Source organism: Macaca mulatta, chromosome 2 (genome assembly GCF_049350105.2).
Source record: "Macaca mulatta isolate MMU2019108-1 chromosome 2, T2T-MMU8v2.0, whole genome shotgun sequence".
Taxonomy (NCBI): Eukaryota; Metazoa; Chordata; class Mammalia; order Primates; family Cercopithecidae; genus Macaca; species Macaca mulatta.
This window is the reverse complement of record NC_133407.1, coordinates 164,260,035-164,479,662: the sequence shown is the minus strand read 5'-3', so window position 1 is coordinate 164,479,662 and position 219,628 is coordinate 164,260,035. Positions and strand designations below refer to the sequence as shown.

Genomic DNA, 219,628 nt, shown 5'->3' with positions numbered 1-219,628 from the left:
GATAATTGAGGAAAACTTCAAAGGCCTTGCTAGATATCTAGACATCCAAATACAAGAAGCTCAAAGTACTCCTGGGAAATTCACTGCAAATAGACCACCACCAAGGCACATAGTCATCAGGTTATCTAAAATCAAGACAAAGAAAAGAATCTTAAAAGCTGTGAGACTGGCCGGGTATGGTGGTGCACATCTGTAATCCCAGAACTTTGGGAGACCAAGGCAGGAGGATCACCTGAGGTCAGGAGTTTGAGACCAACGTGGTCAACATGGTGAAACCCCATCTCTACTAAAAATACAAAAATTAACCAGGCGTGGCGGCACATGCCTGTAATTCCAGCTGCTTGGGAGACTGAGGGAGGAGAATTACTTGAACGTGGGAAGCAGAGGTTGCAGTGAACTGAAATTATGCCATTGCACTCCAGCCTGGGCAACAAGAGTGAAACATCATCTCAGAAAAAAAAAATATGTGAGACAAAAGCACAGGGTAACCTATAAAGGAAAACCTATCAATTAACAGCATATTTCTCAAAAGAAACCTGAGAAGCTAGAGAGTATTGGGGTCCTATCTTTAGCCTCCTTAAAGAACATAATTATCTACCAAGAATTTTGTATCCAACAAAACTAAGCTTAATCAATGAAACAGAGATAAAGTTTTTTTCAGACAAATGCTGAGAGAATTTGCCATTACCAAACCAGCACTACGAGAAATGCTGAAAGGAGTTTTAATCTTAAAACACAATGTTTAAATACACCAATATAGAACCTCCTTCAAGCATAGATCTCACAAGGACTATAACGCAATAAGACAATTAAAGAAAAAGGTATTTAGGCAACAGCTAAAATGATGAATAGAGCAGTACCTCACATCTCAATACTAACGTTGAATGTAATGGCCTAAATGCTCCACTTAAAAGATATAGCATGGCAAAATGGATAAAAATCCACCAACCAAGTATCTACTGTTTACAGGAGACTCACTTAACACATAAGGACTCACATAAACTTAAGGTAAAAGGGTGGAAAAAGATATTTCATGCAAATGGAAATCAAAAGCAAGCAGGACTAGCTATTCTTATATCAGACAAAACAGATTTTAAAGCAACAGCAGTAAAAATAGGCAAAGAAGGACATTATATAACAATAAAAGAATTAGTCCAACAGGAAGATATTACAATTCTAAATATATATGCATCTAACACTGGAGCTCCCAAATTTATAAAACAATGACTACTAGACCTAAGAAATGGGATAGACAGTAACACAATAATAATAGGGGACTTCAGTACTCCACTGACAGCACTAGACAGGTCATCAAGACAGAAATTCAACAAAGAAACAATGGACTTAAACTATACTCTAGAACAAATGAACTTAACAGATATTTACAGAACATTCTGCCCAACAACTCCAGAATATACAATACATTTTTCTCGTCAGCACATAGAATATTCTCCAAGATAGTCCATATGATAGGCCGTGAAACAAGTCTCAATAAATTTAAGAAAACTGAAATCATGTCAAGTATATCCACAGACCATAATAGAATAAAACTGGAAATTAACTCCAAAAGGATCCCTCAAAACTAGACAACCACCTGGAAATTAAATAACCTGTTCTTGAATGATCTTTGGGTAACAGTGAAATCAAGATAAGAATTTAAAAGTTATTTGAACAGAATGATAGTACTAACATAATTTATCCAAACCTCTGGGATACAGCAAAAGTGGTGTTAAGAGGAAAGTTCATAGCATTAAATACCTACATCAAAAAGTCTGAAAGAGCAAAAATAAACAACCTAACGTCACACCTCAAGGAACTAAAGAAACAAGAACAAACTAAACCCAAATCCAGCAGAAGAAAATAAATAACAATGATCAGAGGAGAACAAATGAAATTGAAACAACAAAAAAAATACAAAAGATAAATAAAACAAAAACCTGGTTCTTTGAAATAATAAACAAAATTGATAGACCATTAGTGAGATTAACCAAGAAAAGAAGAAAGAAAATTCAAATAAGCTCAATTAGAAATGAAATGGGAGATATTACAGCTGATACCACAGAAATCCAAAGATCATTCAAAGCTACTGTAAACACCATGAACACCTTTATGTGTGCAAACTAGAAAACCTAAAGAAGACGGATAAATTCCTAGAAATATACACCGTCCTAGATTAAAACAGAAAGAAATAAAAAGTCTGAGCAGACCAATAACAAGTAGCGAGATTGAAACGACTGAAACAGTAATTTAAAAATTGCCAACAAAAAAAGTCCAGGACCAGATGGATTCACAGCTGATTCACACACTCAAAGAAGAATTGGCACCACTGCTGAAACTATTCCAAAAGCTAGAGAAAGAGGGAATCCTCCCTATATCATCCTGAATCCAGTATTACCCTAGTATCAAAATCAGGAAAGGGCATAGCAAAAAAAGAAAGTTACAGACCGATATCACTAATGAACATAGATGCAAAAATCCTCAACAAAATACTAAATCATCAAATCCAACAGCACGTCAAAAAGATAATCCACCATGATCAAGAGCATTTTATACCAGGGATACAGGGTTAGTTTAACATATGCAAGTCGATAAATGTAGTATATCCATGAATAGAATTAAAAACAAAAATCATATGACCATCTCAATAGACTCTGAAAAAGCATTTGACAAAATCTAGCATCCCTTTATGATTAAAAAACTCAGCAAAATGGGCATACAAGGGACATACCTCAATGTAATAAAAGCCATCTATGACAAACCCACAGCCAACATTATGGTAAATGTGAAAAAATTGACAGCATTCCCCCTGAGAACTGGAACAAAACAAGGATGCCCATTTTCACCACTTCTATTCAACATAGTACTGTAAGTCCTAGCCAGAACTATCAGACAAAAGAAAGAAATAAAGGGCCTCTAAATCAGTAAAGAGGAAGTCAAACTGTCACTGTTTGCAAGTGATATGATTGTATACCTAGAAAACCCTAAAGACTCATCCAAAAAGCTCCTAGATCTCATTAATGAATCCAGCAAAGTTTCAGGATACAAAATCAATGTACAAAAGTCAGTAGCACTGCTATACACCAACAATGACCAAGCTGAGAATCAAATTAAGAACTCAGTCTATTTTACAACAGCTGCAAAAAATAAAATAAAATACTTCAGAATATACTTAACCAAGGAGGTGAAAGATCTCTACAAGTAAAAATACAAAACACTGCTGAAAGAAATCATTGACAACACAAACAAATGGAAACACATCTCATGATCATGGATGGGTAGAATCAATATGGTGAAAATGACCATATGGCTTAAAGAAATCTACGGATTCCTGCAATTCCCATCAAAATACCATTATCATTCTTCACAGAACTAGAAAAAACAATATTAAAATTCACATGGGACCAAAAAGGAGCCCTAATAGCCAAAGCGATACTAAGCAAAGAGAACAAATCTGGAAGCATCACATTACCCAACTTCAAAGTATACTACAAGGCTATGGTTACCAAAACAGCATGGTACTGGTATAAAACAGGCACACAGACCAATGGAACAGTATAGAGAACTGAGAAATAAAGCCAAATACTTACAGCCAACTAACCTTTCATAAAGCATACAAAAACATAAGGCAGGGAAAGGACATCATATTCAATAAACGGTGCTGGGATAACTGGCAAGCCACATTAGAAAAATGAAACTGGATCTTCATCTCTCACCTTCTATAAAAATCAACTGAAGATCAATAAAAGACTTAAATCTAAAACCAGAAACCATAAGAATTCTAGAAGATAACATTAGAGAAACTCTTCTAGACATTGGCTTCAGCAAAGACTTCATGACTAAGAACCCAAAAGCAAATGCAACAAAAACAGAAATAAATAAATGAGGCCTAATTAAACTAAAAAGCTTCTACAGAGCAAAAGAAATAGTTGGCAGAGTAAACAGATAACCTACAGAGTGGGAGAAAGTATTTGTAAACTATGGATCTGGCAAAGCACTAATATCCAGAATCTATAAGGACCTCAAACAAATCGGCAAGGAAAAAATAATTCCATCAAAAGGAGCTAAGGACATGAATAGACAATTATCAAAAGAAGATATACAAACAGCCAATAAACACATGAAAAAATGCTCAGCATCACTAATTATCAAGGAAATGCAAATAAAAACCACAATGAGATACCACCTTACTCCTTCTAGAATGGCCATAATCAAAAAATAATAGATACTGGCATGGGCGTGGTGAAAATGGAACACTTTTACACTGCTGATCGGAGTGTAAACTAGTACAATTGCTATGGAAAACAGTATGGAGATTCCTTAAAGAACTAAAAGTAGAACTACCATTTGATCCAGCAATCCCACCATTGGGTATTTACCCTAAGGAAAAGAAGTCACTATATGGAAAAGACATATGTACACGCATGTTTATAGCAGCATAATTCACAATTGCAAAACTATGGAACCAACCTAAAAGGCCATCAACCAATAAGTAGATAAAGAACATATAGTATATATACACCACAGAATACTACTCAGACATAAAATGGAACATAATAATGGGCTTTGCAGCAACTTGGATGGAATGGGAGGACATTATTTTACCTGAAGTAACTCAGGAGTGGAAAACCTATTATCATATGTTCTTGCTTATAAGTGGGAGTTAGGCTATGAGGATACAAAGGCATAAGAGTGATATAATGGACTTTGGGAACTTGGTGGGAAGGCTGAAAGGGGGTGAGGGATAAAAGACTACATATTGGGTATAGATACACTGCCTGTGTGTTGGGTGCACCAAAATCTCAGAAGTCACCACTAAATCACTTATCCATGTAACCAAAAACCACCTGTTCCCCAAAAACTATTGAAATAAAAATAAAATAACAGTTTTGTTTCTCTAATTTAGTGCATAGCACTGTTTGTTAAATAGGTTAATGAATGTAATTTGAGTCAGATCAATCTTTACTCAAATTTATTCAAATTGCATATTGTATTAGTCTATTCTCACGCTGTTAATAAAGACATACTCGAGACTTGGTAACCTATAAAGGAAAGAAGTTTAATTGACTCACAGTTCAGCATGGCTGGGAAGGCCTCAGGAAACTTACAATCATGGCAGAGGGGAAGCAAACACATCCTTCTTCACATGGCAGCAGCAAGGAGAAGTGCCAAGCAGAAGCGGGGGAAGCACCTTATAAAACCATCAGATCTCATGAGAACTCACTATCACCAGGACAGCATGAGGGTAACTGCCCCCATGATTAAATTACTTCCTACCGGGTCTCTCCCACGACACATGGGGATTATAGGAACAACAATTCAAAATGAGATTTGGGTGGGGACACAGCCAAACCATATCACATACCTTAACAATTTTGATACCAGCTCACTTAGCGTGAAAATCTGGCAAAGCATTTCTTTGATTTCAGTTAATTCTTGTTCTGCTTGATGTTGGGTTAGTAGTTTTATGAACCAATCAGTTTCCTCATTAGACTTATGGAAATTCTTAGTCCAGTGGTATGATATTAAAGTTATCAGAAAGCTGTACTTGTCAGAGTCTCTTCCATGAATCTTCTAAAAGATAAAATACTCTATGTTTATACTGTAGTTGCCTGCAACAGCTTTTAGGGAAGTACAAGAGTAAAGCAATTAACTGTCTGTGAATCACAACACTTAAAATGGCCATGTTAAAGATTTGCTGAGAGTTCATCATAACAATGACACAATTGACAAGGAACTTTGGTTATTTCAGCAGCACGCAATATTTTAAGATAATAACTAGAATTGTGACTGGATTGTAACTAGGTTATATTAAGACTATCAGATTTCTAGGAATTTCATACAACTTCTGGAATACATATTAATAACACATCCATACAAATATAACTCAGTGAAGGCTTATCATTTCTTATTTGAAAATGCTTCATAGCTGGGCAAAGTGGTTCATGTCAGTAATCTCAGCACTTTGGGAGGCCAAAGGGGAAGGGTCACTTGAAGCCAGGAGTTTGAGACCAGCCTGGGCAACAAAGCAAGACCCCATCTCTAAAAAGCTAAAACATAAGTAAAGTAAAAGAAAATGCTTCCTATATAATTTAATATATAATCCTAATTAGTTTAATATTTTGTTTTATAAGTAGGGAAACAATCCTTTAAGACTGTTATGCCCAGACCGTTTATTCCCCGAAGAAGACCACCAGAGTCCAGAGTCAAAGCTAAGCAGCAAGGATCTTTATTACAGGTTCGAACCTGGAACTCTCACTCGCTCGCGAAACGAGACGGGCAGGAGAGCTCCCCCACTGAGCTCCGAGCAGTGTTATATAGTCTAAGAAAAGTGGGCATAGAGTTATTATACAAATCAGATATATGATTGGCTAGTGTTTGAACAAGGCGATTTGGCTAACTATGATTGGTTCCCGCCATTTCTGATATTTCGGTTCAACCTTTGAGGCGGGAGAGCAGGTTTATGGCAGCAAGAGTTTATCTTACTTAAACACGTCTTGTGACCTTGCCTCAGAACTTACAAAATCTCTGGTACGTGCAGAAAAACAGGTACTCACAGAACTTACGAAATCTCTGGTATGTGCAGAAAAACAGGTACTCACAGAACTTATGAAATCTCTGGTATGTGCAAAGATTAGAGAGCAGATCAAAGGGTGTAGCGGGGGGGGCGGGTACACATCTATCTTTGTGTCCTTTCAAGACATTCAAGATGCCTGCTAGAACATTCTAAAGTTAGTTCAAGGTTTAAAAAACTTAATTTAGAATATGATATTGAAAAGTTGTCAAAAATGTCAGAAGGTTTAAAATAATTTTAAAAGATCACAAGTTACTATAAAGCAATATCATAGTGACAAAATATTTTAAAAGCAAAATGCAGAAAGTTACATAGTTGTAAAACAAAATGAAACAAACAAAAACCTTATCTCTAATACTGAGAAGGCTCACTTTTCTTAAGTAATTGAAGACCTAATAAAAGATAACATGAGGCACAAGAAATTATCTTGATAAAACCCAAGTCTTTGTTTCCTAAACCGATTACTTAAGAGGTAAAAATATCTTTACATTATCAAACTAATAACACTCCAGGAAAATGTGATTTTAATCAAGAATACTAAATTATAGTTTTGCATCAGTGTACTATAAATGCTAAAGCTAATTTTAGTACAGGCTTTTAAATAAATTCATCCAATCTCAGCCAGCTATGAAAGAAAGATAAGATTTATTTCCCCGAGCTTTTTTTTAATCAGCTTTTTTCTCTTCCATTTTTTTCTCTCATGCTGGAACAAGCAGTCATTCTACTTCAGTACAGAATTAATTACTCCTTTTTCCTTTAACAGAAAACACACTCTCATGCCTTAGAACTTTCCTTATCAAAAATACGTTTTGTTTTTTCTATATTTGCATACAGAATTGTTTCCCTTGTGATTTCTAGTTTTCATTACACATATTAATTAGAATTTTAATCCTTAGTAATTGTGAGCAAGCATTCTGTAACACTATAACTTTTAGAAATGTGCTTCTTCATAGTATAATTGTTCATGTCTACTAACAAATTCAAATATATTTAACTTCTCTATAACCATACTAAAACAAGATGCCAAAAGCATATAAAGTTAAGCCTATATTCAGCAATTAGAATTTCAGCATTTTATCTTATTTGGAAATGATCTAAATATTCAATAAATATCCATTACTTAGGAGTCAGGAGTTTGAGACCAGCCTGGCCAACATGGCAAAACCCTGTCTCTATTAAAAATACAAAAATTAGCCAGGCATGGTGCCGGGCACCTATAATCCCAGCTACTCAGGAGGCTGAGGCAGGAGAATCGCTTGAACCTGGGAGACGGAGGTTGCAGGGAGCCGAGATCGTGCCTTTGGGCTCCAGCCTAGGCAACAAGAGCAAGACTCAGTCTCAAAAAAAAAAAAGAAAAGAAAAGAAAATTGACATCTCAAAGGCACATGCTTCAGGCTGAAAACCATCATTTTCCAAAACAAAGAAAGGTGAAAAGTACCTTAAACAAAGGTAAGGCTTGTTATGTACATTTAAACCAGATTCCTTCCCCATTAAAAGAGTTTTCGACGATTCAGTCCTCTTTCTCCTGGTGCAGAAAGAGAGACAAACTTAAAAACTGAAATTTCTTTTATAGATGTAAACTTATCTTACAAAAGAGTCTCAAAATAACCAGCTGAATGCCAGAATGAGTATTTTGGAGACCAATCCAGCTAGATAGGCAGCTTCTCAGCTTCTGTTTTCCAACTAGACTATTGAGTCAGATTGGTTCATTCTTTTTTTCTCTTTGTAAGATTCAATAACAGATCAGTCAGTTTTTGTATTTTTTTGTTTTTATTTTTGTTTTGTTTTTCAGAAAATGCTTTAGGGATGAATTCTAAGAGATCATCTGCTATTTTCCTAGTTTCTTTGGTCCATCCCTAAAAGAAACAGGAATTGAATATTTGATATCTTCCTTGGGTACCTCTCATTTGGCCTCAGCCCTCCATTTATGGGCTTCTTCAGGTCCCCATGTCATGTGTATAAATTAGTAAAGATCAATGAGTCCTGGATGAGATGCTCCGGTTAGAATTCTAAATTTCTTAGCAAATTTCTGGGAGTTCTCCTTTGAGAGAAATATTTCAATATTGCTCAGAACTCAAGATTTTAAACAAGGGGTAAAGGTGGTTAAAGCAGTAGACATGGCTGATCTGAGGACCTAAATTTATAAGGCATTTTTCTAGCTTTCTTTTTTCCTTTGGAATGAAAAGTTAACTGAGTGAAAAGTTTAGACGGTTCAGAGTATGCTGAGGGAAATAAAGAGAAAGGTAGAGAGAAGTGCAATCAGAGTTAAGTCAGTCAATGTACAATTCTAAATTACTTGAGACAAGGTTGACTCATTTCTCTAGAAAAGCACAGGTTTCAAAATGGAGAAGCCCCAGATGCGTTGGATTCAAATGAACCCATCATTGCAGGTCTTCTTGTAACCTTACCTACCAGATGCCTTTTACTGAACTCAGTCCAGTTTTGGTTGAGTCCAATCTGACACAAAACCCAGTCCAACTTGTGAATCCAGTCTGGATTTAAGATGCTCAAATAAACTCGGGGATCGCAACACAAGTTACGGAGCTCATATTCAAATGGGACTTAATGATGACAACCTCCAAATGTGCAGTGCGAAGCAGTGAGCACAAGGGGTTTAGGAAGATACCTACAACTGTTTGCTCCTTGCTTCTAAAGGTCATCATCAGGAGGGCACCTTTGGATCTCACTTACAACATAGCAGGACAAGCTGCAGACAAAACCCCTCAGACACTGAGTTAAAGAAGGAAGGGCTTTATTCGGCCGGGAGCATCGGCAATATTCACGTCTCAAAAACTGAGCTCCCTGAGTGAGCAATTCCTGTCCCTTTTAAGGGCTTACAACTCTAAGGGGTTCCGCGTGAGAGGGTCATGATTGATTGAGCAAGCGTGGGTACGTGACTGGGGGCTGCATGCACCAGTAATCAGAACGGAGCAGAACAAGACAGGGATTTTCACAATGCTTTTCCATACAATGTCTGGAATCTATAGATAACATAACTGGTTAGGTCAGGGGTCAATCTTTACCTACCAGGCCCAGGGCAAAGCACCAGGCTGTCTGCCTGTGGATTTCATTTCTGCCTTTTAGTTTTTATTTCTTCTTTCTTTGGAGGCAGAAATTGGGCATAAGACAGTATGAGGGGTGGTCTCCTCCCTTAACAACACCAGATCTGTTCAAATAAAAACTTTTGACAAACTAAATTTAACAGTTTGTTTGAGAAAAGAACAATTTATGAATCAGGCAGCACTCAAGACCAGAAAAGGTTCAGAGAGCTCCACTCTGCAAGGGGAAGAGTGAGTATTTATAGACAGAAAAAGGAAGTAAAGTTCAGAAATAGCTTGATTGGTTACAGCTAGACACTTGCCTTATTTGGACATGGTCTGAACAGTTGGCAGCCTGTGATTGTCTGAAGCTCAGCTGCTTGTGATTGGCTGAAACCCAGCTATCTTATATGAAAAATGTGCTTCTAAGTTAGATTTCAGTTTGTTTACATACTAAATTAGGCTGCAGTTTGTTATGCAAGGACACAAAATATGTTTTTGTTTTTGTTGTTCTTTTCTTTTTTAAAACGAGCTTTCTCTTTTCATTTTCCAAAAAGATTCAAAATATGAAGACAGCTTCAAGGCCAAATTTAATTTAACAGACAACAGATATTGGAATTGCCTGACACAGAATAGAGAAGAGCTTCTTTTTGAAATTTTTAAAGAAAAAAAATTTTCCCTAGAGATTACTTACCAATTACAAAGGGAAACAGGGACCTTTCCTTCAGAGAAAACTGGCAGATACCACCTTAACCAAGCACTAAAGTTAATTTCACCAATAGTAGAAATTGACATCACATCACACATGAGATGATACTTTGAGGACATAACATTATGTTATTGTACTCCTACCAAAAATGCATACCTGTAATGAGGAAACAGACAAGCTCAAATTAAGGAACATTCTATGAAACAACTAACCCATACACTTCAGAAAGGTTAGTGTCATAAAAGACATGGAAACATGAGGAACAGTTTCAGATTACAGGAGACTAAGTAGATTTTACATCTAAATTTGATATATGGTCTTGGATTTCCAAAAAAAGTTACTATAAAGTACATTATTGAGAATTGGAAATAACTACGTACAGTGTGGTAGATTAAAAACAACCTCGTCTCAAAAAAAAAAAAAAAAAAAACCTCAAATTATTTAACATTCCTCTCACTGAGGAATGGGGACATATTTCCCTTCCCTTTAAATCTTGGCTGGTAGTCTGTGACTGCTTTGACAAATGTATAGTGAAGGAGGAAGCAGAATCAGCCTTGTAAAGGCTGGGCTCAAAATTGGCATAGCTTTACTTCCACTCTACTCCATTTGTCAAAGCAGTCACAGACCAACCAAGATTTAAAAGGAGGGGAAATATGCCCCCATTCCTGAGTGAAAGGAATGCCAAAAAATTGATGCCATTTTTAATCTACCATACTATACATATTCATTTCCAATTTTCTTGATAATATACTTTATAGCAGCTGTATTTCCAATCCAGGACCACACATAAAGAAATCCCTTTAGTCCCTGTTATGGGCTGAATTCTGACTTGTGTCCCTCATCCGCTGTTCCCAGCCCCTACAATTCATGCTGAAGCTCTAACTAACACCTAGTACCTCAGAATGTGACTATATTTTAAGACAGGGTCTTTAGAAAGGTAATTAAGTTAAAATCGGGTCATAAATACGAGCCTTAATCCAGTATGACTGCTGTCTTTATAAGAAGAAGAGATTAGGACACAGATGACACGGACGGATGACCACATGGCCGTGTGAGCACCTCAGCAAGAGGGTGGCTGCCTGCAAGTGGAGGAAAGAGGATGGAAGAAACCAAACCTGTTGTCTTCAACTTGGACTTCCAGCTGCCAAATTTGTCAGAAAACAAATATCTGTTGTTTAAGCCACCCAGTCTGTGGTATTTTGTTATGCCAACACACTAGCACACAGATATAGTCTCCTTTAATCTGAAACAGTTTGTAATTTTCCTCATCTTTAATGACACTGACATTTTTAAAGTATACAGGCCAGGTGTTTCATAGAATGTTTCCTAATTTTGACTCAGCTGATTGTTTCTCATGATGAAATACCAATTATGTATTTTGGGCAAGAATATGATAAAGATAATGTTATGTCCTCAGAGCATCATCTTGTGTGGGATGCCAATTTGTATTATTAGTGACCCTAGAGGCACTCATGCTTGGAACTTTGAGCCGCCAGGTTGGAAGTTCCGCTGTCCTGAAGGTACCGCGCTGTGGAAAGCCCAAACTAGCCAGCGGGAGAAGCCATGTTGTGGGGCGGGGCGGCGGGGGGGAACAGATATCCAGCCACCTCCCAGCTATTCCAGCCCCCAGCCACTGAGTCACCACAGCTAAGGTTGAAGACATCATATAGCGGAGATGAGCCCTCCCCAGTGTGCCATATCTGAATTCCCCTGATCCGTGGAATCGTGATACAGGAATAGTAAGTTGTTTTAATCCTCTAAATTTTGAGATCATCTGATACACAGCAATAGACTATCAAAGCAGAACATATATTAGATAATATTCTATCGATGTTACATTTCCTGAAATTTATCATTATATTGTGGTTATATAGGAAAATTTCTTTGTTCTTAAGAGTTATTTAATGATGAAGTATCATAATGTCTGCAATTTACTCTCAAATGATTTAGCTAATGTGTGTGAAAAAGAGAAAGAGAGATGGGGAGGAGAGGGATAGAGACAGAGCACACAAACAGAAAAATGTTAATGATTGGTGAATCTAGAGAAAATGCATACAGGTGTTCCTTGATAATTTTTACAACTTTTCAAAGACTTGAAACTCTTCAAAATAAAAAGCTGAAATGAAAGAGAAAATATTAAATCTCAAAGAGAAAAAGCAATGACTAGACTTCCCTTTCTGGCCATGAAGAAGTAGCAGGAAAGAGATTTACCATCCCACCTGAAGCATCTGGAAAAAAAAAAAGACAAAACATATAAAACAATGTTCAAAACATTTGATATCAGGCAACAAAGAACACTGATTTCTGCGAGGCAGGAAACGAACAAGTTGAGTCCTACAGTTACGTCATCTTACTACCTCAAGGGAGTTTCCAAACTGTGACAGAGGGAGGGAAAACAGAGGCAGAGCTTAGCAGACTCCCTGAATTGAGGAGACAAACCATGAAGTCCAAGAGACCCAGGCAGCTACAGTTCATAGGACAGAATACCAGAGATAAGACAGATGCACACAGGCAGAATCCTGGAGATCTTCAGGGAGTCACCCCCAAATATGCATGATCAATGCCTATGTGTAAGGAAAACACCCCAGGCCAGGAAATATACATCTGTAAAGATTAGTGGGAACAGTTCCTGTCACTCACACTGGCCTGAAGATAATGTGCTTCCAGGAATTAGACAGGAAAAACTCATAATTCACAAGGCATTAGGTGGAATACTAAGGATGGTCTTGCCTCAGTAACCAAGAAGAATAAGCCCTACGCTGAGCAATGGTCCAGACCTGCCTGACATATTCTCAAAACGAGACCCAAAAGGATCAAACTTTATCCAAGTAATTTAAGTATCTCCCAGAACACAGCTCAAGAAGATGTATATAAATGCAACAATATCTAGCACACAAGATAAAATTCACAATATCTGGCATTCAAAGATTACCAGGCACACAAAGAGGCAGGAAAACGTAACCAATAGTAAGGAGCATAATCAATTGAAAGCAACCCAGAGCTGAAGTAGATGTTAGAATTCACAGAGGACAGTAAGACAATTAATTTCATATATTCAAAAAGTTAGAAACATTTAAAATATAAAGAAAAACCAAATTGAACTTGTAGAGATGAAAAGATCCATGACAACAACAACATACATGCCGGAAGAGAAGAAATGGAATTATCCTATTGTAAGATTCCTATACTATATGGGAAGGTTTTATACAATGTGAGTATAATACAACTTTAAGGTAGACTGTGATAGATAAACATGTACAGGCATACCTCGGAGATACTGCAGGTTCAGTTCCAGACCACTGCAATAAAGCAAATATTGCAATAAAGTATATCATACAATTTTTTTGTTTTTCAGTGCATATGAAAAGTTATGTTTATACTATACTGTAGTCTGTTAAGTGTGCAATAGCATTATGTCTATGAAACAAAGTAAATACCTTAATTTTAAAATACTTTATTGTTAAAAATGCTAGTGCAGTGAGCTGAGCACATGCTGGAGGGAAAATGGTGCCAATAAATTTGCTTGGTAAAGGATTACCACAAACCTTAAATTTGTAAAAACAAAAACAAAAAACAAACGAACAAACAAAAAAACACAATATCGGATAAGCACAGGGGCTCATGCCTGTAATCCCAGCACACTTTGGGAGGTCGAGGTGGGCAGATCACCTGAGGTCAGGAGTTCAAGACAAGGCTAGCCAACATGGAGAAACCCTGTCTTTACTAAAAACACAAAAATTAGCCAGGTGTGATGGCGGGCGCCTGTAATCCCAGCTATTCCTACTCAGGAGACTGAGGCAGGAGAATCGCTTGAACCTGGGAGGCAGAGGTTGCAGTGAGCCAAGATCACACCATTGCACTCCAGCCTGGGCAACAGAGCAAGACTCGGTCTCAAAACAACAACAACAACAACAACAAAAACAACAAAAACCCACAATATCTGTGACGTGCAATAAAGCAAAGTGCAATAAAATGATATATGCCTATATACAATAAACCCTTGAGCATCACTAAAAAAACAAAATAATAATTATAGCTAATATGGCAATGAAAGGGATAAAACAAAATCATTTAAAAATTGATTGGTTCAAAAGAAGATGGCAAAAGAGAAAAACTGGAACAAATAACAGATGGGACAAATAGAAAACAAACAGCAAGATGACATATCAAACCTACAACATTAATAATCAAATTAATGTAAATAGTGTAAACACCCTGATTAAAAGGCAGAGATTGTCAGATTAGATTTACAAAGACCCGACTGTATGCTGCCTACAAAAGCATACTATAAATATAAAAGTAATATAATAAATAGATGAAAAGAATGGAAAGGGCTATACCCTGCTAACCCTAGTCAAAAGAAACAAGACAGGCTACTTTAAAATCAGACAAAATATTGCATAGCAAACAATATTATCAAGGATAAAGATCATTTTATAATGATAAGAGGTAAATTTATCAAGAGAAATTAATAATCCTACACACTTATGAACCTAATAACAAAGCTTCAATATACATAAAGTAAAAACTATTAGAACTACACAAGGAAATAGACAAATGCACAATTATAGTTAGAGATTTCAACATACCTATCTCAATAGTTGCTAGAATAAGTATAAAGAAAATAAGAATATAGAAGATTTGAACAATACTATTAACACTTGACCTGATTGACAATTTTATAACACTGTACCCAGAAATAGCAGAATACACACTTTTCCTAAGTGCACAGAGAACTCTTCTGGGTTACAAAACAAGATTCAATAAATTCAAAGGAATTAAAGTTTTACAAAGTATACCTTCTGACCACAGAAGAATTAAATTAGAAATCAATAATAGAAATATCTTTGGAAAATCCACAAATATTTAACAACAAAACAACACCCTTCTAAGTAACCCAGAGATGAAAGAAGAAATCAAAAGAGAAATAAAAAAATATTTTGAACTGAATGAAAGTGAAAACACAATATATCAGAAATTGTAGATGCCGCTAAAGCAGTCTCTAAGAGAAAATTTATAGCATTAAATGTCTATATTAGAAAAGAAGAAAGTTCTCAAAGCAATGATCTCAGTGTCTACTATAAAGAACTAGAAAAAAAAAGACCAAATTAGACATGAAGTAAGCAGAAGGAAAGAAGTAATAAAGATCAAAGTAGAAATTAATGAAATAGGAAAGAGAAATTCAATAGAAGAAATCAAAAAAGGCAGGGCGTGGTGGCTCATGCCTGTAATCCCAACACTTTTGGAGGCCAAAGCGGGCAGATTGTTTGAGCTCAGGAGTTCGACACCAACTTAGGCAACATTGTGAAACCCTGTCTCTACAAAAAATACAAAAATTAGTTGAGTTTGGTGGTTCACACCTGTAGTCCCAGCTACTCAAGAGGCTGAGGTGGGAGGATGGCTTGAATCCAGAAGGTGGAGGTTGCAGTGAGCCAAGATCATGCCACTGCACTCCAGTCTAGGCAAAAGAGCCAGACCCTGTCTCAAAAAAAAAGAAAGAAAGAGAAGAGAAGAGAAGAGAAGAACTGGTTCTTGAGAGGATCAATAAATATATTAAGCTCCTGAAGGAGATCAGGACAAAAAAGAAAATATGCAAATTACTAATATCAGGAATGAGAGAAGCGACATCACTATAGATTCTACAGATACTGAAAAGAGATAATTTTGAATCATTTTATGCCAGTGAATTCCACAATTTGGAGAAAATGGACACACTCTTGAAAGATACAAATTACTGAAGTTCACTCAAGAAGAAACAGGCTGAGCGTGGTGGCTCATGCCTGTAATCCCAGCACTTTGGGAGGCCAAGGGAGGTAGATCACCTGAGGTCAGGAGTTTGAGTCCAGCCTGGCCAACATGGCGAAACCCCGTCTCTACTAAAAATAGAAAAACTAGCCGGTGTGGTAGCACACACCTGTAATCCCAGCTACACGAGAGGCTGAGGCAGGAGAATTGCTTGAACCTGAGGAGCGGAGGTTGCAGTGAGCTGAGATTGAGATCATGCCGCTGCACTCCATCCTGGGCAACAGAGTGAGAGTCTGTCAAAAAAAAAAAAAAAAAAAGAAGAAGAAGAAGAGGAAGAGGAAGAGGAAGAAAGAAGAAGAACAAAGAACAAAGAACAAAGAAGAAGAAGAAATAGACAACCTAAATAGCCCTATATCTCTTAAGGAAATTTAAATTGTAGATAAAAGCCTTCCCACAAAGAAAACTCTAGGTCCCAGATAGCTAGTGAATTCCACAAACAGTTAAAGAAGAAATACCCAGGCATGGTGTCACCTGTGGTCCCTGGACTTTCGGAAGTTGAAGTGGAAGGATGGCTTGAGTCCAGGAGTTCAAGGTTACAGTGAGCTATGATTGCACCACTGCACTCCAGCCTGGGCAGCAGAGCAAGACTCTATCTCTTAAAAAGTAAAAATAAAAACAAATTTTAAAAGAAGAAATAATACTAATTTTACACAAACTTTTCCAAAAAAGTTGAAGGGAGGAAATACTTCCCAACTCACTCTGAGCCCAGCATTATCCTGATACCAAAGCCGGTCAAAGACATTATAATAAATGAAAACTAAAGACCAATATCTTTCTTGTACATACATATAAAAATTGAAAACAAAATTTTAGCAAATTGAATCCAATACTATAAAAAGGATACTAAAAAGCATGACCAAGTGGGCTTCATCTCAAGAATGCAGGATTGGTTTAACACTCAAAATTTATTCAAGGTAATTCATTATATAAACAAACAAAAAAAATATGATCATCTAAATAGATATAGAAAATGTATTTCACAAAATCCAATTTCCTTTTTCTGATAAAAATTCTCAGCAAATTAGGAATGTGAAAGAACTTCCTCAACCTGATAAAAGGCACTTATAAAAATCTGTAACTAACATCATACTGAATGATGAAAGACTGCTTTTATACTAAGATCATTAACAAGACAGGGATGTCTTCTGTCACTACTTCTATCCAACATTATACATAGGTGCAAAATTTCTAAACACAATTGTAACAAATCCAATGCATCACAACTAAGATCCATTCCAGGAATAAGTATTGGTTTAATACCCATAAATCAATAAATGTCATTCATCATATTTGTAAACTAAAAAGAAAATCCATATAAAACCATAGTTTTTAAAAAATGAGAAGAATCCAGATTAGAAAGGAAGAGAAAAACTATACTAATTGATGGTGCCATTGTCTTTGTAGAAATTCCAACAGTGTATACAAAAAAGCTACTAGTAGTAATAAGTAAGGTCAGTGAGATTGATGGAACAAGATCAATATACAAAAGCAAATTGAATTTCTACATATTGGCACTTACAATAGCATGAAGCCATTAAGAAAGATCAATTAACCAGTAGTAAAATGGGCAAAGTATCTGAAGGGATAATCACAGATATGGAAATGTAAAGACATCTTTATTTTATGAAAAGAAGCTCACTCTCTTTTCTACTAAAATTAATACAATTCAAATGTCAGTTAAAACTACACTGAGAGCATCAGAGGCACAGATTTTTTAAACTTGTATTGACATTGGTGTGGAACAACAGGCAATCTTTTAGACAGCTAATGAGAATGTAAATTAGTTTAACTTCTGTCAAGGACAATTTGTCAATATTATTAACTTTTAAAAAATGCACATTGTGCCTGGGTGTGGTGGCTCATGCCTGTAATCCCAGCACTTTGGGAACTCAAGGTGGGCGGATCACCTGAGGTTAGGAGTTCAAGACCAGCCTGGCCAACATGGTGAAACCCTGTCTTTACTAAAAATACAAAAAAAAATTAGCCAGGCATGGTGGCATGCACCTGTAATCCCAGCTACTTGGGAGGCTGAGGCAGGAGAATTGCTTGAACCCAGGAGGCAGAGGTTGCAGTGAGCCAGGATCGTCCCATTGCACTTCAGCCTGGGTGACAAGAGCGAAACTCTGTCTCAAAAAAAGAAAAATGCACAATTGCATCCCATAAATATGTATACCTATTATATATACCTACAAAAATTAAAAGTTAAATAAATAAAAATAAAGTAAAATAAGGTATATTGCCTCTGACATAACAACTCTTCTGTAGATATTTTTCTACAGATATTCAAGCATATGTGTCTGTGGGTAGTCAATGAAGCATCAATTTATCATAGCAAAATCAGAAACTGACTAAAGGCCATCAGTAGGCCCAGTTAAACAAATTATGGCACTGATTAGGCAGTAAGTGCAGCACATAGAGGGCGAGCAGAAGCAGGTTCAAATGTTGCCTCACCAGGGAAGTGCAAGAAGCCGGGGGCCTCCCTCTCCCACCCAAAGGAAGTCATGAGGGACTGTGTTATCCAGCCCATATACTAAGCTTTTCCCATGGTTTTTGCAATCTGCAGACCAGGAGATTCCCTCGTGTGTCTACACTACCAGGGCCCCGGGTTTCAAGCACAAAACTGGGCAGCTGTTTGGGCAGGCATTGAGGTAGCTGCAGGAGTTGTAGCACCTGGAACCCCAGCAAGACAGAACCGTTCACTCCCCTAGAAAAGGGACTGAAGCCAGGGAGCCAAGTGGTCTCGCTCAGCAGGTCCCACTCCCAGAGAGCCCATCAAGCTAAGAACCACTAGCTTGAAATTCTCACTGCCAGCACAGCAGTCTGAAGTTGACCTGGGACAATCGCAGGTGGAAGAAGGGGCGTCCACCATTACTGAGGCTTGAGTAGGCGGTTTTCCCCTGACAGTGCTAAGGAGGCCCAGAAGTTCAGACTGGGAGGAACTCACCAGCATGGCAAAGCAGCTGTGTCCAGACTGCCTCTCTAGATTCCTCCTCAGTGGGCAGGGCATCTCTGAAAGAAAGGCAGCAGCCCCAGTCAGGGCCTTAGAGATAAAACTCCCATCTCCCTGGGACAGACACCTGGGGAAAGGGGTGCTGTGGGCGCAGCTTTAACAGATTTCATCATTCCTGCCTGCTGGCTCTGAAGAGACCAGCTGATCCTGAGAAAAGGGATTCTCCCAGCACAGCACACCAGCTCCGCTAAGGGACAGACTGCCTCCTCAAGTGGGTCCCTGACCCCTGTGCCTCCTGACTGGGAGAGACCTCGCTGCAGGGGTTGACAGGCACCTCATACAGGAGAGCTCCAGCTGGCATCAGGCCAGTGCCCCCTGGGATGAAACTTCTGGAGGAAGGAGCAGGCAGTAATCTTTGCTGTTCTGCAGCCTCCGCTGGTGATACCTAGGCAAACAGGGTCTGGAGTGGACCCCCAGCAAACTGCAGCAGACCTGCAGAAGAGGGGCCTGACTGTTAGAAGAAAAACTAACAAACAGAAAGCAGTGACATCAACATCAACATCAACATAAAGGATGGCCACACAAAAACCCCATCCAAAGGTCATCATCCTCAAAGAACAAAGGTAGCTAAATCCACGAAGATGAGGGAAAAGCAATACAAAAAAATGCTGAAAATCCCAAAACCCAGAATGCCTCTTCTCTTCCAAATGATTGCAACCCCTCTCCTGCAAGGGCACAAAACTGGACTGAGAATGAGCTTGATGAATTGACAGAAGTAGGCTTCAGAAGGTGGGTAATAACAAACTCCTCTGCACTAAAGGAGCATGTTCTAACCCAATACAAGGAAGCCAAGAACCTTGATAAAAGGTTACAGGAACTGCTAACTAAAATAACCAGCTTAAAGAAGAACATAAATGACTTGATGGAGCTGAAAAACACAGTACAAGAACTTCATGAAGCATACACAAGTATCAATAGCCAAATCAATCAAGCAGAAGAAAGGATATCAGAGATTGAAGATCAATTTAATGAAATAAGGCATGAAAACAAGATTAGAGAAAAATGAATGAAAAGGAACAAACAAAACCTGCAACAAATATGGGACTATGTGAAAAGACTAAATGTATGACTGATAGGTATACCTGAAAGTGACAGGGAGATTGGAACCAAGTTGGAAAACACACTTCAGGATATTATCTAGGAGAACTTCACCAACCTAGCAAGACAAGCCAACATTCAAATTCAGGAAATACCAACAACACCACAAAGATACTCCTTGAGAAGAGCAACCCCAAGACACATAATCATTAGATTCTCCAAGGTTGAAACGAAGGAAAAAATGTTAAGGGCAGCCAGAGAGAAAGGTCAGGTTACCTACAAAGGGAAGCCCATTAGACTAACAGCAGATCTTTCTGCAGAAACCCTCAAGCCAGAAGAGAGTGGGGGGCAATATTCAACACTCTTAAAGAAAGGAACTTTCAACCAGAATTTCATATCCAGCCAAACTAAGCTTCATAAGCAAGGAGAATTAAAATCCTTTACAGACAAGCAAATGCTGAGGGATTTTGTCACCACCAGGCCTGCCTTACAAGAGCTCCTGAAGGAAGCACTAAATATGGAAAGGAAAAATCTATACTAGCCACTGCAAAAACACACCAAAATATAAAGACCAATGACACTATGAAGAAACATCTAATGTGCAAAATAATCAGCTAGCATCATGATGACAGGATCAAATTCACACATAACAATATTAACCTTAAATGTAAATGGACTAAACGCCCCAATTAAAAGACACAGACAGGTAAACTGGATAAAGAGTCAAGACCCATCAGTGTGCTGTATTCAGGAGACACATCTCACATGCAAAGACATACACAGGCTCAAAATAAAGGGATGCAGAAACATTTATCAAGCAAATGGAAAGCAAAAAAAAAGCAGGGGTTGCAATCCTAGTCTCTGATAAAACAGACTTTAAACAAACAAGGATCAAAAAAGACAAAGGAGGGAATTACATAATGGTAAAGGGATCAATTCAACAAGAAGAGCCAACTATCCTAAATATATATGTACCCAATACAGGAGCACCCAGATTCATAAAACAAGTTCTTAGAGACCTACAAAGAGACTTAGACTCCCACACAATAATAGTGGGAGACTTTAACACCCCACTGCCAATATTAGACACATCAACAAGACAGAAAATTAACAAGGATATTCAGGACTTGAACTCAGCTCTGGACCAAGCAGACCTAATAGACATCTACAGAACTCTCCACCCCAAACCAACAGAATATACATTCTTCTCAGCACCACATAACTTATTCTAAAATCGACCACATAATTGGAAGTAAAACACTCCTCAGCAAATACAAAAGAACAGAAATCATAACAAACTGTCTCTCAGACCACAGTGCAATCAAATTAGAACTCAGGATTAAGAAACTCACTCAAAACTGCACAACTACATGGAAACTGAACAACTTACTCCTGAATGACTACTGGGTAAATAACAAAATTAAGGCACAAATAAAGGGAAGTTATTTGAAACCAATGAGGACAAAAACACAACTTACCAGAATCTCTGGGACACAGCTAAAGCAGTGTTTAGAGGGAAATTCACAGCACTAAAAGCCCACAGGACAAAGTGGAAAGATGTAAAATTGACACCCTAACATCACAATTAAAAGAACTAGAGAAACAAGAGCAAACAAATTCAAAAGCTAGCACAAGACAAGAAATAACTGACATCAGAGCACAAACGAAGGAGAAAGAGACACAAAAACCCTTCATAAAATCAATGAATCCAGGAGTTGGTTTTTTAAAAAGGTTAACAAAATAGACCACTAGCTAGACTAATAAAGAAGAAAAGAGAGAAGAATCAAACAGGCACAATAAAAAATGATAAAGGGGGATATCACCACCGATCCCACAGAAATACAAACTACCATCAGAGAATACCATAAACACCTCTATGCAAATAAACTAGAAAATCTAGAAGAAATTGATAAATTCCTGGACACATACACCCTCCCAAGACTAAACCAGAAAGAAGTCAAATCCCTGAATAGACCAATAACAAGTTCTGAAATTAAGGCAGTAATTAATAGCCTACCAATAAAAAAAAAAAAAAAAAAAAAAAAAGCCCAGGACCAGATGGATTCACAGCCGAATTCCACCAGAGGTACAAAGAAGAGTTGGTACCATCCCTTCTGAAACTACTCCAAACAATGAAAAAGAGGGACTCCTCCCTAACTCATTTTATAAAGCCAGCATCATCCTGATACCAAAACTTGGCAGAGACACAACAAAAAAAGAAAATTACAGGCCAATATCCCTGATGAATATTGATGCGAAAATCCTCAATAAAATACTGGCAAACTGAATCCAGCAGCACATCAAAAAACTTATCCCCCATGATCAAGTCAGCTTCATCCTGGGATGCAAGACTGGTTCAAAATATGCAAATCAATAAACGTAACCCATCACATAAACAGAACCAATGACGAAACCCATGTGATTATCTCAATAGATGCAGAAAAGGCCTTCAATAAAATTCAACACCCTTTCATGCTAAAAACATTAAATAAACTAGGCATTGATTGAACGTATCTCAAAATAATAAGAGCTGTTTATGAGAAACCCATAGTTAATATCATACTGAATGGGCAAAAGCTGGAAGCATTCCCTTTGAAAATCAGCACAAGACAAGGAGGCCCTCTCTCACCACTCCTATTCAACATAGTATTGGAAATTCTGGCCAGGGCAATCGGGCAAGAGAAAGAAATAAAGGGGATTCAAATAGGAAGAGAGGAAGTCAAATTGTCTCTATTTGCAGATGATGTGAATGTATATTTAGAAAACCCCATCGTCTCAGCCCAAAAACTCCTTAAGCTCATAAGCAACTTCAGCAAAGTCTCAGGATACAAAAATCAATCTGCAAAAATTACAAGCATTCCTATACACCAATAATAGGCAAGCAGAGAGCCAAATGATGAGTGAACTCTCATTCACAATTGCTACAAAGAGAATAAAATACCTAAGAATACAACTTACAAGGGATGTGAAGGACCTCTTCAAGGAGAACTACAAAACCACTGCTCAAGGAAATAAGAGAGGGCACAAACAAATGGAAAAAAATTCTATGCTCATGGATAGGAAGAATCTAAAAGGAACTTAAACAAATTTACAAGAAGAAAACAACCCCATCAAAAAGTGGGCAAAGGATATGAACAGACACTTCTCAAAAGAAGACATTTTTGCGGCCAACAAACGTACGAAAAAAAGTTCATCATCACAGGTCATTAGAGAAATGCAAATCAAAACCACAATGAGACGCCATCTCACACCAGTTAGAATGGCGACTATTAAAAAGTCAGGAAACAACAGATGCTGGCGAGGCTGTGGAGAAATAGGAACATTTTTACACTGTTGGTGGGAGTGTAAATTAGTTCAACCATTGTGGAAGACAGTGTGGCAATTCCTCAAGGATATAGAACCAGAAATACCATTTGACCCGCAATCCCATTACTGGGCATATACTCAAAGGATTATAAGTCATTCTACTACAAAGACACATGCACACGTATGTTTATTGCAGCACTATTTACAATAGCAAAGACTTGGAACCAACCCAAATGCTCATCAATGATAGACTGGATAAAGAAAATGTGGCCGATCGGCCGGGCGCGGTGGCTCAAGCCTGTAATCCCAGCACTTTGGAAGGCCCAGACAGGCAGATCACGAGGTCAGGAGATCAAGACCATCCTGGCTAACACGGTGAAACCCCATCTCTACCAAAAATACAAAAAACTAGCCAGGCGAGGTGGCGGGCGCCTGTAGTCCCAGCTACTCGGGAGGCTGAGGCAGGAGAATGGCGTAAACCCGGGAGGCGGAGCTTGCAGTGAGCTGAGATCTGGCCACTGCACTCCAGCCTGGGCAAAAGAGCGAGACTCCATCTCAAAAAAAAAAAAAGAAAGAAAGAAAGAAAATGTGGTACATATACACCATGGAATACTGTGCAACCGTGAAAAAGGATGAGTTCATGTCCTTTGCCTGGACATGGATGAAGCTGGAAACCATCATTCTCAGCAAACTAACACAGGAACAGAAAACCAAACACTGCATATTCCCACTTATAAGTGGGAGCTGAAAAATGAGAACACATGGACACAGGGAGGGGAACATCACACACCAGGGCCCACCGGGGGGTGGGGGACAAAGGGAGGGAGAGCATTAGGACAAATACCTAATGCATGCAGGGCTTGAAACCTAGAGGACCGGATGATAGGTGCAGCAAACCACCATGGCACATGTATACCTATGTAACAAACCTCACGTTCAGCACATGTATCCCAGAATTTAAAGTAAAATTTTAAAAATATATAATAAAAATTATTAATGGGAAAAAAGAATTAAAAACAAGCTCTTGAAGCTAGTTACCTTTGGGTGGTGAGACATAGGGGTGAGATGGAGGTTTGGAGAATAAAGCAGGAAATGTTTTTCTTTTTCCCTTTAATGTCATTCTGTACTTTTGAATTTTTTAACTAAGTACATGTATTACTGTTAAAATAGACATTCCTTCTATAATTTCATCATTTTGGTTTTGTTTAATTTTAGGTTTAAGACACATGAGGAAAGTATAATGTATCTATTTTTAAAGTTTTATGGTCTGAACATTTATGTTTTCCAGATAAAGCTAAGCCATTTCATAGCCTATCTCTGCATGGTACTATTTTCCAAAGAAACACTAACCCATATCCAAAAATAACAGAAAGGCAATTTAAATCTTTACTTCAGTGCCATGAAAGCATCAAAGGGGGATTCCATTTACAATACATAACAAAACCTCTTAAAATCTTCTTGCCCGACCTCTCAATATCTCACACCATATGGTAGCTGCTTCTAAAACTCTCTCCACCCATCTTCAAACCTTTACAGAATGCATCCCATACTGTCTCTAGTTTCCTCTACTCCCCATTTCTCTCCCTTCTCTTTCTGGGCCTATTGTCTTCTAAGTCTCAGTCCTTTCAAATATAAATCAAGCTGTTCCTGATGTTCATTTTATCCCTTATCACAAGGATCCTTCTTCTTAGTCTGGGAAAACTAGCATTATTGTTTATTTGTCTGTTTGTTTGTTTTTGTTGGAGACATAGTCTCACTCTGTCACCCAGGCTGGAGTGCAGTGGTGCAGTCTTGCTTCACTGCAACCTCTGCCTGCCTGGTTCAAGCAATTCTCATGCCTCAGCCTCCTGAGTAGCTGGGACTATAGGTGCGTGCCACCACTCCCGGATAATTTTTTGTATTTTGATAGAGATGGAGTTTCACTATGTTGCCCAGCTGGTCTCGAACTTCTGAGCTCAGGCAATATGCCTGCCTTGGCCTCCAGCATGCTGGGATTACAGGTATCAGCAACCGTGCTAGGCCAGCATCATTGCATTATTACTTCTAAAGAAAACCCAAATTCATATTTACAAAACATCTACCACAACCAAAGATTTGAGACATAACCTGCTAGAATATAGTCGTAAAACTGAAAGTTTCTCTCCTGTAAGCATCTTAGAGATAGGGACTGGGTTTTATTCATGTTTGCATTCACCGGGCCTACAAAGTGCTTTACGCACCAAGTACACACAGAACTATTAAAGCTGTAATTTGGAATTATAGCTTTTACGAGAGAGGTCGTAGGGAGAAAAGGAAGGAAGCTAATTTTTACTGAGTATCTGCTATGGAGCAGTCACTGTACCTTTCTAGTGGTGAAGTGTCTTTCTCCTTTTCTAGATAAGTAATTGTCACAGGGGAGCAAGAAAGGCAGATGGGAAGTACGTAAAGTTTGAAGAGACCCTCCATGTGATGCTGGAATTCCCACATTATACAACATCCTCATACCTCCCACATGTAAACTAAGTCACTTCTACAAATGCGGATGTGTCCAAAGTACCATCTTGACCTTTAAGTGCTGGGGATGAGGTAGAAAGATTAGGAACTACTGATGGAAACTCTGTGTGTGTGTGTGTGTGTGTGTGTGTGTGTGTGTGTGTGTGTGTGTATTTAAAACACATACACATTCAAAAATGCCCACTAGATGGCAAACCCACATCTCAAATGTTAACCATTGCTGGAGTGACCCTTCTGGAAGGCGAAGGCACTTTAATAATTCAAGCCAATTGCTAAAAGGCCAAGATTTTGTATACAGTTTAAGGGGCATGCAAGTTAGCTTTGCAATGATGGTCTTACAAATAGTTTCTAGGAATAGAGGCTAAACTTATAACTCCACCATTTCCAGAACCTACTGTGATTTATTTTCCACGAAAATTCGGTATGAACGCAGGTAAATTAAATTTCTTTATTAGACCATCTGATTTCATATCTAGGTTTCATAACTTTGTGGGAGTAAAGCAAGTGATGGGACTAGGATGTGACCCTATGTAGTCCCATTCTGGAAGTTAGGCATTTTATCCAGGATGCATTTCAACCTTCCGCTAATGTGAGAGGGAAGGCACCAAGGAAGAATACGTAGCTTGCCGCCCTCCTCCCCAGCCTCCTACGTTGCTGCCAGATTTAGCTAAACCTGCACTGCTCAAAATTCTCCAGTGGCTCCCCACTAAAGGATCAACTCTATCAATGGTATCACACACACAGTTCCACCTTACGGACAAGCTAGGTATATCACCAATCTCCCTCACACCCAACCGCACTGATTTGCTCTCCAGTCCCTGAACAAGTCCTGATCTCACACACCTCTGTGACTCTAGAAATGCTATTCTTGCTGTCCTGAAAACCCTCTCCCCTATTATCTGCAGGAGCAACTACTCTTCAAGTCTCCACAAGGGTCACTTTCTCTAAGAGGCCCTCTGACTCTGCCGGCCAATCAGGTACTCCAACTTCAATATAACCGTTCATGCCGTTTGTTGCACAGTGCACCTCTCTCTTGCCACAAAAATGAGGGCTTCGTGAGGGTCTGGATGGTATCTTTCCAACTTTGTGTCCTCAGCGCCGAACCCAAGGCCTAGCATACAGACAGTGCTTAGTAAATTATCGACTGGCTGGCCAAATAAATGTATAAATAGGCTTTGCACATATCCTTTAAAATGTCAGTGCTCAGCTCCCAGAATATAGCAGGGAGATAGCTCCTTCACTGAGTCCCTTGCAGAGGCATAGGTGGGGATGGAGGATCAGGGAGCCAGAGCCAGAGAGGTCAGCTCAGGGAGGCTACAGGGCTGATAGAGTGGCTCTGCAGAGCTTCCTGTCTCTGGTGCTACAAGAACAGTCTTTGAAAACATGAAAGCCATGTGGGAAGGAGCCCCGTGACCTCCCACCTCCCAGCATCCTCTATAGTCAGGTGAATCCCTGGCTGTTTCCAAAACTATCCTCCTTGACCTCCACTGGAGCTCCTTGCTGAAACCAGCATTTGTATAAAATTGCTTAATCCTAGTGCCAGCTAGAGATACAGGTATTTACAGGGGGCTCCACCAAGAGAGACTTCTGAGGTTTGACTGTTACCAATTTGATCATTAAAGTAATAGATTCCGGTGCAGGACTGAGGGCTAGTTCTGTTCCTTAATTATGTTGGCTGGATTCATCTGCTAGGGCTGCCAGTGTCACAAACCAGGTGGTTTAAAGAATAGAAATGTATCGTCTCACAGTTCTGGAGGCTAGAAGTCTGAGATCAAAGTGCCAGCAGAGCTGCTTCCTTTTGAGGGCTGTGAGAGAGAATCTGTTCCATGTCTCTTCCCTAGCTTCTGGTGGCTTGCTGGCAACGTCTGACACTCCTTGGCTTGAAGCATCATTCCAATCTCTGCCTTCATCTTCACATCTTCACGTGGCATTCTCCCTGTATAAGCGGACAGGGAGGATGTCCACATTTCCCCTTTTATAATGACACCTGCCAGACTGGATTAGTGACTCACCCTACTCCAGTTTGACTGTATATTAACTAATTAGTAGCACCCATCCTATTTCCAAATAAGGTCATATTCTGAGGTACTAGGGGTTAGGACAATAACGTTTGAAACTGGGGGCACACAATTCAACTCAAAACATTAGCCATGTTTGCAAAGCAAAAATCAGAACACATCTTTTGGCACATGGTTTGAATATAGGGCAGAATGTTTGAAATCAGGACTATCAGAGCAATGTGGGTGTATGGGGGAATCCTTTTCAAGAGTAAATCTAGGCAAGCTCATATTATAGAAAAAATTTAAAAACATCCAGGTGGATACCCAGTTGAAAAAGTTCTGCTAAATACCTGGCTGGGTGCAGTGGCTCATGCTTGTAATCCCACCACTTTGGGAGGCCAGGATGGACAGATCACTGGAGGTCAGGAGTTGGAGGCCAGCCTGGCCAACATGGTGAAACCCCGTCTCTACTAAAAATATAAAAATTAGCCGGGTGTGGTGGCACAGGCCTGTAGCCCCAGCTACTCTGAGGCTGAGGCACGAAAATCACTTGAACCTGTGAGGTGGAGGCTGCAGTGAGTCGAGATCGTGCCACTGCACTCTAGACTACGTGACAGAGCGAGACCCTGTCTCGAAAAAATTTAAAAATAAGGAAAAGTTCTGCTAAATACCTAGAATTAGAACAGAACCTGTGGCTGCTTTAAATAATCAGGTTCCACAAATCAAATTAATGTGAGCAATGCAGATATAGAAATAGATATAGATATATACATATCTACATACATACACATGCATCTTACTTTGAAAAAGTGCATAAGTAAATGAGATCTGTGTGCATTTGACTGGCTTCTTTTAAGATCAAAATGGAGATTAAAATACTTCTGTATTGGAGATTGAAAAAAGAAGAATGTTCCCTGAAATAAATGTTAAGATTCCAGTGTGATTTTGAGTACAAAGTGGGACCCCTTCTCCCCCACTTCTACCCATCCCCCCACAAGCTTAGAAACATATATCCAAAAGGTAGAATGAAAAACAACAGGACTGTATTATCCAACTTACAAACGTTCACAACTTTAGGGGAGAGATTATATATTGAGCATAATTTGTATCTGTGACCTATTAGAACTCTTGTCTCCAAACTAACTTCTGCATACTGTATTCCCAAGATGGGAATGAAAGCAGGTCCTGGGATACCAGAGATGTAAGAAAAGTGTGAGCCACAATCAAAAATCATTTCCCAAATAGCCCACAAAAAGCAATGTTAGAAAACTGTTTTACGGCCAGATGCGGTGGCTCAGGCATGTAATCCCAGCACTTTGGGAAGCCAAGGCAGGTGGATCACCTCATGTCAGGAGTTCGAGACCAGCTTGGTCAACGTGGTGAAACCCCGTCTCTACTAAAAATACAAAAATTAGCCGGGGGTGGTGGCACGCATCTGTAGTCCCAGCTACTCGGGAGGCTGAAGCAAGAGAATCGCTTGAACCCAGGAGGTGGAGGTTGTGGTGAGCCGAGATCTCACCCCTGTACTCCAGCCTGGGTGACAGAGCAAGACTCCGTCTCAAAAAAAGAAAAGAAAAGAAAACTGTTTTACAAGAAACAGTCTTGTCCTTTCTGAAAAATTTTCCAGGTTCTAAGCACTTAAGTGTAAAGTAAATCATCTCAAACTACATTGGAACTGGGAATGGTAAAAAATAAATTAATGAAAATAAAATAAACTTAAAGTCTTATAAATATATTTAACATGGGACAAGGGACCAGGATAAGGAAATGAGAAAAAGACATGAATAAATTGGATGATGATGGAGGAAATGGAAGAATTGCTCAGTGACAAGACAATAAAAATCACTCTCATTTATGTACCAAGCTTTTACCTCGGTATAAACAAAGTGCTAGGCATTTTCATTACCTTATTTAATCCTCGCAACAGCCTTACAAGGTAGATACTATCACTCCAATTTAACAGATGGGAAAACTGTGGCTCAGAGGGGTTAAGTTATGTGTCCAATCACTGGGCAAATCAGTGGCAGAGTCAGGCATGGAGCCTAGGTTGGCCTGAGTCCACAGTCTGTGTGCCCAGAGCTGGGGAGGAGCCTCTGGGGACACAAATGTTTACAAGAACCTTTACAGCACCTCCATCTCACAGACAGAACTGAGTAGGAAAACCAGGCCTGTAGGGAGGGCTTAAATGGAAGGGGAAGAGAGTACAGAGGCAGATTACTAGGCATCAAGGCCTAACAACAACTGTGTATTGGGGAAAACAATTTTGTTCAAGAGGGCTATTTATAGGGATGTTTTTCCTCAGTACTCCCTTCCCCCATCTCCTCCCTTTTGTGTTGAGAGGCGCCTGGCAGATTGGTAAAGGGTTACAGGCAGTGGACAGGAAACCATGGAACACAATGAACGGGGCGGGGACAGATCCCCACCCACCTAAGAAAATCGCTGGCTCCAGTATTCAGAGACCCTGGGGGGAGACAGACTGAGCTCAGGGTTCTGCTCCTTCCCTGGTTGTCTTTCTCAAAGCCAGAAAGAGGCAACGTGCCCAAAGGGGTGCGAAACAGAGCAAGTTCGGGAGAAGGGCAGAATGAGGTAACAAAACATAACAAGATTATTAAAAGTAAGTCAAATGGGCAGTTCATTGTCTTTCAGGAGGACTGCTGTATTCTGTGAGAGATGAAGGTTTTTCTGCCCAAAGATACTGTCCAGTGTGGGAACTCCAAAGATACAGCACAAGAGGCAAGAGAAATCATCTCAAACCCAGCTGCAGAGAGGGACCCCAGAGCCCACGGTGAGGTCCTTGGGACACACCCTGCCAGGCTTCTGGGGGCTGCTACTTCGGGCAACAGCCCCCTGTATCCTTCCCTCTGGGCCACTGGACACAAATCTCAACCCAAATGGATCAAATTCAGACTTAAAACCTAATGCCAGACCCTGTGAAGATTCAGGCATTGGTATAATAATAATTCCACTCACGGCACTTGGCTCTTTCGGTGGCCTTGTGAAGTCTCTTGTCCACATGTGACTCTAGGAAGGAAGTGTCCCGCTGCTGTTTGGCAGTGTCTAGTGCCCATGGTGGAGTGGGACAAGGGGGTCTTGTGCTGCCTGGTTTGTTCATTTCTGAAAAACTGAAGTTTGATTTAATGCTACAACTGTGCATATGGGTCAAATGTTATTATTGTTTTTTAAGCACTATAGAACACAAAAGATTTCCAAACCTCTATTTTTGAATACTATTCAATACAAAGAAATTAGAGCATAAGTAAAATATTGGTGAGGAAAAACTTACTTCTCAAATAATTTCAAATAATGCATGTTGATGTCTCATCTAATCTCTAGTCCTAACTTCTCAGCTTCTCCTGAGTCTTGCATTTTATACTATCGAGGACATTTCCTCTTGACATTTCTGATATGGCCCTTGATGTGTAGAGAAGTATGTATTGTCATTCTCCAAAAAAAAAAAACCAACAAAAAAAACCAGGTTTTACTCTTACCAGTCCCCAGTCTTATAAACCTGCAGAAGTTTTGGACTCTGTTCTCTCCTACATCTAGTCTTTTAAATAAATGTCTGAGATTTTGAGTTAGCAGTTAGGGGCTCTGATCAATGCACGGTTACGATAAAAAATAAGACTTCATTTGTTACCTACTCTTTTTCTTTCTTGCTATTCACTTTACATCGCCCTTTCTACCCCAAAATTGGCAGTTGATGGTAAAGTTACTGAATTACATTCTCAGCTGGGGAAGTGAGGATATAAAGCAGTCTTCCAGTGCTTTTTTTTTTTGCCCTAACTAATGCAGCTTTGCAATTCTGGGAACTATAATATTCAATGTAGGGGGAGGAGAGAGAAAGACGGAAAGAAATTATGTTTAATAATGACAAGATCTGTTCAACTTTTAGGCTGAGAGTGAAGTCATTTAAAGCCTTCTTTTTCTCCACTTTTATTATGGCACCTGCTTGATATTGGAAGCCCTTTTAGAAGGAAAACTGACTTTAATAATTGCAGAGATGGTGGAGCAATGGGAGGTCAGGTGGTCAGGATAGCAAACTGATTCCAATTCTCATTTCTTCTCTCCCATCAAGTTAACTTCTCCTCCACTCAGTAATGTTTGATTAGGGATTGGTAATGTAGACCTCCCTGCTCCAGTCCACTAAGGATGCTTAATTTGGAAACTTAGAAGAAACAATTTGCAGCATAACCTAAATCTGGAAACTGATGCACAGGGAAATACAATAATGGAACTTGGGATACACAACTTTTTAGAAGATCTTTTGCTCTGGTCAAGTGCATCTTCTACTGGCTTCAGAACCCCATGACATTGGTGGCTGCATAAGTCCTGTCTCATAAGAGAGCATCACCTAACAATTGATCTCAATACTAGACACCACTGATATGATTAGACTCTGTGTCCCCAACCAATCTCATGTCAAATTGTAATCCCCATGTGTCAAGGGCAGGACCTGCTGGGAGGTGATTAAATCATGGGTGTGAATTTCCCCGGTGCTATTCTCATGATAGTGAATTCTCATGAGATCTGATGGTTAAATGTGTGGCACTTCCCTGCCCACCCTCTCTCTCCTGCTCTGCCATGAGAAGATGTGCTTTGCTTCCCCTTCACCTTCTGCCATGATTGTAAGTTTCCTGAGGCCTCACAGTTATGCTTCCTGTTAAGCCTGCAGAATTGTGAGTCAATTAAACCTCTTTTCCTCATAAATTACCCAGTCTCAGGTAATTCTTTACACCAGTGTGAAAATGGACTAATACAGAAAAATGGTACTGGGAAAGTGATGCTCTGCTAAAAAGATACTTGAAAATGTGGAAGCAACTTTGGAACTGGGTAACAGGCAGAGGTTGGAACAGTTCTGAGGGCTCAGAAGAAGAAAGGAAGATGTGGGAAAGTTTGGAACTTCCTAGAGACTTGTTGAATGGTTTTGACCAAAATGCTGATAGTGACATAAACAATGAAGTCCAGACTGAGATGGTCTCAGATGGAGATGAGGAATTTATTGGGAGTAAAGGTCACTTTTGCTATGATTTAGCAAAGAGACTGGTAGTGGCATTTTTCCCCTGCCCTAGAGATCTGTGGAACTTTGAACTTGAGAGAGATGATACAGGGCATCTGGCAGAAGAAATTTCTAAACAGCAATGAATTCAAGATTTGGTCTGGCTGCTTCTAACAGGATACAGTCATATGCATTCACAAAGAGATGGTCTGAAATTGAAACTTATGTTTAAAAGGGAAGCAGAGCATAAAAGTTTGGAAAATGTGCTGCTTGAACATATTGTCAAAAATAAAAACCTATTTTGGGGGAGAAATTCAAGCCAGTTGCAGAAATTTGCATAAATAAAGAGGAGCCAAATGTTAATAGCCAAGACAATGGGGAATGTCTCCAGGACATCTCAGAGATCTTCACAGAAGCCCCACCCATCACAAGTCATGAGGCCTAGGAGGCAAAATGGTTTCATGGGCCAGACCCAGGGCTCCGCTATTCTGTGCAGGCTTGGGACATGGCACCTCAGTCCCAGTTGCTCCAGCCCCAGTTGTGGCTAAAAGGGGCCAAGGTACAGCTCAGGCCATTGCTTCAGAGTGTGCAAGCCCCAAGCCTTGGTGACTTCCATGTGGTGTTGGGCCTGCAGGTACACAGAAGGCAAGAATTGAGGTTTGGAACCCTCCACTTAGATTTCAGAGAATGTATGAAAGTGTCTGCATGTCCAGGTAGAAGTCTTCTGCAGTGGTGGAGCCCTCATTGAGAACCTCTACTAGGACAGTCTGGAGGGAAAATGTGGGGTAGGAGCACGCACACAGAGTCCCCTCTGTGGGGCACTGCCTAGTGGAGCTGTGAAAAGAGGGCCACTGTCTTCCAGACCCCAGAATGGTAGATCTGCAAAGAGCTTTCACTGTTCACCTGGAAAAGCCACAGGCACTCAATGCCAGCCTATAGAACAGCTATGGGGACTGTATCCTGCAGAGCCACAGGGGTGGAGCTGCCCAAGGCCTGAGAGCCCACCCCTTGTGTCAGTGTGTCCTGGATGTGAGACATAGAGTCAAAGTAGACTATCTGGGGGCTTTAAGATTTAATGACTGCCCTGCTAGGTTTCAGACTTGCATGGGCCTTGTAGCCCCTTTGTTTTGGCCAATTTCTCCCTTTTAGAATGGGAGTATTTACCCAATGCTTATACCCCCACTGAATATTGGAAGTAACTAACTTGCTTTTGATTTTACAAGCTCATAGGCAGAAGAGACTTGCCTTGTCTCAGATGAGAATTTGGACTTGGACTTTTGAGTTAATGCTGGAATGAGTTAAGACTTTGAGGGACTGTTGGGAAGGCATGATTGATTTTGCAATGTGAGAAGGACATGAGATTTGGAAGGGGTCGGGGCAGAATGATATGGTTTGGCTCTACATCCCCACCCAAATCTCATGTAAAATTGTAATCCCCATGTGTCAGGGGAGGGACCAGGTGGGAGGTGATTGGATCATGGGGGCAGATTTTCCCATGCTGTTCTCATGATAGTAAGTGAGTTCTCATGAGATCTGATGATTTAAAAGTGTGGCACTTCCCTCCCTCACTCTCTGTCTCCTGCTTCACCACGGGAAGATGTGACTTGCTACCCCTTAACCTTCTACCATGATTGTAAGTTTCCTGAGGCCTCCCAGTTATGCTTCCTGTTAAGCCTGCAGAATTGTGAGTCAATTAACCCTGTTTTCTTCATGAATTACTCAGTCTCAGGTGGTTCTTTATAGTAGTGTGAAATGGACTAATACAAGCACCTTTAAAATAGAGGTGACTGGATGTGTGGCCATTTCTATGTCTTCTTTTGAGAAATATCTGTTCAGATCATTTGCTAATTTTTTAATTGGATTGTTTGTTTGTTTGTTTTTGCTGTTGAGATATTTGAGTTCCTTGTATATTCTGGATATTAATTCCCTCTCAGATGAGTAATTCATAAATATTTTCTCCCATTCTATAGATTGTCTTTTCACTCTGTTGAATGTTTCATTTGCAGTACAGAAGCTTTTCAGTTTGCTGTGATTTCATTTGTTTATTTGTTTTCTTTCCATTGGCTAGGATTTTGAGGTCTCATTCACAAAATATTTTCCCAGACAAATGTCCTGAAGCATGTGCCCTATGTTTTCTTCTTGTAGTTTTATTGTTTCAGGTCTTACATTTAGGTCTTTGATACAGTTAGAGTTGATTTTTATCGAGAGTACATGGTGAGGGTCTATTTTCATTCTTTTGCATGTAGATATCCAGTTTTCCCAGCACCATTTATTAAAGAGACTTTTCTTTACCCAGTGAGTATTCTTGACACCTTTGTCAAAAATTAATTGGCTATAAACATATGTATTAGTTTCTGGGATCTTGACTTTGTTCCATCGGTCTGAGTGTCTGCTTTTATTCCAGTATCATGCTGTTTTACTGTTAAAAAAAAAATCTGTACTACTACAGTTTTGTAGTATATTTTGAGATATAATATTGTGATACCCCCAGCTTTGTTTCTTTTGCTTAGGATTGCCTTGGCTATTTGGGATCTTTGTGGTTCCATAGAAATGTCAGGGCTTTTTTTTATTTTTATAAAGAATGTCATTGGTATTTTGATCGGGATTGCATTAAATATATAGATTTCTTTGAGTAATTTTAACAATGTTAATTTATCTAATCAATGAACATAAGATGTTTTTCCATTTGTACCATCTTCAATTTCCTTCATCAGTGTTTTGTAGTTTTCCTTGTAGAGGTCTTTTACCTCCTTGGTTAAATTTATTTTCAGATTTTTTATTGTAGCTATTGAAAATGGGATTGCCTTCTTGATTGCTTTTTCAACTACTTTGTTGTTTGTGTATGGAAACACTACTGATTTTTGTATGTTAATTTTGTATCCCGTAACTTTACTGAACTTAAAAGTTCTAAAAGTTTTTTGATAGAGTCTTTAGGTCTTTCTATATGTAAAATCATTATCTGCAAATGGGGACAGTCTGACTTATTTCTCTCCTATTTAGATGTCCTTTATTTCTTTCTCTTGCCTAATTACTCTAGCTAGGATTTCCAGTACTATTTTGAATAAGAATGGTGAAAATAGGCATCCTTGTTTTGTTCTAGTTCTCAGGGGAAAAGTTTTCTGCTTTTCCTTGTTCAGTAAGATGTTAACTGTAGGTGTGTCATATATGGCCTTTATTATGTTGAGGTACTTTTCTTCTATTCTTAATTTACTAGGAGTTTTTATCATAGAGGGCTGTTGAATTTTGTCAAATGTTTTTCTGCATCTATTGAGATGATCATATAGTTTTTGTCCTTCATTTAACTGATGTGATGTATGACATTTTTGTATGTGTTGAACCATTCTTGCATCCTTGGGATAATTCCCACTTGATCATAGTGTAGTATCTTTTGGATGTGTTGTTGGATTTGGGTTGCTACTATTTTTTGAGGATTTTTGTTACTATGTTCATCAGCGATATTGACCTGTAGTTTTCTTTTTTTTATTGTGTCTTTGTCTGGTTTTGGTATCAGGGTCATGCTATACCCATAGAATGAGTTAAGAAGAATTCCTTCTGCTTCAGTTTTTTTTTTTTTTTAATTGCTTGAGGATAATTGGCATTAGTACTTCTTTAAAGGTTCAATAGAATTCAGTGGTGAAGGGATCCCCTTCTAGACTTTTCCTTGTTGGGAGATTTTTTTATTACTAATTCAATCTCATTACATGTTACTAGCCTGCTCAGATTTTCTATTTCTTCTTGATTCAATCTTGGTAGGCTATATGTGTCCAGGCACTTATCCATTTTCTCTAGGTTTTCTAATTTTTTAGCATATAGCTGTTCGTAGAGTCTCTAATGAGCCTTTGTATTTCAGTGGTATCCATTGTGACATCTTTTTCATGTCTGATTTTTTTTATTTGGGTCTTCTTTCTTTTTCTAATAATCTGGCTAATGGTTTGTCAATTTTGTTTATCTTTTTTTAAAAAAAAAAAAAGCAGCTTTTTGTTTCATTGATTTTTTTTTTGTTTTTAGTCTCAATTTTTAAATATTTTGCTCTGATCTTCATTGTTTCTACCCTTCTACTAACTGGATTTGGTTTGTTCTTGCTTTTCTAGTTCCTTGAGGTGCATTGTTAGGTTGTTTATTTGAACTCTTTCTACTTTTTTGATGCTGGTGTTTAGTACTCTAAATTTCCCTCTTAACACTGTTTTTGCTGTATTCCATAAGCTTTGGTATGTTGTATTTCAATTTTTATTTGTTTCAAAGAATTCTTAAATTTCATTCTTAATTTCTTCTTTCACCTGTTGGTTCTTCAGATACAAGTAGCCTAATTTCCATGTATTTCTACAGTTTTTAATATCCATCTTGTTATAGTGTCTAGTGTTATTCCATTGTAGTCCAGTAAGATACTTGATATGATTTTAATTTTTTAATATTTTCTGAGATTTGTTTGTGTGTTAATATATGGTCAAACCTGGAGAATGTTCAATGTGCTGCTAAAAAGAATGTGTATTCTGCAGCTGTTTGGTGAAATGTTTTGTAAACACCTGTTTGGTCTACCTGGTCTATGGTGCAGTTTAAATCTGATGTTTCTTTATTTTTATGTCTAGATGATCTGTGCAATGCTGTGAGTGGGGTGTTGAAGTCCCAAACTATTATTCTATCAGGGTCTATCTTGCCCTTTAGATATAGTAATATTTGTTTTATATATCTAGGTGCTGCAGTGTTGAGTGCATATATGTTTATAATTGTTATATTATCTTGCTGAATGGATTCCTTTATTATTATATAATGACCTTCTTCGTCTCTTTTTACAGCTTTTAACTTAATGTCTATTGTTTCTGATATAAATATAGCTACTTCTGCTTGCTTTTGGTTTCCATTTGCATGGAATATCTTCTTCCATACCTTCACTTTCAGGCTATGTATGTCTTTACAAGTGAGGTAGATTTATTGTAGGCATCATATAGTTGGATCTGGGTTTCTAATGCATTCGGCCAATCTATATCTTTTAAATGGGGTCTTTAATCTATTTACATTTAAGGTTATTATTGACTGGTGAGGACTTACTCCTGTCATTTTATTGTTTTTTCATTATTTTGTATATCCTTTGCTCCTTGCTTCCTCTCTTGTTGTTTATTCCTGTGGTTGGGTGGTTTTCTGTAGTAATAAGATTTGATTCCTTTTTCCTTACCCTTTAGTGTATTGACTCTAACAGAGGTTTATTTTACATAAGTTTTGCATGCTTTTGTGATTGCAGTTATCATCCTCTCACTTCCAGATGTAAGACTCCCTTGAGTATTTCTTGTAAGACCAGTTTAGAGGTGATGACTTCCCTAAATTTTGCTTGTTTGTGAAATTTTACATTTCCTTCATTTGTAAAGGATAGCTTTGCTGGATACAAAATACTGGAGTGGCAATTTTGTCCTTCAGTATTTGGAATAGATCACCCCAGTGTCTCCTGGCCTATAACGTTTTTGCTGATAAATCCACTAATATTTATAATAATCTAACAGAGATTCCCTTTTGTGTGACTTGATACTTTTCTCTTGTTCCTTTTAAAATTCTTTGTCTTTCAATTTTGAAAATTTGACTATAATGTACCTCAAAGAGGATTTGTTTAAGTTGAATCTCTTTGGGGTTCTTTGAGCTTCCTGGATCTGAATGTCTGTCATCTGTCTCCCAAGACTTGGGAAGTTTTCTGCTGTGGGTTCATTAAATATGTTTTACTCACCTTCTTCTTTCTGTTCTCCTGGAATGCCCATAATACAAACATTTGTTCACTTAACAGTGTTCCATAAACCCTATAGGCTTGCTTCACTCTTTTTCATTCTTTTTTTTTTCTTCCTTCCTTCTTTCTTCTTTTTTCTTTCTCTCTCTCTTCTTTCTTTCTTTCTTTCTTTCTTTCTTTCTTTCTTTCTTTCTTTCTTTCTTTCTTTCTTTCTTTCTTTCTTTCTTTCTTTCTTTCTTTCTTTCTCTTTCTTTTCTTACCTTCTTTCTCCTTTTCTTTCTTTCCTGCCTGTATTATTTCAAAAGACATAACTTCAAGTTCAGAAATTTTTTCTTCTAGTCTATTGTTGAAGCTCTCAATTGTGTTTTTTATTTCCTTCATTATTGTATAATGACCTTCTTTGTCTCTTTTTACAGCTTTTAACTTGAGGTCCTTTTTGTCTGATAAAAGTACAGGTACTTCTGCTTGCCTTTGGTTCCCGTTTGCATGGAATATCTTCTTGGTTGATGTTCTTGCATGGAATTCTCCAGCTCTAGAATTTTTGTTTGGTTCTTGTTTATGATATCTATCTCTGCTGAAATTCTCATTAAAATTATGAATTGTTTTCCTGATTTTGCTGAATTGTCCATTTGTATTATCTTGTATTTCACTGAGTTTCCTGAATATTATTATTTTGAATTATTTCTCTGGCATTTTGTATATTTCCTTATGATTGTGGTCTGTTACTAAACAATTACTATATTCTTTTAGGAGTAATATGTTTTCTTATTTTCATGGTTGATATGTCCCTACATTGATTTCTATGCATCTGGTGGAAAAGTCACCTCTTCTATTTTTTTGGAGAAGATTTTATAGGGAAAGACTTATTTGTGTGAATGGGTCTTGGGTGTCAGTTTGGTGGGGTATGTTGACCTTGACTGTAGGTGGACACAGTCATATAGTCTCAGTGTAGTTTCTTCAGCTGTAATCCATACTAGTGGCATTTGCAAGTTTCTCAGTGGCCTAGGCTGAGAGAGTTTGTGGTGACTGTGCTGTGGTTTTGCCAGGAGTGGGCTTGCTGGGCTGTTTCTCAGGTTGAGAGTACATGTATACATGTGATGAGTTTGTCAGTTTGTGGTCTGGCTCACTAAGGTTGGGGCCACAAGGCTGTTACTCTGGCTGGGAGCGTAGACTCATGGTTGCTCAGTCAGTTTGAGTGCATGCCTGCCAGGAGTGTTCTTCAGTGTTGAGATGCAGGTATACAGCTGCTTGGCTGAGCTGGGAATATGTCTGCCACGGGTAACTGGATGGGGTGTTTCTCAGGCCCAGAACATGGTGCAAGGCTGCTCAGTTGGTCTGAGGGTGTGCCTGCCAGGGATGGTCCATGGGGCTCTTTTTCAGTCCTGGTATATAGGTGCAGGGCTGCTTGGCCAGCTTGTCTGTAGAGGGCAATCCACGAGGCTGTTTTTCAGGCCCAGGATACAGCTACACAGCTGCTTGGTTGGCCTTGGGTGTGTTGCCAAGGAGTGGCCCATAGGAAACTTCTCAGATTTGGGACACAGGTGCAAGGCTGCTCAGCTGGCTCAGGGCTGTGCCCACTAGAGGCAGCCAACTGGGTTGTTTCTCAGGTCTAGTATGCAAATGTATGGCTGCTTGTCCAGTTTGGGGCGTGTCTGCCAGTGGCAGCCCATGGGGCTATTTCTCAGGTCTGAGACATGGACTTTTAGTGACTTGACTGTTCTGGGGGAATGCTCACCAGGAGTGACCTTCAGGACTATTTCTCAGGCCCTTTTAGGGAGTGCAGGGCCATTGGGCAGGCTGGGGCATGGTAAGGTAGAGGCTCTGGGGACACAGCGGGGCTGTTTCTTAGGTCCTGAGCATGGATGTGTAGCTACTTCACTAGCCTGGGAACGTATCAGATGCTTGGAGGCTCGGGGGCCTCTCCCACTCAGGGAAGGATATGTAGTGGTTTGGCTGGCTCATGGGTGGTTTCACCCTGGGCAGGACTGGCAGACTGTTCCTCCTTCTAGAATTGTGGTGGCAGGAGTTGGTTTCCCTGCTATATAGGACCAGAGTCACAGCTGATCCTTGGCCCAATCTCCATACAGCTGGGGTTGTGGCATTCAGCCACCCATGTGGGCTTGGTACAAGGAAGATGGAGCCCCAGTACTAGGGAGGTGCGGTAGCTGCCGGCCATCAGAGCAGGGCATACTCCAGAGGTAGCTCTGGTCTCAAGATGGTACCATGCTGCAGCAGCTTGCCTCACAGAGGGTGGGTGTGGGTGAGGAGTGCACACGTTGTGCTCTTAATCAGGGCCACGTCGCTGTGTGAATTTCCATCAGCTCTCCCAACTGGGCTCAGGGCTTGTGAGGACTGTGGAATTCTCCTGTTGTAAGGACTGTAGGCTAGGCCTTGTGGTTCATTCCTACAATCCTAGCACTGTGGGAAGCTGAGGCAGGCAGATCGCCTGAGTCCAGGGGTTTGAGACTAACCTCTGGCAAGATGACAAAACCCCATCTCTACAAAACGTTAGCCAGGCATGGTGGTGCATGCCTGTAGTCCCGGCTATGCAGGAGGCTGAGGTGAGAAGATCACTTGAGCCAGTGAGGCCAAGGTTGCAATGAACTGAGATCATACCACTGCACTCCAGCCTAGGTGACAGAGTAAGATTCTGTCTCAGAAGTCCCTCCTGTCTATGGGCTGATCTGATTTGGGCAAAAGAGATGGGGATGCAAAGGCTCCGTACCTTCATGCTGCCTTCCTGGGCTTCCAATCACCACAGGTCCATCTCCACTCCCACACTGCACTCCAGCAACTCTCCTTTTGACACTTCAGTAAAATCTTAGCTGTTTATTTGTTGCCTGGGTCCTTTATTGTCAGGGGGATGAATGCCAGGCATCTCTAGTCAGTCATCTTGCTTTTATATATCTCTTTATTTACAGGAGAGAAGGTTGTTACCATCCTTGGTAATGAAGGAAACAGCACATGTTGATAGGCATCAGTTCTCAACAAGTGCAAATAAGAGGGATCACAGGCAGCAACAGAATTCTGAGGTATCTCTGTGTGAGCAAAGAGCTTTTCTAGTAAATTGCACCATGACAGTCTGCTAAAGGTATAATTTACAAGATCACCAAATAACTTCTCAATTAGTCTTTCTGTGAACATTCCTACACTATCTCTATACCAACTTGTTTCTTAGGTAATGCTCAGCCAAACAGAAATCAGATTTTGGAACCAAATCAGATTTTTTTCCATAGACCCAGAAAAGACTCTGCTTAGAATAAGCAAGGAGAAAGAAAAAAATGGGAAGAGAAAGAGATATGTAGAGGAAGAAAAGATAAAGAAAAATTGGAAAAAAAAACCTAAAACAAGCACTAGATTCCAGTTTGGCATCTATCATAGGACATACTCAACATTAAGAGGAGGCAGAAAACAAATGGGGAGGGGGACAGCTTTCCAGCTCCCCAAATCAGGTTGTCACCATGTGACTTCATTATCTCGCTTGATATATTGTGAATTCATCCCACCATTTGATGTGGACAATTGAGTTATCATCAAGATAACCTTGAAACGCACATCATGTGTACATTTCAGATAAGATTTGTTTAACCAGCACAGGAATAATAAACACCTTGCTAGGTGCTCAGTGTTACCTCCACCTTGAACTCTTACAAACTTGAACCCAACTTAACATGAAGCAGGGATCAAAAGGTCCATCAGGCCATTCCAGGTTGAAAATCGTGTTAATGCCAGAGGCATTTGGGGAAATTCCAAGTAAAGCATAGAAGAATCTCAGGGCTATGTTAAGGTCACCAACTGGCCTCACTGGTTCACCTAGACAGCCCTGTTCTTCAACAAACTACATCTGCCGGGTTTGATGGTTATTATGGGGATTTTGTACATAGCTAAATTTATACTGTGAAGTGCTTTAAGAATTACTTATAAATTATTATTTGCATACTTAACTGATAGCCTTCATTATGAGAAAGACCATATTTAATAAAAATTGTATGTAATTAAAAAATTAATTCAGATTTGAATAAAGTCTTGATTAGTATTACTGTATCAATATAAACTTTCTAATTTTGATAATTATGCTCTCATTATATAAGATATTAATATTTGGGAAAGTTGGGTGAAGGGTATACGGGAATTCCTTGACTATTTTTTTGTAAATTCTGTCTTTTTTTTTTTCTGAGACAGAGTCTCACTCTGTCGCCCAGGCTGGAGTGCAGTGGCGCAATCTCGGCTCACTACCAGCTCCCCCTCCTGGGTTCACGCCATTCTCCTGCCTCAGCCTCCCAAGTAGCTGGGACTACAGGTGCCCGCCACCACCATGCCCGGCTAATTTTTTTGAATTTTTACTAGAGACAGGGTTTCACTGTGTTAGCCAGGATGGTCTCGATCCTCCTGACCTCGTGATCCACCTGCCTCGGCCTCCTAAAGTACTGGGATTACAGGTGTGAATCACCGCGCCTGGCCTGTAAATTCTTTATAAGCTGGAATTACTTGAAAATGAAACATTAAAAGAAAGTTTTAAAATATTTAAAAAGGTAATTCACAGAGCTTCACAATTTCTCCATTATTTGCACCCAGAAAAGGGGCTCCTTCAGCCTCTCTCTTTTGTTGACAAGATGATGAAATCCACCATAAGTCAGATGAAAGAATGAATGCAAAAGTCCTTGCTGAAGTAAACTGCTAAGCAAATGTTAATAGTGAACATTATAGTCCCATATGGAGCTGCTTCTCTATAAATAAAGGGAGGAACAAGCCATTATACGAAATGCCCTACCAGAGAGTCTCCAAGCAGTTTACAAAATGCTTAGAAATTGCTGCCCTAAAAGTAGGACTCGGGGAGCTATTGAAAGGTGTTCAGCAAGGCAGGCAGGCATACAACAGCAGCAATCCTTCAGGATGACTCCTCAAGCTTTTAATACATAGGATGGAGGAAGTGGAGGAGATTGGACTCAACAAATCCTACTAGGAGTTACTTAATAATTGAGGAGTGGATGGTCCTCACTGAGTGGGCCTGGAAAGGAACATACCAAACTGAGAGGCATGGTGAAGAGCTCATCCGTCTGGGCGGGACTAGCTCGGAGGTGGAAGAGGAGGGAGACAAATGAGTCTGTGGTTACTTGAAGATGTTTCGCCAAGATGACTGGGGCAAATGCTTCTCAGTGTCACTGAGAGATGGAAAATGAAAAAAAAGGAAAGACAATTCATAGAGGTTCGGCTGCAAACTCAAGCGGCTGCAGAGGACAGGCAGGTGCAAAAGGGGGAAGACAGGTCATGGGGGCTGCAAAATTGCAAGAGTCGTTTCTCTAAAGAGGGTGCCTCCAAGGGGCCTGCCACAACTCAGCATCAACCGTCCTTGCCATATGGGAATGCACTTGTGGTGTAACCAGATCTTCCATATTTTCAAGAGAAGCCAGAAATTCAGATCTTATGTGAAATCTCTTAACCTTTTAATGCTAGCTTCTAATTTTAAAACATTTTAAAGCAGGGTGTCTGCCAGCCAAGCACATCTATGGGCCAGATCTGGCAGGCTGGCTATCAAGTTGCGACCTTTGACATAGAGAAAATGTCAGGGGTCAAAGTTCATAGACTGTTAAGGTGATACACAGAGAGACAGTGACTGTAAAGGGATTCAGTACCTAAAATGCTACAGATGCAGCTTTGCCAGCAATCTGAGCTGTATGACATACACCCCTACCCTTCAAGCCTGTATATGGATTTGAATTTATACAGAAGTTTCATCTAATCCTCAAATGGTTAAATCACAAGAATTTGAGTGCTTTCTGTGTGCTGAGTACACAGAAGTTAAAGAATTTAAAATCTAACTGGAGAAGCAAAAAACATGCCCTCTTGAAACAACTTGAAACAAATTGTGAAACAATCTGGGAGACTGCTTTCTTCACATTTAAGGTGTCAGAGGCACCTTAAATCCTGATTTGTCCCCCCCAACTCACTTCCATTTAGAAAACTTTGCAGTAGTGTGTGTGTGCGTGTGTGTGTGTGTGTGTGTGTGTGTGTGTGCGTGTGTGTGTGTGGCTTGAATTTGTAACCAGAAATCTGATTTCCTGGGCAGTGGTTACAAAGCTGCAGCCTCTCTTTGCCCAGGGGTATCTTTACCCAGCGTGGGGTGGGAGTGAGCTGAGGTGGGGGTGCACGGACGCTGCAGCGGAGGTTGGGATGGGAGTGGCCGGCGTGAAGCCACTGCCTATCAAGTTTCTCCGCTGGAGTCCCCTCTTTGTCTCTGTCATAATTCTTTAAGTGTTTGCGTAGCAGACGGGCGGGCACCGAAATAGAAAGTGTCAAAGATACGATGACAATGAGGATAAAACCAGGGCAGAGGGTTCTGAAAGTCCCATCCAGCACGGTCCCCGCAGAATGCCAGCACACCTCCCGCCGCTTCAAAGAGCCGGCTCGGCGGGGCAGGAAGCGGCGGCTGCGGCTGCGGGTCCTGCGAGGAGAGCGCGATTTCCTCCGGGGCTGCCCAGCTATCTCTGGAGTCGCAGAACGGCTCTCGGGAGAACGCGTTCTCTACCCCCACCCCGTGCTCCTCAACCCACCCACCTACTTCCTCCAGCTCCACACACTCACAAGCACGGAGCTGCCAAAAATTTCCACCCTCCGCCCCCCTCCCTAGCTAACTTCCTTCCAGCGTTTCCTGAGCTGGATGATCCTAGGATTTGTAAGACAGGAAAAAAAGGAAGGCGTGAGGGCGGGCAGGAGGGACAGGATGCTTGTTTTTCGCTCTACCAAAGCCGACTGAAGGCGAGACAGCGGGCCCAGGGCGCAGGACCCACCGCAGCCCCCTGGGCAGTCTTCTCACCCCGCGTCCGCGTCCTCTCCGGGGCACTTAAGAAGCGGGGGAGAGCTTGCCCTCCGTCCAAAGCGGAGGAGGAACACCCGAAGACACCGCAGGAGCCTGTGAAAGTCCCTGGGACTCCAAGTGAGGAAGTGACACTCCCAGGCGAGCCGGCCCGCGGCTGCCAGTCTGACTGCCTCGGCACGGCGGCCCCGGAGCGGCGCGGGGTGGATCTCAGGCTCTGCCGGCCCGCGCCCCGCGGGGTCCATGCGCAGGGCCCCCAGCCCAGGTTCTTCCATCTTCCGATGCGGCCCCCCAGAGCCGCGGGGCAGCCGGTGATCTAGCCCGGGAGCCCATCTTACAGCGGTGCCAAGCAGAGGGGCGGCAGAGACGGAGGGGCAGCCTCTTTGGGACTAACTCATGAAGAACAAGGGTGCCAAGCAGAAGTTGAAACGAAAGGGAGCCGCCAGCGCGTTTGGCTGTGACCTGACGGAGTATCTGGAAAGCTCGGGACAGGATGGTAATGTGCCTTGGCCTTTCCTCCACTTCTTTTTGTTTGAGGGAGAGATGGGCTCTCTCGAGTTGTGTTAGAGTCGGTTCACAAGTTAATGTATTCCAGGCCTGTGCGCTCATTGTACTTTTTTTTTTTTTTTAAGAACATAAACGATTCTTAAGGTGCACAGCGCTGCCCTCCCGACGCGCGGAGACTGCTGTGTCAGTCCTTCCATTTGTCTCACACAAGCTGTTAATGGGTGGTACTGCCGCAAGTTTACAGGGCCACCTCAGGGGATGGGGGTGGAGGCTGCAGAGGTCCCGATCCTAAATCTGGCATGTTGGTAGGGAGGGAGGAGGGGTGGACATGTGGGATGGTGATCAGTGGGCTTCCCTGGGTACAAAATCATAACGGCCTTAGCTGTCCCTCCTGGGCTCTCCAATTTCGTCTGCTCACATCTTTTTTTATTAATGTGTTAGAAGGCAGTTGGGGGTGGGTGGTGGGAGAGGATCCTAACTTGGGGAGTGGTTGCGCAAACATTTCTGAATTTCTGAGCTGATGCCAAATATATAGTACCTCCACCCCCTTTCCACACCCGCCCCCCCAAGACCTTTTCCCTCCTCTTGGCTTTCAGATTAACATTTGGTGTGTCAGGCAAGAAGAGTGTTGTAAAAAGGTCAGAGGGCCTCGATTTTTAAATAGTTTAGGGTAAGTAGAGGAAAGGAAAACTTCTCTGTTTTCAAGGTCAGAAACGGGAGGGGGGGAAGTTGGGGATGGCGGAATCCAGCGGAGACAATTTAAACATTTGTTGGGGAAGGGGGAAAGAAAACACCATCTAGATTACAATAACAGCGTTTGAGCTTAGAAGTGTTTAATCATAGGAAAGTTGGAAAATTGAGCATTAAATGACTCCTTTTGTAAGGTTGACTGGTTTTGCACTTACCCATGACAAAAAGGCCTTGTCTTCAGAAGCTTCAGCGAGAGGGAAAATAGCCTACTATATGGGCCATGTGTTTATACATAGATAGATACAACAAAGGGGAAAACATAAGGGCTGTGTAACTGTGCAGAATAATTCTGCCTCCAGGAAAATAATCTCAAAAACTATTTGATTAGTCCATATCGAATATGCATTTCAAAAACAGTGCGATGCTTTTGTTTCACTTCCGTTTTTTGGGAGACTCAGCACCACCTAGTAATTTGCAGTGGTGTGATATTCCTGTGGTATTCTAGAGTTCAGTGTGCTGTGTCATTAGGACAAATAGCTTAGGATTTTAGAGCTTGGAGAACCACAAGTTTCAAAACTGACTCTTTTGAAATTGATGCATAACTGAACAATTCGTTGAATCCTCACCAACCATCTGGAGAGGTAGATTTGAGATAAAAATCACTTGGTTTGAGTTTTTTTTGAGCATGAGAGAACTCTAAGTATGCCTCTTAGCCAGTGTCATCAGAAGTTTACAATGAAATGCTTCCCTTCACCTGTTTTTGCAGGGGCCTTCAAGTTAACCTCCAGGTACACTAGGAATGCTCCTGGGATGCCACCTTTCACCATGCGTGTGTTATTCTGGCCCCTCCCTCAAAGCTATGAGAGTTGCATAGGGGTGCTTGCCAGCCCTGTTCATTCTTACAAACTAATAGATCATAGGATGAGCCAGAACCCCAGGGTTCTGTGAAGATACCTCAGAGGCAGCTTTAGGCAGCTGTTCTTTCACCTGCTTTATATTTTGGGCTTCTGCATATGTTTCATTTAGACAAAAAAAAAAAGGAAAGAGACTACTGCTTAAAAGAACAGCAAACCAGTACCCAGGGTTCCCCACCCTGGGGAGGAGGAAAAGAAGCCCAGAGGGGTAAATTGGCCTGCCTAAGGTGATACAGCTAATCATGAAGGATCAGAGGGCCCTCCCTGGCCTGTTAGGTTCCTCTGCCCTCCCTGGCTTCTATGTCTAAGCCAACATTCTCTTCTAATGATATTTTCCCCCTAAATTGAAAGCAGACAGCCCTGCTACAGGATCAGCAAACTTTCAAGACTGAACATACCTGATGAGAGTTCAGCTTTGAAAGGAAAGGCAACTGACCCACTTAATGATCCACACACTGTTATTGTGCTACACGGAAATTAGGCATGCATAATATACTGCTTATGTAAATAAGAGTAATTAGAATTTATTTTTTCCCACAGCTAAAACTAGTTGGATAGGTTTTTTCCATATATTTGTCATAGTGTAGCATCAATGAACAAAGTTAGTGCTAATGGTTTTCTCTAAAGTAATGTTGCTTCTTCCTGGACTCTCTGAAACATGTATTGGTTCACAGACAAAGCCTGGACTCTGCTTCTGGGAGGAAAAGCTGAGCTGGGCACTGGCCCTTTGCCCACCACCTTGGAAGATCACCCCAGAATGCTGAGGGTGACAAGTCAGTATGGTAACTGGGAGCCAGGGGGCTGGAGAAGGGCTCCCTGGACTAACATCATGGTTACTGAGCTTTGAAGGTCAAGGGTGGTGCAGTGGACCTGCACTGAGATGGGAAAAATAGGTTCGGGTCTGGGAGTACAAAGGGAGAGGGGAAGACCAAAGATTTAGGGACGCAAAGACAGCCCCTGTCCTTGGACGGGGAAGGAAAGCCCTGAGCTGGAGTGGAGGACGAAGCAGGGTGACAACGAGCTATGCTCAGGGCATCTGAACATGGGGACTCCACACGCTTGAGTGGGAACTCTGGGGAGACAAAGGCTGAAGACAGAGACTGAATGTCGTATGCTTCTGTAATTTGCTGAGGTTCAGCCCTGCTACTTTCAACTGGAGAAATCTGACAAGGCTGGGCGTGTGGTTTACAAATAGGTGTTCAGCTTAGGGCAGACATTGCTCAGGGCCAGTTGTCAACCTTAATCTTTGGGAAGCTGATGAAAAACAGAAACCCTTTCCTTAGAATCACACACACACACACACACACACACACACACACACGCACACACACCGTGTATGCAATTTCTGCAGGTATCTACATAGATGCCAATTTCAGACCCTGCTCTGATCACCCCTCACTGGCTACACAGCGGGGCCTGATATCCAGGACCAATTTTCCCTCTTCTTTGACCACTTTTCTCTAGCCTAGTAAGAAGGGGGCAATGAACACTCTTAGCCTGGTAAGAACACTCAAGAATGGCATGAAGTGGCTCCTGGCACACTTGCCCAGAGCCTGTTGCACTTCCCCTCCAACACAGTGGCTGCTGTCCCCAACCCCCAGCTCTCCCCTGGGAACCAGCTAACTTTCTCTTCCTGTCTGCAATAAAGGGAGATCATCCCTTCCTTACTGCTGCTGCTGAAAATAGTACCGTTTTCTTTTTCTTTTCTTGACCACTGAATAAGAAGGCCCTTGCTTCAGCTGTATAATGAAAACCACATCACGTTCCTGCCTAAGGTTGGAAGGTTGTGGGTGAAGCTCTGCGAGGTCATAATGTGCCCATGGTCATTTGCTACCTCTCCTTTATACGCCAAGTGTTCTGGGTCTTCTAGTAGAGCTTGGAGATGGTTGGGGCCAGGAGCCAAGAGACAAGTAAGAGAGTGTTATAGGGAAAATTGTCTTCTTCCTCTGGGTTGGCTTTACTTTAATGGCTGAGGATTTTTTGCTCCTCTGAACAAACTTGTTCATTTTACCCAGTCCCTGGTAAAAAGTGATACCGAGCTTCCCAGTTGACAAAGAAAAGAAGGGGCGAGGATTGTGCCGAAAAGGGCTGCAGCTACCTGCGGCCTCTTCGCTGCACAAACTGTGCCCAATGCGTGCCCAAAGACAAGGCTATTAAGAAGTTCCTCATTCAAAACATAGTAGAGGCCACTGCTGTCAGGGACATTTCTGAAGCAAGTATTTTCACCGCCTGTGTATTCCTCGAGCTGTATGTGAAGCTACATTACTGTGTGAGTTGTGCCATTCACAGCAAGGTAGTCAGGAATTGATCTCATGCAGCCTGCAAGGACCAAACACTCCCACCCTGATTTAGATGTGCCTGTGTTGTCCTACGGTCTCCACCAAAGCCCATGTAAGGAGCTGAGTCTTTAAGGGCTGAGGGAAAACTGTCCTCTCGAGAAAAATAAAATGGAAGTTGTACTTAAAAAAAATTAAAAGGTGATATTGCTTGCTCTGGCCCCATGGCTCTCAGTGATAGCAACACATTAGAATTACCTGAGAGCTTTAAGAAAAAAATGCTGATGCTCAGACCCCTGTAAGAACGATGAAATCAGAATCTTTCCTAGAATATGTGGACACGTAGGCAGGGTGGTAATCTCTGCTCAGATTACAGACCATTTTCCCCTGGATAAGCAGCCTTAGCCATTCAGAATGCACCTTCTGAATGTTTGATAAGAACCGTCAGCCTTTTTATTCCTAAAATTTTTTTTCCTAGTTCTTACCGCACTGAAAAAATATACATTAACATATATATATGACATATCTTTAATATATAATGTATATGTTTGATTTGAGGCATGACAGAGGGAGGGTTCATAACAAATAAGTGCCCATTACAAGTATGACTTCAACCTTGATGAGAGTAAGCCCCAGTATTTCAAAGAACAAGGACAAGGCAATGGGAACTTTTTAGATGTGACTCTTCTACGTTTCTGAGGCTAAATGATTCTCTTTCTTTGTTTATCTATTTATTTAACAAATATTTATTAAGGCACTGTGGTAGATACTGTGAAAAAAAAAGATGGGCTGCAGGCTCAAGAAAGTTATGGTCTAGGGGATATGAACAAACTTTCAGATCAATTAAGCTTTGAAATTAGCTGTCATAGCTGAAGGAAAAGCTGAAGAAGAAAATTTGAAAGTTTTGATCTCCAGTTAAATAGACAAGATACTCAAACATCAGCAGCAGCAAAGTCTTAGCAAAGAAGGTAAATATTTTCTGTTCAAGAAAATATTTAACCTTGAATGGAGAACGAAGGCAGGGGTTTTTTTTTTTGGCTTAGTTGCTTCCTTTCCAGCAGCTTGCCTAGCACATCATGGTCACACCTTCCCTGACTAACTCTTCATCCTTTGACTCTCAGCTTTGGAAGATTCTGGAAACCTCTGATCCTCCTGAGGCAGGTGCCCCTGCTGGAGGATCCCATTAGGAATTTTGGAACCTTACTGCCTGGAATAGAATGCCAGCTTTGCTTGTTCCCAGCTGAGTGACCCTGGAGCCAGTTGTTTACCCTCCCTGGGTCTCAATATCCTCACTCATGAAATGATAATAGGATTGATATGAAAATAAATGAGTTAATATAGGTAAAGCACTTAGCAGAGGAAAAGCACATGGTAAACCATAAGTGTAGCTATTATCATGGCACCCTGAGTTTACCCTAGCATCACCACCTACCATCCAGGACTGAGTGATGGGGCTCCAATTAAATGAGTAAATGATATGATAAGATTGAGCTAATCCATCACCAAAAGGGACCCGAAGCAGGCTGCTTGCCCTATGGAATGAAGAAGCCAATTTATGCAGGATTTCTCACAGTCACTACAGGGTGGATCATCAGTATACACTCAGGAACTAAAGGTCACCTTAAAATTAAAGGGCCCTCAAAAGGCCTGAGAAAGACACAGCCGCAGCCGGGCACGGTGGCTCACGCCTTTGGGAGGCCAAAACGAGTGGATCACTTGAGGTCAGGAGTTCGAGACTAGCCCAACCAACATGGTGAAACCCCATCCTACTAAAAATACAAAAAAATTAGCCAAGCGTGGTGGCGGGGGCCTGTTATCCCAGCTACTTGGGAGTCTGAGGCAGGAGAATCGCTTGAACCCAGGAGGTGGAGGTTGCAGTGAGCGGAGATCATACCACTGCACTCCAGCCTGGGCGACAGAGTGAGACTCCATCTCAAAAAAAAAAAAAAAAAAAGAAATAAAGAAAGAAGGACACAGCCACTGCTGAGTCCAGCAGAAATGAAGCAGAAGTCAGATCCTGGATGTGGAGCTTGTGGAGTGAGAACAGCAACTTTGTGGGCTTGAGTTTAGCGGGCACCCCCGCCTTTGGGCTCCCAGAATGAAACAGAAAGAATTGAAAAAGGAGAATTAGGCTTTAAACGTGGAGCAAACTGACTGGCTAACTTGAGGCCGAGCTGTAACTTACTCTGTGTAGTCTGGAGATGACAACCCACACAGAGACTAGAAAGAACCACTTCCACATGCCTCCCTTCTGCCCACTCTTTAGACCTCTGCCAAGAGCCCCTGGGCCACAAGGACAGCCTCACCCTTTCTTCTCCCCTGTCTACCCCCACTGGCTGCCAACCAGATGCCTTCCAGCTTCAGGAGGCTCAGGCTTTGGGGCTGCTAAGGAAGCCCACTCCCTTGTTGCCCCAGCCCTTCCCTGGAGCTAAGAACCGTCTGCAGGGTGAGGGAGAGCTGAAGGCCTGCTCTTGTACTGGCACAGAGGGAAACATGTTGAAACTGGGAACACATTTTCCCATAGCTGATGCTGTAAGCGGTGGACACTCTCCAGTGCCATTAGAACTGTAGTTTTTGATGCATTTGTTTTATCATCCTCCCCTTAGCTTGTTAGGCATCTGTGGGCTAGCCTGGGAACCTTTTCTGTAGGATGGAAGCAGGTGTGAGGGGAAACACATTCCGAATTCCAGAAGTTGACTGATCAAGACAGTTCTAAAGCACTTGATGGGGACTATTTTTACCAGGAATCACCTCACTGCAGAGAGGTTTCCTGAGCTTTTGTGGCTGTGGGTGAGGCTCTGCTGCAGTGGGTGGAGAAAGGGGATGGGGCTCTAAGTTCCAAGACTCTGGGCATAAGAACTGTCACTGCCCTGCCACCTCCTTTGCTATTAGCTAAGTCTAGCTAAAGATTCTGGAACAAAGTAGTGATAGAGTCTTCGAGTTGGGGCTACCCCCATTGCTCATTTCCTCCAGAACAGATCACACTTGCGCTGAGCCGCCTTCACACCCTGGCCTCTGCGTCTCAGGACTCCACTTCCTTCTGGCGGTGCCTTCAGACCAGCCTTGAGGCCCAGGAACATGGAGTTAGCTTTCTTTCCATTCAGTGCTTGCTGTGTATTTAAGCCAATGTGACATTTTTCCACTTATCCCCAAGCTTCAAGTTATTTTTCTTTTTGCCTATGGGTACATGGCCTACCCAATTTCCTGAGCTGTTTCCCCCTATGCACCAACACAAATGCCACTCTTGAGTTGAACTGATCTTGCTATTTCTCCCCCAAGGGGCTAGCCTCAAGTACTGATTGAGCGAGGGCCACAGCCTGCTGGAACTTCAGGAGTCTAGATAGCACTCCCTGTCTCTCCAGACTTTGCTGCAGTATACAATTTCAACCAAGGCTTCAAATTTAAAACCCCTGGGAACAAACAGGCTGACTGTAATTCAGAGGAGAATAAGTATTGGTGCTAGATTTTTTTCCTAAGAGCAGAATTTGATAGAGAGAGATGAAAACATCAGGCTGCTGAGTGGCTGAAGGGAAGAGGAGGAAGAGGAGGTCTCTTTGAGGAAGAAAAAGGATTTAGGCATGAAGCCTGAGTCCCACATCAGGCCTTGTTGTTATTTTCATTGGTAGTAAGTGCTACTTATCTGTGTGGATTGTTTACCCTGTGCCAGTTACTTTACACATGCAAAGTAATATTTCAGTATGTTTAAGAATTGGGCATTTTAATCCCCATTTTACAAAAGAGAAAACTGAGTGATTTAACCAAGTGATGCCGAGATTATAGAGATGGGAAAGGCAGAATTGAAATCAAGATCTGTATGACTCCTAAGGCCATGGTCTTAAGCATGAATCACATCTCCTAGGATAGCACATTTCATAATTTGGCATTAACAGTTTTGCCCCAACCTATGAAAAACGATTTTTCTCCCTTTGCTTTGTTTTTCCCCCAGCCTAAACCATGAAGGCTCCTAACAACAAAGGACATTTACATAGCACTTTACCTTCTGCAAGGTGCATTTCACACACATGGATCTAAACCTACCAGCTTTGAAGCCCAGCCGGACCCTATCTTTTCCTCTCAGGTCCCTTGCCCACTGCAGCTACATCTTCACCTCTTGGAATACCCACTGCTTTAGGGTCAGGAGTACCCAATTTGTTATGCATTCTACCTGTTGTTTTCTTCTTTAACACTTTGTGTATGCAAATCGATGGTGAATTCCCCTGAAGGCAGATCTGGTAGCTCACTGTGGCTCTCTCAGGATGAGCCCCTTGTGGGACATGCAGCAGTTAATTCATTGACCCTAGTTCCTTCTTCAGAAAACCAGTGTTTGTGCCCTTCTAGGAAGCTCAGGACAAAGCACATTGCTAATGTGTTGGATTATCAGGAATCCAATTGCTTAATGGTCCCCACAGGGGTTCATTGCTGCTCCCAAATAGAAACTGACCCAGGCTTTGCACAGAACTCCCCAGAAACACCGCCTTTTCCTAGTGCCTCACCAGTCACTCCTTGGTATGAACCACATTCTTGGCGAGGCCCCAGAACCAACTGAGTTTCTGGGATCGAGTCTCAGGCAGTCTTTGTTCTTGTTTAAGCTTGGTTGATGCATACCAGGCCCTGGTACCCGCCCATGGCCTGATGCTGGCCCAGAATGCCTTGCAGGCCCCCTTCCCACCACCACTGGAGGGAGACGGGTGAATGTCACCCCTCCCCCCAAAGGCAACATATACCAGCTCTCACTGTTACGGACACTAGAAAACAGAAACCGTAAATAAATCTATAGCCTATGTGAAGGCAATTGAGCTAATTTGTGTGATTATGCATATTTCTTTCCCCAGCTCTTTTCATGGTTTTTTTTTTTTTTTTTTTTTTTGATACGGTGTCTCGCACTGTCGCCCGGGCTGGAGTACAATGGCGCCATCTCGACTCACTGCAACCTCTACCTCCCAGGTTCAAGCGATTCTCCTGCTTCAGCCTCCCAAGTAACTGGGATTACAGGCGCCCACCACTATGCCTGGCTAATTTGTTGTATTTGTATTAGAGACAGGGTTTCACTATGTTAGCCAGGCTGGTCTTGAACTCCTGACCTCGTGATCCACCCACCTCAGCCTCCCAAAGTGCTGGGACTACAGGTGTGAGCCACTGTGCCTGGACTCTTTTCATGTTTTTAATCAGAACCTATCTGGAATGGGACTTTCAATTCAAGGCAACAAGTATATAATGGGATTCTAACATGCCAGACACTGTTGGCTTTACAGAGATGCTGTCAAGTTGCTCTTGACCTAAAGGATTCAAAGAGGGAAAACAACTAAAAGAAGTACAAAGAAGAATGGAATGACGGCTGCAGAGGATGAGCAAGCAGGGGACATGCACGTATGAGGCAGCCAAGTGAGAAAGAAGCATCAGACAGAGTGGGTTGTTTTCACCAGGGGAAAAATCAGTAAAATTATAAAACAAACATCATCTGACTGAGTATGACAGAGCTATGGGAGGATGGGGTGGTTGGTCTCTAGAGGCAGGAAACCACAGGGATTTGCCTGACACTTGGAATTGGTCACACCCCTCTGCACCCTGGGGAAGAAGAGGCTTACAGCTGAGGGTACTTAGAGTGGTGAGGCCGAGACTGGCTGGGCTGACAGAAGCCTGCCTTCAGCTGCAGGGGAGTGAACCTGCCCTCAGGAGAGGGCAAACCAGCTGATAGTAACAAGAGTGGCCTTTGATTTGCTTATCGTGGCTTTGTCTATCTCCTGCCCAAGCACAGAAGAATGGAGAATTCTGTTAAAATTAGCTAGGCTTGGTGGCGGGCACCTGTAATCCTAGCTACTTGGGAGGCTGAGGCAAAAGAATTGCTTGAACCCGGGAGGCGGAGGTTGCAGTGAGCCAAGATCACGCTACTGCACTCCAGCCTGACTGACAGAGTGAGACTCTGTCTCAAACAAACAAACAAAAAAAAGATAAAACTTTTAAAAATGATGCTAGCTGACCCTCTGTTTCTTGATTAAATCTATCTGTATGGCATGAATGTCCAACTGCAGAGTCTTTGACTATATGTTTTATCCCCATCTTACAAAGGTGGACCAACTCAGAGAGGTTAAGTAACTTGCCTCATGTCACCCAGCCAGGAAGTGGGAGAAGCAAGACTCCAGCTGTGTCTGTCCAACATTAAATTCTCCTTCCATGGCTTTGTCTGCTCTTGACCCAACGAGACATAGCTATGCTAGCAGTAAATCAGGTCTGATACGCAGAGCTCCATTTTGCCATGCATTGCCAAGGTGATAAGTTTAGTAGGATTTAGTTAGACTTAATAAAACTTCTGGCAATTGAGTTCCCATCCCCAGTTTTTCAAAGTAAAACACTTAGGTTCCAAATGGCAGGATTCTAAACAGAGATCATGCCCTGTTACCATAAGTAGCCCCTTCCACCACTTCTTTCCCATCTGTTTCCTGCATGCTGAGTATTATTGGGAAACAATGATGTCAACTCTTCCATATAAATCTACACCTCCCTGCCAGCCCCTCCCCTACAATGCATATTTTTGTTCCTCTTTCTGGCTTTTGTCTTGCTGTTCTGCTAAGGACTCACGCTTTTGGCGACAATTGTTGGCTTTCTTTTTAATAAGTTTTAGCGATTTAAGCTTTATTGTGGCCTTCAAAGTGCACATGCTTTTTGGGGCCTATATTTGGAAAATCCTTTGTTTGGCTAATAGCTGGAATATGAGGTTGGTGCTCATGGAGAAGAGCCATTTTGCTTTCTGGAAAAGCAAAGCCAAATGCAGGTCTCCGAGTCAAGCTCAGAGCTGAGGACAGAAACGCTGCTTGGGTTGGGGGCCCTCTGAGGCTGCATGAAAGCTGTAGCTGACCTGGGCACAGAGCCTATAGCTAAAGGCCAGGAGAATATCCCCTTCAAGTAATCTGTAAAGGTCCTGTTTTCCCCCATCCTAAGCCTGACTTCCAAATGGGGCATGGTTTCCTCAGTTCTCCTTTCTTTAGTACCTCTAAAGACAATTTGGTTTCAGATGGAAAGGAGGCCTAGTTCTCTGGGTACAGTATGAGTTTTGAATACAGAGTCCAAGAATTCTGGACCTCTCTTGTTAACCCTTGGGCAGCATTTCTCAAACTTTACCGGGCATAAGAAAGACTAAAAATGTAATTCTTACTTTTAAATTTAAAATTAAATATTAGTCAAATTTAGTATACTACTAGAGATACTCTTTAAATCCAATTTTGGACTCCTTGAGACAAAATGGACATCTAATAAAAGTTTTCAAATGGGGCGGGTGCGGTGGCTCAGGCCTGTAATCCCAGCACTTTGGGAGGCAAGGCGGGCGGATCACTTGAGGTCAGGAATTGAAGACCAGCCGGGCCAACACAGTGAAACCCCGTCTCTACTAAAAAAATTACAAAAATTAGCTGGGCATGGTGGTGCGTGCCTGTAATACCAGCTACACGGGAGGCTGAGGCAGGAGAATTGCTTGAACCTGGGAGGTGGAGGTTGCAGTAAGCCGAGATCGCACCACTGCACTCCAGCCTGGGGGACAGTGTAAGACTTTGTAACAAAGAAAAAAGTTTCCAAGGCCCGGCGCGGTGGCTCGCGCCTGTAATCCCAGCACTTTGGGAGGCCGAGGCGGGCGGATCACGAGGTCAGGAGATCGAGACCACCCTGGCTAACATGGTGAAACCCCGTCTCTACTAAAAATGCAAAAAATTAGCCGGGCGTGGTGGCAGGCGCCTGTAGTCCCAGCTACTCGGGAGGCTGAGGCAGGAGAATGGCGGGAACTCGGGAGGCGGAGCTTGCAGTGAGCCGGGATCGCCCCACTGCACTCCAGCCTGAGCGACAGAGTGAGACTCTGTCTCAAAAATAAAAATAAAAGTAAGTTTTCAAACGGGAATTTGCATAGGTTGTGTAGTGTCTGGGTCCTTGGAGAACATATGATTCTACTGAATGGGTTCCATAGTTTGTAGGGCAGCAAACTGTAAAGTACTGCTGCAAGTCGGGATTCTGAGGTCCAGTTCCTCAGGGATTTTACTTTTGTTGGTCTGGGGTGGGAAATCCGCATTGTAAAGATGAGGTCCAGGTGATCTAATATCCTTGGCCTACTGATCTCACTTTGAGAAACACTGATTTAGCACATAGAAAGAAGCAGCTATGTGAAACGACGTGATTTTTATTTTCTTCATTATACTTTAATATTGCCCAACATTTCAACAGTGAAGATATATTTTTATCTTTTAAATTAGAAAGAAACATTTCTAAAATTATTGTAGGAATAGTGTGTCTTGAGTCACTGGCTTTTTCATAAACGCCCTTTGTTTCAATCCTTATTTTTAGAAAAAGACTAAGTCTGTTAGTTTTTTTTTTTTTTTTCCTGCCTTAATAGATGCAGTATAATGAAGCCAATTAATCTTTCCGCAGTGTAGCAGGGTGGTTGAGCATATGGTTTGTTTGCTGATAGTCTACCATGGTTCAAATTCCAACTCTACCACATGCTAGGTTTGTGACCATGGGCAAGCCACCAAACCGCTCTATGCCTCAGTTTCCTCATCTGTAAAGTAGAGATTATGATGATAATGGTACCTACCATATAGAGTCATTATGAGCATTAAAGGAACTGGTGCACTGTTTGGAATTTAGTAAACCTTCCATACATGTTAACTATGGTTATCATTTCTTTGATGATTGGAAATCTTACCATGTTTCAGCCTTATTACTGAAAGTGTGGTTCCTGGGTTATGCTACAGATGGTGGAAGTTGAGAAAGCTGAGAACAAATGTTCCAAGGTCCCCATCTATTCCTAGGGGCTCCTTTCTTTAAGGAGTTCTCTTATATGTACACAATTATTTATTTCCCTTGGATGGATGTATAAAAATGCTAGTTTTAAGATTCTAATCTGTTGATAAATATATCTGAGGTGGGAATGTGGCAAACTTTCTAAGTTTTATATTTCTTTAGCAATTAGAAAAAGAAAATAATCTAAAAATAATTCTTCCTGCCTTACAAAGGTTATGGTAAAAGGCTATAATCACAGTGACAGCCATCCAGCCTGCTAGTTTCCATCTGTATTTCAGGAGAGTTATAAATCTGGCAGTGAAGCCTGTTTCCATCATTGATGGAACAATGTAAGTCCTGGATTTTTGCTGGGCCATATTACATCTCTCGTATGCCTATTTATTTGCCCCAAAACTGCATTTTGGAAGTTGACGGAATGAGGTAAATCTGGCCTGAGAGTGAATTAACGGAAAAACAAAAACAAAAACAAAAACTCAATCTTAGGCTCTAGGAACAGCAGCAGAGCGTATAGATCAAGGGATCCATCCCGCATTCTTCAGGACTGGAGTCACACACGGCGCGTTGTCTTTATTCTGGAGCTGCATTTTAACATGGAAGCTTGTACACAGAATTATATTTAGGAAGGTGATCAGAAGAGTGAAGGATTGTAAAATGCTTCATTTGTAAAATGACAAATGAAGTTGCTGAAAATGTTTATTATAGACAAGTAAAAGCTGCTTCCTTTGCAGACATGACCATGCTGGCCTCTCTGGGTTGTTGTGTTCATTGTCACTTGTCTTAGTTTCCTATTGCTCCCATAACAAATTACCACAAACTTAATGGCTTAAAAAAATACAAATCTATTAGTTTTGTAAGTTAGAAGTCCAACACAGCTGTCACTAAAGTCAAGGTGCAAGATGTATTTCTGGAGACTCTAGGGAAGAATCCATTTCCTTGCCTTTTCCAGCTTCTAGAAACCACCCACATTCCTTGGCTTATGGCACCTTCCTCCATCCGTCTTCAAAGCCAGCCATATTGCATCTCATCCACCATTTGTCCAAAGTCATATCTTTCTCTTCCCACAGTGGGAGAGCTTTTCTGCTTTCAATGACTCATGTGATCAGATTAAGCCTGCTTGTATAATCCAGGATGCTATCCCCATCTCAAGGTCCTTAACCTAATCACATCTGTAAAGCCTCTTTGCATAGAAGGTAACATATTCACAGGTCCCAGGGATTATGCATGGACATCTTTGAAGGGCATTATACTGCTTACTACCCTCCAGAAAGATGTCACACTGGGCAATTTGCCCATACCTGATGCCTTTGAAGTCTTCCCCAATTCCCCAATACCTAAACGTGGTCATTATATGATTTTTTTTTTTTTTTTTATTTTAGACAAGGTCTCACTTTATCACCCAGGCTAGAATGCAGTGGTGCAATCTTGGCTCACTGTAGCCTTGACTTCCTCGACTCAAGTGATCCTCCTGCCTCATCCCCCCAAGAAGTTGGGACTACAGGCATGCACCCCCACGCCTGGCTAATTTCTGTATTTTTTGTAGAGACAAGGTTTCACCACATTGCCCAGGCTGGTCTCAAACTCCTGGACTCAGGTATTCCACCCACCTTGGCCTCCCAAAGTGCTGGGATTACAGGTGTGAGCCACCGTGCCTGGCCAATTAATCCTATTTGGTACACTGTTAGAAATACTCCCTAAATTCCATTTCCGATTGCTCGAAACAAAATGGACAGACAGAAAGCCGTGTATGTCAGGGTTTGTGGAGAACATGTCATTCTACTAAATGAGTCTCTAGTTTGTAGACTGCAAGTGTAAAGTGTTGCTGGCCCGTCAGTAATATGTGTTCAGCCCTGTTGACTGCTGAGGAAGCCACAGAAGTGATGGAATCATGGTTCCCCTCGATTGAGAACTTGCCTCTTGCCAGGTCCTGTACAAATGTTAACTTATGTGTCTCTGAAAACAGCCCTAGGAGGTCAGAGAAGAAAATAGAGGGTGGGTGCAGTGGCTCACACCTGTAATTCCAGCACTTTGGGAGGTTGAGGTGGGAGAGTTGTTTGAACTCAGGAGTTCAAGACCAGCCTGGACAATATGGCAAAACTCTGTCTCTACAAAAAAAATACAAAAATTAGCCAGGCATGGTGGCACGGGGCTGTGGTCCCAGTTACTCAGGAGGCTGAGGTGAGAGGATTGCTTGAGCCCAGGAGATCAAAGCTGCAGTGAGCTGTGATCGTGCCACTGCACTCCAGCCTGAGACACAGTGAGACTCTGTCTCAAGAAAAACCATCCCCCCTAACCACCGCCACCACCATGGAAAAGTTGTCTTCTTCAAAATCCGTCCCTGGTGCCAAAAAAGGTTGGGGATCACTGGCTTAGACAACCACCATTTAGCGAGAGCACTTTCAGTTAGGTAATGCCTGTTGTAAATGCTCACATGTTTAGGAAGATTAAAGGCACTACCAATGGTTTTTTTAAATCTCAGGTTTCAAAAAAGAAAACAAAATAAAATAGAATCTCAGAGAAGTGAAATGATGTGCCCAAAACCACATAGCTGGTACTTGGCAAAGCCAGAATTCAATCTAAGCCCTGTCTCAGTCCATCACACTACATGGTCCCTTTCTAAATTATCCTCCCGTCAAGCTGACCAGCATTCACAGGAGAAGCAGCTAGAGAACAATAGATTACATCAGGTAATTGAATGCCTCGGCCACACAGGGAGCCCAGGCTCAGTCTTCAGGGGTCAAAAGAGAAAATCAGTTAGGGACTTGGCCTGGAAAAGCTTCCAGGAGAGCAGCCAGAGATGACACAACAACATTCTGTGGTCACCCAGTGGTGTGCAAGAAAGGAGATCCAGACTCCAGAACAGATTCTTAACCAAGTGATTCACCCTCCAGGGAGTTCTTGCCTTGGTAATATGGTGAAGACTGGGGGTCCCCAAACCTCAGGCTGCAAACAGGTATGATCCATGGTCCCTTAGGAACTAGGCTGCACAGTAGGAGGTGAGGGCAGGCAAGTTTCTACCGACTGAGCTCTGCTTCCTGTCAGATCAGCAGCATTTCTCATAGGAGCATAAATCCTACTGTGAACTGTGCACGAGGGATTTAGGTTGCAGGCTCCTTATAAGAATCTACCTGATGCCTGATGATCTGAGATGGAACAGTTTTATCCCAAAACCGTTCCCCCCACCCCACCACCACCATGGAAAAGTTGTCTTCCATGAAACCGGTCCCTGGTGCTAAAAAGGTTGGGGACCACTGGCTTAGATGACGAGCATTTAGCGAGAGCACTTTCAGTTAGGTAATGCCTGTTGTAAATGCCCACACGCCTGGGAAGATTAAAGGCACTACCAACTGTTTTTTTTTTAATCTCAGCGGGAATTCATTTAATCAACTTCCTTTTTCCCAGCCCTAAATTGGAATTAACTGAAGAAACAGGCTTTTAAAGGGGAAAGGACAGCTTTGAAGGATAGACATGCGGATGAAGTGGGTGGGCTGGTGGGATGCTAACCTCCAACAAGGCAGAAAGTGGTCAATGAAGAGCATAGAAGTGACAGCCTATATTCCCCTTTGTCTGCCTCCAGCTCCCCATCACTCCTGTCCATTTTAATGCCAGTAGATTCCCCAGTTGACCAATCGTCTCCATTCCCAGTGTTTCTGCTCTAGAGTAGACCCCTGTTACCTCTCACTTCCAACCGCTGTCATAGTTTCCTCCCTTGAGTAAAAAGAAAATGAGCTCCTTGAAGACTGGCACCCATCCTCTGTTCATCTGTGTATTAGGTGTCTGCAGGGCTGGTTCGTTTCTGGAGGCTCTAAGGGAGAATCCTGCCATTTCCGGCTTCTAGAGACCTTCCTTATTCCTTGACTCATGTCACCTTTGCTCCTCAGCCTCCATCCTCACATTGTCTTCCCTGTCTGATCTCCTGCGTCTCTCTTATGAAGTGATTACATTAGGACCACTCAGACAATCCAAAATAATCTCCCCATCTCAAGATCTTTAATTTGATAACATCTGCAAAATCCCTTTTGCCATATAAGGTAACATTCACAGATTGTAGGAATAAGGATGTGGACCTCTTTAGGGGGACATTACTCAACAAACCACAATTTGTTTTCCCACAGGACGTGGTTGGCTAGTAGATAGCATTCACTTCAGTGAAGAGAATAGAGTGGTGATTATGGGAGTGGAGGAAAAGATGGACATCAAATGCCACCATCTGCTAAGCACTTATCAGGCATTGGGTCAGCTGGGACACTGGGAGGAACAGGTATTATCTGTCCTGGCGAGGGAATGTGGGAGAGAGGGTCACAATCCCATGCAGGAGATGGACATATCTTCAACTGATTCTCACACAAACCACAATAGGAACTAGATTACATCAGTTCTGACTCAGAGGAGTGGGATCTTAAAAGATGACTGGAATCTGAGTAGTCTCTGTCTGAAGGGAAGATATTCCAGACAGAGGTAACAACATAAATCAAGGTAGAGTGGTAAAAACAGTACAGCAGGATCAACATTCTCAAAAGAGAACAAAGGTGACAGTATCTATCTGCCTGAACTCTATGTTTACAGGAACAAATGGCTAGATTTTAAATCTTCCAGGGAAAAGAGAGTGGTGAAGACAAATGTGTCCATTTAAATTCCAGACTGATAAAGGAAGGGGAAGCTCACAAGAGCCACATTTAAAACCACCTTGTCCTTTTTGTTGTTTTTGTTGTAGCTGTTGAGAAAAAATTGGACCCCCATCAGGGAATAAACTTATTTCAGGTGGAGAGAAAATGAGGTACCTGGGGCAATTCTAAACCAGAGTTTCAAAATTTGTTCCATTTATTTATAATTTTAGGAAATTTCATTTCACTCAGTCCTGGGATGATAACTAGAAGGATGTTTAACGTTTCAAATCCAAGTTTTATTTGAGGTGAAAAACTTTGTAATACTCCTTCTCACCCGCTTCCTGGTCATGCTTCTACTCCCTCCTATCTCTTTTTCTTCCAGCCTTCTCTTCATCTGTGTCATTTCCCCAATTTGAGAAACAGTGCAGGATATGATTTAATAAGGAATAAACACCTGACACAAGTACAAGCTGTCTTCTTCTCTTGTAAAATTACAAAAATAATAATAAAATAGCAAAAGTAATTGTTAACAACAACAACAATGTGATTTATAAAGTATAAAGTCCCTTTTCACATCCTTGCAGTCCCATTTGTCAGTTATCAGTCTAGACAGATTCATCTAATTCGGTATAATGGAGCTTTCCGCAAAGATGGAAACTTGCTCTATCTGTGCTGCCTGGTATGGCAGCCACTAGCCACATGTGTCTGTTGAGCACTTGAATGTGGCTGGTGCTACCCAGGAACTAAAATTTTAATTTTAATTAATTTAAATGTGGCTATTGGCAGTTCTACTGCATAGCACAGAGACCTTTCTCCGTGTGTTTACTAAAAATTCACATGCAGATTGATATTTTTCTTTTCCCTCAAAAATAAAGTTATATCATACACATGTTCTGAAATATGCTATTTTCAAGTGAGAGTAGACCTTGGAGAACTATCGATTTTGTAACTATAATTGCTTTCTTTCTTTTTAATTACTGGATGGGATTCTACTGAACGGATGGTTTTTAAAGTGTTAATTATTTTTAAAACCAGATATCACATTCTTGCTGTTTAAAATGTAAAAGACTCTAAAGAGTATAGCAAAAAAACTTCCCTCCCATCCCTGTCTCCAGGTTCTCTGTTTCTCTTGCCTGAAGCAACTAGTGTTAATTTTCTTGGAAATCCTTCCAAAGATATTTTGTGTATATACAAGCAAATATACATACGTTTTATTTTTAAAATCATATTTTACCATTTCTTTGTGTATGAAACTTTCTCCTTTTACAAGTTCCTATAATACTTAGTTTATTATCTAAATATTGATCACTTATCTATTGAATATATGAGCCACGTATCATTTTCATTGATAATTTCTATTGTCTATAACTTGTTAAATATCAATAATGGCTTCCCTTTGCTGAAGGAATGAGGGTAGAATTTACTAGCCCACATAGTTCTAATTATAGTTTAAACTTGTTTTCCAGTATTCGTGAGGGATTTTGTCTGGTCAATTGATATTCTGTCAGCTGGACAGCTGGAGTTTAGACCCTGGCGTGAAGCAGAGGCTGAGAACAGGGGAGACTTAGAAGCTGTCTGGCCCACAAACTGGCATATCCATGCATCTTGGCCACAGTGGTTATCCAGGCCAACCTGGCACAGATCACAGAGACCCAGGAAGACTGGCAAAAGCAGGTGAAATGGAGGTGGCAGCCTAAACTGAAAACGTATCCTGAAGTTGAGTATCTATATTTTTGCAGATGCTGTAACCAGAGTATATCTTAAGGTAGGATCAGAAAACATTTATACCCATAGATTCTTATAGTGGGCAAAAAGAGAATGTCTTGATAAGAGCTTGTCACCAGTGGCGCTCACTAAATCCGTCAATGGCTTTCCAATGCCTGCAAGACAAACACCAACTCCATCAATACCAAGGTTTACCGCCTTCACACACAGACACCTGCTGCCTTTGCAGCCTCAATGGACACATCTCCAGACAAGAGCATTATCCCTGGCCACACTCTACCTCTCGCAGTTCCTCAAAAGTGCCATGCTGCTCTTGCCTCCCAAGTTTTTGCTCCTTCCTCTGCTTGGAACACTCTCAACTCTCTTTTTAGCCTCACCTTGGGCCTTGCCAACTCCAACTCATCTTTTGCATTTCAGCTTAGATGTCTCATCCTCCAGGATGCCTTTCCTGGTCCTTCAGAAAAAGAGTTAGGTAGGTGCCCTTGGTGTGTGTTCTCATTTTATCCAGTACTTCCCCAACGCTGCTCTTACCATTCTCACGCCCACCTTATCCCTGTCTCATCCTAGACTCTGAATGATCCTGGGTCATCTCTGTGAGACTCAGGAACTGTGTCTTCCGGTGTTCATTATTTTGTTACCAGGGCCTAGCATAATGCTCATAAATATGTGTTGACTGAGTGGCTGGGTCCAGAGAAGGGCAATGCTGTCTTGGGATTGCGTAGTAGTGAGGTGGAGGTGGAAGAGTGTTCTGTACGAGTGTTTTGCACATATGTGTGCATCTGTCATGGGTCTGTGTCCATCCAATGTGGAGACTGTAGAGATGGCGAAGGGATCCACTGATGGAGGTCAGGATTGTCTTCATTCTGCAGATAATCATCATCTGGTCTTAAGCAAATCATCATACTCTCTGCTTCTCAATTTCTTCATCTAAAAGAGGGGTGAGAATTAGGTGAGATAATATAAGCAAAAGAACTTTTAAAATACATTTGAATACTATGATTGTCCGGTAGTTTAGGCACTTGTGTTCAGGAAAAGCTAATGGCCCCAGAGCCTGTATTTACTGATAGGCTGTGAATGGAATGAGTCCTTGTAGACATCCCCCACTGCCATAGTGGAAGGAAATTGGCAGAGCTGTTTTCCTGACACAACCCTCCTCCCGACCCTTGTGCCTCCCCCGAGGCCTGACAGCTTCAGCCATCTGCTACCAGCAGAATTCCTCCAGGGCCTTCTAGTACATTGTCCAGGTGCATAGCTGGGGATCCCCGGGGGACCCCCTTTCACGCAGTACCAAGGTCAATGCAGAGATAAGTGAACTAGGAGATAATAAGTCATTTTAGAGCTGAAAGAATCGTAGAAAATCTCTATCCAAACCTCTTATTTAACACTCAGAGAACCTGAGGCCCTGGCTGAATAAGTTGCCTGAGAAGACGCAGCTGGCTCGTCGCATTTCTGGCTGGCTGTTTGTGTTGGTCAGAAATCACAGGCCAGTGTGTTTCTCAGAATCAGCCAGCATCGAGGACCTCTGAAAGGGTGGGAGGAGGATAAGATGATGGTGCCTTTAGAAGAGAAGACTTCCAAAAGTAAGACTACCTCACAGCTTGTGAAAAATATCATTGATTATACAACTAGTTACAAAGATGACACATATTTAACGGCATGGAAAGATGTCCAAGAACATATTAAGTTAAAAAGTTTACAAAACAGCATATACAGTGTAATTCCATTTGGGTAACTATATAGATATAAGAAAAAGTCTGGAGGAAAATACTCAAAAACATTAGCAAGAGCTTTCTCTGGATGGATGCTTTTCTGTGTATACTGCTGTTGCTGTGTTGTCTGAATTGCTTTTTGTAGCAATGAACATGTATAATGTTTATACTTTGAAAAACCAAAAAGGTTGTTTTCATTCTATAAAACGTACATATTCCCTAAATTATTCCAAGTTACTTTTACTTTGATTTCATTTTTATCAAACACATTTTATTATCTGCAACTTGCTCTCCTCAGTGAGGCCCCCATCTATCTATAAGAAGCCTAAACCCAATTTTGAACACCTATACAAAATAATTCAATTGCCATTTGACATTACAAAGTCATCCCCTCTGAACTTAGCTGCAGAGCACAGATCACCTTCTAGTGAACTTGCCAAATTCAGGTTATGATTCTGCCAAGGAAAAGACAAGACCCTGGCCTGTGATGACTCTGCAAAGGCCCAGCTTCCCCCTGCGACCTCTTAAGGCCTCGCTAAGACATCAGCCTGACCCACAGTCCCTGGGGACACTGCTTGGGACTAGGGGTAAGGCAGCCTTACAAACCTTTGGTGGTGCATACTCAAATCTCTGACTGGGAGAGATAAAGAGCCTGGTTTGGTGCAAAAGAGGAGCTAGCTGCTGCCTGTGGATGCTGACCAGCAGCTAAAAATAGTAAGAGGCTTGCACAACACAGAGAGTGTGCAACAAATTGTATTTGGTTTGTACAAGTGAGGTGCAAGTTAACAGAAGGACAGCGAACTTGCCAAAATGTTGGGGTGGGGAAGGCAGAGAGTAACTAATCCTTAGATAGCACATGACAGACTACTTTTACAAATTGTCTCATTGTTCTTCAAAATCCTGTGAAGTCATGAGGCATGTAATTATCACACATGCTGTATAATGAGGGCACTGATGTTCCCCAGGGACATAAAGCTGGTAACACCAAATCTGTGGCCTTTACTACTACCTCCCTAGGATGCAAGATCTATGTACACAGCATGTGTGTTTAAAGCTCGGGATGGGAATCAGAACTATGTATTAGTCGTGTGACCTTGTAGCATTCTCTTCATCTTTCTGAGCCTCAGCTTCCTCATCTGTAAAATGGGATCATAATACCTGTCTAGCTTGCCCCATGGAGTGGGGATCTAACAAGACAATGAATGCAAAAATAGTGTCCTTTGAAAATAGTGGGTTGTTAAAGGAATATAAAGTATGATTAATCTCCCGGTGCAGTACTGAGAGATATAGGTTGAGAATAACTTTCTCTAAACAGAACTGTTGTTTTAGGACTGGATAAACTTGATACAGCCCACAACAATCCTACAACCCCCGCCATTTCCCTAGGAAGCCAAACCTATTTTCACACCCCTGTCCTGTGTAGGGTACACTCAGCTTTAAAGATAGGTAATCAGGTTTCTGGGAAAAAGAGGAATCCCTGGCCAGCAGCCTCTTCTCTCTGAAACCCTGAACTGGAGTGAGCTTGAGTTGGGGGCTCTTTGTGAAATAGTTGCTGTGGGGCCCATACTTTAATCTTAAGAAATTGTGTTCGCCTGCTTATTTTAAAGGATGGTTTAGTACAAAAACCTCAAGGCTGTGCTATGCTTTTCCCATCACAGAAGCCACTAGCGAGGCCTTGGAGGGAAGGCTTTAGGGTTCCCCACCCTGCTTCAGCCAGGGAACTCTGCTTCTTTCGTGCTATTTGTTTTATGCTTTGGGGTGAAATTTATCTGAACAAAGCACTTCATGCTTAAAAAAATAAGCTGAAAACCACTGCTGCTTGAATCTGCAAATCAGCAGAACTTCTTTTGTGCCGCAGGTCACCCACCCAGCCAACCATTTATCCCCCATGTCTCTCCTGAGTCTTTGCTCTCCCTGACCTCGCTAATACCTGCTTTCTGCGATCAGGCTTACTCCAGAACCTTTCCTCTGGGCAGTCCATGTGTTTTGTTTTGCATAAGACATTTTGTAAATAGCCTGCAGAATACATATGCAAAGCCATGTATATTTTTGATAAAAAATGCTCCGCACTAATACGTCATGTGATGTTTTATGTTTTGTATGGTATGCCACATTTCTATTTTCAATAGAAGCAGTAAAGAAATAAAGCAGAATTGAAGTGCTGATATTAATGCCACTTAATACCAGCATTTCTATGAATAGTTCTCAGCCCTCCTGCCACTATGGGTATAAATATTTCTTATGTGAACACTAACAACACAGCATAATTCCTACCACTACAGATTCATCCCAATTACTGTAGGAGGAAAGGGAAGAAAGAAGAAGTGAGAGGGAAAAAGAAAGGAATGAGGATAGGAAGAATGGAATTAGAAGCTGGTACAGAAAAGTACAAGGTAATTTAGAATTTTTGAAGTAGTTGACTAAGTGGAAGTACTATTGTGACATGGGGTAAGATTCTTCCCTGAGCCTCAGTTTGCTTATCTGGAAACTGATGAATATGGAGATAAAAATATTTGCTTTGATAGACCTAAAAGAGATATTGTGAGGACCAGCTGAAGTAGTGAGTAGGAAAGGGACTTTAGTTAAAGAGGGAATTGCTGTTCTTTCAGCTGAAGAGTCCTGTCAATTTTTTCACTGTTTTTAAATAGATGGTCTGAAGGGTTAGGATCTTTCCCTCTTTCTATTTTATTTTGGAGCAGCACCCAGGGCAACATACTGAGACTTGGTGTCTACCAAAAAAAAAATTTAAATTAGCTGGGCATGGTGGCTCATGCCTGTATCCCCAGCTACTCAGGAGGCTGAAGTGGGAGGACTGCTTGAATCCAGAAAGTCGAGGCTGCAGTGAGCTATGATCGCACCACTGTACCCCAGCCTGGGTGAAAGATCAAGACCCTGTCTCAGTAATACCCGGCAGTTTCTACAGAGTTTTCAGATGCTAGGTCTAATGGTTTTTCACTGGTGGACTTTCAGAATCGATTTAAGTTGTCTCCATTTGAACTCTTGAAGGTGTAATAAGAATATTTCAAAGATGGCATTATTGACACAGAGGTTGTACTCCGATCTTTTTAAAAACATCATCTAATAATTTGAGTATTGCATTAAATATAATTTTTCTACCCAGTAGATGCAGGTCAGCTTGATTTTTCTTAAACCTTACCTTAGTTAGCAAATTAAGGAGATACTTTACTTCCTGATTAATTTAATTCTGTTTCATAGAGCCTATAGAAGGAACAGTTCTCTCTTTTCTTGGCTAGGGTAGAAATTCACAAATAATATATTTACTTATTTTACCTAGACTTTCTCTCTAAGACAGCTAGAACGTTTTTACTCTTTCATACTTCTAATTTAATACTGTAAAATCAGTCTCTCGCTTATAATTATTTTGAGTTAAACATTTAAATCTCTAAAAATTCAAAATCTAAGCTCTGGTAGTAGAGAATGCAGCAATAATTCAATAAACAAATATGCCTGGGAAAAAAATTGAGAAGATGAAAACGAGCTAAACTACATTCCAGTATTAGATGGACCTCCATCCCTTGGTCCAACAACCTGCCCATTTTTTTTACATACAGGTCAGATTGCTCCAAAAAAACAAAAAAATGCCTTTTCAAAATAAGCAGTGCTGCTGGTCTAGTCTATCTTGGGACTCATTGTTAAAAATTCTTCCCTTCTGCTGCCTTCTTTTGAGTGATACCAAACAAACATTAACAACTGTGGAACAGATGTTCTAACTGGTGAGGATTCCAAAGCTCGGCTCAAACACATTTTCAACCAGAACAAGACACCAACCAGAGATTAATCTTCTGGTATGGGTGTTACGAGATAAAAGCACCTTCTGGATTTCATCATATATTTTGTAAAAATAACCTCTAGAGTTTTTTTTTGTTTGTTTATTTGTTTCTTTTTAAGGATGGGTCAGAAAAAATTTCTATTTTGTGAGCCCAAGTGTCATACAAATACTTATGTTGGTGTTTTGATTTTAGACAAAGCAAAGATAATTGCTTTCTGTTCTGCTGTAATAACTTTTAAAAAGATAATTTCTCTGCCACCCTCTTTTATTTTTGTGGAAAATATTAAGAAACCACTGTACATTATAGCATAAGACTTCTTAAGAAGATAACATTTCACTGCATTCCATAAGTTGCAGGATATCAAGCAAGACAGTTCCCACCTTCCATCTAGGCGCCAGCACAAAGTCATATCCAACCCAAACGTTTGCGCTTATTTCATTTAACCAACAAGTTTCTGTAGATAACCTAACATTTTCCTAGTACTGAAGCATCATATCTCCTGGCTCTAACAGACTTTAATTTTAAAAGTCTAAAAAGAGCTATGAGTGGTTCCTCTTCCTTCCCTATAATCTGTTCCAGTGATTGGAAAATAGGGTGATGAGGCTGGTGAGATGGTCAAGTTGTTACAGGAAGGTCATGAATCCACAAATGTCCAGGGTCTGGCCCTCAACTTAGCGGGACCTCCCATTTAATTCCCAGTAAAACGTGTACAGCTTTCAATAGGTGAGGTTTTCAACGATGATAAAAAGCCCACACAAGGTGAGATCAGCAAGGGATCCCCCCAGGCAGGGGAAGAATCAAGGGAGGGGAACTGGAATGACCCAAGATTTCCTTAAGCCCAGACCCACAGCGCTCTGTGTATGGCTTGGTAATTCTACATCTACCACCCAGAGAGTCCTATATTTCAATCCCAGTGCAAAAGCTTTGCCTTCTATCATAACATAGGTCCTTGCCACAGTTTATGCTACATTCCTTGTTTAAGGTATGGTATGTAGTGTTACTTGAAGGATATTGCTGCATTCTCCATTCTACCAGATCCTCCCACAAGACTGAACAGTTCTCAAACTAGGGAAACCTGGTTTTATTAGTGTCTATTCTCTGCTGCTACATAAAGATCTCCAGGGATACAGGGCACTTAGACATGAGGCTTTCCGGATATTCTTTCCTTCCCTCCCTGTAGAAGAGGAATAGGCCCCAAATAAGGGGCTACATGATCATTAGGCATTTTCCAACCCAAAATAAGCATAATCATTCTATTGCTAAGGTAAGATAATAATACTGGTATCAACAACCTTGGGACAAATGTGAAGATGTTAAATTCATTTTGCACACTTATTCTTCAGGATTAAAAAAATATTATCCTAATAAATACAGTAAACCCATTGTAAACAAAACTTCTCATGATGCTGTAACCTTACCCATTACTCCCTTACCTCCTATCTTAAGTAATGTTTATGAGTGTATTCTTCCCTTTGCCATTAAAAGTTCCATTCCTTCTGCCCGCGAACCAGCAAGTTCTCACCAGTCAAGAATCAGCTGCGATCTCATCGTTTTCTTTTTGTGTATTCTAAAACTCACATGTTTTCTCTCCTCTGGCCCACTGTAGCACGCCCTTCCCTTTCACTAATATCTTGGACATTGATATGGTTTGGCTGTGTCCCCACCCAAATCTCATCTTGAATTCCCACGTATTGTGGGAGGGACCTGGTGGGAGGTAACTGAATCATGGGGCCAGGGCTTTCTCGGGCTGTTCTTGTGATAGTAAGTCTCACGAGATCTGATAGTTTTGAAAAACGGGAGTCTCCCTGCAAAAGCTCTCTCTTCTCTTGAGTGCCTTTCATCTTCCACCATGACTGTGTGCCCTCCCCAGCCATGTGGAACTGTAAGTTCATTAAACCTCTTTCTTTTGCAAATTGCCCAGTCTCCAGTATGCCTTTATCAGCAGTGTGAAAACAGCTAATACAGACATATAAACATTGACCCATCCTCTTTAACTTCCATATACCCTTTTTAAATTGCAGAAAAATCATTCAATTAGTGGAAAAACTGCTCAAGTAAATTTTGTCATCTTTCACCTAGGCCCAGTGATTTCCTATTCAGCAGCAATTTCATATATATATGTATTATATATAATTTATATATTATATATGTAAAATTTTGAAATCAATGTTTTAATATTTTAATTAATAGTACATGCTTATCCTCATTGTAGAGAAACTGGAAAATACATAAATGTTTTAGAAAGAAAAAAATATTTGTATGTAATTCTGTCACCCAAAGATGTAACATTTTGGTGGATTTCCTTTGTTTTTTTTCTATGTGCATTTTCATATTGTGATTACACTCTGTGTGTGTGTGTGTGTATACATATATATATATGATTTTGTATCTTGCTTTCTTATAACCAAAGTCTTTATTCAAGTTATAAAACCCTACATATAACATTTTAAGGCTCTGTAGGTTTTGTTTTGTTTTGAGACAGCGGCTCACTTTGTTGCTTAGGCTGGAGTGCAGTGGCACCATCTCGGCTCATTGAAGCCTCTACCTCTTAGGCTCAAGTGATTCTCCTGCCTCAGCCTCCCAAGTAGCTGGGACTATACCACCATGCCCAGCTACCTTTTTTTTGTATTTTTCGTGGAGACGGGTTTTCGCCATGTTAGCCAGGCTGGTCTCGAACTCCTGACTTCGGGTGATCTGCCCGCCTCAGCCTCCCAAAGTGCTGGGATTACGGGCGTAAGCCACCACACGCCCTGTGCCCGTAGTAGTTTATTATATAAATATGCCAGTTTATTCCCTGACTCCATTACTGGACATTTATATTTATGATTGTTTTAATTTTATGAACAAGCCCACAGTGAATATTGTGAGGCATATGGCTCTTCTGTTGTGTAATAATATTTTTTTGGAATAAACTCCCAGAAGTAAAATTGCTGGATTAAAAGGTGTGTTATTAGTCAGGACTCTCTTGGTTGTGAGTGAAGGAACTCAGACTGACATAAAAAAAAAACAAAAAAAAAAAAAAATGGGGGCTGATTACTGATTCACAAAAGCAAACTTTGGCAAAGACAAGAAGGGAGCTGGCTTTAGGGAGCTGGGACCAGAGGCTGGAATTTTAACCTTCTGACTTTCTCCTTGTCTCTTGAATGGGGTAGTAGCATTTATCTTAGACATAAATGAAAATAGAGGTAACTCAGTGTCTAACCCACAGTGACAATTGCTGCTCTGTTTTTAGAGCCGGGATTTTGTTCGTGGACTTGCCTTGCCTGGTGGTTGAACTTTGCAGCCCCTTCCTCCTCGGGGCAGCTTCTCTCAATGGCAGCTGTGTTCCCCATGGTTTGTCCTGGATGTCTCCCTTGTGCCATCCTTGCAAGCCCGCGACCAGCGCCTCCACCCACGCTCCGGCCTTGCTCCCACTCCCACCGCTCTGCCACCTCCCACCTCAGCCTCCCACCTTGGTGGGAAGGGGCCAGCGCCGAAGACAAAGGAATCTCTGACGAGGTCCGGCTAGTCCGGGAGGGACGGCGGGGAAGGGGGTACTGCTCTGGCGGAGCCCTCACTTCACTCGGTTCCCCTCGAGCGCCCCCCTAGCTGAGGACGCTCTGGGCCTGCTCCTCCTCCCGCGCCTGTTGCGGGGCACCGGGTGAGACCCTACGGCGGGCGGGCTCCGCCAGGGGAAGGGGAAGAGGGGCTCCCGCCAAACTCGGCCTGGCCGCGGGGGTCCCAGGTGCCCTCAGCTGGACTCCTTCCACGTCCTCGTCCCCCCTAAACTCCCGTTCCAGCCCTGCCCCCGCCCCCCAGCCGGGAACCGACTCGCTTCTACCCCGCCCCGGGGTCCGGGCGCCCGCAACGTCAAGGCCACGTTCCCTCTGCTCCAGCTCGAAAGACGGTGGCGCTGACTCTGCTCTGCGCGCCGCAGCTTCCTCCCGCTGCTCCGCCCAGCGGTTTCTGATCCCCTTTCAGCGCTGGGGACCCACACGCTGCGGCGGCGGGAAAGCCCGCGCCCCCGGCCGCTTCCCGGAATGCCCTCGGGGATGGCTGAGTCACTCGGCCCCCGCCCGCGCGGCCACCGAGCCCAGAAGCGGGGAAACCCCAGGGACAGCCGCTGGCCCCGGGGGCAGCCAGCACTCCAGGCCGCTCAGCGCCTCGGGCCCGGAAGGGCTTTTCGCACCTCAGGGCTGCGGCCACACCCCGCCGGGCCAGATTCCGCGGGTAGAGAAAGAAGGTACAACCCTGAGAGCCAAGACTTGGGGCTTTGCTTTGCCTTCCTTTCTTTCTTCTTCTTCTTTTTTAAACCACATCCAGGAAGAGGAGAAACCTGCCTCATGACAGGAAACGAAGAGGGAGGATGCATCCGAACTGCAGGACATGGTTTCGGTTGCCTCACCTGACGTACTGTCTCACCTGAGAGAGGGAGGCCGAAGAGGGAGCCAGTGCGGGCTGGAGCAAGCCCTGCCCTCGGAACCTGGGCTGGGGCTGAGCCCTGGGGCTCGACAGCTGTATGGCCTTGGGCAAGTCCTCGGAGCCTTAGATTCTCTGCAAAGTGGAAATGATGTTTAACAGAAAATGTTTCTATAACTTTTATGGCTCACTTTTTGAAAAGCGAGAGAGGGATTTTTTTTCCCTCCTCGCATCTCAGTCGCAGTGCTGGTTCACAATCAGGCTGTTAACGCGGTTTCCACATTTTCTGTCCTCCCCCTTCTCCTTTCCTACTGGGAATGGGAAGGTGGGCCCCCAAGGAGACAGAGGGTACACTCGTGCCTGGGCGACAGAGCCTGACTCCGCCTCAAAAAAAAAAAAAAAAAGAAAAAGAAAAATCAGCACAAGGACCCCTTGCCGCAGAGATTTCTTTTTCCAGGTATCCTAGCTGGGGCTCTCGCCATCCCTGCCATCCCTGCCATCCCTGCTCAATACCAAAGGGGTGAAGTCCTGGGACTCTTATCCCTATCCGTATGTACTCCCAGGCAAGATTATTACAGTAGCGCTTTGCTCTCTACTTTTCTTCTTTTTAGAATATACCCTTGTCTAGCCCCTACCCCATCTTCAGGACAGTAAAGGTTCTCAACTCACTTCAAACCCTCCTAGCCGTCTAGAACAGTGGCTTACAACTGCAGACCCACAGGAAATGTAGGGCCATCTATGTAATAAATTTATCCGGATGTATTATCACAATTTTAAGGTTACACTTGTCCTTTTTTGAATAGGACAATTCTTTAAGACTGTATGCTTCACAGTTTTAGTTATTTTGAATTGTCCATTCTATTATGAAATATGATAGTTGTTACTGTTGGTTGATGTCCTCTCTCAGAAAAATAAAAAATGAGCAGTTCTAGGTGGATCCCCAAAATCTTTTAAACTCGATCTGTGAAATCCAGAAAGCTTGGGTACCATTGCTGTATTCCACATGTGGTTCACATCAAGGTCCCTTGTCCCTCCCAAGGAGATTTGTAGCTATTAAAAGAAACAAACAAACAAGTACAAACAACAAAAACCCTTTCGAGAATCAGATCCCAAAGAATGTTTAAGGATGGACATGGAAAAACAAAGATTGGGGAGAGGAGCCTTTCTCTACTCTCAACCCCTAGCCCTTAGTGTAGGTGAAGGCAGCACAGTTGTGTCTATTCTAACTGGTGTTTAGTATTGAGCAAGACTTTTAATGGACTACTCCTTTTAGTAAAACAGAGAACCTATTTTGAATAAGCCAGGATCTCTTGGTCTTTCAGTTTGCAGATCAGCGGAATGGCTAAATGAAGGTGCAATACTTTACTTGAAAGGTGAAAATGTGGTCGTTTGGGCAAGCAGTAAGTAGTACTCCTCATGTCAATAGTGGCATAGTGTGGACTTACATGATGCTGTCTTAAATTAGGCCTCATTGGTTAATATTTATTGAACACTCTCAGTGTGTTCGGTGCTAATTAAAATATCTTCAAGTCACAGAACCACTGTCCTCCATAACTAGTGATGCAGCAAGCTGTAACTGTTGAATTATACCTACCTATATTGACACAGATGCTGCACATGCATATTCATCTTTTTTTGGTTGCTAAGGTAAAATTTTGCTTAAAATTCTTGCTTAGTTGTGTGGGAAGTAGAGGAAAGGAAGATTTTAAAATTTGAAATGGTTATCCTAGGACAGGAAACCATCCCAGCTGTCACACACATTAATATTTTAAAAACACTTTCACATACCATCTCTGTTGATCTTCCCAGACCCTGTGACTCTACAGGCTAATTTCAGGGATGTTGTTGTTCCCCCTTTACAGACAAGATATTTTAGTGGCTTGCCCAAGGAGGCTTACCTAAGTCCGCACTGCTGGGTCGGGAGTCTGCCCTGGGTCTGCCTCCTCCTACTCTCACTGCTGTGGGCCAGTCCCAGAGCTTTTGAACCAGGGGAGAAAGGGTGGAGAGGAAGCATGCTTCTACTAGTTCTGTATACCCAAGAATCCACCTCACGGGGGAAAAAATTACTTAGCCTGAAGGCGGGCTATTTGACAGCTAGGGCAAAACAGTGGCGAGAAGAAACTGAAGGAAAGGAGAGAGGAGCTACCAGTAATTTTCAAACTTTGCTTACTATTAGAATCACCTGGGAAGTTTTTAAAATTTTTTTGATGCCTAGGTCTCACCCATACTGATTAAATCAGAATCTCTGAAGGTGGAACTAGGCTTTGGTATTTTTAAAAGCTTCCCAGGACTGGGCACGGTAGCTCACGCCTGTAATCCCAGCACTTTGGGAGGCTGAGGTGGGTGGATCACCTGAGGTCAGGAGTTCAACACCACCCTGGCCAACATGGTGAAACCCTGTCTCTACTAAAAATGCAAAACATTAGCTGGGTGTGGTAGCGGGCGCCTGTAATCCCAGCTACTCAGAAGGCTGAGGCAGGAGAATCACTTGAACCCAGGAGGCGGAGGTTGCAGTGAGCTGAGATCATGTCATTGCACTCTAGCCTGGGCAACAAGAGCAAAACTCTGTCTCAAAAGTAACGATAATAATAATAATAATAATAATAATAATAAAAGATTCCCAGGGTTTTAGAGCGTGTAGCCACATTTGAAGACAAGTGGCCTACAGCGATTCTCAGATTTTTGTGTGCATTTTCAATCACCTGGGGATCTTGTTAAAATTAGGGTCTGGTACAGTCAGCCGAGGATATAACGTGCTACTGTACAGATCCAGAAAAAGGAAACCCTGGGTGCTCGGTGGGCAGAAAGAGTTTTGTGAAGGAGAACAAGTCAGGGTGGGCTTTGGACATTGTGTAAGATCTAATACTTAAGGAAATATAAGAGCATATTCCCATCTGGGAAATGAGACAGAGGCCTAAAGGTGGAAATATCCAATGTTTCAGGGGACCGTGGTGCTGGTCCAGTATAACTGATGGGGAGAAGTTTTTCAGAGATCTGATCTTCCAAATTTAGCACTTGGCAGTTAACTAACTATTGTTTTTGGTGCATTTGTGTTCTTCCCTCTTCAAGACCTTGGTGTTCAGAAACCTGCGTTTTAGTGTGTTTTGCCATACATGATACTAAGCATTCAGCAGGTATTCAGAACAGACTGGAATCTTGCATTTGTATCTGCTATTCCCTTTATGTTCTGACAGATACTTACCCTGATCACTCGCTGATTTCCTTTGTGGCTTACACCTCAATTTATGCCAGGTGGGTTGGCTCATGCCTGTAATCCTAGCACTTTAGGAGGCCAAGGCAGGTGGATTGCTTGAGCTCACAAGTTCAGGACCAGCCTGGGCAACATGGCAAAACCCCATCTCTACGGAAAATACACAGAATATTAGCCGGGCATGGTGGCAGGCTCCTGTAGTCTCAGTTACTCGGAGGCTGAGGTGGGAGTATGGCTTGAGTCCAGGAGGCAGAGGTTGTAGTGAGATGAGATGGCGCCACTGCACTCCAGCCTGGGCGAGCCAGACCTTGTCTCAAAAACAGAAGCAAAACCAAAACACCACAACAAAAAACCTCACTGTCACTTTCTCAGTGGGGCTTCCTTTATTTAAATAGAATTTAAAGGGGCTTGACCGCTCCATTTAAATTGCAACATCAGCCAGGCGCAGTGGCTCACACCTGTAATCCCAGCACTCTGGGAGGCTGAGGTGGGCGGATCACCTGAGGTCAAGGAGTTTTGAGACTAGCCTGGCCAACATGGTGAAACCCCGTCTCTACTAAAAAATACAAAAATTAGTTGGGCATGGTGGCACGTGCCTATGATCCCAGCTACTCGGGAGGCTGAGGCTGGAGAATCGCTTGAACCCAGGAGGCGGAGGTTGCAGTGAGCTGAGATCACGCCACTGTACTCCAGCCTGGGCAACAAGAGCCAGACAATGTCTCAAAATAAATAAATTAATTAATTAAATAAAGTAAAATAAATTGCAACATTCTCTTTCTCTTCCCCCACCTCTCCCATGCACTTCTTCCTGCTTTAGTCTTCCCTTTAGTGTTTGTCACCAGTTCGTTTATATTTTATCTTGTATATATTTACTTCTTTATCTTATTTACTCTCTGTCCCCTCCATTAAAAAGCAGGTCCACAGGAGCACAGAATTTTGTTTGTGTTTGTTCACTGCGGGTTCCCCAGCGCCTAGAACAATATTGGATACTCCACAATTATTTGTTGAATGAATGAACAGTACATATTGAATTGAATGCATATTACTTTTGATGTTACCAGCACAAGTAAATTCAACATTCAAGGGCAAGAGAAACCGAAATAATCCATCTTGCTACTGTTTTATTTTAGAAGAGACACTTATAGCACTATTTGATCATTAGATAGAAACATTTTGAATAACGTGTTCTGGAAAATAAATTGCCTTCCCAAGGATCAGAAAGTTGTTTTTAGATGTCTCATATTAGAAATCCAGGAAAAATGTTTGATTTAAAAAATCAGATTTAAAAAATTAGTTTAAGAAAATCTCATAAAGCTACCAATAATTAGGTTAGCTTGATATTGAACTATTTTAAAATATAATTATGGCACAAGTGAAGGGAAAGAGTAAATGCCACCTAGTATAGCAGACTATGTGCAAATGAGACATTAATGGCGGGGGTAACCTAATCTAAGAAGACAGTTCTGATGGTAGATTAACAGGTGGATTGTGGAATTTGGGGTTGGAAGGGACTGTGAAGGTTGGAGGGTCCTGATGCTTGACTCTCTTGTCTCTGTATGGACATCTCCAGTGATGGGAAACTCCTACCTCACAAAGCAGACGATTCCATCTGTGAACAGTTCCAAATACTGGAGGGCCCTTCTTTCTTTTGAGCAGTTAGCAACGTCCTTATACTGGTTTTAGAGCTACCTGTTAGCTGCTGTACTGGGGAATTCCATTCTTCTTCTGGACAGCATTTCAAGCTTTGAAGATACCAATTATATCCCTTTTCCTCCCTGCCTACCCAAACCCCTATATATCACCAGAAACTCCACCTTTTTCTTTTTTTTTTTTCTTCTGAGACAGAGTCTTGCTATGTTGCCCAGGCTGCAGTGCAGTGGTGCCATCTTGGCTCACTGAAACCTCCACCTCCTAGGTTTAAGCGATTCTCCTGCCTCAGCCTCTGGAGTAGCTGGGATTACAGGCACGTGCCACCATGCCCAGCTAACTTTTTGTATTTTTAGTAGAGATGGGGTTTCACCATGTTGGCCAGGCTAGTCTCGAACTCGTGACCTCAGGTGATCCACCCACCTCAGTCTCCCCCCGCAAAGTGCTGGGATAACAGGTGTGAGTCATCACGCCTGGCCTCCAACTTTCCTTAAAGCCAAATAATCTCAGCTCCTCAGTTTTTCTACATAGGTTTAGGGTCCACTCACCTTCTGGGTCACACTCCTCTGAACATTTCAGATTCCTCTGAAACTCCAGTTTACCTATGTCCCTTATAAACCGTGTCCCCAAGAATGGAATACAGTGTTCCAGGTGTGGACTAAGGAGTGCAGAGAGTAGCATTCTCCTCCCTCTTTCCAGACATTGTGCTTCTAATGCAGCCTTAGACACATCAATGTCTTTATCAGCCACATCACACTTTGGACATAGTGTGCTCCCTGTTGTCTGCCATAGCCAGGAGGACAATGAGTTGTGTTTTCAGAGATGAAAAAGTGATGCTCAAAATGGAAAGCACATTATATGACATTAAATATAAAATATTTATAAGATATTTTTAAATTGAATGTAATGTTTGCTTACTACTTTCTCAACTTTATTTATTATTAGAAAGATACGGGCTTTGGGATCCGACAGGCCTCGGAATGAAAACTATCTTAACCCTTTCTAGTTATGCAGCATCAACCTCTCTGTACTTCTGTGTTTTCATTTATTAAAGGAGATAATACCCACTTTCCAGGATTGTTGAGGAGAGGAAATGAAACCATGTAACTAAATATGTGGCATATGATAAATACTTTAACTGACTCCTAGAAAAATAATAATCATTGTTACGATTCTAAAAGGTAACTATTAGACAATTAAATCACCTATGTTGGAACCTCATGACATGATCACATAGCCATCTCATGTACCTTGGAAGGGACCTGAAAGTCGTATGGTGAGGCAGTCTGTCTGAGAATGCAAGTGAGTCCGGTGCGCACAGTCCCCAAAGGCTATCCAGAACCGGAGACTTTAGAGGTCCCTGCCACTTTGCTGCCTTCTAGATCGTGCTGGCCAATGGCCACCAAGCTCATCTTTCTTCACGGTTTATTCTCTTGTGCCACATGTCAATATAGCCTGCACCAAGTTACCTAGAATTGCCCAACATGCCATTTCATGACCAGAACTACACACACATGCCACAAAAACACCACAGGCTCCTGGAAGTCCTCTGTAAAATCTTTGGCGCCTTTGTGAGTGGGAGCAGCTAAAAAGGAAACATTCGGGAGGTATTGAAGGAGAGCTAGAAAATACAGAATGCTTTTTGCAATGGATCTACACCTGGCTGGGATCCTTTCTTTGTGAACCTGCAGAAGTTCTGAAAAGAGAAGTTCTCTTTCTAGTTTTCTCCCCTCCTCCTTTGCAAGGCCCCCAAATCCAGCTATCCATAACCTCCTTCCCCGGAGTCTCCAGTTATAAACAAAGGCCTCTCACAGGGCCTTCCCACCCCCAGCCAGCTGTATCCAAGGTTACAGTGGGGAACTTCGAAACAGGACTTGGCTCTCAAACAGAAGATGCCCTGCCTGCCCGCTCACAGAGCTCATGCTCATTCCACAGTGCCCAGTGAAAGGACAGACTGTTCTGTGACTGAACCATGAACGTATTGAGAGGAGTCTGTCTGCAGTGTCCCCACCAAAGTGTTATCCAAGCCTCATTGTGTGAGTCCTCATTGGTGCTGAGAAACCTGGCAAATGAAGACCCTGTCTGGGTAAACAAACAAAGAGGCTGAAGAAGTCAAAGTGGAGACGAGAATGAGGCTGTGTCTATGCGGAGTGAGTTTCCACTATCATCAGTGACTCCATTAGCCAGTTGCTTCATAAAACCAACTAGTGTGATAGATATTTCCATTCAATCGTCTGGTTGTTTGAACTGATGTAATCACCCCAGTTAGTGTTGTGGAGAGAGCCTTCAGGAAAAGAGCAAATGAGGCTCAAAGGCAGGAGCTGCATTTGGGAGAATGTAGGGGGTGGGATTTGTACATTTTCCTATGTGCCTCTTCTTATCTTTAGTGGATCAATTCAGCTATCCTAGAGAACCCAGAACAGCCAAAGCTGCAGAGGATGGCCTGGCTAGATCTACCATTACAAAGCAGGGTGATGCCATCGGCTCAGCGTGTGGGCATCTAGGAAAAACCAGCCATCTTGTATTCCATACCAATGGCATGATTATCCCATGACCCCGATGGTCTGTGTTGCAATGGCGAGGAAATCAGACAGGGTGTGCATTCCTTCGCTGGGATAAGAACCATGACTCCTGGCTCTCAGTGGCTTTGTTTGTTTTTAGGGTTATTTTGTGGTTGTTTACAGTGTGGATGGTTTCTTTTCACCATCACTTAGTAAACTCTAGTTTTGGAACCATAAACCTGGATTTATTATTATATTAGAGCTAATTTTCTGGTGAGCCTTAAGCAAGTCACCTCCCCTTGGAATCCCAGCTTCCTCATCTATACAGTGAGGAAAATGGAGATTGTCTCCAAGTGACTGTCAGCTAGAGCCGTCTATGGTTCTGTGGGAAGGGCCCTTGCCCTTTATCTCTTTATCATTTACCCACACCACTTAGGAGAAACTATAACTAAATGGGCTTTGAAATGCTTTTAAATAGACTGTTGCATACACACATTATGCATAGGAACAGACCTGTTCTGTATATGTGCGATATATTTATAAAGTGTGTGCCTTTGAAAGCATTAAAAATAATCTCGGCTGTCAAACTCTTGCTTCACCAGGGTGCTTTCAAGCTGCTCTCCTCCTTATCAATGGCTCCTTCAGATCCACCACGCTGCACATTCTTCAGGAGGTGGCATGGCTAGTGGTGGGAGTGAGGTTGTTTATAATCTTTCAGATTAAAATGTCATTGGGTGCTCCTCTGAAACTGCTGACATGGTTCAAATGTCCACTTCTGATGGTCTGCCCTTGGTCAAATCTTGAGTTCCAGGGGTGCTTGGCTAAGACCATAGGGTCCACAAATCCGCCCCAGAGTCCCCATGCTAAATAATTAAACATTGTTTCAGCCCCGAATCACATTTCTGTAGCACTCCATGATTCAGATGAGATAACTAATGTAGTTTACATGGTTGTATTTGGGAAAAAAAGGCGATCAAAACCGGCCCTTTAATTACTTTTCTTCTGTGTGTACGTATAGTATATGTTCTGAACAATTTGAGAGAAAAGAATAAAAATGGAAGAGGTTAAGTGAAGCCATATGAATTACTTTTAGACTTTAAACTTAAAAATACTTTAAATTTTAGACAAAACAGGGAAAAATAAAACTCTGACTCCATGTTGGATTTTGAAAAGGAGTGAGGGAAGAAGGTGTGTATATAGTACCTGCAAACTCTCATAAATATTCATGAGTCCTGGACTAGAATGAAAATCATCAAAAACATTCTGAATCTAATTACAAAAAGAAAACAACTCCAAGAGCCCTAAATTCACTATTTCCTCTGGCTTTTAATGTATTCAGGCATAATCACCTCTTCAAACATTTTGAGGGACTTGAGATTGATAAAATATGATTTAATAAGGACAAAACAATTTTAGCAGGATTATGAAAACCAGGGCTCTTTTAAAGTTTGACTCAGAAGAAACCCCATAGGGCAGCTAATCCCAGCCCAACCCAGTACAGGAATCCTGGACCCGGGAGTCATCCATCCAGCTTCTGCTCAGCTTCGGCAGTGCCTGGCTTCCTGCACCGCCTCACTCCACGGCCCGTTGCCTTAGGTGAAGAGCTTCATGGGACTGACAGTCCTTTCTACTACTGAGCTGAACAGCCTCTGTCATTTCTGACTTTGGGTCCTGTTTTGCTTTCTAAGTCACAAAGAATATGTTTCCACCTACTTCTGCTTGAAACCCTTTAATTATTTTAAAAGTTATTACTTCGCCTCTAGATTTCTCTTTTCCAAGTTAAATCCGCCAGCTCCTTCAACCATTCTCCAAATGAGCTAGTGTTTAGGTCCTCTGGATTCTCTTCATCGTCCTCTGGATTCCTTTTTTTTGTTTTGTTTTGTTTTGTTTTGAGACAGAGTTTTGCTCTTGTTGCCCAGGCTGGAGTGCAATGGCATGATCTCAGCTCACGGCAACCTCTGCCTCCTAGGTTCAAATGATTCTCCTGCCTCAGCCTCCCAAGTGGCTGGGATTACAGGCACCCGCCACCACGCCCAGCTAATTTTTGTATTTTTAGTGGAGATGGGGTTTCACCATGTTGGCCAGGCTGATCTTGAACTCCTGACCTCCAGTGAGCCACCCACCTCGGCCTCCCAAAATGCTGGGATTACATAGACAAGAGCCACCTCACCAGCCAGATTCCCTGTATTTTAAGATGTGCTTCTACAAGCTGTAACCAATCCTCCAGATGTACTCTCACTGGAGCGGAGTGCACAGCGCTCTCTTTCTTTTTGTCTCTCTCTCTCTCTCATACACACACACACACACACACACACACACACACAAACACACACACGCATGCACGACTTCCAGACCTATAGTGGTACTCATTACTCATGCAGCCTGGCTGAGTGAGCGTTTTTTTGGCAGCTTTGCCCCGCTGCTCACTCATGTTGACAAGTAGCAGGCAATTGTCATGGTCTTTGTCCCTGACTTCCTGGCAGTGCTAAGCAGAGGTCAAGGTACTTTCACAGTGATAATGAGAACTTCCATTTACTAGTCCCTCCTCTGTGCCAAGCACTATACTTGAAGTATAGCAGATATTATTTAATTCAACCTATTAGGTAGATACTGCTATCTTCATTTTGCAGTTGAGAGCAGCAAGGTTCAGTGAGGCTAAAAACTTGCCTAAAGTCATACAGAAGACTAAGGGCCAACTTGGATAAGAGCCCAGGCTCATCAGATTCCAGAGCCCATGCGTCTTCTATTGCATTGTGCTGCCTTCATCAAAGGTGCTGTTTGTTCCATATGTTGGAAATACTGGACCCAAACAGCCCAACCCCGCATTCTGGTTTGAACCAGTCATGTTTGTTGGAAAGAAATGTTGCTCTTTCTTCTTCAAAAAGGGACTCTGAATTTTCGTTAATATTAATTTTCCACTATGAACCTATCATCCGTGGATGTATCCTAACTTTTTGAGAAGATATTTATGTTTTCTAACTGTTGTACATTTCTGGAAGAGCCAAGGTTAGCAGCTCCCACTAGCATATTACCCACTGTATAAAGGAGCATTTCTTTAGTGTCTGAAGTTGTTCTGATTGTGCTGTAGTACTAGAATTTGTTCATTATGTTTACTCCAGCTATATTCTTTTAAAAAGTATTTCGTCTTTTCTGAGCTTTTTTCTTAAAACATGTGATAAATGTTTATTTTAGAAACTCCTACTTTATTATCATATTGGAGAGATGCCTAGCTTAGATTTGTGTAGCACTCCACAGCCTTTGTAATCTGTGCCTCCCCACACTTTTCCTTCCCAGCACTTATTACCTCCATTGACAGGCAAGCTCAGGAAGGTGAAGTGACTTACCTAAAAATTCTGAGTCAGGAAGGGGCAGAACAGAAACAGGATAGAACCTAGTTCTGACTCTCACCATTTTATTCCTTTCATTTCACAATGCTGCCTCTTGATTCTTCGTGCTTTCAATTATTACACCTCATTTATGAGAAGTGTTTTATGACTGCTACTTTGTGAGAAGTTAAGTACTGAAGTAAAATTGAAATAAGCTGCCAATCCTGCTCATTAAATGTGGTGGGAGGTTTAAATGACACTGCCTGCTTTAGGTTTGGTCTTTGTTATCACCAACAGTCTCAGAGTCACTGATCAAGCCTGGCACATGTGCACAGCACCATGGAGGAGGATATGACCCAAATGTGCCCTAGACAGTGCCTCAACTCCTTTACAGACAAAGAAGAGTGGAAGTAGGCTCCCGGAGGGGGACTGATGCCCTGGGACCCCCCTTCCCCCAGGCACAGTGAGACCTCTTGCCCTTCCGGCACCTTGCTGACCTCCCTTACTGGTGTCCCTGACGCTTCATCTCCTGGCTCCCCCTCATCTCCTGTTTGGCCTGCCGTCTTGGCCCCCACTCCAGCCCCCACCCTGCCCTTTTGGCCTGGCTCCTTGGCAGGGCTCCTGTCGGACCAGACACTTGCGTGACTGCTGGTGCCTTTGGCTGGGCTCCCTTATCCCTGAAGACTCTCTTCCTGGCTTCAGACCCTCACTGGGAACCCAGACGCTGCTTCTGGAAACATCCAAACAGTAGCTCTCAGCTCCCTGGTGAGATGCTCTTGACAAAGGCCAAATTTCCCTATGATTAAGGAGCTCCAGCCTTGGGGCTTTGTGGTCCCCTAGAAGTCACGCCTTCTGGGCCCATCTTCAGGTAGGTTGACCCATATAACTTATCATCCAAGTTGGGGCACCTGAAGAGTACAAGGGAGTGCTGTTAATAATTTCATCTGCACTATAGGAATAAACAAGGACCATCCCTGGCCAGTAGGGGTATGTTCTAGGTTGTAGTCAGCCTGACTTTCCCATTGAACAACGAAGGTCCACGTTTATTGGAGGCTGACTCTGCACCAAGCACTGCACTAAGCACTTTACAAGCACACATCGTTCATTTAATTCTTACAATAATCTTCTATGTGTAATGTTGCCCTTATTTTACAAAGGAAGAAACGGAGGCCCAGATAAGTTAAGTAATTTGCTTGAGGTCACATCAATTAAGTGGTAGGCCCCCGTCTGACTCTAAAGCCTTTACTTTTCAATCCTCCTTTTGTGTCCTGACCAGTAAGATAAAGGAATCAATAGAAATGAAACCTTCAGTGGGGAGACAATGGAGATAGTCTCCAAATTAAAAATGAGTTACGCTCTAGAAGAACACTTGTATGTTGATTGCTCTGAATTTGAAATTCATTTTCCCATGGGAAAAAAAAAAAGATCTAAAACGGTGGTTAGGCTCCAAGCCCAGCCAACAGCAGTCTATGCAGACTATAATTTCACTGTGGCCGTCTCCTCTATGTAATACTGAACTGGCATGGGAAACAGAAGCCATAGATTCCTATCATAGTTTTTTCACGTACTCGCTGTGTGACTTGAGACAAATTATTTAATCTCTCTGAGCCTCAGTCTTATCATCAAAATTGAGATAATGTCTAGCTTCTAAAAAGTGCAAGAATCACAGGCGATAATGTACATAAAGTCTTTTGAAAAACAGCACTTATCACACTGTAGGAACTGACCACCATTTATGACATTGCCAGGATGCAAGCCAAGTTTTGGAGAACCCTAACCCTAACTCAAAGGGGAGACATAAACTACTATGGGATGGATGGGGTAGCGGGAGGATGGATGACCAGGCCAGGGCAGGCCAGGGGACCTCTGTGGAAATGTGTTCTCCTTGGTGAAGCCAGTGGGCCTGTGAGAAACATAGGAAGAGAATGGTATCGGGGAGGAGAACACAGGCTTCCACAGGGATTTGGGGCCCAGTTAGGTGAAGAGGAGTATGTGGCAGCCACAGAGCAGTGGGGGTCTGCACTCTGAGGAGCAGGGGCATTGGTCTGTGGCTGCAAGGTAAGATAGTCTCGGGGGTGGTGTCTCCACAGCTGTCAGGAGCTGTTCTAGTTTTGGGGTTGGAAAGAGCAGCAGACATTTGTATCTAGGGATTGTTCATGGTTCAGGAAGACAGCCACTCTGCAAATGGGCATGAAGAGCTCCCCGAGTGCACAGGAAATCTAGATCCTGGGTTAATTGAGTTTAAAAACTGTTTCTGGCCGGGAGCGGTGGCTCAGGCCTATAATCCCAACACTTTGGGGGCCAAGGTGGGCGGATCACTTGAGGTCAAGAGGTCGAGACCAGCCTAGACAACATGGTGAAAACCCGTCTCTACTAAAAATACAAAAAAATTAGCCAGGTGTGGTGGTGGGTGCCTGTAATCCCAGCTACTCGGGAGGCTGAGGCAGGAGAATCGCTTGAACCTGGGAGGCAGAGGTAGCAGTGAGCCAAGATCATGCCATTGCACTCCAGCCTAGGCGACAAGAGTGAAATTCCGTCTCAAAAAACAGAACAAAAATACTGGTTCTGTGTAAGAAGTCTACAGAAGAGTCATTTAACTATGTAGAAGGCTTTATTTCATTTGAAATGGCTCTTGACTTCCTAAAATGGTTTTCACCTTATTTTTCAAATTCTTAAAATTTCTTATAAGTCCCAGATTAGACTTTTTTCTACATATAAGCGATTTACATCAGCCAGTCACTAGATGGGCCATAGCGTAGATCTACACTGACTGTGTTAGCAGGGATGTACCAGGTTGCAGCAGCGGGAGAGGGGCACCTTGCATGCCCAAAATAAGGGGATGTGTGGTCAGCAGAAAAGTGAAAAATGACAATAAAACCAACTAAGAGTGGGTTTTAATCACCAAGCACTGGTAATTCTAATATTGACAAGTGGTAAAATATTCCTCCCCACAAAATCTTTTGTTGGTCTAAGTTCTAAACAATTGCTGCATTTACTGCTGGTTTTATTTTTAAATTTTATTGAGATATAATTAACATACCACACAGCCACCTATTTAAAGTATACAAGTCAATAGTTTTTAGTATAATCACAGAGCTGTACAACAATGACCACAATCAATCTTAGAACATTTGCGTCACCCTAAAAAGAAACGTCATACCCATTAATAGCCATTTCCCATTCCCTCACCTTCCCACCTACTCCCCCAGCTCTAAGAAACCATGAATCTAGTTTCTATCTTTATATATTTGTCTATGCTGGACACTTCATATGAATGGAATCATCTGGCTTTTTGTTTCTGGCTTCTTACACTTAAACAATGTTTTCAAGGGACATACACGTTAAAGCTTGTGTTGTTACTTAAGTCCTTTTTATTGTCTAATAATATTCTATTCTATGGATATACTACAGTTTATTCATTCATCAGTTGATGGACATTTGAGTTGTTTTCCACTTTTTGGCTGTTGCGAATAATGGTGCTATGAACATTTGGGTACAAGCTTGTATGCAGGTATATGTTTTTATTCATTTAAGGTCTATATATACCTAGGGCTAGAATTGCAGGATCATAGGGTAACACTGTTGACAGTGTATTGACATTTTGAGGGACTGTGAGTTTTAATAATATGTATGCAAATATATTTAGCATATTAGTACACTTTTATTATTTATCCTTTAATAAACATGGATTAGTACATTTTCATTCCTTGTCCTTTAATAAATGCTGTATCAACATGGATGTTACTTGGAGAACTCCTACCCATAGTGACATCCATGACCACATAACACAAGGGTGTTACATGGGTGTTACTCCTAGTTGAGTCCCAACCCATGTCCACGTAACACGTGGACTCAACTAAGTGTTCATTTAACAATTAGCTCATACTCATTTAAATAGTGTGACCTTGTTTCAGGTGCAGTGTGTGTTTCTAGCTCCTGCAGTACTACATATTCCTGCATTTAATCAGCAGATGTGAAATAAACAAAAATTGCATAGTAAATACAGAAAGAATCAGAACTTAAGTCATCATTATATGACCACTTGAGGTTTTTATTTGTGTTTTAAACTGAAAACAGTGACTTGGGATGCAGACTTCAAGGTATGATATTTTCGTTTCATAAGTACAAATTTTAGTTAATATGTGAAATATTTGACTGAATTTGAGTATCTTTAAAGTAGAATTCTTTTTTAATTGAAGCTCAGAATTCAAAGCTAAAAAACAGAATTTTATTCAAGTTAAGCTTGAAAACAGTTTTAGTTTTAAAATAAAATTAAAAAACAAAATCAGAAAATACCAGTGATTGCTGTTATTGCATTATACACTTATTACTGAACATAAATCCATTCTGTAGAGGAGAGTAGCATTAAAAATCACCTGTTCCAGATGTCAGATATGCTAGGCCTGCCACTGTGTATGAACTCGTACAAGATGACCAAGTTATTTAGGAAATATTTCTTGCATTGAGTAAGCTTAAATTGACAGAAGAAAATGGAAGCAGATTGGCAGAGTGGAAGGAATTCCTGGCTAAGTTATATGTTTAGGGAGCAGTTCAGAGTCATGAATTACTTGGGTGTATCAAGACTGAATGAGAAGTGGAAATTTGGGGAGTTGGAATAAGAGGGTAAACCTGGGCCTAGGTCTGGAGTAGGAAGAAATTTGAGATTCATAAACAAGACAGCAACTTTGGTGGGGGAGAGCTAGAGTTTCATCATTTTGGCAGCAACACACAGCATGAGTGGGAACAACAGAAGACCATAAAGAAAGGTGAATTATAAGGTTGGTCAATAATTTCAGGCATTAGCTAATGACATTCTCCTTGAGGGTCGCAGTTACGCAGAAGGAACAAATCAAAGAGATCTTATAAACAACACAGCAAAGATGTCTATTTTCCCCTAAGTTAACTATAAGTTTAATGCAGTTCTTATAAAAATCCCAGCAAGGTTTTTTTTGTAGATATAGATAAGCTTATTCTAAAACATATATGGAAAGGCCCTAAATTAGCTAGAACAATCTTGAAAAAGAAAGATAAAGTGGGAAGAATCACTCTACTCAGTATCAAGGCCTAGTATATAGCTACAGTATAAAGGTGGTGTCCTATTAGCAGAAGAACACATAGATCAATGTAACAGAATAGAGAATCCATTAACTCCCCCCGACCCCCCGCATCCCCGATCCTGCACAAGTACAGCCAACCAACTTTTGAGAGAGTTGTAGAACCAATGCAATGAATGAAGAAGAGCATTTCCAAAAAATAGTGCCAGAACAACTAGACATTCCTAGGCCAAAAAAAATGAACCTTAATATAGACTTTATTTTTATTTTTATTTTATTTTATTTATTTATTTTTTTTTTGAGGCAGAGTCTCACTCTGTCGCCCAGGCTGGAGTGCAGTGGCGCAAGCTCAGCTCACTGCAAACTCCACCTCCTGGGTTCACACCATTCTCCTGCCTCAGCCTCCCGAGTAGCTGGGGCTACAGGCGCCCACCACCATGCCCGGCTAATTTTTTGTATTTTCAGTAGAGACGGGGTTTCACCGTGTTAGCCGGGATGGTCTCGATCTCCTGACCTCGTGATCCACCCACCACGGCCTCCCAAAATGCTGGGATTACAGGCGTGAGCCACCACACCCGGCAAGACTTTATACCTTATATAAAAGTTAGCTCAAAAGAGATCATAGACTTAAATATAAAATGCAAAACTATAAAACTCTTAGGAAAAAAAATTAAGGAAAATCCTTGGAATCTCGGCCCAAAAGACTTGACACCAAAAGCATGACCCACAAAGGGAAAAACTGATAAACTGGACCTCATCAATGTTAAAAATGCACACTGCAAAAGACCTTGTTAAGAAGCGGAACAATCAGATAGCGAGAGGAAGAAAATAGGTGCAAACTGCACATCCAACAAAGGACTAGCATATGGAATATATTTAAAAATTTTTCAAACCTCAGCAGTAAAACACGAACAATCTAATTAGAAAATGTGCAAAAAACATAAGCAGACATTTCATCAAAGAAGATAGACAAATGGTAAGCACACAAAAGGATGTTCATCATCATCAGCCACTAGGGAAATGCAGATTAAAACCACAATGAGACACATGCCATTCGGCCATTTCTGATTTGCCTGGGCCACACATTTATGGCACACACAAAGGGTCTAGTGTCTAGAAATTAATAGTTTATCCAGGAAAAGAGCTTAGCTGATACCAATGGCTATCTCTTAAAGTGACTTGTTCCCTTCTCGTTTTGTCATCAAGTGTTCTAATAGTATTCCCAAATTTGAAGATCCACAAAGGTCTCCAGAGGTCACTCTCCCAAATGCCATGTCTAAGTCCAGCAGGATTTAGTGACCAATTAGATATAGGAGTAGCTCAAGTGTCTTTGAAAATTAGCACCCTTTGACCTTACGTGGGGCAGAGCCTGGGCCACTTGCCAACTGTATGATGTGACAAGACATATTTCTTTGAGATTCAGTTTCCTTCTCTTAAAAGGAGAATGACAGTTCTTCCCTTACAAGGTCTTGTAAGAATTACATCAAACACCATGAATGTGAGGTACCCAGCCTAGTGCGCAGTGTGGTTGTGGGTGCTGTTTCCACACACAAGCCAAGGCTGTGGTCTCCAGGAAAGATTTAAAAGTGAGTCTCTTTCCGGAGTGATTTAATTTTGTTGACCATGTGGCTGAGAATATCTGAAAAAATCCCAAATCTATTCTTCTGCCTTGCTCTTCTTTTAAGTATGCTAATGTTTGTCTGAACACATATCTTGTTTTTTTCAAAACACAAGATCACTTTAACTATACCTGACTTCTTCCCATGCTCACTCAGCTGGCCAGAGGCGCTGAGCAAATGTCTGTGTGAGCTTTCCTTCAGTGTGTGCGTTAGTGTGGGAAATATCATGGGATTTTTTTACTCACCCAGCAGAGCCTGTACAGCGAAGATAACCATAAATATTTGCTGAATGAAAAAAAAAATGAATGAGTCTTGATGCTATAGAGGAGTTGGGAGTCAGGAGTCCACATATATTCTCTTAGCCAGGAAGATATTTGGAGTCAAGGACAGCAGATAGTCAGGGAGGTAGGGCACATAGTTTAGTCTAGGTAGAGTTAGACAGATGGTCATAAAGGTCATGGAGGAGAGGATGCATCCAACTGAGGAATCCTGGAAAAGCTTCAGTGAGGACATGACATTCATGGTTGTCGTAAGCTGGTGTTGCTGTTGCTGATGATAATAATAATAGCAAACTAGTATGTAACACTTTTTATGTCAGGCACTGTTCTAAGTGCTTTCCACAGGTTAACTCATTTAATCTGCTCAGCAACTCTGTGAAGGAGTTACTATTATTCTCCCAATTTAACAGATGGGGAAGCTAAGGCACCAAGAGGTTAAGAAATTTGCTCAAGGTCACATAGCTTGTGAGAAGAAAATCTCCCCAAAATTAGCATTATGAACCCTTGCAATATGGTTCTAGTGAAACCAAGGGAGTTCCATCTGCTCTGATAACAGTATGACTCCTGTCTTCTTAAATATGTATCTATAAACATGGGTAGTTGGACTTCACAGGGCTACTATATATACTCTTGTTGCACACTTAGAATGGTCATGGTAACTTGCAGTAAAAAATGCATCACTGATACTATGTAACAACCAAAGATCTGTGTGTAAGACATTCCTGCTACCTCTCAGGGGTCTCCCAGACATCCTCTATTTTTTTTTTTTTTTTTGAGACCGAGTCTTGCTCTGTCACCCAGGCTGGAGTGCAGTGGCGCGATCTCGGCTCACTGCAAGCTCCGCCGCCTCCCGGGTTCACACCATTCTCCTGCCTTAGTCTCCTGAGAAGCTGGGACTACAGGCGCCCGCCACCACACCTGGCTAATTTTTTTTTTTTTTTTTTTGTATTTTTAGTAGAGACGGGGTTTCACCGTGTTTGCCAGGATGGTCTCGATCTCCTGACCTCGTGATCCGCCCGCCTCGGCCTCCCAAAGTGCTTTTTTTTTTTTTTTTTTTTAATATGGAACGCTTCATGAATTTTCATGTCATTCTTGCGCAGGAGCCATGCTAATCTTCTCTGTATGGTTCCAATTATAGTATATGCGCTGCCCAAGTGAGCACGCCTCTCACTTTCTGACATGAGACTTACAAGTTCTGGGCACTCCTAAAATGTTGATCAAAATGATAGCAGACCACAGGTCACAGCTTATATCTAACCTAGTCCCCACCACTTTTTTTTGTTAAGATCATGGTTGTTTTACTTTTTCATATTCATGGCCACATTCCTCAAAGTAGAGTCCCTCTCTGTTTCACAACCTGCTGTGACTCTGTGTGTGTGTTTGTGTAACAGAATGTGTGTTATGGCTGTGTGAGCTTTGAAAGAGCAGTTATAACCTAGGCCCCTCAATGATTTTTTGTTAATGAGCCCTGCATCCTCATCCAGCTCTAGCAATGCTTTGCTAAAAACAGACTGAGGTCATTCATGTGTAAATGGAAATACACCAAGAAAAAAATTAATACCAAATGTACATCAAGATCAAAAGAAAAAATAAATTTCTCAATGGACTACTCAGAGCTATGCAGAGACCATTGGTTACTGCTGCTTCCCATAAAATTGAAATTCAGAGCATGTTTCAGTAAGGTTCTTAAAAAGGCTGGGACAAACCAGAGACTGTGATTTGAGAATCCCACAAGGATGACGGCCCCCAAAACTGGCTGCATCCTGAATTACACAGGGAATATGTACCCACCAAAAACTGTAATACATGCCAAAAAAAAGTAAGAGCCTATGGAACTCAGGGCCTAGAACCAAAACATTTTCATTTAAAGACAAATACAGGCCAGGCACGGTAGCTCACGCCTGTAATTCCAGCAGTTTGGGAGGCCGAGGTAGGCGGATCAACTAAGGTTGGGAGTTCGAGACCAGCCTGACCAACATGGAGAAACCCCATCTGTACCAAAACTACAAAATTAGCAGGACTTGGTGGTACATGCCTGTAATCCCCACTACTCGGGAGGCTGAGGCAGGAGAATCACTTGAATCCAGGAGGTGGAGGTTGCAGTGAGCTGAGATTGTGCCATTGAACTCCAGCCTAGGCAACAAGAGTGAAACTCCGTCTCAAAAAAAAAAAAAAAGACAAATACACACAATGTTATAATAAAATTAGCATCCAGAGGCTGTGATTTGAACTATTTGATCACAAATTATAATTTGATGAATTTTTCAAAATCAAAAATATATAAACATGTCAGAACAAACCATTCTTCTGATTATCATTGACAGGCGAGTCTACAGAAACAAATGTAGACCTTAGAATGACCCATTCATTTATACATTCAATCATACATTCCTCCAGGGAGTATTTATTGAGCACCTAGTAGGTGCCAGGGTGAACTCTGAAAACAGAGCAGTATAAGAGGCTGGTTAAGAGTGGGGTTGGGAGTCAGAGAGACTGGGCTTAAATACCTGCCCCACCACTTTACAAACTGAATGATGTTCAGCAAGGCAGTAAACTTCCCTCAGCCCCTGATTTCTCAGCTGTAAAATGAGGACTGTTAAACTTGCCTTGCAAGGTTGGATTGGATGAAGTAATATGTGTGACAGACTTAGCCCAGGGCCTGGCCCACAGTAAATATTCTGAGGAAAAGGGAGGAGCCGGGGGAGGTGGTACTCTAACAATTCATACTTCCTAAACTCAGAGATACCCTGGCATCTTCCTCCTCACTTTTCTAGAAGAGTGCTCCAAAGGTACATCCCCCTGCCCCAGCCCATCCACATATTCATACCATCAAAAATGTGGCTGGTAGCCGAGGAGCAGAGCCACCACGAGGTTCATGCAGAGGCAGGCTTAGAAGACAAAGACACCTATGGGAAGGGAAAACCTGATGAGGATTTCAAGGATGGCTTCATCCTTGCTCTCCCTTTTCTCCCTGAGGCCAGGTAAGAAAACAGCTTCCCCTTATCTCTGCAGGGGGAGGAGCTCAGAGACACTCCTGGACATCTGGAAGTCTCTTTAACCCAGTGGGCAGTTTGGCTCCCTGACACACTGACATCTGCTGCTGCCCACTCTTCCTCAGTTCCTCCTCCTGGTGGAAGAAGCTAAATCATGAGAGGTGTCCCACGAGTAGGCCTAAGGTTGGCCCTGGAGGGCAAACAGGAGGCGGGGAAAGATTTGTGGTTGTGGCTGTGTGAGTGTGATACTGAGAGGGAGCACCGCTGCCGGCTGGGGGCCACAAAGAGTGGGAAAGGAACCCAGAGACAGAGTTGCCACATTCAGCAGATAAAAATACCAGACCCTGGACGAAACTTTGAATTTCAGAGGAACAACAAATCACGTTTTAATCTATGTCCCATGCAATACTGCGGGCATACTGATACAAAAAATTATTCATTATCTGAAATTCAAATTTAACTGGATGTTCTGTATTTATCTGTCACCTCTAATCAGAAAGGGAAGGAGGAGAACACCCACCATTTTCCCCGTGTTTCCGTCTGAAACCAGATAGGACACAGTGTCTCTGAACAGTCCACCCATCCTGCAAGTACAGCCTCATATGGCTGAAGCCTGTATCCCAGTCTCTTTGAGGAGACATTGAGTCCAAGTCACCACTGTGCAGGGTGTGGTGCTGGGTGCTAGGAATACAGAGGTGTACAACAGCCCCTCACTTAAGGACCCACTCACTAATGAAGGACCAAAGCCCAATGGGACAGTAATCACAATTAAAATAATAACAGCAATTGTTAATATGTATTGAGAGCTTATTGGGCCAATGTTCCAAGCCCTTCATAGATATTTTATCTATGTTTTTGTTTTGTTTTATTTGTTTGTTTCGTTCTGTTGCCCATGCTGGAGTACAGTGGCGTGATCATGGCTCACAGCAGCCTCAACTTCCCCCCATCTCAGGTGATCCTCCCACCTCAGCCTCCCAAGTAGCTGAGACCACAAGCATGTACAACCACCCTGGCTAATTTTTACCATCCTATGAGGTAGATTGTATTATTAACTTCAGTTTTCAAATAAGGAAACCGAAACTTGTAGGTAAGGTAACCAACCATACAGTTTTTTTACCCTAATTGAGATGTGTTTTGTTTATATTTATTTCTAAGAGAAATTTCACTACTGGTGGGATTTAAAAAAAAATTTTAGAGATGTGTATTTAAGTGAAAGGGAGCACAATCCGTAACTACACAGAGCAGCAGGTGTCCTCTGGAGCTGCCCCAGCACACTGCGGTTATGGCGTTCTGCTTACAGGAGGCAGGCCTGGTCTCAGTGGTTGAAAGTGGCAGTGGGAGGCTTTGAACCCAGGCAGAATGGCTCCAGAACTCATGCCCTTAACCAGGAACAGTAAGAGAGGAGACTGATCAACAGGTACTTCCTCCCACTGGATGCTAAGCTCCTGGGGATGGGGCCTCCTGTTTTGCTTCCCACTGTGTCCTTGGAACCTAACACCCAGCACCCAGTACCCAAGCACAGAGTGGGTGCCAAAAAGCACTTGATGAGCAAATGAAGCTGGGAAGCTTTTATGGAGAGGGCAGGATATGAGCAGAGCTTGAATAATGGAGCGGACCTGTGCAGGGACCCCTTTCTCTTCCTGGCTCTGTCCCTCTTCCCAGGTGTTTAAGGCAGGATCAGCAAGAGAGGGCCATTCAATGAGCTGTGCACGTGACTGCAAACCAAATCTCTGGGACGCAAAAAGGTGACACCTATTCTGGAAACTAAGTCATGAAGGGCTCTGTTAGCCCTGACTTGACTCTTTTACGTGGACACTCAGGTGCTCACTGCCTGCCCTCTCCAGTCCAGATCCTATAGATTTGGAATCTGTCACATTTCCTGCATCCTGATCAGCTGACTGCCCTCTATTGGGTCCTGTAGCACCAGTGGTACTCTGTCTTCTGGGTGAGCTGACCCCCAGGGAAGTCTCCCCAACTTCCATCTCCTTAACCAACTCAGGACTGCTTTCCTCTGTGTTCCCACCAGAGGCCCTAGCCTGAGGCTACCCACTCCCAGCTGCTCTGACTGCACCCACAAAGCCTGCTGCTTCCATCTCTTCAGTGAATTTAAGCCTACAACAATCTACTGCAAGCCTACACCCTCTTTAAACAGGAATCATGAGATCTTTAGAACAATAAACAAACCCCTCCTTCTTGCTGAGGATCAGCTACTCACTATTTAAGAAGAGAAAGCAAATTTATAGAAGGGGAGAGACAGCCTCTGGCAGCTGGCTGTCCCCTCTCTCCAGAAAGATATCATTAAACCCAGTGACTCCTGCCTGACAGCTGTAGAATGAACAAGGAAGGGCTCTCTCTGGCATTTTTGTTCCACCCACGATTTAACTGCATGTAATTGAACTAACTAGACTGTAAACTGAGGTTATGGGCAGTGTCTTATAAGTATAAGCTACTACTTTGAATCCCAAAAGTCTAGCACAGTGTTTTACTTGTGGGAATCCAATAAACATAATTAATTTAGCTGACTGCTAAGGGTGTGTCTAAGCTTAAATACTCTAAATTACTTCTGACACCAAAGTGCTAGTTAGTCTGGGGTAGAAAGAAGCCCAGGTACTTAAGCCCCTAATCCTGAAAATCAGAGAGAAAAGGAAATCTTAATCACCTTTCAAATCACTCTGGTCCCCTCGTCTCAGTCTCTTTCCAACTCTAGGGCTTTGCTGCTGTCAAGCTGGGTGACCTTGGATACGTCCCTAAACTTCCTGGGTTCTTAATTTCCTGGTGCTGAATCAGGCAGGGTCAATACGATGATCCTACGGTCTCTTCCAACTCTGACATTCCAGGATTCTGGTTGACCAAAAAGTGGAGAGCAGGGATGGAATATGGAGTGGATACTTGGGCGTGGGGATGGTGTCTCTGAGAAGGAGAAAATAAATATAGATCTGGGAAGAGATTAAAAAGCACTAGAGACTAGGGTACACTTTGTCATCCCTTCAAAGGCTCACTGTGCTCTCACTAAGATGGTGTCATCCGTCACATCCTACGTGGTGTCCAGCTGATGCCCATGCACCTGGGCCCAACCTTTTCTTCCACTCATTCCTCCATGTATGTGCTCTGCCTTGTTCCTGGCACTGCTCAAGGCACAGGGAAATTACTGGACTGTAAACTTAGGCCAAGGACAGTGTCTTGGACGTTGAGTAAGACAGGCATAGCTCTGCATATAGTTTACAGAATAGAGGGAAGGCAGATGTTTTAAAACAAAACAAAACAACTCAATTAAGTATTAAAAGCGAACCCATTGATTTAAGACTGTGTCAAGTATTCCCTACTCTTGGAAATCAGGGAAGGCTTCCCAGAGGAGGTGACCAGGAGATGGGTCACCCCATGCCTGGATCACTTCCCAGAGGGTCTTTCTGTCTCTAAATGATCCTGACAGAGCTTTTAAAACACCAGTGTCTTCATGGAAGCTTTACAGTGGCCTCCTTGGGTACAAGCTCGAGTAGAGATTCAGTTTCCATTTGAAACCTCTTCCTGGCTGTTGCTCCCAGGACAGGCTGTTGCCCTTGGGTGCCCAGAGTGCCCTGGATATAGCTCTGTTACCTTCTGTGTACCCAAGAAAAGGGATCAGAATATGAGCTTTACCTTGTGAAAGCTCATCATCCCTGGGCTACCCTTGAATCAGATCTGACCACTGACATTTTCAGTAGCAAACAACTGAAAATTCTAATTCTGAAGCTCTTAAAGGGTGAGGAGAGAAAAAGTTAGAAATTAAAAGCAAAAGAGATTTGTTTGATAACTCAGATTCTCTAATTCTAGAAATAAGAGTGTCTGCATGATAAACTAGCATTCTCTTTGCTAGTTATATGTGTCCTTTACATTAGGGGTCCCCTGGGTTACAAACCAACACCTGTCCATGACCTGTTAGGAACTGGACTACACAGCCTGAGGTAACTGGCAGGCAAGGCAGCAAAGCTGAGCTCTACTGTCAGATCAGTGGCATTAGATTTTCGTAGGAGTCTGAACATAGTTGTGAACTGCACAGGCAAGGGATCTAGGTTGCAGGCTCCTTGTGAGAATGTAATGCCTGATGATCTGTCACTGCATGTATTACATGTAATAGCATATACATGTATTTAGATTACAGATTACAATGTAATAATGATAGAAATAAAGTACACAATAAAGGTAATGTGCTTGAATCATCGTGAAACCATCCCCCTGACCCTGGTCCATGGAAAAACTGTCTTCCACGAAACCGGTCCCTGGTGCCAATAAGGTTGGGGACCACTGCTTTATATATGATTTATGACTTCCTCCCCCTATAAGGAGGTGCCCACGTATTTGACAGTAATCCTTTGTATCATCTTCATCATTAAGCCTTAATCCTAAAAAGAGTTGTCTCCTGGTACTCAAGGGGAATTGGTTCCAGGACCCCCATGGATACCAAATCTATGGATTGTCGAGACCTTGATATAAAATGGTGTAGTATTAGCATGTAATCTATGCACATCCTCACGTATACTTTAAATCATCTCTAGATTACTTATATCTAATACAATGTAAATGCTGTGTAAATAGTTGTCACACTGTATTGTTTGGGGAATAATGACAAGAGAAAAAACCTGTATGTGTTCAGTACACACACAGCCATCCATTTTTTTTTCCTGAATATTTTCAATCCTCAGTTGGCTGAATCCAAGGATGCAGAACCCACAAATATGGGTGGCTGACTGTATATCTGGTGCAAATTACTTCTAAAGACAGTGCTGAGAGCAGAGGTATAACAACTGTTAGTGAGAAGAGGAGTGAGCAGGTTTGGATAATATCTGGCCTCTGAAATGAATGCTGGTTCCTCATAGGAGGCATTTCAGAGAATACTAAGCAATTTTTGAGCTGTAAAACTTCAGGATAAAAGCTTCAATATCATCACCCCTTGCTGTTTTAGCAAACCACAAATTGCTACTATTTTTTGTCTGATTTTATATAAGGAATAATATATTGTCTATAAAGGTAAAAGTATAGTCTCTCTGCAGAAAGCATATCTTTTTGTTGGGATCTGTCAGAGATATGGAGAGAAAATTGAGGAAGAGGCCAACGTGAGTCTCCAAAATACTTTACATCTTATTCCTCAAGTATATTCCCTGGGGCAAAACAGAAAGAAGCTCATAGAAATTCAAATATCTTGATTTGCACCATAAACTAGTGTCCAGAGACCTAGACACTGCAGCGGAGCTTGGTGTCCCATTTTTGGTGAGTTATTCTATTTGAGGTTACAGTAAAAGCCCTAGGGAGGACTTCTCTGGGCTGGGTTCTGAAGAACACAGGAGAGAAGCATATCCTGGGGACAATTTCCATCCTGGACGGAGAATGCAAAGGCAGAAGGGGTGTTCTGAAGAAAACTGTGGGGAGTTTACATGATTAGAGAGGGTGGTGTTGGGGAAGGGGTCACGAAGAACTTAGCATTCCTTGCTGTAGACAAACAACTAGATCTGTGTTTTCAAAAGCTCATTGGAGCAGCTGGCAGGCAGCTGGATTGAAGAGACTCCTGGAGTCCTGATAACAGTGGGCTCTCCCTCCTCCCTACCCTCTTCAATTGCCCCATGAGCCTCTCCCAAATTTAACAAACTATTTAAAGAAGATCTCTCTCAGGGTTTCTCCAAGTGTAGTCCTGAGAATTTGCAGGGGAATCTCCTGGAGTTTGCACTCTTGTTAAGCTCCTGGGAGGCCCTTTTGCTCAGAAATATGAGAACCTCCAGGAGAAAGGATTCTGGGCAGGCTTCCCTGCTTCCATTTCCACTATTGAGAATGGTCATCTATTCAAGCCCTGAGTCTTGTGGTAAATTTTCTGTACATAGATGCATAATCTTAAAGCATGAACACCGAAGAGATTTCAGTGCTAATAGAAGGGGAAGAGATTTGGTGATTTTTTTTTTCTTTTGCTCATCTTTATTTTTAACTTGCACTACTTGTAGAATAGGAAAAATGTTAACTAAAATAAATGCAATGAGCACTCAGTATTTGCAAGCACTGAACAAGCCCATGGAAGAAATGAATTGCCTGAAAAGGGTTACAAACTGCAGGGAAGTGCTGTTGTTTTCAGCAGGAAAGAGAGGCCTGGTAACAACAGGAAGCGCTGAGAGGCCTCAGTACCAAGGCTTCCAAGCAAAGCGGTTCTGGAAACAATGGCTGCCTGTGGCTCGGGAATATTGGGCAGGAAATGAAAGGATGCTGGGGTGGGGGCTGGGGCAGAGCGAGGAACTGATAAGCATTACCTGGCTGTTCTTCACATAGTCGTAGCTGGCCCAAGATGAAGTCATTTTTCATAAATGCTCCCCATCTCCCAGCAGTAAAATTGATTTTAGAAAAATACAAAAATGAAAAGCACCCATAGTGCTGTAGGTCTGGAAACCATTAGGAAGCTCTACAGCCTGGGAAACCAGAGGGTACAATAAGCAAAGGAAGGGATTTCTCACTCTTAGGACATGGTCATATCAGTGCAGAGAGGACCTTCGGATGAACTAGTCGTCTTTTAGAGCTAAGTCCCTGGAGGATTCCAGCCTCCATAAAAATAAAAATAGCCTTGGGGTTAACGGGAGTCTAGCCATACCAAAGGAGATATGTATAAACCTCCTGAGATTGCAGTTTATGTTTTATTTAACAGAAATTTCCGTTTATATGGGTGGAGTAAGCTGGGGAACCATTAACAGTACAAATGAGAAACAAAAACAAAACAAATAAAGAATTACCCTAATGTTTTGTCCTGAAAGACCTAGCTGTAAACCAGAGCTGGTAGGAGTCAGGACCTGAACATCGGCAGATAGAAATCGAATCTGCCTTCTTAATTTCCAGCCCAGCCTCTCCTCCCAGTGTCATCCAAGAAGCTGACAGATCCTGGAAGGAGGTTAGACCTGGAAGAAACATAAAGATCCAGAAATCATTTGGATCCAGAACTTGCTTCTAGCACAGATGAAAGTCTGAGGCTGGCAGTGGCTGATTTGCTGGAGGACATACAACTGGTTCATGTTGCTGTAACTGATGGATACCGTAGCACCTACTGCCTGCAAGATACCTAGGGGAATTCAAAGAAGAGGAAAATTAGTCTCCTCAAAGGTCAAGAATCTCATACATGTAGATTAGGGCAAGAATCCATGTTTCTTAATTCATTGTCTAAGTCCTTCTCTCTCATCAAGTTGTGCTTAGTTGTGAAGTCAGTCTCTACCTTCTGCTGCTTTCTGGTCTTGCCCATTCTTGGTTTCCCTAGTGTGGAGGTTATGCTTATAAAATGTACTGGAAAGTGCATGAATTTTGGATTCAAACAGACTTATGACTGCACCCCAGTTTGCCACTAGCTGTTTGAGCTTGGACAAGTTGTCTAACCACACAGAATCTTAGCTTGCCATCTGAAAATAGGAGGAGTAATGCCTACATCTCAGAGTTTTAAGAATTAAATGAAATAATGATGGTGAATTCATCCCCATAACCACCCATGAGGTATGCAAGAAAAAAAAAAAAAAAAGAGGTGGCCTGGACACACTCAGAGTAGAAAAAAATTTACATTGTCCTCATTCTTAAGATGATCAGTGTTAGTGAAGCATACAGTTCAAGAAACAAGTTTGCTTCTCTCCCATCAATCTGCTCAGTTCACGACCTTCTCCCCTGGGGCTCACTCTCAGGCACATGAGGCCATTCTCTGTATCCATTAGCACTTAAGAGCCTCCACCAGTGGTATCCCAAGGAGCAGGTGGCAAGAAAGCTGCTCATCCAGTAAATGAAACCCTGATCAAGTGATTCCACTGATGTGCGCTTTATGCAGTTACACTGAGGATTTAAATGATTTTAAATGAGTTGTTGTTGCCTAGGAATGTGCTAGGGGTTGACTGAGATCTTCCTGTCTTCCATCAGCAGCCCCATGGAGTGAGTGATGTCTGCCCCTACAAATCTGCTAATAACAAAGCTTTCTCCACAGACAGACAGTAGAAAGGATGAACCACATAAGTCTTTGTCAATTACACAAAGCCCAGCAGCTTCATCAATGGGACAAAACCCTTCTGTACAGTTTCTGTATACAGATGAGCAGGGCCAGCTCTTAAGACCAAGGTCATATGGGGACTCCTTGCAGGTTTGTTTTCTATGTTATAGCATTTGAACCTTTTTCTCTACCCTTCCTCAGCCACAATCACTCCCACCCCAAACACACACCCCCAGAGGCACCCTGTGGGAGTCCCTCCTAAGCTCTCCCCACTGGCTCCTTTGCCACTAATGACCTGTGGACTCAGACACATTCACCACTCTCAACCAGCCTTTTACGCGTGAGTCAGATAGGCTCTTACCTTTCCTAAAGAAATTTCAGGCAACAGCTAGAAAAGAGTGAGTCCTCTCACTTCCCCTTTCATTGACAAACCATGAGAGGTTGTCCCTTCTGACCCTAAAGGGACTCCTTATTTTTTTCTTTTTGTGGCAAGTCTTTTCTTCTAGATTACCTCCCATCCCTATTCCCCCCGCCCCTCCCCCCCACACACAAAGGCCTATTTATTTGAAGGGAAGAACTTCAGGGTTGGCCCTGATGAGGAAGCTGAAGGTCTAGTCCCAAAGCTGCCTGTATTGGACATTATTCTACAGGCAATGGGGAGCTATTGATTGTTTTGGTGTAGGGGAGCTTTATCATCAAGGTAGTGTTTTAGAAAGATTTGTCTGGAAGTGGAGATCAAGATAGAATGCAATCTTCCCAGGCAGTCAGTGAAAATGCCCCCAAGTTCCCTAATGTTTCTCTTCCACCAGACTGGTCTAGTCAGCATTCCTGGAATTCACCACATTATTTCTTGCCTTTCACCTTGTTTATACTGCTCTCTGTTTCCTGTCCCAAAAGAATGTGTATGACATTTACTAAGTGCTTACTCTATGCTAGGCACTTACATGAGCGTTCTGCATGTATTGTAATGTATATTGCATCACATCAATTACATCATATGATAGCATCTCACATCCTTTCAAATCATCCCTCTGCACTAGTGTCAGAATTCTTATTGCAGCACCTTGACTTGTCCTTTATCCACTTAGCTCACAACATTGTGAGCCCCTGAGCGTGAGGGTCCTGTCTCAGCACTCCCCAACGTGGTCCCTCTCAGACAGCTGGCTCTCTATAAATGCACACAACTTCCTGTTCTTGTTCAACATCTAAAAGCTCTGCCTGACTTCCCCACCAGCTGTAATCTTTTTAAAAGAACTTTCTTTACATTTTTTGTGCCTGTCTAGGTTCCTTAGCATATTTTGTTTGATATTTTCATACTGGCCAAGTTACTTAATACCTTTGAGCTTCAGTTTCTTCATTTACAAAACAGAGATAAATACCTCCCTCATAAGGTGACTGTGAGGATTGCACTGGGTACAAATAATGGATAAGAAGTGTATAGCTCTGGGACCAGCACATACTAGGTTCACAATAATTACCCATTCCCTTCTTGGCTTCTTGAGGGCAAAGATCTTATTACCTTTTGTTCCTCTAGATGGGCCCTCAGTGCATCTGCTTTGGTAGAAGGAGAATCACTGTCATTGGGAAAGAGACAGCATTGGCAGCAGAGACCTGAGGGTCCCAGCAGGGATAAGTCACAGAGTGGACCAGAGGAGGACCTGGACACCTCTGCAGGAAAGTGCTAGTTTGGCTTGACATCTGAGAGCCTAAAAATGAGGAGGGCAGGGACCTGCAGCCGGTGAACCGGGCTCCACGCTGCCTTGCTCAGCAGAGCTAGTCCTCAGCCATCCCTGGCCAGCAGATTGGGCAAATACTTCTGCTTCACAAGGGGTAATAACCTCAACAGGGTCACCGGAAAGGACTTCAGCAAACATTTAGAACTTGGGTCACTGATTTCAGAAGCCCCTCCATCTTCCTAAATGAAACTTGTTTTTCAAAATCCCATTTCTTTCTTTTAAAAAAAAATACTTTTACTATATCCCCTTCACAGAAAATTTAGAAAAGCAAAATTAAAAATAGAGAAAAGCAAAAATCATTTATTTTCTACCACTTAGCAGTAACTACCATTAACATCTCAGTGTGTGTGTATGTGTATGTGTGTGTGTGTGGTTTGTGTGTGTATGTGTGTGAGAGACAGAGTTTCGCCCTTGTTGCCCAGGTTAGAGTGCAATGGTGCAATCTCAGCTCACTGCAACCTCCACCTCCTAGGTTCAAGCGATTCTCCTGCCTCAGCCTCCCAAGTAGCTGGGATTATAGGCACCCGCCACCATGCTGGGCTATTTTTTTTTTTTTTTTTTTTTTTTTGCATTTTTTAGCAGAGACGGAGTTTCACCATGTTGGTCAGGCTGGTCTTGAACTTCTGACCTCAGGTGATCCACCTGCCAGTGTGTGTTATTTTTTGTTATTTAATATACTGGGGGAGAGGTAGTTTTAAAGAGACATTCTGTACTCTATATTTATATATAATTTTAATTTATCAACTTTTTTGCTATTTTTTTCAAAAGGAACTTAAAATTAGATACAAACCATGAGCTGTTGAATACTTAAAGATCAGCCCTGCAGTGGTAGGATTTAGGCATTTTGGCAGTCAACAGCAAGGAGCCAACCCACTCTACTCAAATTACACCTCCAAAGTTGCCACCAACTCATAGGACCTGCCTTCCTGTTGGGGAGTGTTTGAACCATGGTAGGTGTAGCTTGGGGCTTTTTCTATTCCTTGTCACTTGTGGTATCACAGAAAAAGCATGCACTTCGGCAGCGCACAAACCTGGGTTTGGATCCCAACTCTGGCACTTCCTAGCTGCAGGCCATTGGGCAATTTATCTATTCCCTCTGAGATTCAACTTTCCTATTTTCAAAATGGAGATCATTTTGTCTGTTTCATGGGTTGGCTACAGTTATAGAATGGAGAATGCTATAAAACAAACAAACAGGCCGGGCGCGGTGGCTCACGCCTGTAATCCCAGCACTCTGGGAGGCCCAGGCGGGCGGATCACGAGGTCAGGAGATGAGACCATCCTGGTTAACACGGTGAAACCCCGTCTCTACTAAAAATACAAAAAAAAAAAAAATTAGCCGGGTGAGGTGGCGGGCGCCTGTAGTCCCAGCTACTCCGGAGGCTGAGGCAGGAGAATGGCGTGAACCCGGGAGGCGGAGCTTGCAGTGAGCCGAGATCGCGCTACTGCCCTCCAGCCTGGGCGACTGAGTGAGACTCCATCTCAAAAAAAAAGAACAACAACAACAAAAAACAACAAATAAAAACCCACCTAAAGCCATGCCTGATACATAGTAATTATTTTCTTTGAGGAACCCAGATAGCAAAGGAGCACAGAAAATCCATCTGGAGAAAAATGACCAAGCTCCTGTTCAGGAAAACATTCTGAGTGCATCTGTTTTCTTTTTTTTTTTTTTTCTTTTTTTTAATTATACTTTAAGACTTTAAGTTCTAGGGTACATGTGCACAACTTGCAGGTTTGTTACATAGGTATACATGTGCCATGTTGGTGGGATGCATCCATTAACTCATCATTTGCATTAGGTATATCTCTAATGCTATCTCTCCCCGCTCCCCCCATCCCACAACAGGTCCGGGTGTGTGATGTTCCCCACCCTGTGTCCAAGTGTTCTCATTGTTAAATTCCCACCTATGAGTGAGAACATGCAGTGTTTGGTTTTCCGGCCTCGCGATGGTTTGCTCAGAATGATGGTTTCCAACTTCATCCATGTCCCTACAAAGGACATTAACTCATCCTTTTTTTATGGCTGCATAGTATTCCATGGTGTATATGTGCCACATTTTCTTAATCCAGTCTATCATTGATGGACATTTGGGTTGGTTCCAAGTCTTTGCTATTGTGAATAGTGAGTGCTTCTGTTTTCAAGGCTATTCCGGATGAGTAAGACATGGGACTGTCCTCATTGTCCCCAAGGATCTCACAACTTAGTAATGGAGATGAATTAGAAACAAGCACCTCACACCTAGTGCTAGACAGAGTAGGCTTGCAGTAAATATTTGCAGGATTAAATTTATTCTGACAAATTTTTTCAGAAAAGGTAATATATTCTTCTAGTTCAAAATTCAAAAGTACAAAAGAATATACAGTGAGAAGCCTCTCTCCTACTCAGAGGCCTAGCCCCAGCTTCCAGTTTCTTTTCCTGTAGACAACTAAAATTATTGCTTTCTTATGTATCCTTCCGTAGATATTGAATGCATGTATAAATAGATGTGTATATTTAATCTTTCATTCTCTCTTCACAAAAAGGAAAAGAAAAAAAAAAATCATGGCCCGGCACGGTGACTCATGCCTATAATCCCAGCACCTTGGGAGGCCGAGGCAGGTAGATCTCCTGAGGTCAGGAGTTCAAGACCAGACTGGCCAACATGGTGAAACCCAGTCTCTACTAAAAATACAAAAATTAGCCAGGTGTAGTGGCACGCACCTGTAATCCCAGCTACTCAGGAGGCTAAGGCAGGAGAATCACTTGAACCCAGGAGGCAGAGGTTGCAGTGAGCTGAGATTGTGCCACTGCACTCCAGCCTGGGTGACAGAACAAGACTCTGTCTCAAAAACAAAAAAAAAAGAGAAAAAACAACCAGATGCTATCATACCATTATTCTGGTCTGCGAACAATATATGTTGTTCTTTTTGCCTAACAATATATCTGAGAGACCACTCTATGTCTGTACATAAAAGTTTTCTCATTCTTTTTAGTGACCACATAGTATTCCACTATGTGAATCTTCCATTATTTGTGTTACTACCTGCTATTGATGACAATCTTGTGCAATTATGAAAACTGCTGTAATGAATAGCCTTGCACATGTCTTACATATCACGTGTACAAGAATATCTGTGGGATACATTTCTAGAAGAAGAACGACTGGGTCAAAGGGTATGTGTACTTATAGTTTTAACGGATATTGTCAAATTGCCCTCCAGAGGTTGTATCAATGTCCCCTACCAGTTGCAACGCATGAGAGTACTTGTTTTCCCATAGCCTTGCCAACACTGTGTGTTAACAAACTTAGGTACCTTTGCCAATCTGAGAAGTGAAAAATGATATATCAGTGCAGTTTTAATTTGCAGTGGAATTGAATTTAGATAATTCTAGAAAGTGCCACAAAGGGAGGAGGCACAGGAGAGATGCGAACACGGAGGAAGGAGAACCTCGTTCTGCCTGAGGAAGGCCTTATAGAGAAGTTGGGGGTAGAGCTGAATCCCAAAAGATAAGCAGGAGTTTCTCAGTGGAGAAGAGGCAATGGGCTCAGACGAGGGAACATCGGGTGCAAAGCCGGGAAGGTGTGAAGGTGCAGAGCATATTCAGGAAGTGGCAGGCTGTCCAGCGTGACTGGAACATGGCATTCCTGTGTGGGGCTGAGAGGTTGGGAGAGCTCCGCAATTAGCAATGAGACTGGCAGCGGGGAGTGTGGCCAGATTGTGGAAAACCTCCTAGGCCTCCTTCTAAATCAAATCTCGGTTTTTAAAAGATAAAATATATTCCCTGTCTGTAGGAACTAAAGAGAAAACAGAACTAAAGCCCATTCTCCCCAAAATGAATTCGAAAGTGAAATAATAATAAAACAATCGCTTTGAATCCTGTAGGGAAAATGAGAAGTACAGTATAAACACTTCTCACTCTTTTTTTCCTCTTTTTCTCCTGGAAGGAGGTTATATTTGAGTTAAATGTATACAGTTTCTAACTAACAGTTCCCAAAGGATGGTTTCAAAAATGTTCTGAGCCAGATAATGCTCTAGTTTCTCAAAGGATAGTGCTCCTTTGGATTTATATGTTCTCATCTATAACAATAAGAAACAGTTGCATTACTTATAGCATCACTCTTTATGTATGTGAATAATGATGAACCATTATTCCAGTAACCAATAATGAAGGATATGGACAATATAAATCAGAAATAAGAAGCTTTTCTCCTGATATAAAAAGCACAAGCAACAAAAGAAAAAAATAGATAAATTGGACTTCACTGAAATGTAAAACTTCTGTGCTTCAAAGAACACCATCAAGACAGTGAAAAGACCACCCACAGCATAGGAGAAAATGTTTGCCAATCATAGGTCTAATAAGAGTCTAGTATTCAGAATACATAAAGAAATCTTATAACCCAGCAAAGACCACCCAACTAAAAATGGACAAATTATCCAAATAGACATTTCTTCAAAAGAGATGTACAAATGGCCAGTAAGCACAAGAAAAGATGTTCTACATTGTTAGTTTTCAGGGAAATGCAAACCAAACTGCAATGAATACCACTTCGCAACTACTAGGATGACTACAATAAAAAAGATAGACAATAACAAGTATTGACAAGGATATGGAAAATTGGAACCCTCATCCATTGCTGGAAGGAATGTAAAATGGCACGACTATTGTGGAAAACAGTTTGGCAGTGCCTCAAAAGTTCAATGTAGAGTCACCGTATGACCCAGCCATTTCACCCCTGGATATATATCCAGGAGAATTGAAAACATATATCCATACAAAAACTTGGACTTAAAGGTTCATAGCAACAATATTCCTAATAGCAAAAAGCAGAAATAACTCAAATTTCTGTCAACTGGTGAATGAATAAACAAAACGAAGGCTTTATTTGGAATTTTATTCAGCCATAAAGATGAATGAAATACTGACACATGCTACAACATGGACAGACCTTGAAAACACTATGCTAAATGAAGGAAGTCCATCACAAAGGCCACATATTTTAACATCTAATTTATAGGAAATGTCCAGAACGGGCAAACCCATAGAAAATAGAAAGTTGATTAGTGGCTGCTGGAGCTGGGAGAGGGGAAAATGGGCAGTAACTACTAATAGATATGGGTTGCTTTCTTGAGAGATGAAAATATTCTGGAATTAATGTGATGGTTGCTTAACTTGTGAATATACTAAAAATCACTTAGTCGTACACTTTAAAGGGTGAATTCTATGGTATTTCAATTATATTTCAGGTTTTTTGTTTTTAACTTTTTCTTTTTTTTTTGAGACAGAGTTTCACTCTTGTTGCCCAGGCTAGAGTGTAACGGCACGATCTCGGCTCAGTGCAACCTCCACCTCTCAGGTTCAAGCGATTCTTCTGCCTCAGCCTCCCAAGTGGCTGGGATTACAGGCATGTGCCACCAGGCCTGGCTAGTTTTTTATTTTTAGTAGAGACGGGATTTCTCCATATTGATCAGGCTGGTCTCGAACTCACCATCTCAGGTGATCTACCCGCCTTGGCCTCCCAAAGTGCTGGGATTACAGGCATGAGCCACCGTGCCTGGTCAACTGTTTTTTTTTTTTTTAATTTTATTTTTTTGAGACAGCGTCTCACTCACTCTGATGCCCAGGATAGAGTGCAATAGTGTGATCTCAGCTCACTACAACCTCTGATTCCCAGGTTCAAGCGATTCTCCTGCCTCAGCCTCCTGAGTAGCCGGGATTACAGGCATGCACCACCACACCTGGCTAGTTTTTGTAGTTTTAGTAGAGACGAGGTTTCACTGTATTGGGTAAGCTGGTCTTGAACTCCTGACCTCAGGTGATCCACCTACCTCAGCCTCCCAAAGTGCTGGGATTATAGGCGGCATGAGCCACTGCAATTGGCCTATATCTCAGGTTTAAAAATAAAAAATAAAAGATTTAAAAGGAAACTTTTCTCCAAGGAGGACAAGCCAAAGCCTCAACATATTTTTAAATCTTTTTTCTTAGAAAATTAGAAATTGGTTAATTTTTTTTTTTTTTTAAGAACAGAACACATTATGCTTCATTAAATAAATACCACAACTTTTCAATATTTCTTTAATTCCACATTAGGCCAGGAGGAAGAGAGTAGAAATAAAACAGGGCGGAGGAAGGAGACTCAGAGGGACAATTGGGGTGGGCAGTGACCTCCAGGCAGGGAGAGCCTCGCAGAGGCCAGGGAGGAGCATGGGACAGAAGAGTGGAACAGGGATGGGGAAAGGATGGGACGGGAACAAAGAACAGAGGCTGGCAGAGAGAGCCCTTGGATTCTGTGGGGGAAACGCCCAGGAAGTTCTGTACTCAGAACCCGGAGAAATGAGGAAGTAATGTAAATCTTTACTGCATCTCTTGGGAAAATGCGGAAGAGGGGCCCATTCACAGCACAGCAAAACTGTTTAAAACTCCCCCCTCTCTCCCATGTGCATCGCAACAAATGCTCACAGGATTTCTTCCTGTGCAGTGTCTTGTCTCTCTCATTATCTTACCCTCTTCCCTCAAGTATCATAATTCTTTGCCCACCAGCAGCTCTTGGTTCTTTTTATTACCTCAAACAAGATGATGAACATATCCATCATGCCCAAATGTTTCCTCGGGCTCCTTTGTCATTCCTCACTCCCGCCTCTGCCCTGCTTTCTCTTCCTAGAAGTTAGTTTGCATTTTCTAGAGTTTTACATCAATGGAGTCCTACCCTGTGTAGTCTTCCATAATCTGGCTTCTATACCCAGCCGACTGTCTTTGAGCTGTACTCATAGGCTTTATCGTATACTCCTTGTTGCCGAGTATATTCTGTTATGTGTACACACCATGAGACTTTACTTTGAAGGTCAGGATTGCAGGACTCAGAGAAGGGACGAAATCTGACCACATCAAGACCTTACCAAATTCCAGAATGGAGATAGGGGAGTGCCTGTTTCCCTAAAATACAAATGCCATTTGCACTATGAAAGAATGTGGCCACCACAACCACGTAAATGACCAAATACAACTGTGCTTCCTTCCATCTCTGTCTCCAGGTCTGATCAGGTCCCAGGCACACGGGGAGCTGAGGCAGCGTAGCAGTGTTGTGACTTCTGGGGGTAACTCTGAGAAATGTTTGACTTCTGGCCTTTTCTGCACTAAACCCTTCGAGAGGTTAGGACTTGAGGAAAACATGTTACTTATAAGTGTAAAATATGTTACTTGTAAATAAATAAAACAAAGGACTTTATAATGTTTTGTAAACTGTAAAGCATAAACCAAAGGCAAGATTTTATTTTCCCTCAGAAACCACTTCAAGTTGTATTTTGTGCTCAGATTAAAATTTAACATTTAAGGTAACTGATCTAGGAAAAACAAAATGAAACAAGGGAGTTAGAGGGCCATCGGTGAAACGATTCTAAGAAGCTATAATATTATGTCATCAGCAGCAACTATGTGTACCTCTGTAGGAGGAGACTCAGAGTTCTGTGGGCCCAGGATGAATCCCACAGAATGAGCTCTGTGACTCTGACCTCCAGCGTCACCTCTTCCCATGCCTAAATCGACAATAGAAGCTTGCTTTCTGTCTGTAACTACTCAGCTATTTTGATCAAGCTTCTTCTACCCTGTCCAGAATCCTAGAGTGTCCCCAATCTGATTGGACCCCCGGGACAATAGTTTAAAGAATTCTGAGACTTTGAGACTAAACAGTAGCCACTGCAACACTACCCTCCAGGGCTATTTTCAGACCCTTGCTATTCTGAGTGTGCGCTGCAGATTAGCAGTACCTGCATGACCTGGAATTTGTTAGAAAGACAAATTCTCAACACTCCTACCACCTACCTCCCTACTGAATTGCAATATGCATATTAGTGAAATCCCCAGGTGATTGTATGCACATTAAGGTATGTGAGAAGCCCTGGTCTAGACTAGTGGTTCTTCAATATTCCTTTTTTTTTTTTTTTTGAGACAGAGTCAGAGTCTAGTTTTGTCGCCCAGGCTGGAGTGCTATGGCGCAATCTTGGCTTATTGCAACCTCTGTCTTCCAGGTTCAAGTGATTCTCCTGCCTCAGCCTCCTGAGTAGCTGGGATTACAGGCGCCCCCCACCACACTTGGCAAATTTTTGTATTTTTAGTAGAGATGGGATTTCACAATGTTGGTCAGGCTGGTCTCGAACTCCTGACCTCAAGTGATCCACCCACCTTGGCCTTTCAAAGTGCTGGGATTACAAGCATGAGCCACCGCACCCGGCAGTTCTTCAACTTTTGAGTACATCAGAATCATCTGGAGGACGCTGGGCTGCAGGACCTGATCCAGGGACTACAGCCTGAGAACCGCTGCTCTAATGTCTAGAGCTGGATGGTGACACAGAGATTGAGTCCTTTCCCATTACTGAGTAACAGTGATGGAGAATTCCTACATCTTCCAACTCAGCCCAAGATGAGAAATCCAAGAAAGCTAACACTCCACAGTGAGTGGCACCACGACCTCTTTCTGGGTTGTTTTAACATTGCCTCCCACTTAAGCAAAGCCACGGACAATAGGTTCTAAGGCCTTTGTACCAAAGCCAGAATAAATTTATGGCAGAGGCTCTGTCTCAGAATGTGTTTTCCCACCTTTGAGACAAATGGAGCCTGAAGTGCTGCAGATGAGAGCTACGGTACTGGGAGGTCCCTATCTGAGAACAGGCTGGAACAGGTTGGTTACCCTGTACTGCTCCTTTTGTGGAGTGTTCTTTATCAAGGTCCTTAGAGTCCAAGGCTTTTGTGCTTGAGTCCTCCTCCTTGTGAGTGTTCCGAGTTCTTAAGTCCACTTGTGCCCAGCACAGCACAGCAGCCATGCACTGTGGTACAGACTTGAAATGCAGAACACCCTGAGTGCCAAGCACAGCTCCCAGACTGCTAACTCACAACCCATACCCTGTTAGATCCTACTGCCTTTGTGCTGCAAAGATACACCTACGTGCACAGAGAAGACATCTCATGGAAGCAAAATTACTCCCAAATAAAAGAATTTGCTAAAGAAGGACACAACAGCCATTCTAAGAAGTAGAGATGAGGCCAGGCGTGATGGCTCATGCCTGTAATCCCAGCACTTTGGGAGGCCGAGGCAGGTGGATCACCTGAGATCAGGAGTTCAAGACCAGCCTGGCCAACATAGTAAAACCCTATCTCTATGAAAAATACAAAAATTAGCTGGGTGTGGTGGCAGGCACCTGTAATCCCAGCTACTCGGGAGGCTGAGGCAGGAGAATCACTTGAACCTGGGAGGCAGAGGTTGCAGTGAGCCGAGGTCACACCATTGCACTCCAGCCTGGGTGACAAGAGCGAAACTGTCTCAAAAAAAAAAAAAAAAAGAGGGGGAAGTAGAGATGAGTTTTGACCTGTACAAGGTTGGTCATCTACCCCAAGTGCCCACTGGATGGGAAGAGGCAAGCTCTGTTTTCACCAAGAAAATCAGATTATACATTTATATTATAGATAAGTTGCAAGTAGAAATAATATTGGTCATTGTGGAATGCTTCTTATATGCCAGGGTCTGTGCCAAATATTTGTAAATATTATTTCAGTCCTAAGCTACAAGATTAATATCACTATTATCCTCCTTTCACACACGTGGAAACTAAGAAACAGAACTCTTGTATATTTTGCCCAAGGGTACAAAAGCAGTTTGGTATCCAAATCTGCACTCTCAGCCATAGACTGTATGCTGGCAGGTTACCAAACAGTGAGGTGTGGTGGGGAAAGAATCCACCATCATTGTTCACAATAGGGATTTTGAGAGAGAGAGAGGGAGAGAAAGAAAGAGAGAGAGAGAGAGAGAGACTTTAAGTATCATTGGAACTGTTTCTATTTATCTATCTATTTGCATGAGCATGGGAAACAAAATGTCACGAAGAAGGCTATTTTATAAAACAGATCAAATCATAGCTCTTCTGGCTGAAGACAGGCAAAGGCTCTGGAACCCCGCCCACTCCCACAGCACCCCCCCACCACACCCTACTCCCATGCTGTGCTCACTCCTAGGAAGTGGTTCCACCTCTATGGTCTCTGGCCTCAATATTTCCAATTCCAAGTCCATTCCCTGAGGGGCAAACCATGGATGTGTGCTGGAAGGGAACACTCCAGCCTTTGAGAACGCACAACCTTTGAGAGGCAGCAGATTAGTATGGTGAACTTTATTGAGCACTTAAAATTACAGTTACTTGAAGGTCACAAGGGAAAGGAATGCTTAGAGCACATCATAATAGGGAATTCAGGTAGAATGTTGAGTCTGAATGCCTTGTGTCTAACCGCATAAAGATCCAATCCAGCTTCAAATTGTGTGTAGGCATGAGTATATGTAATAAGCATTAATGAATTGGCATTGGTCTGATCTACAGCATTAATGGATTGAGTATGTGTTGGAAGTGTGAGCACAGTAGTAGCCCAAGCGTTAATTCATGGAGGTCCCACATCACTGTGGTAGCCTCGAGAAGCCAATGAAGATCTCAGCGCCCTCAGTGGGTTGTTTGGTGGGTGGGGTTGTTCTATCCCAAACGTCCATTCACAGCACTCTCACATGGGGGAACTCAGGTGCATCTGTCCAGGGACCAAAGTGGCAAGTGATCTGCTGCTCTCTCTGTACCATCCAGAAGGCCTGTATCTGCCCCTCTGGGTCACTGAGTTGGCTGGTTCTCTCAAAATCAGCCGCCAGGAGAGAACAGCACAGCCAGACCCTTCTACCAGGGCACTGAACCTCTGGAGAGGCAGGAACTCAGGAAGCCCTGTCAGTCCCTTTTATGTTGTCCATTAAATCAATGACTGGTTTCGATCCACGGCGGGCGGGGGGTGGAGGTGAGGGGGGCAGTTCTCACCTTAAGAAACAAACAAACAAACAAAAAACACTTTAACCTTTAAATCACCTTCGATATTCTGGCAGATTTTCTTCCAGTCTTTTTTCCTTCGAATTTTTAAAATACAAACTGAATTTACAATGTATATTCAATTTGTCGAAGATTTTCTTCTTCTAAAAGAATGGAATTGTAAGCATTTTCCAATGTATTAATTATTTTTTTTAAGCAACAAGTAATCATGAGTGACTTAAGTAAATTTGCCTGTGCCTTGATGTCCTCATGTTTAGAATAAAGCAGTGGCTCTCTAATTTTTGCATGCATCAGAGTCACCCAGAGGGTTTGTTAAAAGGCACAGATTGCTGGGCCCCACCCCAAAATCTCTGAGTTAATAGGTCGGGAGTGGGGCCTGAAGATTTGCATTTCCAACTTCTTAGGAGATGCTGATGCTGCTGGTCAGAAGACCATACTTGGAGAACCAGTGAAATGAAGAGACCGAGTTGTGAGATGTCCAAGCTTACCAATGGTCTCAAAATCTAAGTTTTTGAATATTTTTAAAAATTATTTTAAAAAAACAATTCTTGGCCAGGCGTAGTGCCTCACACCTATAATACCAGCTCTTTGGGAGGCCAAGGTGGGTGGATCACCTGAAATCAAGTGTTGGAGACCAGCCTGGTCAACATGGCGAAACCCAGTTCTCTACTAAAAATACAAAAATTAGCTTGGCCTGGTAGCGGGTGCCTGTAGTCCCAGCTACTTGAGAGCCTGAGGCAGGAGAATTGCTTGAACCCAGGAGGTGGAGGTTGCAGTGAGACAAGATCGCGCCACTGCCTCCAGCCTGGGCAACAGAGCAAGTCTCAAAAAAAAAAAAAAAAAGCAAAACAAAAAAACAATTCTTTAGCAACACCCTGTGATTTTTTTTTTAATACGAAAGGAACATCACCTACCACTTACAAGTAATCATTTCCACTTGTAAGTCATATGAGTTCCATACTTATATCTCTTTGAAGATACCTGGATTTTTAAAAGGATATCTTTAAAAGACAGGCATATTTACATCTAATACTTAATTGTTTTCTTCTTTTCCTTTACATAGTTCCATATGTTTTGAAGAGCTGTGCAGAATTTATAGAGACTCACGGCATCGTGGATGGAATCTATCGGCTTTCAGGCGTCACCTCAAACATACAACGGCTAAGGTAAGCTAAAAGAATAGCCCTAAAAGAATTCTCCCATGATTCTTCCTGTGTCCATGCCTCTGTCCGCCGATGTCCAGAGTATTAAAGACCCAAAGGAACTGAGGGAAGTGTGGCAGCACTGAAGATCAGATGCAGTGGTTTTCAGATGCCTGACTGTTCTTAATCTAATCAGGAAACCCTCCAGCCTGATATAATTCTTTCCAACAGAAGCTCCTAAGGCTTTCAATCTGTTTCTTTGTCTTGCACTAGATATATTCTTCTTAGGTGAATTTGATTTAACTCAAATGATTTAAATGACAAGTTAAGGAAAACTTGATTTATTATCATTTGCTGGCCAGCCCAAAGCTCAGTTAGACTAGGTTCCTGTTACTTAGTGTTCAGAACCCTGAGATCCATGTCAGTTTTTCTGCTGGCGCACCCTCAAATCTGACGTTTTATCTGGTTGAGAAATCAGAAGCCTGTATGATTGTACGTGTCTCTAACTGATGCTAGGATTTTAAGAATTACTGATGAGTGAAAAAATAAATAAAAATAAATAAAAAAATTACTGATGGGTGAACTATTTCCAATTTTATGTATTTATCCTAAATATTTGGAAGAAATTTTTATCACATTAAATAAAGAGGGCAAAACATTTTATACAAAACACAGGTATGTGTGTGTTTTATATTTATATAGAGAGTATATAGAAGGTAGAGTATATATATATATGATTGTATATGACTTAAACAATAGATCTGTTTATTTTGCATATTGTTCCTTAACACCAAAAGGAACATAATTTAATGTTATTTTAATTATAACATTTTATTATTACCTACATTTATTATATGTTCTTTAGTTATAAATGTAGACTTTTAAAACAAAAAAATTGTTGTTACAAGGTTAATATAATAAGTTGTGCAGGTAATTCAGTTTTCATATTCTTTCTCCTGTTTGGTTTCTGCCCTTTCACCCCAGATTTAGATTGTAATTAAATTATACCAAAGAAATAGAGCGTCTTTTTTTTCTTCTAGAGAAGTGGTAGCTGTTAAAAAAAAATTGGTTTATTGCAGCCATAGATTTTAATGAATCTATGTGTTTACACAATTTCACTAATTTACTAGTACTCCATTCAATGGCAAATACTTCTTAATGGTTTGAAATATACTGCATAGTAGGTTGCATCCTGGAAGGACACTTGGGTAGTAATGAATTATTTTTTATTTGAGCACTGACCTTATCCTTGACAAGAGAAATCTTTGGCTAAATAAATGAATAAGCTCTAGATTGCTCTTGTTCTGCTCTCTTAAAAACATTCTCTTTTTAAAAGAGAGCTATGCCAAGAGAACATAGCATGGCATAGTTCTGTTCTAAAACATAGCATGGGCCGGGCGCAGTGGCTCATGCCTATAATCCCAGCACTTTGGGAGGCCAAGGTAGGTGGATCACTTGAGGTCAGGAGTTCGAGACTAGCCTGGCCAACATGGTGAAACCCCATCTCTTCTAAAAATACAAAAATTAGCTGGGCATGGTGGCGAGCGCCTGTAATCCCAGCTACTTGGGAGGCTGAGGCAGGAGTATCGCTTGAACCTGGGAGGTGGAGTTTGCAGAGAGCTGAGATTGTGCCAGCGTTAGCGACAACAATGAAACTCCATCTAAAAAAAAAAATAGCATTTCATAGATCTCTTTTCAAAGCCCCACTCAGTTTCTTTCAAGTTCTGAAAGCATCAGGGATTTCCCTACCCTTCATTAAAGGGGTAGGCCCAGAGAATAGGAGAATGGGCAGTGAGCTGTTTTAAAAATGCTGGTTCTGAGAGTACTGTTGACTTTGTCACATTAGATGACTAAGTGAATACTCTCAAAAAGCTTAACTTCTCTTCTATATTAAAGCTCAAATTTGTCATTTTTAAAACAGATTTTAGTTATAAGTATTAATATATATATTATTTGAGGCAGTATATTCATGTGACCTTTTTAGGAAATGTTTTCTAAATGTTTTTCAGGCCTGGAATTGGATGATGTTCCAAGACATCTGTCCTGTAGGAGTCACCATCAGGCAGTCTAGAAGGTTCTATTGAGCACCAAAAAGATAGTTGATTAGGCTGGGCATGGTGGCTCACGCCTGTAATCCCAGCACTTTGGGAGGCCGAGGCGGTCGGATCATGAGGTCAGGAGATCGAGACCATCCTGGCTAACATGGTGAATCCCCGTCTCTACTAAAAATACAAAAGATTAACCAGGTGTGGTGGCGGGCGCCTGTAGTCCCAGCTACTCAGAGGCTGAGGCAGGAGAATCACTTGAACCCGGGAGACGGAGGCTGCAGTGAGCCAAGATTGCACCACTACACTCCAGCCTGGGTGACAGAGCGAGACTCCATCTCACAAAAAAAAAAAAAAAAAAAAAAAAAGGTTGATTAAAGTTCTCAAAGTTTGGGTTTGAGTCTCCAGATAAAACAAGGTCGTTGATATGGATATATGGAGATGAGCGACAACAACCTGACCTACCCTAGTTTCGGTCTCTCCTGTAAGAAAGGGAAATTCATTTTGAACAATATTTTGGAAAAACTGAAATCTCAATAGGACTTTTTGGCAAATTGTGTTGCTATTTCCCCAATGTTCATAACCAAGACTGCAGACATGATGCCATGGGAAATCCATTTGTGAATGAGCATTGTGTCTTTCTCATCACAGCAGATTTTGCAAGGAAGATCCAAACCTGAAATGGAAGTCTTCCTGTGACTTCCTCGGGCCTGCAGTAGAAGATCTTTTTGAATTAAGGTCAAAAATATAGTCAGATCAGCAGTTTAGGGTCTTTTTACCCCTAAGCAGCCAAGCAGCTGCTGACATGGAACATACACTCCCTGGGATTGTTATGTCTCCGTCTGTGTTGTTTCAGGCAAGAGTTTGGCTCAGATCAATGTCCAGATCTGACAAGGGAAGTGTACCTCCAGGACATCCACTGTGTGGGCTCGCTCTGCAAGCTCTACTTTAGGGAGCTGCCCAACCCCCTCCTGACTTATGAGCTCTATGAGAAATTCACGGTGAGTGTTTGGATTTCCATTATGGTTACTGGGTGGGATGCATGGATGGGCCAAGAAGAGTTTCAGCACTAAAATAACAATAATAACACTCACCAGATGGTTGACATTATCTTAGCATGGTGAGGGAGGTAGGATAATATGGTAAGGAAAATAGGGTAGTGGAACTGTTTGCTAAATTTTTCTTTCTTGAATTTTCAGAATCATGTTGTTTGTTTTAAGAGCTGGGTTGAATTATCTCCATGTTTATTCAACTGAATGTGCCTTATTGTATAGGGAGGAAACTGAGAACCCCAGAAGTAAAGTGGCTGGCCCAAGGTCACACAGCAGAGGCAGGACAGGAACCTGAGACTTCTCATGCTACACCCTTTGCTAGCTTTTTTATCAGACGATTCCCTCTGTGTTTCTTTTGTGGGCTGGGGAAAGAGGTGGGTGGGTAGAGAAGGGAGAGGGAACAAACAAATGTCAAGAGGGGTCAGAAAGCTGGGAAGCAAAAAGAATATGAGAAAAACAGCCAAGACGGAGAGCAGGATAGGACGGTGAGTTGGGCTGTTGGAGAGGATGGATGGGCATTAGCAAAACACCTAAGTAGCAGCTGTATGGTCACCAAATAGGGCACAGTAGAAAGAAGAATAAATGCTTACAGGGTGGCTGTAGAGATAGCGTGAAAAACATGACTTGAACATTTGGCAGCATGAGAGAAGGTGTAGAGTAGGCAGAGGGCTGGGTTTAACCAAGGTTGGGGTTCATCTGGCAAAGAGGGATGAGGGAGATGAGAGCGTGTGCTGGGGACATTGAAATAATTGACCATGGAATTTAGTGTAGATGCGAAAGGAAGTGAGGGCACAAGGTAGATGAGTAACAGTGTAAAAGTAGATCATCCCAGTGAAGTCAGTGGAGTGTTGAAGTATGGTAGTTAGAGAGAGATGTTTGAGAGTGAGATTATGACGAGGTTACAGTTTTGGGTAAGGACTAGATCTAGTCACCAACAGTGGGAGGGATCGTTTCTCATGGCTTCTGTAATAAATTTATTTTGAGTATATGAAAGGTTCTTCAATTTGAAATGATATAGGAATAAATGAATGGTATTTCTTAAAAATGGGCTTGGGCTGTAAAAATATGTTTAGGAGTTTTCAGTGGTACAGGGAAATATTCAAATGACAATTGAAGAAAAACTAAATGCACAACTGTATATTAAGAAAGGATTAAAAGGAAAGATGTTCAAAAGACTAAAAGACTAACAGCTATTCATTTCAGTGATGGGATTTCAGACAGTTTCTCCTGTTTCTTTAACTTTCATAATTTTGCCCACTATTAGTTTTTAGCAAACAACAACAACAACAAAAATCTTCTGGTTATATATACTTAAAGAATTTTAAAAAGGGAAAACAAAATCAAGAAATAGGGAGAGAAATGAAGATTTAAAAAAAAAAGAAAAAAATAGTCCAAAGCACATAAAAAAATGGGCATAAATGTTGACCTCTAGAGAAGTCAACATGTACCAGCTGGCATAGGTTAGGGGACCCCTTTCCTTTAGATCTAAGGCAGAAGGTAAAGAAGCCTCCAATCTGCGTGACTAAGTTGGAAATAATGGTATCCCCTACCCATGGGACCACAGAAGAGTCTTTCCTAGGAACCAAGAAGGAAGATGTTGTGAGCTTCATGTGGCTCTGTCAGATTATAATCACTTTCACCATATGTAAGTATTTGGTCATTTTAAGAGTAATCCTATTTAATAATAGACACTATGAAAAATGAAGGAAAGTAAAAAGGAACCATCGGTCTGTCTTCTTAAAGACCAAAGACAATTACAGTTAACATGTTGTTGATATTTCCTTCCATCTTTATTCTTTCCATAGTGTTTTTGCTGTGGTTTGTGTTTTGTTTTCCAAAATCAAAATAAAATTTTATTGCAAAAGTTAAAGTAATACAGAAACAGAAACGTATAAAGGAGAAAGCATAAATCTCAAGTCACCTGAAATTCCATACCTCAGGCATATTTGCTATTAACAGATGGAACTATTAACTATATCTGTAGTAATAAATGTTAACAGATCTCACCACACACACACACATACACAAACACACACACACACACACACTCTCACTTGTCACTACTACATATTGCTGTTTGGGGATGCTTTTAATTCAACAGTGTGATCATCTTTCTGTGTTAAGAAATACAGGAAGACACTGTGTTTACAGCATTCTCTCATGTGTGCCATGATTTCTGAAACCAAGCTCCCACTGATGGACATTTAGCTTTTTCGTTTCTCAAGACGTTCCTTTTATAAACATTATAATACACATCTTTTCACCTATATTTTTACACTATTTTTTATTTGTTTATATCCTTAGAGAAAAATCATTGAATTAGATTTGCTGTGTAAAAAGTTCTTGTTTAAAATTTTGTCACATATTGCCAGTCTGGCCTCCAGAAAGACAAGGAATGCTCTTTTCCCTGCAGACTTTCCAACCCTGGGTATTTCCAGTTGGTTAAATTATTTGTCGACCTGAATTAACTAAAAATAATACCTTATTGTTGCTTTAATTTGTGTGTAAGACTTTATTGTTTTCAATAGAGTCGTAATCCTCTTATCAGTACGATATTACCATCTTTGAATATGACAGAATGGAATATCATTATGTTAATGAACTGAATCAGTCTAATTTCTTTTAACTAATATCTCATTCTATTATAGTTGGGGGTAGATAGGAATTCTTTGTCTGGAAACTTTAGAAATACAATTTTTCGTTAGCTCTTGTCTACAGGCTCAGAATGAAACCCGTATTTATCTCTCCCCTCTCCTGTTCCCTGATATTGCTAATCATTCTGTTTTCTCACAGCAACTGAAAAATACCAAGGCAGCTTGTCAACCTGCCATCACAGTTGAAGGAAATCTGACATTGTATTTAAACAGTTTATTTGACACTAAAAAACAGGGATGTTTTGTTATGACAACTAACTCTATATACATAGGACCTAGTGAAGTTAACTATGTTGGAGAATGTATCATTTAATAGATTTCTTTGATCACAGATAATATAAGCAAACCCTCAGGGGTTTGGAAATAGCTCTGTTACATTGTCATACATTCTCCCTATAGTTTACCCAAACCTACTTGCACAGCTAAAGTAGAATAATACCTGTTTTTAACTTTTATTTTAGGTTCAGGGTACATGTTCAGGTTTGTTATATAGGTAAACTTGTGTCACGGGGGTTTGTTGTACAGATTATTTTGTCACCCAGGTACTAAGCCTACTCCCAGTCAAGTAGTCCCCAGTATCTGTTGTTCCTCTCTTTGTGTCCATGTGTTCTCATCATTTAGCTCCCACTTATAAGTGAGAACATGCAGTATTTGGTTTTCTGTTCCTGCATTAGTTTGCTAAGGATGATGGCCCCCGGCTTCATCCATGTTCCTGCAAAGGACATAATCTGATTCTTTTTTATGGCTGCATAGTATTCCATGGTATATATGTACCATATTTTCTTTATCCAATCTGCCATTGTTGGGCATTTAGGTCGATTCCATGTCTTTGCTATTGCGAATAGCACTGCAGTGAACATACGTGTGCATGTGTCTTATGGTGGAACAATTTATGTCCCTTTGGATAGATACCCAGTAGTGGGACTGCTGGGTCGAATAATAGTTCTGTTTTTAGCTCTTTGAGGAATCGCCACACTGCTTTCCACAATGGAAATTTTTTTACACTCCCAACAGTGTATAAGTGTTCTCATTTCTCTGCAACCGCACCAGTATCTGTTATTTCTGACTTTTTTTTTTTTTTTTTTTTTTTTTGAGACAGAGTCTCTGTCTCATCGCCCAGGCTAGAGTGCAATGGTGTGATCTCAGCTCACTACCACCTCTGCCTCCTGGGTTCAAGCTATTTTCCTGCCTCAGCCTCTTGAGTAGCTGGGATTACAGGCACTCACCACCACGGCCGGCTAATTTTTGTACTTTTAGTAGAGACGGGGTTTTGCCATGTTGGCCAGGCTGGTCTCGAACTTCTGACCTCAGGTGATCCACCTGCCTTGACTTCCCAAAGTGCTGGGATTACTGACATGAGCCACCACGCCCAGCCTATTTTTGACTTTTAGTAATAGCCATAGAAGAATATCTTAATGGAATGATGAGAGAATTAGAAAAAATATTAACGGACTAATAATATTAATAATGATAATAGTCATCATTAGTTGAGTGCTTACTATATGATAAACTCATGATAAATATTATTTCATTTAATTCTCAGAATAACCCTGTGAGGTAGGTTTTATTGTCTCCGTTATACAGATCATTAAAATGTGGCTCAGAGTGACTCTTGCCTGGGGTGGTATAGCTAGTAGGTGGAGATAAAGATTTAGTTCTGTCTCGTAACTCGCACACTACTTAAAAGTAGAGTTAACGACACTTAATTAAGGCTCAGGTATTAAATAACTTAATATGAAATAAAATAATGAAGGAACAATGCCATAAACAGTGCTAGGAAAATTGGCTATCTATTGCAAAAGGAGGAAATCAAGTTTCGTCTTTACCATTTAGCAGATTTCAGGGTGGAGAAGGGCTTCCTAACTATAAAAGCAAAGGAAAAAAGTCACACACACACCAAAAAAACTTAAAAACTCTACTACACGTAAACTATTTTTCTTTATAAAAATATATTAACAAAATTAAAAGGCAAATGACTAAATACAGGAACTATTTACATAAAGGTGACGGGGATTAATGTTCTTTAATTATAAGGAACCTATCAATAAAAAGAAGTAAAACACATAATACCTCACTAGACAAGTAAACAAAGGACCTCGATAGATAATTTATAAAAAAAGAAATTGAATTGGGCTGGAGTGCAGTGACGCGATCTCAGCTCACTGCAAGCTCCTTCTCCTGGGTTCACACCATTCTCCTGCCTCAGCCTCCTGAGTAGCTGGGATTACGTGCGCCCACCACCATGTCCAGTTAATTTTTGTATTTTTAGTAGAGACGGGGTTTCACCATGTTGACCAGGCTGGTCTCAAACTCCTGACCTCAGGTGATCCACCTGCCTCGGCCTCCCAAAGTGCTGGGATTACAGGCGTGAGCCACCACGCCCGGCTGAGACTGTTTTTTTTATAGTTTTCTGTTGGAAGTGTAAATTGGTTGGACATCCCCGAAAGTCATATGAAATTACTATCAAGAATACTAAAATGCTCATATTCTTTAATCCAGTAACTCTATTTCTAGGACTCCATTCTAGTGTGACGATCAGATCGGCACACAAATAATTGATGTACAAGTATGTCCATTGCAATATTACATATAATAGCAACATTTTGGAGAGTACCTGTCTAACAATGGGAGATGATTTAAATAAATGATAAATCTATTATTGTTCAAACTGTGTAGCCATGAAAAGTCACAGTTTTGAAGAATGTTTACTGACCATATGATATGGTTTGGAGGCTTGTCCCCTCTAAATCTCCTGGTGAAGTGTAATCCCTAATGTTGGAGGCAGTATCCTAGTGGGAGGTGACTGGATCATGGGGGTTGATCCCTCATGAATGTCATGAATAGCTTAGCCTCATCCCCTTGGTGATGAATGAGTTCTCACTTAGTTAGTTCGTGTGAGATCTGGTTAGAGTTTGGGACCTCCCACTTTGCTGTCTCATGCTCACTCTCTCACCACGTGGCATCACCTGTTCTCCCTTGGCCTTCCACCGTGACTGCTGGCTTCCTGAGGCCCTCACCAGAAGCAGATACTGGAACCATGTTTATACAGCCTGCAGAATCGTGAACCAGTTCAACCTCTTTTCTATGTAAATTACCCAGTCTTAGGTATTCAATATGGTTTGGCTCTGTCCCCACCAAAACCTCATCTCGAATTGTAATCTCCACATGTCGAGGGAGGGACCTGGTGGGATTGGATCATGGGGGTGGTTTTCCTCCTGCTGTTCTCATGATAGTGAATGAGTTCTCACAAGATCTGATGGTTCAGAAGTGTGTGGCAGTTCCCCCTCAGCCCTCTCTCTCTCACTCCTGCTCCGCCGCGGTAAGGCCTGCTTGCTTCCCCTTCACCTTCTGCCATGATTATGTTTCACAAGGCCTCCTAGCCATGCTTTCTGTGAAGCCTGTGGAACTGTGAGTCCATTAAACCTCTTTTCTTCAGAAATTACCCTGACTCAGGTAGTTCTTATGGCAATGTGAAAAAGGGCTAATACAGTATTCCTTCATAATGACACAAAAACAGACAAACACACCGTAATATCACGTTAAACAGGGAAGAAAGCAATATCTGTAACTAAATAGGAAATGAAGCCAGTGTTTATGTTCGCTGCTTGGAGGCCTGATCAAACTGCTGCTTTTGTTTTTTGTTTTGTTTTGTTTTTTGCTTCACCTGTAAGTAGGTTAGTAGTAGTTATTTCTGGGTGATGTGATAAAAGGGGATTTTTTATTTTCTGCAGATTTCCTACTTTAATTTTAAGTACATGTATTAGTTTCCTGTTGCTGCTGTAACTAATTGCCATAAACTAGATGACTTAAACAACGGAAGCCTATTCCCTCACAGTTCTGGAGGCCAGAAGTCTGAAATTAGCCTCACTGGGCTGAAGTTAAGGTCTCAGCAGGGCATGCTCTCTCCAGAGGCTCTAGAGGAAAAGCTGTTCCTTGCCCTTCCCAGCTTCTGATCGCTGCTGACATTCCTTGGATTGTTGGTGCATCACTCCGTCTCTGCCTCCAGGGCCACATTGCCTTTTCTTCTTCTGTCTGTGTCAAATCTCCCTTTGCCCTGCTCCTACATAGATACCTGTGACTGCATTTAGGATGCGACCAGATAATCAAGGATAATGTCCCCACTCAACATCCTTAATTTAACCACATCTGCAAAGAGTCTTTTCCAAATAAGGTAACACTTACAGGTTCCAGTGACTAGGATTTGATATCTTCGGGAGCAGTTATTCAACCTACTACATTTCATTTTTATCAGAAAATAACACCATTTATTTTAGGAAAAAATCAGTTTTGTTCAGATTGATCCAGCTAAAACTATTACACCCAAAATAGGAAAACTTTGCTGACATGAGATTTTTGGAGAAGGCCATTAAGAGAGGTATTAAATTATGTATTTGCCTTTTTTCTTTTTTTAATTAAACTTTTCACCTGTCAGAATGTATATTTAATTTATATCAAAATAGTATCTTTTTAAATTTTTGAAATTTATTTATTTTTAGAGATGCACTCTTGCCCTGTTTGCAAAATGTGGAGTGCAGCGGTGTAATTATAACTCACTGCAACCTCAAACTCCAGGGCTCCAGCAACCCTCCTGCTTCAGCCTCTGGAGTAACTAGGGCTACAGGTGTGTGCCATCAAGCCCTGCCTGAAATAATGTGTTTACCCATCAGTCTCCCTAGGTTAAATTTTAAGCTTCCCGAGGACAGGAATTGTGTTTATTTTATTTATTGCTGTGTTTCTCTGCTCCCTAGCTACTGGAAAATGTTGTAACTGTTACTTAGGAAATATTTACTGACAGATTTGTTGACTAGCAACTCTCATTTGAAATGTCCCTTAGGGCCAGGTTTGGTGGTTTATGACTGTAATCCCAGCACTTTGGGAGTCTGAGGCAGGCAGATCACTTGAGGTCAGGAGTTTGAGATCAGCCTGGCCAACGTGGTGAAACCGCATCTCTACTAAAAATACAAAAATTATTCGGGCATGGTAGTATGCGCCTGTAATCCCAGCTACTTGTGATGCTAAGGCAGGAGAATCGCTTGAACCTGGAAGGTGGAGGTTGCAGTGAGCCAGGATTGCGCCACTACACTCCAGCCTGGGTGACAGAGTGAGACTCCATCTCAAAAAAAAAAAAAAAAAGGCAATGTCACTTAGGGCAGACAACTAACACCTTGCAACAGGTAAAGTCAGGCTGGTTGTGAGCTCAAGATGGCTGCAAAGGGGAACAGTAGCCAATTGTCTTGGTTTGCCAGGGACTCTCCCTGTTTCAACACCGAAAATCTCATGTTCCAGGAAAACTGTCTTGGGCAAACCAGGACATTGGTCATCCTGCCGGGAGCCCAGAGCCCAAAAGGAGCTGCCTCTGCAATGCTGGTGTTCATCACGATGGGGAATGAGCCCAGGATGCTGGTCTGGAAGTGTGGCCCAAATGTGGCTATTTAGCATTTTCAAGCACAAAGCAAAATACTGACTCATTCACTTAATCCTTCCATTCAACAGTGTTTATCGGGCATCTACTACATATATTTGGCAGGCACAGTTCTAGTTGTGGAGATTTAATGGTGAATAGAGCAGAGAAAATCCTTGTGCTTGTGAAACTTACATTTTAATGGAAGGGACAGATGATACACAATGTAAGACATAGACCCATAATGTGAACAGTTGATAAGTACTGTGAAGAAAAATAATGCAGGGCACAGGGGAGAGAATGATGGGGACTCTTCTTTTAGACAGGATAATCAGAGGTCTCTTTAGGAGGTGGCATTTGAACAGAGGCAAGGATGAAGTGAAGGAACAAATTGTGCAAGTATCTGGGAAAACAGGGTGCCAAGAAGAAGCAGCAGGTACAAAGGCTTTGGGGACAGCCGGGATACACTGGGCTTTGCTTAGGGGACATGTGGAGGCCAGTGTGGCCTGTATGGAGCAAGGCAGGTGGAAATGATGAGAGACGGAGCAGGGGAATTTGCAGAGGGACCAGCTCAGTTAGGAGTGCTTGCTTCCAAAGGTGTAACAAAGACGTAGCTATAAAGACTGCCCTGAAGGACACACAGTGGTTCCTCTGGAGTCTGTAGTTGGAAGGAAGGTTAACTTTCCTTGTACATTCCTTTGGATGCTTTCCTTTTTTTTTTTTTTTTTTAAATTATGTGCATGAATTACATTTTAAATTATGTGCGTAAATTACTTTTTAAAGGTCTAGTAAATAGCTTAAAATACCTTAAAATAATAAAAATGGTTTGATAATTTTAAAGTAATGAATAAAAAGTTAAAGTTGCAGCTGGGGTGCTGTTGGGAGAGCCTCAGACTGTGTCGGGCCACCCTGGTGACAGGGCTGCCTGGGCAGCAGGACTTGAGCTCAGGGACCGTGGTCGCTTTGAGTAAACAGAAACCCAGAGTGAGAATCCTACTACAGAGGACAAGAGCGCAGCCTCTGCTAGCGTCCTCCAAGGGCAGGAAGCTGGCCTTATTGATACTGATTTGAAAAGAACAAATAGTCACAGATTCATCTTAGATCTTTTAAGATTTAACCATTAGCCATCTTGGCCTGACTAATGCTGAGTGAAATTCTCTTATAGGCAAAAAATTGGGGTAGGTAAAATTTCCACTCCCATCCCCCAGTTGGCCAGCTATGGGTTCTGTGGTCCTAATGGGAGAACATAGAGAAGCTCAAAATAAGGTAGCAGTGGCCAGGCCCCTCCAGAAGGAAAACCTGGATTTAGAAAGCTTCCGGAGAGGTTTGGGGTAGGATGGGGAGAGGTTGCAAATAATGAAATAAACGCCAGTCCCAAATGGGACCTGCAGGCATCCGGGGATGAGCCTGCCCCGCCTCTTGGAGAACAAAGATGACTAACAGCTTCCTAAAATATTAAAGGAACTTTCCATGAGGGTTGTTAAATTGACCTACACCTTTATTCCCCAGACACATTTTTAAAAGGAGGGTGGGGTTAGTGGTACAACATATGTGAAGCATGAGTCGGGCTTTGCAGAGAGATGAAGAGAAGCTCCCCCTCCCGTGGCCCTGTGTGCACAGCAGAATGTGGGAGAGTCCACAGAGCATTCCGGCAGCCCTTCCCTCCCCCAGAGCTTCTCTCCCTCGGCTCCCCGTTCCAAGGTTCTCACTGCCTTGCGGAGCCAGGGTCCTCTCCACAATCATGTTTTCCAAATGACAGCCCCAGGGAAGAAAAGGGAGGTGTCAGGGTGCTTACCGGAGGCCCCATTCTTGCCCCTACCCTACACCCTGCGTATCTCACAAAGCGAGGATTGCGGCAGCGATGTTGCTTAGGCTGGGCCTGGTCTCAGGCTGGCAAACCCACCAGAAGACTGGAACGCCTATGACTGTAATCCTCCCAGTCCCACGTTTTTCCCCACCTCTGCTTCAAATGTGAGACCTCAAGATTTCCACATAGAGAAGTCGGATTGCCTTTAAAAATGGTGGGCTTCTGTATGTTTGGTTTACTTCAATTAAATAAAAAAGGTAAAAAAGAAAAAACTTGGTGGGCAAAGCCCTGACCTGCTGTCTCACACATACTGTGTGCCAGGCACTGTTTTGGACACAGGGATTCATGACGTTCCTGCACTCACAGAACTTATGTTCTAGCAAGGGAGACAGACAGTAAACAATAACTCCAATAACTAAGTGTATTCTTGTAGTGTAATAGCAGTGAGTCCTGTGGGGAAAAAGTGGGAGGGATTGGGAGGCCCAGGCTGGAACAGAACCTCAGTGGTCTCCTCTAGGCTAAAACAGATCACACTCAGCTGGTGGGTCGTAGGAACTGAAGATGCTGGTAAAATTAATTCCCTTCCACTTTTCTGTGCCTAAAACTTCTCATTACTGCGAGTGTGAAATTCATTATTTACATGCAACAAGCACACGGCAGCTAAAGGTTGAACAGAGGTGAGCAACATAAGAAAACCATCACCTCGTTAGGATCTTATTTTGGGTTGTATGGCAAGGGGCAATATTTATCAAATTAATTAAGATATTCCATGATTGTACCTTTTGTTATGTATCAATCTAAAGCAAGTTTCCAGCACTGGGAGGAAATATAAGACTACGTGATGTGTGCCTGTGAATTCATGATCTTAAAGCCCCTTTTAAGGTACATCTTGATCTAGGTGGGTTACCCAGGTGTATACATATGAAGTAAACTCATGAAGCTATCGTTTAAGATCCACACATTTTTAATATACATAAATTATATCTCAGTGAAAAATAAAAGATAGCTGTGGTTACCATGGACCTTAGGCTCAGGCGCTGCTCAGATGCTGGCAGTTCGTGAGTACTCACACTGCAGTGGGAGGGGCCATGAGCACCGCAGGACAGATTCTCAGAACAGGGGTGCAGGGCTGGGACCAGGGGAATCTGCCCAGGGATGCCTGCATCGTGCAGCAACCCCCAGCAGGCAAGAGATGGACATGGGCCAGCCTGTAATCACGTTGCCTTTATTGCTATTCCTGCCTCTCCTTGAAGGCACTTGGGCTGATGGGGGAACAAAATACCCAGACAGCAAATAACTGGAGAGCAAGTCTGGGCAAGGCCACCAGGTTTCAGGGACTATCCCTGCCAAGAAAGGCACGTCTTCCCTGCTTCCTGGCTTCTAGGACAGGCAGCAGCTGAGTCCTTGAGGTCATGGAGTAGTCGCGGGATAGGTAGGCAGTAGCTGTTTGCACCCACAAAGACAGCTGGCTGAGTGGACTTGGCACCACCCTGTCATCTCCATCTCATTCTGTATATGTCTCTTTTATTTATTTATTTACTTGCTTGTTATTCATTCATTCATTCATTCATTCATTCATATTTTAGGGATGAGTTGCACTATGTCGCTAGGCTAGATCCAAACTCTCGTGCTCAAGCAATCCTCCCACCTCAGCCTCCTGAGTAGCTGGGATAACAGGCATGTGCCACCATGCTGGGCCTGTCTCTCTCTCTTTATCTCTCTGTGTGTAAGTCTCTGTGTCTCTCTACCCCTGAGACACACCCGAGATTCTACACATTCTTACCAGATGCCTAGCAACCATCTCAGGATACCCAGAGTCCCAGGCAGCCCACCGCCCCCTGTGCACACACGGTGAAGCCCCTGCACACACATCCAGAACCGACAGAAACTGTCGTGGGTTGGTGGTTTTCATAGTAAAGCATGCCTCTTGGAAGGGTGATCTCTAGGCATGGTTGTGAGGCTGGATATGAGGGCTCAAGTGATTCCAGCACATGCAGATGGCCGTCTCCACTCTCAGGCACTCACCAGGCTGCCTTGTGTTCTTCTCCACAGGAGGCAGTGTCGCATTGCCCTGAAGAAGGCCAACTGGCCCGAATCCAAAATGTTATCCAGGAGCTTCCTCCATCCCACTATAGGTAAGAATGGTTGGGGAAAGAAACGTGTGGCCTCTCAATGCAGTGTAATACCAAAGAGACAGGCTGGCATCATGGAAAGGAACCAATGTAGTGGACAGTAGCCAGTTTAGGCTTTCCCGAGGGCATTTTGAGGTGGGTGAACAGGTCACTATTATCAAAGTGAGTTGGTGTCTGACCAGGAACATTGGCAGCAAGGAGCAGGCCATCTCCAAATCACCTGCAGGACACCCCTCAGAACCCCTCAGGAAGTCATTCCGATGATGCATACTGGCCTCTTGGTGGCATTCTTGGTTCATACCCAGATTTGTAGCATAACCAAATCTATGGCAACCAAGATAGCTTTTCAGCATGGGTTGACTGTGGGCTCTTGAGCATTGGCTGATTGTTCTATTTGCTCATTAGTACCATCCCTATCATCATCCCCCACCCTTTCATTTCATTCTCACAGTTTAGCCCCTAATTTTGCCACCTTTCCCAGTGTTCCCTATGCCTGCCCATCTTTTACAAGGGGGCAGATTTTGATGTGGTATAAGAAAGAACTTCCTAATAAATGTTTATCCGTGAAATTAGCTCCCTGACAAGTACCAAGATCCCTGTAGCTGGGAGAATTTTTATTAAAACAAGCCTAGAGGAGAGCCTATTTCAAAACTGCTTGAAGCCATCCTACCCTGGTTGAAAAGAGGAACAAATGGCCACTAAGAGCCTCCGGGCTCTGAGGTGCTGTGATGCCCTGGTTCTGTCTCCGACTGGTACTCCAGGGGCCTCTGCTTACATCTGACAAGATGGACCCCCTTCCCCACCCTGGGTCAGTGTGCCTAGGGCCAAGAAAATCACTTCTGGTCAATCTTGACATCTTCCCAATATTCCTTCCAAATTCAGTAAGATAGAAATATTTAGAGTCTCTTAAATCCAAATTTAGAAATTATCTCCATATGTCAGGCTTCACACGGACACTGAAGTTTCTTACTTTGTCAAAAAACAAACCATTCTAGGACCTTGGAATACCTGATTCGACACCTGGCCCATATCGCCTCCTTCAGCAGCAAGACCAACATGCACGCCCGGAACCTGGCCCTGGTGTGGGCGCCAAACCTCCTCAGGTAACCACTGTACCCTCCCCTTGTCACCACCCCGGGGGGCTCAGAGCAGCCCCCGATTGAAATGAAGATTGAATTCTTCACATTGAAGCCCCTTTAAAACAAATCTGTGGCTTAAGTGGTCATTTATAACACATATAGAATTAAAGGTGATTTAGGCGATAATAGCCTAAGCTCTCTGTCTGCTAACTTGGAAACTCTGAGTTCTAAAGACATTTTTGGCTACAGCTACAATATGGCTGAACTTATGGGTCTGTATGTTACAATTTCTTGAAAAGGACTTTATTGTTTTGGGGCTCACTGGCTTGTTTTGGTGGAGTCACAGCTGGCTACAACTTGAATCAGCTGCTTCATATGATTTAATAGATGAAGACCTGCTCCACAGAACAGGTAGGTGGGAGTGGAAAGGCATACCATGCAGGAAACGAAAGTCCATTTCTGTATGTGTACGGGATAGTGTTTATAGTATTGCAATGTAGAGTACCTGGTAACTGTTTCAAATTTGTTCAGTTTGTTGGGTTTCACAGCCTTTGGGGAGTTCCTTTAATTGGCCCTAAATAATTAAAATATTCTATAAACTGTATCAATTTAGGAGATGAGGCTTGTGCAAAAGGCCTACTGGCTCCCCTTGCTGCTTTAGGTTGTAAGGCAAACTCACTCACTGAATATGTTTCTTCCACACCGTAGGTCTAAAGAAATTGAAGCCACTGGTTGCAATGGAGATGCAGCTTTCCTTGCAGTCCGGGTCCAGCAGGTGGTGATTGAGTTCATACTGAATCATGTAGATCAAATCTTTAACAACGGTGCACCTGGGTCTCTGGAGAATGATGGTAAGGACTCCTGCTAGCATATACCCCACCAGCCTATCCTTCTTTCTTGCAACTAGTGGTGGGATTCAACAGAAAGTGAGGGTGGGCTTAGTTCTAGCTCTGAGTGTTGGCTGTGTGTATGCTGACTACTGCGTGTCAGTGTCTGAGGATCGTGCATATATACATCTGTATGTGTGAAAGGAAGCTATGGCGTGCTTGCATGTGGCTTTAGCATGTTTCTAATCAGTCATATACATGGCCTATCCTGTGAATGTGGTATGCTGAAATAGAACTAGAATAATGTTCTACTAGTTTTAGTGAGTTCTTAAACTCCAAGTTATTTTCTAAAAGAGGTACTGCCAGCATTCTTCTCCCTGACTGTTAGACTTCATCTTTACTTTCACTGTATTTCAGAAGACCCTTATGCCTTCACCTTGAAGTCTTAGAGGAACAAGTTAAGAGGCAGCGTGTTCATACTCACACATATATTCAGAACGCATTCTCTTCTCAATAATTTCTTGAATGCTTTGTTCTGCGCTGTGCCAGGCAGTAGGCATACAAAAATGAGTGTGTTTGTGGGCATCTTGTAATGAATATAATGAGCCCTAGGAGTGAATTAAACTCCCATGAACCCAGTTGGTAAAGACCAGAAATCTTGCTGACTAAGAAGCTTGGTACATGAGAGTGGTTTTCCAACATCAGTGTAAATCAAAATTACCTGATGAGTTTGTTAAACCAAGGTTACTGGACCTCATCCCCAGAGTTTCTGGTTTAATATGTTTGGAGTGTGGCTGATAATTTGCATTTCTAACAAGTTTTCAGGTGATACTGATGCTGCTGTTCAGGTCCACACTTGGAGAATCACTGGTGCATAAAAAAAAATCTGCAATATATTTTTTAGCTGATCAAAGAACTCCTTTCCAGTTTGTCCAATATTTTGGAAAAACCAGTTTTCAGAATAATCAGTTGCAATTAGTATCAAATTTTGATTCCTGGTATAACTGTTCCCATCCCTACCCTGTCCTCTATGTAGTTTATGATCATTTAAAAAATTATTTTATCTACATAACATAAAATTCATCATTTTAACCACGTTAATGTGTAAAATTCCGTGGTTCTTAATGTAGTCACAGAATTGTACAACCATTACTACTGCCTAATGCCATACTATTTTCATCAGTCCATAAAGAAACCTGTCTTACTCCGTTTTGTTCTGCTATAACAGAACACCATAGACTGGGTAATTTGCAATGAAAAGGAATTTATTTCTCATGGTTCCAGAGGCCGGGAAGTCCAGAATCAAGGGGCTAGCATCTGGTGAGGGCCTTACCTTCTTGCTGCGTCCTCCTATAGTAGAAGATGGAAAGTTAAGAGAGTGTGAGATAGGGGGCTGAACTTGATTTTATAACAAACCCACTCCTACAAGAATGAACCCACTCCTGCAAAATGACATTAATCCATTTAGAAGGGCAGATTCCTCATGACCTAATCATCTCATAAAGGTCCCACGTCACAACAGTGTTGCATTGGGGCTCAAGTTCCCAACACATGAACTTTGGGGAACACATTCAAACCATAACAAACCCCATACCCATTTAGCAATCACTTCACATGTTCCTCTCCCCACAGGCCCTGGCAACCACTAGTCTACTTTCTGTTTGTATGGATTTGCCTTTTCTGGACATTTCATATCAATGGAATCATGCAATATATGGTCTTTTGTGACTTTTTTTTTTTTTTTTTTTGGATGCAGTCTCACTCTGTTGCCCAGGCTGGAGTGCAGTGGCATGATCTTGGCTCACTGCAACCTCTGCCTCCCAGGTTCAAGCCATTCTCCTGCCTCAACCTCCTGAGTAGCTGGGATTACAGGTGCCCAGCACCACACCTGGCTAATTTTTTTTTTGTATTTGTAGTAGGGAAGGGATTTCACCATGTTGGCCAGGCTGGTCTCAAATTCCTGACCTCAAGGGATCTGCCTGCCGTGGCCTCCCAAAGTGCTAGGATTACAGGTGTGAGCCACTGTGCCTAGCCGACTGTTTTATTTTTATTTTTCCTTAGCATATGTTTTCAAGATTTACCCATGTTGTTGTATATATCAGTACTTCATTCTTTCTTATGGCTGAATAATATTCTGTTGTATAGATATACCACATTTTTATCCATTCCTTAGTTTGGGTTGTTTCTGCTTTTTATGATTATGTATAATGCTGCTGTGAACATTCACGTACACGTTTTTGTTTGAATATATATTTTCAATTCTCTTTATTATATATGTCAGAGTGGCTGGCCTTTCTTTTTTATTTCGACTCTCCAGTTATAGAGTTTTTTCTTTTAAACTATATAAAAACTTTTTTGAAAGTAAAAGAGAAGTAATATGCATACATTTATTCATTCACCCTTTTGAGCCCACAAAAAAATTTACTGAGGATTTACTCTACAGCGGGAACTGTTGTAGGTTTTCCACATGCAGCATTTCACTGATTTATTACAGCAAACATGATAAAGTCATTATCAACCTTATTTTATACATGAAGAACAGAGAACCAGAATAGCTTACTTAGTAACTTCCCAGAGCCACCTAGCGAGTAACTTGCTGCATGTGGACTGCTGAACCCAAATCTTTTAGCCCACGCTCTTTCCTTAACTCTATTCTGCCTCTGTGAGGAAAAGAATACGAAAATAGATAAATAAATCATTGTGGAGAACTAGGCCTTTTGGGAAATATTCTTCTGGACAGCAAATCCCATCCATGACTGTTAATGTTAAGGCTCGTCCTAATTCCAACCTGAAAATGCCTTTTCTCTTTATGGCTATTGCCTTAACCATCTTTTTGTCCTGCATATTAAAATCCAGTTTTCTCTTTAGCCTTTAACTCTGATTGCCTCCAGTGCTCATTGTTCACATACATTTCATTTAAAGGTTCTTATTATATAAATTCTTACGGAGTTTGGTAAAGTGCCATACTTAATATTTACACAAAATGGAATTTTATTCCCTATTCTCTGGAATTTTAGATTTGCACAGAGTTCTGCTTCAAACTGAAAAGATTTTAGAAGTTGTCTTAGTCCATTTGGGCTGCCATAAAAAAATACCATGAACTGGTTAGCTTATAAGCAATAAACGTATTTCTCTCACTTCTGAAGGCTGGGAAGTTCAAGATCCAGGGACCGGTAGATTCAGTGTCTGGTGAGGGCCCATTCCCCACAGTCGGCACCTTCTCACTGTTTTCTCACATGGGGAAAGGTGAAACAAGCTCCCTTGGGCCTCTTTGATAAGATCACTAATCCCACTCATTAGGGCTCCACCCTCATGACCTAAAGGCCTAAAGGCCTCACCTCTTAAAGGCCTCACCTCTTAATTCTGTTGCTTTGAGGATTCTATTTTAACATATGAATTTTGAGGGGACAGAAACATTCACAGCATAGAAGAAGGCATTGAATCCAGTAATTTTATTTGATAGATGAGAACACTGAGGCCAAAGAGATTGTGATATCTCTAATATTCACTGAAAAATAAATGTGTATTGAATATCTCCTATGAACTAGGTGCTGTTCTAGACAGTGGAGACACATCAGTGCACAAAATGACAGAGACCCTCTCCGGCATAGAACTATGGTCTGGTTGGGAAGACAAGCAATATATACCTTTACAAATAAATATATTATCACTTCAAAGACAATAAATACCAAGAAGAAAACGCAGCAGAGTAAGGCAATAGTCAGTGACTTGGGGGTATGATTTTGGGACAGAGTGGTCATGGTTTCTAAAGAAGTGATCTTTGAACTGAGACCCGAATGACATGGGGAACCAGGCATGTGAGGATCTATGAGCAAATGTTCCGAAGACGGAGAACAGAGGTTGTAAAAGCTGTGAGGCAGAAAACTTGCGGTGTTGCAGAACATTGGCCAATGTGGCTGGAACCAATGTGGCCTTCAAAGTGGGGTGCCCCACTCTGATGGGTACCAAAGACCAAAGTAATGAGTTATGGGTGTTGGGAGAAACTGTTCGAATTTCTTTTTTCCGTTTATTTTTGTCTTATACTGTGTAATTTCTATTATTTTTTATATGTTTGCTATTACACATGACGCAAACACAGTGCGCAAACACAGTGGCATATGTGTATATATATAATAGGTATATGTATAATTTATATATATATGTATATGTATACATTTTTAAATGTCTACTATATTTTTGTAGACTACTGGGCCAGTGGGCAAACAGGAAAGGGGAAGCAGATGAAAGATCCATTTAGGTCATGCGAAGGGATGGGTTTGTTCTGTGTCTTGGGAAAGCATTGGAGGGTTTTGAGCAGGCCAGTGCAGGATCTAAGCCTTCCAGCTGCTGTGTGGAGGAGAGGCTGAGAGGCTGGAAGCAGGGAGACCAGTTGAGAAGCTATGGCAAAAGCAGTGGGAAATCATGGCAGCCTGTAGCAGTGGGAAGGAGGAAAGTGGCTGGGTTCCGGATGCATTTTGGAGGTAGAGTTACAAGCCTTGCTTATAGGCTGTATATGGAAGGAGAGATGAATTAAGGAAATGAATAAATAAAAAATAACAACCCCCCAGGCTTTAGCTTAGGCACTGGGTGGTCCGTGGTGCCACCTACTGACACAGAGAAGATGAGAGGAGGTACTAGAGTAGAGCAGAGGAGCACGGATCACAAGCTCTGTTACAAAATGTAAAGTTAGAAATGGCTAAGCAGAGGCCAGGCGCGGTGGCTCATGCCTGTAATCCCAGCGTTTTGGGAGGCTGAAGCGGGCAAATCACTTGAGGTCAGGAGTTCGAGACCAGCCTGGCCAACATGGAGAAACCCCATTACTATTTTAGAAAATGCAAAAAATTAGCTGGGCATGGTGGTGGGTGCCTGTAATCCCAGCTACTCAGGGGGCTGAGGCAAGAGAATCATTTGAACCCAGGAGTCGGAGGTTGCAGTGAGCCGAGATTGCACCACTGCAGTCCAGTCTGGGCGACAGATTGAGACTCCGTTTCAAAAAACAAAAAACGAAAACCAAAAACGTAACTAACACACACACACGCAAACATCTAAGCAGAGACGCTGAACGGGCCTTAGTCCTAGGAGCCTGGAGCTGAGGGGAGAGGTGGGCACTAAACTTGGTCTTCTGCAGTTTATGTTCCTCCCATTGTTGCAGTTGCTCCCAGAGTGAGTTAATGTATGTATTTATTTTTATGTATTTTTAAGCAAATACATAATCATGAATAATAAAGAATATGTGAGAGTCTTTGAACAAATATTCAAAGTAGATTAAATTTAAATATTTTAACCCTCTTTGGATTGGGTCAAAAGACTGCGTTAAAGCCAGAAAGTTTACTGAAAAGTTTTCAGGATCCCAGGCTGTATTTAACAGTAGTCCTACTGAATGAGTGCCATGCTAGTCCTCCCCAGAAACACCCCATTGTCACATAACAGTTGTCTCCATTTTCCATGAGGCCCTTTTTCAATAGTTTTACTTCTCCCCACCCACAGAGGGTCATGCGCTGCAAAGAGAAATAGTGCCATCAATTTGCTTTCTGAAAATACAGTGAGTCTTCCACCAAAAGTGATTTCAATTGATCTAAATTATCCTTGAGTCTCTTTACTACTTCAGAAGTCATAGAAAACTGGCAAGGTCACCAAAAGCTAAATAGAAGCAAACTCAGACTATTTTTTAACTTAGATCAGCTTCACAACCTCAGCACTATTGATATTTAGTGCTGGATGATTCCTACTGTGGGGCACTGCTCTGTGCATTGCAGGACGTTTAACAGCATCCCTGGCCTTTGCCTACTAGATACCAGTAGCACTCCCACACACATTGATGACCATCAAAAATATCTCCAGACATTGCCAGATGTCCCTGAGTGGGGAGGGGAGTGGTACACAAAATCACCTCAAGGTGAGAACCACTGACTTGGAGAAAAGAGAATCCTGTGCGTCAGTGATTGTCATCATCGCTTCCGTTCCTTAAAAAAAATGCCATAGAATAGGAAAGGATCCGCTACATACACTAGAAGACAACTGGGTAGTGAGTAAGAAAACCACAGGGCATAGTATAGGCTGTATCTTCCTGTGGCAGGGATATAAGCCTAGATGATCTGGGAAAGTAGAGGTTCTAACCTGAAATGGCCTTGGAGCGTGTGCTCTCCAGCTGTGGGGAGGAGAGGCAGCCTCCTATCCTACTCTGACCGTTAGGCTACCTCCGTGGCTGGACAGACATTCCCACCTGGCTGAAGCATGAGGCAGAGGCAGAGTTTTCAGGAGTAAAGACTCGTTGTTGTCACTCTGGCTCACAATGAGTGTTCAATAAATGCTTGTTATAGGCATGAATGAATGAATGAACGAATAAGTGAATGGTCCCTCTCTGAAAAGTATGGAAGGTGCAGCTACCTCCTGAAGCCCCTGTTTGTCCTCTGGCAAGTCTGGCCAGGAGAGTCATCAGTTTCCCGTGTGCAGCCTCAGCCCCAGGCCCCACCATGCCCAAGAGAAGCCAGGGTGGCACTCAGCCCCCATCATGGGATCAGGAATGGAGGGACTGTGGATGGGGACTCTGGGTGGATGTGATGAGCAGGCGTCCTCCAACACTGAGCTCTTCTGTTGCCTTTACAGCAAACCGGCCTATCATGAAGAGCCTGACCTTGCCAGCCCTCTCCCTGCCCATGAAGCTGGTGAGCCTTGAGGAAGCTCAGGCCCGCAGCCTGGCCACTAACCATCCTGCTCGCAAGGAAAGGAGGGAGAACAGCCTGCCTGAGATTGTCCCTCCCATGGGCACCCTCTTCCACACAGTCCTTGAGTTACCAGACAACAAGTAAGTGGCACTCTTTTAAAAAAATTCTAGGAGATGTGTGGTTGAAGAGGAAAGAGGAGGAGAGGTATACAGTCTCAGGATCAAGATGGCGGTGTGGATTGGAGGTACCATCTGGGTTGGGGTTTAAGGAAACATTCCAGAAGAGAAGGGAGCTGTCTCTACAACTCTCTCACCAGCGGTTGATGCCTTTATGCATACACTGCCCCAAAGTTAACAAGACCCCCGATCTCCCATTGATCAAGCACCATGTTGGGAGAGTGTTAGAGGGGTCACATCATAAGTCATGACTGAAATTCCTGACTTTTTAGTATGGATAAATCAGGCTTGGTGTTTACAAAATAAAGTTTACTAAAAACAAAAATTTGACCCCCTCCCTTGACCCTCCATCCCCACGTGACAATACAAAAGGCATAGGGTTGAGTGTTCTGATGGAGGACACCTTGACAAATAGTGTCATTCTAGGCTGATAGCTCTGGGTGAGCAGCACTTGGGGATGTGCAAACCTGGCATCCTTGTCAGAGCCTGTCAGAGCCCTCCCTCATCTCCAAAACAAATAAAGCATTGTTTTCATTGGTAGAATATTTTCTTTTCTCATTTCTCCCTGTCACTTCCTCTGTTGCCACCTGGGTCTCTACCCACCCCCTCACTCGTACCCCATGGTAGAAAGAAGCAGGGTTTGAACAGGAGTCCTAAAATCTAAGCAGATTGTAGGTGGAGGGGCTGAAAGGCAACCTTTCCATTGAAGGTGTCATCCCCACTGTTTGGTCAGTGAAAAGAGGTATGAAAGCAGGCACCTCTTGCACAGGCTGCCACCTTGCACAACTCGGAGATGCCAGTCATGCTGCATGCTATAGGAATGACATATCTGGAACTCATCTGGTGAGAAACCCATCTGTGTGCTGGAAAGTATATGGGTTGTGTTTTCCTGAGACTGAGCTCCACTGCTCCTTTCCCTATGTCCCTGGAGAATAAGTCTCATTTCTCCCTGATCCTCCAGAGATCAGGAAGAATACCTTGGAAAGACCATCAAATGCATTTTCTTTGTGCTTTAAACCACACCTGGGGTGCACCATACCCAAAGGTATGCTACCCTATAAAATATTCCCCAAGGATAAAAGCTTGACAAAATGCAGGCCAAGTCCAAAGGAAACCACCAAGCACTGCAAAGCTATCTCAGATGGATCATAAAAACATCCTGGGTCCAGGTACAATGACTCACTCCTGTAATCCCAGCACTTTGGGAGGCTAAGATGGGAGGATCATTTGAGCCCAGGAGTTTGAGACCAGTCTGGGCAACATGGTGAAACCCAGTCTTTTTTTTTTTTTTTTTTTTTTTTTGAGACGGAGTCTCGCTCTGTCACCCAGGCTGGAGTGCAGTGGCCGGATCTCAACTCACTGCAAGCTCTGCCTCCCGGGTTTACGCCATTCTCCTGCCTCAGCCTCCCGAGTAGCTGGGACTACAGGCACCCGCCACCTCACCCGGCTAGTTTTTTGTATTTTTTAATAGAGACGGGGTTTCATCATGTTAGCCAAGATGGTCTCGATCTCCTGACCTCGTGATCCGCCCGTCTCGGCCTCCCAAAGTGCTGGGATTACAGGCTTGAGCCACCGCGCCCAGCTGAAACCCAGTCTTTACAAAAAATAAAAATATCAGCCGGGTGTGGTGGCATGTGCCTGTAGTCCCAGTTACTTGGGAGGCCGAGGCAGGAGGATTGCTTGAGCCCAAGAGGTCAAGACTGCAGTAAGTCTTGTTTGCACCACCGAACTGCAGCCTGGGTAACAGAGCGAGATCCTGTCTCAAAAACAACAACAACAACATCAACAGCAACAAACATGGTGGGCTTGAGATCTGGATGTTCCATGAGAGCCCTGCAGAGACACTAGGTGCCTTGTGGAACTCACAGATTACAGGTTTTCATCCTGAAACTTTATACATTCCAATGGCTGGGCAGAGCCACAGCAGGGCAAGGCCTCCATGGTGACCCCTGGGGTGCCAGGCTCTCTCGACCCAGCCTAGTGCTCCCCTTTGCCCATCTCACCAAAGCAGCCTGGTGTGAGGCTAAGCCAGAGACACACTAACTACCCTCTGCCTTTCTCTGTAGTGATCATTGACCACGCCCTGCAGGCTGCTACTCTCCTCAGCCTCACCAGGCCAGACTCTTTTCCAGGTCGACTTTCTCATCCAACCCTTTTCAGTCCATGAAAGTCTTCACCAGCCCTCTCTTTGCCTGTGGATGTCCCAGCAGTGTGGTTATAGTGCCGGAGCCTAACAGGACTCAGGTCCATATGGTCTTCAGTGCTTCATCCTGCATAAAAACTGGCCATGTGTGGTGGATGGCCCAGTCCTGTCATCCCAGCACTTGGGAGGCTGAAGTGAGAGGATGGCTTGAGGCCAAGTGTTTAAGACCAGCCTGGACAAGATAGTGAGACCCCCATCTCTATAAATGAATAAATGAATGAAATGAATGAATGGTGTCTTTGAAATTCCAGAACAAAAGTGCTTATCAGAATTCCCAGAATTGCGTGTTTGCTTGTGACTGCTGAGATTCCCACCGATCCTTGCCTCTGTTTGCCCCCACCTCTGCCTTTAATATCACACTTTACCTCTTGCCCTGGGAAATACAGTTTGCTGTGACTCATGAAAGCCTTGCTTGGTCACCTGGGGCATCTCTAGACAAGGTAAGAATCAAGTTTACCTTGGATTTTAGAGGGGAATTTCCTGAAATATCAGAGCCATTCATAACTAAGGACATAAATGGAATATTTGGTCTCAATTTAAAAGTCCCCTTGAAATGACTAGTTAACAAACTAACCCCTTATGCCTTGGTTCTTTTAGGCGAAAGCTCTCCAGTAAATCAAAGAAGTGGAAATCAATATTTAACCTGGGACGTTCTGGATCGGACTCCAAATCAAAACTGAGTAGAAATGGGAGTGTATTTGTGAGAGGACAGAGGCTCTCGGGTAAGAATCAACAGTGATTGTTTTATGATACAAATATTAGTTTCCTAGCTCTGCTTATTAAGTCTTGGTTTGATCTTATCAAACACACTAACTCTGAAAGAGAAACTTATAAATTAACTGGGGGAAGAGGAGTCTTTTTAAAAAAAGTTTTAGACTTACTAAAAAAATTGCAAAAAAGGTACACAGAGAACCTATATACCCTTCATGCAGCTTCTCCCAATGTGAACATCTTATATAAGTTATCAAAGCCAAACATTAATATTGATACAATACTCCTAACGAATTTGCAGATCTTATTCATATTTGGCCAGCTGTCCCACTACTGTTCTTTTTCTGGTCTAGGATCCAATCCAGGATCTCACACTGCATTTGGTTGTTATGTCTCCTTAACCTCTGCCAATCCAGAACAATTACTCCGTCTTTTTGACCGTGATAACTTGGAAGAGTACTGACCATTTATTTAGTAGAATCTACTTCAGGGAGAGTTTGTCCAGTGTTTTCTCGTGGTTAGACTGAGGTTAGGAATTTTGGCAGAAAGCCTGCAGAAGTGACCCTGTGCCTGACTCAATGTGTCATATTAGGAGGCACATGATGTCAGTATCTTATTGCGTGTGAAGAGAACTGTGATCCCTTGGTTAAAGTGCTCTTTGTCATGAATTTTAGGATCCTCTAATGGTTCTTGGATGTAACAGTTATTCCTATGGCATTGCTAAATGATGATTTTCTATTAACTGGAATTCTGCTGAAAAGACCTGTCCCTTCTCCCCCAGGGTCGTGATTTTTAAAGAAGGATGCTACCCCATGGGACTTATTTCTGAGTATTGAATAGAAATTGATACAGGAAGGAAATGAGGGAACCATATATAGTGGGGAATTTAACCAGTGCAGCTAAATATGATGTCAGGAAAGAGAAGACCAAGGAAATTTTTCATAACGATCTTTAGTGTTATAGATTGAAAGTATGATAAAAATGGAGGCAATAGTTATGAAACCAAGGTGTAAAAGAGAAATGTACAAATGCAATGAGCAAACTTTGACTGGATCCTGGTAAAAAAAAAATAATAATAAAAATAAAAGAGCTGACCGAGCACAGTGGTTCGTGCCTGCAATCCCAACACTTGGGAGGCTGAGGTGGGCGGATCACTTGAGCCCAGGAGTTCGAGACCAGCCTGAGGAACATGGCAAAACCACATTTCTAAAAAACAAAAACAAAAAACCTCCAAAAGACAATTTGGGGAACAAAGAGGGAAAATGTGGATATAGACTGGATATTAAATGATATTAAGGAATTATAAATTTTCATAGTGTGCTAATGGTTCTTAGGAGACATATGCTAAAATTAAAGTATTCAAGGATGAAGCAGCAAAATACTGACACTTTCAAATAACTAGCATATTATAGGTAGGTAGATAAATATCAATATAGAACTAGATAATGCAAATATAAGGCAAAATGTCAATAATTATCAAACTAGGTGGTAAGTTTAAGGGTGGTAGGTTTCTAAATGTTTGAAATTTTTAATAGAGATTTGGGGGAAAATTAATTCCTATAGGAAAAATGTGAGATAATGTTTTTAAGGACTTTCCTCAAACCCGGTAATAATCACATGCCAAGGATCAGAAAGTCCAGATTTTAGAAATCTTTATGTTTGCCTGTTAGAGTAAGGAGGGGTGTCACAGTACAGCAGTTACAACGATTTAGGCTGTAAATAATGGCAAATCAATTCAATCAACTTATGCAATGAGGGAATTTACTGGCTTCTGCAGTTGAACACCCTGATAGAGGGAAGGCTTCAGGGGGTTTAATACATGGGCTCTGTCATGATTTCTCCATGTTTTCCCCAGCTGTGTCCTCCTTTGGGTCAGCTTCATCCCCAGACTGGCTTCCTTTCTGTGGCAAAGTGGCTGCAGTAGTTCTAGGCTTTCCCTCTGACTATCCCTCTAGGTCCAGAGGGAGAAAGAACATTTCTGGTAGCTTGCTCCTAAGAGCAGGGACCCTTCTTTTCCAGAAGGCCTCATCAAAATTCCCCTTGTCTCAGTATCCTTCACTGAGCCACATGGTTCAGTCCCTGTTGTCAATGGTGTGCCTTGTGCTGATTGGCTTCAGCCTGGGATCCTGAGCCAACTCCTCGCATGAGGAATGGGACTCACACCCACGAAGTACAAGAGCCATGTGCGAAGGGCAGAAGGGAAATGGACTCTGGGTACGCATCTGTAATCACCGTATGGCAAAACTCAGCTTGCACAAAACGGAAAGATAGCCAGAATGAAGAGGACAGGTTGCCACAAGTGTGGCAAGACAGATACAAATCAGAAAATAGGATTCTTAAGGGAGAAACAGGGGAGAAGAGTACCTGACCAGAAACTCCTAATCTATGAAAAGAGCTTTGCTTAAGCACATCAAAGAGAGAATTTCAGTTGCAGAATTAGTGGTACAGCCATGAGAGAGGTTCGCCAGCAATGAAAAGTCAAAAAACAGCAAAACAAAACAACAAAAAGGAAATAAGTGGTTTGCTTTGATCTTTACTTAGGAAGATTTCCACCCCCATGTGGTTTTCAAAAAGAACAAGTCCAAGGCACTAGATCAAATGGTGGTAAACTCACAGAACATGCAAGATGCCCCTGGCCAGGGCTTCTCACACCTGGACCTCAGAATCGCCCACAGAGCGGATCACACCATAGCAATTTTGCCTCAGGAGGTCTGTGGTGAGGTCTGAGTATTGGTAATTTTCTAAAAACTCCCCAGGTGATTCTGATATGCAGCCAGGGTTGAAAGTCACTGGCTTATGATCTTATGAACAAACTAATCAGATCTTCACTAACTGAATGCAGGGGTGAAATTCAAGAATTGTCAGTGTCAATATAAGTGGCACCCTGTGGCCTTAACTATTGCCTGAAGTGGTTTCTTTTTACCAGAAGAATATTGCTGGCAACTCTGGAAAATAAAGACCAATAGGCTTCATGGCCATAACTTCAATGGAATCTGTGATTAAAGTTAGGCCATTGAACCCCATAACAAATGTAATCTACCAGTGTGGTCTCTGTAAGTGGCATGTGAGCTCACTGTTGAAATATGTATGTGAAAAGGGGAACCAGTGGATTAACACACGTAAATAATATGCTTTAAAATCCCGTAACTAAGGACATTTAAAAACTTAATTCACCACGAATAGTATTGGGATCGTTTTGGGTGGGGAGGAGTGAGTGAAGGGGTGTTTAACCATATGTAGAAAATGAAACAGGTAAGAAAGAAAGTGTTGGAAAAAATGGAGAACTGAATTAAGACGCATAAACTTTAGAGCCTTCCAGATACGGGTATTTTAATTGATTCCATTTAAGTTGTTTGTACATTATTAAAGAGAAAGAAGAGTTCAGGGCACCCTCTTGAGCAGAGAAATTTCAAAGCCATATGGCTATAGCAGGTCCAGGCTCACCTTTGAGTAACGCAGCTAAGAGAGGAGGACTCAAGGACACAAAGGCTGCCAGAAAACTGGGGGGTGCACCTCTGTGAGGCCAGGCCAAGGTCCCAGACAGAAAAATGTAATCTAAATATAGTCATAGGCCACAGGAGCCTGAGCTGTTGGTTACTCTCCAGAAAGGGGGCCAGGGAATGCTTGGGCACTGTCCCCCAAGCCACATCTCTGATGTGCTGCTGTGCTGCGCAAGGCCACAAGGAACTGCATCATGAGAAAGAGGCTTCAACACCACCAAAGGTGGGTGGACACTGATGGACCTACAGACAGAGCTGCTGCCCGGCCTCTGTGACGCAGTCAGGGGCACCTGGTTCACTGCCTGTCAAGGTTGACACGTGGAAACCAGAGAAATTCCAGCCTGGAAAACAAAGGCAATGCATGTCCTAGAATACACAAACAAAGGGATGCTGACCAGGTAGGGTCAGGGCAGTAAATCAATTTATAGATTTGTGGAAATAGCAGATCTTCAAAGGATAAGAATTCTGGGGCACATTGGAAGTGAGGAGGTGAAAGGCAATCTCTGCCTTTGCAAAGGATTTGCATGGAGATGGCTGGGCGTCCCACAGCAGGCCCCAGAAAGAGAGAAGCCCCACGCTGGGAGACCAAGGGGTTAATTCAGAACCTCCCAGAAGAAGCAGGTTTGGATCAAGGAGGAAGAACAGGGGAACTTTAAACAAGAAACAAAAACAAGCTTGAGTTACAGCTCAATTTTGGTTAAGGCCAACTCTAACTGCTTCTCATAGAACCTTCTCCTGTCTTCCCTTTTGTTGCTGAGCCCTAATCCATCTGGAATAGCAGCAACAACAATCAATAATTATTACTTTTTAATGAGTACTTACTCTATTGCAGACTAGTACAATATAATTACCTTATAGTCATTACCTATGTAATCCTCACAACAGCTCTATTTTTTCTCATTTTACACATGATAAAACTGGAATTTAGAAAAGTTTAACTGTCACTTTGGGAGGCCAAGGCAGGAGGATTGCTTGATTCTAGGAGTTTGAGACCAGTCTGGGCAACACAGTGAGACCCTGTTTCTAAAAAAAATTTTTTTTTATTAGCCAGATTTGTTGGTGTGTGCCCGTAGTCCTAGCTACTCCAGAGGCTAGGGCAGGAAGATTGCTTGAGCCCAGGAGGTTGAGGCTGCAGTTAGCTTATGATCACTCTATCACACTCCAGCCTGGGCAAGAGAATGAGACACTGTCTAAAAAAAAATTTAGCTGTTTGGCTGAGGTCACACAGCCCAAAAGTGGCAGAGCTGGAATTCAAACCCAGATGTTTCTGAATTCAGGTTACCTTAAGGGCTACTAGTCCTGGGCCTCCTGCTTCCACGTACCCTCTTTCCCCTCTTGACAAGCTCGACCTAGAAGGAACAACCTTTCAGCCAATTTAGTTCCCTGAAAAGAGATGGTGTTTGTGAATGCATCTATTTAATACTATGCCTGGAATACGTTTTTACTCATTTAAACCACACTTCCAAAAGGTGCTAAGGTGGCTTACAAATATGCCTGGCGCACACCCAGTCACAGAGTAGGTGTGCAAAAATGGTTTTGTTGGGATCTGTTCCAGGGTGAGGTTGACGGGTGACATCATTGGGGAGCACCCAGCCTGCAGGCCTCAAGGAACAGAGCTGAATCTGACAGAAACCTAACTCCAATTCCCTTGGGCCCTCTCACCTGCTGTACCACATTTGCAGTAGCTAAGATATGGTCTCAGCTCTCTGCTGCTGAATACAAAGAGTGGCCTGGAGCCTCATGGATTCTACCCCTGGATTCATCCTTGAATACTTTTTGTACAGTAAAATTGGGACTCCTCATTTGCGATGAGCTATTTGACAAAATTGCAATTTACCTTTATTGTAAAATATTAATAAAACTTTGATCTATAACTGCCCTGAATTTATGAAGTCTGTCCCATTAAGAAAGTAGGAGGCCAGGCGCGGTGGCTCAAGCCTGTAATCCCAGCACTTTGGGAGGCCGAGACGGGCGGATCACGAGGCCAGGAGATCGAGAGACGATCCCGGCTAACACGGTGAAACCCCGTCTCTACTAAAAAATACAAAAAAACTAGCCGGGCGAGGTGGCGGGCGCCTGTAGTCCCAGCTACTCGGGAGGCTGAGGCAGGAGAACGGCGTAAACCTGGGAGGCGGAGCTTGCAGTGAGCTGAGATCCGGCCACTGCACTCCAGCCTGGGTGACAGAGCAAGACTCCGTCTCAAAAAAAAAAAAGAAAGTAGGAACATCTAGGGTGGGGTAGAGGAATGTTTTCAAGGGGATCAATTATACTAGAAATCTTTCCTAAAGAATTTTGTCTTGTGTACTTAAACAGCCTGACCTATTTTTCTGAATGCTTTCTGTTAATATGCATTCATCAAGGATATTTTTTCTTTTGTCTTTAGTGGAAAAGGCTACTATCCGACCAGCTAAAAGCATGGACTCACTGTGTTCAGTGCCTGTGGAAGGTAAGATTTTACAAGTAGTTTCTGAGTTGGAGATTACAACTAGGAGGCTGGGGCTCACTTGCCTTTATAAGCTGTCGTGCCTGCTTCTCTGTAGTCACAATCACACACAACTAACTAGTCCCAAATCCCTCCCTGACCCTACCCTAATTTAAGGGGTTTACATAGCCCCATAACCTCCCCTACCTTACTCCAGGGCTAGGTCTAAAGAGCCATCCTCTTTGCCCATCCTTCCTCTAGCCACAGCTGCAGTCCATGGCTATTTTTCATTCAAACCTGAACCAGGTAAAAGGTCAACACCTGAAACCTAAGGCAGAAGAGGCTTCCCCTTTGGGCAGAAAGAAAGAGCCAAGCATTGGTTTATGCCCTATGGTTTTATGCCTAGAGGCCTATGTATCTTGAATTTGGCTGTTTCCATATGCATTTGCTTCCTAGTTTTTGTGTCAAGTCATGATTTTCAGTTGGTAGGTTCATTCATGTATCCATTCATTCATTCATTTATTATGTATCATTAAACATTAATTAGGCACCAGCTATGTATCAGCCATGTGCAAACCACAATATCCTTTGTTGGGGCAAACGTGTATACAGTTGCACATGAGGTAACACCCACCACCAAAATAACACATAACATTTGTTCTCACAGCTCTATCCTTCAGGGCTGACTTGCCTGTATCTCTCCCTTCTATTTCTGTTAAGTAACCAATAAGCACCATTACAAGTTACAGGGCAAAGGATTTGTCTGGCAACAGACTGTTAAAACTCCCCTATACTTATCCTATGACTTTCCAGCCCCTTTAATACAAGACATTTTTCTCTTTCAAAAATGGGTGAGACCAAAACAATACAGAAAATCTTTAGAACAACATTTTAAAAATAATTCTAAACCTGGGCCGGGTATGGTGGCTCACACCTGTAATCGCAGCACTTTGGGAGGCTGAGGCAGGCAGATCACTTGAGGCCAGGAGTTCGTGACCAGCCTGGCCAACATGGTGAAACCCTGTCTCTACTAAAACAAATACAAGAAATTAGCCAGGCGTGGTGGTGCATGCCTATAATCCCAGCTACTCAGGAGGCCAAGGCATGAGAATCGCTTGAACCCAGGAGGCAGAGGCTGAGGCACAAGAATCATTTGAACTCAGGAGGTGGAGATTGCCGTTAGCCGAGATTGTGCCACTGCACTTCAGCCTGTCTCAAATAATAATAATAATAATAATAATTAATAATAATTCTAAACCTGTATAATACTCAGTGAGGTCTTCTTAAGTTAACTTGATAGTTTCAGCATTTTCTTACTTTTATATTCATACGTTTGCTTTGGTTTAGAAACTTCTTGGCAGTTCTTGCCCAGTTTTGCAGGAGTTAATATTTCAAAATATAGGTCATTATATACATGACATGTGAGTATTGGACAGTTCATCTAACTGCTGAGTCTCGGTGTCCTCATGTGTTAAAGATCATTACACTTTCTTACTGGGTGGTCATAAGAACTTTAAGCATAAACTTATGTAAGATGCCCAGTTTAGTGCTTAGTACCAAATTAGAAATTATTTTCTAGATCCCTGGCAACTCACATATCATCTCCAAGCTTCTTTACTTCCCATGTAGACTTTTTTCTTCCTTGCCTTCATGTCTAAGCCAGTCAAGAACTCGGTCTGGGCGTAGGGGCTCATACCTGTCATCCCAGCACTTTGGGAGGCCGAGGCAGGCACATCACCTGAGGTCAGGAGTTTGAGACCAGCCTGGCCAACATGGTGAAATCTCCTCTCTACTAAAAATGCAAAAATTAGCCAGGCGCGGTGGCAGGTGCCTGTAATCCCAGCTACTCAGGAGGTTGAGGCAGGAGAATCGCTTGAACCCAAGAGGTGGAGGTTGTGGTAAGCCGAGATCACGACACTGCACTCCGGCCTGGGTGACAGAGCTGTACTCCGTCTCAAAAAATATATATATTCGCTCCTCACAACTGTACTTTCTAACATTTAGTTAATTTACATTTCTAGTTTCTCATCCTCAGAATCAACAGGAAGAAGCCTGAGAAAAGGTGGGAAAGGTCTAGTTGTTAACAGCATTTGTTTCCTAGCTGGGAAATCAAAAACCCCCCTGTCTGGGTCCATCTGCTAGAGAAAACTTAAAACAATAAGTTTTAAAGTTCTAAAATAAGACAAGATTCTGTTTATTTTTCATTTTTGTCTTCTTCATTTTGAGCAAATATCATCCTACCACCTCCCATCTGTCTCTTTATTTTTTCATGATCTACAATTAATGCCTGGTAGATGATGGCTCTGTTTAGCAACTTTAGCAGTAATCTTTTTTTGAAAACTGCTCTACCTGCAAAGTTTAAAAGTGATCTGTATGGCACGACAGCAAATGGTCCTACCAAAGCATCATGCTAAAATTCTGTGCATATAAGGAAGTGCTTTCTCTTTTGTCATCCAGATGTTACCTGTCTTTATCTGGGCGGTTATGCCCCTATTAGAATGCTGTGCCTCTCTAGTATTCAAATGTCGTGTGCCTGCCCTTACTGGAAGGCCTGCCATTGTATGTGTGCCCAGGCTGCTGACCATACACCTGTTCCTTTTTACTAGGAAAAGAAACCAAGGGAAATTTCAATCGAACAGTTACCACCGGTGGATTTTTCATTCCAGCAACAAAGATGCACTCCACCGGCACTGGCAGCTCATGTGACCTCACCAAGCAGGAGGGCGAATGGGGCCAGGAGGGGATGCCTCCGGGGGCTGAGGGCGGCTTTGATGTCCATCTCCAGGGCGCTCAGGCCCGGCCCCCACCGGAACAACTGAAGGTTTTCCGGCCTATTGAGGATCCAGAGGGCGAGCAAACAGCCCCAAAGATGCTGGGTATGTTCTACACTTCGAACGACAGCCCTAGCAAATCCGTCTTCACCAGCAGCCTCTTCCAGATGGAGCCGTCGCCGCGTCACCAGCGCAAGGCGCTGAACATCTCTGAGCCCTTTGCGGTGTCTGTGCCGCTCCGCGTGTCCGCCGTCATCAGCACCAACAGCACGCCGTGCAGAACACCCCCGAAGGAGCTACAGTCTCTTTCCAGCCTGGAAGAGTTTTCTTTTCATGGATCAGAGAGCGGAGGCTGGCCAGAAGAAGAGAAACCGCTGGGAGCTGAGACTTCTGCAGGTAAGTAGAGGAGGGAGGGTCTCTTTCCATCGCAAGAGAGAAAAACCGGACTTCAATTTGCTTCGAGTTTGCAAGGCAATACAGTGAAGTGGTTAAGCCTGTGGGCTCTATAGCCCGACTGGGTACAAATCCAGACTTTGCCATTTCACTGCGTGATCTCCAGCAGGTGTAACCACTCTGTGCCTCGGTTTCTTAATCTGTAAAATGGAAATAATTATGTTAATAATAACTTTTTCATAAGTTTGTTGTAAGTATTAAATTATTTAATACATATGACGCTCTCAGAACAGTGTCTACATACAACAAGTATATAATAAATGTTACCTATTATTATTCTATTTGCTCACAGAGTGAGAAGGCACGAGAAAAACTCAGAATGGAATGCAGAGCTGGAATTGGGAATTCAGGTCTTCCAGTATCCTTCTCTCACCATCCACCCATCCTCATTTCTACTTTGTATTTGCAGACAACATGGCTAGCAACCCTAGCAACGAGAAAGAGCATCCCTCTCCCAATTTTTTGATATCAAATGCAGGAAGGATTCTGATTGGATCTGCCTGAGTCACATGCCCAGCCTTGGACCAGTCACTGTTGCCCAGCTCATTGGGTTCTGAGATTGGCCAGACTTGAGTCTCTGGGTGTGTCTGGAGTGAGGAGAAGTTCTTTTTTTTTTTTTTTTTTTTTTTTTTTTTTTTTTTTGAGACGGAGTCTCGCTCTGTCGCCCAGGCTGGAGTGCAGTGGCGCGATCTCGGCTCACTGCAAGCTCCGCCTCCCGGGTTCACGCCATTCTCCTGCCTCAGCCTCCCGAGTAGCTGGGACTACAGGCGCCCACAACCGCGCCCGGCTAATTTTTTGTATTTTTAGTAGAGACGGGGTTTCACCGTGGTCTCGATCTCCTGACCTTGTGATCCGCCCGCCTCGGCCTCCCAAAGTGCTGGGATTACAGGCGTGAGCCACCGCGCCCGGCCAGGTTCTTTAATTAACGAGCAAACATGGGCCACATAAAATGGAAGCAGGGAGCACCCTAAAGGAAAGGATGGCTGACAATCAAACCAACAAATGTTTATTGTGATTTAGGAATGTTTCTTTTCAGTTAATATTAGTCATTTTCAGCACCTATTAGGTTGTCAGGCACTCTCCTAAGTGTCCTGCAAATATTATCTCATTTCTCCCCTCTATCCTATGATATAGGTAGTTACTATTATCCCCATTTCCTTAAAGAGGAATAGGTTATTTACTCAATCACTCATAGCAAGGAAGTGGAAAAACCAGGATTTTAATCCAGACTTTAAAAAAGTCCACGCTTGTAACACGACCACGCTCCCTCCTGTGTTCACTATGGGCTGTGGAGTTACAAAGATTGTTAAGGCATGATCCCTTCCCCACAGTGAGCTCACAAACTAAGAAGGGAAATTGAAACACTGCACTGAAGTCCAGCACAGGGTCAGCCTATGGAAGAAGCATAAGAGCCTCCTCAGGATTTTTGGAATTAGGGAGGGGTTAGGTACCCAAAGCATCATGAAAGAGGTGTTCATAACAGATGGCAAGGGCATGAAGGAGAGGCAGTCCTCTCAGGAGGAGTCCAGGAAGATTTAGAAGAGGTGACATTTGGACTGAGCCTTCATAAATGGGTAAGGTTTCTCCATGCAGAAAAGATGAGAAAGGGCATTCCAGGCAGCTACATGTTGTGGGAAATATGTAGGTTTTGGAACCCAGCCTGGCTGATTCAGATGCTAGCTTTACTGCTTTTTGTCAGTGTGGCAGTGGGAGATTTTGGAGCCTGTTTCTCATCTGCAAAGCAGGGGAGGCTCCTATCCCAAAGGCTGTAGTGAGGTCTGAATGGGAAAATGTCCATAAAATACCTGTCCATAGTCCGGCTCACAGAAGATGTGAGTAAATATCAGTCCTCTCCTCCCATTTCCTTTCAGGATGGGTACACAGATGAGCACATTTCAGGGGATACAGTGATGCCTTGTCTGGAAAACAGTGTCATGGGCTGGCGTGGATGCAGCAGGATGAAGGGTAGGGGAGGGAGTGAAGGCTTTGAGGAAAACAGTGTTTCCAAAGGCTTTTGTGAGATTTGTTATCCTCTGTGGAAGAGTGGGTCGGGGTCTTTTAGAGACAGTCTGTTATCCACTTTTCCCCCCTCTCTCCTCCCTATAAATTAGAATACCCATTTTGCATTAAGTTGGTCTGGGAAAGACACTAAGGGAGACTCCAGCCCGCCTTCCTACCTGTGGCCAATGGGCAGTCAGGGCAGAAAGGGGGGCCTTGTGAAAGGCAGCCATCCAGATCTGAGACCCGGGGTGGAAGGGGACTGCTGAAAGTCTCAGGGGCAACAGGTCCCCTCACCCTGCTCTCTGACGGGGTGAGGTTAACCTCAGTGTTAACCTCATGATAACGTCCATGATTATTCCAGGTGGAGAACTTCACCTTCATTAGTTAAATATTTTTCTTTCTGTTGTGAAGTAGCAGTGGGCAAAAGAAAAAGAATTAAAGACAATTTTCCAGGTTACCCATTTAAACTTTTAGTTGATCTAGTCAAACCAACTCTCCCACTTTTGGCCAATCTAAGTGAAATTCCAGTGCGACCCAAAGCGTAGAGGTATCGAGTAAGTGGTGCATTTTAACTAAAGTTAAATGATTGTAAATACCGATTACTCTGAATGAAAAAATTGAAGGATTAATCAATGTAATCGTCATGGTTGATTATCCGACTTTTACCTGATTCAAGAGTATGTCCTGCTAACCTCATCCTCAGCTGGTGGGGAGGAAGGACAACAAACAGAATCCCTCCGAAAGTGAAGGATGAGCTTATGGGCTGGTGTAAAAATGACAACTAACACTCTCTGCATCCCGTTCTAGAAATGTTAATTAAGGAAGAGCAGAATAAACATATAGCTTTACAGAAACTTGATAAATGAAAATCCGGAATTTCCTTAAGAGGTATTAGGAGTTGCCTCATTCTTTTACTGAAGAACTTACAGTAGAATTCTCTTAGTTCTATTTTAGTGCATCTGAAATATGATTCTGTAACATCCGCAAAAAGTTGTTTTGCCCTATTTTTTTTTAACCAGGAGCAAGCCTACCTTGTAAACTCATTAGTTGATTATATTAGTTAAGGTACAGGCTAAGCTGCTATAATATAGAAAACCAAAAATACAGTGGCTCAAACAAGATAGAAGTTTATTTCTATCTTACGCACAAGTCCAGAGAGTAAGGTGACTGTGATCCAGGAGATCTGGTGTTCCAGGCTCCTTCAGCCATACCCAGGGGTGTTGTGCTTGTCTGCATGGTCAGAGTGGGCTCAACACCCCCGCAGTCACATTCCCACCCATGGGAAAGGGCTACAGGAAGAAGCTGAGCACCTTCCACTTAAGGATGTCACCTAGAAGCTGCTCACATCATTTCCACTGCATCCCATCTGCCAAACGTATTTCACATAGCCACACTCACCCTCAGGAGACTGAGAAATGTACTAGATGGAAAGCGATGTGCCCAGCTAAAACCTGAGGGGTGGGGGAGGTTCTAGCTCCAAATAAAGAAGAGGATAGATATTGGGCAGCGATTATCAATCTCTGCCTCTATGGTCACCCGCTTTGTGTATAATGCGTCACATGCTGGGAACGTGACAATGCCCTTCCCTTTTGAGCTATGGAGATTTCTTGTAGTTTAGAAGTAGCCACCAAATCTGTCAGCCAACAAAAATTTGTTGGAGATTTGCAGGTAATTTTTAGGAATAGATACTGCCTCTGTTCTGAGGAACCTACCCAAAGATAGAAGCCATGTACCTGAGAAGAGATCATGGTAACGTGAGGACTGTGCAGCACATAGATAATAACACTGAGTGCTACGGTAGGACATGGTGTGGGAAAGCTACAAAGAGATGTTTTTAGGTTTATGTCTTGAGGAATGGATTCAATTGGAATCACAGGGAGGACCAAAGCTGTGGAGAACAAGGCCTGTTAGGGGAGTGGGAGAAGAGAGGACATGTGACTGGGCCACAGTGAGATGGGCTTTGCATGCCATAGTGGAGGCAATAGGGAGCCACAGAGGGTTTTCAGCAGGGGAGTGAGTGATAGGAACAAACTTATGGTTAGCATGGGCCCTTCCTCCACACCTCACACAGGAGTCCATATTAATAGTCATGATCAATGGAAAGAAGCTCTACCAAAAGGGACACTGGCAAGTTCTTCCAACTACTAGATTTTAGGAGAATGTTAAAAAATATGTGTTTGAAAATTACGGATGCATTTACCCTTTCACCCAAAAGTTTCACCTCTAAGAATTTATCCTAAATAAATAGTTGCATAAATACAAAATGACGTTTGCATGTCATGGCATTATTTGTAATAGCAAAGGACTGGAAACAACCCAAATGCCCCCTTTAGGGGTCTGGTTGAATAACTAGGATGCATCCACACAGTGAAGTTCTATAGAGTCCATAGCTTCGTGAGCCTTGCACTACATTCCCCCAAACTCCTGTGCATCTGTCGGGGACAGTTTCTGTGCACACAAAAGGCACCTATTTCAGATGTCTGCCTTGCGTTTCCGGTTTTCTGCCTCAGAGCACTTTATGAAGGGACTGGCTCACTCAGCCTTTGTGTGGGACAGCTCAGAAGCATGGAGAATTAACTGGGGTAGCTCTCAAGTAATACAAGCCAGGAATCAGGAATGACCCAGCCTCTTATCATACGGAGGGATTGTTGGGGGGCACATTCTACATAGTGCTTCTTAGGGTTACCAGAGATTGAGTCCCTGCTGAAAATGGGAACCAACTCAACAAAATACTCTTTATTGACTTTTCCTCCGTTCCTCTCACTTTCTCATTTTTGCTTCCTGGGACCACCTTCTAAATGAGCCACCTGCTACTCGGACCCTGTTTCAGGATCTGCTTTGAAGGAAACCCAAACTAGGCCACATCATAAAGAATGATCAGGCCGGGCGCGATGGCTCACGTCTGTAATCCCAGCACTTTGGGAGGCCGAGGCGGGCAGATCACCTGAGGTCAGGGGTTTGAGACCAGTCTGACCAACATGATGAAACCCCGTCTGTACTAAAAAATACAAAAATTAGATAGGTGCAGTGGCAGGTGCCTGTAGTCCCAGCTACTAGGGAAGTTGAGGCAGGAGAATCGCTTGAACCCAGGAGGTGGAGATTGCAGTGAGCCGAGATCGCACCACTGCACTCCAGCCTGGGTAACAGAGTGAGACTCCGTCTCAAAAAAAAAAAAAAATGACTAATTTCCCTCTCTACTAACATGGCATGGGCTTCAAGATATGTTAAGTGAGAAAATGTAAAGCAAACAACAATCTGTATCACATAGTGTATTTTGTGTACTAAGGATGGGAAACTAAAATATATATAAGTATCTGTTTAAATATGCAAAAATAAACTGGCAGAATAAACCAATAAACTAATAAAAGTAGTGATCGCTAAGAGACAGTGGGAGTATGGAACAAACCAGAAGCAACAGTGATGGACACATGGTGGGTGACCAAGGAGCGGTTGGTCTGGGAAGCCTTGAAAGAGGCATTGTTAGGTTTGCCTTGAAGAAGGGGTTAGATTGCAACCACAGGGAGGACCAGAGCAGAAGAGTGCAAGGCCTGGCAAGGGGACTGGTAGAAGAGCAGACCTGTGGCTGGGCCAGCAAGAAGGGGCCTTTTTATATACAGTGGGCCCCTGACTTTCAAAGGTTCCACATCCATGGATTGAACCAACCACAGATCAAAAGTCTCCAGAATAAAACATTGCATCTGTACTAAACATGTACAGATTTTATTCTTGCCATTATTTCTTAAACAATACAGTATAACAGCTATTTGCATGGCATTTACAGTGTATTACATATTATAAGCAACCTAGAGATGATTTAATACAAAAGGATGTGCATAGGTTATATGCTAATACTATGTATGCCATTTTATATCAGGGACTTGAGCACACATGGATTTTGGTATTGGGGGGAGGTCCTGGAACGAGTTGCCCCGTGGATACCAAGGAATGACCTGTAGTTTTAACTTTTGAACTCTGTAAATATTTTACATATTCAAAGATAAAACTGAATTTCAGGAAATAAGCCTACAAAGTGATGGGCAAAAGGAAATACCACTGTTGTGAATTCTGAAGCATTTTAGTTCAGACATCAGGATGCTGTCACTAGATCTGAGTTGCTGGGGTGGCCTTGTGGTGAGACACCTCAGAGTTAGGACACCAGTATAAACAATGGCAATGAGTGGTTTGGTCTTAACCAATCTTAACCAACAAACTTTTCTGAGCTTGTGCTGTATGCCAGACACTGCTATATGCTTTATCTCCACTGTCTACTTTATCCTCACATCAGCCCTGAAAAGCAAGTCTTATGATGCCTTTGTACCAAGATTACAAGATTCATTGAGAAATTAGCATTTGAAACCAGGTTTCTTTAATACCACTGTAAATGGTAATTTTTCTTGAGGGCCTGCTGTGTGCCGAGCACAGTCCTGGGTACTCGCTCAGTCTTTAATCCAGAGTGTGGAAACAGCTTTATGCAGTGAAATGGGGCTTTCCTTCATGCAAAGCAATAGAGACCAAATTTGAGATCTGCCTCCTGCTTCCTGATCTCATAGATGTTTAAGAACAGAGCTTAATCGCTTTGGATATATCCAAATTGACAAGAGATAACCCCTGGGAAGAGTCACACAGGAAGCTGTTAATCATAATTATAAGATATCTTTGCAGCAAGATGTGAATAATAGATTTTTGTAACCTTGGACACCTAGATGGACTTCTCAAAGTCTGACTAGCTATTTGAGAAGTCAGAGACTGGGCTGGAGCATGGTGTCTCAACTTCAGCACTACTGACATTTTAGACTAGATAAGTCTTTGTTGTGGGACAGGTTCTGTACACTGGAGGATATTTAGCAGCATCCCTGGCTTCTATCCACTAGATGCCAGTAGCATTCACCACTCCCCAGTGTTGTGGCAACCAAAAAATGTCTCCAGACATTGCCAAACGTCCACTGGAAGAAGAAAACGGTAGGAGCAAGATGGTCCCTGGTTGAGAACCACCAGACTAGGTGATCTTTGATGTCCCTTCCTTCTCTGACAATCTTTAACTCTGGGAACTGAGGCCAGGACGTTGCTAGGAGAAAAGAGTAAATGCAAGGGGCAGTGAGCTGGGGGAATTCCCTCCATCCTTCTTGAAGCAGGGCCAGGAGACAGGACAGTGACTGTTTTAGGACAGTCTCTCTTAAAGTGAAGCCTCCTTTAACTGATAACTCCCATTTTCACTGCAGCTTCTGTACCTAAGAAGGCAGCTCTTGAGGATGCCAAGCCAGTACCTGAAGCACCTGGGACAGTGGAATGCAGCAAAGGCCTGTCCCAGGAGCCAGGCGTCCACCTGGAGGAGAAGAAAACCCCAGAAAGCTCCTTGAGCTCTCAAAATTCAAATGAATTAGAGAAGAGACCAAATCCGGAGAAGGTGGTGGAGGAGGGACAAGAGGCTGGCCAGATGGAGTCCGGCGCCCTGCAGGAGAGCCCCAGGGCCAGAGCCGAAGTTGTCCTTCTCCATGAGATGGTAAGGTGCACTCTCCACCTGCTCCAGCCAGGTGGAGTTACTTTTTCCCAAGGGCTCTTGGTACAATGTAAAGTAAATTGAAAAAAAATTTTTTTTGAAAATCAGTTTCTGCCAAAGGGACTTTAAGAGACAAAATTCCAATGAAGGTCTGAGATTTGTTTTGCAGTGGACTTTTCAGAAGTCCTGCAGGGATGGGGAGGGAATATACTGCTCAGATTCCGTAGTACAGACTCAACTCTAAATATTCCTGACCTGAGGTCACCATAAGCCAGTAACATGTCTTGGAATGTAATGACATTCAATCCCAGAAGCAGCACAAGACCTGCTTGTCATACCCCAGTCCCAAATATCATGATCATTCACAGAGTCCAGCCTTCTTCTTCCAGACATCCTGATGGGCAGTTGTCTACACTTATTTCCAAAACCAGAAATATTTCCAGGATCCATTCTTTCCTCCCGTGGGCTCTGGGGAAGTTAAAATACAACACTGGAGCTGACTAAACCTTGTCTACTTTGTAGAGGTGGAATTTTCCAAGAAGGTTTTTATGGGATGTCCTTCCATAGAAGTGTGAGGAGGTTTTCCAGGGATACCCAAGGAAGAGTCATGCATTTGGGTGGCAGCTCTGTGACAAGAGGAGGGTACCAGAAAGGAGGATGCCTTTGAACTTGCTTCCAGAGTCTTGATTTTCAGGATGTGCACAGTAGAACCATGTGTTGGGAGTTAGGGCAGAGTGAGGTGACATGGAGGCCTCAGGATGGCTGAGCGAGGGTCTCTATAAGATCTATTTGCATTTGTTGAAGGGGAAGGATGAAGAGATTCATATGGGAATTGATTGAATTCTTACAGGGAGGACCCTGTAGGAATGAATGGCATTGCTTTGAGAAGCAGGTAAAGTTAGTGCTGGAATGAGAACCGGGTGGATTCAAGGGAACAAGTAAAGGCATCAGTTCATTCATTCATTCAAAACTTGTATTTAACATGAACTTTGTGCCAGACACTGGCATCACCATAGTGAACAAGGCTTTAGCCATCCCTGCCTTCTTGGAGCTAACAGCCTAGTTGGGGAAAGACATTGAACAAGTAATTCCTGGTGTGCTATGGAAGCATGGAGTGCATGGGAGCACATAGCAAGAGGACCCAACCTAGTCAGAGGGAGGAGGCATGCATGCCACAAGGGTCAGGGAAAGCTTCTCTGTAGAGCGCATATTTAGGCAGATAACTCAGATGGAAGAAAGGGGTAGTGGGTGGAATAGGAACGGAGAGACCTCCAGACAGAAAGAATAAGATGTGCCTTGAATCCAAGGTAGAAAAGAGCATTCCCATTCAAGGAATGGGAGCAAGCCTGGGATAGCCGGGCTGGAAAAAGTGAGACTCAGGGGGATGCAGGAGCCAGGACTGCTTGGAAGGATTTGGGGTTTAACCTACGGGCAATGGGAAAGTATATGAGGTGTTGAGAATTTTATCTTTCATGGGTCATTCTATTCTGTGCGGAGAACGGCTTGGAGAAGAAAGGAGGCACGAATGCATCAGGAGTGGAGTATGTGGTAAGCCAGGAGAGAAAAGCTGGAGGTGTAGACTAGTGTGGGGCCATGGGGATAGAAATGAAGGACTACAATCACTATTTAGAAGGTAGAATGGACAGGACTTGTTGAAGGATTAGATAAGGGCTGAGAAAGAAGGAAACGTCAAAGGCACCTCATAGGTTTCTGGTTTGAGCAGGATGCGCTGTGGGTCCACTCACCGAGAGGGCAGAGTGAAGTGGAAGGGAGTTTAGATGTTCATTTGTTCATCTAAATTTATGGTTTCTTAGTACTGATTTCTTAGTAAGAGCTCAGTTAATGTAGGTGCTGAGGAGAGTAAAGAGATGAGGCTGTCCCCGCTCTGAAGCAGGGCACAGTCTAGTAGGCAAAATAGAAATATTCACAGATAAATGCAGTGTAGTAGAAGCAGACTAATTTTGACAATCCCACAGAGATATGTAAAAGAAATAATCCAAAAGAAAACACTGAATTCATTACAGTTCAGCAGACCCTTTATTGAGCCCCCATTTACAGTATACTGGGCACCTTTTGGCCTTGATGAATCAAAGATGAATAAACACAATCCTGACCTCAAGAAGCTCACAGTCCATTGGGAATAATAAGACAAGCATAAAAGTAACTTTAATATGAAATAGCAAGTGATTAGAGCTCGGTGAGAAGGGACGAGAAGTCAGCAGCAAATATTACTTTCACAAAGGCCTGTGCTAACCCAGGATGGAGATTTGTCCCCCGGCTGCCTCGCCCTGAGATAGAATTAGGCCTTGAGGCAAGAAATGAAAGAAACTGGGCCGGGCGCAGTGGCTCACACCTTTCCCAAAACTTTGAGAGGCTGAGGCAGGCAGATCACCTGAGGTCAGGAGTTTGTGACCAGCCTGGCCAACATGGTGAAACCCCGTCTCTACTAAAAATACAAAATTAGCCGGGTGTGGTAGCGCAAACCTGTAATCCCAGCTACTTGGGAGGCTGAGGCAGGAGAATCGCTTGAACCCCGGAGGAGGAGGTTGCAATGAGCCAAAATCATGCCACTGCACTCCAGCCTGGGTGGCAAAAGTGAAACTCTGTCTCAAAAAAAAAAAAAAAAAAAAAACCAGAAAGAAACTGAAATTAGTTGTCCTGGCCCTGAGCAGGCCTCCTTCCATCCCTTTCCTGTCTATAGCTTTGGGCTTTAGGCAGGGAAAGGGAGGAGTCTAGAAGGACAAAGGGAAGCTGGACTTGACGGGAGACAAGGACAGCAAGCAAGGTGGAGAAGTAGGCAGCTCCACAAACCACAACAAAGAAATTCCCACCATGTTAACAGTGGTTATCTGTGGGGAGTAAGGATATATGATTTGGTGTCTTTGTATTTTCCTTTATTTTAATACGTATTTAAATTTTTTCCATGTGAAATGTGTATTCCTTGGTAATAAGAAAAAAGAGCCTGGGCATGGTGGCTCACACCTGTAATCCCAGCACTTTTGGAGGGGCCTAGGTGGGCAAATTACTTGAGCCCAGGAGTTTGAGACCAGCCTGGCAACATGGTAAAACCTCATCTCTACTAAAAATACAAAAATTAGCCGGGTGGCACAGGCCTGTAATCCCAGCTACTTAGGAGGCTGAGGCAGGAGAATTGCTTAAACCCAGGAGGTGGAGGCTGCAGTGAGCCAAGATCACACCACTGCACTCCATCCAGGGCAACAGAGCGAGACTCTGTCTCAAAAAATAACATTAAAGGCTGGGCGTGGTGACTCACGCCTGTTAATTCCAGCACTTGGGGAGGCCAAGGTGGATGAATCACAAGGTCAGGAGTTTGAGACCAGTCTGGCCAACATGGTGAAACCCCATCTCTACTAAAAATACAAAAAATTAGCCAGATGTGGTGGTGTGCTCCTGTAATCCCAGCTAGTAGGGAGTCTGAGGTAGGAGAATCACGTGAACCCAGGAGGTGGAGGTTGCAGTGAACCAAGATCACGCCATTGCACTCCAGCCCGGATGACAGTGCAAGATTCTGTCTCAAAAAAAAAAAAAAAAAAAAAATTAAAAAAGAACTATATTTACTTATTTGGAAAGCAGGTGTCAGGGTAAGACTTAACATTTTCATTCCACTGGAAGACTCTCATCCTTGTGTGCCTTCTAGTGAACCTGAAGTTAAATGAGACCAGGGTTTTTGTTGTTTTATAAGGGCAACAGTGCATAGAGATTAGGTACTTACGTTCTGGTGCAGACAGAACTGGATTTCAGTCCTGGTGTGCTGCCGTATGACTTAGGTAAATTGTTTAATCTATTTGAACCTAGACCTCTCATCTATAAAATGGGTAATTATAGTAGTGTTTATCTCCTAGAGTTGTTGGGAAAATTACACAAGATACAGCTAAAGTATGTGCTGGTGCATGGTGAGCACTCAGAGAGTCACAGGTATTATCAGTGCTGCATCCTGTATTTGCTGAACTGGTACAGGCTGGCACTGCCAGTCTTTTTCCTCTCACTGGAAACGCTGATGTCAGCACCCAGAGGACTTGGTTCTAAGACAATCAGTTTATTGATGTTTTTCAGGATGAAGATGATCTGGCCAATGTCCTGATCTGGCCCGAGATTCAACAGGAGCTGAAAATCATTGAATCAGAGGAGGAGCTCTCATCGTTGCCACCTCCTGCTCTGAAGACCAGCCCAATTCAGCCTATTCTTGAGTCGAGTCTGGGGCCCTTTTTTCCCCCAGAGCCTTCTGGGAGCTTGCCTTGTGGCTCCTTCCCGGCTCCAGTCTCCTCCCCTCTGGAGGTGTGGACTAGGGATCCAGCCAATCAGAGCACACAGGGGGCTTCCACAGCAGCCAGTAGAGAGAAGCCGGAGCCTGAGCAGGGCGTGCACCCAGACCTCGCCAGCCTGGCTCCTCTGGAAATAGTTCCGTTTGAGACGGCATCTCCACAAGCAACAGTGGAAGTAGGAGGCCCAGGGAATCTGTCTCCTCCACTCCCACCTGCTCCTCCCCCTCCAACTCCTCTGGAGGAGTCACCTCCAGTCCTGCTTTCAAAGGGCAGCCCGGAAAGAGAAGACTCATCCAGGAAATTGAGGACAAATCCCTACATAGACCAGCAGAAGTCCCAAGACAGCCCTGAGATGTCTAACCGCTGTCAGGGAGAGGAGGCCACCCCAAGACACAGTGACAAGCAAAATTCAAAGAATGTTGCTTCCGAGGGGAAAGGCTGTGGGCTTCCAGGCCCAACCAGGGAGGTTGAGATCGCCTCACAAGGAGAGGAGGAGGTAACCCATTCAGTACAGGAGCCTTCAGACTGTGACGAAGATGACACTGTGACAGACATTGCCCAGCATGGCCTGGAGATGGTGGAGCCCTGGGAGGAACCCCAGTGGGTGACGAGTCCCCTTCACTCTCCCACCCTGAAAGACGCGCACGAGGCCCAGGTACAGGGCCTTCAGGGTCACCAATTGGAGAAGAGGCTTTCCCACAGGCCCAGCCTTCGCCAGAGCCATTCTCTAGACAGTAAACCCACGGTTAAAAGCCAGTGGACTCTCGAGGTTCCCTCCTCCAGCAGTTGTGCTAATCTTGAAACAGAGAGGAATTCTGACCCTCTTCGGCCCCAGGCACCCAGGAGAGAGATTACTGGGTGGGATGAGAAAGCCCTGAGGTCCTTCAGAGAGTTCTCTGGCCTGAAAGGGGCAGAGGCTCTTCCCAACCATAAGGGACCACGTGGTGTGCAACCCAAGCCAGCAGAGACCAGCCCCATCAGCCTAACAGAGGGAAAGGAACTGGGGACACACCTGGGGCACAGCAGGCCACAGATTAGGCAAGGTGATGTTCCTGGGCCAGAGGGCAGCAAGGAGACTTCACCCAGCATGCAGGACAGCCCTTCACCTGGAGAGCACCCCACAAAGTTACAGCTGAAGAGCACAGAGTGTGGGCCCCCAAAAGGGAAAAACAGGCCTTCTTCCCTCAACTTGGACCCTGCCATTCCCATTGCTGACCTCTTCTGGTTTGAGAATGTGGCCTCATTTAGTTCACCTGGAATGCAGGTCTCTGAGCCGGGAGACCCGAAGGTCACATGGATGACCTCATCTTACTGTAAAGCAGACCCCTGGAGGGTTTACTCCCAGGACCCCCAGGACCCTCAGGACCTGGACATGGTTGCTCATGCACTGACAGGCCGCCGTAACTCAGCTCCTGTGAGTGTGTCAGCTGTGAGAACCTCCTTCATGGTCAAAATGTGCCAGGCCAGGGCGGTCCCAGTCATCCCTCCCAAGATTCAGTACACCCAGATCCCACAGCCCCTGCCCTCTCAGAGCTCGGGGGAGAGTGGGGTTCAGCCTCTGGAGAGGAGCCAAGAGGAAGCCAACTCAACCAGTGGGAGCACCCAGAAACTTGCCAAAGATGATTCTCCCTCTTCCTTGGAAAGCCCAAAGGAAGAAAAACCAAAGCACGATCCCGGAACCGTTAAGTCCTCACCAGTGGATGCCACTGCACCCTGCGTGTGCGAGGGGCCCACCCTTTCTCCAGAACCAGGCTCATCGAACCTGCTCTCCACCCAGGACGCAACAGTGCAATGCAGAAAGCGCATGTCAGAGACAGAGCCATCTGGGGACAACCTTCTTTCTTCAAAACTAGAGCGACCATCTGGGGGTTCTAAGCCTTTCCACAGGTCAAGGCCAGGAAGACCTCAGAGCCTAATCTTATTCAGTCCTCCTTTCCCCATTATGGACCACCTGCCCCCCTCATCCACAGTGACAGATTCCAAGGTCCTGCTGTCCCCTATCAGAAGTCCCACCCAGACAGTTTCCCCTGGCCTTCTTTGTGGAGAGTTGGCAGAAAACACATGGGTCACACCAGAAGGGGTTACACTTAGGAATAAAATGACCATCCCTAAGAATGGCCAGAGACTAGAGACCTCAACTAGCTGTTTTTACCAGCCCCAGCGGAGATCAGTAATTCTGGATGGAAGAAGTGGGAGGCAAATAGAATGATTTCAGTTCACCTGCTGGTGTCTGAAAAATATCCTGATTCATCTGGAAGTTATTACAGGGCCAGCTTGCCATATTCCAGGCACAGGTTATCAAGTTTGGGCCTATTTTGGCCTCTGACTTCTCTTTCTTCAGCCTTTTGACCACTTATTAATTAGTCCATTTGCCAGAAGAGTGGTCAAGGGAAAAAACGAGAGATGAAATTTAGTTAAGTCTGTGTGAGCAAGTGAGAGAAGGTTAGGTAAGGGGAGAGGATGGAATGCTTACCTCCAATGAACTTTGGAGCTTGTATATGAGTCGGATTGCTCCCCTATTTCTTTTAGCTATTACTCTTGAGAGCTGGCTGTCCTTTGAAAGAAAGAAATAATGTTCTTTGAAAGAAAGAAAAATCTCTTGCTGTGTCAAACCTCAAAATGTTGCTATTGGGGTTAGAAGGCCTCCTCTTCATGCTTTTTAATGCTCTTTAAAATGTGTTCTTTTAGACCAGTTTTCTAATAAGCTTTGTAAAGTGTACTATCCAAATTAGAAGTGGATTTGGAAATGCAAACTAACGTGCACTTAGATATCCAGGTGGGTGAGCTTACCCACTCTGACCCATGCTCTTTCCCTGGAATCCCTGGAGACCTGTCCAAGATGATTTCCATGTACCAGCATAGAAAATCAGAATCAAGAGCAAACTCTGAGACTGGCACAATCCAAGAAGATTTCCTGGCTCTGGCTTTTAGTAATTTGGGGCCCCAACTGCCACTGTACTGGACTGTAATTTATAAATCCAGTAGCTGCGCAGGGTGGAGGCTGAGCTGAGGATTACCATAATGAAATGTACGAAATCTTCATTTAGGTATGCAATCGTGAAGTGAAGCCATCTGCTTTCTTTACAGTATCAAGAGTCCAAGAACAGGATGTCATCATAGATAAAAGCCTCACACAAAGGCAGAACTACACTCCAAATGTAATGTGTTTAAATTGGTGGGGCACTAGCAGAAGACACTTCTAGCTCAGCTTTACTCTTCTTCCACACTAGGCTGGGCCCAGCAGTACAGGAGAGAATGAAGGGAGGAGCTCCAGGAGGAGAGGGAAGAGCCCTAGCAGGGTGATCATCACAACCACTCACTGAGAGTTGCCCTTCTTAGAAATGTATTTTATTTTAGCCAGTGGGTCCCTTCCTTTCTCCATTCCTCTCCACTGCTCAAGAACAGATTTGAGGCCAGGTGCGGTGCCTCACATCTGTAATCCCAACACTCTGGGAGTCTGAGATGGGTGGATTGCTTGAGCCCAGGAGTTCAAGACCAGCCTGGGCAACACAGCGAGACCCCATCTCTTTAAAAATAACAGACTTGAGGAACCCCTCTCCCTTCCATAATTCCCGTCATCCACCGCCCACTCTAGGCACTCACTCAAACTTGCTCTTCAACTCTGTATACAAGCAGAAGCAATAAACCAATCTGATTTTCTTTTCAATTATGTATAACTTTCAATGGTTCTTTCCTTTCCAGCTGGCGAGAGAAAGGAGAACTAATATACCTGCTGGCAGATTTTTGGTGCTACCCAAAAAAGGACTTCACAGGGCATCTCTTCTCAGGTTCAAGCCTGGCTGAATTCTGTCCAGAAGCTCAGTCATTGCAGAAATTTCTCTAAGGGCTGGGACATCACAACCAAGGGTGGTCCTGGGCTTAGTGGGGGCTGAGATGAAGTTACCTCCTCCATTGAGAAATTGGGAGCTGATTCCCTGCAACAGATACATATTCCTCTCTCTCTTTCTCTCCTCCCTCTCCCTTCCTCCCTCCCTTCCTCCCTGATAAACCTTACAGTTTTGAAATCTTGTTCTGTACCTTTTAAGCCAGTGTCTGTGACGAGGGTAACTGGCAAGTCAGCTGATGAGTTCTGCCTTCCGAGAGCACTGAGTGAGCAAGGCATTTCATCAGGGTTTTGGCCTCATTGGGTGAGCAAGACATTGGACCAACAGCCAATGAGATATGAACCTGAAAGAAAAGTCCTAGAATATAGTATTTTTCCCCTTGGCCAGAAAGTCAAGAAATAGAGTTGTGACAGATGAGAAAGGCCATGTTCAAGAGATCTGAGAAGTACATTCCTGCCTTATCAGAAAACGTGGCAGATAGGTTTTATGTCAGCCTCAGTGCCCCTGCAGTGTTCACGCTTTGATAAGGACCACGTTCCAGTTAGAATGTGAGGGAGGGAAAGAGCTGCACTTTGCTTCACCATCAGAACTCTGAGCCAAATAATGAAATATGTAAACTATTTTATGATTATTTTAAATGTTTGATAACATTTATAAGATATATTTTTATTTGTGGATAGACTGAGAAGTCACCATTTACATATTAACAAGTGACTTCAGTTCTAAGGGTTGAGGTGCCTGTGTGGATTTATAAAATGGTTGCAAGATCTTTTAGACTCTGACATTTATAGCATCACCTTCAGGAACACAATTCTGTGGATGTCATCATGAGACACACTGACAGCTGTGGAGATAGTCCCTACTGTCAGCTTTCCTTGCCAGTCAAGTCCGGAAGCCTTAGAAACTGACTCACCTTCTCAGTCAGCGTCCTGCTGCTCAAGTGCGGACCTCCGCTTTGACTCTCGCCCAGCCTGCCAGCCGTCACAAAGGCATTCGTAAACTTCCTGTGGTCTGGGCTAGCCTGACACTGATAAAATTCCATTCGAAAGAAAAAAAACTTGTATTTCCTCCCCAAATTGTTCCCCCAAATGCTCTGGGATTGCCTATTTCACCACTCATTTGAGTCTCTGAGAAAAGAACTCCCTGAGAATGGCTGGATGGGAATCAAATAGTCTGCTTCCATTCAGGAGGGGACAGAACAGGAGCTGCTGTTTTTAGGAGGATTTACCTGGTGCCCTAGAAAGGGCTATGGAATCAAATTCTCAGAGGGCTCCTTCAAATCAGCTATCAGTCCTCAAAATGGGGGTGGCTGATGTTAAATGATGAATTGGAGGTGAAACCCATGCATGTACTGTTGTTTTCTTTCAGCATTAGTGGTTGCTGAAGAAAATAGTAACCTACATTTTCTGCTACACTTGGAATATGAAGAGATCTGAACAAGAATCCCATTAAGACACCTAACAATCTAAACCCTAAAATTCAAAATACTGTCCAAGTCAAAATTCTAGACTCTGAGGACATAAAAAATGTAAATGTCATCCTCCTCAACAAATATTTATCGGGAGCGTGGTAGTAGTGCGCTGGGTACCTTAGCACTCCCAAATCATTCAAGAGTCTAGTGAAAAAGGGAGAGGGATGGCAGCAAATAAAACACCCCCATAAACAACCAGGAGCAAGGTTGAGAACCATTAAGTTGCCAAACAAAAGCAGAAGAGGAAAAACGTGAGGGAACCAGCATCTTTTAATAGGATAGTCGATGGTATTCAAGTGACCTACTGACTTCAAATAATCAAATTGAACACAATTGCAAATCCAATAGAACATCCCAGTGAGGCACTCAGGTGTTTGAGAACTTTGCTTTGACTTAGAAAACTAGAAAGTGGCAACTAGGTAAGAATAAGTAGTTTGGAGGTTTCGTGTGGTCATAATTGGTTTGGCAAAGTGTGAGATCTCTGCAAATGAGCCAGGTAACATCAGTATTCCGTACCGCTTGAAAAGGGAATTTTAGAGACTTCTGTCATCACAAAGCAGGTTAACTCCTAGTTAATGATGAAGCAGTAGGCCCAAGATAAACTGTTTATTTCAAGATAAATTGTTCTTGTCAGTGTTTGGCATGTGATAATCACATTTGGCTAAAATTGGATGGGACAGTCATTTGTCTACACAGGCACCTTGCATTCCTGCGTGAAGAGATACTGGGGAGCATACAATTATTTTGTCCAGTATTAGAGTGGGAGAAGTTCACAGTAAGTCCAGTTCCCACCAGGATTTATTTGGGCCACATTCTACCATGGCCAGTCCAATCTGATGACCACATGAGTCTTGGGGTTAAGTGTTGCTAAGAGTATGATTTTAGACTTGTCCAGCAGGAAGGTCAGCTCAAAATGTGGCATGACAAAGAATGTGCTCTATTACCAAAACCTTTCCTAGCAAAACAAGGCCAGAAGAGGGAGCAAGCATCTGTCCAGGCATGGAGAGGAGGGGGCAATGGTGGAAGGGTGATTGCCTGAAATCAGTGCCAGTACAGATAGCATAAAATTGGGGGCCACCACAGATTGGCTGGCTGCTGTGTAGATCATTTAGTAATCTTGAGGTACATTAATAATGCAGAGATTACTTTTCTGTGAGGGTAAGGAGGATGTAGCTAAATATAAGAAGCTTACAAGGTCCAAAGCCATGTGTTTTACTGGATAAATCACAATGCTTTGCAATAACTTAATGCCATAGTACTTTCTGGCTTATAATTCTGCAAAGTAAAGCACTTTTTTCAAAGGAGTGTATTGGGAAGCCACATGATTTCAGCTGTGTTTTAAGCTCTACAAATACGTTTCCAAAGATGTAATCAAAATGTAATTCTATTGATTAAAAATATAAATATTAAAACTATCCATAGAGACATTTAAGTGTAATTAAAACAGATTGTTATGCTTTAAAAAATACTCTAATAAATGATATAAAATATAATGCTTATGATGGAACTATGAGCTAGAGGAGGACATGGAGTCACCAAAATCAATAATCAGAAAAGTAGATTATGTGCAGCAGGCTCATTGGTTCAGTTTGTTCTGTTTGATGTCATTTTTTGTTACTTCAATGTTTGATCTCACCAAAAAAGTCCATGATGATTTGCTACCGTACATTTTTGTTGTTTTTGTTATTCTACATACTAATAATTGCCAGATGTTTGCAACTTCACCCTCTTACTGTTGCAAACACATAGTCATGTCACTCAGGAAACCCAGTGTGAGTCCAGGATATCATAATGAGAAATGAGAAGAATAAAAGCTCCTTGCTTCTCAGAACTCCACAGCTTATGGAGGCACATGGGTCCACCTGCACAGATGTGAACTCAATTTTTCTATTACTTGAATCAATCAAAGGGGACTCTTCTTTTATTTGAGTAATTATATTATTGATGCTCCAGGGGGAAAGGCAAACATTTGTTGTCCTGGCATATATCCTGTTATATGTATGACCAAAAAGGTGGGGAGGGGGAGGTGAACAATCATACAACCTAGGTTCACAACCTAGTGATATTTGCAGTGAAATATTTGCAGTGATATTTCCCCTTTCATTGCCAATGGGATGAAAACACTACCATTTTGGCAACAACTTTCTATTTAGAACCTTACACTACTCAGACCTGCTCCTGCTATCCTTCACTACTGCCCTAGATGCCTTTTTCTCCTATATACTCCTGGATCGTCACACTCTGGTTTTTCTCCTGAACTTCCCCCAACCCCACTCCAACACACAGTTCCCCTCACTTCCAGTCTTTCCCACTGTTCTCTGGAGTCACTCTCTCCTTATAAACTCCCCTGCAGTCCCAGTCTCTTCACTGAATATTGTTGCCACTTCCTGAACTTCAAGAAAACTCATGTGAGAACGTTTCCTTCCCTCCACAAAAGGCTGCACATGTGCACATGCGCCCATATTATGCAGACTTATACGAACGGTCAGAGGACGTTCTCCCAGGTCCTCACTTCTGCTTCTGCACCATTGCTTCTTCCCATCCCATACAAAAATCCCTCATTACCAAAATGTGTGGATCCAACTATTTCAACTTTTATCATTTGTGGCCATGATTATAGTTAATGTCCCAGATTCCCCAGTCTTGGGTACCAATCTCCGTTTCCTTCTACCTCATGTCCCACCATCATCCTGGATGACTTCAGTGTTTTAGAGGAAAGCCCACCCAGTACCCTTGCCATAACTGCTTACAGCTTTTTACATCTACTCAGTTTATGCTTCTAGGGTTACACATCAGGCTATTTCACAATAGAGAATTTTGTGATCCTAAATTCTCATTTTCCTTTTTCAGAACTTTCTCTAGCCTTACTACTTTATTCCTTGTATTTGTGCAAGATTACCATGCCTGCCCCCACAACCTCCTCTGATAGACAGCACTCCCACCACACTTCATAATTCCTTCCCTAGCCTTTCCAGACCTAAGGTGCATCATCCCCATTGTTCTCACTAGGACCATTAACTCCCTTAACCACTAGTCCTTTAGCCACACCTGCTTGACAAACCTTCAACCTGGAACCTGGACTCTTATCACACATCTCTGCCCTTTAACTGTGTCTGTGGATTAGATTAGAGAAAACAATAAAACCGTAATATAAGAGCTTTTAGATATTTGTGGTCCACCACCTCAACAGCAGCCTCATTTCCAAAACCTACAACGGCTGTTCCACAACCCACAATGGCTATTCCACTATTCTTGACTCTCTCCGATACAACTCTTTCTTCCCCACAAACAAATAACTGTTATTTCTTCATAAGTTTATAGTATCAGACATCTTTATTCAAGCTCACACTGCTATTTCCCCTTACCTGTATATGTGTGGACCTAACCTCCCTTCTAGTTCAGAGGAAGTGTTGCCCCTCTTTCCAAGAGCTCCCAGGCTTCTGTGTTCCCAGTCTCCTGACATCCACTATTCTTCCCTGTGTATTCAGCCAAAGCCTATTCTATCTTAAAAGTCTTCCTCAATTTTGTCCACCTTTACCACCTTGTGTCTAGGTTCTTGGAAGAGTCATCAGTGTCATCAGTGCGCAATTTATACTTCTTCATTACAATTCACTATTCTGGACCAACTGCAGCCTGACCTCAGCCCGCATAGCTCCAGTAAAATCTCTATTGCTAACGTCACCAGTAGTCTTTCATATTCAAATCCAACATTCACTTCTCAGTCTCTAGACTTCCCTGTTATATGTGATCTTATTGATCATGCCTCTTTTGAAACTCTCTCTGCTTTGCCTCCTTCCATGGTCATTCATTTTCTTAGCTTTGTTCACTTAAAAGGTTCCTCTTCCTGGCCGGGCACTGTGGCTTATTCCTGCAATCCCAGCACTTTGGGAGGCCAAGGCAAGAGGATTGCTTGAGCCGAGGAATTCAAGACTGGACTGGGCAACACAGGAAGACCCCATCTCTACAAAATAATAATAATAATAATAAATAAATAAATTAGCCGGGCACGGTGGCGCACGCCTGTAGTCCCAAGTACTCAGGAGGCTGAGGTAGGAGAATCACCTGAGCCTGGGCAACAGAGCAAGACTCTGTCTCCCCAAAACAAGTTTTCTTGAAAGTGATTATTTGCCAGAATTCTGTCCTTCTTTACCTTTTCACTTCATATGCTTTCCCCGCACTGTCTTATGTATGCCCATAGCTGCTTCTACCACCTTCACACTGGTGACCCACCTCCCCACTATTTTCTCTTCCATGGAAATTGAAATTATACAACTGCATACTTTCATTGGGGGTACAAACTGATATTATGATTTATGAATATAATGTTAAATATTAAATTGAGCTGGTTAAAATTTTTGTGGTGAGAACATTTGGAATTTATTCTCAGCAATTTTGAAATGTGTAATACTCCATTAACTGTATTCACCATGCTGTGCAATAGAACTAAAAAAAAAAGACCATATTCTTTCTGAGACTTTGTACACTTTGACTATCACCTCCCCAGCCTCTGTAACTACCATCCCACTCATTCTGAAAAGTGTAGTGATCTCTTGTTGTAGTTTTAATTTGCACTTCTCCATTAACAATATTGAGCAATTTTTCATATGTCTATTGGCCATTTGCAGTTCTTCCTTGAAAAATATCTATTTTGATCCCTTGCCTATTTTTTAATTCAGTTTTTGTTTTCTTATAATTGAGTTGTTTGAGCTCCTTATATATTATGGAGATTAACTCTCCATTGGGTGTATAGCTTGCAGAAATTTTTTCCCAATATATAGGTTGTCTCTGCTGTTTATTATTTCCTGTTAATTGTTTCCTTTTGTGGTGCAGTTAATTGTTTCCAATTGTAACACTGTTAATTGTTTCCTTTGTGGTGCAGAATCTTTTTAGTTTGATGTAATCCCATTTGTCTGTTTTTGCTTTTGTTGCCTGTGCTTTTTGGATCAAATCCAAAAAATCATTGCGCAGATCGGTGTCTTGTAGTTTTCCTCCTATGTTTTCTTCTTCTTTTTCTTTTTTTTTTTTTTTTTTGAGATGGAGTCTCGCTCTGTTGCCGAGGCTGTAGTGCAGTGGCGTGATCTCGGCTCACTGCAAGCTCTGCCTCCCGGGTTCACACCATTCTCCTGCCCCAGCCTCCAGAGTAGCTGGGACTACAGGTAACCACCACCACGCCTGGCTAATTTGTGTGTGTGTGTGTGTGTGTGTGTGTGTGTGTGTGTGTGTATTTTTAGTAGAGATGGGGTTGGTGGTTTTATAGTTTCAGGTTCTACATTCACATCTCTTAATCTATTTTAGGTTGATTTTTGTATATGATGTGAGATAAGAGTTCAATTTCATTCTTCTGCATGTGGATATCCAGTTTTCCCAATACCACCTATTAGACTACTCTTTTCCCATTGGGCATTCTTGGAACCTTTTTAAAATCAACTGATTGTACATGTGTGGGTTCGTTTCTGGACTCCCTATTCTATTCCATTGGTCAAGGGGTCTATTTTTGCCAGTACTGTACTGTTTTAATTGTTATAGCTTTGTAGTATAGTTTGAAATCAAGTAGTGTGGCATCTCTAGGTGTGTTCTTTTTGCTTGATTGCCTTGGCCATTTGGGGGTGTTTGTGGTTTTGTATGAATTTTAGGAATATTTTTTCTATTTCTATAAAAATGACATTAGAATCTTGATAGGGATTGTGCTAAATCTTTAGATTACTTTGGGTAGTGTGAACATTTTAACAATATTGATTCTTCCACCCTATAAACACAAGAACTCTTTCCACTTATTTGTATCATCTTCAATTTATTTCACCAACATTTTATAGTTTTTGGTGTACAGGTCTTTCAAGTCATTGGTTAAATTTATTCCTAAGTATTTCTTTTTGTAGCTGTTGTAAGTGGGATTGTTCTCTTGATTTCTTTTCAGATAGTTTGTTGTTAGTGTATAGAAATGCTACTGATTTTGTGTGTCAGTTTTGGATCCTGCAACATTACTGTATTTATTAGTTCCAACAGTTTTTTTTGGTGGAGACTGTTGGATTTTCTATATATAAGATACATATAAGATTATGTCATTTCAGCAAACTGACAATTTCACTTGTTCCTTTCTATTTGTGTGCTATTTATTTCTTTCTCTTGCCTAATTGCTCAGGCAAAGATTTCCAATACTGTATAATCTAGAAATGGCAAGAGTGAGCATCCTCATGTTGTTCCAGATCTTAGAGGAAAGGCTTTCAATTTTCCATCATTCAGTATAATGTTAACTATGGGCTTCTCATATGTGGCCTTCACTGTATTGAGGTACATCCCTTCTATTCCTTATTTTAGTGAGAGTTATTATCATAAAAGGATGTTGAATTTTGTCAAATGCTTTTTCTTCATCTAATGAGATGATCATATAGATTTTGTCCTTCATTCTGTTAATGTGACGTGTTACATGTATTGATTTGCATATGTTAACCATCCTCATATACCAGGGATAAATTCCACTTGATCATCGTGGATAATCCTTTTAATATGTTGTTGAATTCAGTTTGCTAGTATTTTGTTGAGGATTTTTGCTTCTATGTTCATCAAGGTTATTGGCCTGTAATTTTATTTTCTTGTAATTTCCTTGTCTGGCATTAGTATTAGGGTAATACTGCCCTCACAAAAAGAGGTTGGAAGTACTCCCTCCTTTCCCAATTTTTTTTGGAAGGGTTTGAGCAAGATTGGTATTAATTCTTTAAATGTTTGGTAGAATTAAGCTGTGAACTCATCAGGTCTTGGGTTTTACTTTGATGACAGACTTTTTATTACTGATTCAATCTCCTTACTTGTTATTGGTCTGTTCAGATTTTTCTATTTCTTCATTATTTGGTCTTGGGATTACACGCATCTAAGGATTTATCCATTTATTGTAGATATTCCAATTTATTGGCATTTGTTTATAGTAGTCTTTCATGATCCTTTTTATTTCTGGGGTATCAGCTGTAATGTCCTTTCTTTCATTTGTGAATTTATTTATTTGATCTATTCTTTTTTTCTTAGTCTAGCTAAAGGTTTGTCAATTTTATCTTTTAAAAAAAGCAGCTTTTTTTTCCATTGGTCTTTTGTATTGCCTTTCTATCTCATTTATTTCTGCTGTGATCATAATTATTTCCTTCCTTCTGCTAACTTTGGGCTTAATTTGTTCTTTTTCTAGTTCTTTGAGGTATAATGTTAGGTTGTTTATTTGAGAACTTCTTTTTTGATGTAGGCATTTATTGCTATAAACTTTATTCTTAGAACTGCTTTTGCTGTATCCCATAAGTTTTAATATGTTGTGTTTCCACTTTTGTCTCAAGATCCTTTAAAATTTTCCCTTGAATTTCTTCATTGACCCATTGGTTGTTCAGGAGAATGTTAATATCCATGTATTTGTGAATTCTCCAAAATTCCTCTTGGTATTCTTTTCTCATTTCATACCATTGGAATGAAAAGATATTTGATATAATTTGTGATTGGAAAAGATATTTGATATAATTTCAGTCTTCTTAAATTTGCTGAGGCTTTTTTGTGCCCTAACATGTGATCTATTCTGTTGAATGCTCTGTGTGCACTTGAGAGTGTGTATTCTGTTGCTATTAGATGGAATGTTCTGTATATGTCTGTTAGGTCCATTTGGTCCAGTGTTGCTCAAGTCTAATGCTTCCTTATTCTCTTTGGACGCTCTGTCCATTGTTGAGATGGGGTACTTAAATCCCCTACTATTCTTGTGTTGTAATCCATCTCTCCCTTCAGATCCTCTAATATTTGTGCTATATATTTAGGTACTTCAATATTGAGTGCATATAAATTTACAATTATGTTATGTCTTCTTGATGAATTGACCCTTTTATCATATGATGTCCTTCTTTATGTTTTTCTTTTTTCCAGAGTTTTTTACTTAAAGTCTATGTTGTCTGATATAAGTATAGCCATCCTACTGTCTTTTGGTTTCCATTTGTGTGGAGTATTATTTTCTATCCCTTCACTTTAAGTCTATGTCTAAAAGTGAGGTGAGTCTCTTGTAGGCAGCATATAGTTAGGTCTTATTTTATCCATTCAGCCACTCTGTCTTTTTATTGGAGAAATTAATCCATTGACATTCAATTGTTGCTAGGTAAGGACTTACTACAGTCATTTTGTTAGTTGTTTCTGATTGTTTTGTACATACTTCATTTCTTTCCTCCTCTCTTGCTGTATTCCTTTGTGGTTTGTTTTCTATAGGAGTATGCTTTGATATTTTTGCTTTGTGCTTCTAAAGATTTTTGCTTTGTGGTTACCATTAGGCTTACATGGAACATCTTATACTTACAACCACCTATTTTAAGCTTATAACTACTTAACTTTGCATATAACTCTATACTTTTACACCATCATTACAATCCAATAGTATTCTGAATGGGCTCTGCTTTATTTATATGTTTGAGTTTTGTGCATGTTTCATGTTATTAATTACCAGTTTTTTGTTTCAGTTTAAGTAACTCCATTTAGCAATTCCTACAAGGCAGGTCTAGTGATGATGAATTCCTTTAGCTTTTGTTTGTCTGGGAAAACAAACTTTTTTTTTTACTTCTCCCTCATTTATGAAAGACAGCTTTGCTGGATAAAGTATTATTGGTTGGCAGTTGTTCTCTTGTGCACTTTGAATTTATCCTAATCTCTCCTGGCCTGCAGGGTTTATGCTGAGAACTCTGCCAATGGTTGTATGGCACTCTTTTTTATGTGATACGTTTCTTGCCTCTTGATGCTCTCAAAATTTTTTGCCTTTGATTTTTGATAGTTTATTATGTGTTGTGGTGTACTCCTCTTTGGGTTGAATTTGGTTGGAAACCTCTGCAGTTCCTATACCTGGATGTTGGCATCTACCACAGATTAAGGAAGTTTTTAGCCGTTATTTCTTTAAATATGCTTTTTGGCCCCTTTAAATATGCTTTTCAGGCACCTCTTTTTTTTTTTGCTCCTGACTAGATAATTTCAAATATTCTGATTCTTCTTGATTGAATCAGCTGTTGAAGCTTTCTGTTGAATTTTTCAGTCTCTTGAACTTCTATCCCATTCTTATTGTTTCTATTTATCAGCTTTCTTTTTAGTGTACCATTTTCAAATTTCATTAAATTTTTTATCTGTATATACATTAATAGTTCACTGAACTTCTTTACAGGTATTATTCTGAATTGTCAGTTATTTCATAAATCTCCATTTCTTTGGGGCCTATTATTGGAGCTTTATTAGTTTCTTTTGTAGGTGTCATGATTGTCTGATTCTTCGTAATTTGTATGTTCTTGTATTGTTGTCTGTGCATTTGAGGAGACAGCCCCCTCTTCTGGCCGTTACAGGTGTTCTTGGGCAGGGATAGCCCTTCACTATTTAGTCTATCCTATGATTCTGGAAGGATCAGCTGATGATAACCCCAGGCAGGCAGAGCTTCTTGTGAGTTCTCTAGCTGACTGGGCCACTGCCTTTGCTGTATTGAGTGGAATTGCTGGTTGGGTATTGCAATGACTTCTGGTCAGACTGGCCACTTCTGGTACTGCCTGGCTGATAATTCTGATATTTGGGACCTGCAATTGGGCAGGGCTGTAGACTGGGCTACAAGGTTAGGCGGAGTCACTACTCATAACATGTGTGTCCAGAGGCTGTACTCCTTAGAAATGTGCAATTAAGGGTTGCTTCCATCAGGATGAAGCCATGGAGTGAAATTTTGGCCGAGTTCAGTGGCTTTTGGTCTCCGGAGTTAAGCAGGTCTAGCCACTTTGCTTCTTCCAGATGTGTGGAGGTGGAAGTCTCTTTGCCTGGGCAGGGTCATTGGAAGTGCTTTTTGGCTTGGTGGAGCTGCTGCTTGACTTCTAAGGTCAAGGTGGTCTAGCCCCTTCACTTCTCCAAAATAAAAGGCAGGCATCTACCTTCCTGGCAGGGTTGTTGGGAGTTGGCTCTGAAGCTAGGCAGGAAGACCAGTAGTGTAGGCACTCAGGCTAGATTGTACTTCCCACTGTCTTTTTTTTTTTTTTTTTTTTTTTTAGATGGAGTCTTGCTCTGTCGCCCAGGCTGGAGTGTAGTGGCACAATCTCGGCTCACTGCAACCTCTGCCTCCCGAGTTCAAGCAATTCTCCTGTGTCAGCCTCGCGAGTAGTTGGGATTACAGGCGTGAGCCACCATGCCCAGCTAATTTTTGTATTTTTTGTAGAGACAGGGTTTCACAGGCTGGTCTTGAACTCAGCGACCTCAAGTGATCCACCCACCTCAGCCTCCCAAAGTGCTGGGATTACAGGCATGAGCCACCACACCCAGCCCCCACTGTGCAAATTTTGAAGGTCACCAGCTCAGCCTTGCAGGTGGGCTATGAGGTTGGCTGATATCTTTGATCAGGCACCTCAGCCAAGCAGGAACACAGAGGTCCACCAGTATCTGCATGCTGTTCACTACCTCTGCTTCCTTTCTTTGTTTCTACCTGATTCCAGGCAGTCTAGCCATGTGGTTTCCCCTAGTGCTTCTCATGAGATGAGACCGGACTGGGCTTCCTGGGAAGCATCTTGGAATGCTAGGGAAACTGGATCTGGTTTTCTTTTCCCCCTGTATAAACTGTTGGCCTAGGGAATTCTTCATCTGGCATTATGTCAACTTGGGGGAAGGGAGTGAGCAATATAGTCAAAGTGAGACTGTTCTTACCCTTTGAATTCAGATTTCATTAAGCTTTATGGACCATACTAGTGTCTCAGACTAGTTTCTAAGTGTTGGGGTTTTCAAAAAGATGTTCTAGTCTGTGGAGTTGCTAGCTGAACTTTCTATGAAAGCAAGTGGAGGCTGAGACTTCCTACTCTGCCGTCTTGCTCTGTTTATTTTCTCTTACATGGACTTTTAGTCTCCTACTTGTAGTCTCATCGACATTGCCCCATCTCCAAACCTTCTACATACTGCTTTCAAAGTTGTCTAAGAGAGGACAGTGGTTCTCAAACTTCAGCATTCCTAAAAATCACCTGGACAGCATGTTAAAACAGATTGCGGGCTCCATGTAGTTTCTTACTCAGCAGGTGTGGAGTAGGGCTTGAAAATGTCCATTTTTAACAAGTTTCCAGTTAAGTGATGCTGATGCTGCTGACCTAGAGATTACTTTGGGAACTACAACCCATTGGATCGTAAGTTATTCTTAGCTTAAAATCTTTCATTAGCTATCTTCTGTCTACAAAAGTCCCAAGACATCTGTCAGCTTATTTGAAGTACTTATGAAAAGTGCACTTTATTGGGCTTCACACTCAAGATTCTTAATAGATCTGATATCTATTACATATCTCATACATATTTCTATTAATGAAAACCTTTGTGTGACAATTGGTTTACTTGTCTGTCTTCTATTAGTTAATGAACTCGAACATCACTATCTCCAGCACCAGTGTTTGGCATATAATTGCCCAGTACATAGAAATGAGATGCCTGGCTAGCTCAGTTAATAGAAATTTTAAAAAAATTAATTAAAAAAAAAAGGGAGAAACGGCAGAACAGGTGGCAGTGGTGGTGACTGATAGGGACAGGAAGGAAAGGAGGATCAGGAATATAAACATGGAATCAGAGTAAATAGGATATTGAGGAAAACTTCTGTCATGCTCATTCCTGTGAACTGCCCTCCTCTATTGATTTATTTACCCACCTTAGACCACCCAGACTAGTCAAGTATATTCTTTCCTTTTCCAGTATCCAAGTCCACCCAACTGAACTTTTGCTAAACCATGCTTTCCACAAACATTTTTAACTTCCCAACAAAGAATTACAAAAAAGGTCATTATTTAATGATTACACATTTTTCCACTATCACTGAGCAAATATGGTGTCCCTTCTGTTACATGAACTATAATAGGATATCCAGGTAACTAGTAATTTTTCTCTCTTCCATGAACATGGCCCCTACAAAAACAAAACAAAACAAACAAAAACAAAAAAACAGCTGGAATGTGTAGAACACGTTGAACTAAACGGTCTTATGCCCCTTATGCTGCCATATCTGGAGGTGAGGGTAGGAGGAACTTTGCAATTCCATTAGCCAAAATTTATTTTTATTTATTTCTTATATCCATTTATTTATTTAGCCAAGCCAGTATCTGGTTCTGTGCTATTCCCTTAGGACAGGACCAAGACAGATCAAGCCAGAAGGGGCACCATATCAGTTTATAAGACTGGTCTGTTATCTCTAATCAGGGTTATCTGGGTTACTTTTCCAAGCTACAGCCAACTTGGGGCAATTTTGATGAGATATCTCTGTGCCCATGCCACCCATTTTGCTCTAAACTACTGAGTAATCTCATCAAAATGTTTGCTGCCAAGAGAAGCATACTTTAAGATCCTATGGAAAGCATAGAGAGATGGCAGATTCCCTATCCTTCTCACCCCTACCTCAAGAACCACTATATTTAGGCTGAACTACTTTAAAAAGCAACTAACTAATATACTTATTTTCGTGCTATTCTTCCAATATACCAACAGTGCCCTTGCTGCTACTGTAACATGGCATTCTCCCCAAAGCTATTTATATGATTCAGTCTTGCTTTTGCTCTTGCTCAAAAATCATCTCCTCAAAGATGCCTTCTAGCAGTGCCATTCTTACCACTATTTCCTTGCCCTGATTTCCCTTTGCTGCACTTATCACTACTACCAGGGAATGTTATATTATACATAAATTTATTTGCTGTATTTTCTGCACCACCTAACTCCCCCATCCTCATGCATATTTTAAGCTCTGTGCAGGTAGGACCTTTGCATTTCTTATTCACTGCTATATCCCCAGGGCCTAGTGTAGTGTCTAGTGGTTAATATATCTTTGTTGAATGGTTGAACAGACTCAGACTGAATGCCAAAAAATGTTAACTTAAAAAAAAGTATACGCATCAAAATATTTAAGGAAACAATTATTAATTTAAACATAAACTGATATTGGGTACCTTGGTTTTATACACACTCCTCACAATGCTTCCTTTGGTGAAACCTTTCAGAACTCTTCTGCAAGAATTATTTTCAGAGCCAGCTTGTGAACTACATGATTGGTCTTTTTACTTCATAAGTCTTATTTTGTCTCACCAGAAGTTTCAGAGTGTAACAAACCAAACTCAGCACAGAAAACATAAGACAATATAGTTTAGATTCTCTAAGACAAGGTCTCATAAATTTAGATGACAAGTGACAATATCAATGGACTAAGTATATCACCTCCCATAACCTAAAGGGCTAATACTCATAAACATAAAAGTTCTGGAGTATGAAATTTAAAACACAAATTTTGGATATAAATTATCTGAATACAAAGCTGTAGGTAATTCTTATCTTTCACTTCTCTTCGTAACTCCAAACATAATGCCACTGTAGGTGGGTTGCTGCTAGACTACATCCAAGATTGTTCAGCTGAGGACTTGCCCATTCTCCCAGTTACCTGGAATTTTCAACCTTCCGATACTCTAGCCAACAAGGCATTTGCACTCAGCTTCTTCTACTGATCTAGCCACACATCATCTCCTTCATGAATGCGGGCAGTCTAAAGACTTCCTGTCTTGTAAAGTATTGTTTCAAACAACTAAAAGGAAAATCTTTGGAAGCAGAAGTGGAAAAACAGGAAAAGTGGCAGCAAAACCCTGAGCCTCAGGATAGTAGCTTATTCAAAAGTATATTTACACGTCACAGGGTAAAATAGACCAGCTGAGTCCCTATCTTAGAAAGGAAGCCTACTGCTTCCTCCTAGTAGGCAACAAAGAGAACCCCACCTAGGACTTTAACCCACTCTTTTCCCGATGTATTCCAATACTATTAGCCAGCTGAACTAAAAGAGAATGGGTGCTGGTAGGCAACTCCACTGATCTCCCTTTCTTTAGCAATAATTACTCGCCAGCTGAGGGCTAAAGATAATGAAGATTGAAAGAAAAGCAGACATACCAAAGGTACTGTGTCAAGTAATACATGAGATGTGTTCATAAACGAATGAGTTATTCCAGAGCCATACAAACAAATCAATCTCTTTACTGGACAGGCATACCTCTCATATGTATATTATTCAAATATACTAACACATGAAAGATCACATCACCTTGTTTACGGATACATTTAATATCCCTTACCCTTCCCGACTTTCAAAACATAATAGTATACAAAATATAAAATATCTTAAATATTTATAAAAATCACAAGAAAAAAATAGAACGTATGAAAATATTTTTATCTGAGTTCTCCCTCATTGTTGAGAGGCAGCTTAGTTTGCCTTGAGTTCATAACTGTTGAGTGGGTAGGAGTATGCCCTGCCTAATACTATTCTGTCCCGGAGAAGTTTAAATAAAACATAGTAGTTGCAGAAGAGGATGAGAGCCATGGAAAGTGTGTGGTTCCACTTCTCCGACCGCAGCAAGGAATAGAGCTGATAGAAGACGACACTGCCCTCAATAAGGATAAGCAGATTTAACAGCCTTAATGGTCGATGAAATAAGAACTGTAAGGAAGTTAAAAAAGCAAAACGTTATTTCATAGAAAAGTAATGGCTGTAGTTATTCTTGCATTTATTTTTCTAAAATAATTTAATATTTACAGGTTCCCATATATAATAACAAATAGATCTGTTTATTTACTATCAGGCTATTTCTTGCTATAAAGACTGAAACATTTTCCTTTTTGCCCAAGAAATAATGAAATAAGTTTTATTTCAATGCCCCTGAGACACGAAAAGAGATTATGCCCAAAAGAAAACTACTTATAAACATTTTTCTTAGACTGTATCTTAGGTATAGATTTTATTTAGGGTAAACACGAAAGTATATTTATCTAAGACAGAGGTGGATAAAGGACCAAATAGGAAATATTTTAGGCTTTGTAAGTCAAGAGGCAAAAGTTAAGGATATTACATAGGTACTTATGTAACCACTTAAAAATGTAAAAAACATTCTTGGCTTGTAAACTAAGACATAAATACCAACACTAGAGAAGTTTGGGGAAAAGAGAGGTTACAAATCAAATATCAATATAATAGTTTTTTAATTTTTCCTTAAACTGTTTACCCACCATGGTCACTTACTGAAATCCTCTACACCATATACCTGTGTGTTTAATTACTGATTTTCTTCTGGATATTGAGAAGTAGGGTACACAAAGACAGGATAAGGAGGAAGGAAAAATGAGTCAGAATTAGACTAAAAATAGGGCTTACTACTATATTTACTCCCACTAAATTCTCCACTCTAAAAGGCTAAATTCTGGTTTTCTAATACAAAGTTATGAATACAAACATATAGGCCACAAGTTGTAAAGGAACATTAACAGTTCAGTTTAACCAGTCTAATCCTAAATCTAGATGAAGACAAACAGTACAGTAACAGCAGTGATCAGATCTAAAAGAACTAATTTAAATGGAACTTAGATCTCAGAGCTTACACCTCAGAATGAAGCCAAATTATCCTGACAGCTTTAAGTTTCCAGGTTCAAGAGGAAGAAAATGTTTAACCTGGAGTCTGACAGCGACAGGTAATAGGCACATTTTAAATGACTGTTTTGAAACTTCAGTGTGCCTAAGAATAATTTCCAAATCCACAAATGCTGCCAATTCCTGGGATCATCCAGAGATTCTGGTTCAGAAGTCTGATATAGGGGCCCTGAATCACTTTTTAAAAATAGTGGGCCAGGTGGCCCATGGATCACTTGGAGAAGCACTGATTTAACTATCTATCCAGTCCTGCAAAATCAGTAATAAATCAACTTGCCTAATCTTCTTTCCATGGATTCCATCTGATTTTTCAGCTGTCCAAAGCTAGCAAGGAAAATACCTAATTTTCACGCAGAAAATTCTAATGAACTATTTGGCTATCACAGGTCTCAAGGAGATAGCAAGGACCAACAGAAGTCATTAATGGCCTAGAGAATTCAGCTGGCTGAATTAAATATTCTATACAGAAATCAAATGCTCATGTACTTGTGACTTAAGTCCTTTCCTCCACCTTAAGGCATTTCCACTGGCGTCAACAAGGAGATGCCTGTCATTTTCTCATTCAAGGGCCTTTCACCTTCCCCATGTTCCTCCCAACCTGCCCCACCCTGCATTCCCCTACCATGGTATTTATAAGCATCATGCCTGGTGCAAGTTCCCAATATTTAATTGAAGTGTCCCTCAGTAACAAACACCTGCAGAACCAGAAAGTCCATGTACCCCCCTCACAGGAACTGGGAAGGACTGAGGGAGAAAGAGATGCAAGTATTTTTAAAAGATCTTCAATTCTTGTTTAGAATATGATCCCCTTTCAAAAGCAACGCACTGCACTATGGGCATTTTTACTATAAACAGTCCCCCACAGGCACCTAGTTTTCCCCACTCGCATTGGTCAGCTGGTCTTTCTTTTATAAGTATATACTTTTGCCTTGTACAGATAATTTCTGGAAGGCTGAAAGACCAAATAGATCATAACCAAAGGGATGAGTTCAATGGAACAGAAGCTGGATATAGTGAGTTTCTATTGCTTTTTCCTTTTTTAACTTTTAAGCTTTTTTCCTTTTGATGGCATTTATCTGACTTCCAAAGGGGAAGCTAAAGCCTTTTTAAAGAAACAACATATATGACAAATACCTAAAAATAAAACCACCACACTATTAATATATTAAATGTCACTTATGGATACACAGATACAGTATATCTTAACAATACCACTAAACCAAACTCTTACAAAACAAAAATGGTAAGATGAAAAAGGAGTCTTAGATAACTGCCTACTTGTTTCAAGTAATACTAGATTCAACAAATACCAATGTAACTACAGAAACCAGCTAAGCCACTAAAACTGGAATAATGGTATATGATCTTCAATCTGCCCTTCAGAAGACATTTCCAAAGTACAGGGACCACTGTTACGCTAGTGGCAATAATTACCTTGTAATAATTTCCTAGTATGTGCTACACACTATGCTACATGCTTCCACACAGGTGGCCTCCTAACACTTACCCCTAAGCTTATGTTTGAAAATAAATAAGTGGTACTTGCATAAAAGCGGGCATGGGATACATCTGAAGGCACTGCCACGTTGTAAGGCCCCATGGCTCTATATAAACATCTGCTGTGCCGCACCAGCACCCCTTGAGGCCATATTGTATTTTCTGACCAACTAAGGGAGAAAGAAATGCAATGTTAGCATATTGGCAATTACAGATAAGATAGTATCTGGCAAGGCCAGCTGTATTTTAATGGAAGGAATTAAACAATCAAGGCTTCATCTGCCTGAAAATACAGTAATTACTGAAAATACAGTAATTCCATGGTCAAACTGGAGTAGTTTTAGAAAGGATTTGTTACTTTAAATTCATTGCTATATAGTACACAGAGGTTGCAAAGAAGTACAGTTAACTCAGTGTCAAAGGACTTAAGAGGCTTAGAAGAATGAGCAGACATAAATGTGTAAGCCAGAAAATAGTGTGGCTATGAGTCACACTATGAGCCAGAAAATAGTGTGTAAGCAGGCAGACTGTCATCTCCATCCCAAGTGAGCAGTCTACTGGTGGAAATGCTAGAGGGAACAAACAAGAAGAGAAAGCTGATGGTAATAAGCGTAGTGGAGAAATTAGCACATTGTCAATCTAGCATGACATTTACTGCAGAATTACATCCCAAAAAACTATAGGAAATCAGTTTGCTTATCACACAATTCAAATACCTCACAACTGTAAGAAGGTATACAGTAGAACACAGCGACACATCTCACACACACACAGACTTTTCACTGCTTTTGTGGTTTATTTTTATAGGTTTCTCTGGGGGAAAAGAAGTTACAGAAGCAGCAGCTTCATTCTTTCCAGCACAATGGAGTTTGGGTGGGGACAGGGATCTTCAGGTTAAGCTTTTTTTAAAAAAATCTAAGTTAATTCATCTCTTCCTGATTTTGGAAAGGTTAGTTTCCTAGGGTAAGAACTGGGAGGCAGTTTAGATATGTTATTTAAAAAAAAAAAAAAAAAATTCTAGCACCCTGAAGCTTTCCCAGTTCAGAAAATGTTCCACCAGCCTTGCTGACACTTACCAGCATTAAAGTGATGATACACCTCATGGCCATGTGCCATCAGTAGCCTGAAGATGTACAGTACTAGTACTGTGGATTGTATTTTCAATTTTTATTGAAATCTGTCCTTTGCCCACAGTCGGGTTTCTTTTCAGCCTGGCCCAATCTCTTTCAGTTCCTGGGCTTGAAGGCCTGTGCTAATCTGTATCAGACATCAAGGCAGATAATTGAAGGGAGAACTCTCAGGGGGAGAGGGAAAGGGAAGGTCACCTCAATCTGTCCCACTTAACTAGGGAAAAATTTCTAGGAGATGAAATTTGTGAAATGTTCGAATTACAAAAGGGGGAAGATGAAGATGGTTTGGGTCTGAAAGAAAAGTATGATGAAGGACTCAGAAGTGACAGAATAAAACGGTCCTAATGTTAGCCATTTTGGATCACAGGAGCCATGTGGAGTAATGACTGATAAGGGGGACACAATGAGAAAAATTCTTCCAAAGAACTCACAGTCAGGCACAGTTCTCACTTAAACACAGGAGAAGCAGGGAAATATTCAGTAGAGAGTTTAGAAAGAAAATAATAGTAAAAAAGTACAGGTAAGGAAAATTACTAGAATAAAACTGCATGTATTAGAAAGAAAAAAATGAGAGAAGCATATTCCAGCTAAGTGTGAGATGAGTAGCTAGCAACTACTCAGCTGTGGCAATGAAGATGAGAAGACAAATCTTAAAGTCTTCTAAAGAGGAATAAAATATATGACTCTTTGCATTTGGGCAAAGGGGTAAGATTGAAAGAAAACTCCAATTGCATTGCTTGGGAGACAAATTATACACTCTAAGAGTGACTGGGCAGCTGAAAGGTAGAACGCATTTAAGAAGCTGGGGGTGGTGGTGGAAATGAGTTAATGTCCCTTATATTCAGTTTAGCATGATGACAAGCATCCATGTAAGACAAAAACTAAAAATTAAATGTTCAAAGCCAAGAGCAAGAATGACATACAAAGCAAATAAACATGATCAGCAGCATGTAGGAAGTGTTACATGGTTTTACCCTCTAGCTTACTCACATGTGCTGGGGAGCATTGCTGTAGGACCCATGTTCCAGCTTCTGCCACTTGCCCAGGTGAGCAGCTGATTTATGTAGCAAATCACAGTATTTGGATGGCAACAGTTGCGTGGTGAGCATGACAAAAGCATTGATCCACACCATAATGAGGTGCTCGCATGACCAGCGCATGTCATAGTACTGGGTACTCTGGAAGAGATCAGAAGAGAGAGAAATGATACATGCACTGGTAAAAAGAGGCAGGGATGGGTGCGTGTACATATGCCCTGCAGACAAATGCCACACTGAATCACACATGCACTGGTGGTCCTGCTGTCCGTGCAGAAAGTTCAAGAGCAGAGTCCTCCACAATCCTTCAACCTGACTTTCTGGCTGTATGAGTTAGGGATGGGAGGGAGAGGCGATTATATTTTAAGTGTCTCCTTTCTAGAAGAACTGAGTGTTCTCTGAAGGACCATTCCGGCTGCAGAAGTACTTCTGAATGGGTAAAGAAAGGGCACTAAAATGTCCCAAAAGATTTTGGGCCCAAGTGACATCCAGACCATTTTTCTTTTCTATTGAAGTAAACTGAAGTTTAGATAAAGGTTAGATTAAATTCAAGGAAACTCCTGACAACCATGTTAAGATCAACCATAGTAGGCTGAGTTTTACTGAAACCTTGGTCCTCTTAAGCTACTACATACTGATTCTATTATAAGTATATTTTGATTCTCCCCAGAAACTAAAAATACTTAAAAAAAAAAAAAAAAAAAAAAAGAGGGGACCACCACGGGTGCATCACATATATGGAAATACCTATCCGCCAACCAGGAGCGGTATTAGTGCACTCCAGATGCAGCCGAACTCCACCATCCAGGCTGCCAAAGGGGAGACAGAGAAAAGGGGGATTAAACAAGAAATACCCAGTTTATGTAATTCACACACAGATCCAGGAAGCACATAAAAGTAAGATAACCACTTACCTTCACAAAACACAGGGGGAGAAATGCAACATAGTAGGCACTGAAGAGGGAGTTGAAGAGAACCTCCTTGATTCTGTGGTTGAAATCTGCTTTCAGACATTCTACTTCATTGCGAATGAGGTCTGGAGATAGGGGACAACTGTGGGTGGGGATGGGTGTGGCATTATTAAACTGTTCTTTTAGAGACTCCAGCAACAAGGAGAGAAAGTCTTTGGATTTGGCCAAGCCTCCCACAGTCGAGGCACTTTCCTCTACTGCCTGGTGCTGAACCACATAGTTATAGTCTGTGAGAAGAAGGTGAGCTCTACTATCTTGATGAAAACAGCAAAGAGGAACATAAACACCAAACCTGTAAAACAAAGTGTGAAAATGAGACCCCAGATACCACCTTAAATCACACCTTATAACTTATGTCAATATAACTTACAACTTATGTCAATAAAATAGTCAGGACCCACAAGAGTAAACATAACTCAGGAGGGGCACTGCTGATAGTAAATTCATTATCTGGAGAGCTCTTCAATTTCTTTCCATAAAAGCCGTGTACATTCATTGTAGATTATAGAGAACCTACAGAAAACCACAATGGCAAAACACACATCACCTAGCAATACTCATTTTTATAACTAGATGCACATATTTCCAAAATAAAGTTTCTAAACTTTATATATAGTTACATATGCTTTTTTCCTTTTATGTTTGGCCTCATACAGTACAATGTGTTTTGTATCCTGCTGTTTTAACTTTGCATGTGTGCATGTGTGTGTACTGAGTATTTTCCATGTGCACTGAGTATTTTCTCAAGTCTAAATATTTTTCTATGGCAATTTTTAAAGATACAATAGTATTCTCATATAGAGATGCCATAATTTACCCATTTCTCTCTTGCTGGAAACTTAGGCTGTTTCTTATTTTCCACTACTATAAATAACAATGTGATAAGGATTTTCCTAACACGTGTTTACATTTGGTCATTTTAGTACAGCTTGTCCTTCACTTCAAATGTCCCCTTCTTAGTAGGGGACCCTCCTGCCTCCCTACTGTATCACTCATCCCACTCCCACAGGCGACCCTAGTTCTCCTTTCCTGCTTATTTTTCTCCACAGATCTTACCATGTTTATTCGATTTTTAACTCTGGGGCAGTTTTGGTGTTTTCTTTCTGAGTCATTCTAGAAGTACAAATGAATTTTTAAAAGTAAAATTACTTGGTTAAAGAAGTGAATTATTTTTGAGACTTCTGATAACTTCTTATAGTATTCCAACTGTTGGTTCCTTAAAATTTTTTTAAATACTTCAAGTCCTCATTAAGTAATTTCCACATTGTGACCTAGGTATTATAAATTAAATGCTCATTTCACGGACATAAATTCAGATATGAAAAATAGCAAATAAAAAGATATTTAGGGCCAGCCACAGTCCCTCATGCCTATAATCCCAGCACTTTGAGAGGCCAAGGCAAGTGGGTCACCTGAGGTCAAGAGTTCAAGACCAGCCTGGTGAACATGGTGAAACCCTGTCTCTACTAATAATACAAAAATTAGCTGGGTGTGGTGGCGCGTGCCTGTAATCCCAGCTACTCGGAGGCTGAGGCAGGAGAATCACTTGAACCTTGGAGGTGGAGACTGCAGTGAGCCAAGATCACACCACTGCACTCCAGCCTGGGCGACAAGAGCAAAACTCCTTCTCAAAAAAAAAAAAAAAAAAGATATTTAGTTATACATTTTATTACAAACTGAACAAATGACACTTATCCATAGTTTTCTACACAGGGAGAACAGATGTTACTTGTAACTAATTAAGAACATTCTTAGCATTAGCTCTGGGATCCACTGTGAATGTGCCCTTGGGAGGACATGAGTGGGTAGGGGTAGAAGTATTAATTCTAATTTTTTTTTATTTTTGAGACGGAGTCTCACTCTGTCGCCCAGGCTGAAGTGCAGTGGTTCCATCTTGGCTCACTGCAAGCTCCACCTCCCTTTTCACGCCATTCTCCTGCCTCAGCCTCCTGAGTAGCTGGGACTACAGGCGCCTGCCACCACGCCTGCCACCACGCCCGGATAATTTTTAAAAATTTTTTTAGTAGAGACAGGGTTTCATCATGTTAGCCAGGATGGTCTCAATCTCCTTACCTCATGATCAGCCCACCTCAGCCTCCCAAAGTGCTGGGATTACAGGCATGAGCCACCACACCTGGCCTAATTCTAATTTTCATTTATTTATTTATTTTGAGAGAAGGTCTTACTCTGTCGCCCAGACTGGAGTATAGTAGCGAGATTATGGCTCACTGAAGCCTCAACTTCTCGGGCTCAGGCAATTCTCCTGCCTCAGCCTGCCAAGTAGCTAGGACTACAGGCGCATGCCACTACATGCAGCTAATTATTTTATTTTTGGTATAAACAGGGTCTCCCTATGTTGCTCAATCTGTTCTTGAACTCCTGTGCTCAAGTGATCCTACCGCCTGGGCCTTGCAAAGTGCTGGGATTACAGGTGTGAGCCCCCACACCCAGTCAGAAATAGAAGTATTAGACAAAAAAACTCTCATATGTGCATATTTGTGATGGCTACAGCAGGTCATCATAAGTTCAATACTGCCAAAACACAAGCTGCATGTGTAGGTGTAGGGATGGGGATAAGAGGCGGAGTGTGTGGTAGATTGCAATGATGGTCCCAATTCTTTACCCTTCTTTGTAGTCTCATTGCCACATAACTGCATGGCCCTCATTCTATGGGTGAGGCCACCTGCCCTATCCCCATACTGGGCTCTACAATGGAGGGCTTTGTAAGGTAAATAAAATAATTAATTAAAGGATTTTAAAGAGGGTTAGTAACATGATTAAATTTCCCATTGTGAAAATCATTCTAGCTACAATAAAAATGAAATGGAGGGGAACAAGAATGGATTATCAGAAGACCAGAAGAAGGTTGATAATGCAATAGTAAAAACTATGGAGAGCACTGGACCCAATTCAAGACACACTTAGGAACCACAACTGTTAGACTTTAGACTAATTTACCCTAATGAGAAACTCTTTGAGAACCGAAGGGGGAAAAAGCGAGGCAGAAAAGGGCCTCTTTCTTATTTTAACCTATGAATAAACAGGAAATTAAATATGTTGCTATTGTCATAATCTAGTATTTTAAATTTCTCACACTTTCAATTTTTAAATTGAAGTTTAGATAAAAGGTAGATTATACAACTTCTTAAAAGTAAAGAAGGCTAACACAGGCAGACCTCATTTTATTGCATTTCACTTCATTGCACGTCCCAGACACATTATTATAAACTGAAGGTTTGTGGCAACCCTGCATCAAGCATATCTGGGGGTACCATTTTCCAAAGTGCTCACTTTGTGTCTCTGTCATATTTTGAGAATTCTCCCAATATTTCAAACTTTTTCATTACTATTACATCTGTTATGCGAAATGTGATCTTTGATATTACTACTGTAATTGTTTTGGGGTACTACAAACTGCACCCATATGAGATAGCAAACTTAATGGATGAAAGTGTGTGCTCACTGCTCCATCAATGAGCCATTCCCCTCTCCCTCTCCCTCACGTCAGGCCTCCCTATTCCCTAAAACACAAGAATATTGAAATTAGGCCAACTAATAACCCTAAATGGCCTCCGAGTGTTCAAATCCTACCACCTTTAAGAATTATGCAAAATCTACTCTGTCAATGCTCTAGAAATAGAACAACATAATCTGGATGACAGGACATCTGTTTATAGCATGGTTTACTAATAAGCTCACTGTTGAACCTACTGCTTAGAAAAAAGATACCCTTAAAAATATTATGCACGGCTGGGTGTGGTGGCTCAAGCCTATAATCCCAGCACTTTGGGAGCCTGAGGCAGGACAATCACTTGAACCTGGGAGGCAGAGGTTGCAGTGAGCCGAGATCATGCCACTGCATTCCAGCCTGGGCAACACCATGCTAAATGCCATTGAGAACATCTGTGATTTATGAGAGGAGGTCAAAATATCAACATGAGCAAATCTGGAGGAAGTTGGTTCCTACCCTCATAGATGACTGAGAGGTTCAAGACTTCACTGGAGAAAGTAACTGCAAATGTGGTAGGAAAAGTAACTAGAATTAGAAGTGGAGCCTGGACCGGGTGCAGTGGCTCACGCCTATAATCCCAGCACTTTGGGAAGCCAAGAAGGCTGGATCACTTGAGCCTAGGAGTTCGACACCAGCCTAGGCAACATAGCAAAACCCCACCTCTACAAAAAAATAAAAATAAAAAATTTAGCCAGGCGTGATGGCACACACCTGCAGTCCCAGCTATGTGAGAGGCTGAGGTGGGAGGATCACTTGAGCGCAGGACAGATGTTGCAGTGAGCTGTGATCATACCACTGCACTCAAACTTGGGCGACAGAGTGAGACCCTGTTTAGAAAAAAAAAAAAAGTGAAGACTGAAGATGTGGCTGTACTCTCTCACGATCAAACTTAAACAGATGAGGAGCTGCTTCTTATGGATAAGAAAGTTATTTCTTCAGATAAAATCTATTTCTGGTAAAGATGCTGTGAACACTGTTGAAATGACAACAAAGAATTTAGAATATTATATAAACTTAATAGTTGTTACAGCAGTAGCAGGGTTTGAGAGAAATTACTTCAATGTTGAAAGAAGTTCCACTGTGGGTAAAGTATCATCTATCAAACACATCACATGCTACAGAGGTATGTTTCATGAAAGGAAGTGTCAACTGATGTGGCAAACTTCAGTGTTGTCTTATTTTAAGAAAGTGACAAAGCCATCCCAACCTTCAGCAACCACCACCCTGATCAGTCAGCAGCCATCAACACTGAGGCAAGCCTCTCTACCAGCAAGAAGATTACAACTCATTGAAGGCTTAAATGCTCATCAGCATCTTTTAGCAATCACGTATTTTTTAATTAAGATATGTACTTTTAAAAGACATAATGCTATTGTGCACTTAATAAAATATAGATAGTGTAAAGCTGGGCATGGTGGCTCACCTCTGTAATCCCAGCACTTTAGGAGGCCAAGGCAAGAGGATCTTAAGCCAGGAGTTCAAGACCAGCCTGGGTAACAAAACGAGACCCAATGTCTACAAAAAATCTAAAAATTAGCCAGGCACGGTAGCACACGCCTACAGTCCCAGTCCCCTAGGACTGCTTGAGTCCAGGAGGGCAAGGCTGCAGTGAGCTGTGATTGCACCACTGTACTCCAGCCTGGGCAACAGAGCAAGACCTTGTCTCAAAAAATAAAATAAAATAAAATAGACTACAGTATAGTGAACACATAACTTTCATAAATCAAAAAATTGACATGACTTGCTTTATTGCGATATTCGCTTCATTGCAGCAGTCTGGAACAGAACTTACAATATCTCTGAGGTATGCCTGTATGTTTAAAACTAAAATGTATTTAAATTACATAATTATTTCATTGTTTTAAGGGGTGTGGAGAGCCTCTAAGAATAAGTAAGTTTCTTTATATACTTAAATTGAAACAGAAAAGTTCGTTAGCCATCTTGATGATGGTAATCCTCTTAAACTTGGCCAAAATGTTCTTCAATATATCTATAATTAGCCTTTCAAATCAGATATGGTTAATCTTCTCATTCAACCAGTAAGGAGAATGACTAAACATTTATTTTCAACTCAAATAGTTGAAATATTAATCTATAAACATAGAAACAATTGATGTAAAATATATTCCTCATGTGAAATCAGTCAAGAAAAATGTTTGTAATAGATAACTCATTTGTAGAAAACAAGGGTAATATTAATGAATTCAGTTGATGAGTGACTTACATAACTGTTTAAACAATGTAATCAGACCTACCATAGTATAACCAATAGAAAGACTCTTCCTGTCATCTTTATTAGCACAATCTCTGATTATGACTTGATTTTATACTTTGTAATTACCCACATAAATTCACGCTAACACTTCAGCACCATAAATAATATAAAGCAATAATTCTCAAACTTGAGCATGCATCAGAATCACCTTGAGGGCTTGTTAAAACACAACTTGCTAGATCCTACTTTCCAGTTTCTATGTCAGTAGGTTTGGTGTAGATTCTGAGAATTTCTAACAAATTTGTAAGTGATGCTGATGCTGCTGTTCTAGAAACTACATTTTGAGAACTACTGATATAGTAATAAGGACTCTGGAATGAAAAAAAAAAAAAACTTACTCCTCAGCCTGGGCAACATGGTGAAATCCTGTCTCTACAGAAAAAAAAAACAAAAACAAAACAAAACAAAAAAAACCCTGAAAAATTAGCAGGGCACGGTGGTGTGCACATGTAGTTCCAGCTATTTGGGAGGCTGAGGCGGGAGAATCGCTTGAGCCTGAGAGGTCAAGGCTGCAGTGAGCTGAGATCACTCCACTGCACTCCAGCCTAAATGCTCATCAGCATCCTGGATGACAGAGCAAAACCCTGTCTCAAAAAAAAAAAAAAAAGCAACCGTCTCTGGACAGTGGTGGGGTCTGATGGGAAAGTGGCGTGACAGAATCTTGTTGAGTATGCCTAACGCTCTGAACTCTTGATAGGGGATTAAGTCACACAGGTGTGTCCACATTTATCAAAACTCCATATACACAAGATTTGGGAATTTAATGTAATTAATTAATTTATTTATTTGAGACAGAGTCTTGCTCTTGTCGCCCAGTCTGGAGTTCAACGGCACAATCCCTGCTCACTGCAACCTCCATCTCCTGGGTTCAGGTGATTCTTCTACCTCAGCCTCCTGAGTAGCTGGGATTACAGACACACGCCACCACGCCCTACTAATCTTTTTTAGTAGAGACGGGGTTTCGCCATGTTGGCCAGGCTGGTCTCAAACTCCTAACCTCAGGTGATCTGCCTGCCTCGGCCTCCCAAAGTGCTGGGATTACAGGCTTGAGCCACCACGCCTGGCAGGAATTTTATTTATATGAATTTAACTTCAAAAGAAAAAAAAGCTGTAAACAAATATCGAGCTCTAGTTAATGATACATACATGCTGCAGTATTTAGGGGGAAGTAAACTGAGGTCTGAAATTTAACTTTGAAATGCATCAAAAGTAAGATGAACTAATGGATACAGGGATGGAGAGATGGACAGGTAAGTATTACTATAGTAAAGCATTAATAGGCAGAATCATCTAGGTGAGGATTACACTGGTGATAGCTGTAAAATTCTTTCAACCTTGTTGAATGTTTAAAAGTTTTTGTAATAAAATGTTAGTTACAATCATAATACATATACATGTCTACAGCACTTGAATATGGCATACAGTAGACCCTCTTACCTGCAGGAAGACATTCCAACACCCCAGTGGATGCCTAAAACCATGGATAGTACCAAACCCTACATACACTGTTTTTTCCTATACTATATATACATACATACAATAAAGTTTTAACTTATAAATTAGGTACAGTAAGAGATTTAATAATAAAATAGAACAATTATAACAACATACTGTTTACAATTTCATGGATAGAAGATTCATTCTTACAGTAAATCTTAGCAACCTCAGCATGATTTTTTATCTTTCCTTATTAAGTCAAGAACTTTCCCTTTTCACTTAAAAGGAAGCACTTTACAGCTTTCCTTTGGCATCCCTAATTGTGAGCATAACTACACTTTGGAGCCATATTAAGTAAAATAAAGGTCACGTGAACACAAGTCCTGTGACACCATGCCAGTCCATCTAATAACCAAGTCTGCTACTAAACAACTAATTGGCAGGTAGCAAGCACAGCATGGACATGGTGGACAAAGAGATGATTCACATCCTGGTGGGACAAAGTGGGATGGCGAGAGATTTCACCATACTACTCAGAACAGCACACTATTTAAAACATAAATAGTGACAAATTATTTAAAACATAAATATATGACAAATTATTTAAAACATAATTTTAAATAATTATTTATTTAAATAATTATTTATTTAAATAAAATTATTATTTAAAATTATTTAAAACATAATTTGTCATATATTTCTGGAAATTTCTATTTAATGTTTCTGGACCTTGGTTGATCGCAGGTAACTGAAACTTCAGAAATCAAAACCATGGATAACGGAGGACTACTTATTGTTATTTTGTTACAGGAACCAGAAGATCAAAGTAATATGACCAACTAAGAGTAAGACTGGTTTTCGAACCACTGCATTCATCTAAAATTAACTACCGTTTGCCCAAATATAGACAGCAAGAGGGGCCTTTACTTGATGAAGAGAGATAATTAAAATACTCTCCACTGACAAGACAGCCCTATATTTCAGGTTCCCCAGGAGTAGTCCTGGTTTATGCCTGTTGTCCCAACTGCACTCCAGTTTAGAAAACAAATTTATGTTCACCATGCTCATGGATTTCCCAATTTTCCAAAGGCTTCATTTATATTTGAAGAATTTCATTTTTCACTCTTTTATAGTATCGTTTACATGACCAAAGTATTTCTTAAGATTTACTAATGAATGGTAAAACTGGAGTACTCACGGGTAGCCAAGGAAAAGGAGATTGAGGACTGAATGGCTTCGAAAGAGATTGACGAGGGTCCAACAAAGTACCCATCCACACAAAGTGAGTAGTACCAAGCGAGCTGATATCAGAACCATGTAGTGAATCATTGATGCTGCACCTGCCTTAGTAGCCTGAAAGTTTGGAAGAACCAAAAGGAACATTTTATAAATGATCTTCTTCAAAAGTAGTGTGATTCAAGTAAGAACTTAATAGGTTCAGTGGAAGCTAAAATGTGTCTTTAAAAAATGAAATAAAAGAAAAACTGCTCCATCCCACCTTATCTTCATAATAACTGAAAATTCAGACTTCTCCAGGCACAGCTGTTTCCTTCTTGCACCCGATAGTGCCATCTACAGACCTCTTTTAAGGTCTTATTATATCATCTAATTTGTTTACATTGAAGCTTCTCAAAGTATGTTCCACGAATCGTTTATTTTGTTCCATCAGAATGACCTGGGCTACTAATTGGACATGTAAACTCCTAACAACTTCCCTCTCCAGGGATAAGGAATAAAGTCAAGCAACCTATATTTTAACAACTTAACCAGTGATTTATTTATGTATTTATTTATTTTTTTTTTAATTTTTTTTTTTTTGTGACGAAGTCTCGCTCTGTTGCCGTCGCCCAGGCTGGAGTGCGGTGGCTCAATCTTGGCTCACTGCAACCTCCGCCTCCCGGGTTTAAGCGATTCTCCTACCTCAGCCTCTTGAGTAGCTGGAATTACAGGCATGCACCACCATGTCCAGCTAATTTTTGTATTTTTAGTAGAGACAGGGTTTTACCATGTTGACCAGGATTGGCTTGAACTCCTGACCTTATGATCCATCCACCTCCCAAAGTGCTGGGATTACAGGCGTAAGCGACTGTGCCCAGCCTGATTTTTTATGTACATAAACATGGAGAGCCACTAATTTATCTGTCTTACTTCCCACTAAACTAGAAGGGCCTCAACAGCAGTAACGATATTTTTATTTTTCTTTGAATCCTCACCTCTAATCTGCTTGGTGAATTAATGTTTAATAAATGAGTGAAGTTTCAAAAAATAATCTAATCTTCTCTGACAGATCCCTATATAAATAAGTTTCTTTTTTAACTTTTGCAAACATGGAAATAATGCATAATCACTTCCAATTCTTTTTATCACAGCTATTCAAATATGCTTCTTCAATTGCAAATCTTTAAAACCGACTAACTATAGTAAGTACTTGTCATAACTTACTCTGCAATGCCATTTTCTTTCCAAATTAACTAGGGAGGAGAGAATGAGCAAAATGTAGGGGAAAATGGAGGATCCCCATAACCTCTAAGAGAGCAGTGTTGGAAACCAGAAAGGAGAAAAAAAATATCTAGAGTCAACAGTACATGGTAGGGGATAGGAGCTTTTCAGTTTCCTCCTACATATCCGTTTCTTAGTTTACAGATCATATTATGGAGTACCTATAACATATATGCAATATACTGTACACTGAATACCATATATAGAGAGAGAGCATATATATGTAATATATAGTTACTTTAAAATGCAAAAAAGCAGTTAAATAAATGCCATAATGAACGGCTTAAGCCTCAAACTATGGCTCAAGCTGTTCTCAGCCATAGCCTGGCACATAGCTTCACATAACTCCCCTGATACATACCTTCATGCCAATTTACCTCACAAATCAAAGCTTAGTAAAGTTACTTAAGCTATTGGAGTTACTCCATTACCTCCTTTTCAAAAGTTCAGGGTTAGAAATAAAAAACACTGCTTCTGCCCAATGTCACCAGAGCACAGAGCTTGGATTTGTTGATTAATTTTGCCTTATTCCAGAGCCCAAGCTGCTAATCACTGTGCTATATGTGACAGACCCTTTACTGGGTCCTAGAGGCACAGTGGTAACCAAGACAAACAAAACCCCTGTGTTGATGAAGCTGACTAACCAAGAAAAACAAATATTAAACTTATATCTAATCATTTTTATAATTGTAATGAGTGCTATAGGAAGAGTAGGCTGCTATGGAAAGTAAACAACAGGAGATCCTATTCTAGAGATAGCTTGTGTTAGTAAATGATATTTAAGCTGAGACCTAAAGGATAAGCAAGAGTTCGCTAGGTGAAGGGCAGAAAAATATTCGTAACATTATGTTAATTTTAAAGTACAGGATATGAAACTGTATACAAATAATTCTCAAATATATTAAAATAAATGTAAATATAAAATCTTCATATGCATACGAAGATCAGGAGAAAATACAGCAAAATGCAGTCTTTGGCCAGGTGAGGTGGCTCACACCTGTAAACCCAGCACTTTGGGAGGCAGAGGCAGGTGGATCACCTGAGGTCAGGAATTTGAGACCAGCTGGGCCAACATGGTGAAACCCGGTCTCTATTAAAAATACAAAAATTATCTGGGCATGGTGGTGGGCGCCTGTAATCTCAGCTACTTGGGAGGCTGAGGCAGGAGAATCACTTGAACCCAGGAAGCAGAGGTTGCAGTGAGTCAAGATCATGCCATTTACAGCCTGGGCAACAAGAGCAAAACTCCGTCTGCCCTCCATCCCGCAAAAAAGTGGTCTTCAATAATGAGACTGTGAGCAATTTTTAAATGTCCTGCTTTATATTTTAGTGTTTTCCAAATTTTTTTCAATAAAATATACTACTTTCCTATTTAGAAAAACAATTTTTAAAAAGAAAGTTGCTTCAGGTTGGTAAAAGAACAGCTAAATTTATTTCTAATCTTGTGAAGCAAGTATGTAAGTAGAGTTAGCCTGGAGGTGAACAGGCAGAGCTGGCCTGGAGGTGAATAAACAGACTCTACCTACATGGAGAGGTAGTCCTCTCTGAATAGCATTTCCGTTTATGAATTAATTACCAGTAGCCTCTCCTTTAATATTATTGATCTTTCTCAGGGTAGGGACCCTTTCTGTGATATATGCAAACAAAGGAGGAAAACATATTTTAATGGAAGGAAGGAAAGATGATTTATGATAGGTTTTATCCATCTAATTTAGATACTTTAGGAAGAAAATCACTATACAGCTCTTATTTTAAATTTTTGAATAGGTAATACATTCACATCACTCAAAACACAAAACATGTAACAGTGCTTGTAGTGAAAAGCTTCCCACCTGCTGATCCTGTCTCCTAGCCACCAACTGTGCAACTGTTATTAGTTTGTGTGTCCTTCTGGAAACAATTTATTCATATATAAGCAAATATATTTTGTTCCCTCCTCCTAATTTATTTATTTTTTTTTTGAGATGGAGTCTTGCTCTGTTGCCCAGGCTGGAGTGCAGTGGCACGATCTCGGCTCACTTCAAGCTGCGCCTCCCGGGTTTATGCCATTCTCCTGCCTCAGCCTCTTGAGTAGCTGGGACTACAGGCGCCCGCCACCACACACGGCTAATTTTTTGTATTTTTAGTTTAACCGTGTTAGCCAGGATGGTCTCGATCTCCTGACCTCGTGATCCACCCGCCTCGGCCTCCCAAAGTGCTGGGACTATGGGGGCGTAAGCCACCATGCCTGGCCACTCCTGTCTCATTTTAAACACTGTTCTGCACCTTGCTTTTTTCACTTAACACCCTGGAGGTCAATACATAAACACATCTTTATGTTTTCAATGGCTGTATGCTATTCCATTATGTAGATGTACCAAAATTATTTAAACATTTCCTTCCTGATGAAAATTAAGTTACAGAATTAAAACTTTGATAAAACTATGTTTAAATTTAGCTTTTAAGTATTCTGTTCCCATTAAAAACTGCAAGCCTTGGCCAGGCGTGGTGGCTCACGCCTGTAATACCAGCACTTTGGGAGGCCAAGGTGGGTGGATCATTTCAGACCAGAAGTTCGAGACCAGCCTGGCCAACATAGTGAAACCCTGTCTCTACTGAAAACACAAAAATTAGCTGGGTATGGTGGTGGGTGCCTGTAATCCCAGCTACTCAGGAGGGAGACTGAGGCAGGAGAACCACCTGAGCCTGGGAAGCAGAGGTTGCATAAGCTGAGATGGCGCCACTGTGCTCCCACTTCAACCTGGGTGACAGAGCGAGTCTCCATCTCAAAAAAAAAAAAAAAAAAAAAATTGCAAGCCTATTCCAAGTAAGGCTATGCAAAAGCTGCTATACTACTTTTAGGCCATTCAAGTTATAATCTTTGCAGCAACAAGGTAGAAACCCCAGTTTTGAAGGGTTACACACGAACTGGGCATACTAACTGGACAGGTACAAGCAGCCATTTCCAAGTAACTGAAGGGATGAAACAGAATCATTTCCTATTTTAACAAATGAAAACATAAAATTCCATTGAGATCCTCTAAAGAAAGAACACGCTTTCTCAATATACTAAAAAGTGAGTTTCTATTTTCATCCTCTAAATAAAAACTCTGAAAGAAAAGATTATAAACAGACGTTCCTACTGTGAAAAACAAGCAATCCTACTACCCGTGCTTTTTGGTTAACTTCAAATGGTTTTCAGATCTTGGCTTAGTATTTCCAATTACTCTGCTTCCAGAAATAGGGCTCCTGAAAATCAGAGCTTACACACACAGACTTTCCACATATGTTTTGGGAAAAACAAGTTGACTCTCAATTATTTGTGATTATAGTAACTATTCATTTAAAATTTCACACTGAATTATAAATTCCAAGATTAAAATCATTAGCCACTTCAGCTAAATTAACATTTTTTGTTTTTGTAATCACAGGGCACAAGATAACAATATTTTAAGAAAGCACATTTCCCTGCCTCATTGGGATTTACAAATATATGAAAAATGAGGCTAGGCGCAGTGGCTCATGCCTATAATCCCAGCACTTTGGGAGGCTGAGGCAGGTGGATCACCTGAGGTCGGAAGTTCGAGACCAGCCTGACCAACATGGAGAAACTCCATCTCCACTAAAAATACAAAATTAGCCAGGCGTGCTGGTGCATGCCTGTAATCCCAGCTACTTGGGAGGCTGAGGCAGGAGAATCGCTTGTACCCAGAAAACAGAGGTTGTGGTGAGCCGAGATTGTGCCACTGCACTCCTGCCTTGGCAGTAAGAGCGAAACTCCATCTCAAAAGAAAAGAAAAGAAAAATGATACCAATGGCTAGCTCTGTCAACAACTTTTAATTTTTTTTGTTTTTTTTTTGTTTTTGAGACAGAGTCTCGCTCTGTCGCCCAGGCTGGAGTGCAGTGGCCGGATCTCAGCTCACTGCAAGCTCCGCCTCCCGGGTTTACGCCATTCTCCTGCCTCAGCCTCCCGAGTAGCTGGGACTACAGGCACCCGCCACCTTGCCCAGCTAGTTTTTTGTATTTTTTTTTTTTAGTAGAGACGGGGTTTCACCGTTTTAGCCAGGATGATCTCGATCTCCTGACCTCGTGATCCGCCCGTCTCGGCCTCCCAAAGTGCTGGGATTACAGGCTTGAGCCACCGCGCCCGGCCAACAACTTTTAATTTTAAAAAGGATCATTTAATATTCTTATTCTTTGTCATTCTGCTCACTAAACTTAGATTCTAATCTTCAGATTAATCCTATACAAATTCTGATAAGTCACTGCTTTTTAAAAATTCTAAGAAACTCAAATAAATGTTTCTTGCTAACAATCTTCTCAAATGGTATATATAAACAGTATCAAGTGAATATTATCTGGAACTGAATGTTTTAGGTACAACTGTATGTGTACAGATAATACTTCATATTAATAGTTACCTGACATTCATCCTATTTTTACTGAAACTATTTAAATTTTTTAAATTGTACTGAAAAACTCAGAAACAGAACACAAGCTCCGACCCTACAAATGAATTTTCTAACAGTTTTTGACACTTGAATTTTAAAAAATTACATTGCAGGGAAACCTTTTTTAAAGTACTGGCAGAACTCACATGGGAGTAAAGCAATTTACTGTTTTATTAAATTGGGACTGGTCACATTTTCAACCTGCACCCATTCTAGTAACTAACTCTAGCTACATGTGATAGAATATAGTGAATGAACTGTTACCTCTGAGATGAGAGCCCATACAAGCCTCCTCGCAAGCATCACTGTGATGAATGCTGCCAGATGATAATCAATGAGATGAAAATTCTACAACAGAAATAAATAACTAAATAACTACATCAGAAAGAAATATGATGTGTATTCAGCTGGCACTACTACAAGAATAGAGGTTTATCCCTGAAAAGATCTTCCTTAGATCACCACACCCTTACAGATTATGGGAATATGAGAGATCTTGAACAGACTATGTACCTTCTACTTCTCCTTTCACAACAAATTGCTTTAAGTTTTTAAACACTATTTTAAACTACCTGGAATGTATTCTTCTCCCTTTTCAAAAGTATTACTGTACTAAAAGGTAAAGATTGCAGCTTTGAGTTAACAAGTTATAACCTGCAGAATTATGGCAAGAATAATTTATATAAAATATTATATTTATAATGTCTTAAAGTTAATAGATCAGTTGGGATTCACAGTCTTCAGAAGTTTCTGTTGTTGGTCTCTTATGCAAGCTTACGTTAATCTAATTGGGCGTCTACTAAACTCTCTAGTAGATGGTACATCAATTATACTCATTTAGTGTTTCTCTCTAGTTTGATTTAGAAGTAGGCCTTACATTTGGTCTCTTCTATAAAATAATAGCATTTACCTAGATGCTATCTACAGTTCCTTCTAGGTCTAGATCTGTATATATAACTGTGGTAATAAGCAAATGAAAAGTCTTTAGCAACAATATCCCAGGAACCACCAAAATCAGGATGTATTTTCATTTTGATGATCAAAAGGTCTATAGGTTTCCACAATTCCTTCCAGAATGAAATGTTAAATTTCTCAATTACTTAATTTAATAAATCTATACATAGCATCCACAATGTGCCAGGTACTCTCCTTCACACTAAAGATACAGCGTGGAAGATGACAGCCAAGGTTCCTGCTCTCCTGTCTTACTTTCCACTGTGGTGCTAGAGGGAAAGGAAATGGCAGAGATTACTATTCATTCCTTCTGCATCACCATAAAATTTAACTAGGCACTGACTCCTAGCCAACTAAAGGTTTATTTTCCAGCCTCCCTTGCAAAAACTACTTTTAGCCAAGGGATGAGTGAAAAAGTAATAGGCACAACTTCTAAGCCATACTCTTCTAAAAGGAGCTGTCCCCTTTTCTCTTTTCTTTCTCCTTCCTGCTGGTCAGGTATGATAACTGGAGTTGGAGTAACTACCATGGACCATGGTTTGGAAGAAGTATATTGGGGATGGAAGAGCAATATATACAAAGAGTCGCCATGCTGATGTTATATCATCCACCTAAACTTTTATTAAATAGGGAAATAAGTTTCTATTTTGTTTTAGTCACCCTGTTATGGCAGCTAAACCCATATCTTCAATAAATTTGTTTGGAGAAGCAGGGCAAGTAACGACAATAAACAAGCTCCCAACAAAAGCATTTTAAATAGTTAAAACCGCTTGTAAGAAATATAACAGGAACAAATAATAACTAAGAAGGAGGTGCAGAGCCCATTTAAATTGGTGGTTAGGGAGGCTATCCCAGAGAGGATGGCATTTGGGCTGAGAGCTGAATGACAAAAAGGCACCCGGCATTTCAAGCTCTGGGAACAAAGGGCCCCAGACAGAAGAAAAAGCAATCACAAAAGCCCTAAGACAGGAATATATATGCCCAGTGTGTCTAAAAGGCAGCAAGAAGGCTGGAGTAAGATAATTATTATAGTGGGGCAAGATAGTTAAGAAGCTCTTGCTTTTAATTCAAGTGAAAAATGATCACAGACTGAACAGGGTGAGTAGCAATGGAGATGGAATGAAGTGGCCAAATTGAGTATACATTTTAGAGACAGAACAGCCAGAATGTCAACAGAGTGGTTTGCCACTCCTTAGATCATTTCCTTTTCTCCCTCTCTAAGTATTATGGATTCTAACAGTATTTATCCCCTCCTATTTTTGGGACTTCTCCCTACTCACCCTATTCCTCCAAAATAATGCACGCAGATTCACTCAACCCCTGGCTAATGTCTGGGTCTTATTAATGCATCACCAGTCCATCTAAGACATTTTTAAAAATCAAAACATTGGCCAGGTGCAGTGACTCACGCCTGTAATTCCAGCAATCTGGGAGGCCAAGGTGGGTGGATCATGAGGTCAGGAGATCAAGACCATCCTGGCCAACATGGTGAAACCCTGCCTCTACTAAAAATACAAAAATTAGCTGGGCATGGTGGCGCATGCCTGTAATCGTAGCTACTTGGGAGGCTGAGGCAGGAGAATTGCTGAACCAGGGAGTCGGAGGTTGCAGTGAGCAGAAGTCGTACCACTGCACTCCAGCCTGGTGACAGAGTGAAACTCCGTCTCAAAAAAAAAAATCAAAATATTTAAGTGCCTAATACATCTTTTTGTTAAGCAAATCATGTTATAACCAAATCAATGAACATGGTAATGTGGTTATGATTAACTCTTTGTAACCCAGAATATTTGATTAATCAGAGCCCTCTATTCCTATTCTGAATAATTTACTACTTCTAGCTTTTATGTTTCTTAGGGTTAAGACTCATTCAGTTAATTGGTTGACAGCTAGAATACTTCACATATTCAGGTGTCCACATTTTCTTTTTGATATTAAGATCTTGAAATGGAAAAATAAAAACCTAATATATAAATCTGACAAATTTATTATGAGTGTCTGACCCAGACACTCATAATAGAACAAAACTTAAAAGACAGACCACATATTTGGGACAGAAGTCCTTGCTAGAGCCTCCTGGTCAGGTAAGCACCTTCCACGCTTCAATACCTTCAGTGATGGGAAATAACTTGATCTCCAGCAGTCCATTCTATCTTTGAACAACTCACTGATACAGGCTCCTTTGAGATTCACAGGCTAAACTCATATTTGCTATTTCACATGTTACTCTTGGCTTCACAACCCAATTTTAAGCTTTGTGTTAGCAAAGATTATGTGCATCAGATAAGTGAGCCAATCTACTCTACAACCTCCGTTAAGTGTGCGTTCCTCTATTGCAGAGGCTGGAAAGCTAAAAATGACATTTCCAAACTTTCTTGCACTCAGACTCTAGATATGATTTCGGTTCTGTCAACCACAGGCATCATATAAAACTTGAATTCAGAAGTGAGTGAAGTTAGGGGAAAAGGTAGCAAAAGGCATCCATTTTTGGTGGTAAGGGTCAAAGCAAAGGAAGCATTAATTCTGGAGTCAGCAGCTGTAGCAGCAGGTTCCTGATTATGACAAGAACACTGGCTCCCTCTGTTTCAAGGCAGTATTTGTAGGTAACTTTCTAAAGAGCTATAGTCAGATATGTTAGACTGGGCAAAGAACTCTTTGATGACACTGAAAATTCAACACATGAGAAGTTTCCAGGGGAATGTCAAACCAAATAGAAATTTTATAATGAACTACCCAAGAAGAACTTACGGAATAAATATAGGACTAAAACAAGAAGTAAAGCACAGTAGATTGGTCTGGACTTGGGCACTCACTATGCCACTATGTGATTTTTGAACCAGTTTATAGGTCTTACATTCATTTATAAAATGGGAGTCATATAATGGTACCTACTCATTTTTATAAAGAGTAAATGAGATAATACTTGTAAAGAATTTACTAAATATTGGCCAGGCACAGTGGCTCACACCTGTAATCCCAGCACTTTGGGAGGATAAGGCGGGCGGATCACGAGGTCAGGAGCCATCCTGGCTAACACTGTGAAACCCCGTCTCTATTAAAAATACAAAAAAAAAAAAAAGGTAGCCGGGCATGAGGGCAGGCGCCTGTAGTCTCAGCTATTCGGCAGGCTGAGGCAGGAGAATGGTATAAACCTGGGAGGCGGAGCTTGCAGTGAGCTGAGACTGCACCACTGCACTCCAACCTGGGCGACAGAGCGCAAGACTCCATCTCAAAAAAAAAAAAAAAGAAGAATCTACTAAATATTTTAATGTGTGTTTGTTACTGACACTGTTAAGACAATGAGTATTTATTTATATAACTATATACCTGGAAAAGGCCTTAAAGAATATCTAATCCAACTTCTTCTCTTTAAAACACCATGGCCAAAAAGGATGAACGAAGTACAGTTCCTACACTCAATAAGCTCATAATCCGGGTAAGAAAGAAAGACTATTAAAAAAAAATTGGCACTAAATCATTGCAATTTTCCAATACAGAAACTGACATTCTTATCACATGATATTAAGTAGACAGAAGGTCAATACAGCAAGAAAATTCTTAATAGTTAATACCAGGAACAACCAAATGATACAAATATTTAAAACAAAAATTTTTATTCTCTTTCCATACTATCTTAAGGATTTTGGCCCACATTTCCTTTCTATGTTCACCAGGCTAGGAAGGCTTTCTAATCTTTATTAGTCCCAAACACATATATAAGAAGACAGTCTTCTTTTGCCTAGAGCATCTCTCTATCACCCATTCAAATCTGCCATTGCCAACAACCTACCCATCAAGTCATCTGACTAGCCTTAACAATACATATACTTACATTTTTAAATTTCATTTTTTTTTCTTTTTTCTTTTTTTTTTTTTTTGAGACAGGGTCTTATTCTGTCACCCAAGCTGGAGTATGGTGGCCACAATCGTAGCTTACTGCAGTCTCTATCTCCCAGGCTCAGGCAATCCTCTCACTTCAGCTTCCCCAGAAGCCAGGACCACAAGTGTGCACTACCAAGCCCAGCTAATTTTGTTTATTTTTTGTAGAGACAAAGTCTCACTATGTCGCCTAGGCTGGTCTCAAATTCCTAGGCTCAAGCAATCCTCCCGCCTTCGCCTCCCAAAGTGCTGGGATTATAGGCATGAGCCACCATGCCCAGGCCTTACCAATATTTTTTTATATATCCATCTATGGTGAACCTTCTCTGCATCAAGACTATCACGGTATTTTTTTTTTTTTTGAGATGGAGTCTCGCTTTGTTGCCCAGGCTGGAGTGCAATGGCTCGGTCTCGGCTCACTGCAAGCTCCGCCTCCCAGGTTCACGCTATTCTCCTGCCTCAGCCTCCCGAGTAGCTGGGACTATAGGCACCCGCCACCATGCCCGGTTAATTTTTTGTATTTTTAGTGGAGACGGGGTTGCACCATGTTAGCCAGGTCTTGATCTCCTGACCTCGTGATCTGCCTGCCTCGGCCTACCAAAGTGCTGGGATTACAGGTGTGAGCCACCGCGCCTGGCCTATCATGGTACTCTTAATAAATGGAAAGAGAACAGAAGAAATCTACAATACATTTTTATGTACCTCACCAAAGACAGCCAATTTCTCAACTTCACTTGTGTGACAGAACCCAATTTTATTTAAGTTCACTATGTACCCAGCTAAAGGACTATATTTAGCTTCTCTTGTAGTTAGGAGTGGACATGTGTGGAAATGATGCAAGCCTGGCCCATAAGAAACTCTCCTTTATATTGCCCTAAGCTCTTTCCCCTTCTGGCTGACAGGGATGGGTCACAACCACCTTAGAGGTCACATGGTGGAAGACAATAGAATCTCCATCAGCTTGGGTCCCCTGATTGATCACATGGAAGAACTCCTGGCAACCAGGACAACTGCCTCAGAGTTTATTTGTTACAGAAGCTACCATTATCCTAATTCAGCCATTAAAAGGGTAAAGTTGTTAGAATGTAGTAACACTGACACCTTATACTTACAAATTTAAAATGGTGCAGAGAAAACTAAATACCAAAACCTTTCTGTGATATTATAATAAATTATTTAAATGTTTTCTGCATTTTCATTTACATTTTTACTTCCCCTGATAGTACTTATATTTTAACAATCTTATGAAATTTTATTTCTGAAAGTAATCTGTGGTCTAGAAAAAAATATTTTATTGAAAGAAAAATTACTAAGAAAAACAATTTCTACAGAAAGCTTTCCAGGTAGTTTCTTGGGTAACTAACATAAAGAACTTAAAGGCTGAGTAAGACTTACCAGTGATGTACAAGAAGCAGGATGATTGTAAGGATACCACCACACTGTTTTATAAATGTTGATGTACTGAATGAAAAGAGCAACCAACAGGTAGATGAAAAAAAGGAATTCAAAGAGTAGGCTCCCATCCACAGGCAAGTCAGGAATTTGGCAATGACGAACAGGACCTGGGGTGATTAAGGCTGTGATAGGTGGGACTGGAAGGCCAATAGCACTACCATTCCTGAAAGAGAAAACTATGGTTAACTCAATGGTCATAACCTCCTCTGTCACAGAACATAAAGGGCTCCTGCTGTCTCCTCCATCTATCCCTTCACTGTTGGCTTTCCCCGCAAGACTCCTTCCTGGGATCCTCTTACCTTCTCCCTTCACACATTGTCAGTGATCTAAGATGCAGCTATGGCCTCCATTATTTCCTACATGATGAAGACTGTAATTTCTCACCATAGAGCTCACTGCTAAATTACAGACACATTATTCAAATCTTTACTGGACATCTCTGTGTTCTTCCCTCTTATAGTCCTGACCTTAGTTCATGGCCCACTCAAGTTAGCTACCCACATCAGAAACCTGGGAGTCATATTAAAACTTCTCTTGGCCGGGCACGGTGGCTCACGCCTGTAATCCCAGCACTTTGAGAGGCCAAGGCGGGCGGAACACCTGAGGTCACGAGTTCAAGACCAGCCTGACCAACATGGCGAAACCTTGTCTCTACTAAAAATACAAAAATTAGCCAGGCACGGTGGTGGACACCTGTAATTACAGCTACTTGGGAGGCTGAGGCAGGAGAATTGCTTGAACCTGGGAGGCGGAGGTTGCAGTGAGCTGAGAACGCACCACTGCACTCCATTCTGGGTGACAGAGCGAGACTCCATCTCAAAAAAAAACAAAAAAAACCAACAAAAACAAAAAAAAACTTTTCTTCTGCCTCTCAATGTCCAATCACTCTCTAAATCTCCTAGATTCCACTTTATAAAACTTTGTCCAAACTGTACCTTCCTCTTTAATCTCATTTGCTTTAGTTCAAGCATTTACTATTTTCACCTAAACTATTGCAGTAATCCTCCTATACTCAATTCCACTTTCACCAAACTCTCCAACCTGTTTTCAGGGATCTTTCTAAGGTAAAACTCTTAATAGTGTTACTCTTACCTAAAAACATTTAATGGCTCTCTACTAATAGTGGGGTAATAGCCAAAAATTTTTAGTAGCCCTATGAGGTCCCTCAGCTTAACAGACTAGTTTCACCTCATCACTCCTTCACATGTACCCTATATGATACTTATGCTATTTGCTTTCTGGAACATATATGCTCTTCTTTTGCATATGTTATTCCCTTTAAATGTACTAATCACCTTCCATAATCACTTTCCTTAACTTCTCACATACATATTTACTGACAAAATCCTTCAAAACTTTTTTTACTCCTTCTTCAAGATTTTTAAGCCACTCAAACACATTCTCTGTGAAGCTTATTCTACTCCATCAAAACTGATTCATCTCTCCTCTGTGCCACCATAATACTTAACTATACCTTTATTACTATACTTTTCACATTGTTACATAATTTTTTGTATACATCTATGTGTTGTCTACCAGATCATAATCTTAAGAACAGAGACTATACTCTTCTTAGTTCACTGCAAATATGTATCTTTAGGTTGAGAAGGCAGTAGACCAATATAGTTATGAAAAAAAGATATCCCTTAAAACACAAAAAGATGCAGATATTTTAATCCCTATCTTCTTATTGTTCTTTCTTCCATGCTCTTTTACAGATTAGAAATAACCAGGCTATCTAAAGGTATAAGAAGGAAGTAAGAGAAAAGTTTCCTTTGTTTATATGCCTGGGAATACTTACAGAGATCTAAGGGTCTACTGTTATTTACAGACCAAAGAAAAGAAGCTTAGCTTAGATACTTCCAAAGAAGATTTGAGAGAAGGAACAAAACTAGCGTTACCATTCTACTCTAAAATTTCCAAATATAGAAACTGGTATGTAGCACTTACAGTACTTTAAGTGACTCATGGGAATATGAACTCTGCTCATTCTGAACAGTTAAGAATACTATGGCAGAAACTCAGAAGACCTAGAAGGGAAGAACAGGAACTGGTGGAGGAGGGTATGGAAAAAATTATAAGTTTCTTCTTCTCATTCCCAGAGTATACTCCAATAGAACAAGCCTACCAAGTAATACATTGTGAACCACCAGTAGGTCTCAGAACCATACCTGCTCAATCACAAACCAGTCTTTGAGGTGGGCCACAGCACTGTAAAAACTCCAGAAGGCACCACTCCACAAAACACAACACGAAAGGCAGCCTCTGAAGTTTACAAGTTGGTAGACTTGCATGAAGAGGATTACAACAAGAAGCCAATCTACTCCCTCACTCCAGTTGATTTATGAAATTAAAAACTCTGATGAGAAGTTACAAGGTTACAAGCCTCTACTCCAGACAAACTAAAAATTCTTATTTCCCTTCAGTCAAAAATACGCTAAGGGGGAACACATGCTAAATTACTTGTTATGACTTAATGGTTAAAAGGTTCTTACAGAATTTTTCCCAAGTGAAGCAGACAAACGTGTTTTTACCATTAACAAAGTCAATAAAATGCTAGGCCTCAAAAAAGATATTCAAAACAAAGTAGAAAAGACCTACACTTGTCATACTCTATACAGCCTTGACTATTAAACGTCAAACCAGAAAACAGAGAGACCAAAGTCACATAAAACGAGATCTGGCTGGGTGCAGTGGCTCATGCCTGTAATCCCAGCACTTTGGGAGGCTGAGGCAGGCGGATCACGAGGTCAGGAGTTTGAGACCAGCCTGGCCAACATGGTGAAACCCTGTCTCTACTAAAAATACAAAATTAGCTGGGTGTGGTGGCATGTGCCTGTAATCCTAGCTACTCGGGAGGCTAAGGCACGAGAATTGCCTGAACCAAGGAGGCAGACATGGCAATGAGCCGAGATTGTGCCACTGCACTCCAGCCTGGTGACAGAACAAGACTCTGTCTCAAAAATAAAGAAATAAAAATAAATAAATAAAATAAACGAGATCTAGAGATCTGGAGCATCAGTGGAAAAAAAATACTCCTATATAAATAAAAAAGAATCTATGAGATTATGTCTTCTCTATCTGATCTATAAAGTTGAAAACTTGAGAAGAGATATGATCATTTTTAAAACTAAAATAAACAGATTTAGTCAATATATCTCAGAAAATCAGTCACAGAGGTATTATTTAGGAACAAATTTAAGTGTTATTCCTCTAATAGAATATTAAAAATAGGGCTGGGCGCAGTGGCTCACACCTGTAATCCCAGCACTTCGGGAGGCCGAAGCGGGTGGATCAAAATTAGTCGGGTATGGTGGCTCAAGTCTGTAATCCCAGCTACTCGGGAGGCTGAGGCAGAATCGCTTGAACCCAGGAGGCGGAGGTTGCAGTGAGCCAAGATAGCACCATTGCACTACAGCCTGGGCAACAAGAGCAAAACTCCATCTCAAAAACAAAACAAAACAAAAATACATACACATATATATATATATATATATATATATATAAAAACAGATTTAAGAATCTGTTCAGAACCCATATAAATTCTCTAGCAATGAGTTGTGACAACACATGTGAAGTGCTATTCAACCAGGAAAGCTCATTAGAGACTTGATGTCCAGGGTTTTTATTGGGGGCTGGCCACATGGGCACCTTCTTCCTCGCAGTACCAAAATTCTAGACTTCCAAAAGGAAAGCAGGTGTTCAGCATAGCTACTCTTAGGAAGGCCTGCTTACAAGGCTTACATCTGGGAACCATGACTAGTAAACAGTTCCCTACAGTGAGATAAACTTTCCCTAAATAACAAGAATGGCTCACTGTGCCTAAACTGTTTATATAAACAATGTGGTTTATGCTAAACACCTGTGTTTTGTCCTTGCATATAAAGTTTGTGTGTGGGAAAGGGTTAACACAGCAGGCCTGAGACTGATTGTTATGGAGTGAGCAAGCAGCACAATTTAGGGAAGCAAATGGATGAAGGAAGAAAGATTCAAAGGCCTAAAGAGGAATAGAAGAGATAGGGAAAGCAGTGGTCATTTGGACATGTTCAGGTGATATTATTAACAAAGTATATATAAGCAAAGGAAAAAACAGTTCTTCTCAAATAAGATTCTCCCTCAATCAGGAGCTCTCTAAGAAATCCAGAAATACACAATATATCTTCCCTTTTTAAAAGGATAATACTCTATAACACACTGTTGCAAGAACAAATCCCTGCTCCCTAAAGGTGGAAAGCAGGACAAGGAACTACAATTTCAATCTTGACTGTGTTACCAATCTAGCTCCTTGACATTCTAGAGTTTAACTTCACCAATCAGACCACAACCACCTACCAAACAGGGGCAAATGCTCTCCTCTCCAGTTGACCTATGTCGGTCTTGCAGAATCAAATGTATCATCCAAAAGTATATAATACTTAAGCAATTATCTATTTCCCTCCAATACTCTACAGACACTCCAGAAGTGAGTTCTCCTCATCTGGACACTCCTTCTTTCTATATATCCTTCCTAAAACTATATTATAAGCTATCTGCTGGTTCTTTCATGCTTTTATACCTCCTCCCCAGGTCTTTTATAACAAATTATTCCAGCTGCTTGCTTCCTACCAAGAAACAAATATAAAGCTTTCTTTTTCCCAATTTCTCTAGGTAAACATGTCACAAAATAATCACTCAATAATAATAATCTTGGTAACTTTTCAAACCATAAACAATTATTTCTTTCATTTTAAAATGTTGAAAATACTTTCTTCTACCCACTCTCTCCCTCCCCACAAGTTAATTGCTAAATAAACATACGTTAAAGGAGAAGAGAAAGGCAGATTAAAGCAACCACGGTTGGAACCTCTAATACCAGGATAGAAGAGCTACAGTGAAGGCAGAGAAAAGAATACCAAACCCAGTCAAGAGCACAGGTATTTTCCAAATGTTCCTACTTCTTCCCAGTAAATCATCTGCAGACTCCAAGTGCAAGCAGAAGCATCTACAAATGACATTTTCATTGGCTTTCAGTTCTTTTTAATAGCAGAACACTTTATTTTCCTTTCCCCATAATATTTTACATAGTATCTTAATATTTAAAACACATAGGAAAATAAGTCAGTCTAATTAAGAGAAGACTAGGAAACCTCAAGCCTAGACTATTAGGCCTGCCTGATCCATTTTCCCTTCTAAGCCCTCCTACAGCAACACCTGAGACACTGAAGAGCAATTTCATGGGACAGTTTGAGAACATTTTTAACTGAGAACATAATTATCTAGAGGAATCCTCAAAGCCAAAGTCAAAGAGAATGTACAAAGAACTGCTAGAGTTAATACAGAGGCAAAGTTAGAATTTTTTAGCTAGCTAGAATCCTAGTTAGGGACAGCTAGGATTTTCTATCACAACTTGAAAGTACTGAATCAATAAGTTGATAGTATATATTAATAAAATTAAGGTATGTACCTCAAATAGCAAACAACTTTTATCTCAATACCTATATTAGATAGTACTTTTCTTCAAAAGCATTTTCGCATATTCTTTCTTATTTTTAAACATATAAAATAATACTTAATATATGTAGAAAATTTGTAAAATTCAGTAAAGTTTTTTAAAGTTACTGCAATTTACTACTTCATTTATTTCAACATTCTGCTATGATGCAAACAGTATCACCATTTTTAAAATAAGGAAATCCAACAAACAGCAGAGTAAAAAATACTCTAGCATAAACTAGTTCTATATACATACATAAACAAAACTTGGATTAAAAATTAGTATGAGAATCGGAGACTGGAAAAATCCCTTCAAACTGGAATTTCAGGGAGAGCTCGACTGAAATGATGAGATCAGAACTAATTTTAAAGATTGGAAGAGGGATTGGAAAGTCAGGAAAAAAAGGGCAAAGGTCAGGCCTAGAAAACAAAAGTGCATTAATGCCATCAGATAGGCCTGAAAACACAGTAGTACTGATTGCTAGCTCTGAAAATTAAAATCAAGGCAAGAGAAAAACTTTTTTCAGGGAGGAAGGAGAAATTAGCTGGCAGAAATTATCTTGAGCAAATACTTGATTAGGTAAAAGCATCTCTTTGCACTGCTACATTATCAAACCTCCTGATGGCATGAGCTACCCCAGCTAATAAACAGCTAACGTTTATTAAGACCAAACAATTTTTTGACAATTTAAAACCCTTGATGGAATCTGACTTATAATTTCAGCTGGGAGTTTTAATTTGCCCTCTAAAAAAAGAATGCTTATAAGTAGATAAACCATCACACTTGCCTTGTATTTTCATTCACTTCTCCCTTCTTCTAATAGATAAAAAGGGGATAACTAGAATTTAGATGATCAGCCAAAAGAAAGAATGGGACTGCTTTCACTTTGTGGGCCCCATATCACATCTTTTTACCTCCAAAGTATTTTGAAATTCTGAATTTTGTCTTCAAAGGCAGGATTTCTACCTCAGTGTCAAGAATTAATCTCAATAAGCAAATATCTGAATGACAAGATGACTTTTATGTTCGTCTGACTGATGATAGGACATTACAAATTAAATATAGCCTTATTTTTTCTTTACCTGTTTCTCAAGCCTGTGCCATTGCCACAGCCCCCACCAACCAAAGTCTGCAAAGAAGGTAAAGCTGAACGGCTTAGCTGTTGCCGACTAGGGCCCCTCCTTCCACCGGGCATGTCCAGGAACCAGTCTGCTTCCAGTGCCACCTGTAGTTGCAACCCAGGTTAATGGTTGTCAACCAGTTTCAACTCTGAACGATAACAAAAACATATAAATATCAGTAGACTATTTTTAAAGTAGGCAACAAAACAACGAGAAAAACTGAGTGAGCAGGCCTTACAAAAGATTTTCAAACGAATGTTCCCAGTGTCTACTACCTACATTATTCGAATTAAAGGACCATTCAGACTCTAATGGGTCAAACCCTAAGTTCTGATCTAAGGTCTGTTAAGCTTTAGGCAAGTCATGATTTGTGTCTTTCGTCAATTGATTTGTATCATATGTAAGATACTATAATCAGACAGAAGTTTACAAGAAACATCACACCTTATACATTTCCTGCTCAATGTTTCACAATTAAATTCCTTGAAATATAGAAGAATCGGCATTTTATAAAACGTTAGGTTTTGTTATCAAGGGATATGGGTTGTGAGTTCAGATGGTCACATATTATCTGACCTTATCCGAATAAATTAACTTCTGAGTGTGTTTCTTCACTGTGGGGGAAAAAAAAGTGTTCCCTGTTCTGTAGAGGTTGTCAGGACTGAGGAAGTGGAATGAAACGGTACCAGTAGTTCTCTTAACTGTTTAAAAGTAAAACTGTTCAAGTGGTATCTCTATATGTTAGGGTTAAAATATTGAAAGTAACTCTTTAAGTGGATGTCCGCTCCAGAAAAGCTGGTGTAAAATCATATAGAAATTACTGAAACTGCAAGATTAAGAGGCAAGTAAAAGATAAAGATCCTCACTGGAGACAAAAAAAAAAAAAGTTATTTTCATCATTCTACGGCAAATATCATGATTCTGCCAATACGGATACCAATGTTTCCTAAACAATACCTAAAACCCCAAGGATGACACTGGAAAAACCCTTGTTTTCAAGTGCTCCCTATTCCTAACAGCCTTCGGCTGTAAACTAATCCCAAGTGAAACAAAGCATTCAAACCGCTGGATGCAGGGGCTGCTGGTCCTTGCTCCATTAACGAGCAAAGGGAAAGAAAAGTGCAGGGAAAAACCTGGGACGGAAGAGGTGAGAGTATGGGGTGGGTGGGGTGGGGTGGACTGCAGGAGACCACAAACTTCAACAGACTGGTCCCAAAGAGAAGTCCGCAGAGAAGTGGGCAGAGAAGTGGACAAAGCAGTCTCCGCCGCATATCCAAGAGGGCCGAGGCAGGTCCAGGACAGCAGGACCTTACGGCAGCTCAGTAATACTCACGCATGGAAAAGTCCCAGCCGGTGGGGCGGGATCCCTAGAAAGCGGCGACAACTTTACAGACTGGACCCCAGGTAAGGGAACTCCCTCCCCGCGTTGAAACGCTGCAAACCAGCTGCTTGCACGCAGACAGCCCCCGCCTAGAGAATCAAGAAAAGGTGTCCAGGCTTCGGGCTGCAAGACTCAGACCCAGACTCCGAGGCAGTTCCAGTGCCAGAGCTAAAGCTAGAGCCAGAGCCTGGTACCTTCAGCACCCATCCCCAGCCTCCATTACCGCGGAGCTGAGCAGACGTGGCAGCGCACAGCGATGACGTCAGCTACGCGACCGCGGTCCGCCCCAGCCGCGAGTGGGCCCCCGGAACCAGCCGGCACGCTAACCCCTCCCATTTGCACCTGCGCAGTGGGGCTCGCCTGCTCCTCTTGACTCGCGGTCCCGCCCCTTCCGGCCAGTATTGGCCAACGCATTTCCTCCCTTGGCCTCAGTCAGCTAGCGGCTACGAGGTGCGGGCACTGTGCTACTGATCCTTCTTGTTGTCTCTTGGACTCCATGTAATAACCATGTACAAGTTATCACCCCCATTTTACAGATGAGTATAGATTAGGAGGTGTCGCCTAGGGTCACGTCATTGCTAAGTGAGGGAGCCTAAGTCATGAAGTCATGCGTCAGCATCCAACCCTGTGCTTATTGTTTGCTAAGAACTAGACAGATGCTGTGGTTACAAAGTCTCAGAGTCTAGTAGAAGAGAGGAGACACCAAGAAAATACAGTAATTACCATTTGTTACAATAAATGCAATATTAAAAGTATGTCCAAGGTCCAGAGATAGCATGCAACACCAATGAATTCTGTTGGATGGTGGTGGTGTCAATACCAAGAAAAGCTTTGCAAAGAGCTTGGGGTTTCAGCCAAGACTCCTCAAAGGCATAGGGGCTTTGTGGGAGAATGGCAGTCCTCCTGGAGAAGTGGCAGATAAAAAGGTAAAGATCTGTGAGCAATGTCACGTTGAGTTCAGGAATTGCCTATA

General features: G+C 41.8%; 2 protein-coding genes and 1 non-coding gene across 11 annotated transcripts; 1 reads left to right on the top strand and 2 right to left on the bottom strand.

Moving 5' to 3' along the window:
- The first annotated feature begins 44,923 nt into the window (after positions 1-44,923).
- Positions 44,924-168,525, top strand: ARHGAP31 (Rho GTPase activating protein 31). Of its 3 annotated transcripts, none has more exons than XM_015129955.3 (12): positions 44,924-45,983; positions 117,101-117,203; positions 120,081-120,225; positions 132,191-132,273; positions 133,266-133,373; positions 134,058-134,200; positions 140,783-140,981; positions 143,818-143,942; positions 149,815-149,877; positions 152,460-153,020; positions 160,298-160,578; positions 164,650-168,525. In XM_015129955.3, exons 1-12 carry the CDS (start codon positions 45,884-45,886, stop codon positions 167,065-167,067), a joined length of 4,329 nt encoding a protein of 1,442 aa, XP_014985441.3. In that variant the 5' UTR covers positions 44,924-45,883; the 3' UTR covers positions 167,068-168,525. The 3 variants fall into 3 exon arrangements, with proteins under 3 accessions (XP_014985441.3, XP_014985442.3, XP_077849980.1); XM_015129956.3 differs by having other exon boundaries at positions 44,932-45,983; positions 152,520-153,020; XM_077993854.1 differs by lacking the exon at positions 44,924-45,983 and adding an exon at positions 95,257-95,499.
- LOC114676486 (U6 spliceosomal RNA) lies at positions 93,574-93,680 on the bottom strand. The gene has a single exon (XR_003727558.1). It is a non-coding gene; the product is annotated as a U6 spliceosomal RNA (small nuclear RNA).
- Positions 168,526-184,140: 15,615 nt separating the features above from the next.
- TMEM39A (transmembrane protein 39A) lies at positions 184,141-218,948 on the bottom strand. 7 transcript variants are annotated; one of them, XR_013413416.1, is made up of 11 exons: positions 218,850-218,897; positions 218,608-218,744; positions 217,236-217,378; positions 210,621-210,843; positions 204,660-204,743; positions 198,664-198,818; positions 190,186-190,534; positions 189,225-189,412; positions 188,181-188,361; positions 187,154-187,274; positions 184,141-184,623 (listed from the first exon to the last, which is right to left on the bottom strand). XR_013413416.1 is itself a non-coding variant. In XM_077990817.1 (10 exons), exons 3-10 carry the CDS (start codon positions 217,346-217,348, stop codon positions 184,390-184,392), a joined length of 1,467 nt encoding a protein of 488 aa, XP_077846943.1. In that variant the 5' UTR covers positions 217,349-217,422; positions 218,608-218,744; positions 218,879-218,948; the 3' UTR covers positions 184,141-184,389.
- Between the last annotated feature and the right edge of the window lie 680 nt (positions 218,949-219,628).

Coding starts and splice junctions, on each gene's coding strand:
- ARHGAP31 (XM_015129955.3), top strand. CDS start 45,884: ATGAAGAACAAGGGTGCCAAGCAGAAGTTGAAACGAAAGGGAGCCGCC. Junction 45,984..117,100: donor GGAAAGCTCGGGACAGGATG/GTAATGTGCCTT, acceptor TCCTTTACATAG/TTCCATATGTTTTGAAGAGC. Junction 149,878..152,459: donor GTGTTCAGTGCCTGTGGAAG/GTAAGATTTTAC, acceptor CCTTTTTACTAG/GAAAAGAAACCAAGGGAAAT.
- TMEM39A (XM_077990815.1), bottom strand. Junction 198,819..204,659: donor TATGGGCTCTCATCTCAGAG/GTAACAGTTCAT, acceptor CCAAACTTTCAG/GCTACTAAGGCAGGTGCAGC. Junction 189,413..190,185: donor TCCCCCTGTGTTTTGTGAAG/GTAAGTGGTTAT, acceptor GATCTCTTCCAG/AGTACCCAGTACTATGACAT.